Source organism: Artibeus jamaicensis, unplaced genomic scaffold (genome assembly GCF_021234435.1).
Source record: "Artibeus jamaicensis isolate MK-2021 breed Jamaican fruit bat unplaced genomic scaffold, CSHL_Jam_final contig_354, whole genome shotgun sequence".
In the NCBI taxonomy this organism is placed as follows: Eukaryota; Metazoa; Chordata; class Mammalia; order Chiroptera; family Phyllostomidae; genus Artibeus; species Artibeus jamaicensis.
In genome coordinates this window covers 37,796,398-38,084,755 of record NW_026521803.1, presented here as the reverse complement: position 1 = coordinate 38,084,755, position 288,358 = coordinate 37,796,398, and the positions used below count along the sequence as shown (strand labels likewise).

The following is a 288,358-nucleotide window of genomic DNA, read 5'->3' as shown; positions in this document are numbered from 1 at the left end:
GGGTCCCCCTAACCCCTATGACCTCATCATAACGTGAGTGCATCTACAGATTGGAAATAAGGCCACGTTCACAAGTTCCAGCTGAAATGCATTTGAGGGGACACCATGCAAATGGGCAGTCAGTGTGTAGCTTCGGGAGTGCGTTGTGCACCACCGACAGGAGGACTTGATGTCCCCCGAGGGCTGGGGTAACGATTTGTATGTCTCTCTTAACGCTGAGCAATCGATTATAATGAGCTAGTCACACTCCCAGCCAGCTGATATTCTGGGAATACTTTCTAGTGAATTCCTCTGGAGCAGCCAGATACTCCGATTCACCCGTTTCGTGCACTGATATCAGAACAAGGCCCTGGCGCACACACGCCAATAATATCTCTTGATCTGCCCCCAGAATGATGGGCCCACTGCTATGGGATCTATGGAAAATGGTTATAAGCCCTGGTTCTCTTAGGGTTTGTCCTGAAATAAACAGGTAACGTTTGGTATACCCAGGGAGCAAGGTGAAAAATTTATCTACAGGACAGACCACAGACCTAGGGACAAATGACGGAAATAAAAATGTAAATGGTGACTATTGATTCCACCAGAAATTACGATACAAGTCTGTTGGGCAGATGAGGAGAGAGCAGTGGATTTGGTGTGTGTGTTCGTGGGGTGGGTGGGCGGTGGTCAGAAGGTCACTGAGTGTTCATCTTCAATGGAAGGAAATGAATGGATGATGTGTAAAATGAATCGGGATGTATTAGTACAAGCTTATTTAGAACTATGGCTGTGAATACGCCCACACAGTTGCTCGGTGGTGGGAATCAGGAGTGGAAATGAAAGGAAAATGGGAGTGCTGCCTGTTTTTTCATCACAAGCCTGTTTGTCCTTTTTGGCATTTTAAACTTAAAAATTTAAATAAAACCTCTCCTGCTCCTACCTTTGCCCTTTCTTCAACACGGCAAGTCTGTTTACATGACCTGTTATGTCATCAGAAGCCTACGAAACACACGGTGGAAGACGAGGGGCCTTCAGTTTCCGGAGATGCATGTGAAACTGCAAGCCGCCCCCTCGGAGACAGGCTTGCTCCCACCTTCAGGCTGCCTTCCCGCCCTGTGCGTCCAACTCACCATCACGCCTCACAGTTGTAGGACAGAAAGAAGGGCAATGAAGTGCAGGGGACCCTCTGCTGGGACGCATGGCTGCCTTGGAAAGGTGAGCAGGTGAGCTGGGGAGGGGCTTAGGGAGCCCCCGCCCCATGACTCTCAGGGAACCGGTAATAAGCGAGCACTAGGTGAAGCCCTGTACAAGCCTCTAATCCACTTTCTGTAGCAGCCACGGGGTGGGGGGTGGGGTGGGGGGGTGGGGAGGGGAACGAGAAATGGCTTCTCTGTATCTGGGGAGGGAATTCCATTGCAGATTTTTAGGGGTGGGGGTCTGGGAGAGGGGACAGGCTCCCAGCCAGTAGTCCCAGCGGAAGGGCGTCATAGGTGACCACAGCGACTTCCGCGCACACAGCTGGGATGCTGCTCTCAACTTGGCTCATCCTGCCGCCTACTGTCCTCAGCCTCTTTGTCCCCGTCTTTGCTCAGTGCCTCTGAAGTGTCCCCCAGCGCTCCTGTTTTTAGGGACACGGGCAGCGACTTTCACTAGACCCCGTTTTCCCCTTTGGTTGCTGTCTTATTTCTTTAGCCTCATCTTTACTGACAGTCTTTACTTTGACCCCTTCTCTCTCTCTTGCCTCCTTGACCTGGGACAATGGGTTTCTCGCTGGCAGATTAAATCCACTGGCCACCCCTCCCCAGGCTCGGGAGATGTCCCCTTCATTGTTTCCACACGGCTTTTCCTCCAGGTTTCTGTTCTCTTCCTGTTTTATTTTGCTTCCTCCTCTCTTTTTATTTTGAAGAGTTTCCAGTCCACAGGAAAGTTGGAAGAATAATGCAATGCACACCCAGCCACCCTTCGCCTTACATACGTGTGTGTTCCAGCAGAGTAATTTGAAGAAAGATTGTATTTACCATACCTAACCTAAATGCTTCACTCTAAATATTCTACTTTCAGTGGTTGAGCATGTGTTTCCTAAAAAAGTCATTCCAGGAACTGAACATTGGTTCAGTAAGATCATTATTTAATAAACAGCTCAAATTCAAACTCTCAATTGTCCTCTAAAACAGCTTTTGAAGTTTTGTTGTCTGTAAATCCAGGACCCAAATACATTTCATGGCACGGTTTTGGATTGTTTTGTTTCTTTGAGCTCCCCTTATGTAGATTCTAGAATGTTCCATCTGTCTTTTGTGGAATTTCATGAGGGTTGACAGTTTCGAAGGGGTCAGGCCAGTTGTCTTATAAAGTGTCCCTCATTCCGGACCGATCTGATTGTCTCCTCCTCTTTAGATTCAGGTTAAATATTGTTCTGTTGTCTGTTTTGGCAAGAATGGTACGTAAATGATGTGTATTTCCCCCTGCATCTCATCAGGAGGCGCACATCAAGTTTGTCCCGTTATTCATTGGGTAGCCATGTTGTCTGCCAAATTTCTGCATTGTAAAGGTATCTCGTTTCCCTTTGTAATTAACAGGCATCATTTGGGGACCATGCGAATGAATGGCCGGGTCCCAACAACTTCCCACTCGGCGGTGCCAGCATGCATCAGGGACTCTCGCCTCGGCTACTCGCTGCACTGGGGGCCGCAAAAGGGCCGTTTTCCCAGTTCCTTCTGTGTTCAGGGGCTGGTGTCCTTACGTGAAGAAGAGCTCTTCCTACTCTGTCTTTGTTCAGTGCCGGAATGCACTCAAGGTTTCTTTTCTTTTCTCCCCTGGTGTAGCCCATAGCCATCGTTGCTTTCTGATGCTCAAGGGGACGCAGATGTGGCCAGTGCGAGCCCCCGTGAGCCGGCTCCTCTGTGCTTCCGACACAGGCACACCCACAGCACTGTCCTCCCGCCGGGTGTTGCGCTTTCCCAGCCCCAGACCCGGGGTTAGCCCTGCCTCCAAGAGGCCCACGTTCATTTATTTCTCCTAGTCTTCCTGCTCTCCCTGGAGCACCAGATTCTGTTACCCACAGCCTCCTCCTTGAAGCTCTGGTTTCGTAGAAACTGCATCACCTTCAATCTCTGGCTACCTTAATAACTGTTTTTTTTTTCCTGATTCTTCTGTTAGTCATTAATTTTTTGATACACAATGACACGTTTGCTCAAGGCACAGAGGCGACAGACCAGCGGCCCTACCCTCAGGGGGCTCACGCTCTCGAGCTTCCAGCTAGGTGACTTGGTCATTTGTCATCCGAACAGGACACTTCGAAAGTAACACGGGTGCTATAAATAATTACTCCGGGACAAGAGACATAAATCTGCACTGTCCAAGGCAGGCCAGGAGTTACAGTATCTACTCCTGGCTGATGCCTTGCCCGTAGGTTTTCACGATCGAATCTGCGTGCTTAGATATAGCTTCCAGCATGTAACCCCTGTGCTCCACCCCCGAAACTGCGGCTTTGTGTTTTAGGGACACTGGTCTCACCCCTTACCACACTTCCAAGGTGCCTTCAGATCTGAGTCTGCGTTATCAAACCTGCTTCCCACTCTGCCCAAGGTGCTCGCCCAGTCTAGCGATGAGGCTCGCAAGAGCGTGAATGGCTGTGTTGTGTGCTTCCCCGTCTCAACCATCCTAGGCGGCCCCCAGCACGTGGCGGAGGCCAGAATGTTAGGATGTCCTTGAAGGGCTCTTAGCTTTCTTCTGCCTGTAACATGCATGCTGTCCCCTGTGCCCCAGCGCCACTTTCCCAGGCTGTCTTCCCATCTTCTCTATTTGATCTTCTCATAATGTGGGTGGTCTCATTTAACCAGTTGGAGGCCTTTATAGGAAAAGGCTGGGTCCCCGGAAGAGGAGGAATTCTGCCTGCTGTGTGCCTTTGAACTCGAACAGCAAGTCTTTCTTGAGTCTCCAGCCTGCTGACTCATCCTGCAGATTTTGGACTTAACTATGCCTCCACAGTTTCGTGATCCATGACCTTAAAATCTACTTGTGTGTGTGTGTGTGTGTGTGTGTGTGTGTGTGTGTGTGCATACAGGTGTATATACTGTATCCTATTGATTCAGTTTGTTTGGACAACCCTGATAAGCCATTTAATACAGGAAATAGCCAATGTCTGCAGATGAATGATGTTAAGGTTGAAAGAGCTTCATTACCAAGTGTTTTGCAGGGTAAATTGAACAACAACTGCAAACTCCACATCTAGGTACCAATATTGATTTTCCAGCAGCTGTTGTTAAGCTATTTATTGCCAGGCACCGTTCTAGGGGACTCAGTGGGGGGGGGGCACCTAAGCAGTGTGCATGCATGATGTACATGTGTAACATAATGCATACCCATGGTATATGTAATATAAATTCACATGTAGATAAATAAGTGCTAGGAAGGAAAAATAGATGGGTGTAAAGGACTGGAGCTGGTCTGGATAAGGGTTGAGGAAAATCTTTCTAAAGGGGTGGCCTCCAAGCAGACACCTGAATGAAGGGAAGATACGTAAAACTGCCAATCACAGAGAACAAAGAAAAATCTTACAAGCAAGCAGTGAGAAAAGATGCAGTACTCACGAAAGAATGGCCACCAGATGTCTGGCAGCCTTTTCGGCGCTAAGAACAAATACTAGGAGTCTCTCCCCAGGTAAAGCATCGCTCAGGAGCGCGGGGGCAGTGGGCCACGGCAGACACACAAGGGCTGGGGTGCTCCCTCTCTGAGACCCTTGCTGAAGGAGCCAGTGAGTGATATGTGACGCTTCAGGAAGAAGCTCAGGGGGCCCCGCTGTTCAAACATGTTGGATTGATTGTTGAAATAATAAGCTAATTTTTCCTCCTGTGTTTTAAAACTCTTGTGCATAATGCATTAGACAAATAAATGGAGGAAGAGAAGTAAGGGCAGCTGGGGAGAAATTAAGGGGCTGAAGGCCCTCGTCTTGGCGAGGAGGGAGTTGGAGATGCCAATTAAATGCAGACTCGTTTAGAAAAGTACGTGCATCGTCTTTCTTGGCCTAGTTGCCTGAGCCTTCTCCACGAGGCTTCTCTAATTAGCCCAGCTCTCTTTCACTTATCTGTCAAATTACAGCCTGCGCCTGCAATTTGGCACTTAGCCCCACAGTGTCACTTGTCTGTGCCCAAGGTCTCAAAGCCCCACTGATGAACAGGCAAGGGAGGCAAGGAAGAAGGATCGTCTGGCGGGACCCTCCTCTTGACTAACCACTCTGTGAGCTCGGGCGGGTGGCTCACCTCTCTAGGTTTCCGTTTTCGCTTAGTCTGTCCAGGAGTGATAGTCAGATCCATTCTGAGTCTGGTCTAGCTAGGTGACCCCTCAGATCCATTCCAGCACTCTGAAATCTGTGACTGGTTCTTCCCCTCCTTTCCCATGTTCCCTGGGGAAGGGCTGCCCAGAAAGATCGTCAGGTGAGCCAGTGACACAGCACAGCCAGTGGGTAAAATATTACTAGCCCCCTTTTCTTTAGTTAGATTCCTCTTCCCGGTCAGGCTTGTCAGCAAGCCCTGCTTGAGGTCCGGGTCCCAATACGGCCTGACGTGGCCTCCACTGCCCAGGCTAAGGCCCAGTAGTCCAAGGCTTTTCCTTCTGCTGCTGCGAGGGGCTGGTTATTCTGTGTTTCCGACCAGGTGATTCCTCTCGCTGTCTTCCTGTCCTCACTCCGTGACTTTCTTCCTGGCTTCTGAACCCATGACTTCATCCAGCCTTTGACAGCTCATACCCCACCCTTCCTCCCGATGTCCCACTTTCCCAGCCTGGCCTTTGCCCTGGCCATGCCACTCTAGGCCTGGGGAACTTACTTGAGTGCTCTTCCCTCCTCTGGGGCGGCCAGTTTTTTCTTAGCTCCTAGATCCCAAATGTTCACTCACCTTACATAGTATTGCAAGACAGCCAAAACCGTGGAATTCTTTCTTCTAGAAACTACCCGAGATGTTGCAAATTGTTGCAAACCCACGTGAGATACACTTCTTTCCTGGTCAGCTCCCTCCCAGGGGTTTTCTCTGTAGACCTAAGGTCAGGTGTTGACAGGGCCAGAGGGGGGCGCTGTGGTTGAGAGCGGCCAACACTCTTTCCACAGACCTCACAGTGAGTGACTTCGTTCTGCTCTCCCTAGACTCCCTTTGCTACATTTTTCCCACCCGAAACAATGGTAATCTTTTCTCACTTAGCAATAACATCTGATGCTGCAGATTTATACCGCCAACTCAGAGTTACCTTCATCCAGAGGAGGTATATAAATCATCGGTTGCTGTGTAACACCTTACCACAGACGCACGCTCGTTATCTCGTGTCTCTGTGGGTCGGGAGTGCAGGCCTTCGAGTCCTCTGCTTTTGGAGCTCTCGTAAGGTGTGCGGGCCAGGGCTTCAGTCTCATCTGGAAGCTGGACTGGGGAAGGGCCCACTCCCAAGCTCACGTGGTGCCAGCTGGTCAGTTCCTGGGGGCTGTTGGACCGACGGCCTCAGTTCCTTGCTGGTGGTTGGCCAGAGGCTGTTCTCAGTTCCTTATGAGATGCCATTCTGGGAGCAGAATCCCATCACCTTTGCCATATTCTAGCAGTTAAACTGAGTCCTCAGCCCAGTCTGCATTCACGGGGAAGGGGTCACACAAGGACATGAGCACCAGGAGGCAAGGACCATCTTCGGATCTGTCCACCCCAGGCAATAAAATAGAGACATGAACATTGTCTGCCTGCTTGCAAACTTCAGTTCCATGTTTCAGTGTCTGTCCCTCCCTTTGTCTCAGTTTCCTCAACTGCAGGACAAGGTTTATACTAGTACCCACCGCACACTAGTTATTGTATTGACGTGCTCAGAACCGCCTGGCAGATAGTAGTTCCATGTAACTGTTTGCTACTATCACTCCTTTTCTCTGCTGATGTTATTTCTGGAGAAGTGGGGGCAGCACAGGGCAATGTCTGCCTTCTCTCTGAGGTGACATTACAGCCTTAAGCTGGGGTGCTTCTTGATCAGTTTCGTATGCCGAACACACGGCCACTGCGTTTTGTGATCATGACAAATACGCTGCATGCTATTCGTTTGACAAATTGCTTCTTATTGATTGCTGTCGGGTTCCTCACAGGCAGGTGGGGTGCCGCAAAGGGTGAGTAAAGAGAGAGGCCAGAGCCAGCACTTCAGACAGAAGAGTCCATGGGGATGACTCGATACTGCTCGGAGAGATTTCCTCTTGAGGACGACTTAAGAAAGGACCATCAAATATTTATGGGCCTTCGGCAGGAGCTGTTGTCCTTCACCTAGCCAGCAGGGCGCATTATAAAGGTTCTGGATGAAAACTGCTGCCTGTAGACAGGGCTCTGCATTGAAAACATCCGAGCCCTGTGATCGGAAGAGGAGCTAGAGCGGACCCCTGTGGCAGTCTCCAGGTGGGACGTGTGAGAACTTTGTTTACAAAGCTGATGTGGAGTATTAGGGAGAAAAAGCAGTTTGGCATAAACCCAGACAAATCACAGACTATGTGTCACCAAGTCAAGAAATGGTCCAAATGAAGATTTTAGAATTTAAGTGTAAACTAAGTTGGAACAATCACTGTGATGCACTCTGTTCGGGAAGTTGGGCAAAAGACAGAGTGTTGTCTCATTTCACAGCAGCAGGACTATCACAAACACTGAGCTGTCCCTGGGGTAAGTGGCAGAACAGAGCCGAGCTAGTGCACGTCGAATGCTTGGAGCTCAGTGTGTCCCTTAGGAGTGCACCGAGCTGCAAGTAATAGAACCAATGACAGGACTTGATAAAGGGTGTACTTGCCACTTGTGTTTGCCACACGCAGCAGAAGGTCTGGAGTAGATGACCCTGGACAAGTAAAGCCATTCAAATGTCACCAAGGACCCAGTTCTGTTTCTCTTCCTCCTCTCCATCCTTAGCAAGTGGCTTTCACTCCCGTGGTCTCCAGAGGGTTGCTGGGACCCCTAGCTATCAAAGGAAGGGAGGGAGGAAGAGGGGCTAAAGGAGCTGTGTAGCTGAAGCTGTCCCTTTAAAAACCTTCCCTGAAAGCTCTGCCCAGTTTTTCTTTTATCTATTGGCTCCAATGATATTGCATAGCCTCTTCTAGCCCTGAGTGACCCAAGGAAATAAAATATTTTTTACCTTCCTAATCTCTTAGGAAGGCAAGGTTTAGGTAGAGGCATCCCAAACCTGGTGCTCATGTCCTTGTGTGACCCCTTCCCTGTGAATGCGGACTGGACTGAGGACTCGATTTAACTGCTAGAATATGGCAAAGGTGATGGGATGCTTTGCATTAAGAAGGCAAAGTTTGAAAACCTTGGCATGGTGTCAGATAGAGAGGTTTTTTGGGGGTATCAGAGAATTGGGTGATTTGACGCTAATATGAGCTATAACACATGTGATAAAACAGGCTTCATATCTGGTCACACCCAACTCAGTGGCCTACCTCTAACCCCAGGTTCAGACGCTTGAGCAATAAAACCTTTAGTAACTCGTGCCTTCCTGTCCAGCGGTCAAGAGGAATGAACGTCAATATTGCCTTGCCCACAAGAGCCTGACCTTGTACAATGGAGTCCGTGACTTGGTTTTATGTTTCTGGAAATCCTGGCACCACCGAGCTGGCACGTGGCAGTGCTCAGCCAATACGTGATTGAGCAAGTGCAGAGTCCTCTGTGACTTGTCCTCTTCTCCTGGGGTCACAAGGCCAAGGTTATTCAAGCAACCCACTCGCATAGCACATTAGGATTCGGCACGCTGCCGTGCTGCATAGCCTGGTTCCCACTGGAAGGCGGGAGCTGTTCGTCGATGAACCCAGTGTAAACACCGCACTTCGTGTCTTGGTGAGGTGCCTGCTCCGTTGTCTGAATCCCTGTATGTTCTGCCATATGTGGGGAGCGTTTGCTAACTCCCTTTGATCTTGGCTGTTCTCATTTTGTGTGGTCGAGGTAAATTGCAGGGATCTCTTCCTGAACATGGAGAAAAGAGGCAGGAACCTGACTGTTCTTTGGAAGGGTCATGTGACAGAGGGCACAGGGCACCCAAGCATGTCAGAGTCACTCGGTGGGAGGGAAGAGGGGTTGGATTAGAGAGAGGATGAAATCTATAAAGATTAAATAAATACCCTGGCCTGACTCCCACTTAGGAAGATGCCAAGTCTTTGAGGGAAATACCTAGCTGGTCATTAGGCAAGCTTGCCGAGTGTGTGTAATGAGACCCAAACCGAGTGTGCACCGAACATTTTGGTCAAATCACTTTAACACTTCATTGACAAGAAAAATAAAATGCTCGACTGAACCTGTCCTTAATAGGGAAGAGGTTTCAGAAAAAAATGTTTTTTCAAAAACACTATGTAATAAAATAGTATTACTTCCCCTGTCCCTCCCACCCTCTGGGAACCCTAATCCTTCGAAGGCGATCGATTTTCTTTCGTTTTATGTGGCCAGGCACGCTTTCTCCCGACTCCATTAGAACACATTTTTCCAGTGGGCAACGATCTTGATCACATTAACATTCATGAGATGAGCCTGCGTTCCACTTGTTTTTAATAAAAGAAATGGGATTTGGGGATATTATTCAGCCATAGAGGCTCATCACCCTGGGACAACGGTGCAGTTGCCTTTCATTAAAACCATGAGCAATTGGAAGGGAAGTAGCAATAAAAAAAAAAAGATGTTGCTTTTAGGCAAAAACTAGAAGATGTTCGTTGTGAATATCCTCTCTTGGCTGTTTAATCAAGAGCAGCAGCAGACAGGTTCCAGGCAGCTGGAGAGGCTGCAGTGGCCCACAAGGAGTGGCTGCGATGACTCGCCTGAAGTCTCACTCACTCAGGAGGTGCCCGCCACGTGACTCTTCTATACCGTCTTCCTGGGCTTTCGCTCCTCCCCTAGGAAGGCCCACCTCCTGGTAACACACTGCCACCCGCCCCCCTGCCCCGTCCTCTTCCTTCTGGGGATATTAAATGAGAATTTCGCCAAGCATAGTGTCCAGCTGTCTTCTACATATTATTTCCTTACATTCTCTCTACGAGCCTAAGAGGAACGTTCTACAACCTATTTTATAAATCGATGTCATTACACATTGCCCAAGGTTGTTTGCTGGTAAATGAGAAATGAGGGTCCAAGTCAGATCCTTGTACGTCCCAGAGTGACAGAGAGACAGTGTTGTAGATGACACTGCAGTGGCAGAGCGAAACAGGCGCAGGGCTGGTTAGGGCCGCCTGCAAGGGCAGGTGGGGAGCACTTGAGGGTCTTGTGTGAGGTGTGGCCCCGTGTTGGCCAGGTGGCTGGGGGGCTTGTGTGGAAACAGAGGCATGGGGATCAAGGTCATGAACTGAACTTAGGCTCTCACTCCTCCTACACACACACACACACACACACACACACACACTCTCTCTCTCTCTCTCTCTGCATTGTCCTCTCTGATTCTACCCTCCTGGACGTTTCCACCGAGTCTTGCTGCCCGGAGTGGAGTTTAAACATGCGAAGAATAAGCTCCACTCAAAGGCTGCTCCTTGGCCAGAATGTGCGGACAAGGGAAAACATAAAGATTCCTTGGTCCTATGTTCCCAGGAGGTCTTCATGGCTATGCCCACAGTGTCCCTAAGTCATGACCCCTTGTCAGTAACGAGTCAACCCGTCTTAGCTCAGGCTGCCGAAATAAAACACCATGGAATCAGTGGCTTCAACATGAGTCTGCTTTCTCACAGTTCTGGAGACTAGAAAGTCCAAGGTCAAGGTGCTGGTAGGGTTTAGTTTCTGGCAAGAGCTCTCTTCCTGAATTGCAGAAGCTGCCTTCTCACTGTGTCCTCAAGTGGCCGAGCCAGGGAGCTAGCTCTCTGGTATCTCATAAAACCACTAATCACATCATGAGGGCCCCACCCACATGACCTAATTAAACTCTAAGCACCTCCCAAAGGCGATCACCCTGGAGATTAGGCTGCAACCTATTTGAGAGGAACGTAAACATTCAGTCCCCAAGAATCATCAGCACTACCCTTACTTACCAGGCCTGGTGCTTAGGGCAAAACAGAACACTTCCCAGGGCCCTGGGTCCATTCAATTACTTTGTGTCTTTCTTTCAGTCTCCTGACTGATGTTTCAAGCATCATAAAAGTGCTTATACAGAGAGAGAATGCACATGAAGACATCTTGTATTAAGTAGACACTCAGGAAGAACATAAAAAGTACAGGGATTTTTGTCCATTGTGTGAATACAATTTTATTTAGAAGAAGGCTTCTTTTTTTTTTTTTTTTCCTAGCCAAAGAACACTTAGTTACTGCATAATGAATAATTGAAAAGCCTTTCTCCGTGATCAGAGCTGGGAGTTTTCCTGTGTTCAAGCTAATCTGGCTCCTCTGGCAAAGGAAAATCCTTATGAAGGATAACAACAATGTAGAGTTTCTAGTTAATGTGAAATCTCAATTTCTTTTAGTGAGTGGCTCGGAATCGACTATCCTTTCTCTCAGATGAGTAACTGAAAAATGTAGAGGGAGCTAATAGTAATGACCTTGGGGTTTTCGAGAAGCCAAGAGGCTTCACAATGGCCATCTGTATCTGTGGGCATTTTGGGGTAATCTGATACAGTTTCTCAATAATGAGGCTGTGAATAAGGACAAATAGACTTTTAGCCTGGCACATGGTGCTTTTCCTTAATGAAAATGACTGCTCTTTTACTTCTTTCAGAGTTCAAAGACCTAGAGTGAGTTCCCTAAATGTTTCAGCTCGGCTGGTGCAGGAGGGAGGGTGAGAAGAAATGGCGCCCTCACTGGGCAGTTTAAAGGCCAGTTAGCGCTCAGGCCGCAGGGTTTCGGTAATTCACTGATGGGATTGTGGGAAGGCAGGCAGGCCGGGCAGGCAGCGAGAGCTAAGTTGGAGTGAAGAACGCAGGAAAAGCAGCCAACGAGGGTGATTTGTTCCACATTTTGACCCACCTGGCACATCAGCCATCACTGAGCTGTTGCTTTGTTAGCAGGCTCCACGCAAAACTTGGAGTAGTGGCCCACTTACACCTCTGATTAATTTTCTGTAGCTTAGGATGCTGTAAATAAATGCATTACAGAGCCACTTGGTGTTCAAAAAGAGGTTTACGGGACACAGTGGATTATCATGGAGAATTGGGTAGGAGAAGTGGGGTGTTAAAGAGGAACTCTCCTTCCTGCCATGTTTAGATGGTGCCGAGAGGCTAAATGGGGGCCAAGTTAGCGCTGTCATGCACTCACGTGACGGGGTTCGCCGTCATTCAAGTGCATGATGTGGAGATAAGCAGAGCGAATGCTGTCTGCCCAAGGGAACCCAATTCTCTCACCCCATGGAGAAACATCGAGAGTCTTGTTGGTGAAGCTTGGAAGTGTCACCTCCGTCATCTCAAGATAGAGTCGTGGGGAAGGAGCTTCACCAGGGTAAGCTGGGAAAACACTCTGGGAACAATGACCGGGGTTTACCAGAGGCTTACCTCCACCCAAGGATCTCTGCCCCCAGATGTCAGCCCCTGGAGAGGCACTGCATCTGGAAGACCACCTGGCCAGGTTCTCGTTCCCAGTCTAGTCTTCTCTCTGCTGAGGCCACGCCTACTCTGCGCTCTCCAGTTGGGAGAAGCAGAAACAGTCGTGGGGGATGAAATGTTATAGGACAAGAATGTTGTGGGGGAGGGAGGGTGAGCATGTGTGTGTAAATTTATGTGTACACTTATATATCAAATTCATGTATGGATGGGTAAATTCCTATACACACATATATATAGAAAATACAGAGGCGTGTGGATGGATAAATTTACATTCTGTAATAAATGCGTGAATAAATTTACATTCTGTTTTAAGTCACAAATTACATGCTTTTAGTCATTTGCTGTAGTAGAATAGGAAACTCACCCTCAACAGCTACTGGAATGGAACTCAGGGGCATTACACTGAGTGAAAAAGTCAGTCTCAGAAGGTCACACGGTGTACGATTCCATCTGTGTAACGTTCCTGAAATGAGAGCATTACAGGGGTCGGTAGGGGTGAGGGATGATGGGGAGGAGGAAATGGATGTGGCTATACGGGGGAAGCATGAGGAAATCTTTTTCACCAGTGGGATTGTTCTGTATCCAGATAATGGTGGTGGTTACACAAATACACGCATGTGATAAATTGTCAGAGAACTGTGTGCACACACTGTGCCGATGCCAGTTTCCTGGTTTCGAGGTTGTACTTACGTAAGAGGTCAGCAGGGAGGGGACTGGGTGGAGGGCACGTGGAACTTCTCGGGACTATCTTTGTGACCGCTTGTGAATTTATAAATATTTCAAAATAAAATTATTTTTAAAGCAAAAATAACAATAGAAAAACCATGTCCAATTCAAAGCCGACAGCAAAGTATCTTTCCTGAAAATATATTTGATTCTTTGTATCTCTGTGGGCATGCGTGTTGCAGGTTCTGCTGTCTGCAGTCTGCTGGCGTTACTACGTAGGTCTAGGAGGCACTGCAGCAGTCATTTAAATTTATGAATATCCGATCTCAGTCACCCTTTACTCAGTTACTAGTGAGTAGCTCTTAACTGCTCATAAAATATCTGGAAGAGAGAAAGTCTTGGCATTTGGGGTTCAGCTTTGACAATCAAGGGGACCATTAGGAATAACTATGTGGAAGGATCCAAGCAAGTCAGATAGTGTTGGAAGAGCACAGCCCCCTGGGGCGCATTCTGAAGGACCCTGGGTCAGTTAGCTCAGGGTGACAGAACAAAATCCCATAGACTGGGTGGCTGAAACGACCAGTTTATTTCTGTGCTGTTCCGGAGGCTGGAGTTTGTAGGTCAGGGTGTCAGCAGGGCCGGGGTCTGGTTAGGACTCTCCCTGGTTTGCAGACGGCTCCTTCTCACTGTGTCGCACGCTCCCTGGTGTTCGTTCTTGTAAGGGCACCAGTCTCATCGAGAGAGCCCCACTGTGTCCTCATCTAAATAATCTCCACGAGGGCCAATCTCCACCCACCGATTCCAGTGGTACAGCACGCAGTGCATTCCTTAGTAGACCCTGAAGTGGATATTCCAGTTGGAAGGAACCAGGAGGAATTAAGATTAGATTCCTAAGGAGGTAGATAATGTCGTGCTTATCGCCCCAGGCAGTTTCTTGGGTGTTTCTGGAAATGTAACCTATAAAGAGAAAACCTTGCTCTGAGTGTAAGCTATTTTCTGTACAGCTATATATTTCCCTGAGCATTTTATTATTACTCTTTTATGAAATTTATTGGGGTGACATTGGTTAATAAGATTGCACAGGTTTCAAGTGTATAATTACATGATACATGATCTGTATATTGCACTGTGTGTCCGCCACCCCAAGTCAAATCTTCTTCCAGCATTCACGAGGATCTTACATTTGGGAATATTCCTATGTCAAGTGTGGTGTAGATTAAAAAAAAAAAAAAAACCTTTTCTAATGAAAAGTCGTTAAAACTGGTCCTAGTCTTAAATCCCTGTTCTGGGTATCCTTGGCTGTGTTTCTTAACTGAGCTGCTTGGTAAGGTGGAATAATACTGCTTATTTGATTATTAGAAGTGTTAAATGAGATCACGTATGAAGTGCCCAGGGCATTGTTGAACATGCACTCGGTGTAGTAAGTGTTAGTTCCCTCCCTCTTCTCTGTATGCGGTTATCTAAAAAGTAAAGCCCCGTTCCTGGAAAAATAGGATGTATGTCTATTTCACAAGTGAAAAAAAGGATGAAAGACTCAAGGGAGTGAAGGAGTTGCCGCAGGAAGCAAGCCTCCAGCAATAAACGCTGAGAACCCGCAGTCATCTCGAGGCAGGGCCGTCCTGACAATTGGAGGTGACATAGCAAATGTAACACTTCCAACCCAAAGTGACCCCCAAACTCACAAGGTCCGAGATTTGTAAAATCACCTCTCCATGCTGACACACTAGGATGTCAGCCCCAGTAAGTGAGTCCGCCCAAGTTCCCTAGACACCAGGGCTTGAAATGGAGACACTAGTTCATGTCTCAACACTTTTTTCAGTTTGAAGCAGAAAAGTCACTTTTTTCCCCATGTGCCTTAAACACTACTGCTTTCTTCCCTTTGTTTCTTCCAACAGAACGTCATTGCTATTTTCGCACCCTGTAGTGTCAGCTTCACGAGGCTGATGAAAACCAAGTACAGAACAAGGAGAGCAGAGAAAGCAGAGCTGGACACTTGCTAGGCTGGTAACACACTTTACTTCTAAAATGTTAATCCAGGCCTGGCTGTTATAGCTCAGTGGATTGAGCCCAGGCCTGCAAACTCTAAGGGTTGCTGGTTCGATTCCCAGTCAGGGCATGTGCCTGGGTTGCAGGCCACGTCCCCAGTAGGGGGTGTGTGAGAGGCAACTACACATTGATGTTTCTCTACCTCTCTTTCTCCTTCCTATCTCTCTAAAAATAAAGAAATAAAATCTTTAAAAAATAAAAATAAAAGGTTAGTCCAGAGTCATGACTGTAGGAGAAGGTAGACTCCGTTGGGCGCAGGCGCTGCTGCTCATGTCTTTTTCTAACCTTATTGCCTATGTTGAGCTTGGTGGTCTTGGGCACAAATGCAGACTCTCCTGGGAGTTCCCAGCAAAACCTCCACCCTGGGATGGAAACAGGAAAACCTGTTTCTCAATCCAAATTTATGAAACCACCACCTGATGTGTTCATTACTTTATTACCTTGGAATAAGTTTCTGGAAATTCTGCTAAGCTTTTGTGTAGAGCATTATATTGTCAGCTTAGTAATAATTCGCTTTCTACCCTGCATTGGTGAGCAGGTTCCCATGCACAGGTTCCCATGGATGGTCAATAAACGTTTGAGTGTACCAGTTACACACAAAACCACCCTTTCCAACCAACAGTCCTCGTTTACACACAGAACTCGGAAACGGTGCTCCCCGGCCACGTGGTTCCTTGAAGAGGGACTCCAGCCTCTCTCCACGTCACGCGGAAGAGCCGTTTCATGAACTTGAAGGAACACTGAGTGTGCTTGGCTCCAGCCTTCTTGAGGTTTTCTCTTTCTGATCTCCTTCACTTCTGGGAGGCCCACCTATTCTTCATCTGCACAGGGTGTCCATGTGTAAGTGTTGACTCTCCAGGATACTAATTGTGTAAGAGCTCACTCTCTGGAGGCTGGCAAGAGTTCCTGAACCAATGACCATTTCGGTCTTGAAAACTCCAATTATAACTGTGGATTTGTCCATATCTCTTGGCAGTCCTATCAATTTTTCTTCATATACAGGGTGGGGAAGAAGTAGGTTTACAGGTGTGAGATGCAAAGCACAGTTTATTCTTGTACTATTATTTATTAATTACTGCATTATTTTCCATGTGATCAACTGTAAATCTACTTTTGCCCCGTCCTGTATTTTGAAACCTTGCTATTAAATGCATACATAATTATGATTGCCATATCTTCTTGGTGAACTTAGCCCTCAAATGTGGTGGAAAAAAAACCCACTTCCTTATCCCCGGTAATATGCTTTGCTCCCAAATCTACTTGTCTGATAAAAATACAGCCAAAGTCAGCTTTCTTCTGATCGTATATCTTCTTCCATTCTTTTATTTTACATTTGAAGTGTTTTTTTTTAAATAGGCAGTGTATAATTGAGTCTTGCTTTTTTAAAATTCAATTTGACAATTTCCACCTTTTAATTGGGGTAGTTAGACCTTTTAGATTTAATTATTGATATGGTTAGGTTAAACTCTATTTTCTTATTATTCGTTTTCTATTTGTGCCTTCTCTTTTTTGCTCATTTGCTCCCTTTTTCTGTTTTATTTTGGATTAATTGAACTGTTTAAAAAGTTTATTTTATTTTCTTTGTAAGCGGATTGGCAGTAACTCTTTTCTTATTTCAGTGGTCGCTTTAGTGCCTATAGTGTCCTTCTTTAGTTCATTACATTCTGTCTCAGATGGCTCTGTGCCCCTTAGTGCTGGAATGGACTGATGGTACTGCACTTGCATTTACCCCCCTGGTCATTGTGCTTGTTGTCATCATACGTGTTCCTTTTACATGTGTCGTACACCCTACACTGCAGTGTCATCATTTTTACAGTAAGTGCCCTTTAAAGAGATTTAAATCGTTGATAAACATATTTATTAGCAAATATGTTTTCCTATAGTCCCCAGTTGGAATTCCACTGCTAGGGTTATATCCTAAGAATCCTGAAGCACCAACTGATAACAACCTACACACCACAATGTTCACAGCAGCACAATTTACAACAGCCAAGTACTGGAAGCAACCTAAGTGCCTATTGGTAAATGAGTGGGTCAAAAAACTATGGTACATTTACACAATGGAATTCTATGCAGCAGAAAGAACAAAGGAGCTCCTGCCCCTTGTGACAGCATGGATGGAACTGGAGAGCATTATGCTAAGTGAAATAAGCCAGGTGGTGAAAGACAAATACCATATGATCTCATCTATAAGTGGAATCTAATTAACAAAACAAACAAGCAAGCAAAATATAACCAGAGACATTGAAATTAAGAACAATTTGACAGTAACCAGAGGGGAGGTGGGAGGGGATAATGGGGGGAAAGGGGGAGAAGGGTTTTCAGAAACAACTATAAAGGACACATGGACAAAACAAAAGGGGTGAAAGCAGGGGAGGGAGGTGGGGATGACTGGGATGGGGAGGCCGTGGTGGGGGGTAAATGCAGACAACTGTACTTGAACAACAATAAAATAATTTTTTAAAAAGTTTGTACCAAAATGTGAAAAAAATATATTTTATATAAAAAGGGAAAGACATTTCGTACCCACATAGTTATCATATCCAGTGTTCTTCATTTCTTTGTGTAATCCATAATCTCATGTGGTATCATTTTCCTTGTGCTTGAAGGAATTCCTTCAACATTTCGGTTAGTGTGGGGCTATACTGGTCAGGCCTTCCTGCAGCCTTCATGTGTTTTAATTCTGTGCTCCACGGTTCCGACAGTGCCGATGCCCTTTTGTAAGATGGAATGAGGGGCCTCAGCTTGCGCTGGGCTTTAGGCAGTGAGGGAATGAGTGTTGTTTTTTTTCCAGAGGACGTATGTTTTGGATCACACTTCCCAGCCTCGGTGGGGTTGGTGCAACCAGTTCTGACTCTTAAGCTATTAGCAAAAGTCACATGTGCCACTTCTAGCCTGGATTGTTGGTGTGAGACACTCCAAATCCCTTTCTTTCTATCTGCTGAAGTTCAAGGTGGTGGCTCTTCCACCAGCCTGGATCCTGGGTAAGGAGACATGAGCCCTTAGCTGACCTGCGGTGTAAGCCAGGAATAGACCTTCAGTGGCTAAACCCATCCTTTCTTCACTGAGAGGGACACACACACACAGTCCAGAGGACATACAGGGCAGGAGTCACAAGGATCGCTTACTCTTCTCCTTTGTTAAACGTCCTACTTCCCATGCTTCTAATTGACTTCTTAGCAAAAATCTAATTTTTTTTTTTAGCATTTCAGGTTTTGGTAATAGGGCATATATTTCTTTTACTCAACACTAAAGAAAGTTGATTACGTGGTATTTTGATTTTTCTTTCAAGAAAAAAAAACAACTCTACCTCCTTTGAAAGCTGTTATTGGTTCTACTTTTCAACAAACTGAGTCTATTTGCTCATAACAGAGGAAGCCTGTTACGAGAAGAGGGGCAGGACAAGCCTAGATTTCTGATTGAACGGCCAGCATTCAAAGGGCCCTTTGGGGAAGGACAAGGTTACCCTGGCTCTCTCAACACTTCCCACTCCTTGCAGACAGCCCTGCCTCCCACGACCAGACTGTGCTTTTCATTTCATTTCACCTAACAGAAGTTAGGTGCTGACACTGATCGGTTGCAAAGGCCATTGCACTTTCAGCAAACAGGCTGTCCTTGGAGGAGAATGCTCTAGGACAATGATGATGGTTTTAAAATGTTGGAAGGAATATAAACATCGTGGTTTTTTTGCGAGGGAGGGAAGGGGTATTGGAATGCAGTGTTTATTGTTGAACTATTTGTCAGTTCTCAGGTTTAACACCCTACAGTAGTGGAGTCAAACTCATTTTCACCAGGGACCACATCTGCCTCGTGGTTGCCTTCAAAGGGCCAAATGTAATTTCAACTCCTTAACTGTTAAGGAGAAGTTACATGTATACAGTCCTAAAATTACACTCCACCCTTTGAAGGCAACCTCAAGGCTGAAATGGCCCCCGGTGAAAAGGCATTCAACACCCCTGCCATAGGTAATTGCATGTAAGCAAATAACTGCCCTTCCATTGGTTAGGCACAGCACTCACCCATGCAGTTTTAAAAAATGGTAGGAAAAATTTAATGCTTCACTCTGGCCAACCCTAGACCCCCATGCTTATCCTTTCTCCTGAGGTAGCCAGCTCCAATTAATATGAATAAATAATATGCTTCTCCATAGAGAGTATGCTACAATCCTTTTATCAAGATCAACTTTACATATTATCTACATTATAGTAATTAAGGACATTGTTTCTTACATATTTCTACTTGTTTTCTCTCTTCCTTCTTTTTTAAAATATATTTTATTAATTATGCCATTACAGTTGTTCTATTTCCCCCCTTCATTGCCCTCCATCCTGCGCACCCCTCCTCCACCATTCCCCCCCTTTAATTTATGACCACGTGTCTCGAGTTCTTTAGATTCTATATTTTCCATATCTCTTCCTTCTTTTGAATAGAATTTTATATAAAAGATTTAGCTAAATCAATAGGAAGGATGTACATTATTATCAAACTAGACATTTTATTGCTAGAAGTTATATACTTATATTTCCTTTCTCATATAACTTTCTTTTTTTCCTGGAGTTATCTTTTGATTTTGCTTTTATTTGCTGAGTTTTGTATGCAGGTATTGTCGTGTTATTTTTTTATAAATACTCAAACAGATATTACACATCGATTGAAAAATTTTCCAGATATTCAAGCGCAATTTGAAATACTATATAAATCCGCATCTCCCCATTCTTCCCACACCTCTTCAGCCTCTGTTTTAAATGTCTCCCTCTCCTGTTCCAATCTGGGCTGTCCATGTTTGTTTTCCTGACACTGTTTATTGCCATTCTCTCCTGGGTCCTGTCCTCCTTTTTCTTGATTTATTCCCTTACCCCGAAGGAGCACATCTTGAAGTAGAAGATTATGAAGAGCATGTGTCATTAATTTACTCTCGCACATGATTGGTAATTAACTAGCGGGGCTGGCTTCACAGGTGGACACTAGTGGGCCTCCCGCCCGGAGGGGCCCCGCGTTTGGTTTAACCCACTGGTGTTGCCATCTTGAAATTCTTAACCTTTGAACAAGTGACCTCATGTTCTTGTTTTTCACTGAGTCACACAAATTATGTAGCTGGTCTTGTTGGCTACATACATGAACCTCGGCTGAGATAATTTTCCCTCAAATTTGGATGTCATCGCTCCACTCTCTTCTAGTATCCAGTGTGGCTAGTGAGAAGTCCGATGCCGTTCTCATTCCCTTTGTACTGTGTTTGGCTCAGTCTTTTTTTCTGTGGGAGCTCTTACTAGCTTCTTTTTATCTTAATGAACTGAAATGTAATGATTGGATGGATCTTTTTTTCCCCTTGTACATCTGATGAGCTCTTTAAATCCCGAGCCTTCTGTCTTGAATGTAAAGAAAATTTCTTATATATTTTTAAATAATTTATTTCTTTCTATTTTCATGGTTTCTCTTTATGGAAGTCTTATTATTTAGATACTATTTTCTCAATTGATCTGCTAATTGTTTTAATTTTTTCTCATTGCGTATTGATTTGTTTTTGTTTTACGTTCTGGAATTTTTGCAGGGGGAGGGCCTTATTTTTTTTAAAAGATTTTATTTATTTCATTTTAGAGAAGGAAAGGGAGGGAGAAAGAGAAAGAGAAAGAGAGAAATATTAATGTGTGGTTGTCTCTCAAGTGCCCCCTGTTGGGGACCTGGCCCGAAACCCAGCCATGTGTACTGCTGGGAATTGAACTGGTGACCCTTTGGTTGACAGGCCAGCATTCAATCCACTGAGCCACACCAACAGTACTTGGCTTTATTTTTCAGTGCTTCTATTAAATCTGTTATTTCAGGTGTCATATTTTATATGACATATTCTCTTTAATCTCTGGTTATTTATTTTTTTTGTAGTGTCTTGTTCTTTTGTTATGGATGTACTATTTTTCCTTATCATTCTGAGTACATTTGTTGGAAGTATTCTCTGTCCCCTCTAATTTATGTTTCCCCTGTGCTCTTCTTCATTTGTTTTCTTGCCTTTTCTGTTGCAGACTTTCTTCAATTATCTGCTGATCCTCGGCTCCCAGTTCATGGAGGAGTAGTACTAAAACACTGGTCAGAGTTGTGTTTGTGTGTGGTCTATTTTCATTTTTGTTGTTTTCAGGTGGGCTATATACAAAATGATTTGACAGAGACTTGGCCTTTTCTCGGAGGGAACCCCAAATGTGAGCACCCCAAAATTTCTCTGGTACCTTGACTTCTCCAAAAAGAAAATCCTAAAACATCCCTAGGTACAGGCATCGTGACAGTAGACACAGAAAGAGAGGAATGGTATTTCATTATTCAGTACATGGACATTCATTGAATGTCCCTTCTTTCAGAATCATGCCTCAAACCTTGTCTCCATGTGCTTGGCATTCCCCACTTCAAAGGTGACAGTAGGATTTATTTCCTTGAGACAATAAATCTGTAATCTCCTGTGGTGCGGGAAGAGGATGGGCTGGGGTGCCCATATCTTTTAACTAACCCTTGGGTCTTTAGTCCCAAGACACTCCTCAGGTGTCCATAATGCCCTTCAAGCCCTGAGTCTCTCTGAGTCTCGCAGAGCAAACTGTCTTGTTTCTCATCAGCAACTGGACTTTGCCTCCTCTCTGGGCAGGTGAATTTGTGCTTCTCTGTTTGGCTAAATGAGTTTCACACCTCTATCCATTTTTAAACTTGGTGACGTCTGTTGTTGCCTTTCATCCTTGCTCCTGTTCCTTTTGTCCTTCTGATTTTATATATTTTTTTATCCCTTTACTTATATATTAATGGTATTTTAGGAGAAGACAGAGACACGTTTTTTTTCTGTCTAGCACATCAAAATAGAATTCATGACTAACCTTCTAGAGTCTTTCTAATACTCCAGGTCTATGTCAAAATTGATGTTGGCAAAGAAATGGTATGGAGAGTATCCAAAAGTGGGGAAAAATAATAAAGAGAGAAGCAGAATGCTATTGTCTGACAAGGAATGTTCTTAGATATATAAATAGATCTTCAATACCAAGGACAGATGGGGGACTTTTTCTTTTCCTCTTGAAGGTTATTCAGCTTTGTAGTTTTTTTGAAAATCTGTGTCCCAGTGTCAATGCGAGAGCAAACAAACTAGCTCATTTGAATGAGAGAGAAAAGGGGAGAAAATATGGGTAAAAAATACCTACTTAGAATTGAGGGATCTGGATTAGTTTGAACAGAACATTCTACCTCTGGAATTCTGTGTAAACTTATTTTTTTTAAAATTCTTCATACAGAAATAAAAACCTTTGAAATAGAAACACTTAACGGAATAACAAAAGGAGAGTTGAAAGTAACAGTCATGGACTGATATCTTCAATGTACTTCGAAATATATTTAGAAATAAGAATGCATCAAGGAATGGATAAATATGTGAGAAAGCAGTTAGGGCAACATAGTGCTGGTGTGATATGGGTGGTGGGTATGTGTGTGTTCACTATGGCTCTTTCACCTTTACTGTGTGTTGGGAATTTCCAAAGTCCAGTGTTAGGAGAAAATGAGGGCTGCGGTGATAGAGCGAGATGAAGGAAACATGACTTCTAGACCTTGACCATCAAAGGAGCCCAGACAGGACACAGTCTTGCAGATTTTCTTGGGCAATATCTACATGTGAACTCTTAGAATTTTACTTCCAAAGACTGAGGTTGATGCTTCATTCTCAAAGCTACAAATACACATGGTTTTGCCCCAATTTTCAGCACTTGCCCTTCTTCAGAACTAAAATGAAGACAAGGGCTTAATTCAGCTCTGAACTAGATGCTGCCAAATTATGGCCGGGCATTCAATAAGGAAGTGATATTGATTCTAATTGCCATGGCAGAAGGTCAAATTCCCAATGTGCTGATCAAGGAAAATGTATTTTAAAGTATATACTTTATTATCACATCATATCTAACTTTGTAGTTTCAGTTGGCAAGTTCTGATAACTAGAGCGTGGCATTAATAAAATCTAAGGAGAGGCAGCCAAATGGCCTTTGCCTACAGTGGTGTCATTCTGACTTGATATCGGAATTATGGGTCCAATCATTACACGAATCAGTTGCTCCATATGAAACCAATATCAAATGGTCCCAACAACCCTGTGCCCTTTGTGATAAAGAGGAACTGAGAGCAAGTGTATCTCAAACAAACTTATCACCACTTTTGGAAAACACAAGTAACTTATGGCCATAGACAATATGTTGGATTAACTTTCTAGGTCAGCAATTTTCAACCACTGTGCTACCTGAATTGTTAAAACATAAGATACCTGATTACTTAGTTTGGGGCACTGACCTCTTTTCCCTTAGATTGTCAAATAAAAATATAACAGCCAACACAACTAAAGCAGTCCTGTGTCAATGAATCAAAATTATACCTATTTTTTTGTCAAATCAGCAAAAAATATATTCTTTGGTGTGCCATGGAATTTTAGTAATTTATTCCTGTGCGGCATGAAATCAAAAAGGTTGAAAATCACTCTTCTAGGTGTATTTGAGCTCATCTGGGCAGTAAACAATTTTCCTTTTAGAAGGAGGATATTTTAATAAAATGCTTTGAAAGTTGATAGTGATATTGAACGAATTCAGAAATATTACTGCTGGGAAGATTCCATACAAATAGAAATATCGAATGGGCATGTTCACTCATTGTATGTATTCATCTATTCTCAGGTTGAAAGATGCTTTTGATGTTATTTGGGATACTGTGTGTAAGGTGAATAGACACACAATAATGACCATGACCGTGATTGTGCTCTGTAATCTCAAGCTGCAAGAGGTGCTATGCGTGCTGGGCTGATGTTCTCACTGACCTGAGACTGTGCATTAGCGAGTAACCTGGAAGGACTGTCTGAACACGGTGGCATCTTCCCTCCCTCACAGGCGGCTCTTCGGTCTTTCTTGAATGTGGGGTTTTTTTTTTCAGGCAAAAGGCCAAAAAAGAGTTGTTTGAGCATTTAAATATGGTACCTTTGGAGGGTCTTTGTGGCTATTTTAACTGTTGATCAGAAGGAAAAACTTACATGGTGGAAGATGAAGGAAGCCTGGCTTCTTCTTTTTTATTTTTTAAGGATTCTATTTATTTTTTGAGAGAAGGGAAAGGAGGGAGAAAAAGGAGAGAAACTGATGTGAAAAAAAACATCAATCAGGTTGCATCTTGCCTGCCCCTCAACTGGGGGGAACCTGGCCCACAACCCAGGCATGTGCCTGGATGTGGAATCAAACCAGCAACCTCTCGTCTTGTGGGTGGATGCCCAACCCACTGAACCACACCAGTCAGGTACCATAGACCAGCCCTCTGGTCACTGATGGGCAGCTTTTCTCTTCACGGTGCTGTTCAAGACTGAATTTCTGTCCTGGACTGGAAAATGTCTCTGCTGAGTTGTTTGTTAATCACTTGGCAGAGCTTTCTCAGTCCCAAATTAAAAACAATTTTGTTCATTCTTGTTAGAAAAATAAAATGCTTTCAAAAAGTAATGGCTACAATAGCAAGAAGACAAACAAATCTGATTAAAAATGGGCCAAAGATTTAAACAACTGTTCATAAAAGAAAAGAAGTTCATGGAAAGATATTCATCATCATCAGTCATCAGGGGAATGCAAATAAAACCACAATGAGACACCACTACACACCCACAGAAAGAGCTTAAATTAAAAAAAAAACCAACTGATAGTACAAACACCAGGTTGAGGTGAGGATGAGGAACAGGTAGAATTCTCTTACCTGCCTCTGGGAAGGTAAACTGGTACAATCACTTGAGAAACTCCTCGACAGCTTTATATCAAATCAGATACACACTTGGGTTAAGTGCGTTTACTCAGGAGGAATGAAAGCATCCATTTAGGTAGAAGTTTGCACACAATGACCGTGGAGTTTTATCTCCAGTAGTCAAAACCTGGAAAGGATCCAAATGTCCATTTGCAGATGAACAGATAATCCGATTGTGGTATATCTGTGCAAAGCTCCATCTAAGCCCTCACCCCTGGTCCCTCTGAACCTGAGATAATGGAAAAAGCACATATTGGTTCTTCCCCCGATGCCTGGCACAGAGCTCCTAAAACATTGCAAAGTCCCGAGTGATAGGTGCACTAGGAGCTCTTGTTCCAATATTTGGTCTCCACCCTTGGTTCCTGGCACTGAGCTCCTCAGTCCCTTGGAATTTCCTTGGTGACAGGAGTGTCTTTTTGTTGCTGTGAGGAGGTGACTCTGGGTGGGCTTCTGGATGGAGGCTGGTCACCAGAAAGACCAACCTCTGATTAGCAGCTTGGGATTTTCAACCCCACCGCCCATGGTCCAGAGAGGGAAGAACGGCTGGATTGGAATTAATAATCCATTATTCCTACCTGAGGAAGCCTCCCTAAAAATCCCCAAATTGTGGGGTTCAGAGACCTTCTGGGTTGGTGCACACGTGAAGGTCGGGAGAGAGGGGTGTGTTCTGAGAGCCCGTGGAGGCTCCGTGCCCTTCCCACGCACCTGGCCCTGCACAGCTCTTCTACCAGGATGCTCATCTGTATCCTTTCTCATATCCTCTCGTAACAACCTGGTGAGCAGTAAGTAAATGGTGTTCTTGAGTTCTGTGAGCCGCTCTAGCAAATTAATCAAACCCAAGGAGGGTGTCCTGGGAACCTCCTATTTATAGCCCATCCCTCAGAAGCTCAGGGGACAACCTGGACTTGGGATTGATGTCAGTGGGTGTAGGACTGAACCTTGAACCTGTGGGATCTGACATGCTGTCCCAGTAGATAATATTAGGATGGAGTTAGATTGTAGGACAGCCATCTGGTCTTGCAGAGAATTGCTTGTTGTGGGGAGAACCCCATACATCTGATGTCCAGAGGGTTTAGAGTGTGATAGTGATATGAGAGTTAAAGGGAAACCAGGAGGAAAACGGGGTTTACTCCATGCAGTGACCTCATTTGGAAATAGTGTCTTTGCAGATGTGATTAAGTTAAGGAACTCAGGATGCCACCACCCTGGATCTAGGGCGGGTCCTAAATCAGGTGACTGGTGCTGGCATAAGAGAAAGAGCCCAGCAATGCAGCCACGGGGAGGAAGGCTCTGTGAAGACAGAGAAGGATGGGAGTGATGCTACCACTAGCCAAGGACCACAGGGCACGTCCAGAAACCGAAAGCAGCAAGAAGGATTCTCCCCAAGAACCTGTGGAGGGAGTGAGGACCTGCTGACTTCTGGTCTCCAGAACTGTGAAAGAATAAGCATCTGCTATTTTAAGCCATCCAGCTTTTGGTAGATCATTACCGTAGCCTTAGAAAACCAATACAGTATAAGATTCTGTCTATAATACAGGGAAAAGGCAAACAAATCTATAGTGACAGAAAGCAGATGAGTGATTGTCAGGGCCAAGGGTTGGGGGAGGGATGGACAGCAAAGGGATGGAGAGGGCTTTTGGGGACGATGGAAAAGCTCTGTAGTTACACCGTGTGCTAGTAGTTCTGAAGGTGAATGTACTCATCCAAATGTACACTTCAAATGGGTGCATTTTATCCTTTGTCGATTGTATCTCTTCAAAGGTCACTTTTAAAAACCAGTGGTTATTTCCTGAACCCAGATGATCTTTGCAAGCAGAGAAGATGGTTATGCAAACACGAGTTTTCCCCGTGTGACCTCTGTGTAGAGAAGCGTGCCAGCGTCACTGCGGGTTTGAGGGTTGGACTGTACCTGCCCAGCATTCTGTGTTCTGTGAGAATCTAAGCAAGTGGTAGTAAGGAAAACGGTCTCATTAGATCATTCAGCTTCACATTTTTCTTTTACTTTACAAAGTCCAAGAGCAAGATTGGGACACTTTTTAAACAACAAGAGCTCTGAAGTTGTTTATCTGAACTCCATCTGTAGATGAGCACTACTGGGTGCAGTTGTCTGACTTTGGGTGCACATGTGCACAGGTGTGAGAACCTGCAACGCTTCCCTGAGGAAGATCGGTGAGACTCTGTCGGATAAGTGGGCCCTGGCTGTCATTTGGTGCGTCTACATTTCTCAAGAGGTCCCTTTTGCTACTCCAATACTTTCCAGTTGCTGCTACCTACCACGAACTGTTTGCATCTCCCCAAACCCACCAAAGGATGTGATTCAGACGCTTCCTGGTTCTGAGGCAGCAAGTTCATGGACTACAGCTGGGGAAATAAGGTCCCAGGAAGAGTTAAAGGAGCGCTCCCTGCCTTACCTCTGAGGTTTTAGAAATTTCACCAGGAGCTGTGCTGGTCCCCATTAATCCCCCTTGGAACTCAATGCACCCTTTCAATCTGCTGACTCAAGTCTTTCTTCAGACAGGAAGTTTTCCCCCTGCTATTTATTGGATTATTAAACTTCCCTCTCTCTGCTCCTTCTTTTAGCTTCCAGACCTCGTCCTCTCCACATGAGAGGCCTCCTGGACCTCCCTTCAACTCTCCTCACTGTTTCCTATGATTCTGGCTCTTTGCATTTTATCTGTGTGGCAATGTGGTTCTTCCAGGCCTTTGAGCTGGTTCTTGATTTTGACTGCTCGCTTTTACAAATTGTCTATTAAATAACTATATTAAAATGTTTAGTTTGTAAATGCAAATTAAGGTCATCTATTCTGTGATGTCGCAAAGTCTTTTGATGCCCTACTTAGATCTCTTTCAAGATATGTGTTCCTGTTTTGTTGTTCTCATGTGACTCTCCCATCAGGGCTCTCCCAGTGGACCTGCTGGTGACAGCTGGTCACATTTGTCCTTCTCCTCTAGTTGCTGAGAACGCTCATCGTCCTAGGCCTGCTCAGGGCTCCTCTGTCCTCAGAAGCTGGGCCGGCCAATAGGGTCTCGCAGGCAGCGTGAACCCCAGCCCTGCTCACTCCTACCTCCCTGCAATTCCCTGGTTCAAGGCTCTGCTTAGGGACACATTGGACTGTGGTGTTGAGGTGGGACACAGTGAGGGCAAGGGACAGAAGTTTAAGGCTCTTCGTGGAATGTCATCTTTTGAATATCAGACCCTTTGAAACATGTATTTGTTCCTAATTCTGTCTCTTTCTCCTTCTCTCTCTACATCTAACCTCTAACCTCTAACTTATCTGTCTCTACCTCCAGCTCCATCTCTGTCTCCTTCTTTCTCCTGATTGTGTGCTGGGCCTGGGACTCTCCACTTGGGAGGAGTCCCCTGCCCGAGACACCCTCAAGCAGGTGTCCGAGAAAAGGAGGGTGCGGGGTGAACGCCGCTTAGGCCTTCACCGTGCGTGAGCAGGGGCCTTCACCGTGCGTGAGCAGGGGCCTTCTTGCTCACGTACAGTCCCAACAGCCCCAACTCATCAGGTCAGAGCCAGCTAAGGACTGAACACCAAAACCTTGGCCGATAATCGTGTGTGGACTTCCGCACGCTCGCTGGCTGCAGCTGGGCAGGGTTCAAAGGCCCTGAGCCACCTTCTGTCTTTCTCTACTCAGCAACCTACCAATCCTTGCGTGGGGTCCTCATTCCTTTTCAAAAGAACTGTGCCTTTCCACGTTGCTTTTAGTCTCTTACTAACCAAGCAATTCCAAGTACCCCCTGGGAAGGGGTGCTCTCCAGGACCCAGTGCCTGGGTCTGTAGTTCAAGTTCTCACTGCAGAGGTCTGCAATGGGGTGAATAAAGAAGGGAAAATTACTTAGAGCCGTGAATCAGCTTCACATAAAAGAGCAGTATGAGTAAAGTTCAGGTAAGAAGCAGGTTTTACTCCTCAGTCTCATTACACAGCTGAACACAGTCTTGAGGCAGCTCTGAACAAGTGGTTGCACTTGCTCCTTGTTGACCTGACTTTTCGGTGAGCCACAGTTTGTTTCCAAAATCTGACCCAACCGATCCTTGTGCAGACTCAGAGACTGACTCAGCAGGAGCACAAGGAAAGCAGCAGGGTCCTCCTTTCACATACCTACAGGGTTTCAGGTCATAGTTAAGTTTTTTTTTAGTGTTTTAATGAAAAGAAAGGTATTCCTGCTCCCCAGCTCATCCCCAGCTTACAGAGAGGACTTCTGCCCCAGGGGTTTCGGAGTGTTCATAGCCTAGGGAGATGTCCCTTCCGCAGGCGCACTTTCTTGGCTCAGCAGCTGCTTGGTTTGCTGGATCCCCGAGCGGCAGGGAGCTGGCAGGTCCTGGGGGGATGAGTGATAGATAGCCGGGCTGACTCCAGAGAGCCAGCTGGAGCTACAGACTCAGCAAGCAGAGGGAGGGGAAGATAGTCTCTCGTTCATTCAAACAAGTCTTTCTCCTGTTTATGGGGCACTTTTCAAAGTCTGAACACGTAAAGGTATCTGTGAGCCTCACATTAGTCCTGTGAGGTTAAGTAGGAGAGTAATAGTCTCATTTCATGAATGAGAAAACTAAGGTTTAGGGACTTGCCTAAACTCTTGTGGCTTCTCAGAAGCAGAACTGGGGGTATGATCCAAGTCTCTCGGTTCCTACTGTCTACCTATGGGGGCTCTGGCCCGTGGCCTAGGTCTGTTGGTGGATACCTTCCTAAGTTTCCCCTCGCTCTGTGTGGAGGATTATTAGTGAGTAGCAACACTATGAGGTGCTACAACATTTCCTTCCCTAGCGGTGCAGAGAATGAAATCCCTTTTGCGTGTCACCATGAAGGAAGGCGTAATGGCTTGAGAGCGTTGTGAACCAAGCTCGTGGGTGTGCCCTGCTCTGGGTCTAGTCCCCTCACATTCCTAGGAGCCATTGAGGGCAACCAAGTGTCCGACATGCTCGGGTTCTCCAAGTCCAGTCCAGGCTTGGGCGGAGGCCATGTAGCCCTTTGAAACCCTCTCCAAACCACTCATGCCCGTTGCTTTGGCAGGTACCCCCTCTCTAGGTGGGTACCCCTTTCCTAGGCCCCATCACTCCTGCCATTGATTTCTACAGGTCACCTGTTCTGGGAAGATGTCAGCTAATTTTTAATTTTTGGAGTTTTGTTCTCGGCTCAACTCTAGCAATGGGTTTTATGTAGATGGAAACGGGCAGTTGGACTCGGCTTTCTCTTCTGACCTCAGTCGGATGGTGAATCCCATAAAAGGTCGCCAGTGCTTGTGAGTCTCTTTAGTTCCTTCAGCAGAACCCTGCCCACCTACCTTGGGAGAAAGCTCTTGCCAACACCGACCAGGCTGTCCCTCTGTGCCCCCCAGGCAGCCCGGTTTCTGTCTGTCACTGAAGGGCAGAAGCAGGGCTGCGTGTGAACTCCTGCCAGGCCAGGGTTGCGTTTCAATCCATGTCGAACCTTCCTGGCTGCAGTTGCCCACCCCACCTGAGCAGTGTCAGGAGGGCTTCCCCCAGCAGAGTGGGGAAGTGGGACTCCCCAGAGGACAAAGAACTCTGGGAGCTCTTTGAAGGCAGTGCTGGCACTTAACCGAGCCCATTCTCAAAGCAGAAAAAATAATGAGGGGTGGGGCCGGGCTGACTTTAGCCGTCAGCTAGGGATGATTTCAGGGATGTATGTGGGGCGTGCAGTCACGTGTGCAGATGACACTTCAGTCCTGTCAGCAGTAAAGACTTGGACTGTGAGCCACACTGGCCAGAAGCTGGGACTCAATTAGTGCAGCATGAGACGGTTAGTGCCTCTGAGACAGTTAATTCAGAGGCAACTTTGCAGTGACAACCTTTTGTTTTATCTACACCCAGCCCGAGACTTATATGGGCAATGAGTGACAGCCCATGGCTATAGGACACAAGGTTCCTTGATATTCCCTTTCCTGTAAAATAGAATGATCCCTGGTAATTCTAATAGTCTCCATTTCTGCTGTTCCCCAAAGGATGAAATATACGACTGTCTTACTCCCAGATACGACCTACAGCTTTATATTTCAACAGGCAATTTCTGGAATGCACTGCATTAAAGCTGTCAAACTCATAGGGCCAAAAAAGCCTCTGAAAAAAATCCTCCTATGAATGTCTTCCTTGACTCATATTTGAAAAAAATGCTAGGGCAGAGGTGGCCTAAAAAAAACAAATCTGCTCAGGAAAATTTGTTGAACTTTCCCCCTTTGCCCTGTGTGTATTTTCATGTCTTAGTGGGTTTCAATGTACAACCAAGATGTTAATGTTTTCTGTTTGGTAAACAGAACATCTGTACCTTCTGCTCCTGATGTTCTCAGTTGGCTTGGCTATTAGCTAACAGGGAACTAGTTTGAACTGCAGAACTCAAGGTCAGTTTCACTGCTATTTCATTTGCATTCTCCATATAATTCACAGTGTTAATGCTCTCTCTGAAAACACCCTGCTTGAAATATATCATGGCTTTCTCCCAGGGGCCCAGGACAAATAGCACAGCCCACACCCTACAGAGTCCTGTGCTGGATTAGCACGGTGATTCATACTCGGTGAGCTATGTTCTGGAGCTCAGAGAGGGGCATTCATTTCTACCTTCAAAAGTAATCCTCCGAACACTGATAAATTAGTCACCAAGGCCTGCTGGCTGCTGAATGGCCGGCTTGGGCATCTAGTCTTCAGAGCTGCAGGAGTCTCTGTGAAACTGGGCTTCCTTCTGAGCTTTTGCAGGCCTGGGCTACACAGCTGTGCTGGCTCTGAAATCACCCCGAGGGGGACGTCTGGAGAGGCTGGGGAGAGCTCTCTGGGGCCCCGCCTGGCTGTGGGACTCTTGCTGCTCCCAGAGAGAACAGGTTACAGTCATCCCTGTCTAGTTCGTTTCACTTGATGATCCTGACTTCTGTAGCCGTCACCTCTTCACCTCTCCCTGCTCTGCACATTCTGTCCCCAAACTTCCCCCATCCCCATCCTCACTTGGAAGTAGTCGTTGCTTTTCTACTCACTCTACATAGATATTTTTCTGCAGTGGTTTCATTGGATAATTTACTTTTACATTTTTCTTTTACTTTAGCCTGTTCTCAGTTTTAATCTGCTGGTTAAAAACCTCAAGGAATCAGTAATAACAGTTGCATCCATGTTCTAAGTCTCCCCGGTGTGGTTTTCCCAGAGTCTGCAGGTTTCCTCATGGTCTGCTGGGAGCAGTTTGTACACGTCGGTGCTCCCACTTCCTTTCCTTCCACGCAAGCAGGTACATTGTTGGTTATTTTCTTTGTATAGAAAAACATGGTAGAAAAATGTAAAAGATGCACAAGGAAGAAATATGCTGGTGATTTCAACAGATCCTTTGGGAAGAACATGTACAAAAGAATATAAACAAACCAGAATTCACCACTCCCCAGCTACTGTGGATGGAGGGATCTGGGGGAAAGGGAGTCACACTGCGGTAATGTAAGAAGTCACAGAGGCCAAAGGTGTTGGACAGAGCAGGAGAGAAACATGAATGTGGCCTAGAATCTGAATTAACTCTTCCTAACCTTGGCTTCTTCCCTGCTGCCAATGAGTTTATGCAACATTGCAAATAGCCATGGAGAGTTTTTGGAATCTCCAATCCTTGATATGCAATCTAAAGATCAAAAGATTACCTTTTCTAATTAAATCTCCTCTAACCTTGTATGATGTTGTGCCTGCAAGGCGAATGGGCAAGATTCAACCTGCCGTGTGGACTAGATTCCCAGGGAGGCTGGGAGAGGCCCTTGCGATCGTGACTTGCAGTAGGAGTTACTGAGAAAAGGCCTATGATTATATAGTAAGCAGAGACCGGGAGCAACACACACCATGTGCATTTTTCCTGAGATGCTGGCACTGATATGCATGCCCCAAAAAACAACTGCAATCTACCAAGTTGGCAGGAGTGTCTGTGTTTAAATGGACAGTCTGTTGTCAGAGGCCGGTACTGCAGCAGTAATGCAGAGTAGACGGCTGCAGACACAACATCGCACTGACAAAGGCCCTAGGAAACACGTGGGTTCTAAGCAGTTACATGAGCTTATTTCTCTCAGGGAAGATGCATGCAGTATTCCAAGAGTTCTTCATATTCTCCTCTTTGTCTTCCCTTTGGTCTTCAGGCCATGATTTGCTAACTAATTCTCTGATGTTTTGTTTAACCAGTTCACTTTGAGGAAGAGGAAGCCTCAAAGGTTTAAATCACCCCTCAAGGTCACACAGCAAATTGGTAGCAGAGAAACATGTCTGCTACGCTTCTGCCAAGTGGAGAGCTCTATACGCTGCATGAGTAATCCTGACTGACTTTCTGGTTCTGTCCTTATGGTCTTGCTGCAGTCCGTATGCTGCAAAGTGGCGAAGAGGAAGAACTGATCTCCAATGTGAAATATTCCTTCCCCACGCAGGAGCCTTCGGGGGTAGATAAGCAGGCCTCCCCACCAGTGCTGTGATTGTGGGGGGGCACCAAAAATCACCATTCATGTTTGTTTCCTAGAGCTGCTGTGATAAGTTACAGCAAAGTGGGTGGCTTAAAACTACAGAGATTTACTCTCTCGCAGTCCAGGAGGCTAGAAGTCTGAGATCAAAATGTCTAGAAAGCTCTGCTGAAGAATTCTTTTTGGCCTCTTCTGGGGCCCTCAGCGTTTCTGGGCTTGAAGCTGTGTTACTCCAGTCTCTGCCTCCCTTGTCATGTGGCCTCATCCCTGTGTGTCTCTGTGTGTGCTTTGCTGTTTCTTAGAAGGACACTCTAATTGGATTTAGATCTCCCCAAATCTGGGGAGGTATCGTTTCAGTCCTTGCATCCTCAAAGACCCTATGTCCAAATAAGTCACATTCTGAGGTTTTGGGTGGGGATGAGTTTTGGAGGGACACTGTTCAACCCACTCCATCATTTATTCAGAAATAACAGCTAATGACTAAACACTAAATCTAAAGCATTAAATAAAAATGAGGAAATAATGTTTTTCTATTTGTGAAATCTTGGGATGGTGCATTGCAAACCTGAAATTCTGAAGTTAAAACTCCCCAGCGAAAGGCTAGAAGGTAATATTAAACACTGAGTAGTTTCAGAGAATAATGTTTTTTTAGTGTGTTTTCCTGTGCCAGGCATTGCATTCAGTGATTTACCTGGTAAATCACTTTATTTCATTAAATCCTTTCAAACTCCCCATGAGGTCTCTACCATCATGGTCCCCACTTGACAGGTGAGGAAACTGAGGTTCAGCAGCACTGACCCTGCTGGTCAGCCTCGCACTGCCAGGCGCTTAGTCTCTCTATTGTCTGCAGGATGCCACACTTCCATGTGTCTCCCTGTCACCTGTAATGAAGAGGAGCTATGACCACTGGGTGTTGAAAGTATCGATTGTGAGCATTCACTATACCATCACTCCAGTCTCTGCCTCCATTGACAGTCTGATCCTCCCGCCTCCCTCTTACAAGAACCCTTCTGATTCTATCAGACCCACCTGAACAATCCAGGCCAGTCTCCCCATCTCAAGATCCTTGACTGAATCACAGTCTCTTTATCATGACGGGGACACATTCGCAGGTTCTGGGGATTAGAGCATGATCACTTCGGGGGACCACTATTCTGTCTATCACACTGTTATGAGGGATAAGTTACTTATCCTTCATGAACTCACTTTCCTGTTCTAATAATACCAAATATATTGAGCCATTGTGAAGGCCAGGCCAGATTATGATGAACACATCGCCTGAAAAAAGTCAAGGCAGTTGCTATTCTTATCACTATCAGTTAAGCCGGGAGCTGTTGTCATGGACCAAGGTGACAGAGTGTCTTTGGAGTCTGCAGGGGAGGAGTGTGGGGTCAGTGGTCTACACCCAGGTTTGAAGTACAGGACAGGTGCCCCCATTTTGCAAGTAGGCAAAGCAGTGTTGACTGAGGTTCGGTCACCTGGACCTAGAGGATGGGGACTTGGGAGAGAGAAGATAGGGCCCTACAACTCTACTGAGACCATTTTCTCTTGTGCCTGAAAACTTCCTGAAGTTTTTATGGAAAGTTGAATGAAGCATCCAAGCTGAGAGACTCCTTTGTGAAGTTGCCCCAGAGGTTGGGAATAATTAAAAACGCAGACCAGGAGGACGTGGTGGGGTTGGCCAGCCTCCCAGTTCTGCCCCAGATTGTTGTTTGGCCTTTGAAGCCATTAAAACCCTGATAGCCAGGAGTCTCACCTTTCTCAGAAGTCTCTGACTTCTGTGGCTGAGGTAGCAATAGCCTCTGGGCTCATGGACTCCATTAAACCAAATGGCCTGAAGTAGAACAGAACGCACTGACTAATTTATTTAGATACAGAAATACTTGTAGACTCAGAACTGAGAGGATCTGCCCACCCTCAAGTCCCCTTCCACCACTGCCATTGTCCCTGGGTCATGTGATTTATATGGGAGAGACTTCGGTCCCAAATTCTCCCCTGTGTCTCCATCCACCCACCCTGGGCTCCTTTGAGTTAAGGCTTCCATTCTCGGGAATAGCCTTGCTGCAGTGCAGACACCGTTGGCAGAGTAGTACCACTGGGCTCCACGGGGAATGGTGGAGGCTATTTCTTTTAATATCATTGTTTTACAGATGAGGAAACTGAGACACTGTGAAGAGCTGGGGCCCAGTACACGGTTAGAAGAGAACAGTCTCCATGCAGGACCACCCTGCATTTCTTCTATCAGCTGCAAGTTTGGGGAGTTCCCGAGCTGCCCTCACGTTTTAATAATTTGCTGGAAAATCTCACAGCACTCACAGAAAGCTTTTATACTCACTCTCGTGGTTTATTGCAGAGAAAGGATACAGATCAGATTCAATGGCTAAAGGAAGAGACACGGCAGAGCCCAGAGGGTTCCAAATGCCAAGCTTCTGTTTTCTCTTCCCGTGTAGTCAGGACACATCAATGTCTTGGCATCAGGGGGTGATGACACATGTGGAATTTTGCTCACCAGGAATGCTCACCCACAACTCGGGGTTCAGAGTATTAGTTGGGGCTGCATTACATAGGCATGATTGATTGACAACCCATGTGGTGGGTCATTGTCCCCATTCTCAAGCCCTTCTGGGTGTGCCCTAATGCCCCAAGCCTAAATCACATCATTTGTCTTTCTGGCCTGGCCAGACTCCACTGTAAACAAAATCACCCCTACAGGGGTCGCCTCCTAGAAACCAAGGTCAAAGTCCCAACCTCTTTTTGGACAGGGTTAAATTCCTTACTACATTGTCCTGAGGCACTGAATGACTCAACCATGGTCACATGGCTTAGCCAAAGTATTCAGATTATTAAAACTCAGTAATTCTTCATAGTCTTTAATGATCGGTACAGAATATATATGAAACAACATAATATAATGGTTAAGAGTTTGGACTCTGGAATCAGACTACAGGGTCAGACTACAACACTGTTATTTCCTGCTCTGTGACCTTGGGCAAGTTCCCACCCTCTTTGTGCCTCAGTTTCCTCACTTATAAAATGGGGACAATTAAAAAAGCCTAACTCATAAAGTTAATATGCATAAAACACTGAAAACAGTATCTAACACATGTTATATCCTCAAAATCTTATTTTTTATATTATTAAGCCATATATATATGGCATATCTGATTTATATGTATATTTAAATCAGAAAGCAAAATTGTCCATGATCCTCTCTCTTCTCTCTTCCCACCCAATTGATGGCTGATATGTTTCCAGACCTTTTCTATTCATCAACAACAAGCAAATGATATTACATAGAGCCTACGATTTCATTTTTACCTAAGATTTTCAGCAATAGTTTATTATTTTTAAATGAATAAGAACTTCTGAAATCGTGTAAATATTGAACACCTGTGAAAAGGCTAAGCAACAAGATGACTACATATGGGGGTTCCACAGCCTGAGTTACATGAGCAGCTGAAAGCCACCTGGGGTCTGAAGGCCAGAGAAGCCCTTGGGTTTGTGTTAAGTCCTAAAAACAAGTGTTTGTTCCCCACACAGCGCTGCTCCAGCTCTCCGATTTTTTCATCACATAGAGAAATAGTATTTTTTCAGGAAGCACCGCTCTCCCGATGCCAAGGAAGAAAAGCAGCCCTGTGGAAATTGCTGCTCACCTCAGTGGCAAATTTCCAGTTTTCCGGGTTGAAGCAGCAAAACATTGTTTTGAGACTGAAGAGCTGTGTGTTAAAAAAAAAAAAAAAAAGACAATGATGTACAATGAAGGAAAAGCTTGATCGAGTTCCTACTATATGCCAGGCACAGGGCTGGTCAGTTGGAGGGAAACAAGGTCAAGAAGACCCCCTGTGGGTCTCTGGGGTCTCTAGCCTAGCAGGGCCCACAAATGCACAAGCTGTGACAAACGACGTGCTGAACAGGGGTTCAGCCTCCAGACGCAGAGCTGCATGGGAAGAAGCATTTACTATGGTGGGACGAGATGAAAGTGGGGACATGAGCTCCGTCCTTAACCCGGGGCCGCGCTGATGGGGGAGGGCGCCTACCCCATGTAGGATGAAAGCATGCCACCACCTGGGCATCAAAGACCGGTTCTAGTGAGAAAGAATCACTGAATCAAGGCTGGTGAGACTTAGGGTCACCGACCATGGAGAGTGACCCAGTCGTAGGAGTTTCCTCCTCACTCAAGGGAGAGAGACAAGTGTATGTCTATGGGGGCAGGGAGGTGGCAGGTGGAAGTGTCCTGAAGCCTTGTACACTGGCAGAAATGACGACTTCCTCTCCCTCCATTTCCGGTAGAGAGCTCACTGAGTAAACTAATAATACCCGACATTTACAGGAGTACTTCTTAACCGTTCCAGAGTTTTACAATCATTGGCGTGATTTGTACTCAGAGCAGTGCTATGGGACAGGCAGGGAGGGTGACCTTAAACCCAATGAGAACAGTGGGGTGCAGGGTTGTGGTGTGAGCTGATTAGTTCAAATCATTACCTTCCTTAATGTCTCTTAGCATTCTTGGTATTTCATCTCAGCTCTCTGGATTTCTTTCTCTTTTTCCTTTCTTTCTTTTTATTATTTTTTTAAATGGGCAAGAGTCTTTAAATGACAAGGCATGCTGGCACCATTTACATTTTAAGAGGCTTAAATTTTTAATTTTCTTTTCCATCTCCTTGGCACATTTTAGGAAGTTGCACTGCTTTTAGTACAGCGCATTCTGCACATAGCCTACCCCGTGGATCCTGACCCCTGCAGAGCCTGGGCAGCCCTGGACTTTCAGGGACACCGTAAAGAGAATGAGAGAGGTCCAGTGAGTAGAGAATGTTCCATTGAGCAGCAGTGGGCCAAAGCCCTCACCTTGTGAGACCCCATTATGTGAAGGAGATGGCAGGCGACAGATTTGAGTTACTAGATTCCAACAGCCCAAGTACTCACGGCTGACCTCACCTGCCCTCTGCAGCTTGAGGCACTTTCTAGCTTCTGTCCCACAAAGTGTGACGGAAGAGCAGTGTCCCCCTCTGGCCTCAGACTGCTGCATTGCATTAGGCTGCTTGTCCCCGCATTCCATGGCTGACACCGACGGTGTCTATCCATCGAATTTCCCTGCAAGTGTTGTCCTTGTTAGAGTTCAGGAAGAACAGCTAGTAGCTCTGTTAGAGTTTCCTAACTTATTTTGATTTCCCCCTGAAGCAATGGCTTAATTGGCTTGTCTCCCTTGAGACCTAACATTTTCCTATGGTAGAAGCCGAGAAAATTAATAGCTTCTGGAATATGGAACGACAGGGCAGGGATTTTGCAAGGAAGTCTCCCTCTTCTAAGGTTCTTCTTGGAAGGGACTCCTGACCACTTCAGTGGGCCTGAACATTGCCTGAACGCACCTCTGCCGACTTCAGAGTCTGCCTGCAAAGCAAACCAGCAGGCTCACCGACTGCCAAACCAAGGGAGGTCTAGGGAGGGATGTCAGCGCTCACCAGCTCAGGCCGAAAGAGCCCACCGCTGCTGAGAAAGCTCAGAAAACACACAAATCAACAGCAGGCGTCTGGTTCTCAGCAGCCATTTCTTTGTTCTGATCGTTAAATCATCACCTCTTTTGAGCGTATATGCACAAGACTTGTGCACAGAAAGGAATTTTTGCCTCTGACTTGTGGTGGCGTTCCCTCAGGGAGGCGGTCTCCAGAGCTCTCTGCAGTGAATGGCAGACTCAGTGGTTAATGGAAGTCTGTAGACTTTCTGTTTTAAGTAAAAATACTTGGTTTTCAGTTCTTCTGCATCGGCTGGCAGTGGGTTAATAACTGTCTCCTCTCCTAGGAAAATCATGATCTTGGTGGCGAGTGCTGGGAACTTTTCATCCCTGTCTCTTGCTTTCCCCTTTTTGAGTCAGCCATACACATTCATTTATTCAAATGCTCAAAATGTACTTATTAATTCCCTTCATGCCACATATACTCTGCTAGGTGCTGGGCATGTGGTAGGTCACACTTCCTACCTCCATTGACTTTGCAGTCTTGAAGCAGAGTACTTTAAACATGTTTATATGGACACACACATGTACATGGTATAGGTACACATACGTGCATGGTACATATACACATGCATACATACATACGCACACACAAACTACAAATTGTGATACATGATATAAAGGAAAAGAACTGAGAGACTTCATTGAAACTGGAGTGGCTGGCAATGACCTTCCTAAAGGAGTGATTTTGGGGCTAAGACCTGAGAATAGATAAGGCTGGAAAAAGGAATTCCAGAGAGAGGACTGGCTGCCGGAAGGTCCTTGGAGAGAGTGGCCCGGTTTGGAAAACTGGAAGAAGTCTAGAGTGGCTGACAGGAGTGAGCAGGAGCCCCTCAGTGGTGCACGCGGGAGTTCTGCTGATTGAGGGTTAGAGCCACTCGGTGGCGGGAGATGAGTTGAGGGTTGAAGTGATCACTCCAGCTGTTGAATGGGGAATTGATCTGAGGGAACCAGGAGAGGAGAGGTGTTTGCCTTAAAAGTGGAGCAGCGAGGAAGGAGGGTGAAGCGTTTGAGTTCTGTATTGATGGGAGAACTGGCAGGACCTGTTCATACACTGGACGTGGAAACCACCGGGAGCAAGGTGAGAAAAAAATCCCTTTTTCTCCGATTTAAGCCCTGACTGCTTAGTGAGTTTCACGTCAGGCGACCTTCCTCCAGCGACTGCGCACTTGTCTCAGCCCAGCTAGTTTTTCCACTGCGTTCCAGGACAGGACTGGGAGAGGCAAGGCAACCACAGGAGATTTTTCTGGCAGAATGAATACCCAGAGGGGGGTTTTAAACTCCTGTTCTTATACAAACAATGGAGAAAACTGGAAGTACTAAAGCCACACTCTGTAATTGTGATTACTTACAGGATTTATATTATATGTGATGAGTGATTAGAAATGTAAAATGAGTTCTGTTATAAATAATTCTTCTTCACTAAGGAGTTGGCTTGCTCTCCTAATGAGCATCAGCGCTGGCCAGGAATCCGAGTCTCCTCCAGGTCCGGGGATATTTTTGTCTGTTTGGTCGGTTGCATGATATCAGCTTGCCCCAGGATAGCTGGGTAGGGATATTTATGTTTTGGTTTTAGGCTTTGCAGAAGTGACTCCTTTCTCTTGGCTTCTGCAAATATGTCAAGTACGCTTTGAATAATGCGTCTTGGCTAATTGGCTTCCACAGGAGGCTTTGTCTCTTTGAAACTCTCTTAAAATTTCATCATATGTTTTATTAGTAGACAATCATACTTAATAACAAATATAATAGTGACTATATATTGAATGCCAAGAAACCGTGCTGACTGCATTTTAGGAGTCATCTCATACGCTGGATGCCATTGTTCCCATCCAGGCGTGTGGTCGGTGAGCTGTGGAGGAGGCACCCAAAACCATGTGGGCTGGTTTCAAAGCCAGAGCGTTGCCTTGGGTGGCTGATGGGGACTCCAGCCACAGAGTCCTCTGGGCTGAGCTTGTCTGTGGTGGCCAGTGCGTGGTGCCATCTGTGATCGCCCTGTGCTTTGCCAAGGGGAGGGATGTTTTAAACTGCCCGAGGAGGAAAAATCGACCTCTTCCTGGGCCCGCCGAGTGAATTCTGTCACTTTCAGGTCGAACGTCCTGTGGGTTACTGCGCACACTCATTGGTTTTCTCTGTTTTCAGTGTTCCTTCGTTTCATTAAAAAAGGAATCTTGTTCGCCAAGGAAAATTGAGTCATCACTGCCAAAAGTAAGAGTCAGTGATACAGTTTTATTTCGTAAAAAAAAGAGTCAGTTCTAGACTTGGTTCTGCCACATGATCCTTGTTTTTAAATTTGTAACTATGAATATTATCTTAGATGAACCATTGACTGCCCCTTCAAGTCAATGTACTGTGGCTGATACAAAGTAGGTATCTAATCGGTTAGTCGGTGTTGAACCCTAAACAAGGGATGGCTTGAGCATTCATTTGCTCACCAAACTTGGACTGGGGGCCCTCTACGTGCCTGGCACTGTGTGGTGGACCTGTGTGCCAAGAGGAAGCTGAGCTCACAGCCTGCTGGGTCAGCCGGCTCAGACTCAAACCTGGCTCTGCAGCACGTTCATTGTGAAACTGGGGGATTTTCTCATCCAACAGTGTAGGCTAATCAGAGCGCCTGCTTCATAAGACTGTTAGGAGGATTGAATGAGAGAGCATGCAAGGCCCTCAGCACGGTGCCCAGCTCATTGTTAGTGTTCAGTAAGGGAAGACCAAGGGGACGTGAACGACACCCCCAAGATAATGTGTCTCAGCAACCACACTCACAACAACCACGCTTGTATGTGCGTGTCTGTACGGGGGGATAGTGATTTTAAATATTGGGAAGAAGAAGGATGAATATTTGGTCCACAATTAGTTTTAAAAGCTAAATGATGCACCTTCTATATAACAGAAACTGGAAAAGGAAAACTTAGTGAGGTTTTTGACATTGGGGGTCTGCAGAAGTGAGCAGGGGTCTTCAGACTGGAAGCAGGAGAAGGAAGTGGGCAGTATAAGAATTTCTGGAGAGTCAAATTTTAGTCTGTCAGAGGGATAGCTGGGTAAGGAATAAGTGAACTTGAACCACAAGCTCTCAGAGTCACTTGAAATTTCTGTAGTTTGTGAATCTATGAGGAAAGGCAGACCCAGTTTTTATGTCCATTTAGACTGTGGCAACCGGGCCACTAACTGGATTTTCAGAGCACAGACGGACATGGCCCAGTGATTTGTGGACAGACGCAGGCTGGACAGGGACAGGCATGGGACCCGCAGCTGTGGCAGTGATGCTGCATGGTGGTGGCCCAGCTGCTGGCGTGGGGCTGAAGTCTCGTGTGGAGTCCAGGACAGAGTTCTGGAGGATACAGTGAGTGTGGGCCAGAGTCCTGGTGGCAGTCAGCATGGGGTGAGTGCGTGGGACACTCTCCCCCGGCCCCCCTACCCTTCCTACTCCCCACCCCTGAGGCCAGGACGTTCCCAAGGCAGGCAGAGCATGACTGCAGAGAATGAGGAGAAAGTGGTACTCGAAGTGCAGAAAGATTGCCATCAGCAGGGAGTAGGGTTCTGATTTCTGCATTTGGGCTCAGAGAAGGGGACTGGCCAGAGCAAGGTGGGTCTTGTTGACAGTCCTTGAACTTTACTTCTTTCAAAACTCAGTTCTGTGTGGCAGGCTTCGGGGTCCAGAGCCTATCAGGGACCTAGCAGCACCCCAACACCTTTATCTAACAGCTTCCTAGACTGCAGGGGGGACTGGGCTCTTGATTAGGATCAGATGTCTCTTGCTCTGAGGAATGGAGAGGAGCATGAGACTGGGAAACCCCAAATTTTTTCCAGAACCTGCACAACCAATTACTACTCTTTTCTCACCTTCCTGTGTTGTAGGTATATTTAAACTACTGCTAGGACACCATATTGCTTTACTTAGTAAAATATTAAAAATCCAATATATGCTATTAAAACTACATCCTGCCTCTACTAACCATATAATCTGAAATGTCCAGGGCGGCTCCAAGCTGCCATTGACTTTATTGTTTTCAATACATGGGTTAGCCAACTTAGTGTGTAAAAATATTTTTATGTGTCTTTCTCTATAATAGACACATTAAAGACAATCATTTGTACTTCACATTATCCACTTTTTGCTTTGGAAAGCAGTCCCTGTATTGGGGAGTCTGAAAAAAGTGCTTTGTTATTGGTTTGGGAAAGTGGTCCCCCAGGGGACATTGCTCTTTAATGGAAAATGCATTCCAGCTTTGAAATGGCCACACAGAAGTTCCTTCCAGGCAAGGTCTGTTCGGATACACGTTTTCCAGATGTGTCTGTGTCCGCACAGCTGTACACAGAGCCTTCTGTGAAATGCTGCTCAACAGTTGTCAGATGCAGCTGAGGATGGGGAAGTCCTTGGGAAGTAAAGCCTCCCCAAGCTCCGAAGACAGAGAATCCAAGGTGCTTTGTCCTCCGAATTTAAACAGGACCAACCCTGTCCACGGCAGGGCAACCAGCCTTAGTCACTGGGCCTTTCAGGCCTACCCAGTTTGGTCCCTCCCTCCCTTTGAACAGGATGCTCCTTTGAGAGGGAAGGTTCCCCTTAATATCCTCAAATATCTGCCCGCCCACAGCTCCCTCAGGTGGGAGTGTCAGCTACTGAACGTGACCAAGTGGATTCATCCACTCCCTCCTCTCAGTCCGCCGGAGCCTCCTCTGTCCCCGTAGTCCCTACAGAGTGAATGCCCCAACCATGTCTCTGGTGTCCAAGCGAGACAGTGCATAGTCATTGTGCTGCAAGGAAAACTGTGCTCCGTGGAAAACTGCGCATTGCCTCCAGGATTCTGAGTCTGAGGGGGCTGTCGTGCAGCTCTGTAAACCGCAGTAACTGATAGAATGCAAAGTGATTGTTAGCCATGGTTGTGCAAATCCTCGTCTATCTTTCAGAGGCTCGGCTGAAACTCTCTCCCCCACTGCCCGGGAAGCTGGGTGTACTCCGCGTGCACCTCTGTTTCAACGTGCCGCAGCTGTCAGTGCATCTTCTTTTCAATTTCTCCCCCGAAGCAGTTATAACATCTGCCTGGTTCCTGCTTTACGAGTAAAATGAAATCTTTAACATGTGTTCATGGTATATCCCTGTGAGTCATGATTTTACCTTTTTTGTCGTTTTTTAAAAATTATCTCTGAGTATTGCCCTTTTTTTCATTCAGAGCTTCTCATCCTTCATTTTGCTCATGGGTCCTGTCCCTTTAAATGTCTCTCTAAATTGTGTCTTTCCCTGCAGCCCCACTCACTGCTCTCCCAGCTCAGGTCACTGCGATTTTTCACACAAACACTGCAACAGGCTCCTCCTGGTCGCTTGCTCTCCCCCCTGGCGGCCCCACCCCTCCCCAAGTCCTACTCTGCACACCCCAGCTCCTCAAACCGCAAAGCCATGCTTTGTATTTCCTGCTGGAGCTCCTCCAAGGCTCTGCATAGCCTTTGACCACTGGCCAGGGTAAGAAGCCGGGCCATTAAAATGCATCTCGAGCTGGGCTTTTCTCCTATCTGGACCACTCACTCTTTCTTCTTTGATAGGAAGGCTGACTGACCACTGGGGTTTTTTTAACACCTTTCAGTACCTTGCTGATTTCTGGGCCTTCTCTGCCTACCTCCCTTCCTCATCTGCCTTCGCTGGCCTGGCTCCTGGGTACCCACTATGTCTCAGCTTAGATGCGTAGGGGTGAAAAATAGTTTTCCTTCTACCCTCCTAGGTTCAATGTCTAGGGCCTGCAAATCAAACTGAAAAAAAAAAAAAGACCAGTTAACGAGAGAAAAACAATTTTAATTATATACTTTGCATAGGAGGTACACACACAAAATGGAGTTCAAGGAGGAGGCTGAAATAGCATCTTAGATTAAACACAGGGAAAGGGGTTTGGGTTTCCGGGGGCTGGGGAGGCCAGTTAGAGGGAGGGGTAGGGAGGAAAGATATAGCCAATAGGAATAGTCGATTGTCGTGTTATACACGTAAGAGACTCTCAGATGATGGATTGAGTCCAGAGTAGCTCTCTCCTAGTACAGGGACAGCTTTAGAAATGGAAATTTTCTTTATACATGTAAATTTCCTTTACAGCAGGGGAATAGCCACGTGCCAAAGAGACGTATTTTGGGGTGGAATATTCTGTGGGAAGTTCCGTCCACTGTCTGCCCTGTTCTTTCCCTGTGGTAGTGTGTATGGCACTGCGGGGTCACCCTCTTTACCCCGCAGGAGACTGTAATCTCCATGGAGACACAGATTGTCTTCTTAACTCTTATAGCCCCGATAAGAATTTCCTAGATGTGTGTGACTTGGGACCTGGGCATGGAGTGTGGCCCAGGAATGCGGTGGGAGCTTTTTTTACTCGGGTTTTGGAATAGTCATTAAACTGTAGAGCTGGACAACATCCAGATATCACCCCCCGCCCTCATCTCTTTAACAGAGAGCACACAGAGGGTCTTGCCGATTGGTTCCGGAGGTTTTGCGGCAGCGTCACGGGTTCCAGAGCCTTGCTACTCGAAGGGTGGTCTTGGAGACCAGCAGCATTGAGCCTCCCTGGGAGCTTGTAAGAAATGCAGAATCTCAGGCCTGCATTTTGAAAAGCTGCTTTCTGGTGATTTGCATGCATATTGAAATTTGAAAAATGCTGTTCAAAGTTTCCACACTTACTTGCTAAGAGATCTTGGACACATTACTTAACCACAAAGACACTTCAGCAAGTATCAAACAAAGCTCCTACTTCAGACACCTCAGAGGGCTGTTGTGGAGATTAAAAGCGTTAATATACACAATGCCTACAATGACGGCCTTGAGTAAGACCTTGACAAATATTAGCTCTTAGTAATATGATGCTTAGTAAGACAAGTCGTTGAGTGTCAGACAGCTGTCTGAAGGGGCAGCCTACTGATAGGAGCATTCTTGAGAGCCAAAGCTTGAAAATCTAATTTGGAGATTCAGTTCAGGGAGTTTGTTTTACTAAATATGTGAGTCTCTCGCTCAGGAAAGATTCCTGTTTGTGGTCATCTTCACACAGGGCCTCACAACTAGAGCAGGGGCAGTTGGGAGACAGGGCCAGGTTCTCCCTGGCCTTCTTGTGAACTGTTTTGTATGTAAATTTATAATCCTGGGCATTTCTTCCTGATTGCTCTCAGTAAATGCCTCACGGTTTCCCTTCACTCGCTTTGTCGTCTTCCCTCTGATTTCCCCTCTTGCTTCTCTGTCCCCGAGATTGTCCCCTCCCTGCCCCCCCCCCCCCTCACCTCACCAGGTAGTTAATCCTGCTGGGTTTTCCATTTCTGGGCTTCTCTTTGTGAACTGAGTTGGGGGCTTTCAGACTGGTACAGGCTTGCGTGGGAAGATCGGGGAACGGAGGGGAATGTTTCAGCCCATGGGTTTGAAGAGCTCGCTTCATTGTCTACGGGGTTAGATGATGGTCTGAGCAGCCAGAACAGGTCGTTTTAAGCAAAGCTCTATACTATTAAGTAATGTGGAAAACTGATAATCCCACCACTAAATATCTTTGTATGTATTGTTCCATTTTGTTAAACACGTGTATGATTACCCTATCACCTCTTTGTCTGTTTGCCACTGTTGGGGAGGAAAATTTTTTTCTCTCCCCTTCTAGATTTTTCTGGCTGGTCTAGTAATTAAAGAACCATAAAGCAGGTTAACAGAAGAAAGAGCAATCCAGTTATGTACATGTAGATGCCCCAGGAAGATGCTGAGATCCTAGGACAAGTCGGATGGCTGAGGCTCCTGTGCTATTCTGAGCTAGGGAATAGCGAAGGGGCAGAGGGCAATCAGAAGGGCAGGCTCTGGGAAATGCACCATTCAGTGGTTTTGTCATTGTGCAAACAGCACAGAGTGTGCTGACGTGAGCCTACATGCTACTGCTTACCGCACACCTAGGCTAAGTGGCATAGCCTGTTACTTCTAGGCTATAAATCTGTATGACATGTTACTATCCTGACTATTTTAGGCAATAACAACACAATGGCATGCATTCGTGCCTCTAAACAGGGCAAAGGTACAGTAAAAGCATGGTGTAAATGATAAAAAATGGTGTACCTGTATGGGACACTTACCATGAGCGGAGCCTGCAGGAACAGAAGTGGCTCCGGGTGAGTCAGTGCGTTAGAGGTGAGTGAATGTGGTGACCTAGGACATCATTATAAACCACTGCTGGTTTTGTAAATGCTGTCCCAGAAGCCCTCCCCCGCCCACTTCTCCTAGGGTCAGAAATAAAGCATCGAAGCTGTTAGGGATGTTCCATGAACAGGAAGGTGAGCTGGATAGGTTGGAAATATCAAGGAGAAACCAGCTGGGTAGGACACCGATCACCATAATAGTGGCTATCAGGAGGGAGTGAGAAGTGGCCCGGGGATCAGTCGGAACAAGAAACCAAGGCCTCCCGGTGCTTACCGCAGGCTGTGTTCTTTCTTACAGAAAGAGGGGGCAGGGTAAACCCACCCCGTATACACCTCGGTCCAGGCCCTGTGCCTGGTCTGTATTGTGAATGGGGGGACATGGAAAAAACCAAAGAAATCAAGGTGGAGCTCTGGCTGATGTGGCTCAGTGGATTGAGTGCCAGCCTGTGAACCAAACGGTCACTGGTTCGGTTCCTAGTCAGGGCACATGCCTGGGTTGAGGGCCAGGTCCGCAGTTTGGGGCCAGGTGGCGTGAGAGAGGCAACCACACACTGAGATTTCTCTCCCTCTCTTTCTCCTTCCCTTCTCTCTCTGAAAATAAATAAATAAATTTTTTCAAAAAGAAAAAGAAATCAAGGTGGAGAGGTGAAGGAGTTGAAGGGACCGTCTTGTTCATGTGGTTTTGACGGTTGCACACTGGAGCTGCAGTCAGATTAAGGAACCTTGTGATGTTCATCAAAAAGAGGCTGCTTCACATGGGGCGGGGGGAGAACGGAGGCCTGGATACTTTGACTTTGGCAGTTTGGTTTCGGTCCCATTGATCCTCTGGTACAAAGGGCTCTCCCTGGCACTGAACTGATGGACGGAATAAAACTCATCTACGTGTTACCTTATTACAACCTGAAAATATTTCGGAGCTCTAGGGCAGACTGGCTCCATATGGCCACAGAAAGCTTTTACGGAAGTGGCAGAGGCACTTTCAGACCTGTTGAGGTACCTGTGATGGACCTGGGTCCTTGTACAGGGCCGTGGGTCCCCAACCAGGAATTTATAGCAATGACTTGAAGACCATCCAGCGAGGTCAGGGAGGGCTGCAGTGTCCTCTGACTACGTGGTGCTGGGGGGACAGGCTCCTTGGTGCAGAAACAAGTCAGTGGCTGACTAATCGAGATGTAACCTGTGCAGCCAACACTGAGGTATTGAGAGTGACAGGGGTCAGTTGCCAAGCCCCACAGATCCTGCCCCCATCAGAGACAAAAACCTTCCTGAACCAGAGATCTTTCCATTTCTTACAGGATATCCAGCTTCACCATAATCTTAAGGGATCATCATCACAGTATGAACTTTCCATCGTTGACAAGACGTCATTGTGCATCACATGTCTGCTGTGTGATGTTTGTCTTGCCCTGTACTTGGGGTTAAGACTTCAACATCTTTTGCGGGGGACACAATTCAACCCATTACACAGAGGAAGCATTCCAAAAAGCTAATGAGCTTATGAAGATAGGATCAAAATCATGAGCAATCACAGAAATGCAAACCAAAACACTTTAATTCTATTGCAGCCACAAACATTAAAAAGTTAGTGAGGCCAAGTGCTGGGTGGCATGTGAGGCTATTGAAATATGCGGGCTGTGCCGATATGTAGGGAGAGCAGACTGGAGCTGCTGTTCTGCAGAGCAACCTTGCAGTACTTGGCCAAATTTTTTTTTAAAAAAGGTCCTAGCACTTTGGCGTCTACAAATATATCCCAGACAAATTCTTAACCCACCACCACCATGGGACAGGCCCAGAAGTGTGTAACTAATCTTATTTTTGCTGACAGTGAATTGTAGGCAACTTGGATGTCCATCGAGAGAAATGATAGTAAATGTGAGAGTAAAAGGTGGGAATTCTATTACTTTCTTGGGAACCACCGAAGTTTTCTGGTGCAACTGTACCGTTTTGTTCCCACGGGCAATGCAGGAGGGGTCCAGTTTCTGCAGCACTTGTTATTTTCTGTGTTGGTTGGCTGGTTGGTTGGTTTTTAGTAAGAGCCATTCTAGTGGGTATGAAGTGGTATCTCACTGATTTGGATTTGTATTCCTTCTGTGAGTAATAATGTTGAGTATCTTTTCATGTGTCTCTCTTGCTATTTTTAAAACAACTTCTCGTATCCATAGTTGTTTCAAAATAAAAGGCTCACACATATATTTATATATCTATGTAAATTTAATATTTAATTCTACCTATCCATCTATCCATCCATTCATCCCTACACCCATACATACCACACAGTAATACATTTTTGCTAGACCACAGACAAATAAAAAGATGCACAGTAAGCAGATTAGAATGGTTGCCCGTGGGGAGAAATGAATGGGACTTAGAGATAAAAAGAACAAATGAAGCAACAGAGGGTTGCTGAGAGGGACAGAGATGATAATCTACTGTGAACTGAGGAGCGTAATTAACTGAACCCTTTTCACGTTAAGTGCCCCGAAGTTAAAATACAATAAAAAGGAAGGCAGAGAGGCCGCACAGTTATGCCAGCAGTCATCACCAGCCCTGCCCTGTCCCCAACTACAGCGCTTGCTGCTGTGGGAAGACTGGTCGGTGGCCTTCAGGCCTCCTTTTCACTGCCCCCTCCCTTCCTGCCCCCAACGAAGAAATTCAAGCTGGGAGGTGTGGAGATGGGTAAGGCTGGTGGTCAAAAGAAGGGTTGGCAGGAACAGCAGCCACTTGGCTCCCTTCCCCCCACCCCTCCTCTCCTACGTACAATCCACCAGCCCTACAGCCGGCCCTTGGATTTCCCTTCAGTAAAATTAAGGACTTCCTCTTCTCCAGAGAATTCATCTTCTCCCTTCTAGCTGCCACGTTCGCTGACATTCAAATTCAACCTTAACTTGGTCAACATTCCCCGGGCCAGCAGAGCCCCAGGCCCGGAGCCCTGCTGCCCCAGCCAGTAATGTGAGCTGCTGGTGGGCACCACCCTCGTCTGCAGGTGGCAAGAGTGGACAGGTTGTTCTTTAACAGGTGACCTCAGTTGGTCTAACGTGTGGGGAGGAAACCAAGGGCGGTTCATTTTTCTCGGGAAACTGTCACTTAGACAGCTTCAACCTTCTCTTTGACATTTCGGCATCTGTACTGCCAGCTGAGAGCAGTGGGCACAGAAAGAGGGGATTTATTAAAGGGTGTCGTCAATTTTTAAAAACACAAACAAAATTCAGAGAAGGTCGAGCCAAGGGTGGTAGGTTGGGAAGAGGAGAATAAAAGGCCTGTTTGTTTAAATTCCATTTAAATTCTTGGCTTCTATTGAATAAATACACTAATGCCACTTGCCAAAAATCAACTTCAAGAGCACGTCTGTGTGAGCCGCAGCCCAGAGGGCAGTATTGGAAAGGCAGACAACTCTTAGAGGGGTCACTCACCAGGAGGTGCCAGGAAGGGCTGATTTCCATTATTTACGTCACAGCAGGGACACTTCCTGGTCTGCCTCGTTTAGGAAATAAGGAGCTGGTGGTCTTGTAATTAAACAATGTGGACTGGTTTGGGGTGATAGCGCACCAGGACCACCGTGAGGAGCCAGTGTGGGCGGTGGGCTCAGCCATGCAGCCTGCCGCCTGCGGAGCTCACCGCGGTGAACATGCTGAGTCAGAATCCCTTCCAGGAAAATCCATTTTCTGTGGAGAAAAGGAATTTGGAGATTAGAATCATAACTTGGGCTCTGGAAATTTACAGGTGACAAACGCCCAGCAGGAGGGTGCCCCCTTTTTATTCTTAGTATCAGCACTCAGATTCAGAATAACAAACAAGTAAGTAGCTGGAGAGGGAAATAAATGAATTAAGGAGTTCAAACTCCATGTCCTGATTTACTTCAGAGAGCAAGTTTTCAGTATATAAATCAACCCTTGTTGCTTTTTTTTTGCCATTTAGGAAATTGCAAAAACAACGAAAATGTAGAAAAAAGTGAAAAGAATGTCCATTTGGGGGGAAAAGACCTATTGCATGTGTGTTGCTTCTCGTTATTCTCAATTCAACAGTCTTCATTGCTACTAGAAACCATAAAATGTTCATATATAATAGCCCATTTAGGCACGAATATAAGGAAGCGAGCTTTTAGTGACATGGCTTGGCATGAATCCTACGTATGCTGGCACAGGAGGGGATGACCCGGGAACAGTACTGGCTGGAGTTTGCACCAGCCGAACCCCCCCATTTTCAGGAAGTGTAAGCGGCCATGACAGCGCAGCAGTCTTTACGGAGAGACGTTGAGCAGCCCTCCCTAAGTCAGTGGGGATGGAGTGCGCAGCTTGGAGTGCGAAGCTCGAAGAACTGAGTGTAGGGCACCCTGCCCGTGGCTGCACATGCAGGTGCCCACACACGTGCAAACACATGCACGCGTGAGTGCACACAGACTCTGTACACTGCAGGGTGGGTGGAGGGTCCACCTCAAGGAAACTCCCCCGGGGTTAGAAATAGTTGGGGAGAAAATTTTTCTCTCTACTCTTCTAGGTTCTGTGGCTGATCTAAAAATGGAAGTAACATAAGACAGGTGAGTAGGAGAGAAACAAATTTAATTATGTACATACAAGGACCCCACGAAGACAGTGAGAGCCCAGGACAAGTCAGGCAGTCGAGGCCTCTGCGCCCTTCTGAGCTCAGGCCTGGGGTTGGGTCTGGGGTGATTCACACAGGAAGAGGGTGATTCACAGGATAAGACAGGCACATGTTTAGGAATCAGATGTTTGCCCTGCCATACAGATGGGTTATTTAGGGAAAAGTTATGGTTTGCAATAGCTCTTTTCTAGTCTAGGTTCCCTATCTAAATTCTTTTAGGTAATTAAGGAAGAGGTAAGATTCTTGAATCTGCTAGGTCTTGATTGCTTTCAGCTCAAAATAATCCACAGGCCAAAGCAGCACATTTTGGGAGGGCTCATTCTGAACCCCTTCGGTCGTGCTGGACACATCACTAGGAGAAGGCCACAGCCTTTTAGGTGGCGTCCAACGAAGGCTCTAGCGTCACACACTCTGCCAGACACAGGTTCTGGAGGCTGTCACAGTAACTCGCTGAAGAAAAGAGAGGAGAGCCTATGGTTTAGTCATTTGGGTGGGGGTTCATCCTTTGTTTTTGTCCCCCCAGGAAATGCATGTTTGCTCGTTTATGACCATGTTGAAAATCCCGGAGCCCACCCTTCCCCACATCAAAACAAAACAAAACAAAACAAAACAAAACAATACACCTGACTTAACTTTGAGATGCTTTATAAGATAGTCTCCCAGGAAATAGCCATTTGCAAAGTTCCCTTGGTGGGGGGGGTCAGACGTGAGAGGGTTTCTTGGGTTTGAGAAAGTAACCACTCTCTTAAAAATGGCCCGGTGAGCACCTGAAAACCTGTCCTCTCTCCTTCCCATACAGTTACGGAGTCCTAGGAGGCAGAATCCCCTACAGAGTGGTTGCTGAGGGACAGTCTTCAGTAATGGGCATTGTGCACTTGGGACCACAGGAACCCAGAGGAGCCAGGACTCCCCCTTTTGTTCAGCCTTGGCCAGGGGTCCTCCCTCAAGTTCAAGTTGGGAAGCTTTGCCTGAGGGAGCTTGTGGGAGCTCCTTGCAGGGTGGCAGCCCTTCCCCATTTGTCCAGCACTGAGGGTCTCCTGTGTCAGGACTCCCCTCTCCCCCGGGGCAAAGCCGGACATTTGGTCACCTGAACTCTCTCGGAAAAAGCAAAGCATTCCATTCAATCTGGTTTTGAAAAGAAAATAACCAGAGGTTCACTACGGGGGCTGTGAAAGATTGCTTTTATCTTAGTAATTTCCTCTCTGCTTATTTTTGTTCCCTCTTATCGGTTTCCTGGTACTAAATCTCTTTGAAAGAAAATGGACTGTGCTTTGCTCCGGGCTGGGCAGGGAGTGGAGGCTGGGACAGTGGCCCACACTCTGCAGCTGGTTCACGAAGGCGGAGCTCTCTCAGGCTACAGTGGCTGTTGGTACCTTCAGGCCACCTCCGGGGGCTAGGGAAAGGAAGAGCGTGGTGTCGAAGGAGCTGGTCTGGGCGCTCAGTGGCCTGAGAGTGGGAGAACCTTTCCAGTGGGTGTTCAGCCAGCCTCCTGGGTGTGGCCCCAGCATTCACAGCCTGGCACACCTCCCTTCCACCCCACTGGCACTTCAGGGATGAATTCCTCGCTTTGCCTGAGGGGGTGAAGGGAGCAAGGACCTGGGACCGAACACTAAAGTTTGTCCTGAGCTCTTCTTAAGCTGCCTTTCTTTTGCTTTCTTCCTCCTCCCCTTTTCTCTCCTCCTTCCTTCCCTTCCATCATTTTGATCTTCCTTTTTTTTTAGGGCTCAGTTTTGAGCCCCATCATCTTGAAGCCCAAGTGCCACTGCTGCCCCCTGGTGTTTCATAGATGGAAGAACTCTGTCCCAGGCTGTCCACGCCCTTGGGAAGAACCAAAGACCTTGGGCTGCACAAACAGCTGTAGATGGAGCTGAAAGGTCATTGATTAAACATGTTGGCAAAGGACACACATGCCAGCTAGGGCGACATTTCAGGTGGTGTGGCCTCTGGGAACTGAGGAATTCTCTAAGAGAGAACACCTTGATCTTGTCTAGGTACGATGAGCTTGTGCAGGTCTTTGCCTTCAGCTGGGATACACACACAGAGCAGCACTCGAGTGCTCAAAGCCATTCCAGATTCCTTAACATTCTTAACTCCTCAAGTCCCCATTAAATAGTGTGTACGTGTATGGCAAAGCGGAAGGCTTCGAGGAGTGTTAATGTGCATTTCCCCAGGCTTTGGTCTAGTTGGCCACAGCTTCTTCCACTTGCCCTGGATCAAGGGAGGGGCAGCATGTAGGACTGCGAGATTTGGCAAATTACAGCGTGAATGCAGGGAGAGATGAGCTAGCATTGGGCCTCTGACTCAAAGGCGAATGAAGAGATCTTTCCAGTCCATCCCACCTCCCACTCCCCTCTCCTCTTTAACACAGAAAGGCCAATCCTGGACAACCCAGCCCATAGAGTCCTACTGGGGAGGGCAGACTTGATAGGAGGGTGAGATTTACTGCTAGAAGGTGGGAGCTGGGAAGCCTGACTCTTCCAGCCCCAGGGTGTTGTGAGCAGGCCTGGGAGCGGGGGAGGAGCCCTAGGGCACGTCCCTCGTGTGTGCCTCACTTGGCTGTGACTCCAGAAAGGAGAGAGAAAAGCCAAGGGCTGACGAAGGGCTCCGTCCAATCAAGATGCTCTCTCCACAGGAATTCTCAGGTCTGTCCAGCTCAACCTGGGAGGCAACTGTGGCCATCGTAGTAGAGAGGAAGGCCTACGAAGGCTTCCTGGGGCGCCCCATTCAGGATGTTGAGCAAAGAAGAGCCACAAGCCTTTCCCAGGCTGGCCATGGTAAAGGGACATTAGAGCTGAGGCTGGAATTGGTGGAGGTCCGTAAGCACAGAGGACCCCCAGGAGAGCTGGCTGGTGGAAGATCGGGGGCTCAGGGTCTACAGCAGGAGTGAGGGTTGAGTGAGTTGGTGGAGAGGGGGGAGCCAGGTATACCACCCGAATGGTGTCCAGTTCAGGAAGAACCAGATCATAATTTATACTGTTTTCATAATTCCCCCAGGAATACCAGCAGAACCAACAGTCCTACAGCCCGAATGTTCTGGCTTGTCTACAGGGGAGAAAATGCTGGGGGGAGCTGAAGGGATCTAACAGCTGAGCGCCTTTACCCAAGACATACTGGATACTTCCTAAAGTTTTGTCTGCAATAGCCGATGGGATTTCATTTTCAACTGGTTTAGACATTTAGTTAAAAGTTTTTAAATCATAAAAATGATGGGAGGGAGGCCCAATTACTTATGAACAAAATAAAAAATGACATTTCCCTTCTATGTGGGTTAAACTTGGCCATCCTGATACAGTATGTATGCCCAGGCCAATACATCAGGACCATGCCAATATCGAGTCCTCTGTTGTCATTCTTAGTTGTTTATTATCTCAACTCTCTGCTTTGCTCATGTCCACAGCTTCCTGAAGGCAGTAGCCCTCTGTACAGAAGAGAAGTGTCAAAAGGGGTCATTGGATTAATAGAAGTATAAGTCAGCTGATGGTAATACTCACTGGCATAAAGATTATTTGGAGCTGAAGGCAATTGAGAACCAGCAGAAAAAGCTCTTGACTGCTCTCTCCTAACTGCCTAAGAATAGAGCATAAATTTCTCCTTTTGTAAAGGAGGTGTGTATTTGTGCAGATGCCTCCAAACTAGGAGGACAGCTACCCTGGCAGACGACAGTCCTCTGAGCGACTTTTTTTCAGCATTACGGGACATCCCTTCTTTACCACACTTTCCCTCCCCTCTGGTCCCCTTCCATAACTGGCCTCTCCCTCCCAGAAGACCAAACCCCCTTTTGTCTGTTTAGTCTAAGATAATATACAAGCCTCCATCATCAGGCCAACTCCTCAAGAATCATTTCCTCGTGAAACTCCTGTATACACATATGTAATTAATTTCTTCTTTGTTAATCCCGCTTTTTATCAATATAATTTGTGGGCCTAGCCCATGAAAAGAACGTCCCTCCCCTCTGCCCCCATCTGTCAGCCCTGGCAGCCACTAATCTACTTTCTGGCTCTGCAGACTGGCCTACTCTGGTCTTTTCATCTAAATGGAATCATAGGATACGTGGCCTTTGTGTCTGGCTTCTTTCACGGAGCATGTTTCTAAGAGTCGTCTGTGCTGTAGCGTATATCAGGGCTTCCTTTCTTTCTATGGCTGGGTGTATTCCATTGTACGGACAGACCACAGTTTATCCATCCATCCACCCATCAGTGGATATCGGGCCGTTCTTACTCTTGTTCTGTGATGACTAGTGTGGCTGCAAACACTGGGTACAGTTTGGGCGTGGACATATGTCTCTAGTGATCGTGAGCATACTCCTAGGAGTGAAGGTGCCGGGCCGTTCGGACACTCTGCTTAACTCTTTCAGAGCCGGCACAGTTTTCCCAGAGGCTGTTCCATCCTGCATTCCCTCACCCCTCTCAGTACCCGCTGTCCCTCGTTCTGGTGACAGCCATCTAGGGGACATGAGCGGTAGCGTGTTGTGTCAGACAGCTTTCGGGACATGTCGAGTCACAAACTAACCTTTGGGTAGCTGGCCGGCGTGTCTGCAAGGCTCCTGTATTCTTAGCCTCGCTTCCTCGTCCTTTTCTTCCTTTTGGTTCCGTGGTTTACTACCATTGCACCTTCCATGGCTCTCAAACAAACACTTCTATTTAGAGCTTTTAAGCAAGTGACTAATCATCTGACTCCATATAATTTTAATAGCTTACCAGATGGAGCTATTCATCTTTGAAAGCCCAAAATAAAGTCACCGCTGGCCCCTAGTGACCCTCTGGTGGCCTGGGGTAATTTTGTGTCCTGTCCCACTCTGCAGACAGATGCGCCTCGAAACTCTGCTCTGTTAATAACTTTACTTTTTAATTGAACTTTTACCCTTCACAGGCCGAGGGGCAGGTTCGACGGCTGGTTCCGAGTTAATTACAACTGCCATTTTTTTATTTGCGGTGCCTGAGCAAGCAGTAAAACAGCAAGTTAAGTCACATCTGCAGCGGGACCATGACTCAATTAGTGCTTCTGAATAATAGGCGGTGGTAATTAAGGGCACGGCAACCTCAGCCGCGGCAGTTTGTAGCAGCCCGGCTGCGGCAAAGGCTGTTCCAGGGAAGGGATTTCAGGGAGGCAGAATGACATAGATGGAGGTTCTCCTCCACGTGTCTTGCAAACCGGGCACGGAAATTCTTGAGAATATCTTAAGCAGATTTTCCACCGTCACTTTATCCACTTCCATTTCAGAAGCTCAAAATGCAATGCAGTCCTTTAGGTCTGACAAGGTAATCTTTGCAGTTGGGTTAGTAACAGCTGTGAAGAGCCAGGCTCCTGAGACCAAAAGCCGTATGCGAGCACTAACATGTCTGTGTTATACATGTGCAGGGGGAGATTAATAACCCTTTGAAATTGGCTTTGCAAACCCAAGCCTATACATTTTTTTTTAGTTCAAGGGTGAAGTGCCTCCCTTAAGGGGAAGAAGACAGAGGCACCGCATGGCCACTCAATTAGGGTGTACTTCCTCCAGGAAGGGTCCTGGAGAGACGTCTGGGTCTCATTTGAGATTTTAGCTGATTGTATCATTGTTACAGAACACAGGCCCCCCTCCCTGGACGGTATGCTAATACTGAAAGGACCCCCTCCTGGGTTTGATTGTCCATCACCAACAGGAAAGACATCTCTCAATGCCAGAGCTTTGTGAAAAGGAAAGGAAATGTTTATTTAATGCTATTCATTAAATGCTATTCATGTGATATTTGTCAAAATATCAAAGTCCTTTAGGATACCCACAGCCGCCCACAGTGCTTCCTTCTCCCCCCGCCCTAATCCGGGGTACCGTAACTCCAGAAAAGAAGCACACGTCTGTATTTCAGGCCGCTGGCACCATCAGCTGTGTTGCCATCCAGGCAGAATCTCTAATTAATTCTAAGCCATGTGGCACCTTCTCATGGTCTATTGGCAAGAGTTCTTTGTACCCATTTTCCAGGCAAAGTCTCTCCTGCTTCCCAGGCCACGTGGCCTAAGGGAGCACCCGGAAGCCACATGGTCCTCTTCTACCAAAGCTGCAGGGGTCTGCACTCCGGCCAAAACCACATGGTTCTTTCCTCCACCAGAGTTGTGGGGGGTCTGCACTCTGGCCAAACCATGTGGATCTCTTTTCCTGGCAAAGCCAAGAGGGGGTCCTCGCTCTGGCAAAGCCACGTGGCACTCTCTCCATTGGCTGCCATATCTGCCTTTAAATCCCTGTGCCAAACTTCCTCTGTGCTCCCATTTCCAACTCCTCCTATAATCAGTTACACCTGCCAGCATTGCTATATTCTTCCAAGTTTACTGGGCTGCCATCGTGAATCTGGGCAGGTATGGCCCCATGTCATGGAGCCAATTCTTTCCAAGCTCTCACACAGGCACTGCAACTCAGGGGACCTGCCCCCCAGTTACATCTTGGGGGGAAGTGGCTTCCATTCCCCTGGCTCCAAGCATGGCCATAGATATTAAACAAAGCCAAGTGACCCGTCAAAGGCTATAGATATGTTAAATGACCATGCCATGGATTAGCTGCAAGGCTGTGGCTGTACAAAATAGCCCTGCATGTTCCTGCTCCATGTGTCCCTTCCCCCAACTCACGCCTGTGGGAGAAGGGGTGAGGACATCTTAATATTTCCTGGACACCTTGAGTTCCGGACCCCATTCCAAATCCCTTTTGGGGCCCCCCTCTTGGCCGCACCCTGTATCATCATGCCACCTCTTTCCGGAGCTGCAGGCACTGGGGCTGTGTGGGCTTCTTCATCTAGCCTGATATTTTATACTGCTGGTAGAAAATCTCCGCAGGGTATAAAGAAAAAATTGATCCACAGGATGAGGCGTTATGAATGTTAGGCTCAAGAAGGGCAACAAGACTGGAGGCCAAGATGACCCCATATTTCTCCATGTATTACGTGCACATTTTTGCCCAAATTTTTGAGGTAAAAATAAGGGTGTGCATCATACAAGGGTAGTACCTGAAACACCTTGTATCTGTTCTTGTGTCTTGTAATTATTTGTTACATAAAATTTCTTATAATATGTTAAAAAAATAAATGCTAAAATTCCTTTATAATACCAAAAATAAGTATTTAAATATACATGAATTTAAATGAATTACAAAATTAACATGAAAGATTTTTTTTCTTGAAAGTTTGGGCCAAAAATGTCGGTGCACATTATACACAGCAAAATATGGTACTACTCTGAGTGGTATCAACATGGACATCAAACTGCCCTTCAGGGTAGGGTGACCAGAGGAGACAGGCTGGGTGTGAAGATGGACTGACTGTCATCCTCTTTCTCCTACCCCCGAAGCAGTTCTTGCCACCCAGAACCTAGTCCTTCCTGGCCTCGGGACAATGCAGTGGCTGGTATAAGAGCCCCAAGTATCCACATGGGGCCCAGAGAAGGGCCCTGCTCTCTAGTTCTCAGTGACTTAATTTGGAATCACAGGCCAATAATCAGCCTTTGTGTCTCCTCAGAATTCAGATGTTGAAATCCTAATCCTCAAAGACAATGGCACTAAGAACTAGGTGGCTTTGGGGGGTGGTGTTTCACTCATGAGGGGGGAGCCCTCAGGAATGGGATTAGTGCCTTATTAAAGAGGATTCAAGGAGGGCCCTAGCCTCATTCATCATGTGAGGACCTGGGGAGAAGGCACTGGCTGTGACCCAGGAAGAGGGCCTCCACCAGAACATGACCTTCTGTCACCTTGATCTTGAACTTTCCAAGATGGCTTTTCATACTGTCCCCAACTATCTCGCCTCAGTGTCCATGCTTCACATCCTACTCCATCAAGCCTCCTTTGACCCTGCTCCTAATCTCTAAGACACACGTGTATTATAAGCATTGGGCTGTCTTAGTCCACTGGGGCTGCTATAACCAATGCCACAGAGACTGGGGCTTAAACCACAGAAATGTATTGTCTCACAGTTCTGGAGGCTGGAAGTCTAAGGTGAAGGTGCCCGGGGTGGTTTCTGGTGAGAACTCTCTTCCTGGCCTGCAGAGGGCCACCTTCTCACCGTGTGTTCACCCAGCCTTTCCTCTGCGCTGGCTTGTGGGGAGGGGGAGGGGGAGAAGAGTGATGCCTGGTGTCTGTCCTTCTCCTTCCCCTTCCCCTTCCCCTTTTTCTTTCTGTTAGAGAGAGGAGAAGGGGAAGAGAGATAGAGGGAAAGAAACATCTGGGGTGAGAGAGACACATACTACCCAACCTGGGTTCGAACGAGCAACCTAGGCTTGCGCCCTGACCAAGAATTGAATCGGTGACCTTTTGTTTTGTGGGATGACACCCCACCAACTGAACTATGATGGCCATGGCCAGCGTTTCCTCTCAAAGGGACACCAGCGCTTTAGGATCAGGGACCCACATGTATGACCTCATTTTCCCCTAATTCCTTCCCTAAAGTTTCTCTCTCCAAATACAGTCTCAGTGGGGATGGGAGCTTCAATGTGTGGATTTTGCAGGGTAACAATTCAGTTTGTAACAACAAATAACTCAGTTCTGGGATCAGCCAGCTCTTACCATGTCAGAACCAGTTTTTACTTGTTTTAATTTTGCTAACTCTTTCTCATTGGTCTTACCCATTACTTCATAGTCCCTAATTCATTAAGGAAGGGCAGAGGCAGGTCTTCCTCTGGCGGTCCTCTGTGTTTCACGGGAACACAGAATGGTGAGAGAATTTCTCTACCATCCCTGCTTTTATTGAACACAGGGCTTGAAGTTTAATGAAAGAAAAGGCCTTCAAATCATTTTGCTTGGTCATCCTTAACCATACATTTTATGAGCATATATAGATTTCATACCTATACTATAGTCCTCCTGTATTATATTCTAAGATATACATAGAATATTAAAAACAAATACAATTAAAAATTTAAAAATTGTTAAAAATAAATAAAACTAACTTGAAGCAAATTGATATAATTTCTTTCTACATTTTACCCTGGAGACCACTGCCCGATGGTCAGGTTAGAGGAGTAAAAGCAATGGATTTGGAACCACTAATTTTAGATCCTGCTTTTCCACTTATCCATTGTACTATTGTTACCAAACAAGAGTTCCGGGGTGGGGGCAATATTTGGCCCACCTAGGGATGCCAAAAATTGCTACAGAACAGGGGCTCCTCCCAAGGACAGAATACTAATATCTACTGGGCTCTTCTGTCCACCGCCAATTGGAAAGACATCTCTCAATGCCAGAGATTTGTGAAAAGGAAACAAAATGTTTATTTAATGCTATTCAGGCCTAACGCCTCCACTAAAATATCAAAGTCCTTTAGGGTATACACCTACACCCACACAGCACTCCCTTCTCCCACTGTCCCAACTCCGGGTACCGTAAATCAGGAAAAGAGCACACGTCTGTCTTTCTGGTACCGTCAGCTGCGTCAGGCAGGATCTCGAGTTAATCCAAAGTCATGTGGCACCCTCTCACTGTCCACTGGCAAGAGTTCTTTGTACCCAGTTCCAGTCAAAGTCTCTCCTGCTTTCCAGGCCATGTGGCCAAAGGGGGCACCCCAAAGCCGCGTGGGCCTCTTCTACCAAAGCTGCAGGGGTCCTCACTCCACCAAAAGCATGTGGCTTTCTTCTTCATCTGGCTGCAGGGATCTCCATTCTGGCAAAGCTGCGTGGTTTTCCCTTTTACCTGGGAAAGAGGGGGTCTACACTCTGCCAAAACCACGTGGCTCCCTCTTTCACCTCACCAAGAGGGAGTCCTTTACTTTCCTGAAACCTCGTGGCTCCCTCTTACATGACTGCAGGGGGGGTCCTCACTCTGCCCCAAACCGTGTGTCCCTCTCCTCACCTGGGCAGTTATCCCCTCATGTTCCAGAGCCCATCTTTTCCAAGCTCTCACACAGGCGCTCCCACTCAGGAGTGAAGCTCCTAGTTACATCTTGGGTAGAAGCCACTCCCTTCTTCCTGGCTCAAAACTTGGCCACAGCTACTCAACATATCTATGAAACCAGTTAAAGGTTAGATATGTTAAATGACCATTCTAGAGGTTAGCTGCAAAACTGTTGCTATGCAAAACAGCTCTCAATGGCCCTGCTCTATTGGTCTCTTCCCCCTGAGGACATCTTATATATCTCTCCAATATTCCTATACACTTTGAATTCTGGACACCATTCCAAATCTTTTTTGGGGCCCCCCTTGGCTGCACCCTGTATCACTATCACCTCCGAGTTGCTGAATTTCAGCAAAATAAAAGATCCAGGAATCCCCAGGTAGCTCTGATAGGCTGAGATTCCTGGCAGGACTTTGGTCTGTTTTGGTAGCAAATACATTTGATGAATCTTCCAACGGAGGGAGGCAGGAATGGGAAAAGGAAGAGTTGGTAGTTTCATGCTATAAAGAGGGCCAAGGTTCTGATTTTTTATCTTTAAAGAGCATGCTTAGCATTCGAAGCCAAAGCTTGCCCTTTAGTTATGAAAATTCCACAGTAGCTGCCTTGTTGTCATTGGCATTAAGGACAGTTGGAGAAAGAAAGTTAAATTTCATTTGCTTGCAAATGAATCCAGGCTCCAGTGGATTGAGGATGCAAACCTGGCTTGTGGTCTAGTCACTTAGATGTGAATTAAAACACCCTCCCTGGGGGGAAAAGGGTCCCACCCCTGAGGAGCCCCCAGGGGAAGAAAGGAAGAAAGCCTGGGGCTCCAGGGCAGAGCACCTGTTACTATGCTAAGGTGCCTGAGCAGGTGTGAGCCTGGGGTCAGGGAAGGCTGTCGCTCTGTCAGATTCCCACGCTCGTGGCTGGACCACAGGGAAGGACCTAGGTAGGTTCTCACTGTGCACTCTTTAAGGATAATTTGTCAGGAAAGGGTAAAATCCCAAAGCTTACATGAATGTAAAACTGAACATATGCTAAAGATTTTGTTGAACTCACACTGGTAAGGTGTTACACCTGTTCAATGGAAATGTGGGTGGGGTGGTAAGGGGGGAGCACCCATCTGTGGGGTGCAGGAATGTTGCAATGATGGTGCAGATCGACCCAGCCTAGCTTTTCTATTAAGTGAGGGAAGTCAATGGAACCTCTGGGGTAGGGCAGAATGGACGTGTCTACAGCTAAGGATCCCTTTACATTGCTATCAGTTGGACACAATTCATAGGGCTGTAAAATAGCTCCCATGCAATCACAAAACTCAGAGAAGTCCTCTGAGGTCTAGACAACGCCGAGTTGTCTGTGGAAGCTCCAGTTTGTCCCCACTGCTTGACTCCGGGGGTCAATGTGAACGGTACCGACTGGAGTTCACATTGGAGTTGTGTAGCGCAGGATATTGGGGCTCCCTTCCTACTGCCAGTCGCCTGTTTTTCCCTCCTGTCCTATCCTTGGGGTCCATTGAGGTCCTCAGGCAAAGCACCCACACAAAAAGATGCTTCCCACGTTCCTTGTGTTGACCCAAATCAAAAATAGTCTAGAGGCTTTGGCTAGAAATAAATGATAAAGATTTATTCAAGGGCCTCAGAGTTTGCATATTGGAAATACAGTGAGGCAAAACCCTAGAAATGTTTCAAAGAAAAGAGTTGTTACAGTAACTGAGTACATTCTTGAGAATTTTCAGTCCTGCATGCTTAGCCCTAGGATTGATCCAGAACAGTTGTCAGTCAGACGTCGGGTGTCTGGGTGATGGGTGACCAGTGGTCTGCTCACGTCCATTGGTCGGAATAATGAGTGTTGGGTGGATGTCAGGTGGTCTGGACATGTGAAACCTTCGGGGGGTAACCAGAGGGTTATCTGGAGGTCTTGTATATGTCCAGATGTAAATGCAGGCCTCAACGTGGGACTGGAAAATTCCAGCAGTTTAAATCTGCAGACTAGTTAGAGTAGGAAGAGAATTGTTCACTCCTGCCTTATCCTACATGATTTGAGTAGTTTAGCAGCCCGACGCTGGAGGCTTCCTTTCCTTTCTCCACTCTGTTCCTCAGCATGTATAATATTCCTGCTTCTCTTAGTTCCCACCACTTCTGCGATACCTGGAGGAGACTGGAGAAGGAGGACGGTGCCCCGCCTCTTATGTTCCGTGGACCTCTTCCTCCTTGCGGAGCAGCGTAAGGAGGCTGAAGTGAGGAGGTGGGGGATGAAGTGCAAGGTTTAGGTGGGGCTTTCAGCTGTGATGTGCCTGCAGGATTCCAGGGCACTTGGCTAGGAACCATCTCCAAATTCTCTGCTTTTTCACTGCCCCGTCCAGCAGAAGTGGAGAGGTGGGGTGAAGAGGGTGCCCAGTGGAGAGGTCAGGAGAAGTGAAGGCCTAGGACTAAGCCGAAGGGCTTTGGGGGAGTATTTCACTTGGAGAAGGCTGTTCTGAGAGCCAAACTACTTGGGGTAAAATGATATAAACTTGGGGAAAATAATAGGCAAAAAAAGATCCCAGTGGCTCATCCATGCCTTCATAATCTGATCCATGCAGTTTTGATTTTTCCATGCAAGTTACATTTCAAAACAAAACAACAGCACAAAACAGAGAAAAATCTCTATGTTAGCAGAAGAAACATGGGCGGGAGTTCAGTCTGTCACCATCTGGGTCACCAGACCAGGACTGGAAACTGAGGCAGAGCCCCTGGGCTTCCTGGAGGAGACCCCAGTGAGACGCACACTGTAGCCTCGGTCTACGGGGACTCACGCTCAGAGCCTCACTGAAGAATTCAGTCTTCCAGTGATCGGCTTGGGAAGTGTTTTATTGAACTTACCTGAAGCAGGAACTGTTTTCCTGGGAGTGTTTCATTCCGTTTAACCTTCACTGATTGAACTCATGCTGTGTCCTTGTGGACTCCACACAGTGTCGTGGACTGGGGTTGGAATGTGGAGGAAATAACCCATAAGTATCAATAAAATATGATTCCTGTACTTTAGCAGCTTATCAGTGAGATTTTTTTTTAAATATGGAGGCTTCGCGATGTCTCCTGGACTCACACATGATCAGCTCCGTCACATTTCGTTGATCAAAAAATGATCAGAAGTTCTACCCGCTGGTCCCCTTTCCCTTTGGATCTAAACACTGGTCTTGGTGGTCGTAAAAGGAGGGAAAGTAACACTGAAGCTGGCCTCACAGCTCTGTAGCGTGTGGACTAGTTTCAAACAAGGTAAAAAGAAAAGATCGCAAGTTCTGCTTGTTTGGTGGGAGTGTGAAGTGGCCCGCTTGCTGGGCTGGCGCAAATCTGTGGCCAGTAAGGAATTTGTTACACACTCACACGATAGCCTCAGTTTATTGTTATGGCATATGAGCACAGGGATTTCTGTCACAACAGAATTGTTTCTCGTAGTTGTCATTATTTGAATCGTAATACACATCATCATCAGGTAATTTTTTAAAAACCCTGACAACACAGAAGCTGCCCTTTTGTAAGGGAAATGTATATTTTAAAGGAAATCTCCATTTTAGGGGTGTCCCCCTCTCTGTATCAATAAGAGAAGAATGGCTCTAAATCACAAGAGATTCTTATCAATGAAAAGGCATCGGTTTAAGTCTGAACTGAAAAACCTTACTTTTGTTTACCATGCTGTTCTTGGTGACCTCTCTGTAACTGCCCTCCACTTCACCACACCTTCCCACTTCTGTATTGAACCGAAAACGGCACTTAAGCTGGAGTTCGAAGCTACTTTTTTGAGTTACTGATTTTTACCCAGATGTCTCCTATGTATGCAGGAGTTCGAAATGTTATTAAACTTCTGTTTCTATTTCTCTTGTTAGTTTGTCTGTTGTTGTAGGGACCCCAGCTGACAAGGAGGGAAAACGGAAGGGGCGGCTCCTCCACGGAGCCCACACCTTCCCCACGCCCTTCCCCCTGGCGTCTTCTCCTCGCCTCTCTCTTCCTCCTAAGCTTCCAGAGCCCTTCTTTGGCCTCTAACGCTTTTCCTGAGCCCATTTCTTCTACGGCTCACTTCTTCCGCTGTAGCTTTCTAAATGAGCTTTCTCTTATAAAAAAAGAAAGAAAAATAAGAGGGAAGTTATTTTTCTCCCCTACACGTCAACAACGTTGGTAAAATTTATGTAGCCTCTAAGCAAGTCCAGACTCAAGCTAGAGCATTTTCTCAAATGACAATGCATTAGGCATGACAGGAAAAGGACTCAGATTACTGCTGGTTCTGGTCCCAGTCCTCCTGATATGGGTAGGATATTCTTTTTCTCACACTGCAGACTAAAAGTCAAATGCTGTATCTCCCTAGGCTTCATTAAAATCCGTTGTCTCTGGGTATTACCTATTTATCATCTTGTCTGTGTTTGACATTTCAGTCTAAGAGGAACTCTCCAAGGGGCACAAGACATGATTCTTTCAATACTTAGATCACTATTCTCTTGCTTTTGAGTAATAAAACATAAGATTTTCTTTGTCAGGCTTAGAACACACCCAAAGCAAAATAATAATGAGAACAAATATTTGAGAACTCCTCTGAGAGTTTTTTTTGGGGGGGGAAATTGCTCTAAGAGAAGATTCCAATCAGCACAACCTTCTTTTCTAGGGAAAACATTGCTACTATCTTCCTCCTCCTTCACTCCAGTACATGTTGTCACTGTAGATTCAGCTCGTGCCACTAGAGGCAGCACGTGCTTGCATTCTGTCCAATGCAAGTCTTTTGGGAACAGGGAATAAGACTGGGTTTGAAGAAGGTGTGAAAACCATGATGGGTGGGGGGTGACCAAGTTCTTCTGGTGGAGGTACCACGTCCCACTCACCTTACAGCCCACAGAAACGACAAGCTTAGCCACTTGCACGTAGTAGATGATTGATGAAGGTTTCCTGAGCTGAGTTACTGGAGACAGGTGAGCCTTGGGATTGGACCTAAGCTCTTAATCTTTTCAGATGACCGTTAGGTCAAACCATGAGCCTTTCTTGGGACTGTGTATCCATTCTTATTTCTGTTATATATTCCTGAACGGTGGCACATGGTTATCTCTTCAACACAACATAAAATCCAAGGATATACCTCTACCTTCTGCTTTGTTTAAATGAGATTGAAATCAAGTCTACTCAGCTTACTCCATTATTAGTACATATCTTACATATTCAGAAAAGAGACTCAGATACTGGGGCAGGAGAGGGCTACCAAACCAGGGAGACTGCTAACATCGTGCAGGGGTGTCAAACTCATTTTCACCAGGGGCCACATCAGCCTCGTGGTTGCCTTCAGAGGGCCGAATGTAATTTTAGGACTGGGTAAATGTAACAACTCCTTAACTAGGGGCAAGGAGCTCAGCGCTGCCACCAGGTGGAAACAAGGTGCCAGGCTGGATAAAACCAGGTGGAGGGCCAGATTCGGCCCACAGACTTAGTGTTTGCCACCTGTGTCTTGGTGTGTACTGAGTACTATAAACACTTTGGGTGTTTATATTTGTCTATAAACAAATTCTGGAGTCAGTTTCATAGCCCCGTCTTGAAGTAGCAGAATGGCCAGACCAGCGATTGGTTGCTTCTATGTCTCACATCTAGTTTTTTGCCCATTAAAGTTATAGCCACTAAACAACTGTGCTTCCTGCAAACCTAGTGACAGCACCGTGTTGGACACGCACAGGTGAAGTATGTAGCAACAGGAGTAGTGAGGCCGACTGAAAGGTAGTGGTCACGTCTCCACCGAGGATTGATCGTCATTGTTTTTAAGGGGGAGAATAGATGTAAAGATTTCTCAGACAAGTATGGTTTCCTGGAAATACGAGTAATTGCTCCCACCGGTGTGCTCTGGAAAGGCAGCGATCGTCGCTGAGATCGCTCACGAGCTGACATTACATTTCCAGGCCGGAGTGCTGGCCTTTATCAGGGCCTCTGAGGAAACAGCGGCTGAGGTGGAGTAAGGCTGCAGGAGAGCTGACTGCGGAGACTCCCCGCTTCACATAGAAATTTCAGGCCCTTTAATAACATGAAATGGCCTGTGTACATTAAAATCTCCCATTAGACATTAGCTGGCTGTTAGACACCCAGGCAAGTAAGGATGGAGGGAAGAAAAACACAAGTTAATTTATCGTTTGTAAGTTAATTTGAGCCACAGAAGACGATGCAGTTTACTTTGAAGATCATTCTTTGTGATTCTATTCCCTGCCTCGATTTTGTACACATCAATGCATGTACAATTATCTAAAAGGAATCCCCAGTGTGCAGCTCTGTTTTCCTTTGTCTAAGACTCCTTCTATTATGAGAAAAATGAGCAAGGCACAGAGAACCCTATGATAGAGGTGGGCGGGGGAAGTCAGGGCTCCTGTGGAAGGGAGTGTGCAGAGAGAGGGAAGATCCTGAGACATTCGGGGCCAGCAGAAGGTGTGACTGGACTGCAAATAGATGGGGCAGCATGGTCAGGTGGGAGGTCAAGCCCAAGGTGTGTGGCCAGGCTCCTTGGATTTTTGTCCCAGTGACTCCTGATCCTGAAGGCAGCAAGGGCCAGACATGCTTCTTTAAGCTTTCCCTGTAGGATTTGGGGGCAAATTTCCAAAATCTCCATCACATGTATCTCTGTACTTGTACGTATAAACAGTTGTACTTGAAGCAGGAGGCAATTCCTAAGGGACGCAGAGCCCTGTTAGACCTTTGTGCATCTCTTGATTTCCTAACATTCCTGAAAGTTCTTTTTGCGAAGGAGGAGGCAATTACTGAGCCAATTCAGAATCATTAGAGATAATGTAACAACAATGTCAACAAACAGTTTGTGCTAATCTGGGCCAGATTAGCTCTGAGATGTTAACTCTTGATGACTCTACACAAATTGATAAATCCAGGAGGTATGACTAGTAACAAAAATGTCAGGTAGCTGAGTAGCTGTTTTCTTCGACTTGTTGTGTATGGAAATGTGGCGGAATCCTTTTCCAAAAATCTAAAGACTTACAGCTTTCTTAGAAGAGGTGCTGGCAAGATCCAAACCGCACTCCTCTTTATGAACATTGTAACACGTGGCACTGACTATATTAACTGATGGTGTGAACCTACCGAAATTTTACTAAAGTGCTGGAATGTTTACCAGCAAGCCTTTAACTGCCAATCACATGTCCTCTGGGTTCATAGCTTCCTGAAGGCAGCTGGCTCTGCCTCTCTGTTGTCCTTAGCCAGCCATTATTCTCTATCAGGTGGAACACAGATTTCCTTTCCTCCTGCATAAAAAAAATGAAGGGTAAGTGGGGTGTAACCAGAAAGAGACAAGAAGGAGAACACTTGCACAGGGGCAAGAGTGAGAACACCAGAAATGTGTGACGTCTAACCGAACTTGGCATGGCCAAGTGGCCACCTATAAGGGAAGCCTGAGCTGTAAACTGATGCCTTCGGGAGCCCCAAGCATGAGATAGCAGGAGGTTGATTTGTGTATCAGTTTCTTGTTGCTGTGGTAAAAAGTTACTGCAAATGTAGCAGCTTAACACAACACATACTCATTCTTTTGTACTTCTTGAAGTCAGAATTCTGAGCGGAGTCTCCTGAACGAAAATCAAGGTGCTGGCGGGACTACTTACTTCTAGAGGCTGCAGGAGAGAATTTGTTCTTGGCCTCTGTCTTCTAGATGCTGCAGCCACCCTAGTCTCTGCTGCCGCCCTCACCTCACCTTCTCCCTCCTCTGTGGCCAAATCTCCCTCTGCCTCCTGCTTGTAAGGACACATTATACTTAGTGCTCCTGTGGATAATCCAGATAATCTCTGCATCTCAAGACCCTTGACTTAAGCACATCCCCAAAGATTCTTCTGCCACGTAAGGCCACATTCACAGGGCCCAGGAATTAGGACCTGGACATCTTTGGGGGTCAGGATTCGGCCTGGCATTGTTCAGTTACTGAAGGCAGCTGGCAAATCACCCGGCACCATTGCTTTGTGATGGGAGCGTCTACAGGTCTTGGGGAAGAGTAGTAGTACATGCCCCTTCCCTCTAGGGCAAATCCGATCAATGTCAAGGTCAGCTCCTGAGCTTTCTGCTAGATCGATTGACCTCTCTCTGGAGTTACCTGGGCCAAGGATAGCCTTCTTTAAGTATGGACTGAAACACAAATATGTTTCCAAAGTAACATTGGGGAGGAAAAATTTTCCTCTATTTTCTTAGGTTTAGTGCCTGAGGGTCTGCAAATTAATCTGGCAAAAGAGATTAGCAAGAGAAAAAAAAGTTTAATCACAGATGTATGGTGGGAGTTCACAAAGAAAGGTGACTTGAGATCACTAGAATTTGGGACTTACATACCATCTTTGTAGGGGACAGGTAAGGGCAGGGAGTCACTCTCGGGAGAACAAATGACTTCTTTGGTGAGGGTGCGGGGGAATAAAGGGTGCGTATGGAAAAACAACTGACTTATTGCAAAGATAAATGAGCCCTTGGGGGAAATACATGGGAGATGGGATGGTTCTGGGACAACGTCTTTTTGAGTGGATATACCACCCCAAATGTCTCTCTTTGGCAAACACACTATTTTTTTGTTAAAGGCCATTAAGAACCAGTAATTGCAGAAGCAGCTCTAAAAACAGGACACAAGTTATGCTTTGGTAAAGGTAGTTTACATTAGAAAAACATGTTCATTTGTAAAGGTGCCTCTCCTTCTGGAACAGGAGGAACCTACCTAAATCTGCACAACACACTTCACTGAACAGCCCTTGAGTCACACACTCTTACCGGTCACCCCCCACCCAGAAGCCCCAAAGCCACTTTTCCTCGGTTTAGCCTCTAAGATGGTATATACGGTACAGCCATCGGCCTCCTCCTTTGCCTCTCCTTTCTTTGAGAAACTCCCATGGATGCACGTGTAATTAAATCTGTTATTTTTTCTCTTGTTAATCTGTCTTTTATCGTTTGATTCATGGGCCCCAGCCAATGAACCTAGCAGAGGTAGAGAGAGAAATCATTTTTTGTCTCTCCTGCGTAGCCTCTGAAAGCCTCTTGGCTCCCCGGTCTCATCATCTCTTCCTTCTTTCTTGCACACCAGCCTGCCAGCAAGAGAACCGGGGGTGGGGGGGGCGGGGAGGAGCAGCTCTGATTCTCCAGTTAAGAAGCTGCTCAGCATGAGAGGGGGCTGTGAGCAGGCGGAGGGGCGCTCCCAGCAGGAGACGCTGAGCTCTCTCACCTGGACTTCCTGGGCAGTGAAGGAGAAATTATAGGCAGTTCACGTTGGCTGCCTACCAGCCTGGGTGGCATTTCTTGAAGTGGAAGCGCTCGCAAACCCCTCCTGGGGCTGGAGCAGGTCTCACAAGCTGGAGGAATGGGGGGCAACCTTGGGAAGCTGAAGAAATCATATTGGGGCCTCAGGCCCTTTGCAGAGTTGCTTTTTCAGGACTCTGGGAATAAACGCTCAGTTGCTGATTTTAAAAATCTGATTATACAACATTAAAAAATGTCGCAATTATCTTCCTTTGATAGTTACAGGCTTCGCTTGGGGTCACTCATATCAGCCTGTGACAGAGTTTATCCTTTTTTTAAAGTCGTATTTATTTATTTTTAGAGAGAGAGGAAAGGAAGGTGAAAGAGAGGGAAACATCAATGTGTGGTTGCCTCTCATGTGGCCCCCACCAGGGACCTGGCCTGCAACCCAGGCATGTGCCCTGACTGGGAATCCAACTGGCGACCCTTTGGTTTGCAGGCTGGTGCTGAATCACTGAGCCCCACCAGCCAAGGCTCTTTATACTTATTTTTAACATAAAAATGTTAAAAATAAAAATGCATACAACCCACACGTATCACTTATTTCTTAGGGGAATCTAACACATTAATTTTTTTTCAATGTAAGCTGGATGTGTTGGTAATAAGAGCCATCCATTTAGCTATGTTCTTTGCTAAGGCAATAAATGCCATATTGCCATTGCTTTGCTTTTGCCAGAAGTCCCAGACTTAGCATTCTCACCTGAGGGGACAAGGGACGTGTGCACAGGTACCTTTGGCAAAACTGTTCTGCAAATTTAGGTGGCGTGCCTCTGAACACAGGCATACTGCTATGTTTTCAGTTCGTTATGGGATGGGAAGACTGTGTTTTTCGGCCCGGGCATCACCCACACTGGCCAGGGAGAACACAAACAGGCAAACACGTAAACACGATTTTGTAAAAGTTGGAAACGATAGGAAGGCCAGAAGCAATGTAATTTCGGTCATATTTTCAATAAATTAATGACCTGTGTTGGTGGCAGCTGATACTTGGAAGAGACTGAGCTGACAGATGGGCACACGTAAAAGCCACAGGGAAACCGGGAAGGACGACAGATCTCACCTGCCCGCCCATGTCTGCGCCCCTCGTTCGTGAACCACCCCGCTCTTCTTACAACAGATACGTTTGTTTTTCTCTTTCCTCGGAGATTCTTTCCTGCTGTATTGTTTTCTTTCAGGCCCTGGCACAGACCCCTCCTGTGTTCGTTCTACCCCAGTCAGCTTCGAATATCCGCCCCATGTTCTCTTCCACGTTCCCTGCACCGAGGCTTCTGCAGGGGAGAAAGCAAGGACATTTTCTGGGCTCTCGTCAGCTTCCTAACAATTTTCTGGCTGTTCATGTCTAACGACCTTCTCGCCCCGGGGAATACAGGTTCCTCTCCTTTTCTGTAAATTGTTGTGTCTGTTCCCGCTGCCCCTCCCTAAAAATGCAACGTGGCCTCATTGATCCCCCCGCCCCTTTTCTTCCCCTGACAAGAATTGTTACAAACGAATTGGTTGAGCCCTGTATCTTTTAATGGCTTATAGTTTCTGATGTCCAGTTTGTCAGCCTGGCAGGATCATGTCGCTGAAAGAACATGGGATTTGGAAACAGCCAGTTTGGGGTTCATGTTCTCATTTGGGCTTTCGTTAACTAGATGACCTTGGGTACGTTCTTTAATCCCTCTGAGTGCCAATCAATCCAAGAATGATTTCCACCATCCCAGTTTGCCGATGGGTCTCAGCGAAATGCGGTGCACCCCACCCCGCACCTCCTTCCACCTCTCGGGTAAGAGGATGCCCGGAGGGTACGGCAGTCAGCCGTGACTTTACCTTCTGCGGAGTTTACTGCCTTCTTTTCCTGCCACAGAAGAGGCACAGCTGCTGAATCAAATGAAGCCCGTCTGTTTTCAAGAAGCTTCAACTGGGCTTGCAAAAGGGGCTCTTGTCTGGCCAGAGGCAACTGGGTTTGTGGTCACATGGTCCAGCAGGTGTCTGGTATACCTCCTCTGGTATTCTTTTACATATACACAATATCTTATATATAAATTATATACTTTATATATATAATTTTTAAATTTATGGATTTGAGAGAAATATCAATTTGTCGTTCTAGTTATGTATGCATTCATTGGTTGATTCTTGTACTGCCATGACCAGGGATTGAACTCACAGTCTTGACATATGAGGATGATGCTCTAACCAACTGAGCTACCTGGGCAGGGGTCCCTGGTATTTTTGCTCTCTCCTTTTATTTACACTTCTCAGGGGTTTTTGGGAAAGGCAAGAGACAATACGGGATGATGCTGGCATCCCTTTTTCTGAGCAGCAGCCCAGGAGTGCTGGAAGGTCAAAGAACTGTAATGAAACTTACTGAGGATTTGTGTAATTCGAGTAATTATATCTCAGCCATTATTGCCTCCTCAAAGAAGACTTCCCTGACCATATGATCAAAACTAGTTCCTCCAGACACTCTCTCATCATTGTAGGGGGTCTCCTTGAAATGAGTCTCCTTGAAATAGTCCATTTTGACGTATTTCAAATAGACCATTTTGACCTGGAGGCAGTGAAGACCCAGCAAACTCAGGCAAAAACAAAAATCCCAAACCCCAAAACTTGTATCCCTCTCATTACCTAAAGAAGTTAGATACAGGGCCTGACCCAGAATGGGAGACAACGTTTTACTTAAATGACCTATCTGTGTGGCAGGACGAATCTAACTAGCAAATTAAATACCTGCTTTTCTTACAGGCCTATGAATCGCCCTCCTCCACTCTGAAGGCCCAGGCCCTTATCTCCTTCCTTTGCCAGAACAGCAGGTAAGCCTGAACTTGTCCTTGGGTCTCATTGTCTTTATGGAACCCTCACACATACCTAATTAAATAGGTTTTTCTCCTGTTAGTCTGTGTATGTGGAGTTACTTACTGGTCCAGCCAGAAGAACCTAGATGGGTCCAGGAACATTTTTTTTCTTCCCAGCATCATCATTCTGCTGTAGCATCCTCACAACACTACCTGAAATGACTTGCTAATTTACATGATGACTCATTTATGTTCTTTGTTTGTTTCTACCATTGAAATAGAAATTCTATGGCAGTTGGAAATTTATTTAGCTTATTTTCTGTTATAGCCTCGTTGCTCAGAGCAGTATAGGATGAAACTGGGCCAATAAATGCTTGTGACATGAATAATTAGGCTCCAGATCTTGCTAACATTGGACATTGCCCTGGCATCTATCAATGAATGAATACGGCAAAAGATCTGACTGAGGCTGGGCTCAGATCATCTTAAGTGGCCCATTAATAAATCTGCAGGGAAAGTGGACGGGCAGGTTTCCCTATTAGACTCTGACTGTGTCCTCATTTATACCCGACAGTGGTGTGGCTACTCAGCAAGAGCCCAGCCACAGTTAAAACCAGTTTTAGTTCATTCGTGGGGCAGCAGTTGATTTATTTCTAACTTTTAAAACATGTTTTAGCCTGTCTTCTAGAACATTGTTCTCTCTTGACTCTTTGCCTACCTTGCCATTGCTCCATTTCGGTAACCACCGTTTCGATCACTATGCGCCCTCGTTTTCTTTGTGACTTGTCTAGTCTCATGGCCTCAAATGCCTTTCTGTTTGGACAGCTCTCACATTAGAGCTTCAGCCCAGACCTTTGAACTCCATACATGCATTCCCAACAGCCCATGCTATAGCTCCACTTCAAGTTGAAGCAGACCGATGAGCATTCACACCCTTGGCCAAAAGACTCCACATTTTGCCTCCCTGAAGAGGCCAGGTCTGCTCCTCCTGCCAGCCCTGCCGAATCTGGACTTAGCCTTGCTACCTGCTTTCCCAGCGGGGTGAGGCAGAATTCACGGTGCGCAGGTTCCCAGCCGAGCTCTCCAGAGTGTGCGTCCATTCCTACCCCCTGCCTTCTGTGATTCTGACCCTTCACGGGAAGTGCCAGGCCAGGCTAGCCCTCTCGTTTCAGGAGGAGGGGCTCAGACTTAGGCCAGTTTCCCTGCTAACGGGCCACAGGAAAGCCAGGCTAGAGTGGATCATCTATAAACCAGACCCTTCTACTAGTAGACAGGTAATGAGATTAGTAGAGTGCATCCTTCATTAATCCCCAGCAGTATAGTAAATAATTATGGCTTTAAGCCATTGAGGTTGTATTTTTAAAAACTTCAGATTTAATTTGTGTAGTATAAATTGCATATATTTAAAAGGCACAATTCAGTGTGTTTTCACTGCGTATACACTGGGAATCTAAAACACTTGGCATTTTGATAGGTAGATAGGGGTATCTCATTGTGTCTTACATTTCATTTCCCTGATGAATAATAATAATGCTTATTAGCCATTTGTTTATCTATTCAAGTTGTTTGCCCTTTGCAAAGTTGTGTGATGTGTCTTTGAGTTGTAAGAGCTCCTTGTATTCTCTAGATATGTTATCTGGTAGATATATGTATTGTAAATATTTTTCCCTGTGGCACATTTTGATTTCTGAACAGCAGAAGTTTTTAATTTTCATGGAGTCCGATTTATCAGGTTTTTAAAAATGGTTTGTGCTTTTCATGTCCTATAAGTTACTGAGTTTTATGGTCAGTCAGCACTCCCTGGCTACGACGGAAGCCAAATAGGTGTCTCAAAGCTAATGTGTCCCAGATCAGACTCCTGATTCTTACCTGCTCAGCCCTTCTCAAACCTGTTCCTCTAACAGTTGTCCTCATCTCAGAGGGTGCAATTCATTATTCCAGTTTTTAGGCAAAACAAAAAAACACCCTTTATTCTCCTCTTCCTGTCCCACCCCACTTCCAACCATTAGCAAACCCGACTGGAATCCCCTTCAAAATGTGCCCAGAACCTGACCATCTCTCCCCGTCTCTCCCCCCCGTCACACTGGTCCAAGCTGCCGGGGTACGTGCCCTGTTTGAGTGTTATGCTGTGTTTTTTGTTTTTGATAATTTCTATGAATTTATTTCAGCCAAACTGATGACGTACTGGGAAGCAAGATCTCACATGCTCTGAAGAATGACAGCATTGCAGTTCTTATACATTTGGAGTTAAGGAGGGAATCTAAGGAACTTGTGCCCTGTTTTTTGTTTTTTGTTTTTTTTTGCAATAGTTTCCTATCAGCCTTTCCCCTGCCCTTCTTCCATGATGATCTATTCTCAGTACAGAAGCCAGAGGGGCATTTTTTTGAAATTTAAGTCTGATCATGTCTGTCACCTGCTCAAAATCTTTCCAAGGCTTCCCTAGCACTCCGAGTAAAACCCAGAATCATTGTAATAACACGAACACCCTAAAAACACCTACCCCCCACCGCTACTCCCTCTCTGATACCACCCATGACCATGCTCTCCACTGCTCCTGCACTCCTGGCCTCCCTGTTATCCGTTCAGCATTTCGTGCAAACACCTGCCTCAGGGCCTTTCATTGTCTATTCTCTCCGTCTGCAATGCTTTCCTCTGATATTTTTGGCCTCACAAACTCCCTTATCTTCCTTAGGTCTCTATACAAATGTTTTTTCAGCACCTGGCATTATGTGCCTTACTATTATTATTTTGCATGGCTCTCTCACCACCTCATTTTTATGTATTTGTTTTTCTGCTCCTCTTTTCCCTTTATTCTGCCAAACCTTTACAATGTGTGTTTCCTAAGGGCAGGGATGTTATTTTGTTACTGTCGGACCTTTGGAGTCTGAAAAACTGTAGGCAATTCAAGAGCATAGTGATACTCTCTGCACCTGAGTCTAATGTAACATTGTGTTTCAACTGTAATCAAAAAAATTTTTTCAAAAATTTAAATATATAAAAAGAGTTTAGTAATAGAATATTAACAAGTATATAGCAAAGTACTTTATTTTAGATATTTAAAATTGATATTGTAATTTTTGATAAATAGACACACTCTACATGTTCTTTATACTTAGAGAGTAATACTTTTACAATGCTGATTTTCCAGAACAGTCTAAATGTTCGGTATTAGGGGACAATAGCCAAATATTGGGTTAGAAAACAATCATTCAACTGCTTTTTACAAGATATGATGTAATGATATAAAAATGCTCCAGAATAAGTACTTTCCAGTAGAATAAAAATGATGTCTGTCATATTAGTAGTGAAATAAATAAAGGCAGAGAAAAGAGAAGGGGAGAAAAGTGTAATGTAGTCTTAAAAAGCTGATTTCTTAGCAATAGAATAATGAATTATTTGCCTTTTTCTTCATGCTCTCTGGAATTTTTCACATTTTCTACAAGTTTATTTTCAAACAAGCCAGTACATTTCTAGTTCTAGTGGTAACTCCATCTTTGCTCTTCCATTTAAGAAAGAATTTAATTTTTTTTTAAACTACACAAATCTGGTAGCACCTAGACCGGTGTGCTTCCCTCTGTTGAGATGGCTGTAACTAGTTCATCTGAGTTCACGGCGACCCAGGAGGTTAGTAGCATCCTCAGACACCAAAGCTTGGGCTTAGCTGGGCAGCAGAGGCCGAGCTAGGACTAAAACACAGGCTAATTTCTCTACCCTAAACCCATGCCCCTTTTCAGAGGCACGAGAGGACAAAGGTGCTGGCGGTGAATGTGGGTTTGGAGTGATCTTCCTTCTCTGGAGAATGTGAGCCTGGCCACTCCTGCCTGGTGGGCGTGATATGGGATGAAATCCTCCTTCCTAGACAACGGTGGGTCTCTCCCATCTTCCATGTCCGTCTGTGCACTGGCCACCGCGGCTTTAACCCAACACCCCTTCCCCAGTGCCTCCCCTCCCATCCCCGGGGAAACAGCCCTAGGGGGTCTCTCAACATGAAAAGCTAATGTAAAAAGACCAATAAATCTTAATTCAAAGGTAAAAATAGGTTAATGCCACCACACTTTAAAAAAGATTGTCAAGAATCACGCACTTCTAAAACTGATGGGCAAAGGGAATTTCGCAAGCCTTGCTCACACTTTTCAGAGCACGGTTTGTTGCTCAGCTGGAAGGCAGAAGTGCCAGCCCGGCTGTGCACAAGTGGCCCTCTGAGCCAGTCTGCTGCTTGTGTGCGTGGAGCTCTTGCAAGCAAAATGTATGTTGTATTCTTATGCTGTTATTCTAGCATCCACTGCTGTTATTCTGTAAAATATTGTTACGATCCGATAACAGCGTCATTCAAGTACAGCACAACCCCCCCCCCTTTTCCATGCCTTCCCTTTACACAGTTTCATTTACCTGTGGTCAACCTGAGTCTGAAAATATTAGAAAAATTCCAGAAAGAAACAACTTATAAGGTTTTTTAAAAAAGATTTTATTTATTTCTTTTTAGACAGAGGGGAAGGGAAGGAGAAGGACAGGGAGAGAACCATCAACATGTGGTTGCCTCTCATGTGTCCCCTACTGGGGACCTGACCCACAAGTCAGGCATGTGCCCTGACTGGGAATCGAACCAGCGACCTTTGGTTCACAGGCCGGTGCTCAGTCCACTGAGCCACACCAGCCAGGGCAACAACTTACAAGTTTTAAATTGTGCACCATTCTGAATAACATGATGAGATCTCATGCCGTCTTGCCCCCTCCTCCCCAGGACATTGAGTCACCCCTTCGTCCAGTGTCTCCATGTGGTCAAGGCTCTGCATCTCTTAGTTCCTTACTCGCCACCTGGGTTGTCAGACTGACCATCAGGGACCACAATGCTGTGGTCAACTCACCCTTACGTTACTTCCTAATGGCCCCAAAGCGAAAGAGCAGTGATGGTGGCGATTTAGACATGACAAAGAGCAGCCTTCAGGTGTACGGATGCACCTGTGGGGTTTGGCATGAACTGTGGTTTCAGGCATCTGCTGGTGGTCTTAGAACAGAAGCTCCCACAAGTGAGGGAGGACTACTATAGCCACAAAATAGCAATGCACGTGCTCGTGCCGAGAAAACGTGTCCCCAGATGAGGACCCTTTGACCAGACGCTGTATGTGACAGGATGCCAAGAGGAAGGACAAATAGCCCTGAGGACACACGGGGCAGTTAATATGGGAGATGACTCCATGAAATATGAGATAGAACGCTAGGGATGGGAGATGCGGCTTCAGAGGAAACATATCACAACTTGTAAACGCACTCTGAGAATACCTCTGTCTTGTTTTATTTACTCCCTTCAAATAATCATTATTGAATTTTGCAAGTTCTATTACACATGGTCTTAGGAGATGCGTCTTTGGTATGAAATAAGACCTCCCCACTTTTTATCACCAAAAAATAATCCAACTTAAAAAAAAGTCAGCGCTGCTCAGCATTTAACAAGTTCCAGGTTGTCTCTTTAATAGGAAAACTGCATTTTTTAGATTATATAACCCATCGGTTTGAATCACTTAGAAAGTGCTTAGCAAAACCCCATGGTGCAAATAGGCGTCGAGACATTTTTTTTGCGATAAGAATCAGATAGTTACTGTTTCCACAGCATTTTGCTCAGACATGTGAAGAGCTAAATTAATTTCCTTGAAATGTGTGGGGGAATGCACAGTTATTAATCTCATTCAGTTTCTTATTAGTGCAAAACCCACTGGAATGTTACAGTGTAATGGTCAGCTGTCGAGATGATTTATGCCATTTATTATTTTTAAAAGGAGGGATGTTTTGCTTTCTTCTTCTTTTTTCTGTTTCGGTGTGATAGCCCCGACAGAGTGAAATCCCATTCCTAGCTTCTGCGGTGCAATACCAGCAGGTTTGGCTTTTCAAGTCCGGCCGCGTGATCTGTGAGTGCAGTTTCCGTCTGTGGTGCCCCAGCCGCCGGACAGCTGATTTAATCACTGTTAAGAACCTCGGCTGCACGGCAGTGACGGAAGGGCTGTTTCTGTGAACCAACAGAATTGCCTGCTTCTACCAAGGATATAAATTATTTTCCCACATGGTGGCCAAACTGCGAGGAATTCTGGGAACAATGACAAACCTCTGTTGTCTTTGGAGAGACTGGATCTGCGATCTCAGTCCATCCGCCAAGTCAGCTTTAATTAAATCTAATTGAATGGACTACTGCCTCAGAAAGAGAAAGCTTAAAAGAAAGTCACAGTTGCCCTGGCTGCTGTGGCTCTGTGGATTGAGTACCAGCCTGCAAACCGAAAGGTTGCTGGTTCGAATCCCAGTCGGAGCACATGCCTGGGTTGCAGGGCAGGTTCCTAGTAGGGGGCGGTGAGAGGCAACGATCCATGTTATCTCTCGTACATGGATGTTTCTCTCCCCGTCTTTCCTCCCTCCCGTCCTCTCTTTAAAAATGAATAAATCAAATCTTAAAAAAAAAGCAAGCCACAGTTGGAGCACATGGGCTTTCCTGTGCCCATCAGGGGCTGAACCACTAGAATGAAAGCACTTCAGTGGAGCTCCCTGCACCTGGAGGTCTGGGGGCGGCTTCCTTTCCGATCCCCTTGCCCAGTTCTTCCCTTTCTAATGTAAAAAAAAAAAAAAGGAAGCTGCAGGCTACAGCCAGGAGCCAAATGAACATTTAATTAGAGTTTCAATGTTTAAAAATAGAGATCATTAAAAACCTCTTCCCCTTCCCTATACCCTTTCATACAACCTTATCTTTTTCTAAACGTTGTGATAAAATATACCAAGAATATGAAACTTGCCATTTTAGACATTTAAAGAGTGCAATTTAGTGGCATTCATTACATTTACAGTGTTGTGCAACCATGAACACTAGCTATTTTCAAAACTTCCCATCATCCCAATCACAAACTCTGTGCCCGTTAAATAATGATTCCTCATTCTGTCTTCCCCGAGGCCCTGGTAGCCTCAAAGTTCCTCTCTGTCTCTGAACTTGCCTCTTCCAGACATTTCATGTAAGTGAAATCGTACAATACAGTGATGGGCTGAGGCAGGTTTACCGTTTCAATACAAATAAGTAACATAAGAATTAGTAAATAATGGCGTGAAATAAGCCTATTTCAGGTACTCATAACTGTAAACCCCTTTTGCCCAGCCCTCTAAATTTGTCCTGTCTGGCTTCCTTCACTGAGCGTAATCTTGTAAAGAGTCATCCCTATCATAGCATGTGTCAGAAATTCCTTCTTTTTTTTTTTTTTTAAAGAAAAGATTGTATTTATTTACTTTTAGAGAGAGGGAAGGGAGGGAGAAAGAGAGGGGTTAAAACATCAATGTGTGAGAGACACGTTGATTGGTTGCCTCCCACAAACCCCAACATCCCACTGCACATACAGAGCACAGTTTGTTTATCCATTCGTCTGTCGATGGACACTTGGGCTCTTCCTCTGTCGATGGACACTTGGGCTCTCCGCAGATCTTGGCTGCTCCCACAATCACGTCCTGACCGTTAACTTCCCCTCGGTCTGGAAGGCACATCCTCTCCTGTCGCCTGTGCAGCTCCGGCTCCACTGGGGTCTCTAATGGAAGCCTCGCTGCCACTCTGGGCCAGTCTGGACCCCGCCTCCCCGCCTCCGCAGGCCTTTCTGCGCCTGCACTGCGGTGTGCAGTGCGCTGCCTTGTGACTGTGTTTCTCGGTGCACCTTCCCCATGGGAGGAAGAGCTCACGGAGGCCCGGGGTGTCCTCTCCTTCGTGGTCTCACCCCCAGCCCTGCAGACCGGATGCTAATCAGTGTGTGTGAGTCAAGGGCACTGGAGCTGTATGTTCCTCCTGAGAAAAAACCCTCGCCCCTTCCCACGAATGGTGAATACAGACCAGTGGCCTGTCCTGCTCCTCATGCCCCTCATTCCAGGGGCTGGCTGTACATGAGGCCTTTGGGACACCGACTGTGACAAACTCCTGGGATGTTCAGGGCTCCGAAGTAGAATTTATAAGGTTAATTTGCCAGAAGGGAAGGAAGAGGAAAGGAAGACAACGATAACATCCTCAAGTGTGGTGGTGAGAGGGTGACCCCTGAAGATGCGCAGATCCTGGAAAGGCCAGGGTCCAAACGGGACGTGCCCGTGGACTGGGCGGGGTGGGGTAGGTGGAGAGGAGAGGTTGGGGGAATGGAAGAGGCTGAGCTGCTGCTTGGTGACAGTCTGGTCAGGCGTGAAAGGAGTGTGGCAGAGGCAGCCAGCTGTTCAGCAAAGTGGTGTCCCCTCCATAGAGTGGATTCGGGAGGTGGCTGCCCAGCCACGGTCTGCGTTGCCCAGCTCTCCTTGAATCCAGGTGGGACCCCAGGACTAGTTCCCACCGAGGCAACACGAGGAGAACTGATGTGCGTCCTCTCCATCTACTCTTTCCCTGTTTACTTGCTCAAAACAAGAACTTCAAGGTCTAGAGGATGATGGGTCTATAACCTGGAAGGAGCCCAACTCTCTGAATCAGTATATGCGGAAGAACTGGAAAACATGGGCTGGAGTGGCCGGTCTACTTTCGAAGCCAGGGGAGATGAAGGGCTTGGTCAAGTTCAGGTTCAAGAGTGGGGCACGGATGAGGGGAGTGGTGGGCCAACTCAGACTGGAAAAAGCTGGTGCTGGTGATGAGTATCGATTTATCCAAGTTCACCCAGCTGCATTAGCTAGCTAAGGCTGCCGTAACCAAGTTACATAGACGGGCGGCTAAACAATAGAGACTTTTACTCTGTTACAGTTCTGGAGTCTAGAAGTCTACAGTCAAGGGGTCGACGGTGCTGGTTTCTTCTGAGGCCTCCCTCCTCGGCTGCTAGATGGGCATCTTCTGCCCGCATCTTCACACGGTCTTCCCTCTGACATGTCTGTGTTCTGACTTCTTCTCATAAGGAAACCAGTCACACCAGCCCACCCAAATAAGCTTATCTTTGATTTAATTTCTACTTTAAAGACTCTCTCCACACATACTCCCTTTCTGAGCTAGTGGGGTTGGTTCTTTAATATATGAATTTTGAGGGACCTAATTTGGCCCCAGCCCCAGGATGTAGACCTTTAGATTGTGGCCATCATGAAAATGCAAATCGTTCTTCTTCAGTGAATTTTCTACACATTTCAGAATGATTTATATACTCAACTCACATCTATCATCAACTCACGCGGAAGGCTGAGCAGAGTCCGCTGGTAGAGGACTGTCAGGAGGTCAGCACTAGGGGGCAGCATAACAGGCAGGTGTTGCTGGGAAAAGGCTGATAGCGAAATCCTATTTCCATCAGCTTTGGTATCCGGTATTATTAACTCAGGGGAGTAGATGAGAATCAGATACGTTCTCCACTCGTCTTCTCTCTCTGTACACACTCGTGGTAGCTTTTCCTCTATTGGCCAGTAGAAATGCCATCATAGAACCCTACAGAACATGTTATTTTGCAAACTGCATGCTTGGGAAACACCCAATGATGTATGTAATTCTGTAAAGGTGTAGGTTCGAGGGAAATCCAGCCCCCAAACCTGCACATTTTATTATAATAAAGACATGTTTTGTACAAAAGTAGAGCAAATGGCCAGGCCTCCGTTTTGGCTCTGACTTGATCTCTGGAAACTATGCAACAAAGCAGATTGTTGCAGAAGGCAGAGTCAATCTTAAGGGATTGGAAAGTTACCTTCTTGTTTCAAAGGAATTATGGACCAGGCTAAGAATATATGACTCATGTAAAACCACTACTTCCATAAACCTTTATCATCTTACAAATAGTAAAATTATGTTCAAGGTCATAAAATACACTTGATCTTAGCCAAAGGCCAAGAAGAGATAAGGTCATAAAACAGACATAAATGTGCTATCTATGTTGACTATCAAATAGGCACCAATGTGTTATAGAATATGATTGCATTATGTTGAAAATACAACTTTATCATAAATTCGATTCACTTCTAACATGCTAGCTGTACTAAACGTATAGTTAACATTAAATTGGTTTGACTTACTGTCTCGAGGTGCCTTTGTGGTGAGCTTTGGATGACCTACTTCTCAAGACTTCTCGGTAACACTGTACGGGCAGGCGGGACCGACGTGCTTGGTTCTCCACGGAGCCACCCACGTGGCTGACCAAGGAGACGTTTCTCCTCACAGTCACTCTCAGAGTCAGAGTCATTGTTTTCACCCCAGCCTCTTTACCTACCTGAAGACGGACTCCACATGAATCGCGTGGGCTCTGGGACTGGCCGTCTGCTGAGTCTGTTCCTCTCGTTCGTCTTCAAGGCCTCTCTGACTTCAACATCAACTGTCATTCAAGTGCCATTTTGGCCTCCCTCACTTCCTATTTCCGGAGCCTCCTCCCCACACTGCATCTTTCAAGGAGCAGGCGGAGGGTGCAGGGGGTGAGAGGCAGGGTCCTCCTCGGGCCACAGAGCCTGGGGTTGAAAGAGCCCCCTCCCTGCCCCTTGGCAGCCAGCCTGAGGGACTGGACTCTGGCCTGGCCAGGCTGACCCTCCAGGCCAGGGACTGAATCTCCAGGGGGTGATGCAAAGTTGTGGGGTCAGGTAGTAAACAGTGTCCCCTCGGCCTGGAGTGTCCAGCAGCAGCTGTGCCAAGAGCCGTTTCCCAGAGCCATTCTCCCTACTGCCCAGTCTTCCTGGGGTCCCGACCATCATGCAAGCCCAGTTGTTCAGACATCTGTGGAGCCTGTGTGTGCTGCCTGGATCCTTTTGCTTCTTTTGACTGGCCTTCTCTGTGCCTTGAAGCTAGCTCTCTCGTGCAGCGAGCACTGAAAGGCAAAGCCTGCAACAGGCAGTGGCAGACATTTGCAGGGGGCATGGAGCAGGTGAATGACATTGAGATGCTGACAGGATTCGCAGGTGTTTCCCTTGTACCCGGGACTGCCATTCTTGCCGTGGTAACTTTGGGCATTTTCTTTTTATGGAGCATCCTCATGTTCTGCTTTGTCAGGAGACCTGAGGCCCAAGGTTCTTAGTGACGAGCCCTTTTAGGCTAGTCTCCACCCAGCCTGAAGGATGACAACAGTGAAGAGACTAAGCTCATGAAGAGAGCAGTGGCTGGGTCTCACTCTCCATGGTGGCCTCACTGTCTGGCCCACCAAAGACAGTGAGGAACTGTGGAACGAGTGGGTGTGAATGAGTGGCGAGACCCTGGGTTGAAAGACAGCTCGGAAAGGCTCTTTAGGTCAGGATGCATGGAGAAGCCAAATGCCTATCAAACTCCTCTTTTTAAAAGAAAATGGTATTATTATTGTGTTTTAAATGTCTTATATTTGTTGATTTTAGGGGGATAGAGGAAGAGAGGAATGGAGGGAGGGAGGGAGGGAGAGAGAGAGAGAGAGAGAGAGAGAGAGTTGTTGTTCCACTTATTTATGCATTCACTGGTGGACTCTTGTACAATACGTGCCCCGACTGGGGATGAACCGACAACCTCAGTTTATGGAGATGATGCTCTAACCAACTGAGTTACCTGGCCAAGGCCCAGACTCCTTTTTAAATGTTATAGGTAAATTTCATTTGTTCTCTTTAATTCAATATCCTTTTTTTCTACTGCCCTTATTTAGACAGAAAGGGAAATGAGAACAAATGTACCAAATCATTGTTTTGTATCTGATCATTAATTATAATTAAACATAAAGACTGTAATTTAGCTTCAGAATTACTGTCATTATAGAAAATCAGGAAATGCATTTATACTAATAATTTTATTTCCACCCAAGTTTATTAATTTTAAAATAACTGATATACATTCATATGTTAACATTAAAATTTTTTTTATTTATTGACTTGAGAGGGGGAGAGAGAGAGAGGAGGAGAGAAACACCAACTTGTTGTTCCACTTACTTATGAATTCATCAGTTGCTTCTTATATGCACCCTGACCAGGGATCAAAGCTGTGACCTTGGTGTATTGGGGCTGTACTCTAACCAACTGAGCTAGGGCTTCTTAAATTTTTTGGAAACATATATCCAGTGAAAGTTAACCATTCTCTCCAGCCTTATACTGTTTTCTTGTTCCTGTGTTTCAGGCTCTAGATACAAGCACGACATAACCAGGCTTCTTATGTGGTCGCCTAGTTCATTTCTGCATAAACATATATTTAGCTATTTTAAAAAATATAAATGATAGCACACAATATTCATTATTCTTCATCTTGCTCTTTTTATTTAATGTACAATTTAGAGGTTAGGCCCTTTTACTGCATGGAGAGCAACTTCATTTTTTAACAACTGGGAATTATTTTATTGTGTATATCTATGATAACTTAATCTTTACTGACACATATTTGTTTCCAGTTATTGTAATTACAAATAACATCATTTTATACATGCACAAGTATAACTCTAGCATGAAGTTCTAGAAAGGGAATGGTTAGGTCAAAGGGTATATGCATTTATAATTTCAATTCCAAATTGCCTTTCTTGAAAGTTGTACCTTTTCTATACAGGCCTTCATGAGTAATTCTCATTGGTGTGAATGTTGGTATGTTCTTATTCTTTTTCAATACTGTTATTTAACTGCTCAAGTTATACTTTAAGGACTTATAATGCACATATCATGCTGTTGAAGATGTATTTAGAAACAGACTACAATAATAGATTCTCTAAACTATAGTTGACAAGTACAGTTAGTGTCTAAATGTGCAATTTACACATATTGGAAGCTGGAGGAGATCTTAGGTTATTTACCTCTACTCTCCCATTTATAGGTAAGAAGCTAAGGGAAAAAAAAACTTGGACCTTTGGTTACAACTAACAAGAAGTCAGGCTCAACCTGGCTTGCACAGTGAAAAGGTATTGGCTCACTTTAAAGAAGGCCCAGGGTCAGTGCGGGTTTTAGGGCTGGCTGGTCCAGCCACCTCACCAGCATTTTCAGGGATCCAGGTGATTTCCCACCCAAGGGCGATTTCCAGTACCAATTCAGGGCTGCTACTTCCTCCTTCTCCAGCCCAGAGAGCAGGATGCTTCTGTAAAACTCTCTAAGAACAATGGACGAATCTTACTGGAAGTACGTAACAAACCTCTTCTCATATCTCATTGGCCCTGACTGGGTCACGTATCTCTCCCTAGCTAATCATTGGCCAGGGGACAACACACCCTCAGACCAATCAGAACTACGCCTGAAGCTGGGAGGCAGGTCAGATTCTAGTGAGGGGGATGGGCTGTTGGTGAAGGACTGGTGCCCAAACAAAATGAGAAGCCCATGCCACTTATAATATCATGTAAAACAGCATGGCGGAAGGGCTCTTCATTGTTTTTATGTAGATAGCATGAACAATAGAGTCGGTTGAAATCTGTATCAGTGAGCGTTTTCCGGAGAAATGGACCCAATGGGATATACAAATACACACATGAAATACGGAGAATTGCTTTAAGAAATTGGCTCTAACGAGAGGCCTGTGAGGTCTGGAGTCTTCAGGGCAGACCAGCATGCTGGAGACACGGGTACGAGTTCATTGTGCAGTCTCAAGACAGGATTCCTTCCCAGGGACACTTCAACTTCTGTTCCTCAGGCCTTCCACCGACTGGAGGAGGCCCACCCACAGTCACCAGTAGTCCCTGTCACTCGAAATCAGCTGATTATACATCGTAGTCACATCTACAAAATACCTTCATGGCAGTGTCTAGACTAGTCTTTGATCAAGCCACTGAGCATCATTGCTTAACCAAGCTGACATATAAAATTAACCTTCCCTTAATCTTTATTCTCCACTCTATTTTCCTGAATGTTTCTGGCTTCCAGTCCCCTTGGAGCGAGTGGCTGGTGTGATTTCAGAAACATAAACCTTACTGTGAACATCTGGCCACTCCCGAAACCCCCCAAATCATTTTTTATTCGACCCATAGGGCCCATAGAGATGTCCCCAGAAATAGACAGGCCCTTGGCCCATTTATGCTCCGATTCAGATGTAATCTGTAGTGTTATGCTGTGGGGACCTGCAGTAGCACTCAGTCAGCCCATGACTTAGTGAGTGTGCCAATCCATAGGACCTAGACTCAGCAAATTAAGGGAGAACATTAGGGTTAGAAACATTTAATGGGCTTCATCCAAGCCACCCTTGGCTGGTAAACTGATGACGGTGATGATGATGACAGTGATAATAATGATAACACACTCATTCTGCAAGGCCTAGGAATATATACAGTGCATTTTGGGTATGTGGCTTGACAAATATTCTGGATCAAGTTATGGGATTTTAGCTCAAGCAATCTCTCGGATGATTTGAGAGCTATTTTGGGTGTTAGTGTGTAATTATTAGACTATTTAAAAAGTGTTTTTCATCAGCTGAGGTTCCTTTTCCTTTTTTAGGAGGGGATAATTTCAGCAGGCTGTAATTTGGGTTTCTACATGCTGTGATCGTTCTCGTTCATCTCAAAGTTTAAGAAAGTCTAGGCTTTTTTTTTTTTTTTTTTTTTTTTTTTTTTTTTACCCGAAAACATACTTCAGTCCAGTGGCTAACCCAAAGTTATGGAATTAATTGTGCTTTGGAGGCAAAAACCACATGTGCGCGCACACACACACACACACCAGCTCTCCATTGATTCGGAGAGAGCTTCTGAGTGAACGTTTCCTGATAGCTGTCAGCATGTCATCCTGTCTTATCTCAAAACCTTCTTTCTAATTCACCGGGCACATATAATACAGGGTGACACTGGGTGGGTGTGTTCACTCAGGGGCTTGGGGAGAATAGAGGGACTTTGGGGAGCAGCCAAGTTAGTGCGATGGAGGGATTCTTGTCTGGTGCACAGCCGGCCCAATGGGTTACCTACCTCCCTTCAGGTATTTGAACGACTAGTCGTTACGCCAAAGATACCCGACAGGCCACTCTGCTCTCCCTCTCCGGTCCTGTCTCAGATCTGGACGTTTCTTTCTTCCCCCTTATTGGGCCTCCTTTGCGCCACACTGGATGTGCCCGAGAAGGGACAGTGTCCTGATGTGTCCATGGGTTGTCACCCTATTTCAGGCTCGGGGAACTGGGAGACCTCGCTGCCAGGGCATTAACCTGACCTGCATTCTCTCTGACAGATGGTCTTCCAATAGCTTCCTGCGATCTGTGTGGGAATTATTGTCCTCATAATGCTGATGGGAGAGTAATTATTTGTGAACATCTACCCTGTCGTGTTTAAAAAAGATAAAATATTGAAAGTTGGACATGGCTGTGACCCTGTCTTCCAGGTGCCCCAGCTGTGGCGACGTTTCTTCCAGGCTTCAGGTGTTGGAGGCACACCGCCCCCAGCTGCAGCCGCGGGGCCGGGGCGGGGCGGGGGGAGGGGCGGGGGACGAGGGTGGGGGTGGTGGGCTGCAGGGAACAGACCGGCGGAGGGGACAGGCGCCCTCCGGTGGCCGAAAGAAAGACTGCCCGCAGAGAGAGGCGCGCCCGGGAGCCCCGAGGCGATGTTTTGCCGCAAATATCCTTGCCCACAGAGGTAACAAAGCAAACCCAACCTTCAGCCTCTGTGGTTCTAATACCTTGACTTTGCCTTCCTCAGAGGGCAGAATGGTGGACGCTGGGGAAGGAAAGGAGGAACTAAGGGTTTTTCCCATTTCAGCTTTTGCCCCCTCTTTCCCACTTGCCTCCCCCCCACCCCCCGCTCCCTTGGCTGACCCAAACGTCCTCTGGACGCCCCCTCTCTCGTCCAGCTTGGCCCCCTTGTCTACTGCAAGTCGGATTTCGTTCTGCCTCCCAGGGAAATTCGTGGTTCATTTGTCTGCCTTCTCCGCAGGCTGTTTCCCAGAGCACAAGGGTCACATCCTAGGTGATGCTGCTCCCTGCGTAGCGAGTCCGCACAGTCTGTGCTGAAAGTGGGCTCTTAGCTCCTCGGAAGGCACAAAGGAACTTCGTGGTTGTCTGGGAAGAGCCTGGTTGCAGTTTAGGATTCCGTCGTGAGCCAAGAGTGGCGGACCGATTGCCTGTCCCAACTCCCTCAATGGACTTAGATTTTACCGAATGTCCTAGTTCACGTGGTGTCACTCAAAACACCCTTGTCTTTGAATCAACTGAGTGCATTAGATGCGGTAGACAGTACCATTTTTTTAAAAAATATCAAAACATGTACATGTGTATTTCAGGTGCTTTGGAGAGTCAGGTGAGACTAATTTATTCATTCAACAAATGTCTGTTTTCTGCGTGCTGTGCAGCAGGAAGGTTTGGGAGGCTGGAGGTCTGAGGGCAAGGTCCCAGCAGGTTCAATGTCTCGCCAGAGGCGAGGACCCTCTTCCAGGTTTATAGAAGGCACCGTCTTGCTGTGACCTTGGAAGGTAGATACTAACCTTTTTATTTTTTAAAACAGGGAAGCATTCAGAGAGTGCAGGTGACTTGCCCAAGGGGTCCAGACAGGGGATCACTGCTTTCACTCTGTATCTCTTGCCTCGTTGCTCAGAGCTCAGATGCCCCTCCATGCAGGCACCCTTCAGGGCTCATGCCATCTGGGTAAGTGAATGACCCCCACATTCTTGCCAGGGGTCTTCGGTGAGTTACAGTAGCCATTTTCAGCCATCGATTTTGGTCTCGTCCCCAGTTGGCTGGTGACGTACAGAGCCAATGACATCGGGCGAGTCATTAACCTGTACCTGCGTCTCAGTTCCTTCATCCTGAAAATGAAGATGACAGTAAACGCCAGCCGCCTGGAGTGGTGTCGTGAAGATTAATGAGACGGTGCAAGGAAGCGCCCTGAGCTCCTGGGGTGGAAGACTTAGCAGAAGCACAAAGTCTAATTATAATTTCTCAACAGATTTGAAGGAGCCTCTGGGAAGCCGGTTCTTGCTTCTATATTTGGAGAGGATGTCTACGGGGGACGGAGGCTTTTCTCCCTACGGGCAGTCCCCACTCTCTCCTGCTTCCAGCTGGGCTTCATGGCTCTGCTCCAACCCTGCAGGGTGTGGTCTACCCTCAGATCTCATTGACAACATGAGTAGAGTGCCCCCAGAGTCCTGCCCCATCTCCCACACTCATAGGAAGGAGCAAGGGCAACCACCTTGGGACAGGCATCAGCTGGGGATCTATTACTTTTAGGGAACTTGGGAACAGTCCCTTATCTGAAGGCAGGGACGTGGTATAGATCAATAGGAATGTAAGAAGTCTGCAGGGACCTTCCAGGAAAAGCCCTCCGTACACCCCCATAAAGAGAAAAATCCAGAAGAGAACCCGTCCTAGCCACATTCTTGGCTTCCTGCCTTTAAACACAGTGTGAGATCTGGTTCTTGGAGCCAAAACTACCATCTCAAAACCTGAGAATCACAGTGACATTGGTCCTGATACCACTGATGAGTCACCAAGGCAGCATGGGAGCTCTTGTTTGGGGAGTAAAGAAGAAATCTTTGCTTAGGCCGCTGTTAGTGCACTTTTCTGTCACTCAGAGACACTCCCGATACACGGCTATGCCCACTGCGGTGTGGGGCAGGTGCAGGCCGCAGTCGGGCATCTCTGACCTGGACTGACCCTGTCGAGGTTTCGGGACACTGGATTTTATGCAGAAAATCTGTGGCTTTGCTCATTTGCTGCCCGGCTTTGACTTCTTTCAGGTCACTCGCTCAGCTGCTCATCCAAGGATCTATCCTGAACGGAGCAATAAACCCAGGGCCCATGCCAGCTCCCAACAGTGGGGAGTTGAGCCTGGACTCCCTGCTTCCCATTTCTCAGCTTCCTTGGCCAGGGCTGGAGCCCCCAGGGCTACCCAGGCAGTGCCCGCCAAAGCCCTTTCCATCCCGACTATACAAAAGCTGCCCCAACTGTAGTGCCCGATCAACGCTGCAATGGATAAAAACGGCTTGACGAAGAGTGTTCATCTCCTTTTGTCTAGTTGTGTTTCCAGAGTTGGTCTGGGGGGGGGGATGCTGAGATGTTTGAGACTCTTTCTGGGACTCGAGGTGGGCAGTCAGCTCCTTGGCCATCTTTGTGACCAAGTCCCTCCTGAAATGAGCACAGGAGAAACGTTCATGGTCTAGCTCTCAGCTGACTCCCCCTGGCTTCAGATTTACTGGGATTAGGGAACCCAGAATTTGCCACGGCCTTCAAATTTAAAATTAATGGTGGAAAGGAAGGAAGGAGATCAACTGCTTGTCTCAGAAAGCCACAGAACTTGAGAAGCAAGTAGAGATTTTCTAGCCACCTCTTGGGAAGTGGGATGCCTTCCCAGGACTAGTGGAAAGCCAGCAGATACTCTGAGATGCTGAAAGGAAAGATAGAATAGCTGAGCTAATTAAGACTTCCCCCAGATACCATAGACTGGGAAGATGAAGGGTGAAAGGGTTGCTTTCCAGGACCACTTGTGTGCCCGAATAGGATGTGATTGCAAATGGTGATGTTGCCCGGAGAATCCTGTCGGCCTCCAGTTGTTTGGGAGAAGACCTTACATTGGCTTTCTCCATGGGAGACTGAAGTCTGTGTGCCGATCATGCTTCAGTACAGTGGGTCTGAGTCCTCCTGAGGTTGCAATAGGCTCGTGCTCAGGTCTTCTTTAGGGCTCCTTCCCAGCCAAAATGAGAAACGGGCTTTGCCTTACACTTGGAAGGAAAGCCAAGTATACACAGGAGCCAATAGACACCACACCTGTGGACCTACTCATGGAGGCAAGTAACAAATGCATAAACAGGAATTCCATTGAGCGGTGGGGTACCCGTACACAGTCATCAATGATGTGGGTATATGTATGCGGCATCTTGCTTTTTCAGGTTAACTTTTCCTTTTGCCTCTTAAATCTTAAGATTCTTGCTCTGTCCTCAGTGATTAATGATGTTGAGTTAGTTCAAACACTCCAAGCCTGCCTCTGCTGATTGGCTTGCTCCCTTGCTTGCCCTGATGCAATCACGGATGGGAATGGCATTAACAGACCATGGAATAGTGGGCACTCATCTGTGGATGGACTGATTTAGATTGGCTGCCAAAGGGACCCGGTTTATTGTTTAGTAATTGGCCGTGAAGGGAGCCAACACTAACAGACTCAGTAATTCAGTTGTCTTAAAATCACTGCTTAGTGTGAGATGAGAGGTACAGAAAGAATAGGAGGCGTGGCCACTCTTTGTCCTGTAGTTTTTTTAGCAGGTGTCTTAGTGGCCTCACTGTGGGCCAGGCCCAGGGCTAGGTCTGAGGAGGTGCTGGAAGAGGATTAAAAGACAAACAAGACATTGCTTCTGATTTTGATGGGGTTTATTTGGTGAGAGAAGAGGTTAGGTCCATACTCTCTTTTACTCAACTCATTTTAGGCCTAAATGAGAAGGTTTCAAATGCAGGGATGTGCGGGACCAATGTGGACAGACTCACTGTGTGATGACTCATTGTCAAAACGCCAAGCATGTAGAGCAGTGGTAGTTCAAAGTCATCGGGTTGTTTCCTGGTGCTGCTGTAGCCAAGTGCCTCACACAGAGTGGCAGAGAACGTCAGGAATTTATTCTTACAGAGTTCTGGAGGCCTGGAGTCCCACAGCAAGGTACCAACGGGGTTGCTTCCATCTTGGGAGTTCAGGAGGAGTGTCCGGTCATGCTTGTCCCCCAGCCTCCGGTGGCTGTCAGCTTCCTTTGTGTTCCTTGTGTTACAGCCATGTGACTCCAATCCGTGCACGTGCTCCTGTGGCCATGTTTCCCGTGTGCCCCTTGGTCTCTGGGTACAGCGCTATTTTACGTCTCTAATCTCGGAATCGTGTGCTGTTAATTTTGCAGAGCAATGGAAGAAAGTGAATGGAAATGATCAGTGAAAGCCCTTCTTGCTCATGGGAAAAGAAAACCAACCAGGGAATATGCATTTTTGATGAGGCATCAGTAGTCATCACTCTATTCATGCCAGCTAGTTAGTCTCCCTTCATAACAGAAGTTAATTTTTGTTGTTGTATTAGGCTAAATTATAGTGCCATAATAAGTTGCTCCAAAATCTCATGGGCTTTAACACGACAGAGATTGGTGTCTCTGTTGTACGTCAGCTGTCCACTCTCTCTCAGATGACAAGCCAGCAGGAGGACCTACGCAAAAGTCCCTGAGACACCGAAGCGCTATCTTGGCACCAACTTTAAAGATTGCTGCAGCAAGGGGCAGAAGGCATGGCAAGTTCTGCATGGGCTGTAAAGGTTCCTGCTTGTGTTTTATTGTCTCTGGGCAGTCACAAGCCTGGGTCTAACTATAGCAGGATGGAGTAGAGCAGTCCTACTGTGCACCCAGGATGGGGAGAACTGGCGTATTTGTGAACAGCCGGAATGTCTACCCTGTTGAGATTCGGGTTTCTTCAGCTCCAGAGTTGCCGCACACAGACTGAACCGTTCTTTTCAGCTTGGAGAGGGGGAGTTCTGCCCTGCAGAAGGGAACTCAGGCCAAACTGAATACAATGCTGAGCCAAGTCTTAGAACACAGCCATGTGTGATCATCCCATTTACAAGCCAAGACCTAGAGAGAAAAAGGATATATGGTCCTCCCTTGAATAATTTAGTTTCCCAAGTGTGCTAGTATTCAATAATTTAGGTTCCCAAGTGTGCTAGTTAATATAAAGGACGTAAAAATTACCTACCTACTTCAGCATGCTATGTATCTGTGGTTTATTCATTTAGGTCTTGTTGGAAAACTGTGCCAAGGACGGTTAAGTGATGACCTTTATGATGGTCGAGTTTCTCCTGTACTGGTGTTTTTGGGTCCTGTGCATGTTTGGCTAGAAGGAGCCTACAGAGACTTCTGTGCTGGGAATTTCTATTTCTGAAATCTCAAGTGTCTTTTTGTTTTTTCTCTTTGAGATAAAAATGGGAGGGTCTCATCATTTCTTTTCCTTTACAGGAGAGTATTTAATCAGGAGGGAAGCAAACCAATGACAGTGATGCTAAAGGATGATCAACTTATATTTTAATGGAACCTTGAGATTTACCAATGAACTTGACAATGAAGGTGGGACTGAGATGAAAAGGGAGAAAGAAGCCTTGGCCTTCCACTTCAAGAACCAAACACCTTGTCTTCTTTTCTTCAAAATAAAGGGACCGTGCTTAAGCGATCTCTGCTTGTGCTATTATATGTGTGCACCTGTAACAAAAGAGCAACTTTGAATAATGAACAATCTACCTTCACAGTAGGAAACTCCGCCATGGAGAGCCCTCGAGAACAGGGTACTTAATAATTAGAAAGATGAGCATGAATTGACCTTCCAAGTTGGGTGTATGATTATTCACTTTACTGTTCACTGTCGCAGTGGGTGCCATCACAGAGACTGTGACTAAATGCCTGATAAAGACTTCTCTGCCAAGTCCCATAAATAATCGGTTGGCCCAGCATGCCTGTGGTGTACTCGGCATATGCTTAGATCCATGTGGAAGTCTGCGTGTGGTGAGTGGCCTGGACTTTACAGAGAATTTGTACCCAGTTCCTGGGAAGGGACACACTGCAAACCTGGCAGCCTGCCATTGTCCTCTGGAAACAGCCTCTTGATCCCTTGAGAGGAGATTAACCTGGGTTCTGTAAGACCCCTGGTAATGACATCCTATCCAGTGACCCCTAGTTCCACAAAATCCTTATGTATAGAGTGAAATTATGATTTCCGGAAAGAGTGTTAGACTGGGACTTTGCAAGCATGATCACTCACTGTTTCTTAGATGTCTCACATTGTCTGTCCCCACCTGGTTTCACTGTTCTCTGTGAAGGCCAGCCTTCAGTCCTCTGGGGCTTAAAGTGAAGAAGGAATATGAATGATCAGTCACTCAGACTGCGTGCAGAGCCCCTTACATAATTCACAGGGAAGCCGATGGCATCAACATCACACACAGCTCGGCATCCTTTTCTGGTCTTAGGTCTGTGCTTTGCTTATGTTTCAATGTGCATGAAATGACTTGTGCACATTGAAGGCTATTGGAGGCGCTTGGCACAGTGTCTGCGTGCAGTAGGTGCTCAATAGTTGGCAGTATCTCCCTCCCTTCCCTGCTCTGCAGCTCTGCAGTGGTGAGGTCAGCCTGGAGCATGCCGATGTGGCCCTGAGTCCCCTCTTAGATGTAACTAATATGCACCTCAGGTAATGCCCCTCATTTGAGAACCCCGTCTTGGACCACCGTGTACTCCAATAGTCAAAGACCCAGAAGTCACTGGCAAATAGAAGAATGCGGTGCTGCGGAAGCTAATCCTGGAGGTAAATGGCAGGTCACAGGGTTAGTGCCCCTCAGTGGGCCAGTGAGGAACAGCAATTAGGATGAGTGAATGTCACTGCGCATGGGCCTGGCAGGGAAACACACAGGATTGCATCAGGTTCCAGGCGCAGCCAGGCAATGTCAAGTGCAAGAGACCGAAGGAAGCCGTGCAGCCTGCTCTGGGAAGGTTAATTCTTCCACTTCACAGGGCAGCATTACACCTGCAGAAAGGGGAACTCACCGGCGTGGCACCAGGGCACCTGCATTGAACACTGTCCTTTTGCTGAGGGGCCTGCAGACCGGTGGGCACTGGGTGATGTTTTTGGCAAGCACACGCCTTTCTCCATTCTCCATACTCTCTCTGCACTGCGCACATCGGCGGGGTCATGCGAATGGATGTGCCTCTGCTCAGCCATCTGCTGATTCGTTTCTCCTGCCGCCTGCCTGCAGCTGTGGGAGCTGCTCCGGGGCTGCCAAGGCAGCTGCAGAGGACTGTTGCTGCCCACGACCTGCCAGCCCCGTGGGGCATCTTTGGGGGCCTCCCGCACGTGCAAAACACGTGAAAGGGCTCAGCTGAAAGAAAAAAAACAGTCCCCCAAGATGAACACACTAATTAATTAATTAATTAATTTGTGTGTGTGTGTGTGTGTGTGTGTGTGTGTGTTGTAGATCCAGCCAAACTGATGGGCACATGAGGGATTCCTACCTTGTTATTTTTTATGTAAAATGGGTCTTTTAAAACGTGTTATGGAAGGCTTGTTTCCAAAGGCTGCCACAGCAAATTACCACAAGCTGGGCGGTTGACAACATCAGAAATTCATTCTCTCCCAGTGCTGGGGGTCTGAACTCAAGGTGTGGGCAGGCTCCTTCTGGAGCCCCTGAGGGAGGGTTGCCAGACGCCCTGATGCTCCTGGGCTTAAAGATGAGTCACTCCGGGCTCCGCCTCAGTTTACAAGGCGTTCTCCTTTCCGTGTCTGTTTTTGTGTCCAAATTTCCCTTTTCTTATCAAGACACCAGTCGTTGTATGAGGCCCACCCTAACCCAGTATGCCCTCATCTCAACTTGATTGCATCTACAAAGACCCTGTAAGGTCATGTTCACAGGTACTGGGGGTTAGGGCTTGAGATGATCTTTTTGGCAGGTAGAGTTTAACTCACAACAAGGCTCAAAGGTGATGCAGTAAAAAAAGAATAGCTTTTTTTAAATAAAGATACTAGAACAATTGGAAGTCCATAGCCAGTAAAAGAAAAGAGCCTCAATTCAAACCTAATGATGTACAAAAATAAACCCAACATGAATTATAGGTCTAAATGCAAAACCTAAAATTATAAAGGTTTTAGAAGAAAATATGGAAGAAAATCTTTGTGACCTTGAGTTGGCAAAGATTTCTTACAAATGACACCAACAGCACAGTCTACGAGAGAACAAGTTGATGAATTGGATTTCATCCACATAAAAAACTCTTGTCCTTCAGAGGCATTGTTAAGAGAATGAAAAGCCAGTGACTGGGGGAAAAAAATCTTTGCAAAGCATGTACCTGATAAAGGACTTATATCTAGAAATAAAAAGAAAACTCAACTTGATTAAAAATGGAGAAATACATATGGATCCTCCACCAAATAAGATATATGGATAGCAAATAAGTACATAAAAAGATGCTTAATGTTATTAATCATTAGGGTATTACAAACTAAAACCACAGTGAGACATGACAACTCTCCTATTGTCCTATTGTAATGACTGAAATGTAAAAAAATCGATCATACCAAGTGAGGAAATGGAACTTCTATACACTGCTGGTGGGATGGAAAATCATAAAAAGATTTGGGGAAACAATTTAGTGGTTTAGGGAAAAAAAAACCACATACCTACCATATGATTCCAGCTGTTCCACTCCTAAGTATTTACCCAAGAGGAAAGAAAATATGCGTCCGTACAAAGACTCACAGATGCTATTAGCAGCTTCCCTTGTGACAGCCAAAAGCTATAAACAACCCAAATGTCCATCAGCACAGGAATTGCTCTCGTCTGAATTGTGTCTCCGCCAAATTTGTGTGTTGAAGGCTTAACCTTTAATTGGAGAAAGAGAGTAATTAAGGTTAAGTGAGGTCATAAGAGTGGGGCCCTGATAGGATTAGTGACTTTATAAGAGGAGATAGCAGAGAACTCACACTCTCCACCAAGTAAAGACACAAGGAGAAGGGGCCACCTGCAAACCAGAAGAGAGTCCTCATGAGAACCCGACCCTGCTGGCATCTTGATCTTGAACCTCCAGCTCTGGAGCTGTGAGAAAATAAACTTCTGTGGTTTAAGCCACCCAGTTTATGGTATTTTGTCACGGCAGCCTGAGCAGACCAAAAACTGAACAAATAAACAAATAGTCTATGCATATAATAAAGTACTATAGTTCAACAAAGAGCAATAAACTATTGATATACACAATGACATAAATGAATCTCAAAATAATGCTGAGTGAAAGAAGCCAGATAAGCCCCACCTCCACAAAAAGTTTACTCTGTATGATTCCATTTGTATAAAACTCTGTATGGAAAGCACACAGTAGTTGCTTGGAGTTGGGGAGGGGCAGGCAGAGGTGGGAGAGAGGTATTACAAAGAGGTGTGAGAAAAGCTTGGGAGGTGATACACATTCCTATTTTGATTGTGGGGTGGCTTCTGGTGTATACATATATCGGAACATGAGACTGTGTATGTTACATGTGTGTGAACTGCTCCGATTTGCCTTCACTATTTGCCGTGTAGAGACGGTCTGCTTTTTTAGACCATCAGAAAGTACATGGCTAATTTTTATCTTTGCTTGTGTTCCTTTTCAGAATACAGCTGTAGACAGAGTCTTAATTGATTTCTACAGATGCTCCTGCTTTTCGCAAACGTGTATTGTATAGCTATCTGCTTTACCTCTTAACAAAGGAATGGCTGAGTAGTTTTACAGCTGTCTTGTCTAACCTGATCGCTCTCTCCACATTCTGTCTGGTGGGGAGGGTGTTTGCTTTTCAGGGGAAGCAGCATTTGTGGTAAATTGTGGCTGTGTAAAAGGAATTAAGAAACTCATTTGGAGGGAAGAGTGTATTTTAGCTGCCTGAGAGCTGAAATGGACCTCCTATCCTGTGTTTCTCTCACACTTCCTGTGTCACACCATTAAACATCCTCCAGGGGACTAGGAGCTCTGGAAGGTTCTGTTTAATCACTTCACGCCCAGTATCATGGGCACCACTCTTGCAGGATGTGGGGCGTGAAAAGCCCCTGTGGTTCAGATAACAGCTGTTCCCACATTTTAGTACATGCAACACATAGTGAAACAGTCACAGACTTATCCTCAGGGCTAGTGACAGAAAGGAAGAATGTTATTTGGGTTAATTTGCCCATGTTCAAATCACTTATTTTTTAGGTCCTAGTTTGGACTCAAGTTCATGGTTTTGCTTTGCCAAGCTTATTTTCACATCACACCTCACCCTTAAAGAGGATGTGTGAGAACTGCCTTTCACTGGAGGAAGGGTTAATATGCTCATACTGAAGATGAGAACTGGCCTGGCTGCTAGTGTACCAGGTAAACAGCATAGAGTCTATCCTTCCGGCTCCCAGACACACATCAGCCGCCGCACATACTTCTGCCAAACTGTCCTTGTCTGGAAAAGAGGTTCACAATACCACTTTGGGTGGGCGGGCCCCAGTGTAAGTGGGCAGATCATCTAATCTCGACACATGAGAGAGAGAGAGAGAGAGAGAGAGAGAGAGAGAGAGAGAGAGAGGCAGACTCTGCATCCGAGTTTTCCAAGTGTGGCAGCATCAGCATGACCTCGAAACTTGTCACAAATGCAAATGGCCCCAGGTCGGCTGGATTAGAAAGTCTGGGATAAGGCCCAAAAAGTTACTGTTTAACGATTGTACCAGGTGATTCTGACATAAATAAACAGAAATTTGAGAACTATTACTGTAACCATGGCATGCAGAAAACTATTTTGTTCATAGTTGTCATCAATTATAAGGACAATTATATAAAATATCTTTTAGTAATAGGATATCGACAAAAGAGATCCCTTTTATCATGTATCTATAATGCACTTATTAAGCACCCACTGTATGCAAAGGGCTATATTAGCTACTATGGAGGAAGGAGAGATAAATAATATATGTTCCCAAACTCTGTGAGCTCATTCAGTGTGGATGAGCTGTACATATCTGGTATATGTTTGGTGCACATCTGTTTGTATATATTTGATTTGCCAATAGAACAGAGAATAAAGCCCAGTGGCCTGACATTTTGGTGATTATGTATAAAACCCTCTCCCAAAATAAAATATGTGGGCAAAATTCACCATTGTATTGTCAATGTTCTCAAATCCTTTTGCTCTTTTCAGAGATGGGGGGAATAATGGTTGTGAAAAGTGTAACAGTTTGAACCATAGCTGTTCCTATGTTCAGTGACTTAAAGAGAACACACAGCCTCATACTTCTTTGCTGTTGGCTCTGCCTTATGAACCAGCTCCAGCCCCAACAATCTGCGGCCAGGCCAGGATCACCAAGCCACCTTTTTACCTGCTCAGCAATTAAACGCATTAGCAACAGACTCTCCCTTCTATTCAGCTTTTATTAAAAGAAGTGCTAGGGTACTGAGATTGCAGTACATCATATTTATTACCAAAATTATTAACAAATATACAAAACTTATACATGTAATTCTCTTACATCCATTTATCCTCTATAATACTGATTTTTGTTCAAGTAGGTTATCTACAGTATGTAAACATCCCTCGGATTGACCTCACACAGATTAGGAAAGCCCTCTAACCCATGCTTTTATCAGATACTTCTTCTTATTTGGCTTTCATTTGTAGCATCTAATCTTCACATTTGGCACGTGGAAGAGACATCTACAGTGCAAAAGAGGCAGGTTTTCTGGCTTCCTCCTGAACGATTTTGCAGGGGCACAGTGAACACGCTGTGAGAACAAGCGTACTCCAACCTCATGGAGTTCCGTTCGTTGTAATGCCAGCACCTCTCGGTTCAGCCACTAAAAACTTGAGCGCAGTGTCAATGCCTCTTCCTTCTCCCACCCCGCCCATCCATCCCCCATGCAAGGCCGTTTGCCTTCACTTGGTCTCAAAAGGGTTAAAAGAATTTTGATCCACCCCAGGACGAGTAGATTAATTTCACCGAATAGCTTTTTTTCCCTGCGTTCTTTTGTGTGGGTTGGTTTATTCGGTTTGACGAGCTAGCAAAACTCTGAATTGGAGAACAAAATAACATAAAAAAAGAATCTGAGAGTAGACCTTTCTGCTTTCAATCGTCACCCTAAGATCAGAGCCTCTTTGTGGTGAAAAAGTGACAAAGGCCTTGGTGAAAGGCAAAGAAAAGCCGAGCTGGCCATACTTCACCTTGGACTCTGAGCCTTTGAATACAGTGTGTCCCAAAGTTAAAAAGAAAAGAGAAGAAAAAAAAGATAATGGGAGATTCTGCCCGCTTCTTCTTGTGTTTCTGTAATCTAACCAAGTAGTAAAGCTGACCCAGAGAGAATTCTGCTCTTCTGCTCCCCCAGTCTCACTCTCCAGCACAGTATTGCTCGTGGGGTTGGTTGCATGTTGTCCGGGAAGCATCCTCCCGGAACGCCCGGGTTCAGGGTTTTGGCGCGCAGGGGCCTCCGTCACCACACGGGGGCCGGCCCTTCCGCCGCCCCGTAGAGCTCGGCCAGCTTCCGGAAGCGGGGGCCCCAGTCCGTTAGAAAGTCGAAGCTCTGCTCCGAGTCCGACGTGGCCGACTGCAGGGAGCTCAGCGACCCGGCCACCGAGCCGTCCCCCTCGAACATGTACGTCTGGAGGGAGTCGAAGGGAGGGGCCCACAGGTCCATGTCGGCCTCGTAGAGCTTGGCCAGCACGTAGCTGTGGACGGTGCTGCTGACGGCGCAGGTCTGCGGCACGTGGCGGGAGAGGCTCTCGATTTCCGGCAGCATGTCCTGCCGCGACTTGGGGGCGCCCCCCACCTGCGCCTCCCGCGGGTTCCACAGTGCGGCGATGTCGAAGGCCTCGGTGTCCTCCTCGCCGCCGCCCTCGTCGTCGTAGCGGACAATGTTCTCGTGGATGTTCTCGTCGTCGTCGATGGTGTACGGCTGCTTCCGGTGCCGCTGCATGGACAGGATGAGCAGCACCAGCACTGCGGGGGGAGAGCACAGGAAGATGACCCGGGAGCCGCGCCTCGCCCCCCTGACCCGAGATGGCCTCGATTGACCCAGGGTAGGGCGAGTTTCCGGGCAGGGAGCTGGGGGCAGCGTGGGGGGGTTTTCAGCCGCAGGGGCTGCCTGGTTCTCACGGATTCTACCGGGTTGGGTTGAGAGTGCGGGCAAGTGAAGCCGGGGCTGCTCTCCAGGCGGTTCGATGGGAAGTGTCATGGAACGTCTCACTGCATCAGCCTGCCGCTGTGAAAGTGAGTGTGGGTGCGTACGCCCGGCCACCTGGCACGAAATCCCGACCACAGAGCAGGGGCGCTGTGGCCTGCCTGTAGTACAGGCTGAGGATCACAGCACATCTTTCAACTCTAAGGAGGGGTCTGCATTTCTCTTTATTGTACTATGTGAGTGGTACCCCACTTTCTTGCATTAGCAGCGTAGTAGGATCCTACTCTGTGAATATCATGTATAGTGCACTGGCATAAAGACTCATACGCTAAGTGTCGGTCAGAAGCCTTAGTCTTTTTATCTCTCCTTCAGGAAAGAGAGCGTGAGTGACCACACTTGTCTGATAAACTCAGTTCCGCTGAAAAGCCTTCTGTTAGTTGGAGAGGGGGTGTGGCTTTCTGGACCCAACAGTGTTTGTGGAAAGGAGGGAATGAGCAGTGACATTTTATATAGTTCGTCGTGGTATCAGAGAAGCACCACCCAGTTAGATGCGGGCTTGCTGGTTTGGATAAGATTTTATCCCAATAAATATCTATATATATTTTTTCCAGGATGTGTTTGATGAGGTTTAAAGGAGAGCTAGACAATATCGCATTGAACTGTTTATCACAATGGAAAGTGGTTTCCAGGAAGCGTGTTGAGGTTTTAGCTGGAAAACTGCTATTGATTGTTTTTCGGGTGGCTGTTGTTACAGCTGGGGAGCACGGACAGCCTGGCAGCACTGCAGAATGAGACCCCAGTTTATCCAGGGGGAACATGGGGTATGGTCAGATGCCCAGTAAGGCAATGAGTAGATTTAAAAAACTGATAATGCTTTTTAAATTTGAATGTAGAATATGCTTTTTGTAGATTGCACTTAATGATGTTGATATCAAATATTTCCCCAAAGAGTTTGAGTGACAAAAACGCACAGAGGAAACAATTACATACTTTCATGTACTTTCTTTCTGTGCAAAAAGAGAACTCATGGACTGCAGGACTGTGGGATTTCGGAGCAGAGGGCTGCCAGGCTCCAAGGGTGTGGAGGCTGCAACTGGGTATCGGAGGCTGGGGTGTGATGTGGGTGGACGCAGCCAGCAGAAGTGGGGTTCTAAGTGAACAAGCTTTTCATGGGGTTCCATAAATAGTTACTAAACTTGGTATTTTTTAAGCATGGTGCTAATCCATGTGGAGATGATGTGGAATGTGAGGACTGCTTTTATAAATCAGCAATCTCAGGAGACTGTGGACACGTGATTAGTACAAGTCTGGCAGCGGGAAAGCCTGTCATAGGGCCACAGGCGTTGCTAAGGGAGTACAGGGCAGGGCTAGGCGGTTCTCCCTAAGGGCCTGGGAAAACCTTCACATCCGTGACACCAGGACGGCATTTCACTAGAAAACACTAGCGAGGAAAGTTGGGAAGTCTGGGAGTATCTGCCGGAAGGAATTCTGTTGGTGATGAAGAGTTAGGCGGTTCATGGGACTGGTCCGTCTCTTGAAAAATACAGATTGCTGCATATTTATTTTTAATCTGATTCCCTGAGTGTCCATAATCAGATTTAAGCAGCAAGTATTGCAGGTAATCTGATGTAAACAGCAAATATTGCAAAATCAGTTTTGGGAGAAGATTTGGGATTATTAATCCCAGCAACTGTTAAAAGGCTTCCCTGACGGAAGAGAATGGGTCCTAGGGATGTTTATTCTTTAGAAACTCTAAGCACAGCCTATAGGGCCGGTGAGTGTTTTCTAGGAACTAGATACGTGAGATGTGAAATAAAAAAGAAAAATCCCACAAAAATAAAAATTACTGTTTAATTGTCCACAAAATGTAGTATTTTGTTGGCAAGTCAACTTCAGTTTAATCTCACTCACTTTTATGAGTTATATCTCATGTGGGTAGTGCATTCTTGGAAATGAGTGCCTAAAACTGTGAGGGTCTTATGACAGCCCTGCTCAGGTTAGCTCCTGACAAGGTGTTTATTCTCTGCAATTCAAAGACAAGGCAGAATGGGTGTGGGAGGTACAGTAAATTGCCCCTCGCACACCACTGCTAACTTGAGAGCCTCTCCTGTCCAGATTCTTTAAATCAGTCTTTCTTTAATGACACCACCTCTACTCTTGGGTCGGGGTGAACTTAAAACATGGGCGTTTTCCTAAGAGCCGGTTTCATCAAAGGCCTCTTGCGGGTTGGGTTATCCTGTTAGGCACCCAAGGCCTCCCAGTGCCACCTTCTGGACACTCGGGGAATTGCAGGAAGGTTTTATCCACTGCTTGCCCCCAAGGGCTAGAAACAGGACAATACCCTGTAATTCCGGGCTCCAAGGACTTAGAAACGTTGCTTATTTATATACTTCTCCCTTCATGTAGCACTGAACTGAAGCAGCAGGATTAAACCATCTGTTGTATTAGAAGAATTTTTTTGTGAGAAGCATATTCTCCAGGCCTACCTAGCGCTGAGTCGTGTTAACATTTTGCGGTCAGGGCCTCGTTTCTGTGGTCTGGCGGGGTCGCGGTGTGGAGGGCAGCCTGGGGCCCAGGTGGTGTGTGGGCATCTGCATGTCTGTTCTGAGCTAAGTCCCTGCTGCTTGACGCTTCCCTCTCGTAGAGCGCCGGGATTCCTATCCTGTTGGATGACGTTCCTATCTATTAAGTCTGCTTTTCTCTCAGTAAAATGTGTATGTTATAAACGATATGTGTGTAGGGATATATGTACCGGAATATTCTTAGTTTCAAGAATTGGTTTAGGTGTTCCGCTGCTTGTTTTTGAGTGTGGAGATCAAAAACAGTTACACGAATGGCCTTCTGTGCGGGGGGCTGGGCGGCTGCGTGAGTGTGGCGTGAGATGAGGAAGAAGGGACCCCTCCCGCGGCAGTGCGGTCCCACGGGCCGTGGGCGCATCTTTCCAGTTCACCAGCAGAGGCGGCCTGCCCGTTTGGTCGCCGCCCCCCGTGGATGGCCGCGGTGCCTGGGAGGGGCGCTAACGCCCAGACAGCTCATCTTCCCAGACCGCCCTGTGCTTTCGCTCCATCACTGCTTTCAGACCTCTGGTCACAGGTCTCCTTACTGGGGAGGCCTCGCCTCAGCACCCAATTTAGAACGGCACCTACCCTACCTCCTGACCCCTCAGAACACCCTGTGCCTCATCCTTTCTCTCTGACACTTACCACCTCCAGAATCTGGGGTGAACACTTAGGAGAAGAGCCGTACCTCTCGGATACAGGGCTGCACAGTGTGGGGCCTGCCTGCGTTTAGGCCTCGCTCTGTCTGTGACATTTGTCCTTAGGTCTGTCACTGCCTCCTGTGACTTAACTAGGACTTACTATCTGAAATGAAGGATTAGAGGAGGGGATCATTGTGTCCTGTCCGAAATGGTCATTCTGGCTCTGTGGTGTCAGATGACCCGCTGTGTTCTGCGGTAAACTCTGTGAGCGCCGGGACGTCTGTTTTGTTAGTCCCAGCGCCTGCAGTGGTTCCTTGGCCCACATGCCTCCAGGAAGTGTGGCCCGGAAAACTAGCTCTGAACAGCTGTGCCAGGACAGAGACTGAGTGACGTCTAAGTGAGGAAGCCTTTGCAGGACCCACAGAACGGAGGGGAGCCACCTACTCACCTAGGAGGACAAAGATGCAGGCCAGGATGGCGATGAGGGCACCTCGGCTCAGAGTGACCGGGAGCATGTAGGCCTCGGGGCTGCAGGACAGGACGTGGCCACTGTCGTCACAGCTGCACACCTGGATAGTCAGCGTGCCCGTGCTGCTCAGTACCGGCTGCCCGTCGTCCGATACCAGGATGGGCAGGTGGAAGACGCTCTGCTCCTGCTGCCGGAAGCCAGACCTCCGGGTCAGGATGCGGGCCGTGTTATCTGCAGAAGACAGGGTTCCGGGGTTGAAAAGGGGGAGAGGAAAGTGAGAGGGAAGAAGAAAACGGAAGACACAGCAAATGAGTTGGTCTCTTGGGTTGAGGACAATTACAGGGCAGGAACGTGGGGGAGTGTTTGTGGGAAGGAGAGAAGGATGTCAAACATTTCCTGCAGGCCTCTAGCTACAGCCTTGTCTGGATCAGCATTTGGATGCAGAAACCAGGATTTTACTTGTTTCTAGGCAAAACCCCGAGGCCTAGGAGAGAAACCCTTTTTGAGATTATGTCTTTCCCTTGGTGACATAAATTGCCCAGGGCAAACTGTCAGACTTCACATCTGACTGAAATGTCCCTGGGAAAGCTAGACAGAGATGAACTGTCAGTGATGACTTGTGGTCTTGAGCAGCTTTCCGCGGCCGGGCCGAGTGGCGCCTCCAGGAGAAGAATGCGGAGGAGCCCACGTGTCCGTGGCAGCTCGCTTATTTTTGCTGCTTGGGCTAGAATTCCTGTCTTTTGCTGTTTACTTTATGCCTCTGAAATGCAGTCACCAGCTCCTCCTGCGCCTTCAAACAGAATCTGCTTATTTAGCAGAGGCTCATTTGAAATCCTCTGATCATGTGACACTCTGTGATTTCTCCCTGTTTGGTGGTCTGAGTTTAAGTAGTTAACGTGAACTTGGCGAAAATCCGTTCCTGATCAGCAGTACCAGTTTTTTCCCCCTCTAGTTTTGAAAGGGATTAGCAGAATTATTTGTTGTTTTCCTAAAGCTGGTGTGTGCGCGTGTGTATTTGTATTACACTTGTCCAGTGTTCGGTTTTGGGATCTTCTACTTTTTTAATCTGTGTTTTCAAGTTTCCTTGAGGGGGGTTGAATTGTAAATCAGAGATACTTTTGCAGAGCTCAGATCACTTTTGGCACAGGAAGAGTTTGAGATACGTGGCAGGACACACAAGCAGTGACTCTCAAGGCGACTGTCACCACGGAGGGCCCTCTGGGTGTGTCTCACACTTCACAGGGAAGAGTCTACAACTTCACACAAAATTCTGAGTCTAACAAAGTAAACGTTATTAGTATCAATATTAACATTTCTGGTTCTCCTTCCCTTCTTGGACATACGTAACATAGGATTATACTTCTCTACCCTTTTGAATTTGGACAGTTTAGATGATGAAAAATGAGCAGTAAGTCATTCATGTCACTTCTGGGCAGAACCCTGTGCCAGCCGGTGTGAGATTCTCTGTGCTCTGCCGTGGTGTGGTGCCAGGAAGGAGCGTTTGGGGTGGAGTCTGGGACTCTGGGCCGCACATGGACAGCCAGCTCTCCTGGGTCATCCCTCTGCCAGCTTTCTGTGAGCAAGACACTAACTGTAGTTGTGTTAAGTCGTTGAGATTTCCGTATCATTTGTTCCTGCAGCATAACCTAACCTGTACTGACTAATACATTCCCTTTTAATTAAATTTTTCATCTTCTCCTCTCTTGCTTTTCTCTTGTTCAGTGAGTGCTTATGTGTCGGGTGCTTCGACTTTACGTGCAGCATTTCATTTAATTTTCACAACAGTTTGGTGATAATCTCTCCCTTTTACAATGAGAGAGTTAATGTAGAGAGCTGATGTAATTTGGTCGGAGTCACTAATTTAGTAGCAGAGCTGGGATTTGAACTTTGGTCTCTCTGACTCCAAAGTTACACTCCTTCCATTGCGCTATGTAAAGGTTTGTTTAGTTCAGTTACATTAGCTGAAAATTATTCAGCTAATTGAAATCGCGTCCTGCTTTGGCACAGGCCTTTCCTCTTACTTGCAGATAAAGATAGCAACTGGTTGCCAACCTGAGGATTATGTTGTTACTTCCACCTACCACACAGCCCACTCAGTTTTCTGTTTTCCAGATTCAGTTGCTAGATACTGTTAGTTCTGTTTCACAGTTTTCATTTTGTTTTTTTCAGAAACGGAAATCTTTTTTGTTTTTTGGTTCAGTTGAGTCCAGGTCCTAAGAGAGTCTGACCAGAGCTGAATTTCATGGAAGTGTTATTCCTGCTGCACATCACGTGTTTCTTGATCTCAGAATTATTTAAGATAAAAAAGGTCAGATCACGCTGCTGAGTCTGCTCCTGGAAGGGTTCTGGGCTATAATAGTCACAGAATTTTTGTTGGATATGGTAACTAGGAGTTTAGTAACCAATTTGGAAAAAGTATTTGTTTCCAAGGTGACACAAAACGTTTTTCTTCTTTTTTTCTTTTTTTGATGTGGCTAAAACGGGCCCCAACTTCCAGTCCCAATCTTAATGTTTACTCACTGATGCGTTTCCTTTCCTTATATACCAGATCAGGCTACACAAACCAGAGGGATTAGCAACTTCCTTCAAACCTTATAGGGCTATTATAAATACCAAGTAAAGCAAAGTATGGGGAAATGCACGTTAATTGTAAAGTGCTATATATACACAGCACTTTTCATAACGCTTTGGGTGGTACAAAGAAGCAGGGCTTTCCTCGAGACAGCGCTCTGTTGTGTTCATAAAAGGGCGTCATGTTTTGGGCATGGGAGGGGGGCTTGGGAGGGGGGGGCTTGACGATAGACCCATCATGTCAGGTATTGACCGGCTTTTTTGTGAGCCTCAGTGAAGGGTACTTGTGGAGTAAGTTGTCACGAGGAGACCAAGAGTTTATTCCTTCCGGTGAGGATGTGCTGACTTCCACTGTGGAAAGCCTACCAGGAGAGGACTCCTGTCTTTTTAGAGTCACGGTGTTCCGGGGGCCCGTCTTTCTACGGCGTTGGCTCCATGAATCGGTGCCCAGACTCACCTGTAAGAAGTTTGCTGCATGTTGTTTCTGGCAAATACCAGAGTGAAGGACTAGAGTGACGCAGCTGAAAGTCGGGAGAATCAGTGTCACGTGTCATTTTCCCAGGGTTCCCACTGTGAGACCAGTCCTGGGGGCTGAGCCGCGTGGCAGGAAGGGTTTCCTCGTAAAGCACATAAGTAAACAGATCAAAATTGGACCCGATGGAAATACCAGGGTGTTTAATTGTGGTAGTTCTGTTGTTATAATTTATGTTGCCGTTCCTTCCAGAATTGTCATGGTGATTTTGTGACAACAAACAGATCAGGGGATGACTTGGAAGAATGCTTCCCATTTAGAAGGGAACAGGTTTGATATGCTCAACTGTTAACAACAGAATAGCACGTGGGGTGGAATTAATTCTTTAAGTCTCAGATAATTGATGTTTGCGATAAGGCCAGGCATGTCTAACCACGACTGCTTGTTAGCCTTTGTTTAGATCGTTATAAGTTGCCGACTTATGTTGTAGGATTGGAGTGAGCGTGGGGCCCCTGCAGACCTCTCGCCTCAAGTCAGACAGCTGGTTGGTAGCAGAGTTAGTGACAGAAGGGTTCACTCGACAGACCTGAATTAGTTTTCACTGGTTCTGATCTTTCTTTGAAAATGATCTGGCTGGAGCACAGAAGCCCCTCATTTTCCCTGGTGCGCAGGGGAGAGTCCGCTGAGTGGAGAGAGCCCCGCGCTGATGGGGCGCTCATCGGGAAGGAAGGTCTGGAATTCCATCCGGGCAGAGCCGCGGTGGCGAGCACTTTCTGGAACAGGGGGCTCCGGCTGGGTCTTTCTAAAGTATAGCAGTTGTTGCAGTGCTGAAACTGCTCCTCGAGGCCCCGTATTCGCCCTTTGCCCTCTCTGTTCCTTGGCCTTTGCCTCCCGTTTGTTCTGGGAGCTTTTTACTGTTTCCCTCTCTGATCCTTGCTTAGAAGTGTTCCCTCAGGTTTTCCTCTTTATCTCGCCCAGTTTCCAGCATCTTTCGCAGCGTCTTCCTGTGGTTACAGAACATACAAACACGGCTGCCATCTCTGGGGCGAGGGCCGGTTTCTGCCTGGGTGCCTTACACAGTGTCTGGGGCGGAGCCAGCTCTCAGACCCGTGTGAACTGACTGAAGGAAGGTTTCAGGATCGGCAGAGGACGTCCTTTGTCTCTGATGTTCTGAAAGAAAACCTTGAAGGACACTACAAATCAGCATTAGTGTCTCCCCTGCTAGTAAAGAGCAGGCGGATTTTGACCCCAAGTGGGATAACCCCAGGTACCAGCCCAAACCGTAGAAGAACATCGGTAGCCGCCATCCGCCTGACTGATTACCTCGGTTGTCCCTTAGGGTGAAGTTGGGGTTGTTGGCAGCCTCGGGGGCCAAGCTGTAGTGGAAGTGCTGGCCGTTGCGTGGGTCATCGTGGTCCACTGCACTCACCGTCTGGATCAGCTGAGGGAGGGACATGAAGTCAGGTGAGCTGGAGCCAAAAGAAGACGTTTCAGGGCCCAGTGACATCCCAGACCCCGAAATCCAACCGCAGGCTACTTCACCCAATGGGGAGGGTATCCCGACACTCACCTGGAAGATCTCCATGCTGTCCCGAAAGTCAGGGTTTCGTTTTGGTGTTTTGTTGGGCCTGACTACACTAACGTCACAGGGTGAGTGTTAGCTAAATACCTCGGGTGTTAGACATCGACGTAACGTATTCTCAAAACGATGCCAGCCGCTGTTAGGCGGTCTCAGTAGAAGATTTTGAATAAACGAACTCTGGGGTGCTGCAAGGTTCTGCTCCTCTCCCACTTTTTCATCCTCTCACCCCACCACTTTAAGCCCACGCTGGGTTAATATTTCAGGGCCAAGTTGTTTTCTTTGAGAGGCCCCTATTTCAAAATGACCAGCACCTGGAAGGGCACATTGGCTGGGTCAGGTTAGTGGGTCTCTGTTGGCAGGAAGGGAGCTGGACAAGGTGCAGAGCACAAGTCCGCCAGGGTGCAGTGTGCAGGGCAGACCAGAATCAGGAGCAGATCTGGGGGCTGCGGAGAGGAGGAGGTGGGCTGGCTTCTTCCGCAGCTCCTCTGGCCCCAAGTTTGCCTTTTCTGCAGTGATTTTCCAAGTAGTTAGTTGCCTCGTGGTTACGAAGACCATGATGAAAAGCCTCTACAAGAGCGGTGTGAAATACACCATTGTACCACTGGCACACGGACTTGGGGACATATAGAAAAGGTGTGGAGTGGGCGGTCTCCTTCCTGTGTGTGTGCTTCTCTGCCGACCAATAGCACACACTCCTCCACCCCTGCTGGGCCGGGCCCTGGAGACGGGACATCTTGCTAAGAGCCAGCTGTGTTTCTGCCGGGGTAGCAGCCAGACAGCAAAGGTTGGCTGGGCCCAGGTGGGCTGGCTTAGTCTTTGTTTCTCCGTAAGTTGAGGGAGGCATTACTTCCCTCATAGTACTCTGGGGATTGCATACGGGCAGCTCCAGCCAGGGGACTTTTGGTGGACAGTGTGCTGCTCAGATCCCCTTCAGTGAAGGACTCGGTGTCCCAGCCTTCACCTGTCTCTTTGGGGGTTGCCTCAGTCGCTGGGAACCACCTGCCCCCAGTCACCACAAACTTCCAGCACAGCCCACATCCAGTGACTGATGGCAGTAGTACAGAGGCCTGGCCATCCCATCTCAGCTTGGCAGAACTCTAGTTCTAGAGCCCTGTGGAGTCACCCAAGGCTGCCGGTAGGTCTGCATTGCAGCTGGGCTTCTCCTTTTGCCCAGTCTGCAAAAGTCTTTCCCTTCTACAGGCTTTGGCCCAGGAACACTCCTGAATAAGCATCTTAATTGGAACACCATCCCCAGATATGCCTCCTGGCGAACCCAGCTGGCAACTGGCCCCTTGAAAAAAATTGGGGGAGTGGCGCTGCACTGAAGGAGAGAGGTCAGGGGGGCTCTGAAGATAAACTGGCCCCACAGTCTCGTCTGGCGCCAGTGCTGTGCACATACCGGGGTCGCCCTGCTGCCCCATCCCTGCCGAATCCCTGCCGAATCCCTGCCGAGACCAGTCCTGTACCTTCCATCTGGCCTGCAGTGCAGCACAGACTTGCTGATGCATGTTATAAATGGGTGCTTTTGTTGGTTAACGGTGTTGGAAATTCATTTCAGGACATCTGACCTGTGAAATCGTATATACAGGTGAGGTGGGGGCCTGAGACATAGGGCTGGCTGGCCTCAGGGCTCTAAAGAAAGCTTGAGCGAAGACCCTGCCTCCTCGGGTTGGACTTTTGGGGCACTGTCGTCAGCTCTGCGTCTGCCAAGCTGCTGGGTACATGCATCCCTCTCGGTGAGCAGCGGTGAAGGCAGGGCATGAAGGAATCAGAAGACGCACTCAATGAGGGCTGAGCGCAGCATGAAAGCTTTTACTATGCTAGTGAGCACTCTCTTTATACTATAGGTAAAAAATTAGCCTCTTGTCATGTCGTAGTATAAAGTAGTATATATTTGTCATATCATGATCTTAGAAAGCACTATTTTGTTTTATTATACATTGTCATAATAGAACACAATGTATAATACATTGTCATAATATAAAACAAATTATTGAGATAAAGGCCCATACCCCCCTCACTCAAAACCCATCTGTGCATAGTAGCTATTGCTATTTTTATATCTTGTCTCTCAGTCTTGGTTCATACAGACATAATTTTACATAACTTCAGCATGCACATGTGGTTTTTATACCTCCTTTCTTACAATAACACGGATCATTTCTTATGCTATAAACTCTTCATTGTAACTTTTATGAGCTGTGTAAAATTTCATGTCTTTCTAGGCCAGAAATTCAATGGATGTGGAAGTAGAATTGCCCCTGACTTGTTAAAAAAATTTTAGGAGTGCCATAGACCATTGCACAGAGTTTCAAGAGTCAATGGATGAAATAATTTATTTCAAAGTCTCTACAGGACACTCCCCCCACCCCCTGGAAGATAGGAAACTGTCTTAACGAATAAACTGACTTGGCAGAATGTGAAGACGTGTCGGGACAGCCTGCAGTGAGCTCGGCTGTACAGACATAGTCCCTCTGTGCAGCTGGAGGTGGTGGAGCAGGCGAGTGAGAGGAGAGAGAACCCAAACCACGGCACAGCGAAGGCCTGGGCTGCCAGAGCCTGAGTCCCCGCCTTGGAGACACGCACGCCACACACTCAGAACTTGCACACTGATTCTCCTGGCCTGTTTGCACCCCACCTCCAGAGTCCATGGGGCCACAGTGTGTACCCCGGGGAAACGGGGCTGTTAGGGAGTCTGCTGGGTTGTAAGGAGAGGAGGAGCTCGGCTTACAAGGTGGGAGCGGACGGGGGGGACAGGGCGGCCTGCGCCCGAGGCGTGGAAGGGTGGGCACCGGGCGGACGAGTGCCTGGTCTGGATGTGGCTACTCCAGGCAGGGTTTTGGATGTTTCTCAGTTGTACCTCTTGGAGTTTGATCAACCAGATTCTCATTTAGGTTTAAAAGTGGGCTTTAAAAAAGTACATTTTTTTTCCTGAGGGTTACAGAACTGAAGTTGTTTCAACTAAGTAGAAATTTGTTCCTTCAGATTAATTTTTTTCTCAAAACTTACGTGGCATGAGCAGCACTAATAAAGGGGCGTTTAAGTGAGGGAGGGGCGGGGATAGTAATTCTAGGTCACAAAACGTTCTGAGAATCCGCATGCAGTCCCTAAACGAGGCATCTGTCGCCAGAAGTTAAGAATGGGGGTTAGGAAGATACAAAAATTAAACTATTTCCCCACTGTAAATATTTCCAGGGAGTAGTGCTAAACTGAGGAAAAGGGAGGATTCTTCTTTCCTTTGATCTTCATGGTGCCTCCCTTCCAGGCCCCAGAGCACGTCATTAAAGTTGGTTCTCTGCAGTTCAGTTCCAAGGCGGGCGGATAGCGTGTTACAGGCTGGCCGGTGAATCAGACCAGCATCAAAGCATTGTAAATTGCATCGTCATCTTCAGATTGTACAGTGTGATGGAGACTCCAGATAGTCGTCTTAACGAGTGAACTGTTGCAACGTGATATGCAGGAGAAGTTGGGCACTCTGGAGCCTAAATTTCTCTGATGGCAGATTTGGTCACCCGTGATAGTCCTTGCGGCATGGGGAGCTCACTGAGGTGTGTGCCTCGCAGGCAGCTTACCTGCCCCGATTTGGCGTTCTCACAGACGAAGGCCTCGTAGAATCGGGGGAACTCCGGAGCGTTGTCGTTCACGTCCAGGACTCTGATCGGGACAGCAACACTTCCGACCTGGGCAGGGTTGTCTAAAGAAGCACAAAGCAGACTCGAGGTGAGGTTCTGGACCAGCGGATGAAGTATGCAGCAGTGGCCACTGTGTTACCCTGTGAGGGTGTGGCGGGACACAGAAGTGTGGGGAGGAGGGGGTGTGTGTCTGAGGGTGTGTGTGGCGTCGGGATGAGGCGAAGGGCCAGACTTGACGGGGAGCAGGTATCAAAAAATGAGGGTTCAAAAGAGGTTTTGAACCTCTCCCTTGGCTCTCATATTTCAGGTTCTAGAATTAAAGGAGATCAGTTCTGTATTTGGGGCTTGAAAATAGCCTATTTATCAAAGGAGGCGTACAGTAGGGGTTTGTTCCTGTGAATCATTCTGTTCTTTGGATTATATTTGGAAGGTTTCAAGTGATGGACAGGAACACAGACAGGAACACAGTCCCTGCCCAGGGACTCAGGGGTTATCACAGGGTCACATACACCGGCCCCTGGCTTTGGCCGGGGCAGGAGAAGTTACCCGCCACTGACAGGGAAATGTCTTTTTGGTTTCTTTTTTGCTTGGCATTGCCACACAAAGACAATTTCACAGTCCCAGTAGGGGCTCTTTCTTTTCTTTTTTTTTTTTTTTAATAAATATTTATTTATTTATCTTTAGAGGGGAAGGGAAGGAGAGAGGGAGAGCATCCCCTTCTGAGGAACTGGCGGGGGGTGGGGTTTTCCACTTCCCTGTTTTGGTCATCATCCCAAGAAGACAGAGTAGAAATTTAAGATGCACAAATTATTCTTACTAAATAAATTTAGTGAATCAGAACTTCTTATTCTTCTGGTTCATTTTTTCTTTCTCAAAAATACTTATGCTCTGCTGTGTTTCCCCTGTAAATATTTTTATTGCTTGGCTAAAACATTAAATTTTTTTATTGTAACAGTGGAATTTGTTTATAGAAGGAATAATGAAGATTCCAGAAAAACATGAGGATAACTATCATTCACAGTCCTGCCAGACGTAGTCAGTATATATCCAATATTGCATGTGTGTCCAAAAATGTGGAGCTTCACACACACACACAGAGCAGGTAAGCAAAATAAAAAAGTTGGATTCAGAACATTAATATTTTAGGGCAAGATTATCTGTCTTGTGTCATTGAAATTTGCTTTGACAGTGTGGGTATTAATATCTACATGGTAGCCTCATTTAGTCAGATTTCTATTAGACATTTAGAGTATTCCCTTCCTAAAAAAATTTATTGATTGATTTTAGAGAGAGGGAGGGGAGAGAATGAGAGAGAGATATCGATTTATTGTTCCACTTATTTATGCAATCATTTGTTGATTTTTGTACATGCCCTGACGAGGGGTTCAACCCGCAACCTTAGCATCTGGGGGTGATGCTCTAACCGAATGAGCTACCTGGCCAGGGCTAGATAATCTGATTTTTAAATAATATTGCAGTAGACATTTTGGTATATAAATTTTTGTTGCTATCTATTGTTATTTCCTTAAGGTAATTATTAGAGGTAGAATTCTTGAGAAAAAGTATGGATATTTTGAAGAATCTTAATACAGAAGACTAATTGCCAAACTGTCCCCTGAATGGCTGTACCCACTTTGGCCAGTACATTAGGGTCTGCCATTTACCTGAACATTCACCATCACTAGGTGTTATGGGAAAAAAGTAAACAGTAGTAAATAATGTAATTTTTGTTAAGTTTATAATAAACATGCTAATCTCAATTTTTACTACTTTTCTATTCCATTTTTAAGTTTATGTTAGTAAATCTGCATTTTTAAGATGTCTGAAATTTTCGTATACCTGTGTGTAATCAGGGTCATTTGTTATAAATGCTTTCTTTCAGCCAAAAATAGTATTTGGTGCTGTTTGTTCCTTCCCAATCTTGTCAAATGTTAAAAGCCTCTTAGATTTCTCAGGAACTGACCCTTCTCCTCGTGTAGAATTTTAGCTTCTTGGTTTGAAGATGCTATTTTTTTTTACTGCGTTTGCATGCTTTTTAAAATCCCTAAAACAGGACAGTGATGTACAGCAGTTGCTCAATAATTATTTGAACTAAATACGTTCACTCACTTGCATGAACTATGATTTTTGTTTCTTTCTGTAGAGAATACAGTTCCTGTCCCAGCCAGCTCTGGAAACTCCCACTTTCCGCAGTGCTTACATCTGTCACTAGGTAGAGACCGGTTTATTGAGTTACTTACTCATTTCCATAGCAAGGATAGTGAGGTTATGCCAAGAAAACTCTTCCCGGTCCAGGGGTCTTGCAGTCATCAGAGCCCCTGTTGTAATGTCGACATAGAAGAACCTTCCAGGGTCACTGCTTCTGTCGATGGAATATCTGCAAAAACAAAAGTAAAAAAACACAAAATAAAAACAAAACCTGAAAACAGATTAAACACATCGATCTGAATAAACATACTGTGGCATGTTACATACATGAGAAAACTGAGAGCATGTCGAGTGAGACCTGACACTGCTGATTCTGAGTTACAGGGGCTCGGGCGACCGGAATTGCTGTTTTATTTCCACTCCCCTCTGCCCACCCCTGTGAAAACCAGTAACGAAGTATCACTGCTCTAATTTCCTGATTCATAAAACAAAATGGAACAGGGTGCTAGACCTTAGGGCAGTTTTAAGCTATTTAAAGATAATTTTCAACTATTTAAAGTTGAAAACTGTCCAAGGCTTTCGGATATCAACCCCTCTGAATATATCAACCCCTACGTGTCTTTGCTCAAAATGAACTTTATTGAAATAAGTTCTGAAATGCTAAGTTGGAACTGAAAAGCATGAAGTTCAGTGATTGTAGTCCCCCTAATTAATATCAGCTGTTGAGAGGAAGCGATTTGCCTCAGGCCCTTTGTAACGTGCTAGTGACTGACCTGTTGGCAGACACGATAATGCATTTACGCAGTGGGGAGTCCTGCTCTGTGGAATGTTTTTAACGGGAGGCACCAGGTCTGTCTAGGTTGCTCATTGTAAGTAAGCCTCGAATTCATGAATTTATGGGGCTCAGCTTGCTGGAAAATGTCATGTAAGCTAGGTAATTAACAGGGTGTAAAAAACAGGTGTTTCATAACCAAAACAGCTCCTTTGGTTCAGGCAGTGCTCTGGATAGCAATATCCACAGCATGTACCTGCATGCTCCGTGTAGGCCAACACACGTCCTTACACAGGAGAAGAGGATGTTTACAAGCCCTCGCACCTGGTGGTTTTAGACCCTTCCAAGGAGAGAGTGCTTGGCTTCTGCTTTGCTGTTGTCTGTATCCTTTGAGCCGTCATGTACCTTGGTAATGGGTCAGTGCTAGAGTTCCTGTCTAGTGTGACGTGGCGGTCTGATCCTCTGTGTCATCTCACCTGCATCATTTTGTTTGGTTCCTGTTTTGGGAGATTAAGTAACTATAGAGGGAGTTTCAGGTCTGTTTAAAACCCTCCATAAAGTCATAATTGAGAGCCATGCTGGAGAACCTTATATAGCCCCCAGCTAGTAATGATAATAGCTGCCATTATTGAACACCAGGCATTTTATAGCTTCTTTTAAAATTCTTACACCTTCTGCAGGAGGTAGGTATTATCTCAGTTATCAGCAGAGACCAAGTCTTTAGAGGAATTAAATCGCTTGCAAAAATACTTTGCAGTAGTAAGATTTGAAAAAAAAAAAAAAAAGAGACACATTAATGTATTGGGTTCAAAGTTCTTTTTAAAGTTGCCACCTATAGGGGAACTGGGAAACTGCCATTTGGATGGGAGCAAGCTCTTCCTTTAGTGCGTTGTGTTTAAACTGCAGGTTGGTTAAGTCAGGTGGGTTAGGACCACTGTTGAAAGAAAATGAAATAAAATAGCAGGTTTGCATGCCAGATGATCACGTGCAGTAAGAGTAATGTTGATGGTAAAAGTTTTGTCTCATATATACATATATAAATACATATATATGTGTATGTGTAATATGCATGTATATGTATTATTTAGTAAAATGCTTTGTTTTAAACATATTTTTTTTTTCCTGCAGAGGTGCAGGATGGCTGTTCAGAGAATTACAGATTAAAGGGAAAGGTAGCCACTGAGGGCTAGAGAAGTTGGAATCGTTTCACTTACGACTCTCTAAGGGTTGGGAAATTTAAGGCAGCAAATTAATGTCTGTTTCTGCCCGTGATCCAATTTAAGGAAAGCTAGTGTGGTCAGGCACTGGTTTATACCCCTGACTTGTATTGACTCATTTAAGCCTCACAATAACCCTGTGAGGTAAGTACTGTTATCATCCCCATTTTGCAGGCTAGCAAGCGGCGGCATAGAGAAGGTAAGTCTCTTGTCCAAGGTCTCACAGCTGGGAATCAAGGGCAGGCAGTTGGATTCCTAGTTCCTGCTCCTGACTACCGACCGGGCCATGCTGCATTAGTACACATGGAACGGACGAGATGGTTCAAGGACACAAACCTGATCTCCTTTTGAAGATAGATTATACCATGATAGTAAACAGTTGACTTTTTAATAAAGAACAAACATATGCCTGCAAAGTTAATTTAAAATTAACTAGAGCATTTTTCCTGGGTATAACTAGTGATTTAGTTTTAAAGTTTACTGGTTGTTTTAAGAGTTGAATTTGTCTTAGGAAAAAAAATACTGGTTGGCCTCTGACGTCTTTTCTCTCTGTTCCCTACCCACGAGTAAAGCCGGCCCTTTGGCCATGACCCTGATGGCAGCTCTCCCAGCCGCAGGCATAGTGCCGCGGGAGAAGCAGCCTCTGAAGAGCCAGCGTTCTGCAGCCCAACGTACAAGGCCAGAGCAGATGCTAGAGAGAGCGTGGGGTGGAGTGACGGAGATAACGAGTGGAGAGGACCCCTGACAGCACTGCCTCGTGACACTCCGAGGGGAAGCCCTGCCTCAGAGAAGCCTCCCTCTTCAGGTGCAGTCCTTTCCGACTTCCCAGACGGGGCCCGGATGGAGGCAGTCAGAGCGTTCATGACTCAGGATGGGACACTGGGCCACATTTCAGGAGGCAGGGGCACAAATTGGAAGTGTAGATACAGATGGAAAATGAGGAACCTGGGACCCACTAGTGAACTGTGTAGGTGGTTTTCCTGCTCTAACCATAATCATCTTACCTACTACAGGCAGAGCGGGCACCGCAAACACATACAGAACTCCCTGAGCAAACGTTAGCCAGTGTTCTCTGGGCTCCCTGCTTATTTGCTTGGCTCAGGGCATTCTGGAATGCGATTTGGAGGCTGGGCATCGTGGGCAGGCTCGCGAATCCACGCAAACCCTCCAGGACGGCACAGGAGGGCAGGCTGTTTTCACGCAGCGGAAGCCCGTTTTGGTTGCCAAGTGCTTCTGTGCACCGCCTGCCAGAAATTCCTTGAGTACGCACTAGAATTTTAGGAGAACCAAGCATGGTGTTTTTCATGTATATAAAACGAAATCTGGAGACTAGTTTGGGGGTTTGCTGGTAGTAACGACTAGTTTATGTGCCTGAACACACCATAAACTGCCTAGAGAGGAAATTATAAAAGCCTTAATAATCTTTTTAAAAAGTTAAATGGCTCTTTGTTTATAATATTTAAATTTTAGGTAACATGTTGGTTTTGGGGTAATTTAATATGTAATTGCTTGTCAGAAATACAAATCTCATTTATTTGTAATAAAAATGCAGATGAATTAGATGGCCAAACAGCATATGACATATGCAAATTATTTCAAAAGAAAATAACTTTGATAGAAAAACTAAGGATAAATAATTTGGGGGAAAGATAATACAGGAAAGTAATTCCCAAATGGGTATTAAATGGTATCCGGAAATTTGATCTTTATGTCCCCCCCGCCCCCGAGAGTCCAGGACCCCCGATTTTCTGCGTGAACGCAGGGCCCACTCTGTGTCCCCAGGGGACATCTGGAAGAGTGGCCCTGTGTCTGGCACTGTGAAGTCTGCCCTCTCTCTGTGACCGAGGTGCAGAGGGAGCATCACCGCGGCTTCTGACCAGTGGGACTCTGCTTTGCCGTGGTGCCTGGACCCTGGTCTGTCGCCGCCAGAGTGTGGCTGTTGCCTTGTTCCTGACAGTTTCTTAGGACCTAACGTAGAGTCCCACCTCAGAATAAACCCAGTGAACCCTGCTCTGTGCTTCCAGCCTGTTCAGTCTTGGATTCCTTCTGACTGAGATCTATTGGACTAGATGGGCTTTTCATTGTGGACTTCCGTCATGCTGACTGGTGGCTTGCAGTGGCCCGTCACATGAGGCAACTCGGTTAGCTAGATAGGATCCCTTCATTTTTTATGCCTCATTTGGCTCCGCACCAGTCGGGGGTCTAGATGTCTCTCTTTCCCTCCTAGATAGGCCTTGAGATAACAACTGCAGTCCTGAAAAATGCACATTCGCTCTGGGTGTACGTGTGCACACGCGTGTCTCCTGACAGCGCCCAGTCTCTCCTGCTTGTCATTTAGTAATGCGACTCCTACCAAAACCCTGTTCCTGGTGCTCACCACATGGGGGTCCAGGGTCAGTCTGGAAGGAACATGTGGAAGTGTCCACTGAGTGGTCTAATCGACGCTCACAGAAATGAGGTCTGATGTTTTCAAGCTTGTGTTCATTTTACACATTTCCCCTCATAAAGTTTTATTCTCTAAAGTTTTCCCCACAGTATTTTTGTTATAAATAAGTTGATTAACCAATCAGAAGATAGATTGATATGTGTGTATATGTGTGTGTGTTACATATTTGACTTGCGAAAATATAAATTTATAATAGAATATTTCACTTATTTTGTGGCTGTTTTGATATCATATGGTTTCACTAACTTCCTCCTACCTTGTTAATACATTTCAAAAGCTTCAGGTAGAAATATTACTCCTATAAAGTTGTTATAATACAAGATTAGCTGAGTTTTAAAAATCAAATACCAGAATTCAAACAAAATCATTTTAGCCATTTTAATGCCTGAAAATGTAAAATGTTTATGTTTGGTTGGAGGAAGCGGACTTCCCCCAGTGTAGTGATTCTCGGGGGAGAGCCGTCTCTGTTAAACCGCAAGAGCACGTTTTCCTTACGTGCGAAGTAGCACCCGGCGGAGGAGCCGTGACAGAAAAGGCAGTCAGTAAACTGGGGTGTGTTTAAAGTGTGTTGTCTGCACTACGGCCCTAGATCCGTCTGTGTGACTTCCAGCAATTAACGCGACAGATGGCCTCAAATAGCCTTGGAGTCCTGATCTTTTGTGTCGCGCTCCAGAGGCTTGGCAGTCGCTCCGGAAGGCTGAGGTGTCAACCTGTCCACCAGCTGCTTGCACTTCGGTTCCAGAGCTGACGGGAAGTGGCCGTGAGCAGCCTGCTTGGAATCGTTCAGTTCAGCCACGCTTTGGACAGACTGACGTGCGGGGTTGCAGTGGGAGGCCTGTGTGACCGGTCCGCATGGCGGGGGGGCCATTGACAACACAGGTGGGTTCCGTGTCTGTTCTTTCTGTGTGGCAATGTGTATATCATATGTGTTATTTTCCCTCGTTTTTAAAGTAAAAAAGTGAAAGGTTCATAAAAATCAAAAGAATGTGCAGTGGTCACCTTTATATTCACGACTAAGATTCAACATTTCTAACGTTTTGACATCTGTGTTTCAGTCTGTGCTTTATTCAGGGGCGTCAAACTCATGTTCACTGGGGGCCATATCAGCCTTGTGATTGCCCTCAAAGGGCCGAATGTAATTTTAACTCCTTGACTGTTAAGGAGTAGTTATATTTATACAGCCCTAAAATTATTTCAACCCTCGGAAGGCAACCGTGAGGCTGATATGGCCCCCGGTGAAAGTGAGTTTGACGCCCTTGCTTTATCTGCATCAATCTGTCAGCTGGTTCTTCCAGCTGGAGGTGATTGCATATCCCACCCTCCTCAGGGAGGGACATTTGGCAATATGTGGGGACATTTTAAGTCATTACAACTCAGGGGTTGCCACTGGCATTTAGTGGGTAGAGGCCAGAGATGCTACTCAACACTGCAATGCACAGGCCAGCCCCCGCAGCAGAGAACCAGCCATCCATCCCCAATGTCAGCAGGGCTGGGATAGAGAACTCGGGTGTGCATGTTGCCGAGCCAGCTGGCAGTGAGGTGTAGACGTAATGATACTTCATCATCTATAGCATGAAAAGGCCGTGTTATTTAGACAGACAGCGTTTAAAGAAATAGGACAGTCTCCAGAGATGGAAGAAGAAAAGGGGAAAAGTGCTAGAAAATTTGATGCAAGGGAAGGGAAGATCCCATGATATAAGGGAAAGGTGAAATCTGTGGGAAAAACCTGATCGAGTTGTTGGTCACATCTGGGTCCTTGGCAGAAATGATCTGTATGGTGGTTCCAATTGCCACATCTTCAGGTACCTCCACAAAATAAAAGCCAGGTTCAAATACGGGGGGCTCATCCACATCTTCCACACTGATGTGCACTGTGGTTGTGTCCTGAAAGGGGCCCAGGCTCAGAAAACGCATCTCTAGGTGAGGATTGGCTCCCTCCACCTTTAAGGTGTAGCTTTTCTTGCTTTCAAAACTCAGTGGCTGAAAAATAATGGCAGGGAAATTGATTAGCCAGCAACATACAGTCAAGTTCCAAAGGATGACCGACACCGATGGCTGGTGGGTAGATTCCTCAATTCATTAAGATGGTGGAAAAGAGGTAAGGGAGGAAATAAGGGACATTTTTTTTGGTTCCATAGTTCTTGGTCTTAATGTCTGTTTCAACAGCTTGGGTAAAGAAGGTGAGGGAGGTGGTAGTGAAGGCTCAGAGATCGTGGGGAAGCCAGTTTGCTGGTTAAGAAAGCCACTGTGCTCTAGGGAAGGCTGACTGGAACATGCCCACTCTTTAATTGGCGTGCTCACCTTGTCTCTGGGGATGTCTGCTCGTTTGAAAAGATGTCATGACAGTTAAGAGGGAGTCTGAGTTCTGTTTCAGAAAACCCATACAACTTAGGCCCAGGCTGTTTGCTTTCTTCCTTAAAAGAGAATTCTGAAGTACAAAGGCAGTAGTGATTTTTTCTAAGAAACCATCATAGGCTACTTCATAGGAGTTCTCAGGGTACTGTGTCAGATCAGGATTTGTATATTTAGCTTATATCATAGACACTCTTTTAAAAAATCGTTCAGAAACGGAATCAATGCCTCATTGTGTAGTTTCATAAACAGACTCAGGGCTCAAAGGCTGACTGAGCTAACATGGTTACACAGTGTCAGGGCAGAAGCTCTGGTCTGGACTTTCAAATATTTCATTTAGGGCTCACCCACAAAATAAAATTCCATGTCAAAAACCTGAATTTTTGGTTTTGATCTAGCCCTATCTTCAGAATGTTTTATGTAAAAATAAATACAGCCCTGCATGACCTGGCTGGTATGGCTCGGTGGATTGAGTGCCAGCCTGTGAACCAAAGGGTTGCTGGTTTGATTCCCAGTCAGGGCACATGCTGGGGTTGCCGGCCAGGTCCCTAGTAGGGGATACACAAGAGGCAGCCACACACTGATGTTTTTCTTCCTTTCTCCCTCACTTCCCCCTTAAAAATAAATAAATTAATTAAAATCTTAAAAATATATAGCATTCCAGGGCGGAGTGTGAACTTGCATGCTATCTCTTAATAATCATTTGTTTCCTTCTTTTGTTTTTACTGACAAAAATCTTTAAAGCTTCAAGCAACAATTTAAAACATCATCAACGAAAATATCATAGGAAGTCAGCCCATAAAATAATTAACAGAGAATAGCAAAGAAGTTACTAAAGCGCAGAAGTCACAAATGACTTAATTTTTTGTAGCTAAATGTTTATTCCTGCTTTTTCTCACAAAATATGCTGAATTAAGCACATTTTGTGTTAGAAAAAGGCATTGTCCATTTAAGCATCTGCTTTGTTTTTGAGAAACAAACAGTAGTAGTTACTTTCAATTTGTTGTTTTCAGATTCTAACAGAATTTTGCTGTTGTCGTCATTGCTGGGTGACCGCTTGTTCTGTGTGCACTTGGCACTGAATGTAGTCATCATGTACCTGGTCTCATAGAGTGCACCGTTCCCGGGGGGACCAGGCTGCCTGACTTCCTTCCTAGGCCCAGTCAGAAGGCGAGGTTGTCATTAACAGGGAGTCTGCCCCTGAGATTGTGATGTTTGAAGGAATCGTTGCATCCATTTGTTTCATTTATACTTGTTCTGTAAACCCGGACATTTATCTTCCTAATAAATCACATTATGTTCTCTTAATATTCTTTCTTTAAATCTAGGTAAACCAAGGTGGGCACTGTTGTTTATGTTAGGTTTGAGCTGGGTAAAGTTTTTCTGTTAAGTCATTATCTAACTTGGTGTGAATGTTGCATTTGTTTTAAATTAGGGTGTAATTTACACACATCAAGATTTATCTTCTATAAAGTCCTGCGGGTTTTGACGGATGCACACAGTCATGCTTCCATCGTGATGCCCGGATGGAGAGCAGTCCCACTGCCCCGTTCCCCTCTGCCCCGTGCTGCTGTGTGCTGAGCCTTGCCCACCGGCAGCCACTGTTCCGTTCTGGTCTGCGCTCTGCTCCCATTGCGAGACTGTCGTGTAAATGGAATCACTCCGTATCTACTGGTTTCTTTGACTTAGCACCAGACATTTGGGATTGGTCCATGGTGTGTAAATGAGTTGTTTGTTCCTTTTTATTGCCAAGTTGTGCTATGTTGTATGGATACATTTATCCATTTGAGTAGTTTCTAGTGGTTTTGAATAAAAACATTGGGAACATTTACATACAGGTTTCTGCGTGAACATAGGTTTTCATTTCATTTGGGTAAATTCCTATGTGTGGGATTACAGGATTGTATGGTTAAGTATATTTTCAACTTCTTTTTATAAGAAACTTGCAAACGAGTTTTCAGCGTGGCTGCACTGTTTTGTATTCCCACAGGAATACGTGAGAGATCCTGTTACTTCACGTTCGTATCACGGTTGAGTTTTATCAGCATTTTTGGTTTTAGTGTCTCAGTGCGTGTGAGGTTCTGCCTTGTGGTTTGGATTTGCATTCCCCTAATGCCTCATGATGTTGAACATTAAATTGTTTAAAAAGATTTTATTTATTTTTAGAGACGTAGGGAGGGAGAAAGAGGGGGGAGAAAGAACAATGTGTGTTTGCCTTTTATGCACCCCCTACTGGAGACCTGGCCCACAACCCAGGCAAGTTTCCTCACTGGGAATCGAACCAGCAACCCTTTGCTTCACAGGCCCGTGCTCAATCCACTGAGCTCCACCAGCCAGGGCAAGAGCAGAAACTCTTAATTTTGATGAAATCTTACTAATCAGTTTTTCTTTCGTAGATGAGGATTTTGGTGTCATGTCTAAGAATCGTTGCCTAGTCAGGGTCAAAAAGATTTTCTCCTGTGTTTCCTTCTAGAAATTTATAGTTTTAGTTTTTCACATTTAGGTTTACAACCCATTTTGAGTTTGTTTTCGTGAGGTATAAATTGAAATTCTTTTTTCTTTTTTAAAGTATGGATATACAATTGTTTTAGCACTATCTGTTGAAGATACTAGAGTGAATTTTTAATTAATATTAGAATTGCTTTTAAAATAAGTTACCTAGTGATCATTACATTATTTAAGATTACTGTTTCCCTCAGTTAAATAATTTTATTATTTAAAATTCAGGGAAAGCATTGTCCTAAATACCCTAAGCTTTAAATTGTCTACAAAAAAATATGCTTGACTTTTCTCTCTCAAAAAGTTTTTTGTACTTGTTTTCTAACATTGAATAATTGTTTATTTTATACTCATAATAGTAAATTATAGAGTACTAATGTCTGAGAAACAAAGTTTCAAATTCAAGAAACTTCTTAGAGTTGGAGCACACGAAAAATGAAATGGCATTGTATGCTTGAAAACTGAGTCATGAAAATTACGGCTCAAAATAGTAATGCAGGCGCCCTGAGCGGACTCACTCCCCCTGTTCCCGTAGCACTGCCTCACGGGGTCACAGGGGCTCTTCTTAGTTCATGTTGCCAGTGGTTCTCCCTCTGTGGTCCCAGAAGGGCACAGGCTACGACTGAGTCACATTTTTACTCCCCAGGGTCCAGCAAAGGCCTAAAACTCAAATCACAGCAGGAAAGGTGGTCACTTGAGTGGTGTGAAAAACTTTTTCAGTGTGAGTCTTAACAAGCACCGGCTGAGTGCTAACATGTAGATTTTATGTCACCATAGTTCAGTGACTCTCCGGTGTACGTTTTTTCACGTTTTGACATTTTGGAAATAGGGTTGCTTCTCCGGTTGCGGCACCTTTAAGTGCAGCGAGAGACAGAACGCGGTTGTCTCTGTGCAAGACAGACCAGCTCAGAGCGGTTCTCGTTGTGTGTGCTTCAGCTGAGTTCTGTGCACCGTTGGTGTCACGTGTGTCGAACTTCACTGCCTTCTAAAACGTCTTCCAAAAGGTTGTATTATGATTCAGTTTTGAAACAAGAGTTGTGAAGGAGGAATGGCGTGCAAACACAGCAGGGAGTAATTCTGAAGTTAGCGAAGCAAGTATGTCTGTGTCTGTGAGTTTTTTCAGAGACTGTAAGCTAAGGAATAAGAACACATTGCATCATTTAAATTGCAAGTATATTTTTAAGCGGTATATAAAACAATGGTGGCATTTACATTTCATGGGCATCTTAGGTTTGATGGAGACGGGAGTGTTGCTCTTTGTGGTCTGCCTGAGAGGATGACGGACTCAAAACTGCTGTCTGTCGCGGGCTGGAAGGTGGAAGGCAAGCCGGACAGTGGTGTAGCAGCGTGCTCACAGAATAAAGGATGTTGAAAAATATGTGTTTCAAGTTACCTTGCAAACATTTGAGAGACTGAAAATCGATTGATTGATTACTTAAAAACCAGAATGACCCAGGATACCTGTTAGTAAAATGTGGTTTTATGAAAACCCCATTCTGTCAGTTCAACTTAATTTTTCCTTTTGAAAAATATGTGCCTTTCGGATGGAGAATAAACCTTAGGGAAATACATCAGAAGCAGACCTTCTGTCTGCATTTTACACAGCACTAGTAACGACAGAGGCGGAAGACGGGGGTGGGTCCGGACGTTCAGTCCGGGCTGTCAGCAGCCCTTTAAGTACTTGTCACCTTTGAGGTGCCCATCCAGGGCACTGACCTCGCTCTTAATCCTGTTTCCTGTCACCTTGGAAATTCAGAAGAGAAATACAGATGACCTTGGCAAGAACTGATGCCTGTTGTGATGAAACACAGACACAGTTTTAGTGATGACAGTGAAGGACAGGGTTCTGTCTGACGGGTTTTCCTCTCTTCTCCAGGTTAGGGAGCTGGAGAAAGGACATTTTGAGGTTCCTTTTAGATACAAAATTGCAACACTTAACATGTTAAGATGAATGTCTTGTAATAAGTTATATGCTACATTCTAATAATTTGACATAAATTAATACTATTACATTATTATTTAGAATTTTCGTATATTATTTTGAGATATAAAATTTGAAATATGGAGAATTCCAAAATGCTTTTTTCTGATTGCTTAATTCTTAAAAAATATATTTTATAATTATGCCATTACAGTTGTTCTATTTCCCCCCTTCATTCCCCTCCACCCTGCACACCCCCTCCTCCACCATTCCCCCCCCTTTAGTTTATGACCACGTGTCTCAAGTTCTTTAGATTCTATATTTCCCCTACTATTCTTGCCCTCCCCCTATCTATTTTCTACCTACCGTCTGTGCTACTTATTTTCTGTACCTTCTCCCCCCTTCTGCCACTTCTCTGTTGCTAACCCTCCGTGTGATCTTTATTTCTATGGTTCTGCTCCTGATTTAGCTGTCCTCTTAGTTTGCTTTTGTTTTAGGTATGGTTCTTAATAACTGTGAGTTTGCTATCCTTTCACTGTTCATCTTTTTTATCTTCTTTTTCTTAGGTAAGTCCCTTTAACATTTCATATAATAAGGGCTTGGTGATGATGAACTCCTTGAATTTGATCTTACCTGAGAAGCACTTTATCTGCCCTTCCATTCTAAATGAAAACTTTGCTGGATAGATCAATCTTGGATGTAGGTCTTTGGATTTCATGACTTGGAATCCTTCTTTCCAGTCCCTTCTTGCTGTAAGGTCTCTTTTGAGAAATCCGCTGACAGTCTGATGGCAACTCCTTTGTAGGTGACTGTCCCCTTATCTCTTGCTGCTTCTAGGATTCTCTCCTTCATTTTAATCTTGGCTAATGTAATGATGATGTGCCTTGGTGTGTTCCTTCTTGGGTCCAACTTCTTTGGGACTCTCTGAGCTTCCTGGATTTCCTGGAAGTCTATTTCCTTTACCAGTATGGGGAAATTATCTTTTATTATTTGTTCAAATAAGTTTTCCACTGGCTGTTCCTTTCCCCCTTCTGGTACCCCTATAATTTGGATGTTGGAACGTTTAAAGATGTCCTGGTGGTTCCTAAGCCTCTTCTCATTTTTTGAATTCTTGTTTCTTCATTCTTTTCTGTTTGGTCATTTTTTTCCTCCTTCTGGTCCACTCCTTTGATTTGAGTCCCAGTTTCCTTTCCATTACTATTGGTTTCCTGTGTATTTCCCTTTATTTCAATTAGTGTAGCCTTCATATGTTCCTCTGATTTGTGGCTAAAATCAACCAGTTCTGTGAGCATCCTGATCACCAGTGTTTTGAACTATGCCTCTGATAGGTTGGCAATTTCTTGTTCACTTAGATTTATTGGCTCTGGGGCTCTGAGTTGTTCTTGAGCCATGTTTTCATCTGTTCGTGCCTGTTACATATGAGGAGCAGGGCCTTAGTTGTTCACCAGCGCGGGGCCACCCAGGTCACTGGTTTGTGATGCTGTATGTGGGGGCGGGGTCAGAGAGGGACAATGGCGGTTCTCTCTGCCGCTTTCTGCTGCTGGGGCCTGTGCAGTCCGTCTCACCACCGCTAGCTCCTTCACTGGTTTATCTACTCTCGAATGTGTGACCATGGTCAGCCCTCAGTGGGTCCGCCCACTTCTCCACACCTGGGATCCACCCACAGTTGCTGGTGCACCTGGGTCTCGCGCCCAAGTAGGTCCTGTGGATCTTTCCTGCCCAACCCTGTTCTGCTGCTGGCTCTGCCCCTCTTACCTGTTTGGCTGAAGGGTTCGTTGTTGTCAGACTTACGTGTAGTTCAATTTTCTGTGGTTTGCCTGAGTTTTTGTTGCTAAAACTTTGTTGTTTTTAAACTTGGTTGTGTGAGAAGGCGAAGTGCTTCCACCTACGCCTCCATCTTGGCGGAAGTCCCCTGATTGCTTAATTTTTTTAAGAGAATTTTTACATTAAACAATCCACAATTCAGAATTTTGAGCATTTACCTTGTTTACAGTTACCAGTCGTGATAAGCAATGCATTATTAATTGTTAACTTGAGCTGCACTACATAATAGGGGAATGTTCATAATCCTATATTACACACTAGATTGATATTATTTCTAGTCACCTTTTCTAGTTTACCACATATTATTAATTCTCAAAGAATGAGAATGAAATAAGAAACAGCACTATTTAAATTACATCCAGATTTGTTTGGTGGTTCCGAAGTTAATCTTGGCATTTTGCACTGTTTTGAGGTCATTGCATGCTGGTTGTAAAGATTTCTGGTTGACAGAATGCCGGCATACTTTAAATAAGAGAGGGCAACCTTGAACTCTTCCTTCTAAACTAGCGTTAATGCAACTGTATGGAATAATGTAAAATAAAGTGATTGAACACTAACTTTTGCCACATTCTAAGTTGTGACTGTGTGGCTTTTGTCCGGGTCCTCCATGTTGCTGATGCCATGGTTAGTTTTTAGTGTTCTTTGTCCCAGGCAGTCACTGCCTTCTCTTGGACGGAGTTTCTTCACGCCTGCTGGGACAGGACACTCCGCTGATTTTCCTCCTTCCTCCCTGGCCTCTCCTCCGTCTCCTTGCCCTTCTCCCGACCTCCTCACGTTGGGGTGCTGCGGGGCCCATTTCACTGTCTTCTCTGACTGGGCTCACTCCCTTGGAATATCGCCCTCTTTTATTTTCTTCAGGTATCACCTGTATGCTTATGACCCTCAAGTTTGTATTGCCAGCCCAGCACTCTTCTCCAGACTCCAGACTCCAGACTCCTGTAACCAACAGCTACTACCCGTCTCCGCTTGGCTCTGTCGTTGGCATTGCAGATGTAACAAGCATGTCCAGAACTTAATCCCAGTATTTGCCACCCCCCCCTTCTTTCTTCTCTGCCTGCAGACTTCCCATCTCAGTTAATGAGGCAGCTTTATCTTCTTGTTGCTGTATCGAGTCCTCTCTCTTTCTTTTGTATCTGCGTCCAGTCTGCTAAGAAGTCCTGTTGGCTCTGCCTCCAGAATACACCCAGATTCTGACCGCCTCCCACCCCCTCCATCCCCACCACCCAAGGCCAGTCCACCATCATCTCCTATGTGTGTTGTTGCCAGCGCCTTTCAGCTGGTCTCTCTGTTTCCATCTTTGCCCCCTGGGGTCTTTTCTTAGCAGAACCTACAGAGTAGTTATTTTATAATGAAAGCCCAGTCACGTCACACGTTTGTTAAAGTCTTCCAGCTTTCCCCCACTGTTCTCGGAGTCAGAGTAAGACCCAAAGTCCTTCCCTCAGTCTGCAAAGTCTTTCACAGTCTGGCTCCCTTAGAGCTTTCCGAATATTTCCACCTCCCACTAGTCTTCCCCTCCACTCTGTCTTATCAGCTCCCTTGTTCTTGGGACCTACCAGGCAGAATTCTACCTCAGGACCTTTGCGCTGGTTGTCTCCTTTCTTCAATATCTCCACGCCCACTTCCTCACCTCCAGGGCTGCTGGGACAGTTTTCACCCAAAGTCATTTAGACGGAACCTCCAAGGGCTGTGTCTGTCAACTTCCCCAACTTGACGCTGTGACTCTGTCCCCTCACACGTCTTTGTAAAGTGTCATTTCTCTGGGGGGCCAATCCCAACCACACACTTTAAATATAAAGTTGTTTTGGCTCCTCTGATACCACGTTCGTTCTGTTTTCCCCCCTTTCCAATGGCATTTCTCACTTTCTCATTTATTATATCATTGGCTTACTTGCTATTTTGACTGTCTCCTTCCTCTTACGGAACGTAAGCTCCATGAGGGCGGGGTTTTTTGGCTAATTTATTTCCTCTTTATGTTAAATGCCTAGAGTGGTACTTGCTTGGCACATAGGTAGACACTCAACATTCAAAATATTTCTGAATAAGTATTTAATCGTGGGTCTTTAAATGTAAAAAAAATGTTTCCACCTGAAGATACCTATCCATATACTACACACAAAAAATGAGAGTTTATATTCAGAAAATTTGGTAATTTAACACGTAGCAAAGGAGTTTCAAGTGATAATTTCACTTAGCAGCTATACTTTATAAAGCTTTTTTCAGGTTAATTAGCATCTGTGGATCTTTAAGTAGTAATTAAAAAATCCCTACATGTTATTTATTGATTCATAAATACTGTTATAGCTTGCTTTATTGTTATTTATGCTGCACTGTGGTAAAAAGTGAGTTATTCAAGTGCAAATATTGATTGTCATTAACATCAGGGAGAATTAAGCTATAACCGTTTTTTAAGTGGCTGAGTAGTGGGCTGGGAGAAGTGACATTTGTCATTTATTTTTATTATGACCTGGTACCGTCTGTGTAAAACGACGCAGCCAGTGTTTACGTGTAAAGCAAAAGGAGTTTTTTCTGACTAGTAGAAAAGCGCGCTTCTCGGGGGGTTGAAGAAATACACATCAGCAGGGCAGCAGCCCTTACATCTCATGTGCGTCCAGAGACTCCATTAAAATGGTTTGGATTACCTTCTTCACGGTTATGATGCCGACTTGGAAGTTGGGGTCTGTGTTAATGTCAAAGGCATCGGCACCGTCTCCATCCACAATTGTGTACTTCATCTCTGCATTGATTCCTTCGTCCAGGTCTTTGGCAAACACTCTCCCCACAGTGGAGCTGATGGGAGCTGATTCCAGCACACTCATCTGGTAATGCTCTGTGGAAAGAGGTCAGAACACACAGCCTTGTCATCTGTCACTGTACAAGATGCCTCATCACTGTCACACCACACAAGGCTGTGCAAAACATCCTTCTCCTGGTTCAACAATTAAAAGTTGAGTTTTGCTGATGAAAACTGACATCTAAAGAGGCTGAGCAAATGGCGTCAGGTCATAGACTATACTGTGTGTTCAGTAAGGAGGGGCCAAAGCGGCTTGGCTGTAATTCTAAGGGTAGCACAGGACGGAAGTAAAAAGACCTCTTATCTCAGTAACTCTGCCTTCAGAGTGGCAGGAAGTACCTCGCTTTTCAATCTGATTCCTTCCTAATGAACTGTTCCCCCGAGTGGTGGTTCCTTCTGGGAAAGGTGGGAACGCAAACGCTGTGTTCATGAAGTGCGTACGTACTCTGTTCCCATTTCAAATGCCCGTGTCTCCCTTCGTGGCCTGGCCGGCGTGCTGACTACCCATTTCTGTGACCAGCTGGCCAAATTTATTGGTGCCCAGCGCTCTGTAAAGAAGGAATGGCTGCGGAGAGGCAGCCCCACTGGCTCTGCGTGGCCACCACTGTGTCCCTGCACCTGGGCAGGCCTCTGATGCTTCTTGTCCTCTCATTTTAGCGTAGAATACCCCGCAGTTCTCAGCGCTTGTAATGTTCCCCCTTTCGACCTGATACCCTGAATTCACAGTGCAGTTTAGTTTATTTTCACCTCCATGGAGTTTTATCTTTACTAATTTACCTTCTCTGGGGCTCAACTTTTCACATTCTTCATTATTCTGTCAGTCAAATGTGACTGACAAAATCGCACAATCACATTTTCAGTATGTACTTGGTCTCTTTTATCCTAACATGCTTCAGGCTACAGGGAGGCCTGGGTTGAGGCCCTGGTTTCACAAAACTTTGAGGAGGCTGATAGCAGCCAGCCAGCTCGCAGCGACCCCCCCCCCCCCCCCCAGAGAGGAAATGGTGCTGGTCTTGGGCGGTGTGGGCCAGGAAACTGCCTGTGTCTGCACCGTGCTGGCAGGTATTTGGGTTTTATGATCCCTTTCCATTCAATTCCGAAGTTGTTGATGGATTACGCTGTGCTGTTGCAGACTTTCTGGGAAAAACAAACAGGTATCTGCCTACAATTTTCTCCTCACCAGGGGGGACTGTGTGTTCTGTGTCTAAACAGATATACATACAATTCCTTACCCAGTACCCTGCCTTTGTGTTTCATGGAGTCTCACGAGGACTTTGGGTATACCAGTTGCGCCTAAGTGTTCGGGCTCTCTTGCTGTATTTACATTGAAAAAAGGTGGTACACTTGGTCTGGCTGACTCAAAATGCAGCTCTTCAGCTGACAGCCACGCTTGATGCTATTTCTAGTTTAGTTGTTTTTAACCCTATTTCCTCGGTTAAGTCTTCTCACCTGGGGTTGTGTCTACTGTGCTCGCTGCTCCAGCTGCTGCCTGTAGGCACCTGCCTCTCACCTCCACTCCCAGGCTCCATTCCACAGTCGTGGCTGTGCATCTCCACTCTTCCTGAGGACATTTGGTCTGGTTGTCCTGCTGCCAGTTCATGTTCAGGTCTGAAGTTGTCTTTCTCGTTCCCTTTCTAGTTCCAGCACGCTGTGTCCTGTGTTTCCATAGCTGGCACAGCTCTGCTCCCTGTCCCCAGTCGTTGTCCCCTCAGACTCCACCCTCTGCCTGGTTCCCTTAGCCAGGAAACCACGAGGTGGAAATCCACGTTGTCTCTTTGTCTCAGTCCACTCTCCCTGCCATTGCCTTGAGGCCTTGTCAGTTCGAGGTTGGACTGTTCTCAAAGCCTCCCATGCCCAGCCCAGCCCTGCCAGCCCAGCCCACGCCTGGTTCTCTGATTCGGCTCTCCTCTGTGCACCTGGCCTGAAAACTTTTCAGGACTTCTATTAGTTACAGTAACACACTGAAACTAAAGACAGCTCTTCATTTCATTAAACATAAAATTACGCTGGCAACTTCATTTCCAGGTCTTTATAGATACCTTTTTTCTTATATTCAGGTGAGCCCTGTTGGGGCAGAGATTTCATTTGCTTTGTGTCCTGTTCTCTATCTCATACCTAGAATGGTGCCTGAAACAAAGAACTTTGGAATGAATGAGTTGCTTCCCCCTCTGGACTGTTCTCCTTTCTCCCTGTTTAATTCCTTTATTCTCTAGCAGTCATCGTAGTTTATTGTGAAGGCTTCGTAGTTTATTGTGAAGGCTTCATTCTGCTCTAGCCAAGTAGGGCAGCCGATTCTGCTTTTTGGTTAATTTTTGGTGAGCGCAGAATATGCACTCCCCAAGCTTCTCAGGGGCAGGGCTGAGGTTTCAGCATCTTTTGCTCCTCCTGCCCAGTGCCCTTACGAAGCAGGTGGATTGTGAATTCACCTGCTTGTGAACTGATGAGGTGAGATGGTGAAGTGGGTCGCCGCTTTGGTTTAGTTTCCCTGCTTGCTTTCTCAACATGGGCTGTGTCACGCCCTGTTGTGATGAGGGACCCAGGTCCTCTGTTTCATCTCTGTAATATGTGTACCCTCTGGCCTGAGAGCGGAACTCTTCCCTGGTTAGATACTCACTCTGGGGAAAGCGGGGTGGGTTATCATTGACATCCGAAAGCGTGATGTTGACCGTCGTGGTCCCAGATAACCCGCCAAGCTGCCCTCCCATGTCCTTGGCCTGGATAATCACTTCGTAGTATTCCTTCGCCTCTCGGTCCATGTTCATGAGCGCCGTCCTGATCACACCTGCAGGAGAGGAACGACTTTGTTCTTAAAAGCAAACCACAAGTCCAGTGTTTAAGGTTGGGTTCCAGGTTTCTCTCTTGTGTTTTGTTAATATCTAGAGTGTAGATGCAAGTCACCTGTATTTTATTAAACTTGAGGTCAGAATCTCAGCTTCAAAAGAGGCTGTGCTTACATGGATGGTGAGTAAAATGCAGTTCTGGCGGGAAGAGCACAGCAGGCTCATTTCCTCTGGCTGCATTACTGGGAGAGAACAGCAGGTGGCAGCAACAGTTCTCTAACCGACTAGGGGTGCTGCATCTCACTCCGGCAAACTGGGGCTTAAGGCCGAGAAAGCAGACTTGGTGTGTCTGCAGATCTGTGATTTTAGAGCAGTTCTCCGGCCCCTAAAGCTCTTGTAGTGGGAATGACTCTTCTGTAGCCAAGGCACTGCCAATGTGCATTTTCCTTCCTTCCTACTGCCTGTAAGCAGGATTGGAATTCTGATTTGATTTTCCTTTTGTTAGATACTCATTCTGTTTTGTCATGTTCTGCTAACCTTGATGCTTCATTGAATTCCACGAGCCAGAACATGAGAGTTGCTCTGTGAGTTATGTTGAACACGCACAAGGGACGAACCTCCCCCAGACACTATGCAGCAGCATCGTGACGTACTGATTCGGTTTCACTAAGCGGGGTCTAAACCCAAACCCAGTGAAATGCGTTTTCATCCTGCCAAGGATGCGTGGTAACGGTCTAATTTTTAACCCTTCCGTGTAGAAAAGTTGACTGCTGTGCACTCCAGGCAAAGATGAAAGTCGTGCTTCCTGCACGTTTGTGACATGACCCTGGGCTGAGCAGACCTGTGCATGCCAAGGGAAGGCACTGGGCATCGCAGACTAATCATGACGCCGCGTTCTAGTGACAGCCTTCTAAAGTGAACTCTGCGGGCTTGCCTTGTTTAAATGCCCTGGGGGCACAGCAGTCACCATCTTTTCATGTATTTTTGACCTCAGCACTAAAGATACCCCCCTGGGAGCTGTCAAAATAGTGTCAGGTTCCTCTTAGGATATCAAGGACACTTCACACTCTTTCTGTCCATGCTTTCCTCCCCTGTGGGCACTCTCAGACCCTCCCCTGTTTTTAGAATTGTTGAGGTTACTGTTTCATAGACGTCCCTAAGTGCAACTTTTTTATTTTCTTCTGATATATACTCCTTCACTTTTTGTTCTTAGGACATAATTTTCTGAATTCTGGGCCTCTCTCAGGACTTCTGGGGAAGATTCTATCAGGTTGCTAGGAGAAATGAATTTTTTCTGTTTCAAATTAGTGGATGACTCTGAGTGTGCACCATAGGCCCTGCCTTTGTGGCCGTAAGTTTCTTTATCCAAACTCCTTGTTACCTACTCTTAGATCCTTAATTCTCCTGAATATAAAATGGGAATAATAGCACTTCCATATATTTCAAAAATTTACAAAATTTGGAGGCTCAAGTATGTTAAGGTGCATGAAAGTATTGTAAAGGGGGAAAGCCAGCACAAGTGCAAAATAATAATGATATAGTCATTACTCTGTCCACTCAAAAGTATGGAAAGGAACTCTGCACAGGTAAAACGGATTCCGTAATTAGAGCTCTCAGGTCAAATGGAAAACCAAACCAAGCCAAGCCTCCGTCGATTTGGACTTTTCTGCCACATGGCCCTGTACCATCCACTTCTGTGTCCTGTCCTCCCTGTTAGAGCTTCCCACCCAGCTCCTCCTCTGGGGGAGCTTGCTCCCTGTTAGAGCTTCCCACCCAGCTCCTCCTGGGGGGGGGTGCTGCCTCCCTGTTAGAACTTCCCACCCAGCTCCTCCTCTGGGGGAGCTGCCTCCCTGTTAGAGCTTCCCACCCAGCTCCTCCTCTGGGGGGGCCCGCCTCCCTGTTAGAGCTTCCCACCCAGCTCCTCCTGGGGTGGGGGGGCTGCCTCCCTGTTAGAGCTTCCCACCCAGCTCCTCCTCTGGGGGGGCTGCCTCCCTGTTAGAGCTTCCCACCCAGCTCCTCCTCTGGGGGAGGAGCCGCATGCCCTGGTCTGTGCTCGTTTCCCTCATGCCAGCCTGTCTGGACCGGCCTCCGCACATTCTGCCCTTTTTCTCTGCTTGTACAGGGTGGTTTCGTGGAAAGAACATCAGACCATGTGTCAGGGACCTGTGTGCCACTAGAAGCCGTTTTTTTGAGGTCTCAATTCCCGATTTCTTTATCCACTGTATTTTGCTGTGTATAATACGCTGCCCTGTGTAATGCACACTCACAATTTTGTGGGCATCATACCTGCGATTATTGTAACCATTATTATACCCATGGTTCGTAATCATACCCACGTATAATGTGCATCCTTATTTTTCCTACAAAGGTTTGGGCAAAAAACTGCATTGCACATGGCAAAATACGGTATCAGGTGAATGGCGTTGAACTGGATGCTTGCCCTCGGGCTCTTTCTAGTTTCAGAATCAGTGATTCTGGTTCTCTGTTGAGCCAGGGTAACATGTCAGTCCTCTCACGTCGTCTTGGAGTCACAAAAGACCTTAATACCGGGAATGAGTGCAACCACAGCAGTTTGGGAAGGCTGATGAGGAGGCGCTTCTGCAGAGGCAGGCCATCTGGCCTCCCCAGCCGCGCCCTGTCTGCACACAGCACTGCACCGCTCTCGCCCACCAGGGCGGTGCTGGTTTGCTCTCTCAGTCCCAGAGCTCGTCACAGTGTTCTCCGGTGAATACACTCCCCGGGGGTCCTTGAAAAGGAGAGTTGGGTCTGTGACAGCAGCGGCTGCAACTTTTCAGGGAATAAAGTGAGCGCCCCCTCGACCGCCGCGTCCCGTACCTGACTTGGAGTCCACAGAGAAGTACGGCTGGCCCTGGAGAATGCTGTACACCACCCGGGCGCTGTTGCCGTAGGTCGGGTCGTCCGCGTCTGTGGCTGTCACCTGGATGACTGAGGTCCCTGAGGAAGACAGATGGTGGGAACCTGTTCAAGTTGAATTGCTCAAGGCTAGTGTGATTCTGAGTGGGCAGTCTTAAAGCATTGGCTCACGTTATGTTTGCTTCTTGGAAGGGCCCCTGTCTAGGGCAAGCTTCCACAGCTCCTGTCTTCTACCACTTAGACGGTGGGGACGCGGACTGTGCTTTAGATTCTGAACAAGTAAGGACAGCACAGTTTTTTGCCTCTTCATTGCTCTTTCGATTATACCAAAATGCTTCTTCCTTATGAATCATACATTATCTGTCTATCCATGCATCCATCCATCCATTTATCTATTTTTTTATTTTTTAAGAACTAGAACTGAATAACAACATTAGGCTAATGACTCATTTTTTTCCTATGGCTGATTTCAGTGTTTAAGTGGTTTTCTGCCTAAGGACTTGGTTGTCAATATTGGTTCAGTTTTATAATTTGTGAGCTGTTTTGCACATTCTCTCCTGTGTTTAAAGAAGAGGACCTTCTATAGAGGAATTGTTCTTTAGGAGAGTCAGTGAATCTCCACCTTACCCACTGGTGACATTTCTGGCACGGTGGCAACATAAGGTCCGTCCAGGAACTTGGGCTCATTGTCGTTGATGTCTTGGATTTTGATGATGAACTCTGACTCTGGTTCCATTGGCCTGCCTGTCCGCCTGTCCAGGGCTTGCGCCCTTAGGGTGTACTGGGCCCTCTCCTCTCGGTCGAGCCTCTGGATGGCGTGGATGTCCCCTGTGGTGTCATCGATGGTAAACACGATGCCTGCGCCTTCTCCTGAGAGGATGTATTTGATGGATCCGTCCCCCCTGTCCATGTCTGAATGGAGCTGGGGGGAAAAAGCACCAAGATGTTGTTACGGGTAATGAATGGGTATCAGAAAGAGAAATTGAGCCCTGGATGGTGTAGCCCAGTGGATTGAGCGCGGGCCTGTGAACTAAGGGATCGTGGTTCGATTCTCAGTCAGGGCACATGCCTGGGTTGCAGGCCAGTTCCCAACAGGGGACCCACAAGAGGCAACCATACATTGATATTTCTTTCCCTCTCTCTTTCCCTTCCCCTCTAAAGATAAATAAATAAAATCTTAAAAAAAAAGAAATTGATTTTCAGTGTGCTTCTAATACATGATCTCCTTTCAAACAGGAAGAATTTACTTCATTCAAATGTTTAAAATGTTTCTCTACAAAAAAACTAATACTCATTGAATAAGGTCGTGTGGAAGAGCGAATGTAGGCTGGCGAATAGGTAGCGGTTTTCCACGTTGCATCGGCATCGGTCTAACTTTCCGAGTTCCTCTCCCCCGGGGGCATAGCAAGGAGGAAGGGGCTCTGGGCAGTGCAGGTCCCCAGCACGGGAGCGGGCTCACGCTGAACGAGCAGGAACCCAGCCTTGCCGCCGCCGTTTTTAAAAATGGGGAAACCCAAACATTTTCAGATGAGAAAGTGTTGATGTAGATTACGTTTTCGAGTTTCAGAAGCTTTAGGACAATTTTAAGTTGGCTGAAAGGTTGATGCAGTGGTCGGTGCATGGGCTGCGCCTGCTGCCCGAGGAAGCGTTCTGTGCCTGCCAGGGCTCAGCAGGGCGCCTGCTCCGTGGTCCTGGTGCTGCGGCCTCACTGCTGGGACTGTTCGCTTATGTGTCAGGCGTCAGGGGATGCACCGCAGGTTGTTACTCTGCCCTGTTGCACCCCCTTTTCCGTGAGACCAGTTCCTGGGTTGATAACTGGGTCACTCAAGTGTCAGTGGGTGGCTGTGTCAGGGACAGCCTTTTATCTACTCAACCAACTGTATTTCCTCCCCAATTACTTGGTAATGACCCCTGAAAGGAGTCCAGGGGCACTGTTTTCATACTAAGCCTCTAGGTAGAAGTAAATTTCTGCATCTCTAATTATGGACAAGGCATAGAGGTGGCAAGAACCCTGGGATGTTGTGCTGTGTATAATTAATTAACAGTATCTCTCTAAAGGGGGCAACAGAAAGTCAGTTACCCTGAGCCAGCCACCGCTGACTCGGTCGTTGCACGGGGCATGAGCACTTGGAGTCTGTGATGGCGGTGATGAGACTTAGCTCATCAGACAGACAACCAGGGTTAGGGTTAGGCCAGAGAGGCAGATCTATCTGGCCTGAACAGTATGTCAGTTATGAATTGAGTGCTCTTGACGGATTATCGTTTGTAACTCTCAAATTTGTCAAACTTGTACATGTAGAGAACAGTTTGAACTCTTAACTTGAAGGGCTGTTGGGATCACTAGAAGTTAATGTGTGCAAGCGCCTAGCACAGCATTTCACATGACGGGAACTCTATAAACAGCACCGATTAGGATCATGGTGGACGCGCGTAGAGAGAAAGGTGTTACCACGCCCAGCTCTTCTCTGCCCCCTTCAGCCTTCAAGAATGTCGCAGAGATGGCAAAGCAGCCTGTTGGCTTTTTAACGTGCAGAGTTCACGCAGAAGGCTGCCTGAAGCATCCTGGGACACTGTTACTCAAGTGGCGGAGACACCAAGAAGACACCTGAAAACAACACCCTCAGACAAGGACGGGTTTGGAGGTCGTGGCTGGCTTTGAGCTGATCTCAAATTGACTCGAGGCCAAATCATGCAGGCAGTGATTTTCTGCCTAGAGGAACTCAGCTGTGTCTTATCTAGGGAAGGGAAATAAGAGAACAAAATTGACCGAAAAAATAGCTGTGGATTTTTTCTACTTAAAGGATTCTATGTAGAATATGAAGTGCTCACATTGCCTCATTCCTTATGCAGTATTATTACGATCTTTTGCAATCCAGACCTTCTATTTTTGCAGTTAAAAAGGCAGAGGTGCACATCTCTTACTGTGTAGAAGAGAAAGCCATTTTATTCAGATGTGGCCACAAAGTGAAAATCCACTCCATGTGGAACTGTGTTCCCAGGAAGAGGAATGGCATTGGGAGAAGGAGGACAAGGATCTCAGGGTTGTCTTTAAATAAAAAATATCTGCGCACGCTTGTGTTTGCATATATCCACATCTAAATATAAATGTAGCTATGTAATGCTGAGTCATGGGGCATAGGACTTCCACTTAGAATGAAACAGGTTAGTTCAGGGCTGGGCGGATTATTTAGGGGAGAGAGAAACAATAGACGCTGACATAAACGAAGAGCCCAGGACTGTTTTGAGATGTTCTATTGTCATCTAAATAGTTTTGTTCTCTGAACCATAACAAAGCTAAGTACACTCGTGATCATCACAGGCCAAGTTTAAGTGCTCTGCCCATGGAGAGAGCTCAGTAAGTAACTGAAGGCTAAACATCTTTGCTCCTACGGAGCAGGTTCTGGTTCCTCCAGAACCATCTGGCTGGCTGATGTCAGTAGCCTTGCCGAACCTCTGATCTGTTGTCTTTGTTTTCATGTGGTACCGGTGAGCTGGAAGAGTTTAAAGACCTCTCTCCACTGCAGCTGCGACTTCCTTGAAGTCAGAAACCCTGTGGCTTTCATCTTGGTGTGGGTCCTCACATGGAGTAAATGCTCAAAAACTTTTACTGAAACAGTGGTGTAAGGTGTGGGGTTAGGGTTAAAACTTTTTGTGAAATCAGTTTACTTTTGTTTGAAAAGAGCTAGCAAACATCTTCCAAGTGGCTTCTGAGTGTGTGTTTGCTAGTGCATCTCTATAAGGGAGTTGAGTGTGTTTGCTGGTGCATCCCTGTAAGGGAGTTGAGTGTGTGTTTGCTAGTGCATCCCTGCAAGGGAGGGGGAAGGGAAGGAGAGTGGAGGGTTGAAGCGTGAGGACACTGCAGAGAAGCAGGGGGCCCTGCTCATGAACAGGGAGAGAGCCAGCTATGAAGGGGCCAGGATCTACTTAGAGAAAACTGGTTTCTGGGGAATATAATTATATCAGGTCAGGATCCAGTCAGATACCAAAACCCACACCTGTTATTTCAGCATACAGTTGACTATGAGAAGGCAAAAAGGGACCCTGAGGTACGAGAGGGGTCATGACTCCAGGACACAGTGGGTGCCCCTCTGGCTGTGGGAGCAGGGGGCAAGGTCGGGCCCTTTAGCATCCAGATGTTTGGAGGAGGCTGGGCCTGCCACCCCTGAGGAGGGAGTGCTGCCCCTTGGGGCCAGGAATTCAGGAGCTCAGAGGAGGTGTCCCCAGCTCCCCCGCCCAGAACTGAGGAACCTGAGAAGGGGATGCCATTCCGTGGTGCTCATGTTTGTGAGGGGCTCTGATGAGGCTGGTGCTGGGCATATGGACAGAACCCAGGAACTGGAGTCAGTTGCTGGCTGGGTAAAAGCCAGTCCCTTCCCCTTCCTCCTGCCTCCAGTGGTTCTCCCTCTAGAACATTCTACTGTCAGAACCCACCAGGGAGCAGGTTGCAAAAGGAGAAATTATAGCTTGCACCAGCATCACAGAGCAGAGTCCAGAGAAGCGAGTATGGAGCCGGGTGACGACTAACCCAATGACCAGCGTAGCAATGTGCGCTTGGTAGGAAGGTTCTCTGGCCACGGGTGCACATATGGCTGTGGGAATTGCAAAGAGGAGACCTTAACAGTTTTCTCTGAGTCACTCTGCAGATGGGCACTGTAATAAAAATGTCTTGTGTTTATCCACATTTAATTCAGCTGATGCTGACTGAGCAGCAGCTCTTTGGAGGAAGTAAGAAGCACACAGTCATGTACAAGGTCTGTCTGGAAAAAGTCCAGCCGTTGTTGATATAATGAGAATGGTTTACATGACATCAGTGTAACCCGGCAGACAGGGAGAGTGGACTGGAGTGCGCATGTGTGAACAATGACGACTTCACTGTACTAGTCAGTGGGGGTGGTAGATGCTGGTGAGTGAGCATGTGTACTGTGTGGCAGTTGCATTCAAAATGACTGAGTGAGTAGAACAATGAACCTGCATCAAATTCTGCGTTAAGCTTGAACATTCCTCCGCAGAAACTCTTCAGATGATTCAGAAGGCTGCAACTATGGGCAACTGTTGATTGGCAGCTTCATCCCGACAATGTACCTACTCATACATCATGTCCTGTGCAGAGGTTTTTTGTGAAACATCGAATCACCCAGGTGACTCAGGGCCCCTACAGCCCAGACTTGGTGCCCTGTGGCTTCTGGCTTTTCACAAAACTAAAACCACCTTTGAAAGGAGAGAGATTTCAGACTATTGATGAGATTCAGGAAAACATGTTGGGGCAGCTGATGGGGATTGGGAGAACCGTGTGAGGTCCCAAGGTGCCTACTTTGAAGGGGATTGAGGTGTCATTGTCCTGTGTACAGTGTTTCTTGTATCTTCTTCAGTAAATGTCTCTTTTTCATATTACATGGATGGATACTTTCTGGACAGAATTTGTATGTCTTGGGAAAACATGCCCCACCCCCTGTCTCCTAGACAGAATGAGACAGGTGGAAATTCTGCTCAGTCTGACACTTCTTCAGTCTATGAGTAGTGACACAGGGAGGCAGTAGTGACTCCTTCAGCAAAGGAGTAGTGACTGATGGGAAGTACCCACAGATTAGGAAGATCTTAGTTGATTTAGGATTTTTCAAATGAGGGTGAGTTTCAGTCCTTCTGCCCCCGTCCACAGCGCCTTGTGGAGATCCAGGGGTGCCGCGTGTGGTTAGACAGCTTCCGTGCAGCTGTTACCCTCGGCCTACTCAGAACGCAGGGTCGGGCACGAGCACAGGCTCTCTGCACCCCCTGTGCACGGGTCAGTACAGTCCAGCTTTAGCTCAACACTGCCTGTCCCCCGGAAACTCAGTGTGGATTCCGGAAGGCCGTACCAATTACGGCTGATAATTGTTGCCATGCTCCTTTCTGAAATAAGCAAACAGGCAGACTCACTAAACAGACATCTTCCAGAGCTCAAGGTGGCAAACTGAGTGCTCCCGGGGTGTAAAGGGAATGAAAAGTAGACGAGTCTCTTTCAAAAGAAAGGAAAGGGCTGAAGTGCCTGGTGAGTGAATGGATAATTATCTTCACTGTGTGGGGGTGGCACAGCAGTGCAGGGTGACAACTTGCACTGGCTGCTGGTGTGTTGCTGGACACGGTGACTTGAGGGATGCCTGGGGTGTCCTGCGCCCTGGGGAGGGGTAAGTAGGAAAGGGTGAGTCCTCATCGTGAGCACTGGAAGGTGCCGCAGAGCCAAGTGCTCCCGGCGTCAGGAGGCAGCGGGCTTGGTTGGACTCCTGTCCCACCCGAACACCGCTGCACTTCTGTGCGGCTTTCAGGGCTCCATCTAAAGGCAGGGCCCCGTGGATGCCGGGCAAAGTAAAGGAAAGCCAGTTGCTCTGGGGTCAGATTCTGGGCCATATTGTCATCTGGGCTTTTGACTGTTGGTTAACTTTTGTGTAATTTGGGTGATGAATAGAACCTCTGTGAGCTAAGTTCTCTAGTTATCTGAAAGTGGAGAACGATACTTCCCTCACAGCGTCGCTAAGGGGATTGAGTAGTCTCTGCGTGGGTGTGACCAGCTGACACACAGAGTCGTCCATCTGCGTCCTGGGTGCCATGTCTGCTGGGTTTTCGGTGCGGGGAGGTGTGGGCATGGCTGGGAGGGGGGTCTCAGTGTCTCCCCTCGTGAGTAGGGAAGGGGGCTCTCAGCTGTCCCTGCACACAGAGCAGTTACTGGATGCAGACGCATTTTCCTAGAGTTCTTTTAGCAGTAGCCGTATATGTCCAGTTGGGAGAGACAGTTTACAAATACTGAGTAGCAAGAAAGGTTTGGAGTTCTGAGTAGACGGAAGATGTGTGCACGATGGGAGTGGCTTTTCAGCTGGGACCCCAAGGAATGTGACTGTGACCGAATGGAGAGGGGGGGCTGCATGTCTGGGCTGGGACAGTCGCATGGATGTACGTCTGGGGTAGGGACACATGTCGTACGCATGTCAGAGCCAGTAAGGAGACCCAGCTCAGCTGGCTCAGGACTAGATTTGAGAATCTGTAGAGGAGGGCTGGGTCCGGGACCAGGAGTCCTTTGCTGAAAGTCCTTGAACTCTATATGCTAAGAGCACTGAAGCCGGAGCTTAATCAGAGGAGCAACAGGACGGAAAGGGTGCCAGGGGGAGGAAAATGTCCTGAGCCCTGGAGGAAGGACCGGCGAGCCTTGCCACAGGGAGGCAGGCAGGGCCTGCTGAATCTGATGGGCATCCCCTGTGGTCCCGGACCGCAGGGATGGGCTGAATCTGAGACAGGCAGGACGTGTTGACAGGGCGTGGTGACTGAGGGTGCACGAGAAGGGAGAGAAGGGACAGGAGGAGCTGAGGGGACTGCTGCCACTCGTACCACTGTTATTATCATCCCTGCCACTGCTACCGTCACTATGACCACTGTTATTATCATCACTGCCACTGCTGCCGTCACTATCACCACTGTTATTATCATCCCTGCCACTGCTGCCGTCACTATGACCACTGTTATTATCATCCCTGCCACTGCTGCCGTCACTATCACCACTGTTATTATCATCCCTGCCACTGCTGCCGTCACTATCACCACTGTTATTATCATCACTGCCACTGCTGCCGTCACTATGACCACTGTTATTATCATCACTGCCACTGCTGCCGTCACTATGACCACTGTTATTATCATCCCTGCCACTGCTGCCGTCACTATCACCACTGTTATTATCATCCCTGCCACTGCTGCCGTCACTATGACCACTGTTATTATCATCCCCGCCACTGCTGCCGTCACTATCACCACTGTTATCATCCCTGCCACTGCTGCCGTCACTATCACCACTGTTATTATCATCCCTGCCACTGCTGCCGTCACTATGACCACTGTTATTATCATCACCGCCACTGCTGCCGTCACTATGACCACTGTTATTATCATCCCTGCCACTGCTGCCGTCACTATCACCACTGTTATCATCACCTCCACTGCTACCATCACTATCACCACTATTATCATCACTGCCACCAATGCCACCACTACCGAGCCTATTATCACTGTTCCTGTTAGCACTGTCACCACCACCAGCGCTATTACCACTATTCCTGTTACCACTGCAACAATGACTACCACCACCACCACCTCTACAACTACAGGGTCATATTTACTACGATTTTCCTCTCAGCCGGCTGCTGTGCTAAGTGCTTATAGTCTAGTCTGGGGCTTCCGGCAATGCACGTGTAAATAAACACATAACTTACATGCTGTAGGTTGTGATGAGAGCTGCAGAAGAAATACAGTAGTGAGCGTCTCTGACACAGGGGGTCTACCTTAGAGACTGGCTTGGGAAGACCCAGATCTGAATGGGGAGGAGGCGACGGTGAGTGGAGCCAGGAGAAGGGCCTTTCATGATGAGCTGACACTAAGGCAAAGCTTGGCAAGTTGTAGAACGGACTCGGCTATGTCCCTGGGACACACAGGTGCGGGGAAGAGAGAGGAGCGTGTGGTATGGAGGCCGGGAGGCGGGCTGCGTCAGGAGGAGTGGCCTTGGAAGGTGTGTTCAGAGTGCAGTGGGAAGACCTTGAAGGATGGAAGCAGGTGGCATGGTCTGACTCACGTATTTAAGGCTCATCCGTGGGGAAGCGCTTGGTGGAAAGTGTGGGGAGGTGAGGACGCTGGCCTGGCACCTGGGCGTGTGCGTGAGGGAGAGAGTGGTGGCAGTGGAGATGAGAGAAGCGAAGGGTTTGGGATTGAACTGGCAGGGGCAGGAGAGGGCGAAGGGTGGTCGCAGGTCTCTGGTTTTAGGAGCTGGGTGATGCAGGCGAGGGGAATATAGAGAAGCCCGGGGGAGCAGTCGGTCTGTGCGGGAGGTAAGAACTCCTGGCGGGTACACTGCGTCTGGGGCCGCTCCGAGTCACACAGTGGAGGAGGTTGATGAGGCTGAAGCTCACGTGAGTGGTCTGAGCCGGAGACGCAGGTTTGGGACTCGTGGGCTTTCAGGGGCAGTTTCCAACCGTGGGGTGGTGGGTCCACCCAGGGGACGAGGGAGTGTGGGGAGAGAAGAGGCTGGGACAAAGCTCAGTAAGACCCCCAGTGACCGGGGCCAGGGAGCAGGAGAGGACCGGCAAGGAGGCTAAGAGGGAGGAGGAGAGATGGTTGTGGTGAAGGCCTCGAAGCCGAGAGAGGAGTGTGAGTCAAGGAGGAGGGGCTGCTGGTCAGCAGCGTGCAAGGCCTCTGTCGGCCGGTCGGCCTCTGTCGGGCGGTTCCGTGGAGTGCAGCGCTGGCCGTGGTTGGGGGTGTCCTTAGGCACATGGAAACACAGCTTTAGTACAGCGGTGGGGGCGCGGAATCAGATAACTGGGCTAAGAAGTGAGTGGGAGAGGAGGGAAGAGTTTATGTAGACAGCTCTCGAGAAGTTGTCATCCTCGTACTCTCCCATCAGACATTAAAGCAACAGAGGCTGATGGGGCTTAGGGACCTGGCCAAAGTCCTGCGGGAGGAATGGGCAGAGAAGGGTTCGAACCTACGTGTGTGACCGCGAAACCCATGTTCTCAGCCTCTGTGCTAAGTAAGTGTTCAAGTTATCATCGGAATGAATTATTTATTTTCTAATTAGTTCTTTGTTTTCCATCTCCTCTCCACTTGGTTGCTTTCACAAAATAGTCTCTGATTAACAACCAGATAATGTAAACATAGGAGAAAGCCTGGATTAAAAATGAAATGATAGATATATCAAGGGGATTTGAGTATAAAGTTGATAAATATGCTCATTGATTATCTCCAGCTATCCTTTAGTGTAAAGCACATACTAGGATATTCTGAACTGAAGTATGTTTCATTCTGTACCCCCCCCCACCATTAAATTTGGGCCGCAGACAGTGCCTGTGGGATGCTCTGGGGTGGGTAGGAAGCAAAAGGCCTTCTGCTGCCCTCTTTGTGTTCCCAGGTTTCTTCCTTCCTCACCCTGTCATTCCCAAGGCTGCTGCTTCCTCTTCTGTGACTTGAATGGTTTGGCAGGGTCCCAGGCTTCCCCTCCCAAATCCCATTCCTCGTCCCTCCCCCCAGGCCACCCCTGCTCAGTACAGAGGCCTGAGCGTGGAGAGAAGTCTTTCCTTTCTGACTGGTCACCTGACAAAGCAAAAATCAAGGTCAGCTAGGCACCAAGTAACGCAGCACTAGTTCAAGTTGTTCTTAGGCTACAGACACGGACTAGGTGAGTTTTCACAGTTCTTAGTCAATTTCAGTATTTAACATCCTGATAATTTTTTCTTTCTCTTTGGTGGTTCTTACCTTGCCGACATACAGAGGGTCTGTTCCAGTGTACTCTTCCAGAACAAAAAACTGGTTCCAAACCCAGCTCCTCTTTGTCCGCAGGTGTGACTGTGGCTTGTCTGACAGGAGCGCCTCTAATTTGCCTGGTGGTGTTGGTGTGCTGGAGAGAACAGTGGTCGTAAGGTCCATCAGTCCCCAGAAGTACAAGGACATGCCAAGTCCAAGCCAGCTCTTTGCATTGCTCATTCTACCAGGAGTCCACATGGGGTTGCCAGGCTTTCGGAAAGTGAAGCACAGGATGGTGAGCCACTGGAACGTGAGTATTTTCCAAATGAAAAAATAGCGAGGTTGATTGGATACTTATGCTTCCCAAATGAGATCCCAGTTCAAGTCCATGTGCTGGAAGCTGACTGCCTGTCAAGTTAAGGAAAACACAATGTAAAGATGTCAGATTCTTTCCCGCGGGCTTGTAGCGAGTTTTCAAGAAATGTCAGTAGTCCGTTCTCTACTCAACAGATTAAAGACTCTTAATGTGGTATTGCTTTAGAAATGCTTGAGAAATAAATAATATTTTGATAAAAACAAGGCCGTTTTTCTTGCTATAATCCATCCCAAACCTTTGGACATGGAGTTCAGTAGGATAAAATTAGTCAATAAATTTCTTCTCATTGGTAGTGTAACTGAAGGGTTATGCTATATTATTGACTGGCTTGAATTAACAGTGTGCACTTTGAAATATTTACGATCAGGCAGCCCTCTAAACTCTTAGAAGTGGCATTCATTTCCAAAATTTACAGCTAATAACTAATATTTTCATTAACCCAACCGCTTTTCTTGGCTCATGAAAAAACTAAAAGCAAAATCTAACTATCTTTTTGCCACTGACAGTTACCTTGTGCCTACTGCACATGATTGACAATATTAGGAGCCTTGGACTTCATTTATGAGCAGCCATGGAGCACCTCTCTGACTGGAACCGTTCTCTGAGCTCACAGTGGGATTCACGTTTCACACTCTGCCGCTGTGGCTCTGAAGCAGTGACAGGCTGCTGGTGTGACCTTTCTGGGGTCTGAATGGCCAGTTAATCATTGTATCATTGTCCAGACTCTGAAATGCTGTTAGTCACATGCTGCGTGGGCGCTAAGAGTCTAGCCTACAGAGTTGTTGCCCCTGATCTGAAAGACTCATTGAGTCAGAGGGATGTGGACTTCTGCCCTGGGGACAGGTGTCATCAGTCAGACTTCTTTGGTTCTGTGAAGTCGGATTAGCTGGGGACCTCACCCCTGGGCCGTGACCTCATCAGCCTTTTCCTTGGCTGGCATAGCAGTTAAATCACTCTGTCGAGAACAGTCAGACTGTCTTCTGTGGGCCTAGTATTTTCACTGTTACGTGGAGGTCTGCCCTTGTCTTCCAGAACAGATGCGTGTCCTCGGGGGTCTGAGGCCCACGCACCCACAGTGCTCCACTCCTGCAGGTGGTTTGGAGTGAGTGCCTCGGCGCTGGCGCAGTTACCCCCTGGCACTGTCAGAACTCACTTTAGCTTTCCCCTCAGATGCTCAGTATTGACATGAACAAGAGGATGAAAAGGTGTCTCATAATCGTTCATACAATCCCATTTCACGTCCACGTAAGGAGTCACTTGAGGGAGAACTGACAAAGAGGGAGAAGCGGAGGGGGAGACCTTGGAAGGTCTGGAACGGAATGGGAGGCTGTGCCGCTGGTGAGTTGTGCTCTAAGGCGGAGTGGCTGTCCAGTAAAAGCAAGCCAACGTGCCTTATTTAGGGCGACGTGTCTGTTAATAAAGAACAGTGGTATGCCAGAGGGCAGGTCACCAAGTATTAGTGGCCCTTTCTCTCTGGACCAGTAGAAACCCAGGTCATGTTCTCTGATCCCTAAGGCGAGACGTCTCGAAGAAGCAACTGTAATCCCGGAGATGAATGACTGGTAAAGATTGGTGAGGAATGGTTATGCTGTTTCAGGGACATATATGATGGCTAAATGACATTGCAAAAAAAAAAAAAGCCGTTGCCAGAATCCTGTGCTTGGTAAGCATAAAGGGACTCTTCCCTTTGTTGGGAGAGACGAGCCTGTCTGCAATTTCCCCAGAGAGCACCCGACGTAGGAGTCAGTCACCTGAGCTCCCAGTCTGTCCTCGTTACCTCTCACTGGTTTACTCTGGTGAACCTCTGTTTCTCACGTGTTAACCAGGGCCGCTCCTTCTCTACCTGCCTCATAGGACTGCCGAGAGGGTCTGCTGCGATCATGTAGGTGATGGTGCTCTGAAAATGACAGCCCACGGCCATTTGAGCAGTCACATAAGGAGAACTGACTCAGGTTGTACATGGAAATGATGAAGCTAAATCTGAAACATGTCTTCTGGGTGCTTTTTATTGGACCAGAATTTGGAAAGGGCTTAATGTATGTATGTTATTTCATAGACCTTTACATCTGTGATAAGTTCTATTGGGCATTCTGCACAAGAATTATTTTCTATTATTTTAATTACTTTTTCTGGCCAGCTTTAGCATCTTGCTTAGTGTTCGATGTGCACAGGTGCACGTGAGTGGATGCAGTGTGCAGACGTCCCTTATCTTGCTGCCACTGGCTAGATTTTATGGGCCGAATGAGTTTTGATGAAATGTCGAGGGGTTGTAAGTCCATCTTGTACAAGGTGGACGTGCACTCTTGCCCGAAAGAGCCCCGTCTGTACCTGTAGGTGTCATCTGAAGAGCTGGGGGCGGGGGCAGGCTATCTTTGGAATCTTTAGAATCTTTGTGATGAGCCTTGGGTGCGGATCGTCCCCTCAGGTTCCACCTCTCTCCCCTGTCTGCTGTGCCTGCTACACACCAGTGCAAAGCCCTCGTGTTCTCCCCTCACTGAGCACGCACAGAGGTGGCTTCTGGGTGGTTAGGACTGCGGAGCCCTTGGTGACTCCGTGAAAGCTCTGGTGGCCCGTGTTCCCCTGTCATGTCCCCTTTAACAAACCCCAAAGCCTGCAGTGCCTGGAAACTCTGTGGTACGTAGCTTGGTAGCTACTGTTGATAGAAACACGTAATCCCTGCTGTCTCATGGCAGAGTGCATGAGAAATACTTCCTGCCTAACTTTTTAGAAAGTAAAATCTGGATTATACAGTAGTTACATTATTCTATGCATAATTAGAGCTGTTTCTATACAAGTGAAAATCGGAAACACTAACCAGTTTGCAATTATTATAAATAATACGGTTCTCATAGTCATGTTTTCCCCTGCAGGATAAGAGTAGTGATGGAAGTGAGCTAATTTCTGTTGTTCTTATGAAAGAAGAGGCCAGTACGTGCCTGTTTGTGTAGTAGATCTGCTTCGAGGACCGCATGTGCCACATGGAGACTGCATTAGGGGAAATTGACTTCTCCGTTAAATGAGTCTTTTAAAAGTTTCCCCCTCCTCCTGCCTAAAGAAAAGCAAATAGCTTGGTAATGAACACAGTAGGAAGAAATTAAAGTTGTACATAAAGTGTGCTCTCAGTGGATTGTTTATTTTGTTACTTGAATTCGTTGTGAAATTTAAAGCAGGGGGAAGGGATGGTTACTGCTTTCTTATTGAAATGCACTGGGCTTTTATAGTCTCCTTCTGATTTCTCTCTTCATTATCCCGGTTTTCTTGAGCTTTTCATGGTTAATGGAAGTACTACTTGGGAAACTCAAACGACATCTCCGCAGAAGCAAAGCATCAGTCGCCTCTGCTGGTGACTCCCTATGATGTGGGTGGGTGTTAATTTTCTCATGGGGCCTCATCCCTTCTCACAGATACATGTAGGGAGTGGTGTCGTGGTTTTAGGCAGCTGAACTTCTTAAGCTATCACTTTTACTTATAGAAAGAGCCCCAAACATGCCCTTCAAAAGAACAGTGGAACTTTGTGAAGGTTGCAGATATGCAGTGCAGCGTGGCGGTGGACCACGAGGTGCGAAGGCGCTCGGTCAGAACACAACTCAGCGCCACAGCGTTAGCCTGTCTCCCAGTCACGGATTTCTCTTGAGCAATGCAAATACGCACATTCACTTAAGAGCCAAAGTTCTTGCAGGGGTGTCCAACCCACGGCCCGTGGGCTGCATGCGGCCCAGGTGGCTAGGAATGTGGCCCAACACAAAATTGTACATTTTTACTTAAAACATTAGGAGATTTTTGTGTGTGTGGTTACATGCCACAGTGGATTTGATGAACTCTTCTTCTCCCAGTGTGGCCCAGAGATGCTGAAAGGTTGGACGCCCCTGGACAGAGTACAGAACCTGCAGAGAACAAATCAGGTGGTGTGGGTATAAAGTGGAGTGGAAAGTTCATAGGTAGCTTTGAATATGTACAGTTCACAGACAGTAAAATTTCCATGGTAAAATGCCATAAAAAAGTATTTCCAGTGCTCCCATAAACAAACTTCCAACACCCTGAGCCTGGGTGTGTACGTCTGTGCACCTGCCTGGAGCCTGCCCCGGGGGATCCGTCTGCAGAGGGTGCGTGGTGCGGTTTTGTGTGCTGAAACACGAGAGCCGTCTCTGACTCGCCGTCTGTTTCATCAGCCGCAGCCCTCCCACACCACGAGTAGACGTTTCATCCCTCTTTCATGGCCGTGAACTCCCAGCCTACTCAAAGCCACCCCTCCATGGAGGCAGCCAACGCTCAGCAGAGTGAGAAGAGGTTGTCCAGGGACCAGATCCTCCTGCATTTGGGCTGTGCTCTCGCTCCCACCCTCTTCCTCCACACCCCACCTGCCTCGTGACTTGGTCCCCCTTCCCAGAGTCAACATCTCTGGCATGGGATGTGTCTTAAAATCAGTGTTTGCATTTACTGTGGTCATGAGTCCTTCCCCCCACCCTTCCGAGAAGCTGTAAATAAGTTGATGGTGTGACTGGAGTGTAGGAATTAGGGTATTGTCTTCTTTTTCAATTGAACAGAAAACACAAAGAATACCTAATTTCCATGGAGATTTCTTGGACAAGTTGGCCATCATTCTTGTTTATTCTAATTTTGATTGTTTATACTGCTGTGAACTCCAGGTTCCCCCAGAGCTGCGGAAGTCCCGAGCCCACGGGTCCAGCTCTCGCAGTGTTCACCGGAGCCGTCCTCAGCCTCCGAAACCTGCCCTTCCCTCCACGCGCCTCTGCTCTCCTTTGTGCCCCACGGCCACGCTGGTTTGTGAGACAGAGAGCTTTCTGTGAGACTGAAAAAGGGAACGGTGGGGCTGATGTGGTTGAGAGGGCGAGTTCAGGAAAGACGTCTGGTTTATATTAGGAGAGGTGCTGTGTGCGGGTCCGAGCGGTAGAACAAGAAGTAGAAGGAAGCTTGAGTCTCGCAGTGGAGAGCTGACTGTGGAGAACCTGGTCAGCCCCGTTCAAAGCCTGCGTGTGTGTCCTAGGTGTGTGCCCAGCCTCTGGGTGTAAATTCCCCAGCTCAGGTCTCAATGAAGGAATTTCCGCTTCAGAAAGCCCTTCTCTGGAGTTCACGCCCCGTTCCTCTTTGTTTTCATTCTCATTTTGGTCATTTTTTCTGATTGAGGGTGCCCTGTCTTTCTTTCCATATCGCCCAAGGACGAAAGATATTAACAGATTGTTACTGATCTGTCACATGAACTTAGTGAATGTTTAAATCCTGAAGGAGTCAGGAAGTTTTTGACCTACTTTACCCTTCCTTTTGTCTCACTTGTAATCAAAGCGAATGGACGTGTAGTTCAGTCCATGGGCTGTTTCATGGCTATGGTTAGACAGGAACGATCAATTTAGATTTTCAGAATTGTCTCACGTGCTCACTGTTTCTAGTTTAAGTGACATTTATAATAGCGTTAAATGTGTGCTTGTTCATTTTTAAAAAGAATATATTTTAAATGTACAATTTTGGCTAAAGTTTTTCTTTGATAAGAACTTGCAAATAATTGCTACTCAGCATTTCCTCTTATAACTTTGCCTTCATACAGAACTTCAGGGAGGCCAAACGATCCTGTAGCCTTCCCTGGATCGTAAAGATTAATCGATAGGAAAAAGAGTTTTGGGAAAACATTCGCTATATAAAATAAAGACTCAGTTTATTAATTTGATAGTTATTTGAGTACCGACTACATTTAATCAAAGAATGGTCTGTGAAGCCGGATGAAACTGAATTGCACTTCCAGCCCCTACCTCTTCCCACCCTCGCAGTCCTGAGCAAGGGACGTACACGGCTTCCGTCCCAGTCCGACGTCTACAAAGCGGAGGTAAACTCGCAAGGCGATCTCAGAGTTAAGTGAGAGGATGTCTCTGGAGCTTGTGGCAAGGTGTTTGAAAATAGTGGGTGCTTCATGATGTTCGTTCCCTTTCCCTCCTCCGGGGAGTGTACAGTTTAGAGGGGAGATGCTAGCGCTGACACTAGTGTAGACATGGGAGTTAGGAGCGGGCGCGGGCGCAACACCAGTACTAGCAGTGGGGGTCCTGCTGGAGCAGCCGCAGGAGGACCGACAGTCACAGCAGAAGCCATAGGATGGGTGCTTCCTCTATGCCAGGCGATGTTAAGTAATTTCTTTACTTTGTCACTTAATCTTCATAAGAATTCCATGAAAAGCTATTCTTTCCCCATTTTACAAAGAAACAAACTAAGAGGAGTCTGCTGGCCGGGCTCCTTCCAGCTCTCCTGAGACCTGATTCGCACATCTCTTCCCAACCCCTACGAATCAGCTGGGGTGTGAGTGTTTACACCGCGGCTATGGGCAAACGCCACGGAACAGGGGAGTGGATGGACTGGGTTTCTTTATCAGGAGCGACTCCACAGCATGTACTTCACACATGACTGACTGTAACACAGATCTGTTTATGATAAAGGGCGCAAGACCCCTGACAACAAATGCTAGGCCAGTTCAGAAGAGGGAGAAAGGATTTCTATCAAGAGGAAAAGGTTTAAGGTAGCATAGGAACCAGACCTTGAAGGATAGTGAGGAGAGCGTTTTAAGTGGAAGAAACTGCGAGTGCCGAGGTGCCGATGTAGGTCGGAAAGGGCCCGTCTGGGAGAAGGGGGTCCGTTCAGGAGAGTAATCGGAGATGCAGGCCACACCTGCTAGGAGCTCTGGGCAGTGCAGGACTGCTCTGCTTTGGGCAGTGTTCTGAATGTATTTAGTTGTTCATAGCAAGCAATTCAATGCTTTTGAGCCCCAAACATAACTGGTTAAATCTTTTTAGTCCTGCTGCTGGAGAGGGGGCGGGGGAATCAGTTGAGAGTCCAGGGAAAACCGGTGAGGAGAACTTCAACTAGGGTCTCAGGGGTGGAAAAGATTGATGAGAGGTCTGAGCTCTTGAGGAGGCAGACTCTCCCCTCACTTACAAAACAGACGGAGTAGAACACAGGCGGCAAACACAGACCCGCGGGCCGAATCCGGACCTCCAGCTTGTCTTATTGGCCCAGCACCTTGATTTTCTGCCTGGCAGCAGCGCTGAGCTCTCCCTTAACCATTAAGGAGTAGTTACATTTATGCAGTCCTAAAATTACATTCAGCCCTTTGAAGGCAACCTCGAGGCTGATGTGGCCCCCAGTTAAAATGAGTTTGACACCCTTGGGTTAGAAGGAAGGGGACTGCGGGGGTGGGTGGTGAAACAATGGCAAGAAAACTTCTGTTCTTAGGTTATAGCAGGAGGTTGGGAGGAGGCATTAGTTAGAGGCAAGATAATACATTTGGTTTTAGACTTAGGATAAAAAATTAATTTTTCTATGGCTGATTATTAAAAGAAGTGAGGCAAGAACTTTCTCTTTTTAGTCCAAAACTCCAAAGGAGGTTTAGGCAGGCCATCGTAATCAAAACAGTCTGGTACTGGCATAAAAACAGACATATAAATCAATAGAATAGAATAGAGAGCCCAGAAATAAATCCACACCTTTGTAGTCAATTAATATTTGACAGAGGAAGCAAGCACGTACAGTGGGCTAAAGATAGTTTATTCAATAAGTGGTGTTGGGAAAATTGGACAGATACGTGCAGAAAAATGAAACTAGACAACCTCCTTATACCCCACACAAGAATAAATTCAAAGTGGATCAAAGACTTAAATGTTAGACCTGAAACCATAACAATCCTAGAAAAAGCAAAGGCAGCAAAATCTCAGATATTGCCCATAGAATTTTTTTATTTTTAGCTCATAGAATTTTTTTAGTGGAGGTGCCTCACCAGGCAAGGGAAACAAAAGAAAAATAATAAATGAGGCTACATCAAACTAAAAGTTTTTGCACAGCAAAGGAAAACATCAGCAAAATAAAAAAAACAGCCCACAGAATGGGAGAACATATTTGATAATACATCTGATAAGGAGTTATCCAAAATTTATAAAGTACTTAAAAAAGTCAACATAAAAAAAAAATCCAATTAAGAAATGGGTAAAGGACCTGAATAGATACTTCTCCAGCAAGGACATACAGATGGCCAATAGACATGTGGAAAGATGCTCAGTGTCACTGATCATCAGAGAGATGCAAATTAAAACCACAGTCACATATCACTTCACATCTGTCAGAATGGCTGGCATCCATACATTAAACAAATCAAACACATCAACACGAGTGCTGGCGAAGATGTGGAGGAAGGGGAAGGCTTTTGCACTGTTGGTGGGAATGCAGACTGGTGCAGCCGCTGTGGAGGAGAGTGTAGGGGTACCTCAGAGTGGATCTGCCTTTTGACCCAGCAGTTCTGTTTCTGGGAATATATCTAAAGGAATCCAAAACACTAGTTCAAAAGAACATCAGCACCCCTGTGTTCAGTTGTTCACAATCGCCAAGATACGGAAGCAGCCCAGGTGTCCATCTGAGTGGATAGAACAACTAGGGGTCATGTACACAATGGAGTTCTACTTGGCCATAGAAAAGGAGAATTTTTTACCCTTTGCAGCAGTGTGGATGGACCTGGAGAACATTATGCTAAGTGAAATGAGCCAGTCAGAGAAAGACAAATACTCTATGATTTCACTCATATGTGGAATCCCAGCAGAACAGAGACAGATTCATAGATGGAGAGCAGCTGATAGCAAGGGAGGCGAGTGGGGTGGAGGGATATATCTCCAAAAAGTGAATAGATTCATGAATATGTGGCAATTGATAGTGGGAGGGGGGTACAAGGGGACTAAGTAATAACGGAAAAAAATACAATGAAGATTAAATTTAAAAAACACACAAAAAAGCCCGTGAGCTCCTTTCTTTTCCCGAGAGCCCCCTCCCTGCTGCCGAGCACCCGTGCTGCGCAGGTGCGCTGATGCTGGCCGACCAGGGCGGATTTGGTGACAGTGAGCGGAATGTCACTCAGCTGGGGACTTTTGACCCAAGATACTGTTCTTTTACCTAGCTCTTACATTGGAATCATGGGTATTCATACCTTTTTTTTATAATGTATTTTATTGATTATTCCATTACAGTTGTCCCCTCCCCCTTCATTCCCCTCCGTCTTGCACACCCCCTACCGCCCACATTCCCCCCCTTTAGTTCATGTCCATTTGTCATTAGTTCTTTAGCTTCTACATTTCCCACACTACTCTTGCCCTCCCCCTGTCTATTTTTTTCCCACCGTCTATGCTACTTATTCTCTGTACCTTCCCCCCCTTCTCCTCCTCCCACTCCCCTGTTGCTAACCCTCCATGTGATCTCCATTTCTGTGGCTCCGCTCCTGTTTTAGATGTCCGCTTAGTTTGCTTAGTTAAAAATATTCTGTAAAATCATTAGTGATCCAGATAAAAACCTGAAAAGAGAATGTTCATGCCCAAGGTCACACAACCCTCTGTGCCCTCACACGATGAGAGCCCATCTCCTTGTCTAAGCCGTTGCCACACCCCTCTGAGTCGGAGAACAGAACGTAGCCGCTTTACAGTTCTCAGAGTGGGAAGTCCGCTCCAGAGCTGCCCCGGAATGCACCGAAGCAGAGGGCTGCGCTGCGTGAGGATCAGCTGATCCCGGACTGATGCCGCGAGCATACAGATCCCAGCTGCCCCGTAGGAGGTAATCGTAGCTGACGTTGTCTGCACGTCCGAGTCTCCGTGTTTTCGTCTGGGTACTGCTGTCTCTTGGCCTCCCCACCAGAGCATGCCCAGCCATAATGTGTGACAGTGGTTTTTCTGATCTGTGGGGCATCGTGGGGCAAAGAAGGTTCACTGTCCTCATTTCTCTGGACTGTTTTAATTCCCTGATGGCTCTCTAGCTAAGTGTGTGAGGTGGTCTTAACTGGGACCCTAAACAGAGCCCCCCTGCTTCCCTCCCCCCACCAAAGCCTGGTCCAGTTAGCCTGTGGCAGAATCACTGACTATGTACTTAAGTTTGTGTTCTTCCTTGGGAAGTTCCGTCATGTTAACAGGGATTTAGGGAAAGGAGATTCCCAAATAGCCCAAGACGGATTGGTCCCAGACCAGGTCCTTCCAAGCAAAGTGGAGCTGCCGTGGGTCCTGCAGGTGACCAGGAGTAGGAGCCGCTCTGAATCCAGGGCCTTTCAGTCGTTTCAGACTCATCCGAGTCCCATGTAGTTGTGGCGTCAGGATCACCAACCGCACAGAGGCCTGGTCAGGGGCACAAATGTCGCCTCCCGCACTGAGGAGTGGAAAACCCGGTCCACCAGTCCTTCCTCATTTGACCTTGTACTGGATCATTCGGACACTAATTCCTGTTTTCTGGCCAGCTACTGCTAGGAAACAATTCCCCTCAAATGATAGTAGCTTAAAACGGCAGCCATTCTCTTAGTTTCTGTGCGTCGGAAACTTGGTGCGCCTTGACTGGGTGGTTCCGGAGCGGTGTGTCTCGGGCATTTGCCGTCAGATGGTGCCAGACCCCGAAGGCAGTGGTGCAGTGCAGGCCGGGGCTGCTGGGGCGGGTCTGTCCTGCCACACGGTCTGGTTTTGTGCCTTTGCGTGTGATTTCTGCATGGGCCCACTGGGCTCCATGGCGGCTGTTGGACGGGTACAGCGTGGCGTGTGAGGTCAGGGCTGCAGGGTGAAGGCTCCGGTTCTCAAAACACAAGCTGCCTCACTTTGTACGGTCCTTTCTGTGACCCAGCCTCAGCATTTCCCCAGCTTCTCTCCTGCTGCTCTGTTCTTATGAGCCCCTCACAAGGTCACACGCACGAGGGGAGTGGCCGGGCTCCAGGAGAGCCTGTGGGATGAGTAATGTCGTTGTGGCCGTCTTTAGGAAGTACAACCCGCCACACCTGGAATGTCAGGCAAGCCGGCTGAGTTCAGTGGGGAGGAACTTTCGTAACCTCACGAGAGCAAAGGGCAGATAAGCTGTCCAGGATCACAAGCAAGTTTTGTATTTAGAAAGGGATGGGAGAAGTGGCTATTGTTTGTTTTAAAAAGCACGTATAGAACAAGTCCTATCTGAGTGGCGCACTTCTCGTTTCTGCTGTGATAGAGATGGTGTATCTACAGATGGGAGTCCTGTGTGAGCTGTATATGCAGAACTGTATTTAGTACTGAGTGACTGGAGAGTCGTTACTAATGGGTCATGTTCAACTTTAGTGCAGTGGATGGTAAGTAATATTTTATAGGAGTAAGCTCTGTATCACGTGTTCATTGATTGTTTATAATTTTCAGGATATCTAAAGTCAAGATCACTAAGCATTAAGATTTTACTGTAATGGAACAAATTGAAGTGATGTTGGTAAAGATGTGTCTTGGCTTTACACACCTGGCTCTTTGGAGAAGTATTAGAATGTAAACAGAGCAGTAATGAGTAAAGTAAAATGCAGTCGCATTTGGAAGTGGGAACTCATTGAACAAACATAAGAGTTGTGGGTCATAGGGGACAGCTTCCGGTTTGGCTCCTTTGTGTGTTTTTTGTGTTGTTTTGGTTGGGTCTCTTGCTCTGCTTACTGTAGCCTGGGGAACAAGGGCCCATAGAAATCCAGAAGTCAGTGTACACTAAGATTCCTTCCGTCCCCTAACCCCTACCCATATATGGTTACTTAGATCTGTCAAATTTAACTAGTTATACCTTCCAAGTCTTTCTCAAATCCATCTTTCTCTCCATTCCTCTTCCCTTAACCAGAGTTCTGGTCTTTTAAATTTCATACATTCACCTCACACGGTAGCAGCTTCCTGACTGGTGTCCTTGTTCTAACCTGTTCCCCTCTTATCAGCCAGAGGGATCTCACCAGGCCACTCACCTGCTATGAGGTCTTTGATGGCTCCCCACTTCTTAACTGATAACATCTAAACTCCTTGACAAGGCCCTTCAGGCCCCACAGATCTGGCTCCTGCTTACGGGTCCAGCCTTCTCTGTCCCTGCTCCCCACACATTTTTCTGTCCATCAAAATAAAGCACAGCTGCTCTGTTCTAAGACCTTCATACACACTCAAACATGAGTGCCTTTCCCAGGCTCTTTGCTTAGCAGTCTCTTTCCCAGGAAGCACTTACTAGTAGTGACCAGGCTTGACTTCTGAGTCCCCCTGCCACTCTGGCCCTTAGGCCCGCAGAGCCCACGTGGTCTGCCCTCCCCACTTGCTTGTGAATTCTCTCAGGACAGTGACTGTTCCCTCTGAATCTCTGGAATTAGGACAGGGTCGGCACCGAGCAGGGATTTAATAAAGGTTGGAATAGGATCACATTAAATAAAAGCGAACAGTGATTTGGTAATATACTTTTCTCATTTCAAGAGAATCGTAGCTCCTGTCTGGCAGTGTTAGCAGCGGAGGCGTCTGAGGAACCCCCCGGGGGGCCTGGGCTCCTCACCGGAGCAGTGGCAGTTCCTGGGGGTGAGGACCGAAGTGTGGAGCGGGCACAGAGGCATCCACAGGACCCTAAAGACGAAAGCTGTAGTGGCTGAGGCACGGAAAGGACTCTTTAAGGCTCCTGGAAAGGGTCAAGGCGCAGCTTAATAATGACATCAGATTTTAACAATCTGTCTTCACTGAAGATGGGTGTCTGCTAGGAATCGGGGGCAGGGCACGGGGCCTTTCTCAGTAGCAGGAGAGGTGTGAACTGGGAGGGATGTTCTGACAGTGAAGCTGATAAACCAGACAGGTTGCTGATGGGGATTTAAGTACTCTCCTGCCTTTGGGGGCTCAGGCTGAAGATGGAGCAGGAGATCGCCTGCAGGGGAGGAAGTTCCCACTGCCAAAGGTGGGGATCAACCAGAGGGGCCTCGGGCCTTTTAAAAATCCTGCAAATCATGGTACTTTCAAACGCTGACTTTACCTCACAGTACCCATTTCCAACATTTCTCTCGTACTTGCCCAGGAAGAGTGCTGACTTTGCAAGCACACACTGAAAAGACTAGTGTCCCACCCTACAGTGCCGCTGACGGGGATGACGACGCTTGGTTCTGGCTCTTTCTGCTTTCACTCGCTGTTAAGTATCAGTGAAAGAAAAGAGAAGTTTTGAATGACCTGCTCATGGATCTCGGGTAACACTGGTGGTGAGATGCGGTAGCCAGGTCTGTTGGGGGGAAAGAGTGCGCCCCCCCCGCATTCACACAGGCGCCCCTCCCCCGTCTGGCACTCGGTGCCCTGGGCGGTGCCACGGAGCCGTTCGGGTGCTGCTGGTCCGAACTGCACCGGCAGCTCCACCCTGCACGTTTCTTTTTCCTCTTGGTAAAGGGGTTGGTTTGCTGTGGGATGGAAAATGCTCTTCTGTATCTCTTGCAAAATTTAATTTATTATTTCTCTCCCATATAATCCCTCCTATAATTTCATCTTTCCTGTAAAGATTTATGAAAAGAAATTCATATAAACTCTGCAAGTTTTTGTTCTTATAAGGCTATGAAGGGTTTTAACAGGAACCAGTTCACCTATTTTAATCCATATTAAGGAAAAAGATTTTGCAAATGAAGTAAATGATGGTTAAAGAAGGAGGCTAAAAAGAAAGCCTTATTAATGGGAAATACATTCTGATAAATCAAACTGATTCTAGTGTTAATAGTCAATTTAAATAATGGAATTGGTTAATAGCATCATATTAGAATTAAAGAAAGGGATAAAATCTATTTCCACAAGTTGTTTCAAAACAAGACATTCACTGGCCGATGCCATATTATATTGGTCTGATTATACTCTACGTAATGAAGCGTGCCCTCTGATAAATCCCCGCTGGGAGATGTGTTCAATCAGATGCCTTTGATATTATTTGAGTGAAAGCTACTTTGGATTCAGAAGAATCGAAGAGAAAAATCTTCAGCTCCTACAGTCAGTCCCAATCCACTGTGGATGCTCGTGCCCCACGCACACTCCACCCCGATCTGCTGGCAGACGGAAGCGCAAACTGAACTGGTTGTGGCCTCAGACCTGTCTTCAGAAGCCAGGAACAGAAATTTGTTTTGTTTGGTAACCATGTTCCGCACTGATTGTTCGTTTCTGAGACAGAGATCTTCAGTTGGCAGGAATTTTAATGCACACCGGTGACGACAATTAACAGCCACCCAATCAGAATTTAAAATTGCTGTCTTGGCTCCCAGAGGAACTTAGTCAACACAGTCACTGCCTAAGACAGTTTTTCTGTGCCACTGGCCAGCTTAAAACCAAATTTTGTGAATATATGTCATAGAAATAGCAGACAGCAAGAAAAGTTCTGTAACTTACTTTTCCTCTTGTTCCGTGGAGCACACTATTTTTGCGTTTTCCTGAGCTCGTCGCTTTAGCTGTGGAGTTTACTTCATGCTGCCAGCTCCCCCTGGGTGCCAGGACAACCGAAAGTGGCCTTCCCTTTGCCAGTCGGAAACTGGTTTCTAAATTATAATCAGCTCTAAAGGAGCTGGGTGTGGGGAATTGAGTCCAGGAACTCTGAGGGGAGAAGTCTGTACCGGGCGGCTAAGGCTTTTCTTCCCACTCCGCCTGTGCCATGGGGTCAGAATGCCTCTCTTGAGGGGAGATGAGACCCAGCCAGCCACCGAGTTGCTGATGCAACCTAAAGCTATTTGGAAAGGGAGTGAGAACAAACGGCAGCGTCACTTATGTTGGGTGATTAGCAGAGAATGATGTATGGGGGTGGGAGGGAGCTGGCGTACACAGGGAAGGGGGGCTGGCGGTTGCCCTTGTCTAGAGGGGAGAAGGACAAAGAATGCTGTCCCTGAACATTGGAGGCCCTGGGGGATTTCTTAACAGGATCAAACCGCAAAGGACTATTAGCCCCGGTGTATAGTGAGAGCTCAAGTTCTTTGGACATGTTGGCAGCTGAAAATATCTAGTGGCAAGTAAATATGAGCTACGTATGTATTTCAGAAACAACATAATGAGAAGGCTAACAAATTGCACGCCTTTTCCACTTACCATTGCTCAGTGTTTCCAGGAAGTAAAGGCTGTATCTCAGCCGAGCCAATCTGTCACATTATTGTTAATTAAATAATACTCCCTAAGAAATCTGTCATTACCGGCAGCCAGGCAAGGGTTTGCTGAGTTTGCTGGAGGCCGTTAATGCTCCACAAACGGGCTCTTAATTGCCATAAGAGGCAATTTCACTGGGGATTGTAGTTCGCTTTTCCCTACAATTTTATAGTGCGTGGTAGATCTTAAACTTGCTTTTTGTTGCTGTATCTGGAGTTCCATAAGGCTAGAGGAATGATCTGTAAGGACTCATCTATTAGCCCTTCGCTGTGGTGGAAAGATGCGTGTTGTTACAGAATCCATCATCCCCCTCCCCCATTTCCATGATGACTGAAGAGAAGCAACTAAAAACAGATTTTAAAATTAACTGAATTTCCCTCTGTTTACTCCATTACGTATCCTTTGAAATAGGTGACTTTGCTGGGAGAAATGACTTCTGGTATGTCTCAGACGTGACCCTGACATTACTTCTGGTCGGCTGTTTTCCGGGCAGACGGGAGCATCAGGCAGGTAGGACAGTTGTCATTAGATACAGTTGAAAGGGGGGACGATGAGGGTATTCGGCCTCAGAGAGGAACATGTGCCATGGCCTAGAATTAAAAGTGACCTTTTCTTCAAACATTTTACTTCTCTTCATAAGCAGAGAATAAGGACAAATCTAAGAAAAAGTCACTTTTCCCCCCAGTGCTGTAAAAGCCTCCATACACCATTTCAAAAAGAAGTGTCATTTCAGCCTTTTCTTAAATGACCTCTTTTTCATCATAATGTAATATATATATTTTTTACCTTTTGATTAGTACTTTGATTTTTAAATAAAGTTATTTCACAGGAATTGTACTTCAGACTGCATCTCAGTGGTATTTCATCCTAATAGTTTCATTTGGTTAAATTAATGTGAAGCTGTACTTTAGTGAAGAGCGGGGTGGAGAGGGGGAGAGAGAGGGGGAGAGATAGAGAAAAATATCCTTTGTCTGTAATAAAAGCATAATCCTGCCGGATACTACTGAAACATACATATCTACATTGTATCAGTGATTTACTGTTCTGTGGTCAGAGTGGTGTCTTCTCTTTCTCTTCCCAAAGTTGGCGTTTTGCTGTCTCCTGTCACTTGATGATCTTTCACTCCGCTTCCCCGCCCCCAGGTTCTTGTCTCTCTTTTTCCCATTAAGATGCGAACTGGCAGGCATCCGGCTGGCGGACACTGCTGCGCACACTCGGAGAGAAGCAGGGCCCCCTTTTGTGGGGACCCTGGCTGCTGTGCACCATTGCACACAGGGGGCAGGGCCGTCCTCACGGGCGGGAACTTTGCAATAATTGCCAGGACAAATCGAGCTCAGGCTTGGCTGATCCTCCCCTTTTTCCGTTGGAAAATGGAGGGAATGGGAGAACAAGGCCCTTTGTGACCAGTGACAACACAGCGTGGAAATAGACTGGATGTAGCCGGTGCCCACTCGTGGCACAGACAGCAGTCATGGGGTATGTGGCGTACAGCGAAGGTGAGGCGCTGTCCCACGAGCTCCAGGCTGACCGTGCCGTGCCCTCCCCACACCGCCTGGGCACCGGTGCGCAGGCCGATGCACACGCCGATGCGCATGTGCAGCAGTGGGCAGGGGCGTGAGTGGGCCTGCGCACGGCCTGCCAGCGGCAGTGAGCACATGGGGATGGGACTGGCTGGCGCTCGTGTTTTCACTTTCATTTTTAGTATTTTTATGTCTGAATACTGGGAAAGAGCCTCATTTAAAAATGGGTTACATGTTTTCCTTACACATTTTTTTGTATCACAATCTGAGAGATCATTGGTATGGTTTTTGTTAATCTGCAGAATATCTAGATCCCTTTCTGTGGTGTTTGTGTGTGTGTGATTACATGTTCTATTCATTCACTAATTCCAGGTGTATGCAGATAGCCGGAAACTCTAGTGCACATATGTAAATGATAATGTAAAAGCAGGGGTGATTTTTACATTTGTATATACGTATTCATATATATGTATTCATACTCCTTAGGTTGTTTTATTTTCCTTTTCATAGGTTGCCTTTAAATTTACAAGTTACCATAGGCTCACTTCCAGAAAGCCTTCCACCTTAATGAGAGATATGTTGGGACTGAGGGTTACACGTGCAGCCCAGGCTGTGTACTGTCTTGTCACTGCAGGACAGTTGGAGGCAGGGCGCTCAACGAACTGGGCAGCCGGCCTGCTGTATTGGAAAGGCTGGAGTGGCCGGACCACCGGTTCCTGTGACAGCCACGCCGATATATTTTTAATAATGCTATTTAAATAAATGTGTGTGTGTGTGTGTGTGTGTGTGTGTGTGGGTGTGTGTGTGTGTGTGACAGAGAGAGAGAATTCTCATTCAGCAGGGGTTCAGCCTGGCTCAGCTGCTTCCAAAGCAACTGGAGGTAGACAGACAAGGCTCTGCCGCCAGTTGAATGGATTTCCATCTGCCCTGGCTTTGCCTGGAAATAACCAGTCAGGCCAACGGTTTCTTGCTATTGTTTAGCTTTTATTTATTAATTTTTGCTGCTCTGAAGCAGAGGCTGACATGAAACAAACATGACATTTCCCTTTGAAAATTGGATTCTGAAGTTGGCTTCGTATTTCTAGGAGCACAGTGCTGTTACAGTTCCTTCCCAGTTTTGTGAATATCATAGACAGTTTGCATGTGAAGCCCCACATTTGGAGGCAATTACCACGTTGGGGTTTTGAGATTTCAAGGGTGGAGGTGTTTGGGTTTTGCTGGTCATGAAGGGACGTGTTGTAATGAATGCAAATGGTTTCCTTTGAACAGCAGGAGGTGAAGAAAAGGGGTGAACAAATTAATAATAAAGAACACATTTGCCAGTCTTTTATTAGCAATTTTAAAGGAGACACAGCAAAAAGTGAAGTCATGCAAATGTGGCTTCTTCAAGAACTTCATTAGCATTATCCACAAGCTATAGCCTATAATAAGTGGCCACTGGGGTCCCTGTAGGTCATGGCCGTGGCCAGCTCACTGCAGCTGAAGGGATGCTTACTGTACGGCGAGTCCCCTGGACACAATGTATGAGCTACGTATCACAGTATATTATCTCAGCCAGTTGCACAGTAATGACTTGAAAGTGGAAGACTTTTAATGTGGCAAGCAGAGAGAAAAAATATATACTAGAGGAATACAGTCTAGCAGAAAAGATCAAATTTGCTTGTGCTTAAAATGAGAGGTAAGGAAAAGAACAGTCTTAGAAAAGAGTTACCAATGTTCTTTAATAACTGTGCTCCCGCCCTCCCCAGGCACACATACCCCTGCATATAGAAACGAAGTGGTTTCCCTCATTTGTAACATCCTCAGCCTGTCCAAATGTCTTGAATCTTTGGAGGATGTAAGGAAAAGGAGCTGCTTTAGGGTGAAATAAGGATTTGAGAACCCCAGCTACCAAAATAGTCATTCTGTTCTGCACCCGTGCAGTGAGAAGGCAAGCTACACATTCTGAGGCAGTTTCACTTTGAACTTGTGATGGGTCCTAGCTGCTCTTGCAGACCCAGTTGAGGCACATTGACTGGGAACTCTCACTAGGAAGGGTTGTGCATCCAGTAGAGGCCACCTTGTGCCGTGCAGCTGGGTCGCCTGCGTCCTAACCTCGGCTCCACCATCTCCAGGCTGTGGGGACTTGGGCAAGCACTCCCCTCGTTGTGCTTCCCCTTCCACACCTGGGTGGCGGAGCTGATAGTAGCTAGTTTGTACCTCTCCTGGCTGCGGCAGGGTGTGTGAAGCGCTGGAAGTGGGGCCTTGGTGCCCTGCCGGTGTCCCAGCAATATGGTGCTAGCCAGAGGCTGGGCTGCTCCAGCCTCCTTTGTAAGGAGGGCTCGGCTCCTTCCTCCCCTGCGCTCCAGCTCCCTCCTCCCCACCCCAGCCAAAGCTGTGTGGAGCGAGGTTAGACAGTTGAGTTCAGCAAGGCCAAGCAGCTAGGTCTGATTTCCTGGAAATGTGGGCTTAGGGTCCTGTTTTGCAGAGGCAGCTCAGAGGAAGTCTGGTGGAGAAGAGGGGAGACATTGGAGGGCAGGGAGGAGAGGGGGCTCCTCCTGCCAGTCCCTGCCCTTCAGGAAGCTGAGCTCAACCTCCGTCCCTCCGCTTCTGCGTGGTGCCTCTGTAGCTGTGCATCCCTCTCCCCCTTCCCCTGAAACCCAGCTTGGGCCCTGTGTAGTGTGGCCCTGGGTTTGGGGTGTCATCCCATGACCGAAGGGTTTCAGGTTTGATTCCCAGTCAGGGCACATGCCTAGGTTGTGGGTCCCAGCACGGATCTGGGTGTGCACAAAGGCCCCTGATTGATGCTTCTTTCGTATTGATGTTTCTCTCTCTTTCTCCCTTCCTCCTCCCCAACCCCCCCAAAAGCAGATGAAAATGTTCTTGGGTAAGAATGTGAAAAAACAAACAAACAAACAAACAAACAAACAAACAATCAATCAAACAAAACAGCTTGGGAGATTTTTGGTTCTCTCAGACCCAAACTTTACTGGCAGGACTAGCCTCAAGTTGCAGACCCAGAGAAGAATAGTTACAGTTTCAAGGTTTTCATAGAGTTACCTTCTCTCCTGACCTCTGCATTGTTTCAAACGCCTTTACTCATCAGGTGAATTGTGGAAGGTGGAGTCATAAGAACTAACCCAGAAGAAATGGTGGTGCCATCACAAACTGTTTAGTCTGTAACCTCGCGTGACTAGAACATCGTGTCCTGGAAGGATCGTTGAATACGAGTTGGAAGGAAATGCACTGGGTGCGGCCCGTAAATGAAGGAGTCACTTTCTATGGCAAGTGTTAGAACAAACGTCTGAGCACGTGTGAGTTAGCCAAGGTGGAATTCTTTCTTTTGTAAATGGCAGGTAGAGTAGCACTCTCAGAATGATTATCTATTGTAAATCTTATATTTGTACTGATTTAAAAAAATGAGGGTTGTTTCAGACAGTGAAAGGAAGTCGTTTGCGTCTCCTAAGAGGCGTGCCTTCGTTCAGCTGTGTGCTGTGGAGGAGGTGAGTATTTTGCTTTCCCGGCCGGACCCCCGAGTCTAGGAGGGTCTCCACGGTTCTCTGGTTAGAGTGAGGGCTGTTTTTAGCGACTCTGCCCTCACAAATGTCTCCTGTCATCAGCTCTCTGGGTGCTTGGACGCGCTGTTTTGTTCCACCTTCATGTTTCATTTCAATGCTGATTTTTAAAATGTGCTATTAAAATTCACCTGGTTTGGTAACACAATTCTAGACCATAACTCTTTTCTGAAAGTTAAGAGTATTTTTATTGCTAAAATATGAAAGTTTAAAAATACTTTGGAGACCGACTGTCAATTCATTCTTACAAACCTGGTAACTCTAACCTGCTCCAGGATTCTTAATGCCATTTCAGCTGTATTTTCATCAGTGTGGCAGGAAGTATGTGTGTTACTAGCAAAAGGTTCATGCAGTTAGAGGACAGGAGTGGTGCTATTTTTTGTAGCAAATGGCAGTTGTGACAATCAGAGGGAAAGTTAGCATTGAGAAAGGCCAGGGGGCTGGAGGATGACTAGTGTTGATCGGTTTGGCGCTGTTTGCTTTTTAGCAGTTGTAGGGCGACACAGGCGTGCCAGCGCCTGAGGACAGTGCCCCGGTTTGTGTTTTCAGTTAAAAAATAATGTCAGGGGATGTTCTTGGCTAAGCAGGCCAAGTAGTTTATCTTTAGTGAGCTCTCTGATGAGTACCTGTAAAATACTCTGTAGGATTTACTCGGGGGCTGAGGTTGTTTGCTGTTACAAGGCATTTTGAAATAATTGATTCCATTTGTGGATACTGTCATTTCCTATAGTTAGGTGTGAATCAAGATCAGTGTAATTCCGTGATAGATACTGTTGAGGATTTTAAAGATAAGTTCAGTGGCTCCATATAATTTGTTTTTTTGTGAGAATAATTTCTACCCAGACTGGGATGCAGGGTTCTAACTGCTTTCACCACAGGCACAGCTTCAACTTGAGCTCTGTGCTTGGCTCATTCATGTCCGATTTCCAGTTTGAGAGGTCTGGCTGTTTTTCACCCTGATGCTCAAGTGTCCTCCAAGTCCCAGACATTGATAAATGGGTGTGGTGGCCTTTGGCTTCCTTGTGACATCGAGTGACAGCCCACATTCACTCCAGTGTTTAGGTCAGGGATTCTGTCGTGAACAGAGTTTTGACAAGCACCTGCCAGCCCCACAGCGTGCTCTTGCAGACTGCGGGGTTGAACAGCGAATTAATCAAGCTTCCAGAGACAGATGGAGGGGGTGTTCCTGGGCATTGCCTGGCCTTTCTGGCAGCGGGAGACAGTGTGGTGTGGGGGGTAGAGGGCGAGGGTGGGCGATGGGAGCGCCAGACCCCGTGAGGAAAGGGAGATCCCACAACTTCAGGGAGAGGTTGAACTTTTTATTGTCGCCTTGTTAAACCACTAAACTGTTCTTCTCGCAGATGTTCCCTTGCATTTTTTTGAAAGTTAGGGACAGATAACTATGCTGCATAAGCAGACAAACCCTGAGCTTACATAATGTGTATAATGCTGTTATCAATTAAATTTTAAAACGAAATGATCATAGTGGTACATATTTAATTATGTGCACATGTCTTACTGTGCGGTATGGTAATAATGGCAAGGGAATCATATAAACAGCATAGCTGGCAGTACTCTTAGTAGGGAAGGGAACTAATATTTATGGAATTGCTAGTATATGTGGGACTCCATGCTGGGTGCGTCCTTCACACGTGCTGCCTCATTGAGTGCACAGCTGAACAAGGCATTTCCGGGGCTGGTGGGGGTGGGGGAGGGGAAGTTACACTTCCAGGCCCTTCAGAAGACCCAGCATTTGTTTTTCTTAGGCAGGGGCACACATTTTCCTCAAGTGTGGGGGCCTTTGCCCTCTCCTTGGTCTGGGAGTTTGGACTGCCCGGGCCTGGCATCTTAGCCACAGACTGACACTGTAAGGGCACAGCTTTCCCCTCTGTATCTGACCTCACCTTCAAGTTTTACTAAGGGGAGGAGTTCACCCTGCAGCCCGCACTCCAGCCTGGAGGTGGGAATGCTGTTTGACTACAAGGAAGCAGAACCTGCTGCACCTTCTCCTTGGAGTTTGGGGGAATGCAGCTGGTTAGCTGCAGCCCCCAGCTCTGCTGCGTCCCCCTCCCCGTGAGCAGCCTGGGTGGGGAGGGGCCAAGTGGTGTGCTTCAGGAGGAGGCCCCTTTCCCCCCACGGATCCCACTCCTCCCAGCATGGTAATTGACCAGGCCTGGCATTTCACTGTGTGGAGTATGACTTTTTTGATCTTTGGGGATTAGGGAATTCCTTGAAAGTCTGACTTGACTCTGATCCCTAGAAAAATGTACCAATACTTACACTCCAAGTGACCACTACTTGAGTTAGAGACTCACACAAACTGCCCGAGACAAGCTCTGGGAGGAACGGGGGAGTAGGTAAGGCCAGTGTTGGAGCCAGTTACTGTTCAGGGTGAGCCACTTATTTTGCTCCTCTGCCCCCCTGCCCTGTGCTCCAGGCAGCGGGAGCTGGTGGGAGGAGGCAGGTCGTGGTGCTAGGAGGTCATTTTGCGCTCTGAGACCTTGCGGGGGAAAGGGAAGCCCAGCTGGGGAAGATGGTAGGGTAGTCAGGTGTGCAGCCTTGCCACGGCGGTCCCTGGGCAGTGGCAGCGGTGTGACCCAGGGGCTCATCCCAGATGCAGGACGGCAGACAGAATTGCACTGTGACAAGGTCCCACTGGCAGGTTTGAGGGGCCCGTGTGTCAGCAGTGGGTGTGTCACCCAGCCCCCAGCTGGGCCGAGGGTGGGGGAGCCAGCCCCCTCCCCCCCAGTGAGCTGTCTGGCTGGCGCCCCCCAGGGCCTGCGAGGAAGAGAGGAGGAGGAGGGCCGGGATGGAGGAGGGAAAGGGACCCGGACACTCACGGGAGTTGGGAACATTGTAAGTCTGGGAAGCAAGGGACGTTTAAAAACAGGCACAGAAGTGTGACAACGAAGAGAGGTGGTTTACCACAGCGTGTTATGTCCCGAAGGGCAGCTGGCTCGCTGCTGGAATTGTTTCAGCTGGTATCAAAGAATTGTCTGTCACGTGAAATTATTTATGATCCTTGTGAAGTAAATGACTTCAGACGGACGTCCGGACGTCCGTCTCTGCCCCTTGATGACTCTTTTGAACGTTTAACTTTGTTTTCTTAAACCCTGCGCCACCCGGGGAAGGTGACGCACTTGAAAATCAACAAGCTCTTAAATTATTAGCTCTTGTCATTGGTGCGGCCACCACTGATATACCTCGATTCCTCCTTTTCTTTTTTTTTTTAAAGATTTTATTTATTTTTTAGAGAGAAGGGAATGGAGGGAGGAAGAGAGGGAGAGAAACATTAATGTGTAGTTGCCTCTTGCTCACGCCCCTCTGGGGACCTGGGCCACAACCCAGGCATGTGCCTTGACTGGGAACTGAACCAGCGACCCTTTGGTTCCCAGGCTGGTCCGCAATCCACTGAGCCACACCATTCGGGGCTGTTCCTTCTTTTCTGAGAGAACCTGTATCAGATAACTGTTCAACACCTTTCATTAGCAACGTTGCTTGATTTCTAACAATTTGTTAGTTTTGCCAAGGCAGGCGAAGAGAAATGATACTTTTTGGAGCAGAGAGAGAATGGTGCTCTCATTTGGGTGAAGGGAAGGCTGTGCTGGGTCACTGAGAGAGCGCGAGCCCCACGTTGTGGGTTGACTTGGGTCCAAACCCCTGCTCGTGGGAATGCGACCTTATTTGGAGGCGGAGTCTGCGCAGATGTTATCAAGGTAAGGTCAGTCATTCCTTAACTCAGGAAGACTGATGTCCCTGCCAGAAGAGAAGCCAGAGACCCAGAGGGACGGTGGTCATGAGAAGGTGGAGGCTGGAGCGGTGCTGATGTGAAGCCTCGGGACTCCTGGGCCTTTGGGAGCCGGCAGAGGCAAGGAAGGGTCTCCCCTAGTGGCCAGGAGGGAGCAGGGCCCTGCCCAGACCTTGACTTTGGACTTCAAGCTCCCAGAACGGAGACAGTTTGTTGTTATAAGCCACCCAGTTTATGGCACCTTGTTATGGAAGCTCAGGAAACAAATATACCACGCTTAGCTATTTTTCTGCAGGTACGAATCATTTTGACCCAGTTTTGGATGAGTCGATTATTTCTGTATACTCCCATTTGAGATGGGACAGTCATTCTAGTCATTAAAGAAACTTGAACATTTTAAAATTTAAATCCCCTACTTGTGTAGGCCACTGGTCTACTTTTTCTACCAGTGGACTATATATGTTGTGCTTTAAATTTACCTTTTTACAAAGTGCCAGTTTTAATAGTTCTTTTAAAATTAAGATACTCATTTGTATTATGTTAGTGAAAACACATAACAGTGTTATACAATTGTTTAGCAATTAACCACCTGTGATATTTTAAATTAGATTCTGTTTCAAAAATATTGAAAGATGGGGGTATGGGCTGGGATGGGAGTAAAAGACAGAAAACTGTACTTGAACAACAATTAAAATATATAAATTTAAAAAATATATTGAAAGATGTATTTACTTCTGCCCTGGCTGGTGTGGCTCAGTGGACTGTGCACTGGCCTGCGAGTCAAAGGGTCACTGGTTCGATTCCCAGTCAGGGCACATGCCTAGGTTGCAGGCCAGGTCCCCAGTAGGGGGCGTGTGAGAGGCAACCACACACTGATGTTTCTCTCCCTCTCTTTCCCTCCATCTCTAAAAATAAATAAATAAAATCTCTAAACAATGATAGGTGATGAGACTCATAAATGTTGAGTAACTATTAAATAAAAACTGGTAACCATTAAAGAGATGACTTTTTAAAAATATATGTATTCACTGCTAAATCAACAAATTATTTGAGAATAGATTTAAAATGTAGTTAAATATTTTCTGATGTTAGTAGCTACTGGTGTCTAGGAGATCAACTTACTGGGAAAAAATGGCAGAAACGTGAAGAAATACAAATCGCTAAGGAAAAGGAAACTCTGCAAAATAGCTTATGTAATAAATACACCATATGGTCAGAGGATGTGAAAAACCTCAAATTTATTTTGAGACCAGGGTCGTTCAGCCCTGCAAATCACCTTCAGGAAAGGATGGCGGGTCTGCCCACATCACCCCCACGGGTGTCTGTGATGAGTGTGAGGTCCAGGACTGCGGGGACCGGCGAAGGGGCCAGCATTCCCGAGCCTCCGTCAGTGGGGCAAGCACAGCCTTTGCCTGCTGGTGCCCAGTTACGTCTTAACCTCCCTGCACTGCGTGTGGTTTCTGTGTCTGGCTCATCCACTTAAATTAGATGCATTTTGGATCCTACGACACTTCCTACTTCTTGTCATTTGCCTGAGAGAAATTTAGCATATTTTGCACAGCAAAGGAAACCATCAACAAAATGAGAAAATGACCCACTGAATAGGAGAACGTATTTGCCAATGATACATCTGATAAGGGGTTAATATCCAAAATTTATAGAGAACTCATTGAACTCAACACCAAAAAACAAACAATCCAATTAAAAAATGGGCAAAGGACCTGAATAGACACTTCTTCAAAGAGGACATACAGATGGCCGATAGACATGAAAATATGCTCAATGTCACTAATCATCAGAGAAACACAAATTAAAACCGCAGTGAGCCATCACCTCTCACTGGTCAGCAGGTCCATGGTCAGTGAATCAACGAGGAGCAACTGCCGGCGAGGCCGTGGGGAGAAGAGGACCCTGTGGGCTCTTGGTGGGAAGGCAGGTCGGTGCAGCCCCTGGAAAACACTGTGGAGTTACTGCAAAAAATGAAAAATGCAACTGCCTTTGGACTTAGCAGTTCCACTTTTGAGAATTCATCCAGAGAAACCCAAAATGCGAATTGGAGAGACTATATGCACCCCTGTGTTCATTGCAGCATTATTTACAGCAGCCAGGCCGTGGAAGCAGCCCAGGTGCCCATCAATGGTCAAGTGGATAAAAAGCTGTGGTGCCCGGGGTACTACTCGGCCATAGGAAAGAATGGAACCCCCCACCATTTGCAACAGCGTGGTTGGGCCTTGAGGACCTTATGCTGATTGAAATAGGCCAGTCAGAGAAAGACAAGTACCATACGATTTCGCTTATATGTGGAATCTAAAGAACAGTATAAACAATACAAGAACAGACTCAGACAGACGGACTGATGGTCGCGGAGGGGGGGCGCTGGGTGAGCAAGGCGAAGGGATTGAGTTACAAACCGGGGATTACAAAATACTCATGAGGATGTGAAGTCCAGCCCAGGAAATACCGTCGGCGATACCATAATAACTACGTGTGGTGCCCGCTGGCTCCTAGAAATACCAGGGAGAAGACTTCCTAAACTGTATGATGGACCACTACACATTCACCTGAAACTAAAGCAAAGTAATATGGAGCATAACTTAAATTGAAAATTAAAAATTGAAATTTCGCATCCAGTATGTCATTTTGAATGCAATGGCAGGAAGACTGGTTACAAAGGAATCCAGGGGAGTGTCTCCCGAGGTGGCTCTGAGATGTGCATATCATTGCAGAATTCTATCAAGGTCACTTGTATTTATTTTCATCTGAAGTTTTTTAACTTTAAGATGCCTTTGTACTTCCCAGCTCAAAATTCTAATCACTTTCAGTGAGCTCAGTCTCTATGCAAAACTTGCTTTCTGCCTGCCAATTGAAAGCATCTGGATGGAATACTGAATTTAAGCCATTTTTTCCTAATGGGTCCTTCTTTAGAAGAAAAGAAATCAAATCCAATAACATCATGCAGAGAGGATGGGAAATAGTTCAGATGGGAGCTTTGTGTTTCAACAGTTGGTTGGAATTAAGTGTGCGACACTGTCCCTCTTCCCTGTGTGCCTCCTGGGCCTTCGGATCTCAGCGGTTGATAGGCAGTCTCACAGTTACCGCTTTTGTCTTTCCATTCTGTCTGCAGCCCCCTGTCTGCCCCGGGGAATGACTCGTACTCCTAGCGAGTTCCTGAGGTTAATCGGGGCTAGGTATAGACAGGGTTTCTCAGACTTGAAAGTGCATGGGAATCCCTTTAGGGTCTTGCTAATGTGCAGGTTTCATCAGGTCAGCCCGGGTGGGGCCTGAGCTTTTGTATTTCTGAAATTCTCCTTGGTGGTGTGTGCAGCTGCTGCTTGGTCACCAGTGCGGAGTAGGAAGGTTGGCCCACTTTGGGCGTGTCTGGCTGCAGGCTCATTTTCGTGGCCCAGGCTCTCCTAACCTGGCCGTTTCCGGGCTTGGTCTGCTGAGTGCATTTAGGGTGTGGCTTTGAGCAGCGTCTCCCACACGCGGGTGCAGTGCCATGGTTGACTCTTCCCTGTCATCCCAGTGCTCTCCCCTCTGAGTGCACTGAGCGGAAGTTCAAAACTCAGGGCACGTAGGAGCTTGCCTTACAGAGAAAACATTTTTAACTGGCCAGAGTGAAGGGAAACGAGAGATGAGTATCTGCTTTGAGCTTATGTTCTGTCATGGAAGAATCCAGAATGTAATTTTACCAGAGGTGATAGAGTTTCGTTAGTATGTACTTAGCAGTAAGGTAAGTAATAGTTAGAATGATAGCAGATTGAGGCATTTAATGTTCAGCTTTCCAGGTGCTCTAAATAAAAGAAATTACAATAATATGACTGAAGCTATTGTATCCACAGAAGCACTTAAGACATGGATATAATGTTCCACTTTGGAGCTATCATGGTGCAATTAACTAGATGGTATTAAGAAGAAGTTTCTTAAAACACTTAAAGTTGTAAAGCTATGCAGAAATAGATCTGTGCTTCGCAAATAAATACAAACAAGGACTAGAGTCATTTTAATGGACAATAAAATAAATCAACAAGCCCAATTCTCGGTCCCTGTGGATGAGATTTAAAGCAACAAATCTGCCACTTTATGCAGTTCACATAAAAATATACTTAAATTTGGAAGATGTACTGTGCCGTCACCTTCCCACACAACAAACCCAAGTGCTGGGTTGACCGGCTTTTCCATTCGCCCACCGAGGTGGGGCCCTTGGCTCTCCAGTACTTAGGCACCGTCTCCTTTCAAGTGCAGTCACTGCCGTGGGCCCTTCACTGCTGCCCAGATCCCGATGGAGTCATGGACTGCGCACGCCATGAGCCCTTCGGCCCGACTCTCCCACCCACAAGGGCGCTGGACTGCCGGACGCAGAATTAGGTTTGTGGGGAACAGGGTCTTGTCCGCGGTCTGGCAGAGCTCAGACCCAGCTGCTATGCTTTGGGGTGGGCGGGGCTGCCGTGGCCTCGTGTGGGATGCCTCTGTGACGGGCCGCTTTGCTGTCACCCCTCTTCCCTAAACATTACAGGAACGGGACTAGTAAATTATGATTGAGGGCCAAATAAATCGTTAACAACTTAGTGTTTGGGGGTGCTTTCTGGAAATGGATATTTAGAAATTCCTTTATTCCCTTAACTAGGCAAAATCCTATTCTGAGAGAGAGTAAATAGCAGGTGACCTATTGGTCCAATATTATAAGCACAGTGAGCTAAGAGAGGCTGGAGGGGCAGAGGGAGGAGGTCATGGAGAATGAGAAGGCGCCCAGGTTGAGGGTCTCGCACCAATGAGAAGACCGGCAGGAGGAGGGAAACAGACACGGGATGCGGAGAAGGCAGGGGAGTGACTGAAGGACACGCTGCCGTGTTTAAACACTCGTGCTGTGCTCTGTGTGTTTCCTTTAAAAACACTAGAAGGGAGTGTAGTTGCTTTGCTCATAATAAGAGTCAGCTGAAGACCCAGGTTGTTCATTAGAGAATTTGTATTTTAAAAATAGATACAGAATACAGAAGAGAGGGAGGGGGCTTAAGGGAGATGAATGGTAATGGGAAAAGGGCAGTAAGAAAACAAACAAGATACAGAGGAGGTTTCAGCAGCAGTGAGGCCGACCAGCCAGGGCAGAGAAGGCTGGGTCTGGGTGGGTGGAGGAGGGGGAGGGGCTGGGAGGCGGGAGAACCCGCAGCTTCCTCTGTTTGCTGTGTTGGCTTGACTCTGGAAAGCACTCTCTTTCCACTCATGTGTAGCTAAGGTCCTGCCACATGCTGTCTGTTCTGTATTCCTTATTTTATCACAGCTCCAAAGAAGGAAAAAAACGCAACCACATTCCCCTCCCATCATACTTGCTTTCTCCCGACAGTTCTGTGCAGTGGACAGGACAGGCACTAATACTGATGTCGTCTCGTCCCATCTGCTGTCAGATGAGGAGACCGAGGCTGGGAATCAGACTGCTTGGAGGAAGTTACTGAGCTCAGAAGGGCACGAATAATTAACACAGTGGCTGAACGCGGAGTGCTCTGCCCCTGTGACACTTCCGGCAAGTGTTTTAACCTTTCTGTGCCTCCGATTTCCTCATCTGTAGAGTGGGGAGGGCTGTACAAGTACCTGACTTTCAGAGTTGTTGTCAGTGTTGAATGAAACAGTACAACAGGCACTGAGAACAGTGTCTGGCAAAAACAAGTGCTAAGTTAAGGCTACATGTACTTATTGTAATTATTAACGAAGACAGCCCTGTGGAGCTCGTGTTCTGGATCCGCAGCCACAGCTCCTATTGGTGAACTGGGGTTAGGCAGCCACCGGGTGTCAGCAGGTAATCAGACCGCGCTGCCTCTTTTCAGAGTCGGGCCGCTCGCTCCCCGGGCCAGGCTGCCGCCCTGCTGTGGCAGTTTCGTGCCTGACTGGAGGAAGATCTGGAAATGACTTCATTAATCAAGGTTTCTTTTTTTCTTTCTTTTTTTTTTTTTTTTTTTTAAGATAATCTGTCTCTAGAGGAGGACAGAAGAAGCCAGAGTAGATTCCATTAAAGGGCCAAAAAGACTAAATGGAGCCAGTGTTCTCTGCAGCTGAGAGGGGTCTCCATGATTCAGGGCGATCCTTTCCTTTCTCGGTTCCTTTTCCACGTGGACCCCGAGCCAGTGCGCCCATGGAGCCCGGTGTCCTGGGGGAGGAAAAGGATCGGGAGGCCTCCGTGCCACATGACCCTCCAGAGAACTGTGGGAGAGGGTCTGCACCCGTGGAGCCCCCCCACTAATCCACACTAATCCACACTCACTGGCTGAGAGGTCAGGATGATTCTTTCCCCTCTTGAGAGAAAAGAGCAAAGTACTGAGGCTCTAGAAGAGAGCAGATTTTCTGCAAGATTATCCGAGAAGTCTGATCACAGAGATCAAATGAAGAATGCTTATCAGTTGTTCTCTTTCCCAAACTCACTGCAAACCTGTGCTCTTCCCCTCTACCAACTAAAACAATGCAAATCTTCTCTATTGTATAAGAAATAAAAATAAATAAAGAGAATCTGTTTTCATCGCAAAATGTCTCCCATGCAAACCTGCGTTCTTGTGGCTAAAATTGTCTTTCTCTCAAGACCTCTCCTTCCAAAGTCTTTTTTGAAAAAAAGTTATGTAATTATATAGTTCTGTTTAACCATGAATAGCTTCCCGCCCCCCACCGCCCCCAACTTAAAAGCAGCGCTATTAAAATAGACTAGAAATTTTTAGGCACTGGAAGAGACTGGGCATGCAGGTCTTAACTACTGAATGTGGGAAGTGCGTCACCTGGTGGTATTACCCATGAACAACAAGCAAAGACAGGTGAAGGTCTGGCGGAACTTGGGGGAGGAATGTACAACATCCTGTGTGGAACCCAGAACTCCGGGTCACACTTTGTATTTGATAGCCTGGAAGAAGGGAGGAAAAAATGCGAGCCAAATACCATCATGTGTACTAACATTTATTGTCTGTCAGCCACTTGGATTCCACACGCGGAGCAAGTCACCGGAGCAAGGCCACTCCAGGCTGTGAGCTTGTTAAAGGACAGGGTTGTGGGAGGTCAGTTTTCAGAGCTCTGTCGGGTAAGCTCTGCAGTGAAGAGGGTGTCAAATTTACATTGATGTGCCTCTGTCAAAACATTTCAGTCATTTACTAAAACCCCTTTGGAAAGGAATGCGCATTGTGGAGATGATGTTGACTGTACAGTTTGTGTAACAAGTATTAATTTGAGATAAAAGTTGTCTTTTCATTGCCATTTAGCACGGAATTATGTGGTGGTTTTCTGTGGTAAATTATGTCGTTTTGCTTGCTTGTCTAACTCAAGTTCTCATAATAGCTTCACATTTCCACATCTGGCAAATAATTGTATACTTGTAGAATTTCTTGGGAGATCATAATGTAGCCAAAAGAATATTATTAAGAGCATAATATGACCTTATAGTGGTTTCATAATTAGTCATATTGAAGAAACCCCAAAGTATGCATTACTCAAAAGTTTTGTCATTTTAGGATTATTTAAGTGTGCACATGTTCACATTTGAAAAGAAGAGCTGACCTCTTTCCCCAAAGTACCTCCATTAATGGCTTCAGAGCCTTGATCCTGCAAGCTGTCCTATTAAAACTTTTCTCCATCAATCCTACTTTTTAATTAACCAAACTACGGACTTTATTTAGATTTCCCCAGTTTCCCACTAATGTCTGTCTGCTATTCCAGGATTCAGTTCCGGATCCCTCCTTGCATTTAATTGTCATGTTCTCTTCAGTCCCCTTTGCTCTGTGACAGTTCCCTGAGCTTTCCTTGTTTTTCCCGATACTGGCACTTTGAAGAGTCCTGGTGAGGCGTTGTATGGAAGGCCCATCAGAGTGTGTGTGTGTGTGTGTGTGTGTGTGTGGCGGTGTCTCAAGGCGGTTCCAAATGGGTTATAGGAAGAGCACAGATAAACATGCAAGGCCCTGCAAGGAAGGCTTTTGGGTATAACGTGGTTGGCCAGTGGTCCTGATGTGGAAGAGGGTGGCTGAAGGGCAGGTATTTTCTCATTTCCATGCATAATACATGTTTTCTTTGCAAAAATCATCGTCTTTCCTACATGTCTAATGAGTGAAAACATGTTTTCTGTCCTCCCCTTCCTTACACAGACACACACTGGAAGGCTGACAGAACATACTTTTGCATTAATTTTGCAGTTCACAACTCTGCATGTTATGCAGTGGAACTTTTTGGTTTTCCACCTGCTCTGTTAAGGTGGGGTTTTATTATAGTTATAAAACCACATGTCTAGACAAAGGACTAGTACCTAGAACATGTAAAGAACTCTCAAAACAGTGGAGTACAAAAAGAAAACAATCGAATTGGAATGTGGGTAAAAAAGACATGAAGACATTTCACCTAAGAAGTCACAGAGACGGCCAATGAGCGCATAAAAATGTTCAACATCATTAGCCATTAGAGAAATGCAAATTAAAACAATATGATAGTGCCGTACTCCAGTCAGAATGGCTAAACTAAATAATTGTAACACCAGATGCTGGCGAGAATGTGGAGAAACTGGGTTCTCAGGCAGTTGCACTCTTTGGCATTTCTCCTGGAGACACAGACTGATGTACACACAGAAACCCATGCATGAGTGTTTATAGCAGCTGTATTCGTAATAGCCCCAAACTGGAAGCAACTAAGATGTCCTTTAGAGGGTGAATGGTTGTGGTGCCTCTACACCAGGGATACTGCTCAGCACTAAAGAGAACCACTGATAAGTGCAATAACCTGCCTGAGTCTCCAGAGAGTGATGCTGAGTGGAAAAGGCCAATTTGAGAAGGTCACGTGTGCTCTAGTGATCCATTAATACTGCATTCTTAAAGTGCCCAGATTCAAGCTGTGCACTAACATTTGTGATAAATGATAATTAAGAGATACAAACAGTCCACATCTAAAGTATGGAAAATACATAATACTCTTCATTATAAGTAAATGTAATTCTGTCTAGTAGATTAATTTTCTCAGGATGCTTTTCTTGGTTGGTTTTTAACTTTGAATCTGTAGTCAATATTCAGCCATGAATTAACACTGGGAACTGCATCGGAGCCTGCCAACTCTTTTCCCAATAACTTGTGACAGCTGATGGGTGGCTTATTGTTAAACATCTTCCCACCCTCATATAAATTACTAATTAAACTAAAAAAATCTTCCACCTTCAGCACTAAATCAAGCCCTGATTTATAGCACTCGAGGAGTTCTGTGGTATGGATATTGCCACCACGTCCAATTTCAAAGGTCCCAACATAGTCACTGAGTGTGGGGTTGGGAGGCCGAGGGCAGCGGCCCCATCCAGATGCGACCGCCTGAGCCCTGACAGCAGTGAGATTTAGTTAAGTGATTAGGAGGAAACAGTATATTTGGAGCGTTTATGACTTTATTTTAAATATGGTTTATTTAATTGTAAGTGTACATCATTTTTAAGTAATGGCTACATTTTTAACTGGTTCTCAGAATTTCTGAAAATCGGGCATTTGGCTTTTATAAGCTGTTGGGCTGTCGGTCCTGCCCCTTACTGTCCCTAACGCAGAACCACAGGGGAAAAGGTCTGAAACTGTCAAAATAACTAAACCATAACAAAGCTAAAAATAAGATGTACACAACAGAAAACGGTTTACTGGCTTTCCTGGAAGGCAGTGTAACAATACATGTGAACATGCGGGTTTACCAATTCTTTCGCCAAGCCGTTTCACTTCCACTCACTCATCAATTAAATAAATTTATTGAGGACCTGTTACATGCCAGGAACTACTAAGAATTGATTGTGCAAGCATATGAAGTTGTATCAGGTACAGAATTTACCACAACGTTTTTATGGAAAAAAAATTAAAAAAATATCAGCAAGGGATTGGTTAGGTAAATGACAGTTCATTGATATAATGGAATATAATGTAAACATAAGAAAGAAGCTGTAGATCAATGTGTATTGTAATGGAAATATATCCATGGTACATTTAAAGAGCAATATCAGCAGGTTTTAAAAGTATATATAGTATGATTACGTTTTGTAAAAAGCCATTGCTATGTATCTTCAAACATTCCCACAAATACTTGGAGAAGGTCTGGAAGGATATGCACAAGTTTTTAATAGAGGTAAACCTTCCTATTGTGAATGAGTGGTTTTATACTCAGCACGTATTACCTCCAAAATTAGAAATAGTAATAAAACTCCATCAACGTTGGCCAGTTGGTCGGACCATCGCCCCGTAACCGAAAGGTTGCAGGTTTGATTCCTGGTCCGGGCGCGAACTGGAGGCAACCAACTGATGCTTCCCTCTCTGTCGATGTTTCTCTCCCTTCCTCTCTCTCTAGAAGCAGTGGGAAAATGTCCTCAGGTGAGGTTAACAAAAAAGAAATAATAAAACTCTTTTGATTCAAAATTGCTGTGAGAAATTTTTACTTCATAGATTAAACGTGTTCTAGACAAAGGGTTTTTGATGGGGAATTTAAAGTCTTGTTTTGAGTTCATAATGTTTTTTCTACTTGGGCATCTATTTTGAAAATTTCCATAATGAAAGTAAACATTTTTAAATACTTGGTTTGAAATCCTCATTTCTCTGTATGTGGCTTAGATTGAGATAATTTTCCACCATGAGCCTTATTTTCCTTGTCTAACAGACGGGGCAGATCATTTTGATCTGTGCTTCCCACATCCTGGTGACTTTGAACCAATTACATGTCCTGTTGTTCAGTTTCTCCATGTCGGGGAATTGCGGCAGTAATGGCAATGACGGCGTGGTGGTATGTCCCTCACAGAGTTGTATGAAGTGAGTTCAGATACATCACTGGTATTTAGCAAGTTCTTATTGTAATTCTTACCCGCAAAATGGGAAGATGGTGGTGTTGATGATGATGGTAAGGAGGAGAATAAGCCTGGAAGGTTTGTTGTGGGAGTAAATTAAATGCTTGACACCCAGTAAGTATCAGATGTATCTGCACTGGAAGTGATGCAACAGAAGTACAGCCCGAGATGGTTTGCTTCGGAACCAGCATTATCTGCCTTAGGTCACGTCCGGAAAGGAGGTGACCAAAGACTGAGTGTGAGACCCTCGATTTTCTGATTCATTGAAGAGAATGCCCTTTCTCTGTTCAATTATCCAATATATTTTCCTACTTTAAAATCTAGACTGTCATGTCAACATATCTATATTTTATTTCAAAAAATCTCTATTGGATCACTGTAATTCTTTATTGTTCCATTACCTCAAAACAATTTGTATGGCCTGACTTGATATTCTCTGCAAATGGAGGTGGTGCAATTTTGCTATTTTAACTAATTTAAAGTACCATGTTCCCTGCCACCCCTCTGTTTGTATATTATATATATTATATTATATTATATTATATTATATTATATTATATTATATTATATTATATTATACTATATTATATTAATCAATCTGTGTGCATGGCTATCGGGTGCCAACATACTGCCTGATCTTTTAATACAGAGCCATGAAACATGTAAGGATCAGAAATGATACATATATATTTATGATACATTTTAATTTAACGCACAACAGCAAGGGAAGGCTGAGTTACAGGTCACACTTAGTTACAAATAAAGGAAGAACTCACTGCTTAGGAGTGTTCAAGTCTCAGGTGAATAGCAAAAGGCTTCTCTTCCTTCCCTGACATAGTAAATTTATCTCCTTAAAAGTCACCTTTATGCTTTCTAGTTGTCATCAGGAAGGCTGCGTTCTCTATTTCAATTTTATGTGGACAAGACATTAATTTTACGTGAGAGACATTGTTCTGTGCTGGAATTAAATGAGGCCGTTATTGGTTTGAGTGGTAAGGGTGGGGGAATTCAGGCTCATGTTTGGTTTTAATGAGCAAAGTGCTATGGGAATATCGTCCTCTGGACTTTTTTGGCACTGAAAGCAAAATATAAATGGGGCAATGGACTTGAAAGCCATCAGGAGCCTCTAAGTACCTGGATTCAGGGTGTACAGCTGGTATCAGAAAGGGCGTGCAGTACAAGAACACATCAGTCCTTTCTCAGTGGAGAGATTGATGGGACCCCTTAGGACTGATTATAGGCAGAGGCGCCGAAAGAGCATTAACTTGTGCTATCGAGAAAGAGACCTCGGAGGTCACCTAGTTTAAACCAGAGTTTAATCCTTCCAGCAGTCATGTCTATCCATTACTTAAGTATATCCAGAAAGAGATTTAGCAACTTTTTCAGATACATAAATGTCATCAAATTGGCAGGAGGGAAAGAGAGCTGGTCATTAGAACCGGATGAATATTTAAAACAACCTTAACTTGTTCCAGATCTGAGAGAGAATAAATGAGGTGTTGCTCCAGTAAGACCGAGAAGAGCAATTTTGCTCTATTCAGGGAAAGTTCAGGTGGCGGCCGAGGAGCGCCAGCCGATGATAATTAAACACTGCCCTGTCCTCATTCCCGCAGCAGCCACGCTGCCTGCAAGGGGGGTTGGTACAGTTTCCACTTTCTCACTCCCTATTTACTCTGCAGCCTACGGACAGCTGGCTTTGCCTTCTCGGATCGATCGAAGTGGCTTTTGAAACTTACTCAAGGTGTTCTTGCCTCGTCCATGGACACTCTTCAGTCCCATGTTATTTCACTTTGCTGTTGCATTTGAGAGCAGAGGAAGGTTCTTGTAAGTCTGCTGAAATACGTGGTCCCCTGTTACTCCCTGAAATGGTGCGATCAGGCGAGGGCTGTGCTTCCTGGGCTTTCCCCTCTAAATCACAGGTTGTCCTAAACACAGCTCCAGTTTTTCTTTTTTTTTTTTGTTTGATATTTAATGAACATGAAGCCAAACGTTGTGGTCTGTGCTTTACATACATTATCTGATTTAATGCCCTACAGTATCACTAGGAGGGATGACGTAGCTTCACCTTCATTTTACAGATAAGAAAACTGAAATCCATAGTGGTTAGTACTTGCCTGGGCTTATGTAGCTACTAAGTCGTAGAGCCTGGATTTAAATCAGCCTTGAGTTCCTGTCAGGTGAAGAGTAACAGTAACTCTCAGTCCTCACAGTAACTCTTGCCCTGCCCCTGTGAGTGTATGTTACTGCGGCAGGAATGAGCTATGAATTGGGGTGTTAGAATACTGTTGGGATGAGCAGAGTGGGCGTGAAAGAACAGACTCCTGTATATGTGAGTTTGCACGATAAAAAATGACTTCAGACTGGCTGTGCAGGAAGCAGTAACTAGAGTCATAATATGAACTTCTCTTCCCAAAGGGAATTGTTGGTTTAGCTCATTGCATTTAATAATGACTAATTAAATGACTGTTTACCCCACAGGTCATGGACTTTGCTCTCCTTTTTCATTGCTGTATCCTCAATCTACAATACAAAGGCAATTAATGAATATTTACTGAATGTCACAAACCCCTTTTCTCTTGAAACTCTCTGACATCAATGAAACTATACTCCACATTTTCCTCCCAAATCCTTGCCACTTCTCACCACCCTCTGTGTGTGTTCTGCTTTCTCTTTGACCTCCAGGTGTTTCCCAGGAGGCTGCCCTTAACTCACATGTCAGTCTACTGTGGTGGTGCTTTAGGGGTTATGAACTCCACCCAAGGCATTAGCCATCCTGTACCTGTTGCCTTGAAAATCTCTAGTTCGGTTTGGATTTCTCTGCTGAGCATCATAACCCTGTGCCTAGATTTAATAAATCTAAGGGGGACACACTAAGCCCCATATGCAAATACTTGGGTCTGTTTGTCAGTACATATTCTTATTGCAAAGGGAACGTCTAGAGCTTCTATTGGATACTTAAGAAAAGTATGGAACTGTGCGTTCTTCCTAGGAAAAAACTCCCGTGAGCATGAGCCCAGTACTTGGGGCAGATAATTCTGTGCAGACTCAGAAACGTTGACCTTCACAAGATGCCTCAGCCTCATGCCCCTCGGGGTGATAACACAGTTACTTGGTTCGTGCAAATGGCAGCTTGCTCTGCTGTATCACTCATCATAGGCTAGCACTCACTTCTGCTTTTAGGGGTGGCTTTCCTGTCTGCCTGGGGCTCTTCTGTTACTCTGAAATGAACAAAGGAGAGGACAAACATTCCCCAGGATACAGAAAAGGGGAAAGCTTGTAGAAAGAATAGGCGGCTGTATCAAGTGGTGGAGAAACAAGAACAAAAATGAGAAAAGGGAAAGGGTAGTTAGAGGGTTTAGTCATAGGTAACTTTAGAGGAATCGTGTGAGAGGAAGACAGAGGACGACAAGGTGATTCCAAAGGGGCAGGTCATGAAAAGGGCGTGACGGCGGCCCGCCGAGAAGGGGCTGGACACAGAAACGAGGTGGATTTAAGTTCCTCGGCCAAGCCGTGTGCACTTTCGGATTCGTGAGGGTGCCCGAAAGGGCAGCGGTGAGTTCCTGACCATGGAGCCCAGTCTGAGAGAGGAAGGACTTGAAGGATGAATATGGAGAAAGGGGTTAGAGTTCTTGCTGGGCAAGGTCAAGTTCAGAGTAGTAAGGTAGGGAGGGAGGTGAGAGCAGAAAACAGTTAAAGGTGAGCCCCGGTCAGAACTGTGTCTGATGCTTTCGTCAGCGAGCCTGGGGTGGTTGCGGTGTGTTCATTTTCGTGGGTGTGAAGGAGGGTGGCGGGGAAGTGCGTGGGAGACTGGAACGGTGTGTGTGGTAATTTTAACATGTCTGCGTTCTTTGATATTTCCCCCCTAAGAGTTGTAGTCTAGTACACTTTCCCTCATGTCAAGGCCGGCCTTAGTGATGGGCCTCTAACAAGTGCTCAGTGGAAGGGATGCTCTGTGGCTTCTGAGACGAGGCCATGGAAAGGCAAATGGCCCTTCCATCCGGCTCCCTGCAGGATGCTGGCCTTCGGAACCCAGCTGCGTGCTTTGCAGAAGAGGCCCGCTCGGGGAGGCGCTCAGGTCTGTGGCCTTCAGCCTCGGCTGAGCGCCCAGCCAGAGTCCAGCACCGCTGCGTCACCCTGGCGGTGAGCTCTCTGGGAAGCAGATCCTCGGGCCTCTGGTCGAACTGCCCCAGCGGCTGCCACGTGGAGCAGAGAGGAGCCTTCCTTGCCGAGCACTGTTCACTCTCCAGACGTGTCAAGAAAATGCCTGATTATGGTCGTTTGAGGCCAGCAGCCCTGGGCGGCTCGTCTGCAGAAACAGGAACCTGGAGCAGGCCGATGGACAGAGATGCTTCTGCGTGCTGGTGCGGTCTCTCAGAGAGCAGAAGCGCTGGGCTCTGCTGGGCCTGTGTTCGAGTCTTCGACCGCCTTCCTGACTTGGGACAGGTCACTCAGCATTCCTGAGTTTCATGTTTTTCTTGTCTTTAAAGGGGAAATGATACAGACCTTGAGGATTATTGTGTGACTTAGAAATAATTGGCTGCTATGTAGTGATCATCCAAAAACTGGTAGCTGTCCTCTTTATTGTGAGGGAAGCTTGGGTTTTGGCCTCAGGTTCCATTGCTAACTAACTGTGGCTTCGGGTGAGTTCTGTGACTTCTCTGCATTGTGCATCCTTCTTGTGTCAATGGCGGGTGACGCCTGCCTTGCCGGGTGTTACAGAGTAGAAGCAGTGTAATGACTGATATATGGCGTGCACTCAGTAAATAGTAGATACAGTTATAAATGTGATAATTAGTACGATGGCCCTGAACTTGTCGTAACCAGTGGCAGGAGTAGGGCAGACTAGAAAGTTCTGAGGTAAGCCTTTGAGGCAGTTGGAAGAAAGTTCTAGAAGATGGCCATGAAGTTTTGGAAAGGATGATGCTAATAATTGATACAAGTTTTGAAAGAAGAAACTTTTGAATGATGAGTAAAGACAAGACTCAAAAAGGATTTTGAGCAACCCCTTTCTTCCTCTAGTACTGAGAATAGGAGGAAATAGGCTAAGGAGATTAGAAAAGTGATGAGTTTCTTAATATTAGAAAAGGCCACAAAACTCTAACATAATGGATGTAAAATTATGAAAGAACAAGGAAGGTCAAGAGACCGAAAGGACAGGACCGTGGTGGGTGAGCAGGACTAGTTTGGGGAGTTGAGTGGAGAAGAGGGAGAGTCTCTCCATCCCCCACGAGAGTGCACAGTCACAGCGCTGTCCTCCGCTCTGACAGTGACTCCCCCCGCGGACATCCACTGGTCCTCCTCCTCCTTGGGGCTGAATCTTCCTTGAACTTCCTCAGACAGGAAATCTGTCTATTATTTTGTTAAAAGGCTGTCCATCAGTAGTTTACTGGCTCTCAATGTTGGGGAACCCTCACCCCGAATTCTTCCCATATCCACCAACTTCAGTTTCTTTCACAAGCATCTTGTCTTCAAGCGTTTTCCTCACCATGTCTGATAGTCATTGGACATCTCTTTTGTCCTGGACATAAAAACAAGGCATATTCAGCAGTTCCTGAGAAAGTTAATATGTCAGCCTCTGACGTTTAAAAATTGTTTTGCCTATCTAACTGGTATGTGTGCACCTGTGGTATATGCCTTTGCTATAATATCATTCGTTCACCTCATATTTACAGAGTATCCGATATATGCTAGATACTGGTATAGACTTCTCATCCTCCTGGAGCTTGTAAAATATGTGATGGGAGCTGGGAAGGAGGGCAGTGATGAGAGGGAGACAACGAATAAACAAGTCCCACTAGAAAGAACATCCATGACATGCAGTGTATCTTGACCGACTCCTAGAGGCCTGGGAGACGGCAGGCAGGTGTTGGGCATGTTAAGACAGGAGAGAGAGCGGTCAGCCCGACTGCTGACCACCTGCCCACGTGCACACTCAGATCCGCTGCATCTCAGGCAGGTCCTGCTCCCCCAGCTTAGTCTTGGGCTACCCACTAGCACCCTCACAGACCCCACTGGAGTTCTGCCCTCTCCTTCCCCCTTCCCACCCCTCAGGGTGCTGGGCGTCAGTGGGCCACGATGGGGCCTGTGCCAACCTCTGAGACAGCACCGAGAGATGGTCCCTGAGAGCTGCTCTCGAGAGCAGTGCCACCCCAGGTGCCACCCACAGCGAGAGGAGGAACCTGTGCCGTGCATCTGCTCTAAAGAAAAGCTCGCCATGGAAACGATGTTAGCTGTTCGTGGTGGCGCACTGGATTGACATTCTAGCGCTGGCTCCAGTCTGGCCGCAGACTGGGAGCGGATGGCTTGTGTGCAGGTGAGGAGCACTGCTCCACGGGGCGCACTGCACTGGGGGCTGCCTGCGGCTGCAGGCGGCCTGCAGATGTGTTTTCTTTGGCCTGCGTACCATTGTTAACATCTCACGATAAAAATATTCCTCATAAAATTTCACATTTCCAACAGCTCTTAATCACCTTTTTTTGTGTGTGTCCCTTTAACATCTGATGCCTGTGGTTCCACATTCCTACATGGCAATCGTCAGGTGGAACTGAGAAGTGACTCTCCTTTTCATACAGGGCTTGGACCTCCAAGAAACCCAAGGATGCTACTGATCTGGTTTATTTATGTGGCCTGCTGGCCCCTGGAGGCATTTGAATCCATAACCTCTAAGAATGATGAGAAAACAAGTGTGATTGTATCTCAAACCCCAGTTGGGCTGGGATGTGCTTAAGAACGCTCCTCCCCTTCTTCCTTTGCTCTTCCACCCATTCACGGGGTCTTCTCTCATACCCCTCCATCAGAAATATGCTCAAAGCAGCCTGCTCAGTGATGAGCCTGGGCGAGGAGGGCGGAGGAAAGGTGAATATGCATACGCTCCGTCATGCACAGCAAAGTCACAGCTCCAACCTGTCATGCACCAGTGCCCCAGGAACCTGGGGAGCCGTTAGATCTGTAGACCCACGGGCCAGTCCGTGAGGGATAGAAGGGCGCCTCAGACCACCGGTCCTGCTTACCATGCCTAACTGCTTAGAGTCAAATTACTATTAACCTTCCCAGAGAGGAGGTTGTATCAAAGCACTGCTGTAGAAAGGGCCTGTGGGCTCCCTGATGGTTCTGCGACCTGCTGCTGCTTCTTATCCCCACAGAGTTTACCAAGTGGCGGTAGTGGGGAAAGGACACAGTAGTGTCTAGTTTTAGTCCCACCACTCGATGCTGATTTTCATCGCGTTAAAGCCTTGACTCCATTTTCCTGTGTCATATGGAGTATAGTAATTGAAACAAAATTGTGAGTGAATATTTGTGGGGCATAGGAGTTGATTTTGGAAGTGTTCACTTAGCCAGACTTCAGAAAAGTTTTGGACAATGACTGAAGTTCTAAGTCAGATGCACTGTGAAGTTGTAAGTCACAATGGGTGGATGCTTATGATTAGCCCTTTACTTGAAGTTATTTGAGTCTTGTTTGCATTTTCTTTGTTTTTATTTATTTGCTGTAAAATATGGGAAGATTTCATGGCTCCAGACTGAAAGGAGTGGGAGAAAGTTGAACTGAGTGCTGGTATCATGTTTTCCTCAGTCTAAAGGCAACTGGATTTAGAGTTCTAAGCAAAGGCATGGTGGGCGGGAGAATGCAAAAAAAATGCAGTGTATAAGCTCCACACAAGCAGGAACCCTACCTGGTGGCTTGTGGAGAATGCAGAGGTGTGTGCATAGAAGACTTAGAAATCCCATTATAATCCATCTAGATCCTACACTTTGGGGACTATGAGTGTATAAATGAAAAATGAGGCATTTTCACTAAATGTAACATATTGCACAGAAAACAGGATGAAGGAATGGTGAAGGACATGTGAGGAAGGAGTAACCTGAGACGAGTGTTGTTGAATGAAGGGAGGAGGCTTCAGCAGAGGCGCCAGGTGCCATCGCTATGGGCACGACTGTGTTGTATGGGAACAAAGATTGTTCAGTGTTTCTTTGCCTCTTTGTCCTCAGTGTAATTGATTGGGCAAAGGCTATATTTACTGCTTATTTGGTTCTGAAAGAAGGCCAGACAGTACCTGACGAGCTCTAGCCCTTAACTGTTCTTTCCTAAGTCCTGCCTTTCTCTGCATCCTCATCCTCTGCAGTGTGACCGCAGCTGCATCCAGCTCTCAGATTCCTCCCTCTGAGGCCTGGGCGGTTCCGGTCACGTGACCTGGTCAGGAGCTGCAGAGGAGTGCCAGTGGCTGAAGCAGATCTTTAGAGCCTAGACCTCAGGGTACCAGGTCTGCTCTGGACCCTGTGGAACTCTGCTGACTAAGCCTGCCTGCCCCAGCTGGGCTCCCAGAAGGGCTGAAGAGTCTAGCCAACATCAGAAGATGTTCCTGGTCAGCTCGAAGTTGACTACAAATGCATGAGTAAGAGTCACTGAAGCCAGCTGAGGCCAAGACTGTCCAGTTGACTGTACCTGTTATTTTAAGTCATAGGTTCGTATTGCTTGTTACACAGCATGGTGGTGGTCATAGGTAATTGATACAGAGGGAGTGCATTAGTCAGATTTGGTTGCAGTACAGCTGTAACAACTTCCAGCTCTGAGTGATTTATAATATTTATTTTTCCTCTTTATTTCCCTCATAGATTTGAGGTTGGCTGCTTTAGGCTGAGGGTTGGGTTTAGGACTGTTCCTTGTGTCTGTCCTTCTAGGATCAGGGGATACCCAGGACATGATTTTCTCATGACAGAAGGCAGAAACACAAGAGTCGAGCTATGTTATGTAAGCAAATTTAGTCTTCACATCATGTCCACTCACATCCTGTTGGGTAAAGGATGTCACGTGGCCAAGCCTGAAGTCAATGTAGCAACGTACTGTTTAATGACAGTGCTGAGGCCTTGCAGAATCACCTGACAAAGGGGATGATGTGTCCCTGCTACAGAAAAGAAGCGAAGAATTGGGAACAGTAATTCATCACCGGGCAAACTACTCAGAAGGCAAAATGGGGAAACTTTTCTGAAACACTTGATGAAACTCATTAATGCAATAAAGAATTTGCCCCAGAAAAAGCCGAAACATTTCTTTCCCTTTCACTAATTTCTGGCATTAAGAGACGTCTTTCCTCAGGTGGCAGGCAAAACAAACCCAGTAGGTGGGGAGGAAGCCCCGGAGAAAAGGGGGGCCGTCTTTTATATCATTCAGCCCCCCCCACTCTGTTCTGTAACAATCTTTCTTATGCTGAAACATGTTATTTGGAACAGGAATATGCTGAAAATGTTCTTCTTTTGGTCAACCCTTCTATCCGTTCCTCTTTATGTTTACTGCATTTGGGTATTATGCACTATTTCTCCTCTTGGTTTTATAGTCCTCTTTCTTTTCTTGGTTTTATAACTGTATCTACCAGTTTTTAATGAGGCTTCCTTGGGTTTATAGTATTGTTAAAATATAGGAAACTATCTTCTACTGAGAAATGGTGGAGTAAGGAAAAAGTCGTATATGTGAGTGTAGGCCAGTATGCACTCTAATTATAAAATGTTTTTTAATTTGAACTGCAAAATGAGTTGATGCAATTAAACTAGAGAATAAGGACACTTTATTCTAGAAATGCAGGACTCTACTTTTCTCATAACTGGGCACAACAGAAAAGGTCTCTAGATACCTTATCGTATTTGGTAGGTTGCATTCTTCTCTCTCCAAAAGTCGTAGAATATAGACATTGCTTTTGTGGTAGACTGTTGACATTGCTTCTTTCACTGATTGAACACGGACACTTTATTATTTAGGAAATGGGACAGTCAGAAAATCAATCTTTGTTAAAAATGAGTATGTGCCAGCACCTCACTGCCAACAACTATTTATCAGAAAAATTTATTTAAAATAACCTATTGAAGAAAAATACCCTACATATTGTTGGTCAGCTTGCCCTTTAAAGGTGACCTCTGCCTGTCTTCCTGTGTTGAACCTGTTGAGCCATGTGCTTGGGGGAGAGTCAGAGCCCTCTCTAGAAACACGTTCCACCTGCTCTGTCCTGTTAGAACCAACTCCTTTCTTTTTCCAGCTGCCAGCCGCACACCTGAGCATATTAGTCACCAGGGACTGAGTTTTGTTGGGTCAATGTCAGAGGGGCAGTGGACGGTCAGAGGAGTGGATGGTGAAAAGGCGAGCGATACAGTGAAAACCCAGTGGAGAACAGGGGCCAGCGTGGGGACCAGTGCACAAGGGAGAGGAGGCTATGGAAACACAGCAGGTTTGAATGTGGATGAGGCAGCGAGCTGCCGGCACAGCCGGAACACACCTGCTGAGATACCACCGCTCTCATGTTCTGGCTTCAGCATGTTCCTTCTGGGTCACCGACACACTTCTCTCTACTGCCCAAGTGCTCTGCACACATTGGCATGTCCTTGCTAAGTAAAGGGAATTTGTGCAATTCTGCCTTGAGATTTCCCTGTTTCGTCCAACCCTGCCTGAAAACAGTGTGGATGAAATGAATAGAGAACTCATGGATGGGGGGAAAGAATAGTAGAAACAAATTCTATAGTAGATATTTTTGTGGACTCAATTGCCAAAGCTGGAAAGGAACCTAGACGCTATACCGTCTAATATCTCATTTTATAGGTGAAACTAGCATTCAGAGAGAGAATGACTTACTTTCAAGGTCATGTGAATGCCAGAGCCAGTATTTGAACCCAGGCTCCTGCCCTTGGGCTAGTACTCTGGATCCAGAACTTCCTTTCTGCATGCACCTTTGAACCATTTAAGAAGAATTTTTGTGCAAGGAGAAATCAGGGAAACGTCGTAGTCACTTTTTGTGGCATCTGCAGTGTGCCTATTCAGCCCTTCATTTAATATTTAATAATTTCTATTGTACATTCCGTATATTAAACAGTAAACACACAGGGCCAGTACTACTGTATTTTATGCATTCTCATCAAGAGTGAAGTCACAAGGGCCACAAATGGCCTGATGGAAGAGGATCGTGAGTATGGGGGCTTCCAAATCACTGTGCCTCAGCTGAAAGAGATAAGTGACCATGGACATGAGTTCTTCCTGTCTGACAGTCCCACAGGGAGCCACCAGTCTAGCAGGATGAACATAGAAAGACAGCTACCATTTATGTTTTGTTTGGTCAAAGGATGATTGGTGATCAAGGTGCACCCTTTGTCTGGGCTGAGTACACCCCCCTCTTGTAGTTGAGCCTTGGTTGCTGTTGGCAGATCAATGAGAGGGATTTTCTCAGGCGAGTGAGATGCAAGGACTGGCTGTGACCACTGACCACCAAACCCCGCCCTTTGTGGAGGATCAGCTGTGCAGGGGCAGGGGGGTGGTGTACCGATGTGGTCTGTAGCTGTCCCCTGGATGCACTGGCCCTGGGGTTTCTCGGGTGGTGCAGGCCAAGGTCAGTCACCACCTGTGTTTTGCCTGGGGCACCTTTCCTGAGCTATACAGCAGTCTGAGATGGCTGCTACCTGTGCTGGGCTTGGAGATTCCCAGGTGAAGCCAGGCTGTGAATCTAATCTGGCTGCTTTTAGGGCTCACTGAAACCAGCTGTTGCTTGTTTGATAGGAGCCAAGATGAGCCATTGTTATGGAAAAGAAGCTTGGGTGGGTCTCTGAGTTGGGTGGGGTAGAGGTTGTGTGGATCTTCAAGGCAGGTCACACAGTGTTAGCCACGTTGGTGGAGTCTCAGATGTGGCACTAGCCTACTGGCTCTGTGAGGGGAGGACTCAACAAAGAGACAAGGGTCTCTGTCTCGCCCATATGCCAGATACTAAAGTCTCTCCCCCTGCACCACTGGTGCCCTTCAAGCTGCCACCCACTGCTGAATTTCAGAGGGAGCGAGTCTGAGTAGGTGAGTCCGTGTGTGGGTTCCCCAAGAGGAACTGCTTAGGGCTCCAGCAGCCTCCTCCACTGACTCAATTCCTAGGGTGTTTTGCAGTTGGAAGTTGGGGGGACTTATCTTCCTGTCACTGAAACCCTGACCTGGGGGCCTGGTATGGGTCTGGGCCTCCTTGTTCCCCAGATATCCCTCCTGAATTTTTATCCACGTGGGTGAGGGGCCAGCCAGTTTCATGTCTGCATCCCTCCTACCAGTCTGGATGGATGTGATTTCTTCAATTCTGTAGGTGTCCAACTTTCATTCAACTTCATTTCTGATGTCCCTGACTGACGGTTGTTCCGTATTTTAGCTATGATTTTAATGTGGCTGTGCAGAGTGGCGGGCTGTGTCTGCCTGTGTTGCCATCTTGACCAGAAGCCCCCACCGAGTCCTTTTCATCCATCCATCCATCCATCCATCCATCCAGTCAGGCATTCGTTTCTGTTTATTCACTGATTCATTCATTCTCTCAGTACATTTAACTATTATTTATTGATTGCCTACTGTAAACCAGGCCCGGTTCTATTTTTTATTTCTCACAATAATCTTAGGATATAGGTATGCATGTTTTCCCCTCACTTACGGTAAAGGAAACAGATTTAGAGTTTAGGAAAAATGTCTTTAAGTCATGCAGTGATGCCGTGTGAAAGTCAGGATGTGAACCCACAGGCTGAGCATCTGACTCCTGAGTACGCAGCCCCCCTGCCACCGGAAAGTCTCCGGACATGCCACGGAACAGGAGCATCCTGGCTACAGTCTGCTTAGGCAAGGCGAGGCTTGGGTGTGGGTGGAGTCAGGAGCTGCCTGGATGGTATAACTCACAATTCTTGAGAGAATCCCACATCCTAGTTTCCACTTAATGCCATAGTGCTTAAATCCCACAAATAGAAATGCTTTTTAAAAAAAGATTACGATGGCATGACTTTCAAGTGTAAATACAGCATCTGTCCCCAGTTCTGACTCCCTACTAAACTTAAAGCTGCATTTCTAGAGGCTTTCTAGATGTTTCACAGGCCTCCGAATGAAAAGTGTCTAAAACTAAACTTAATTAGTCATTTGGGAATGCAGATCAGAACCACAGTGAGACAGCCCTTCATTCGCACTAGGATGGCTGTAATAAGTAAGTGTGGTGAGGACGTGGCGAGATTGGAGCCCTCTGCGTTGTTGGTGGGAAATGGTACGGCTGCTTCGGGAAAGAGCACGGCATTTTCTCAAGAGGCTGCACACAGAGTTGTCATAAAACCCAACAACTCCACACGTAGGCGTGTTCTCAAGAGAATTTAAAACATATCCCCATACAACAACTTGTATGTGAATGTTCAGGACGGTATTCACAATAGCCAAAAGGTGCAAACAGCCGGAATGTTGACTGGAAAAGGAAACGTGGCCCATCCGTGGAAGGGAAGGCCATTCGGCAGTAGGAAGGAATGGAGTGCTGACGTGCCATGACGTGGATCCACTTTGAAAACACGCTCGTGAGAGAAGCCAGCTGCAAAAGGCCACATGTTGTATCATGCCACTAATGCCACCAATATAACCTGTCCGGAACAGGCAATCCACAGCTACAGAAGGTGGGTTAGGTGTGTGGGATGAGGAGTGTGGGCTGATGAGGACAGGATTTCTTTCGGAGGTGTTTAAAATGTTCTAAAATCGGCTGTTGGGATGGTTGCACAACTCTGAGAGTATGCTGTGCGGCACTGAGCCGCACACTTGAAATGAGTGAATTACATGGCATGGGAATGACACCTCAGTGAAGCTGTTACATATATTTTTGAAAATGGAGCTCGTTCCGCCTGTTCCCTGGTTCTAGAATGGCGTCTCTCCTATGTTCCCGACTGGACCGTGTGGCCTTCGCAAGGGCCAGTTTTCTATTCATGTTTGTCCACCTGCTTTCAGCATCCTGCCTGGCCCACGTTAGGTCCTCTTCACAATGTGAGTTGTTCTGTGGAGGACAGTAGCATTGTCCTCTGTGCCAAGGACAACCTGGACAGAATGAGTGAACCCTGTGGGAATCTGGGAGAAATGGGCACATTGGAAGGAGGGAGATTGGGTTACGGGGCAGTGGGAGGTGCTGAGGGATCCTGCCCGCGTTGGTGGCTGTGCCCACGGGTGGCCGGTGGTGGTGCACAGCGGCACCGGGAGAGGCAGCCTCGTCTAAGGGGCAGGGGCGAGCCTTGCCCCAGGTCTCAGAGGTGGTGAGGGTGGAAGCGGGGCTGTGAGCCCGGCCAGGGGACTTGAGGAGTCAACTGTCCTCTGTGTGTCCCTCAGTCTTCTGTAAGAAAAGGGTAATAGTATTGTAGGAATTGTGAAGATATAATGAGAATGTATATAAAGTTGTGTGTAATGTGAAAATGCTTCGTTTTTGTCGTTTTCATGTTATTACTTTAACTCCAAGGCCTGTCCCGAGACACCATCACAGGAAGGGGATAGACAGGGAACTCGACTGTGTTCTCTCTCAGTTCTCGTCCTGGACACGGAGGAGAAAGTGTTCTGAAAGAGTTGTGGAATGGTACCAAGGTTGGAATACATCGGATTACCGTTCACGTTACTGGCCAAAATCACCGAAATCCTGATTCTCATTTGTGTTATATTAATCCTTCCATCCGTCGTAGCTCCACAGCTGGTGATCCCCAGGAGGGGCTGTTGTGACAGTGGAGACGTGGAGAAGAAGGGCTGACTCTGGGTGCCTGGCCGGCTCCCAGTGACTGCTCACAGCCGCGCCGGGACAGAGTCCACGGTGCAGAGCTAAGAGCGGGCTTCATGCCGATCGCCACCTGTCAGCTGTGTGGCCTTGTGCTGGGTGATGTAGGCTCTGTAGCCCTTGGTGTCCCTGCCTGTGAGAGTCAGGGCGTCATCATATCTCCCTCACAGGTGTCTGAGGTCAGTATGCAAAACTCTTACCACAGTGTCAGGTGCTTATTAGTAAGCCCCAATAAAGGTGCTTTGTACCGAAGGGTCCTGTGAAGACCCCTCTGCATAACCTGTAAACTGCACTCAGAGCGCCACATTTTGTAGCAATTTGCCGTCAGATGAGTTCCACAGGTACTTATCATTGTGTATAACGCCAGGGACTGTGCTAGCTGTCTTTATCGGGGACTTATTCTAATAGATGAAATGGACCCGTTAACTGATAAGATTTATAACATCAAGCCTCCTTTTAATTGATTCATACATGTCATCTTTTTAATACCAAATGCTACATGAAAATATATTCAGACACACGCAGGTTACTTATGAAATATGTACCATGTCATAGTGGTCTCTGGAAGAGCACAGATGTGTATGTGTGTCCCCAAACAATTAGCCCTTGCAGACTTCCCTCCAGGGAAAATCTAGTCCAATACCCAGCAACTCAATGCCTTCTCTTTGTGTTGTATTGATCGTGACTCTGAATTTGTGTTCTAAGAGTAGAGAGGACTTACACCTTCTATACTGGTTTCTCGTTTCTCAATTATGAAGCCAGTACAAGCCAACACCCCGCTCCTGAACAACGCAAACAATGACAGCAATGGCGGCCAACAAAGAAGGGCCACCAAACACAACAGCAAACCCTCAAAGCGGCAGATGCTCAAATAACATTACGAAAACACCCCCTGCGATTCACACTGCCTTGATCAATACTCTGTTTGGCTGAGGTTGTTCCCTGGAGCTCAGGGTCCCCGCTCCTGAGTCCCCGCTGGGGCATCAGGTTTGCAGAGCCGCTGCTCATGAGAACCAGGGGCTGCCCTGGCTCTGCCTTTCACGGTGCGTCGCCCTGTTCTGTGGGGGAGACCGCAATAAGAGTGGTGACAACCTGTAGGGACATAAATGATTATCCCCAGGGGGCTTCTAAAGTAGTCATAACATATGATATTCATTGATTACTTTAACATGTATTTTTTCTCATTAAATTTCAAAATAAAACTGAACTACAATGAAATAAATACTAGAAATGATAATGCAGATCTGTATTTAATTACAGGAGCTCTGTGTGATTTCAGGTTTGACAAAACGCATGTTATTAATAATGCATACCATTTGTTAAGCACTTTTTGTTACTGTGCCAAAATATAGCATAATATTGTAAAGTGGTATAATAATAAATAATACAGAATTTACCCCTATTTTATAGCTATGAAACTGAGGCTTACGGAGATTCAGTCACTTCTTCGAGGTCACACAGGGTATGTGAGATACAGGAAGCCCTTGACTCCAGCCCACTCTGCACATTGGCGCACTGCCCCCACCAGGCAGAGGGGAAAATGCATAAAGCTGTTAACAACTGTTATCCTTGGATGTGGAATCGTTCTCTGTTAGTTTGTCTGTATTTCCTATTGTTCATCATGAAATTATTTGTATGATAAGTAAAGGGGGGAAATAAATGGAACCATTAAACAGTGACCCCTTACCAAAGCAGAAGGCAGTACAGGGGGAAAGGAAAGCATTGAATGCAGCGCAGCACAGAGGCCGGGAGCAGACGTGCTTCAGATCCCAAAGGCTTGGGAAAGGGTGCGCCCCACTCTGAGAACACCGTGTTCTTTCCAGCTACAGCGACTTGAGTAATGCAGTTGTAATTTGTATTGAGCACCATGTTTTCTACAAAGTGTACCCTTTTGGCAAAATGTTTTGAGGTTTTGGGCAGAAGATTGTTAGGTAGGAAAACACTGACCCTGTTTAACAGCTGGGCTCCAGCAGCGTAAGTGGGCGGAGCGAGGGTTAGCAGCTGCAGTGAGGTCGGGGAGCCCCGAGAAAGCGTGGGGGCAGCAGTTGGACACAGGGTGACCGCACGATTCACCTCTCTCAGTTAAGGGCTTCTGGTTATCATCAGCTGGGACAGCAGACGTAAATGAGGTTGTCCTCGACACACTGGGAAGTTGGGTCACCCCAGAGAAACCAGGTAAATCAGAAATACAAAGAAGCTACCAAAACCACGTAAAGAGCATGAATGTAAAATACAAAGACAAACTTTTTTAAAAGTCCAGCCTGATTAGTAATAAGATAAATTTAAATTAAAAAATTTCATTTAAGTAAATGTATACAAAAACATATTCTTTTGTTTTTCAAAATTGCAAAATCATTTAAAATATTAATAGCGCTGCCAGTTATTGAACTCTTGTATATGCCAGGAATTTTCTAGGGTCTAAAAAAACATTCAGTAAAGATTTTAGAATAGGATTTACGGAAAAGTTGCAAGAATATTACAGAGTTCCCACACACCTTGTATTTGGCGTTCTCTGTTATTACCATGGTAAATTTGCCACAACTAATGTACCAATACTGATACATTGTTGTAAACTACAGTCCACACTTTATTTGGGTTTCCTTAGTTTTTACCGAATGTCTTTTTTTCTGTGCTAGGATTCCATGCCGGCTGTCACATTACATTTGGTCATCGTGTCTCCTTAGTGTCTTAGACTTTGTTGTTTTTGATGACCTTGACAATTTTGTGGAGCACTGGCCAGCTGTTTTGCAGAATGTCCCTCAATTTGTGTTTGTCCAGTGTTCTCCTAGTGGTTAGATAGGGGCTGTGGGTTTTCTTTTGGGGAGGAGACCACAGAACTAAGTACCACTCTCCACTTATCATGTCCAGGATTCATACTGTCAGCGTGGCTTACTCCTGTTGACCTTAACCTTGCTCACCTGCCGGTGCTGTCCAGTTTCTCCCCTGACAATGACTCTTCTCCCCTTCACATCTGTACCCTTGGAAGGGAAGTTACTGCGCTGTGCAGCCCACGTGGAAGGCAGGTGGAGTTAGGCTCCGCCTCCTCGAGGGTAGAGTATCTACATAAAGATTCTTTGGAATTCCGCACCGAGAGTTGTCATTCCTCCCTCATTTCTTTCTGTATATATAATCATTAATTTATATCGGTTTGGACTTACGAATATTTATCTTACACTTTGGACTAGGACCCTGCACTCCGGTATTGATTTTGTGTTCACACATGTTCCAGCTCTGTTTCTAAGGCCCGTGATGTGCTCACGTCACTTGTTTCTGGGCACTCCCCTACTTTCTAGCTCTCTAAGTCGCTCCAGGCTCATCTTGCGTGTTTACTGCCCAGCCCCAGAATCAGCCATCTTTTGAAGGAGCCCTGGTTTCTTTTAATGGAAGATGCTCTTAGAAGCCAAGATCTGGCCCTAGGTTTGCTCTCGCTGCTGGGTTGTTGCTACTCCCAGGCCCTTGTCATGGACAGAGTTAGGAAATGCATGTGTATGTGCTGACTCATGTACACCTATGTATCTATAATTACTTCTCTGTCTGTATCCGCATTAATCTAAATGTGAGATCATATTATTTCCCTGATTCTCACCCAGGACCTCATGGTTCGCTCTAGTATCTCCTTGCTCATCTGTTAACCTCTCATTACAACAGTGAGAATCGTCTACCACCCACCATCCACTTCCTTACACTCAGTGTCGGTGAGATTGCTGGGAAACTGGCACTCTTGCACTGTGGGTACAAGCTTGTGGAAGGAGCTTGGGTAAAATGTGTTGGGAACCTTACCAATATTAGCTAGACTTGAGGACCAACAGTCCAGTCTCCAATGCAGAGGGCCACAGGCATGGGGAGTCGGGAGCAGAGTCCCCAGGTGGGAGGAGGGCGGCAGAACTGGGAGGCAGCCCCTCGACTCGAACCAAACATGGCCACTTTCACCCTGCCTTGTACTCAGGTGTGAGTCGACATTCTGATCCGGCCTTGCCTGGGGACCTGTCACTGATGTTAATGGGGAAACAAAGCATTTGAAGTTGGGTGAATGCAGCAAATTCAGTTAACTGAATTGTTTTCTTGACATTTTCCAAGAAATTTATTCATGGCTTGCCTCTGAAATCAACTGACTGGTAGTTGTAAGAATCCCTTTTATTCCCACCACTGTTGGGAAAAAAAAGTTCCGGCTCTCAGAGAGCTTACAATTTAGGTGTTGTGAGATTTGTGCCTGTAAGTGCAAGCAATCCGCAAAACAATTCGGGCATTTTCCAAAAAAAGGAAAAGGAAGAGAGAGATGAGAGAGGAGAGGGAGGGAGCGAGGGGGGAGGGAAAAGAGAGGATAGCTAAGGGTGAGGGGGCAGTAGCCGGGAGCCCAGCACTCCACCGTCCTTACTGAGCCCTTCTAGAAGCTCTGTGCTGTTTGGGCCCCAAGTAACCTCTGAAGTCACTTTCCTCACAGTTACAAAAGGATATGTGACTCAAAACACGGGGGTTGGAGTGCAAGGATTCCATAGTCTTTTGTTCAAATTCACATCAAGTACAAAGTCTGCTGAAGTGAGAGAAGGGTAACCATAATTTCAAACAAGGAAGGATCACTGTAAACCATCTTTGTTTCCCTGTGATGGGGTTAGTGAAGAACTACTTCTCAAGTGAACTCCCCAAAGCTTCTCTCTGCTCTTTATTTGACAGGCATGTTGCTAAGACTTGGTAAGAACTGTGCTAGAGATTATAGGGGGTGGAGAGGCCGTCCAGGTGTTCCAGAGAGAAGAGGCAAGAGTGTTCTGCACTTCTTCAAGGTGGCTTGGGAAAGATTAGTGAAGTTTGGAAGAGTTAAAAAATTTAAATTAGGTCGTGGCTGCATTAGAAAAACAGGATTTTCCTTCAGAGCAGAAGTCACAGGAGATGTCTAATTGGCTTACCATTTATTCAAACAACAAACACAATAATTGTGACTATCTAGAGGTTATGAACAAAAAGGGCAGAAGACACAAAAATATTCAAAAGCCAAGTCTTGGGTAGGTTAGAACAATTGAGAGGAATCAGAGCTGTAAGAATGTTAAGTGGTATCCTGCAAAATTCCCAAATGTAGTTACAGAATCAACAGCCAGTGCAGTGCTGTGTTTGGAAGGAGAACAATGGAGAAACAAAAGTCAAAAGCCATGTTAATTAGCATTTAAAAATCCAATACCTTATGATTTTCTAAAATAATTTCCCTTCCTTGTGCCTGCATGTAGCAAACAGGTCACAGACTTGCGACTGATCCTCTGCACACCCTCATGCCTCCCAGAGATTTGGGTAACCCTGTCCCCATGTGGAAATTCCCTCGTAACAGTCTCCACCACCAGCTGGGCTAAGATATTTTCCTGCATGTGCTGGTATGGAGGCTTATTGAACTTGAAAGGCACTGTGGTGTAAACAGTTGGTGATCATTAAAAATAATGAGAAGGGGAGGGGGTATATTGTTGCCTAAGCCTCTCTCAGGCACGTCTGGAGGACTGGTGGGTGGGCCGTTATGGGTCTGTTCTACTGGAGAGAACTAACGGGATGGTTTCAGCTCCGGGGAGGTGAGATGCACGTCTCAGGGAGCCATCCATCAGCTAGTGTCTGAGAGGCGTGGGGATTCTGGGTGGAGTCCATCAGCGACCTCCCACCCTCAGCCCTGTGCACTGGGACTTGAGTTCCCGGTCAGGGAGGGGAATGGGACGAGCACAGCGGAAGAGCAAATGGAGCCTAGGAGATGACACAGTGAGACGCAAGGTGTTGGCGCTGATGGGCCCTCAACCCTCGGTCAAATTAGCGGGTGCAGGAGACAGGTGACTATTGGAGTCTGAGCTGTCACCTCCCTCTGTGCAATGCAGATGTCACCCCCGAGAACCAGATGGAAACAGGAGGAAATCGGCTCACGATGTCCCATGGGTATCAGGAGGATTCGTTATGGAGGACACATGAGATACCTTCTGGGACCCCCCAGACCTCTTTGGTACTGACATTGAGGTGACACAGGGCCAGAGTTGCTGTAGCATGGGTGAGGACGGAGCCCAATAAAGGCTTTTACCTGGCTGGACATTCCACTCAGGTGCTACGCTGATACCTTGCACCCTGTACTTGGCTGGTGAAGCGGGGAGGTTGGGAAACAGGCTTCCTTCTTTTTCTTCCTTGAAAGGGGCTGAAGGGGAGAGGAAGGAACATCTCTCTGCTTGCTCTTAAATGTCATCACCTGTGGCATCTTGCAGCCTCAGATGTACGCTTCTGTCCTTCCTGCTAGAGTAGGAGTTTGTGCAGAAGCTGTATCCTTATCCTTCTACCCTTGACACAGGTACGACACCGGAAATAAAGCAGATGCTCAGCAAATGGTGAAGATATCCAGTGTAAAGTGGGCACTGTGGGTGCTTTATTTAGCTTTAAATTTAATGTCTGTTGGAAGGAATTGAATTTCTGTAGGGAATGGGGAGACCTGGGCAGCTTTTCGAAATTTGCTCTCTAGAACCCCGGAGCAGGCGTTGGGAGCGCATGAGTTCAGTGCTGCACACAGCGTGGTCGTGGGCCGGTCCTGGCCCGTGAAGTGTGGGTTATCAGTCTGCAACAGAGTGCAGACACGGGGAGCATCTTGAAACTTCCATGGCCACTTGACATTGCAGGAACATCCGATCTGGTGCTCGTTTTTCTAGTACTTCCTATCTGGAATAGTCTTACCACGGTATCGGTTACTGAAGGGTTAGAAATGAAAGAAACAGAAAGGTCTGTCACAACACAAGTTCAAGACACACATGAAGTTCAGTCCTCTGCCTCTTCAGACAGGCAGCGTGGCATATGGCTGAGCACTCAGGTCCTGTTTAAATTCTGCTCAGAGTCTGCCCAAGAGAAGGAGCCAGTTTACCTGTAAGGCTGGAGTCAGAGTCTTTCTTCTGTTTGGTCAAAAAGCGAAGCAAGCAAATAAATGAAGAACACCTGTTCCCTTCCCCACTCGCTAGGTCTACGTTTTGAGAAGATAACACTGTTTTCTGCACGCAATTCTTCTCCTACTCCAAAAACTTTGAAAAATCATTTTCAAACCCTTTGTAGATTATATGTCCTAGAACATTTCGTTCACCATATTGTATTTCTTTGAAGAAAAGATTTAGTGGGGGCTTATTGTGTTTAAAGATTTTTATATCAGGTTGGATTCCAGTATATTTCCAGCAACTCAGAAGGCCACTTCAAAGCAAATGTCAAAAGATATGCATTCTGGGAAATGTTTCTTTTCACAGACTACATCGACTAGTCTTAAATCAATACTATTTGACGTTAAGTAAAATTAGTATGTACAAAAGTATAGAAGAAGGAACTCTCAGAAGAGTGCGGGTACTGACTGTATTTTATAAGCCTCCATAGTGTGACAGATAACTGTACGAGCTGGGAGGGGCATCTTCTCTTCCCTAGGGCATATTCGGTTTAATTTAGGCACAAATGATAATCAGTTGCAATACTGCCCTGCTGTTCAGTGCCCAGAGAGATGAGGTGTTGCAGTCTCAGTTGGCCTCCCGTTTGGTAAATGCACGATGGCGGCGAGCCTTGTGGGCCTTCAGCACAGCGCTTGTGAACGGGGAGGACCCTGGCCCTCCCTTGAGTGTGCATGGGAAGTGGTGCTGGTGGTGGTCTTGCCCACCGGTTTTAGGCCTAGGAGACCAGGAAGGCCCAGCTAACTAGGGCATACCTGCCAGAGAATAGGAGAAAGGTGAACTTGGAAAAAATTACAGACTTTTAGATGATTACAGTCTTTGAGAATGAGATCATCACCTCTGTACATGTGTTACATCCTTTACTTTTGATATTTTAGGAAATAAAAAAAGCATTGATGCTTTAGGAAACAGAAAAGCATTTGGAAGTGAAACATAGGCAACCCATTTTCTGGCATTTGGAAGTGACATATATACAATTTATATTAGGAAAAAGAATTTGCAGAACTTCATATTTATAGAATTAGATCACAATGCTTTGAATTTTGGGATTTTCATGGAGAGGTGGATGGGGAGGAGCAGGGGCGGAAGTCTTAAACACATCATGATTAAACAGCAGCCGCTCTTACTGGTTAGATGGTATAATGAAGCATAGATCTGTTAAAAAGAAAAAGACGATTCGGAGAGAATCCGTGTGGACTTAGGGGAGCCTCAGTCTTGTGATGCATTGTATCAGGAGAGCCAGGGCCTTGGCCCTGGCCCGTGAAGCAGGGATCACTGACACGGAGATGCATGGAGTTGTACTGCCAGAGTGTAGGTCAGCATCGTGGATTCTCCACACCAAGGGGTGAGTCCTCAGTCACACTCAGAGAAGCTCACGATGACCGGAGATCCAGGCTGTACCACCACTGCACTGAGGACTCTGATGGGGTTTGTCCTGGCCCAGCGGACAAGGGATACCCCCAGGGGACAGGGACTCCTTCCCAAACCTCTCTCCCCCCTATTTCTTTGATGAGGACCTGAGCCTGCTGACCACACCTTTCCTGGTCCCCTCTCGTGATTCTTGACCTCCTCAGGGTTTGCTCTCATTCCTGTTTCTCCCAGGGGACAAAGCCCCTGATACCCTTCTTGCTTGATGTTTTAGTTTTAACAGCTTGCTAAGCTTTGGCTTACTCGCATGTTTTCCAGAGTGAAAACACGACCGTCAGTTTCATAATTTTGCTTCAGATGGACCCTGGTGGGTACCCATTGTGTGCGGTGGCCAGTGCTGATTGTGACGTTGGAAAAAGGAAAGGACAGAGAGCAGTGAAACTAAAGGAGAACTAGAAGGTTACGCTGAGTTACAAATTTAACAGTTGTACTTTTTCCTTTCTATTTTCCCTCTTACTACAAGGAAGGTTAATTTGCCTAGAAGCAGGAAGAGAGAGAATTGTAAATGTTTTAAGTGTACAAGAAATATGTCCTCCTTTGCTAAACTGTAATGTTTAAAGACTCAGGACAGTAAATAAGCAAAAGTAATAGAAAAACACGTTTCTCACTGTGCAAAAGAGAATTCCCATCTGAATATAGTCAAAAGCAAAATACTATGGTTGTTGGAAGCCCCACTGTTATTACGTGGGTGGGTGGTGGGCAGTGTCCTTTCACACTTAGGAGTTCTGTTTACAAAGTATGGCCATTTATATAAACATATGTATATTTAGAATATATTGATATACTTAATATATTTAAAATATAATATATATTTACATACTAACTATATATAAATAGAACATTTAACAAATGCGTAGTTTTGTTCTTTATGATGTATGCTATGAATTATTTTTTATTAAATTTCAAGTAATAAAAGTTTCCCAGTGTGATGATCTTTTTTAGAATCCTGGCAAATGCGCTGAGTAATAATATTTCTCCGAGATGCAAAAATTGTTCGAGTTTCTCTAACATGTAATTTACGGTCACAACCACATAGTTTTCTTCTAGTAACTGCTTCTCCCAGACACACAGCAAGAGTCAACAGAAGTGCCTGGTGAGCTAGAAAGCACTTAGAGGAATCTTCATTAGTATGGCCATTTTTTATTACTTGTAGAAACAGTATTTTTCCAGTGAAACACTAATTTCTAAGTGAACAGATGCTATCAAGACAGAAGATGAGATGGAAAGACAAAGAGTGTACCAGTAGCTTATGAATGAACCAGTAGTTTTCGTTTTGACTGTGAGCTGCCCCTTGCTTTTCCCTCAGCTGTATCGGACATGCTCAAAAGAGTGTTCTTGAAAGACAAGTGGAATATAGGTTTCATATTCTTGAAAGGTAAATGAGGTAGAGGTTTAATATAGGTTTTTCTCCATGGACATAAAGAACTACTCGTGTTAATTTAACATTGCACTTCACGAATTTTTTTTTATATTACCACCCCGATGAAGGCCATGAGTGCGCGGACTTGAAACCTTATTAACCCCAAAGCACTATGCTTCCTTTGTTATTTTAGGTATTAAGCACAGTAAGCATCATCGTGTATAGATTTTTGAAAGGTGGCTTATGGAGAAGGAGATCACTCTAGGATATGGACTCCACTGAAATTGGAATTGGTGACCATTCAAATGAAAACTACTGTTTTTTTCCACTGACACTAAACTAACCAAACTCAATTTTTCCAGTGGAATGGTTAATTCTGCGTTACTAAGTCCTTTTTGAAGAAGCAACACTCACAAGAGTGTACATTTGTGAGAGACACCACGCTCAGGGATAGAGGACAGTCGTGGATGCACTGTGAAAGAGTGAAACATTTAAGCTTGGTGGCCAGAGACGTGGAGGTTTAGCTCCTGGACCTCCCTTTTGAGATGTGCAAGTAGGATTTATGCCTCTGGATATTAGTACATTTGCAAAGATAATTAGAGAGAGTGTTATGAATTTCATTAAGTGAAATTTATCTTCCCGTTCAGTGGATTAGATGACACTACTTTGAATGTTCTGAGTTTGTTTCAAGGTTCTTGCCATCCTGCTTTCCTGCTCTGCTTCATTTATTTGCAAAAAGGTTGTTGAATGTTTTCGTAGACACCATTTGGATAATCTCACTGCACGTACTGTTGATCACATCATGCCGGACTTAAGCAGTAATTAGCTATTATGTTTGGAAAGATCAAGTAATGCCCCAGCCCTTGTCTCCTATAGTGTGCCCAGTTGCAGAATGGGTCATTCAGCAGACGTTTTGAACGCGCAGCAAGGGCTGTGGGGGGACTTGGAGCCGGCATGGGCATTGCCGTTCCTTGCCAGTGGGCTTGCGGTGCTGGAGAGGTGTCGCCCTGTCGGGTGCCCCGTTGTGGTTCCACCATGAGGACAGCACCTCCCCAGTGGGCACACAGTAAATCCTTTGAAAGAATGCACAACCAAACGAGGGCAACGAAAACAAACATTAGTCCTTATTTTATGTGTAGGTTACTCATTTGGTGTAGTGTGGGATTCTATGCAAACAGGGTCCTTGGACTTCAGTGAGATATTAATCGATTGGTACATGACAACCTTTCTGGGGAGGACAAGTGTGTGTCAGGTCATAGCTTAGTTACTGTAGAGCCTGTCCCACAGTGGTCACTCAAAAAATAATAATTGAAAAAAAATAAAAGCCTCTGGGGGAAGCTGTATGGCATGTCGTTACCCTCCTGCTCATCACTTTTCCATTGAGATGAACAAAGACATTCATAAATCCGGTGACACCACAGTTTCCAAGGAGCTTGTTGGGCCGATGGATGGAAGAGGTGGAAAGTAAAACTGCGAAGGATTAAAAGAATGATGCAGATGCTCATCACCTTGGTTCAGAAAATTTAAAAAATACAGGCTGGGAAAGGTGTGATTTTCCAGTAGTTAAAAATACAACGCGTGTCAAACCGGAGAGACAGTTCTTGCAAGTCAATGCGAATCAGCAGTAATGTGCTGTGTCCACTAAGATGTAACCGATTTGAGGCTGCGTCAACAAATGATTAACCTTGTGTCTGTGATTCACAGGACCTCTGACATTGTATGCATGCTGCACGTATGTGTACTTTTGTTTTTAGCAGGAAGGGTTTATACCTTTTATTAGATTCTTAATGAGAACAGCGACTCACAAAATACTAAGACCTGCCAGTTCAGGAGAAGCTCGGTAACAGTCCTGCTGTGTACACAGGTCAGGTTAAAGTACAGTCGTACCGTTATAATCAGCTTTTGGAGATACGTTTTAAGAGTGGCAGTGATAAACTGAAGCATCTCTAGGAGGCAAGCCGGGAGAGTGGCAGGTCTGAAGACCACACCCTGCAAAGGAGGATGGAAGAAACTGTGGGGCTAGGCTCGGAAGTAAACCTTGTGCACACACTGCATGTGACTTCAAGACGTAAACATTTCAGATCGAGGAAGGATACAGATACGGATAGTCTCCGGTGCTGATGAGAATGTGAGGAAGTGGAAATTCGCATAAATTGTTAGTGGGTGTGAAATGGTATGGTTATTTTGCATGGCAATTTGGAATGACTGATTTTTTAAAATGCACATTTGTTTGTAGGTCATTTAGAGAAGTTTTGCATGTAAGTGCATTTGCACAAAGGTACATATACAAAGAAATTTACAAGGGTATTTAGCAGTTTTATTAATTGCCCTAAGTTGAGAATATCCTAAGGGTTTATTATAGTTGGGTTGTATCCTTGCTGTAATTATGGGATGCTATTCAGCAGTTCACATGAAAGAGGCAGCTCTGTAGGGTCTGACATGTGAAACACCATCAAGATTTATTAAATGATAAAAAGCTTGTTGAATATAGTGTGTATGTATTGTAATTTATGGAAAAAGTCCACAAAATGATATATGCTATTTCCTCTGTGCATAAAGAAATAAAGATCTGGAATAATGCACAACAAGTTGATAATAATGGTCTCCTCTGTGGGGTTGAGGGAGAGTCAAGAAGCTTTTTATCTGTATAAATGATAATTTTTACATAAAAATGGGTTCAAGTAGTTTTTGAAACAAGAATAAGTGGAAGTTACAAATAAATAAGTGAAATTTTAGAAGATTTATACATGGGAAAAAATGTTAAATTCCTTTTTCTAAATAGTTCCAGAGGGGAAACAGATAAGTTGTATTAGAATGTTTTTTTTAAAGACTTTTATTTATATATTTTTAGAGAGAAGGGAAGGGAGGGAGAAAGAGAGGGAGAGAAACATCAATGTGTGGTTCCCTCTCATGTGCCCCCACTGGGAACCTGGCCCACAACCCAGGCGTGTGCCCTGACTGGGAATCAAACCCACAACCCTTTGGTTCGCTGGCTGACACTTAGTCCACTGAGCCACACCATCCAGGGCTTAGAATGCTTTTTAAAATTTCTATATGAGGAAGAATTTTCTAGGATTAAAAATTGTTTTAAGAAGGAATTGGTTGATAATCATTGGCTCCATCCTCATTGCAGGGGTTGAAACGGAGCTGACTCAGATACTAGCTTTCAAAGAGGTTTTCTTCATTCATTCATTCATTTTTTAATTGAACTTTTATTGTATTTTTCCACTACCATTTATCCCCCTTATACTCTTTCCCCCCAGCAATCACACACTGTCATCTATAACCATGAGTCCATTTTGCTTTTGCTGAGTCCCTCCAGAAATATCATATTCAATAGGAAATATTATTTCTAAAATAATTCCCAGTGTCGTGAGTTTAGGATTCTTTGGCTAGCTAATGTCTAAGTGCACTTTTAGGTATACATTCCACAATTCTAAGTTATAATTTTTTTGCCTTAGTAGCTGGTCATTTGTCTCTTCCTATCCTCAGTTTACCTCAATTCCTCTATAATCTCACCTCCTTTCATGATTCTTCACTTTAGGCCAGCCTTCCCCAAATAGCAAACCAATTTCTTTAGTAAAGAGGAGGGGAGTAGTGGATATTGGGTAGGTAACCATTATTTCTTGCCACAACTACCAAAGACAGATGATAGCTGCAACACATACAAGAAAAACAAAGTGATATAAACTATAGATATATGTTGTTGATAACTGAAGTTCAAAGCCCAAGAGCTTCTCTTACTTGGTTACAAAGGGAAAATAGCAAGTACTAATAAATGTTAGTGATTTTCGCCTTGATCCCACCCAAATGCACTGAAAAAGGTAATGGTTTTCCCAATGATTTGATAGTCCAGTGGTTCAGTATTATTATTTTTTGTTTTTTATTTTTAATGTATTTTATTGATTATGCCATTACAGTTGTTCTATTCCCCCCTTCATTCCCCTCCACCCTGCACACCCCTCTCCCACCATCCCCCCTTTAGTTTATGACCATGTGTCTCAAGTTCTTTAGATTCTATATTTCCCATACTATTCTTGCCCTCCCCCCTATTTTCTACCTAACATCTATGCTACTTATTTTCTGTACCTTCTCCCCCCTTCTCCTCCTCCCACTCCCCTGTTGCTAACCCTCCGTGTGATCTTCATTTCTATGGTTCTGCTCCTGATCTAGCTGTCCTCTTAGTTTGCTTTTGTTTTAGGTGTGGTTGTTAATAACTGTGAGTTTGCTGTCCTTTAATCAAAGGAGTGGACCAGAAAGAGGAAACAAATGACCAAACAGAAAAGAATGTAGAAACAAGAATTCAAAAAAATGAGAGTCTTAGGAACCTCCAGGACATCTTTAAACGTTCCAACATCCGAATTATAGGGGCACCAGTGGTTCAGTATTATTTAATGTCATATGTATATAGCACTTAAAATCACCTCCTGAATGACCGACCAGTCAGTGGTGGCCTCCCACCCTTTTGTAATAATTTACAAAAGAACAGAGAGATAATTTATAAATAATTTGTAAGTACTTTACAGAAGAACAGGGAGAGTGAAATTTTCAAAATAAATTTTAAAAATTAAAAATTAAAAAAATTCTTATCCTCCTTTCTGGCAGTCATATATGTTACTGAAATTAAAACTCAGATTGTCTTCGATAGATTGCTATTAATAATGGCCAGTCTCATTCTTACTCATGGCTTTGCCATTATCGTGGGTGTTCTACACAGTTTTGGACAGAATTGCTATTCTGTAGTACTGCACAGATGTGCTCATGTCAGAACATATATACACAGCACATAGAACCAGCACATAGGTGCAACGAGGGGAGCCTTGAATCACTCATCTTGACACTTGGTGATGGAGCCTTTGTCAGTCTGAGCACAACAAAGTATATTACATTTTTGAATTAACCTCTCTGTGTATCTATAAGTAAGATATAATTAGGCTAGCAGATGATTAAGTACTCTAATTCCCACAATTCCTTTGGAGCTGTTTTGTGCAATGTGAGGGTCCCAGGAAGCCAGTGTACATACGGCTGACATGCACCGATTTTGCCAAGTAGCTTCTTTTGTGCTTCTCCAGTTTCTGAGTCCGGCTGCGTGTAACCAGATTCTGAGCTCTTCTTACACTTTGAATATTCAGTATTGAAGACCCACTGGAGTCCGCACTTTGCATCTGTTCCTAACTTGTCTGGTTTCCCACTGGTTTAATTTCATCCCACGCTATGCATATTACCATACATGCCTACATCTAATAATACTTTAGTTTCTGGAATTCGACGGAGTGTCCGCAAAGTCCACAAGAAGACTCATTTATAAGAATTCCAATAAAGGTAATTTTGGTTAAGACCAGGAGACGTGAGAACACAGAGCAGAATGAGAGATAAAACCATGTCTGCCTCAAAATTAAGTTTCTCTTGGTCTGCTGAGGTTTATTTTGAGTAAGTGGGCTGATAAACTAATTTTCTTAAGCATACCGCATTACCCTAAGATGTATGGAGTATGGGGGCGACTTTCCTCACAAGTCCCCCCAGCCACCATGGATGAGAGTATTCATGACTGAGACATGATGTGATCTGCTTGGGGAGGAGAAATGGCCATTTTCCCAAAGGAAAAAGGCCATGAGCAATGGCCAGTTTCTCAGGGGAAAAAGGTGTTGAGATCCCCTCCTCCAGAGGCTTTTATTAGGTTGTAATACACAGGAATACAGGGCGGCAAGGATCAAAGAATAGATAACATTTCAAAGAAATCTGTGGGCTTAGTCTGAGTCAGAGTCTGTCAGGAACAGAGTTTCAGGGTTTCCTGCTTGAACCCTTAACATATGAATGAAAGCACTCTTAGCAGAGCAGATTTCAGAGGTTTATCAGCAAGTCTTTGTGGTGCCAGATTTTTCCCCAGGACACGCTCTAGCAAGGCAAGGAGCTGCACCCCTCCCCAACAGATATACAGGTTTAAGGGGATTAGAGCCAGGAAGCACTTCTCCCAGAGAACCTGGGGACTGGGGGGGGGGTGTGGGGGGGAGTCCATTGCTCCCTCTTTGTTGCAGCCTCCCCTAGTCCTTCCAGGATGGCCTCCCAAGTGATCGAGTCTGGCTTAGGTTGCCCCCTGCTGTGAGGGTCTTACCCATCATTGACTTCCGACCAAGCTTTGGGGGCAGGGAGAGGAACTGAGGCAGTGTTTGCTGCCAGAGACAAGCTTTGTCTCCTTCGGCTCACATTCCAGAGGTAGTCACTAGCCCTTAGCCACAAGGGGTTGAGATACAATTCCTGGAACCAGGCAGAGCAATCCACAACAATGGAGTTTGCATAATGAACTGTGTGACATGGGAAAAGTGTTTTATATGATCCGTTTGAAATTCCTTTCTATTTGTATGCTTAATGTTACTGTCACGCTTCTAAGTAGGCTGTGGGTTTTCCTAGGAAATTGAAATGCTTCTCTACTATTTATTGCATGGATTTTCCTGAAATTTCTTGAAAAACATTTCCACCAATGGGCCCTTTCAGAACACCCACTGAGGATATAAATGTTTATTGTGGTGCATTGTGGTGGTGTCAGCGGCGCTGTGTTTGCGCCCTGGTGTGATGTCGGAACAATGCAGGGCATCTTTCACGGAGCCAAGGCGCTGGGATAAAAGGCCCATTCACAGAGAAACCCTCGGATGGCCACCGTTGGTAGGAGTCTCTTTGCACATCCACGCATGCTTATAACTTTGCATTTTTCTTACAGTGCATTACATTCTCTTCCCACTGCAGCTGAGTTTTCGTATTGAAAAGTGAATACAGCAGCTGAAACACATATTCATTTTTTGATTAGAAGAAATAGATGTGTTTTGTAGAATGATGGTATCCCAAGGCCAGGGTTAGCCCATTTCATTCATGCCACTTTCTAAACCCCTTGTGTTAAGATTGACAGAATGTGGATTTAATAGATCCTGCCATACAAATTCCCTCCTCCCCGCCCCAAATAAGGGATTGACAGAAATGTGGATGGCACGATGGATGCTTTGGAGATTTAATTAAAACACTTTGTGTTTAGTTACATGAAATAAGCACAAAACTTTCATTTTGGGTGGTTGGGATTTGGGGAGAAAGAAAATAAAGCACTTTTGCCTTAGGATTCTCCTCCCTCCCCCAACTCTTCGTTTTGTTGTTCTAATTAAATTTCTATTTCCCCAACTATAGGAGTTGGTTGTGATTGTTAAAGGAATTGGAAAATACAAATAAAAAGAATACACTAAGTGACTTTGGAACACCCCTTCTTCCCGCACCCAGAGATGTCCACTGTTAATACGTTGGGCGGCTCCCTCCTTTGGGGCACACACGTTGCAGAAACAGGTCACACTGCGCACGCGTGGTACTATAGCCTCATTCTAATCAGCACGCCATGAACCTCTTCCTCTTCGGGTGCATACACTAGAACATCACTTTTAATGACTGCGAAGTATTTCGTTCTAGAGGAACCATCGTTTTAAAGCAATAGCTTAATTATGACTCTTATATTATCTTTATTTTTTGTTTATTTGTGTTTTAATTTTTTAAAGTTCACACCCCCGTTCAGATGAGTCACTGTGTCTCTGCCCCACCCATACTCCCCAGCTGATGTGTTGCTAGGCTTTCCTGTTTGTTGGTTTTTCTAAACCTGTTTCCTGTTTGTCTCAACCAGACTGCCACACCGCCCTTAGACCTGTATCTGTGCACATGTTGAGCCTTCACATAATGTTGCTTCTGGGAAGAGAAATGTCTGAGTAATGTGACGTGTGGCCTTTTAAAAATTGTTAGTGGATATTGCCAAAAGGTTATCAAAAACTTGTACTAACTTACACTCCCAGCAACAGGGTGAGTTCCCATGTCCCACACTTTTCTGAACATTATAAATCACAAAATTTTACCAATCTTATAGGCAAAAGTTCACATATAACTTAATTTCCATTGCCTTAGTGATTTAAAAAAGTAAACATCTTTTCAATGTTTATTGTGTATTATATGTATATCATTTTCTGTTTGATTCATTTGTGAGTCAATATTCTACTAAATTATATCTTTTAAATTTATTTATAGAAACGTTTAACCCTTTGTTTTTTTTATATACCTGGCAAATGTGTTGTTTTAACACATCATTTATCTTTTCATTTTACTCTTTTTTTTGCCATAAAATATTTTTAATTGTAGTCCAAAGTTTAGTCATTTTAAAATGTATTCTAGGCCTTATGCCTCAGCTAAGAAAGGTTTTCTCAAAGATTATAAAATAATTTTCTATGTTTTCTTCCAGAGGTTTTCTGTTTAGATGTTTAATCTACTTGACATTAGATTTTGCTTAATGGTATGAGGAAGGGATCTAACTTCTCTCTTTCCCTCCCCAAATGGCCAGCTGTTGCCAACCTTTTCAACACAGCCTTTTGTCACTTATTTTAAATATCAAATTAATACATTAAATGGTCATATCTATTTCAATGTCTTTCTATATTCATTCCATATTCAATAGTATACCATTTTAATTGTTGTGCCTTATAATTTGTCTTGCAGCTGGAATGAAGAAAAGGACATTACTTACTTCAAGTGAAGTTATTGGGTCAAATTTTATGCATAGTTTGAAGGTTTCAGGAAGGCTGGACCAATTTACACTCTTACTAGTTCATACAAATGCTTATTTTACTTTAGCTTACTAATACTCATAAATACACATTTCATATATTATATATATAGTTTTTATGTTTACTACTTGGTAGGTGAAAAAGAGTCTTTGATAAACTTTATTGTACATGTCTTCGATTACTGGTAAGGATGAACTCTTTTCATACAGTTACTCGGTTCTGCAATTATTTTATTTTCAGTTCAGTTTAATGGGCTTATATGAGGAGATGTGCATGTTTCAGTGACAATTCCTGCCTTAATGAAGGACAACATAATGAGGGACTCAGGAGCAGGACAACTCTGAAACCAGGGACTAAGGAACTTCCCACCACTAGGAGAACAGGGTAACGGTAGCCGACCTGTATTCAGCTCTGTTCTAAAAGCTTGCTGTTCCTTGGCTTATTAAATCCCCTCAGCGCCATTATGGGAGAGGCACTGGTCAACCCTTACTCTCTAATGAAAAGCTGGGGCTCAAGAAGATGCACAACTTGGCCAAGTCCGTATAGCGAGTGAGTGCTGGACCAGGCTGCGAATCCAGACAATGTTACTGCTGAGTCCAAATGCTTCCTTAAAGGGTCTTGTGCATCTGCTGTCCTTTCCTCAGGACAGCTGTGGACACACACTAAAGCAGTCTTCCCTAGGGTCAGGCCAGCAAAGACAAAATGAGTTGCCTGTTCCTTTAAAAGTCAGGCTCTTAGCCACAGTGATCTTGAGAACAAAGAACAGAGTTGGAGGAATCATGCTACTTGATATCAAACTATACTACAAGGCTATAATAATTAAAACAGCCTGGTACTGGTGTGGAAACAGACACATAAATCAATGGAACAGAATAGAGGACCCAGAAATAAACCCATGCCTTTATGGTCAGTTAATACATGACAAAGAAGGGAAGAACATACAATTGGGTAAGGACCGTCTATGCAGTAAATGGCGTTGGGGAAATGGGACAGCTATATGCAAAAAATACGAAACTAGACCACCTTCTTACGCCACATTCAAGAATAAACTCAAAACATGGTAAAGACAAATGTAAGACTTGAAACCACAAAACTCCTAGAAGAAAATGTAGGCAGTAAAATCTGACATTTCTCTTAGGAATATTATTTTTCTGATAAATCTCCTTGAGCAAGGGGATAAAAAAAATAAACAAATGGGACTAAAAGTCAGACTCTTCACATCTGGGGAAGCGCAGGTGAGAGAGGGCTGTCTCAGAAGCCCCGTGGGACCTCACGTCCCCACACTGAGAAGCATGAGGGAGACTTGCATTGTTTTTGATGACAAAATCATGTATTGATGAAACATTTCTAAGTAATCATTTCAAAATGCTCAAAGTGCTTTGAGGGCATGTGTAAACTTATTGTGAAAAGCAGTAGCATTTTCAGTCTCCCTGAAAAGGCGTCCTTACCTGGGAAGGGGCAGATTGCAATTACTGTTTTTTAAAATAGTACGTACTAAATACTCAAATACTCTTGTCAGCTTTAGGACCCAGAATGTCTTTCTCAAGGACTGGGACCCATCTCTCTGAGGAGGACAGAGCCCATCTCTCCTGGTCTCTGTGGGAGGGGAGGAGCTTCACTTCAGCGGGGCCTGACTCCGAGCTTGTGGGAAAGAGAAGGTTATTTTTCTTTTGGAAAAAGCCAATTAGCTAGCACAGATGGTCGCCCCAACAACTAAGTGAATTCAGGAGAAACTGTGTGAGACAAATGGTTCTGTCAAGTCCTCTTAGTTGACTAGTTACTGTTGATCTTAGCACAGGGCTGTGTCTGCTTGGCTATGGAAAAGGGCAAGGTGTCTTTCAGTCTTTGTTCTCCTAGCGGATTGCCTGTAATGGGTAGCACATCTGGCTTAATGCTTATTTAACAATAAAATTGTTTTCTTTCTCTGCTGTATTTGTGGAGAGCTTTCTGGATTGGGAGAAGATTTTGTTTTTAATTATACAGGGTCTGGCAGAAGTAAGGCTTGTTTGAATGTGGTTGGTAGGGTAATAATATGGATGTAATAATTCATAGTTTTAATTGAACATTTCACCTAAAATGTCACACAGTGTACTTGAGTGTGCTATTGTTATGTTACAGAACTGCATGCGTATGATTTTGTAGTAAAAGACTTTGTAATAAAAAGGGCACTATTTGCCCAGACCCTGTCTTTCCCCGACACTCGTGCCCCATTGGCTCACTACAGCTCTCTCATGTCTTGAAAAACACCCAGCTGTTACTTGCTGTAACTGACCTCGGCCTGACACGCTCCGACTTCCTCCCCTTCTTCATGTCAGAGGTCCCTTCCATCCTTCCAGAGCGAGCCCGGATACAGTCTCCCTGGAGGGGCCCTGCCCTGCCTTGTCTAAGGAAGCCACCCTTTCCAGGGATGTCGATCACATCAGCCTGCTTATATCTTGCAGAGTACTTAACACAATCTGTAGTTACTGTATTTACAGATTTTTTGACTTTTAAAATTATTTATTTATTTATTTTTAGAGAGAGAAGGGAGGGAGAAAGAGGGAGGGAAATATCCGTGTGTGGTTGGTTCTTGCGTACCCCCTATAGGGGGTTGTGGGCACACACCTGGCCTACAACCCAGGCATGTGCCCCAACTGGGAATCAAACCAGTGACCGTTTGGTTCACAGGCCGGTGCTCGGTCCACTGAGCCACACCTGCTGGGGTTGTTGACTTTTTTTAAAATGGTGCATTTCCCTCCATTACAGTGCCAACTCAAGGGGGAAGAGACTCCTGCACTTCTCTCCGTATCTGTTTTGTTCTCAGCTGAACCGCCCATGTTTAGAACAGCGCCTGGAACCTAATAGGTGCTCGATCTGTATTTGTGGAATGAGCAAATGAATGGATGAATGAGATAGACATGATCAGCCGGTTAGGATAGCTATATAAAGAAGATGTATACACACATGTATCTGTAAATAAATATACACATATACATATATGCATATGCACACTTCTGATTTTACCACATTTATCTTCAACTTGTAAAAGTCTGAAACTAGTTTTAGTAGCATTTGTATTTAACGAACATAAAATTATATGGAGGAAGCAGTATATGAATTCAGTACACCTTCACACTTGAATAAAAATAGGCACAAATACTTGTTTTTCCGAATAGGAGAATCTGCAGTGTTTTTAAAAGAACACTCAAATATTTCAGGAAACCTTTCGTGTTAATTCTGCATACACTGGGGCCATCTGAATTGTAGCACTGACTAGCTGACCAGGGTAGACATCAGCTGGTCCTACATAAAGAGCAGGAGTGGGGATTCAGATCATTTATGAACTTCAAATCCACTATGAACTTCACATGGTCACAGAGGAGGCCTTAGGGTTATGCTGACCGTGAGAGGCAGGCCGACAACAGTGTTTCTCAAACCCGAGCCTCTATTGGAGGGCTTGCTTCACACAGGCCGCTGGGCCCCACCCTCCCAGCTTCTGGTCTGGTGGGCCCGGGGTGGGGCAGAGGAGCCACCGGCTGCTGCTGGCCCAGGCACTGTGCGTGGAGACTCACTGCTTTAAGGGGCCGTGGCACTGGCAGAAGCTGATGGAGTTAGTTTCTAACAATATTTTGGGAGTGGACAATGCCTTAAACAAACATTACATTTTTTTATTTGCCAAGAAAAAGGGTCTGTCTTTTGCATGCTCCCGTCTCACTTCCCCATCTCTATATTTCAGCTCTTGTTATTGACATCTGTTAGTCACACTATTCATTTAGTCCGTATAATCATGTGCAAAGATGAATATTAGTATCTTCATATTGCGCAAGAGGAATTTAAACTTCAAGGTGGCCTGATAACTGCCCACACCAGGAGAGTGAGGGGGCTGGAGTGTCAGGAGGGCCCCCCCGAGTCCAGGGTTCGGCCACTTGACCACTGTGCTGCTTCTCAGCCTGAGAAAATGCAAACGGATTTTAGGACCAACTGGTGACACCCTGGGGTATTATAAGGCTAAGGTGGAAATGACTCATCAGCTTGAGGTGAGCCTGATCTGACGTAGAAGCTGGTTCGGGTACAAAAGTCCTTATGTGAATTTAAGCATCTAGGTGCATTGTTACCCAAGGAAGATTGTGGGCTTGCTCACCAAGAGGGTGGGGGTATATAAAGTTATCTTTAGCAAAAACACTCATTTTCTATGAGTCTGAGTAATTGAGTAATTTTTCTAAGTTGCATAAACAAATTGACTTTTTCTTTTGTCTGATTGCCTACATGAGTCAGTGACTTCTCTGTCAAGAGACATCCAGACCAAAGCGCTTCTCCTCAACGTCCCAGACATGTGTGCGTCACCTCGGAGAGCTCTGAAAAACTAGTAACAGGAAGCAAACGACTGAGTTCATAGTTGCTTCTATTTCTCTGAGCCAGAATTGATGGCCAGTAGGAAGGCTCTGAAATCCAGTGCATGTGGACACTATTTATAAGTCGTGATATTTTAGATTTGTATTGCACTATTCCCCCTAGGATCATATTGATATTTTAGATTTGTATTGTACCATTCATCCTAGGATCATAAAAGTGGTTGTTAAAATTTATACCATATTAGTCTGATTAACACTAAGATGGGTAAGAATAGAGGATTGGGGAGAAATATTTATTTCACATGGGTAGGGACTTTAATATTCAGAAAGCTGCATAAATCTGCAGATGTTCTAATTAAATCCAGCCAAACTGCTTCAGGATGCAGGATAACATGGATTTACTCTGCCAACAACTAAGAATAACTTTTCTGATGCAAAGAGTGTTCACCCTTCAATATTGAAACATAAAATACCCCAGCCCAAGGGGTAGATTCTCTTCACATCAAGTTCTTCATTGGTTTCCATTCCTCTGTCTCACACATTACTTCTTTCTTATAAGAGATAAACAGGATTTGCTAAATCATTTGCTAATGCTACTCTTCCTGGACCATTACCTGGACAACAGGTAGCTAGACTCCTACTGTCTGTTAACAGTTAAAATAAACCTTAGATCACTAGAGTCCTGTTGAGCAGGTTGCTTGTATGGCACTTACTCTGCAGTTTAGGCCACAAGCAAACCTGGCTCACGAAGAGAAGGATGTTAAGGAACCAAGGGAATTGCTTCATGAATATTTTGGTGAGCTGAGTTCTGCTTCTTTTTCTTGAATATATGTTGCGTTTTAATCTCAAGAAATCAGTTATTCCTGTGTGCTGGCAGGTAAGCCTCTGTCTTTCTTCATTAAGAAGTACTTCAGCAAATCTTATCTGAGCTTTTGTTGAAGCCCCAGTTACAGCCAGGATGAGGCCCGATCCCATTCTCCAGCACGGGGAGCCTGCTGGGTCCCCAGAGGCATGGCCATCTCTTTAGTGTCTGTCTTCAAAAGTTCCTTCGACACCAGCAGCTTTCGCTTCCATGGAGCATGGCAGTCAGATCCAGCCAGATGTTTTGGTTGAACTGCTTCGGCTCTTGGCAGGCAAGGTGAGGGAGGATGTTCCTTTTCAAAGGGTACCCAGGGGGCAGTGCGAGAGGCCACGTCTAGAACCTCACGTTCCATTGACAGCCCCTTAGACAAACCAACCTTTGGTCAATATTCTCTCAATTACGCTTGACAAGCCAACCTGTTCTCTTTAATGAAAATATTGGTAGGCAGTTTTCATGTGAATGAAATATGCCAAGGATTGTTATAATGTTCTTGTTTTGTGGTTTCCCATTTTGATTAGGGAAAGAAAAGTTTCCTAGGCCCTTCTGAAGGAGAAGCTCCTTAAATGATGGTTTTATCCCCTTCATAATCTTCTTGGATCTCTACAGATTTGTGTGGAATGAAAAAAATACATTGCCCAAACATGCTGTTTTAATGTATTAATTTAAAAAATACAATTGTGTAAGACATTTGCAAGAAATTGATTTGAAATAGATGTTACTGTGGCATAAGCATTAGTTTGTAACAATAAAAAAATGAACGTAGAATATCAATGTCATTTATAGACTTAGTAGCTCCCCTTTACTATAGAATCTGAGTCAGGAATGTTATAAAATGTGTGGACCTGTGTCCCTGTATTTACATTTCACTCTTGGTTGTCTCGTATCTCAACGAAATTGCCCTGTTTCCCCATGATCCTAAATATAAACCAATAGTAAAAACAAAACAAAACAGAACCAGTCACTGTAAAATACCAAGGTGTTTTACAAAAATATACTACTTGGTATGTAAAATACTAAGCAGTGCCTAAAACATAGAAGGAGCTCAAAGCGCATGAGCTTCCTCGGCCCATCCTGCTTCCCCCTTCTCATTTCTTGGGCATTTTCTTTTCTCCTCTGTCTTCTGTTAAAGGAGAGGTTAGGAATAAAGAGGAGATGGAATGGGAATAAGCATATTAGAATGCCTGGCAGCACACTGTACAAGAAGGTATTGGCAGATGAGTTGCAGCGTGGGTAAAATGAGTACAAGAATGATAAGTGCCTCTTCTGATTCCAAGACAGCTTCTCTATTAGCTTGGGCAGTGGAGACACAGCTGCTCGGGAGGCCAAGTCCAAGTCTGACCTGCCAGAGCTGGGAGGCAGGCCAGGGAGGGCCAGCCCCTCCAGGCTGACGGATGTCCTCAACCCAAGGCCAGTTCCTCAGATGGCAGCCACTTCTGTTCCCCCGACTTGGGCCCTGGACTCTGGGCTTCGGAATGTGACGATTAACTTTTCATCTTCATTGCTCCAACTTGTTTGGAATGTCACTGGGACATCAATGACTGAGCCCAGGACATCCTGATTCTCAATCCCCGTGTTTCTGCACTGTGCTAGGTTTCTGCCGGGATACCTTCCTAGCTGAAAACCTGTGATTTGGTTTTATATTTTGCTCCAAGGTAAATAACTTGCTCTTTGCCCATTATCATTTGATAACTTCTGGACAAAAATATCTTAGAAATACAATGGTGTTGGTATTAAGAGTGGTGAGTGTACTTGAATCCAGCAGAAGCACTTTAGAAATAGCCTTATGGGAAGAGAGGATAGTAGAGGCTATGTTTGCTTTGCTTATTTTGAAATAAAGGAATTGCATTAGAGTAGCAAGGTTTCCTTTACCTCTAGCCTCCTACACTTAACTCTGTCCCTGGGTTTGTTTCCACTTGCACATACTCTGAGTTATGTGGCACATATCAGGGAAGAGGGTCTGGCTTTGGCCTTGAAATCTTTCACAAGGTAACTGAAGAGAAGAAGGAATTTTTTAGATTATTATCTCACTAACGGTATCCTATCCCCTCTACCCCCATCCCCATGCTAAATAGCACCCACTTCCCTTTGTACTATCTGGACTTGACAATCTAGGTGGAGTTAATGCTCGTTAGCAGCCTGGAGAGGCCCCCGGATCTTCTCTGTTGGATGGTGTGATGTCACGCTTCCCTCCTCTGATAGGATTTGGAAAGAGGCTGAGACCACAGGTTGGGGACAGGGACAAGCAACAGGAAGTGGCCCTGTTGTCCCCTCACTGGTAATTCACAGTGCAGCAACACATTCCGCTCCCAGGATAAAAACAGGTGTTTTGCCTTAATTAAGACCAACAAAGACTTTTCTGTTCTCAATAGGCTAATTATTTTTAGACACTAAGGTAAGGAGGAAGAGAACATTATCCCATTCTGTGCATAAAAATAAAAATTCAGCATGAACTGCATAATTAAGAACTTAAAGGGGGAAAATGCAATTCAATGAAAACTGACAGAATAATACTCGGAATCAATAGCTTTATTTGGTGTTTAATGATGATGCTATTTTCATTTCGTTATACATGAGTCGTAACCAGCTTTGCCTTAGCTTAATTGTATTCCTTACAGCATAAACCAAAGCATGCAGTTTTCAGTAGACTCAATTTGAACAAGGCTTATTTAAGATTATCATAAATTGATCTTTGAGACTGAAACCAGTCTTTTCCCATTTCAATCTATCAGTTTATTGGAATGAAGGGCAATTTCAGGCAGGCTTAGGGAGGCATTGGTGGGACAGATGAGGAGTGGCGTGCAAGGGAGAAAGCCCGATTTCCATCAGAAAAATAATGATAGTATGTTTTCCAGTGGAGAAAATGATATGGCAATATCTTTTTGATCCAGTGAGCTGAACAAAACCCGATGAAATTTTGGGCTGGTGAGGAAATGCTAGATTGAGCTGCCTGTATGAAATGAATTATGGTATTGATACAAAATCGACTGTGACAGGGAGATAGCATTTCTATCCATGGCCCTAGAGCCGTAGAGATTTTTAAATTGGGACAGGGACCGAAGGAAAGCAGAAAAGAGGTAGGTGTGAGAAGTTAGGCTACTTGAGTATGTCATGGAATCTGGTGGGCTATATGAACATCTTGCTCTTCGGCACATCAGTCACCAAAGACGTCTCAGGTGTTCTGCTCCATAGGATGCATGTCCTTGCGAATCTTGTTGAGTGCCTAACAGGAATTAACAGTGAGTGCGGAATGATTACGGGTCAGGCTCTCCCCGGTTGGTCATAGCAGAGTGCATCTATCTTATGTGCTCATTCCATTGGCTGTGTGGATAAAAGCTTCATATTCCCAGGCTTGACTGAGTTGCAGATGTGTAAACACACAAGTAAATGGATTCTCACTAGCCCGTTGACGGCCCTGCTCTCCTCCAGAGCTGATAATGGATCAGGTCTCAGGAAACAGTACTTTTCCCCCATCAGGGAGCCAGTGAGGCCTTCCTGCCCTCCTAGGATGAGGAGTGCAGCCACCTAGGACGCACTGATATAGGCTGGATCTTCCCATACCAAGCACAGCCTTCTAAGTCACTTCCATTTTCTAACATTAGAATAATCTCCTTTCCAATTGGGTAGTGCTGGACCAGCTCCCTATGCCAGTGGGTTTCTTATAGTGACCTGAAGTGGATGGAGGGTCAGCAGAGCAAAGCGACAAGTACATACGCAGGAACTTTAAAAGCCCACGAAGCAAGCCGTACAGGAACGCTTCGTAGATATGGCAGGTAATCTTAAATTCATAGCGGTGACTCATCTTTAAGCATCATTTTTATATCTCCTTACATACTTCTGCTTTTTCTTTACTTAAAAAAAAAGATTTTATTTATTTATTTATTTTAGAGAGGGAAATGGAGGGAGAAAGAGAGGGAGAGAAACATCAGTGTGTGGTTGCCTCTTGAGTAGCCCCTGCTGAGGACCTGGCCCTCAACCCAGGCATGTGCCCTGATTGGGAATGGAACCAGCGACCGTTTGGTTCACATTCTGGTGCTCAATCCACTGAACCACACTAGCCAGGGCTGGTTTTGTTTCTGAGCATTGAAAAAATTCTTTGCAGATCCTTTCATGAACTTTCCCTTGAGTTAAAACTGATGAAACACTAGCTAGTATTTAACCAGCACTTAGAACAGCCTGGCGCTATTCTAAGAGCTTTTACACATTATCACCACTCCCGCTTCACAGGGAAAGAAAATGGGGCCCACAGAGCCGGAGCAGCCTGCTGCCAGGGCATTGCTGGTGTCAGAGCTGGTTCTCAGCCCCAGGCAGCTGGCCTGGCACCTCCTCCTCAGACCACCTTGCTCTGCTGAATCAGTGAGCAGGGCAATGGCAGCAGCAGCCGGAAGCTAGTGGGTGTGGTGTGGCCCCTAAAGAAGCAGGAGGGTCTGCCAGGAGGAAGGAAGGGTTAGACTTGGACAACTCAAAGTCTTGGCCTTGAGGCATGAGGGATGTGAATCACAAAACCACCTCCACCTGAGATGGCTGCAGGCTCCAAGAGCAGTTTTCCTCCTGAGAGAGCCTGGGTTCCATCACACTGAGGAGGTGGAAGCAGCCTTCTAGGCAGAGGTGAAGCACACCGGAACCTGCAGGCCCAGTGAGAGGGGGTGGGCAGGCAGGGGGGCGGGGGTGGGGGTCAGATGCACAATCTGTGTGGAGAGGAGGATGTTGGTGCTAATGGCCGAGTGACCCTGGGCTTCTGGTGGCAACTGGTGTGAACACCTATGGAGGCCCTGGTGGGGGGGTTGTTACCCCAACAGCCGGTGAGTGTACTGGTTTGCCTGCGCTGCCCTGATGAAGAACCAGAAACCGGATGGCTTACCCAACAGAAAGTTGTTGTATTGTCTCACAGTTCTGGAGGCTAGAAATTCAGGATCAAGATGTTGGCAAAGTTGGTTCCTTCCAAGGGCCATGACAGAAACTGTTCCATGCCTCTCCCCGAGCTTCTGGTGTTCTGTTGGCAGTTTTTGGTGTTACTTGATGCGTAGAAGCATCGCCCTGATACTGTCTTCATCTTCACCTTCTGTTCTCTGTGTGTATGTACACAGATTTACCCCTTTTTATAAGTATAGCAGTCAAATTGGGTTGGAGCCAACTTGGTCCAGTATGAGCTCGTCTTAACTAATTGTATCTGTAACAGCCCTATTTCCAAGCAAGTTCTGAAGTTCTGCCCACTCCTGACCACTCCCATTTAATTCAGTATCTGTCCTGAGCACCTGGGCATTATTAGGTAGAGCAGGGCATACACAGATGAACAGAACAAAATGCCCGGCTTTGAGGACTGGGTGTGGAGGAGTAGAGGGAGTACAGACAACTCAGGTAACTAAAACACAGGTAGGATCTGACAGGTGCTGTGGGACGCGAGCAGACTGTTACATAAACGTAAAGATCATTTGAAAGGGGGAGTGGGACCTTGGGGCTAATTTGTTTTTTTATTATTATTACACAGGTCAGGAATCTCATTTCCGGTGATGTCAAATGATCTGCTGAAGGTCTGCTGACAGTAAGTCCACTCTTGCAATTACACAGCGTATGTAAACACCCTTGCAGACCTCATTTCTACTATGTCAAGTGTCTTTGAAACGTATTAGTTAAAAATTATTTTTATATAACTGGCCAGGAAAAAGATTACATGAGCTTGTGAACACAGTGGGAAATGATATTTGAAAGAAGTCATAGACATTTATATCTAACAAAGTGATTGAGCTGTTGACTAAATATTGACTTTAAATCTTCAACCACCCACCATCCACAGGTGCCAATCTGCCTACAGTTGTACACAAATTCATATTTGATGCCAAAATGCACAGAATTTCTTGAATGCTTTAGAAGTGAAACCATTCGCCACCTTGAGCCACGGGTTGTCTTCTCCCTTAGCATCTCATCTTCCTGTGAGAGGTCAGGGTTGTCTGCTAGAGAAGTGGGCTCCACACATTGGCCGATGCTCCCCTGCACTGACAGGCCAACACCGATTGTTGCTGATGCAGCTCCAAATGTTAAGAATCCAGTGCTGAGTCGGGATTCATGGAAGGACACTTGATAAGCTTGGGGAGCGAAGTGTCCGTCTTGAGTCCCGTAGGTGGTGGGGTGCATTGGGCGGCACTGCAGTGTGTGGTGTGAGAAGCCGGAAGGAGAGAGAGAAGATGAAGAGCAAGGGAGTCTCCCCCTTTTGGTTTACAGTGAAATTTCCCCCCAAAGTGGAACTATCTTAGGGACCGTAGAAAGAGGGAGAAGTAGAAGTCATGAATCGTCCATTTAACAGAATTTCTGATTTACTATATGCAAATAGAAAATGGAACTGGCTTTGTTATACTGACAATATTTATGAAATCAGAACCCTGGCTTAGAGGTGTGTCTGATTCTTGGCATCAGACTGGGGCCCCGCCCCTGGGGGTGAAGCTGCCCTCTTGTGTGTGGCAGGGGGGAACAGTAGAAAAAATACCTCACTACCTCCTTTTTAGAGGCTATTTTTTCATCGTTTTTTGTTATTCTGTTACAATTGTCCCAATTTTCCCCCCTGCCTATCCCACTCCCTGCTCCTGCAGTCAGTCCCTGCCCTGTTGTCCATGTTCATGGGTCATTCACACATGTTCTTTGACTAGACCCTTCCCCTCCTTTCCACCGTTATTCCCCCTCCCCCACCTCTGGCCACTGTCAGTCTGTTTCATATTTCCATGCCTCTGGTTCTATTTTGTTCGTTAGTTAGCTTTGTTTCTTAGATTCCTCTTATAGGTGAGATCATATGGTATCTGTCTTTCACTGCCTGGCTTATTTCACTTAGCACAATGTTCTCCAGTTCCATCGATGCTGCTGTAGAAGGTAGAGCTCCTTCTTTCTTTCTGCTGCATAGTATCCCGTTGTGTAAATGTACCAGTTTTTGGATCCACTCATCTACTGGTGAGCACTTAGGCTGTTTCCAGCACTTGGCTGTTGTGAATAGTGCTGCTATGAATAGGTTCTTTTGAATTGGTCATTCACAATTCTTGGGGTATATTCCCAGCAGCAGAATCACAGGGTCAAAAGGCAGTTCCACTTTTGGTTTTCTGAGGAAATTCCATGCTGTTTTCCACAGTGGCTGCCCCAGTCTGCATTCCCACCCACAGTGCACCAGGGCTGTCTTCTCCACAACCTCACCAGCACTTGTTGTTTGTTGATTTATCAGTGATGGCCATTCTGACAGGCGTGAGGTGTTTTAAAACAGATTTAAGTTCACAACAATATTGATCAGAGTTCTGGCATTTCCCATACACCTCCTGCCTCCACCCATATGTAGCCTCCCCCACTATTCTTCACCAGAGTGCTGTATTTGCTATAATTGATGAACCTACACTGACACATAATTATCAGCCCAAGTCCATAATTTAAGTTCAGGTTCACTCTTAGTTTTGTACATTATATGAACAAATGTGTAATGGCATGTATCCATCATTGTAGTGTCGAATAGAAGAGTTTTACTGCTCTGGAGATGCCCTGGGCTCTCCCCTCTCCCCCCTAACTCTATAGCCACACGTCTTCATAATTTTGCCTTTTCCAGAATGTCAGGTAAGGAGTTAGAATCAGACAGTGTGCAGCCTTTTCAGACTGGCTTCTTTCACTTCATAATATGCGTGTAAGTTTCTTTAGTGTCTTTTTATGGCTTGACAGCACATTTCTTTTTAGTGCTGAATAATATTATATGATCTAGACTATCCACAGTTTATTTATCTGTCACCGACTGAAAGACATTGTGGTTGCTTCCAAGTTTTGACAGTTCTGAACAAAGCTATTATAAACATCTGTGTGCAGGTTTCTGTTTGGACCAAAGTTTGAACTTTTTTGGTAACTATGAAGGAGGGCAAAGGATAGATCATGTGCTCAGAGAATATTTAGTGCGAAGAAACCACCATCTTCCAAGCTGCGGCTCCATCTCCTACCCTTGCCGGCAGTGACCGAGTTCTGTTGCTCCACACCCCTGTCGGCATCAGTGTGCAGGATTTCGGCCACTCTGATAGTGTGCAGTGGTAGCTCTTTGTTGTCTTAATTTGCATTTCCTTAATGACATATTCTATGGAACAGCTTTTCATGTGCCTATTTGCTGGCTGTATATCATCTTGGAAGATGTCTGTTTACTATGGTTCAGAATCTGCAGTAGATACACTCATTATTTATTATAATAATCAAGAAGTTATTTTAGCGCTTGGTCTTGTTATTGATGTTCAAGTGGCAGAGTCCTGAATCTGCATCCTCTCCATTCTGTCTGCCCTCCCTCCCTTCGCTCGTGAGGTATTTCAGCGCGTGCCACATGGCTGTCTGTAAATTGCGTTTAATATGCATGTGATATTTAGTGATGAGGGAAGTGGGCATGGTCCCATCCTCAGCCTGTGGAGGGACATGGGTCATAGTGATGTAGCCATGAGTGTGATCACAAGTTATGATAAGGTGAACAAGGAGAGAGGTGTCCAGAGTACACAGAGTACACCTGTGGACATGTACAGAGGGGGCGCTGACCTTGGGGGTGTGGTCAGGGGAGACTTTTCAGAGGAAACAGTGTCTGAGCTGAGAGTGTAAGAAGCAGAGGCATCAGCAGGCACAGTATGGAGATGGAGTGTGGGCTGGGCAGGAGGGCTCTGGGTGGGGACCAGGCGCCAGGGACAGAGGCTGCCATGGTTGAGGAACAGAACTGGAGGGAGGCCCTGTGGCTGGGGAAACCTGCAGCGAGCTGGAGAGTGCTGGGGGCTTGAGCAGGGGCCAGCTCGGGTGGTAAAGGTTCCGAATCAGGTGTGAGCATTCTGACACTGTCCTGCAGTTCCACGGGAGGGAGGGCCTGGGGGAAGCCTGGGCCCAGGAGGAGAGGATGGGAGCTTGTGGCAGAGTAATGACGAAGGGGAAAGGTAGGATGGATTTCAGAAATATTTGGGAGCTGGAATAGTTCCGTAATCTGCTTTTCCCACTTGACATATAGTGGAGATCTTTCTGTATTTCAAAAATGCAAGTCTACATAATGAGGTCTCCATAGATCCCTGTAGAGATCAATGATGACATATTCAGTAATCTCCTATTGATGGACCTTGTTTTTGCATTATAAGTGACTCTGCAAAAAACACCCTTTATGTGTTTTTTGGCTGTTCCCTTAATGGATACTTTACATCGGATGCCAACGAACTCCCAGGAACTTCGCGTCACTTTACTCTTGCATAATCACGCGTGAGAATTGTTTCCCGTCTCCTTGCCAACTCAGTGTGTTGCCAGCACTTGTAACTTTGGCTGGCTAAAGTAATAGGTTTAATATTGTTATTTTGATTACTAATGAGACTGGCTGTGTTTTCATTTACTGATCATTTATACCTACCTATTTGTATGTGAATTATCTGTTTCCTTTGCCCATTCAGCTATTGGGATGTTTTTTCTCTCTCGATTTAACATCCCTCCTTTGTAACTGTTTACCATGCGTATGATGCAGAAATGCTTGCTTGTTTTTTGTTTGCCTTTTTGTCTCCTTCACAGGGTTTTCTAATGTATTTTGTTTTGTTTTTACCGTGGGTATTTTTTCACTTTTAGGTAGTTGTGTCTGTCATTAGTCAATGTCCTTCTTTATGATTCTAGCTTTGTTGATATATTTGAAAGGCCTTTCTCACTCCCGAGGCCTTACGTGATTTTTTAGTACTTTATTTTCTATTATGAATTTATTTGGAATTTGATATGAGTGAGCAACGGTTACTTACTTATTTAGCAAGTGCCTAGGCAGTTGTCCCAAGACTTTTGATTGAATAACCACTCTTTCCTTCCCTTATCTGAAATACAGTCTTTTTTATTTACAAAATCCTGAATTATATTCGAGCTCAGTTTTGAACCCCGTATTCTGTTTCTGGTCTCTCATTTTATGCCAGATTCACATAGTTTTAATTACTGTTATTTTGCAACACAATTTTTATATCTGGTAGTACAGTCTTGCCTACGGTCTACTTCTTGGTCAATTTTCCCTAGTTATTTTAAAATGTTTATTCTCCAAAATGGATTGTAGAATTTTTTTTGCCAAGTTATTAAAAAAACATTCGATTTTGGTAGGGATTACATTATATTGATAGATTAACTGTAGCATTATGGGCCATTACAATTTTTTTTCAGTGGTCGGCATAATTTAATTTGGGATTAAATACAATTTAGCATATATTGTCATCTGTCCTTCAGATATATGTGTGAAATTGGCGAGCTGTATGTTGCTCACTAAATCCTTATATGGCTGCGGATGAATTATTCATATGACATGTGGTGGGCGCTGTTCCGGGTGCTGGGGTACAGCAGCGGGAGGACGGGACCCCTCTCCTCACATTCCGGAGGGGAGAGGCCATGCAGCTTGCCCGTGACCCTCGATGTGGGTGGGGTGAGGGAGGGAAGGCCACGGATCGTAGGCAGCACTTCCCAAAACACTGGCTTTCAAGTGAAGAAAGGAGAGTGGGTGGCAGTTAAGGGCAAAGAAGGTTTCTGCTCTGTTTTCAGTATGGGAGACGCCGGAGCGTGTTGCAGAGTGACCTGTAGGAAGGGAGACGTCACTGTGCAGAAGAGGAAGGCGGTGTCCGCAGGTTCCACATCCTTCAGGGTGTGAGTAGGTGGAGTGTGCCTCACAGGCGGCGTGAACACAGGTCACAGTGTTAGCTTTGGGTAGAAGGACAAATTAAAAGAGGAAATTCGATGAGGGTGCGTGGATGTAAGTGGATTAGTGTTTATCTCACTCCTGAAATTAAAGAGGTGCTTTTGGATAGGCGATCCTTAAGTTCAGAATACTCTGCCTATGATTCATTGATTCCGGCAAAACCAGAATGCTTTATTCCATCATGACACTTGGGTCTCATAACTTCTTTGTTTGAAACTGAATTTTATACGATGTTGAAACCAGTGCTTAGAACAATGGGCACTTTTCCGATGCTTAATGTTTACGGAATAAATGTACAAAGCAGGGAATGAACTCCAGTTTGGTTGCTGAGCCCAAACTCCCCACTGCGCCGGTGATGCCCCGCCTGCAGTGTGGACCTGCACTGCCTCTTGGCACTTCCCTGTTGGTACAGAGCATGTAATGTTGCATGTGGTACAGCGACCGGGCGCCGGGCTCAGACACAGAGGGCGTGGGTTTAACTGTCTGCCCGGCCACTCCATGGGGAAGTTATTTGACTTCTCTGGGTTTTACTTTTCTTCTTTAGTATAAAGTGCGGCGCTTGGAACAGACTGGTGGTCCTCAGTTTGTTCAAACCATCAGGCTTGTGCTTCAAACGGAAACCTTCCTGGAGCCCAGCACGCACAGTAGGTAGTCTGGGACCACTCAGACGGAAAGGGGGGTGGGAGTGAGGGTGCCCCCCACCCTGCAGCAATGTCCTCGTCCTGTTCCCACTCTCCCTTGCTTATTGTCAGGGCCCCAGAGTGAGGCTTCTGGGAGCGAAGCTGAGAAACCTAAGCAGATGACTTCTAAGGTCTTTAACAATAACCAGTGACCTGCGCCTTCTGGTGGGATTGTAACAGTCCGGTTAAGGAAGGACTGTGCGGCACTCTTGGGTCTGCCTCACAGACGGGGCTGTGGTTCAGAGCCCTCCACTGGCTGTAAGCTCAGGGCCAGTAAAGGGAGGGGCTGGGTGGGGTTGGAGCTCGTCTTCTGGTCCTTGTCCTGCTGTCTGTCTGTCTTGATCTCGTGGTTTCCCCCGACTGGCTTTGTGTTGATTTGGTGGAGTCCGTGGTTCAACTCTCTGAAATGATTTCTGCTGGAAGCTACTACTGTGCCCTCTGTATGTCCTCCTTGGAGAACTGTCTGTTCAAGTCCTTTGCCCATTTTTTGACAGGGCTGTTCGTCTTCCCTGAGTGGAGTCATGTGAGTTCTTTATATGTTTTGGAGATCAAACCCTTGTCCAGGGGGCATGGTGGGGTGAAAATGGAGACAGTTGCACTGATATAGCAATAAAAAAGTAAATAAATAAAAGAAAAACTGAAAATAAGATACCACTACTGTGTATCTATCATAGAGCACATTTTCACATGTGTCATAAAACTACTGGAACATGTTTTCCTGAATATTGTTCTACATCTGAATTAGCTAAATCACATAACCTTTAATCAAATTGCTAAGAAATAATGAGCTTTGAGGAACCATTATAATTTCTCAACAGAAATCTCTCAGATGCCAACCCAAGGAATTGACTGAACACTTAAATCTGTTTAATTTTGAAATCAGTTTCATTTTTAAAATAATCTTTTTAAATATCCATTGAGATGGATAAAGCATAGTGCCTTCCTTAATATGAAACGTATTACAATAAGACATCGATTTCAATCCAAATGTGTGCTGAGGAGCTACAAGTTCATTGAGATCAAACATTGGGCGGAGGAGGGTGATGGCGGTGTGCCAGCTCGGCGAAGGGTGGCACCTCAGGTTGACCGCCCTTCCCCTGGCCAGCTCCGAGGGGTGTCCTGCTGGCCTCCCCGTTGGGTGCTTTTCTTGATGAGATAGGAACACTGCACACCCCTCAAGGCCCCTTTCACAAACTGCTGCTCCGTGGGGCTCACTCAGCCTTGTGGCTTCTCTTCCCTCTCGGAGGAAGTTAATCTCCCTCCCCTGGGGGTCCCCAGGAGCTGTGTGCTGCGACAGTAGCTCTTCATGTGGTCGCGTAGCAAGCTGTCAAACTGTCCTCCTGGCCAGGTTTTAGTTTCCGCAAGGGCAGAGAATAGTGCACACTCTAAAGGTTTGGGGTTATTTTTCTATTATAAAAGTAATATATGCTTAATAAGTGAAAAATGCAGAAAAGTTAAAATGGAAAAGAATCATTTCATTGATCCATTGTCCTAATACAGTCGAAGTTTAGAATCTGAAATCCCTCATTCTGATGTTATCTAGTAGATGAACAGAGGTTGAGTTGGAGGCACATTGTTGATGCTAGAAGGCACTCAACAGTTTTACCTTTACGTGGAAAAGTTGCGTTGCTTACATCTTCGAGCACAAACCTTGGCAATTTTTCACCTCGGGTCCCCACCCTTCGTTCCTGCTTCTTTTGGCAGGACCGATGGTCCGTGGTACATGAGGAAAGTCAGACTCTAGACCTCTAGACCAGCAGGAGGGTGTGCCTGCCGTGGGGACCACACCAAGGGTCCCTGGTGTGCATTCACCCTGATGAGCACCAGCACTGTGATGGGGCGGCTTCCCTTGTGAAACCTGAATATGAGTGTGGGTGGAGACGGATCACTAACAATGGAGCTTCTTGCTGACAGCACTTGAGGTGGCCTCATACTTTTCACCTACAGGACACCATTGGTTGAGACCCTCTTGTTTTTTAAATATTTTTTAAGAGTGTGAAAGTGATGCAGGCTCCCTGTAGAGACTTCGGGAAATGCAGAAGCGTGTGAAGGTCTGTATCCAGCCATTCACCCACCACATGAAATAGCTGCTGTCAGCCTCTCGATGCATTTAATTTCCATCCTTTTCTGCCAGAACGGAGACACCTAACTGGGACCATATAATATATAGTCTCTCCTTTTTCATTTGCTTTATATATCTTGATATAGATCACTTTTAAGTGAATGTTGAAACATCTTAGAAGTTAACTTAATATTCTGCCATTGGGATGAGCTAAAACTAATTTAACCATTTTGCTGGTTCCAGTTTTTTTCAAAGTTAGATATAACATTTCAAAGGATATCTTTTCATAAAAATTATTGTCCAAATTTCTAATTGCTCCCCTAGGATAAATGTATAATATAGAAATGATTTCAACAAAGGTATGGAATAGCTAAGAGTCTTTATAATTATTGATAAATTTCTGTCCAGAGAAGTTAGATACCACCCTTCTACAGTAACGTTCCAGTACCTCAAAAAAATAGGGAGTATTATACCTGCAATGTTTGCTATTTTGATAAATTTAAAAATTATGCTAGTAAAGTTGACTTTTTTTTCATATACTTATCTGCTTGTATTTTCTTTACAAACTGTTGATGTCTTTTATGGGGGGGGGTCTTAATGTTTTTAAGCATTGGTTTCTTGTTTGCCAGTAATAATACTGCCCATTGGCTTAAGGTAAATACAGTGTTACCAGATTAAGACTGTTGCATCTATACACACACACACACACACTGCCATATATAAAATACATACATATATATATTAACCAGGTGCGAAAGTAGTATACTGCGGTGAATTAAAGTCCTAATGTACTGCTCCTGGTCCTAAAGTGCTGGTTTGGAAACAGTGTCCTCGGCAACTTCGGTGCCTCTGAGCCTCACTTTTTAAGCGGGGCTGCATGATGCCACCCCCTGGATGGGCTGATGCGATGGGTGAAGGAGATGATGTATTTAAACCAGAACATGGCCTGGCACATAGTAGGTGTTCAGTTCAGTGAACTATTATTTTTATTATTCTAGGAAAAGGTCGGACTTTTAAGAAATCTCTCTTTAGTATCTACTGAGCAAACCATATTGAATTTGTTGTTTGCCTACTAACAGATTCTCATACTGATGGGATAAAGTATTTGGCTTTGGTGGATTATTCTCAAATGTGCTCTCAAATCTGATTTGCTTCTAGTTATTTTTTTAAAGGGTAAATATTTATGTGGGTCTTTTAATAATTCTCCAGCCAGAACTTACCAATGTAAACCATTGCTTATTTGGAGTTAAGTCATGAATGCTGGGAGAATCCTGAGGATTCCAGAAGAAAACAAAACCAGCATCTCAGTAAAGCATAACTACCCCTTGGTCGGATGTCCTGAGAGTTGGTGGGAGTGGCTAAATTTGAAAAGACGGCACTCTGGAGAGAGCTGCCGACTCTTCTGTTTTTTTTGGCAGAGGGCTGGCATTTTTTTTTCCACTTTCAGAAGATTTATTTCAAAGAGTGAAACTGAAGACCATCTTAAGTAATTGTCAAAATTAGATTGAATTAAGACCATTAATCAGGACAACTTAATTCCTTTCTCCTGATGAGATACAATGACAAAGTTATGAATGATGATGATAAATGCTTTTAATCTGCTTTTGGACTGAAAATTGAGTGAAGCATTTTCTGAGTGATTTCCTATTTTTAAAAAAATTTCTGAAGTGAAGAGACCAACTAGCCTGAGACAATATACTGACAAAAATTTAGTAGGTAGTTTTCATGCATTCTTGTAAAAAGGCAGGAACCACACTGCTCCTGCTTCTCTCTGTTAAGGGAAGAGAAATAAGAGATTCATTTTGTGGTTTCTTTCCAGAATGGAGATGCCTCGGCGACACATTTATGGGCGAGGTAGGGGAGCTGCGTTCCGAGATCTGGCAGTCCCACACACCCCGGGGCTGGGGCCTCTCTGTCACTTAGAACCGTTGGAATCGTGCCCGGGCTTCCCAGCTGGGGAACGTCCACTTGGTAGGCTCTCCCATGGTCCTGCTCAGGAGCTCCTTTCAAAAGAGCCTGTCTCGCCTTTCTCCCTGTGTCCCTCTTCAATTCTGAATGCGAGGAGGGAAAAAGACTCTTTTAATATACTGAAAATAACCTCTACTTAAACATTCTGAACCTAGATACAGTATCTCATTTTCCTGTTACTCTCAGTGGAATTCCGAATACATATTTCAGACACCTAACATTTCTACCAGAAGCACCAGACCTTTTTAAGAATGTAATATTTTTGATTGAACTAATTCTCAAAGGGATTGCCATTCTCTTTAAAAACGGGGGATATGGGTACAACTTTGGGTGACTCAGTCCTTCCTCTCGGCACCGTTGATGATACTGTGTGGTAAGAACGAAAGTGAGCGCTTCTGTGGCCACTCCCCGTGGGTCAGGCACTGTCTGAGGGGCTTCCACCAGCGTGAAGTGACTCGCTCCTGCACATCCTTCCACTCGAGTGTGACGCAGACACAGCGATCCTCCTCATTTTGCAGAGGGAACAGGCACGGTGAGGTTGAGAAACTTTTTTGGAACTGTCCCCTGCCTAGCAGCAGAGCTGGGCTCCCGGTCTGTGCCCCCAGCCCCCCTCTGCAGGAAGCTCTTCCTCTGTACCGGCCCTTCCGGACCTCTCTGGGCTGCTCGGGCTCCGCCCAGCACTGTGCACTGTGAGTTCTTACACCTGAGTGTTAAGGTGTCTCCTTAACTGCTGTCTCTTTAACTCCTTCTCTGCTGCCATCACCTGTTTTTCTCCATTTTCATGTCACTTTTCCTGCCTTTCAACTTGCTGCTGCTCATCTGATTTGAACTTGGGAAATCAGAATAAAAAAGCTTATTCGAGTTGTGTATCGTCACCAGTACAAACCCAGGGTGCTCTCTCTTATGAGAAAAGCATATGATCATTAGTACATAAATCTGCAGACTTTTAAAAATTAAATTTGTTGGGGTTACATTGGCTCATAAAATTATATAGGTTTCGAGTGTACACATCTCTAATACATCATCTGCATATTACATTGTGTTTCCTTTACCATATGTTTGATCTCCTTTACCATTTGCTACCCGCCCCCCACCCCCATTCCCCTCTGGTAACCCCCACACTGCTGTCTGTGTGTATTACTTTTTGTTTGTTTGTCTGTCTTGTTTGTTCAGTTGTTTTCAGCTTAATGTGGTACATATGTACAATGGAGTTGTTCTGTTTTTTAAAATCTCTGCAATAGTCCAAGTTTTGGATAAGGAAGAAAACCCAGTATTTTGCAGGTGCCTTGTAAGAAGAGCAATAATAGCAGTGAGACTTTACTGTCATTCTACATTAGCTACTTACCCTCTGTGACCTTGTTGAAAGTTCCCGTCAGCTCTCAAAGAGCGGGCTGTCTCCCCCGTGTTGTAGAGGAGGAAGCTGGGCAATGAGAGGTAAAGAGATGCGACGAGTCTTCATTTAGCAAAGCCCTCTCTCATTCTGCTCTTTGGCCCCAGGTATTTCACTGTCTTCTTTAGCAAACATTGTTTCTCTTTACATAATCTTGCCTATTGTTAGCTTAGTGACTGGTGTGCTTAGAAGTGTTTCGAAGTATGGACTTAGGGGAAACACTGGTCTGAAGCTTTATGTTAGGAATGGTTTAAGAAATTTCCGCAGGGTTGTTTTAAACATTAGTCAATGATATTTGTAATTCTCACAGCAATGAGACGATGGATTGAAGATAGATGTGTCTGATCCATAAGTCCAACAAGACATTGTTGCGGTGGGCATGAGACGCTGACTGGGGCAAGGCAGTGGGGGTGTTGAGCAAGAGGCAAAGCCGAGACCCTCTGGGTATGGAATGAACAGAGGTCATGACCCTTATTGGAGAGGGCGATGAACGAAGGGTCAAGAATGGCCTTGCACTTTCTGGTGTATTTGAATTGGTAAAGGACGTTATGCTGTGAGCTGGGGAGTGTGAAAGGTGGAATGACTTTTGAGGGGGAAGGTGAGTCTTATCGTAAACATTTGGTTGTGATGAACTTGTGGGACATCCGGAAAGAAGGGCTCAGCAGACATCTGCGAACGGGGAGGGTCTGTGATCCGACTGCATTTCAGTTAACGGGGCTCCGCAGGTTCCTGGTGAGCACCTGGAAGGGCATTTCTGGTGGAGGTGAGTTGTCACGTGCATCAAGCTTTGCTGGATTGCCCCTCCAACACCCAGATTTCCCTTTGCCGTTCTTGAAAGCACGCACACTTCCCACCCCACCCCAGCCCCCACATAGGTAAGCCTCGAGATCATCATCACATCCCTCTCCTGACCCCTCAGAGCTGGTTTTGTCAGTTGGGATGCTTTGGGCTGCACATAACAGAATATCTGGCTAAAAGGGTAATAAAAAACAGGTGGTTCTTCCGCTCCCCCAATTCTGGAAGAAGGTGGCTCCAAGATTTTCTTAGGACTCGACACAGTCTGGGTCGGCCTTTCTCAGGTTCTCATGTTTACAAGGTGGTTGCCACACTTCCAGGTCTCACTTCTTTTTACGACGTCCGGACTCAGAGAGACAGAATAGAGATGTCCACCTGAATTTCACTTTATTATTAAGGAGGAAGAACTTCTCCACAGGCCTTCAGGAGACTTCTCTGGAGGGTCTGTACACCAGAATTGCCTCCTTCCTGAAATAGTCACGAGGGAAAGTTGTCCTGTTACCGTGGCCGACTTAGTTCAGCTGCGGTTCACCATTTGGACCGAGGAACCGGCCCGCTCCCCGAGCCCACTGCTGCCCCACACTCAGACACCGTCAGGATTCTGCTACCAGGGCAGGAGGAGTAACAGTTACTGGACAGGCAGCACAGAGCGTCTGTGGCCCGGGGCACGAGACTCAGTAAGATACCCATAGGCCTTTGCAGGGGCCTCCGGCCTGGGATCCACCTCCTCGCCCTTCTCAGAGACCTGCAGACATTCTCCTTCCACTGGCCCCGTGACGGGTGGCTCTGGTTTCTGAAGCTGCTGCAGCAGTTGTCACTGCTCTGAGGGGGTGGGCCCGAGGACAGAGACAGCAGGAGAGCAGGGCGCGGTGGTGTGAATCAGTGACAGGTGGGGGGCCTTCTGGACCACACTGCATCTAAAGCTGGTCATGCCTCAGGGTGTCCAGTTATAAAGGAAAAGCCATTCCCTGTTTCTGCTTAATCCACGTTAGGCTGGGTTTTCTGCTGCATGCACTGTAAAGAATTTTTGTAACCAGAGGGTTGGGAATTGGGGCGACAAGGCCTTCTTCCTCTTTTCTCCCTGCTGAGGACGCCGAACCCTATTTTCTGTTAAAGAGCGCTGAACATGCTTGGTGAATGTCTAACATGCTTTTGGTCTTTGTAGCAAGGTGCTTTTATTTACTCCCGACAACTGGAGTGACAGCTCTGTCTTTGAAGAAGGCGGTCAGGACAAGGCAGCGCTGTTGCTCCGGCCACATTGCTGGGAGGTTCAGTGAGAAAAACGAAGAGACCTGCTCCCGGATCCTCCATACTTAGGAGTAGAGCAACACTATTTTGGCATTTTCTTCTCTGCCCAAATGATCCTTCTGGAGAGTCCTTAATATAAGACGTGCCCCGAGAGATTAGACGACGCGGTCATAGCTCCTGCTCTGCAGTCCCGGCTCTGCTCCCGTGAGGTCTGAGTTACCTGCAGTGTGTCACCGATGAGCGGAGATGCCAGTGCGCCCCTCGCCCTCCCGTCACAGCTCCAGGTCCTCTATGCAGGACTGGTAACTCGGTGACATTTTAATTTCTTCTTCCTTTGAAAAGTAATTTCGTTTAATTACATTAATAACTTTAAGGGCTAATTAGCATTTTACAGTAAACACATTGTTCATCACACTAAAAAGAGGGATGGCCGTATCCTTCCCGCAGAATAATTGCTTTTCAAAATCAGAACTCGTTCATCTGACTTCAGCAATATATGCTACTGACTGACCAAGAAATACTTCCGTTCTGATTCTTCCCGAGCCTGAGTCTTGCTCACTTACAAAAAAATAAATTGCAGGAATTCAAATAGTGAAATGTGAAATAACTTTAGTTTCCACTTGTGTGAACCACAAAAAAAAAGCAGCAGCTGATACCTTGTCATCTGCTCCTCGGACGCCTCACTTTTCCCAGTGCCTTTCCCGTTAATGTTGCCGAGGCATTTCTCACGCATGTTCAGTTGGAGACACGCCCCCCCCTCCTGTCCTTGATCGCAGTGCAAGGCCCAAAATTGCCATGTTTACTTCTTTATTGCACTAAGTGATGGAAATAGAGTTTGATTTCACTTCAGATTTTGCAAGTTCAAAGCTAACTGAGGAGAAACTCGAGAAGACTTGTCGTCAGGATACTGACCCTTCTCCCCAGAAGCCCCCTGGAGGGGTTTTTCTCTGCCTGCAGCCACTTCCAGTACTTCCCTAAGCCCACAGTGGCAGCAACTCCAACTCGACAGCCTTGTCAGAACCGATGCTCTGAAATAAACATCCACTTGTCGGTCTGCATCACTGATGCTGATGAGGAAGCTCTGCCTGCACAAGCTGGGAGCCGGCAGTCCTTAGAAGCACTTTGCTCGTTGCCTCAGTCCAGCAGCAGACGGAGAGCAGGCACGAGGCCTCGAGTCTGATTGGGAATGGTCTGTGACACTAAAATCCAAGTGGAATCTTCTCCCCCTTGGCAGCTTTCTCAGTTAATAGTGAATCTCATTTAAGCAATAACCTGGGTTGTCTGCAGGTCACACTAGGATCCTGCCAGCGATCACTGTTTTATGTACAAAGACACTAGAAGAGGGAGACAAATAAATCTCAAGTCCAGTTTTCCAGGCTGGGTTTGCCATCTGATGATTTCTTAGCTGCTTAGTGCGCACTGAAACCTTGGTATCTTCGGGAGACATCCTGGAAACTGTGTTACAGCAGTAAAACTATCACTTCATAACAGGCATTCTATCTTTTGGGGCCTAAAGAATATTTTTGTAGGTCTTTCCTTACTCTTATGAAGCTTCACCATGAGCATGAATAACATAAAGAGAAAAGTTGCTAAGTTTGTATGTTCTGTATCTTGAAATCGGGAAACCAATGAGATATTATGAAGGGGTTTTTCTATTCACGTTTTAAGGCTTGATGTCCTTGATAAAGCCATTAAAATTTTGACATTACAATTTCCCAAAGAGCCTTAACAAAAATTTTAAGGGAGCATAATGATGCTTCAAGTCTGCTAAAGTTATATACGCCCAGCACAAATTAAGTAGAAATTGCTTTTAGGCTTATCTGATCAATTAAAATAGCCAGTTGGAATAAAAGATATCTGCTCTTGTGCCATAATTATCTGAACTGATTGTCTGTTACACTGTTTGAATCATTATCATTTTTATACATCATTTCAAGAGACACATAGCCTAAAAGCCTGCAAATTATTTTGTAAAGGAAAAAACCTACTTGTGGATGTTATTCCTGAATTTTTATTCTATGTCACCCTCATACAGCTATCTCAGAAAGTCTTTAATACTATGGGAAAACTACTGAGGGAAGAAAAAAAGGCCACTGTCCAAATTTATCACAAGATCTTCTTAAATTGCTACATGTTCTCTCTCTGACTATTTGCATATATATTCTATTCCTGGTAAGTAGCCCTGAGAGTCTCATATTAATTCTGCTTGGAGTGTGGCTGTTTCCTTAAAATATATCCCAAGTCACACCTAAAGTGAAGTGACAAATGCCAGTTCTTTAGAAATCTAGAAAAAAGGCACAACTATTTTTCTCATTATCTACCTGATATATTTGTCATACTTGAGCTAATTCAGAAGTTTTTACTTAAGAGAATTAGGACACTCATCAGCCGTGCTGGTTAATTTTATGTGTGAAATTGAATGGACTACATGGTGCCCAGTATGTGGTTAAACATTTTGGGGCGTCTATGAAGGTGTTTCCAGAAGAGACTGACATTTGAACCCATGGACTGAGGAAAGCTAAGGGCCTTTCCCAATGTGGGTTGGCGCCCAGTCCACTGAGGGCTGCATAGAACAAAGACTGAGCGGGGGGCTCCCCTCGCTGCCAGACTGTCCTTGAGCTGGGATGTTGGTCTGCCTTCAGGCCGGAACTTAGACTAGAGCTCACACCATTGGTTCTGCTGGGTCTCCAGTTTGCCAAGTGAATATTTTATTTTATTTTAAAGATTTTATTCATTCATTTTTAGAGAGAAGAGAAGGGAAGGAGAAAGAAAGGGAGAGAAATATCAATGTGCGGTTGCCTCTTGCACACCCCATACTGGAGACCTGGCCTGCAACCCAGGCGTGTGCCCTGATTGGGAATCAAACTGGCGACCCTTTGGTTCTCAGCCTTCACTGAATCCACTGAAGCCACCCCAGTTGGGGCTGCCAAGTGAGGATTCAGGACTTCTCAGTCTCCATGGCCATGTCAGGCAGTTTCTCATGTTCTCTGTCCCTGTCTCTCTCTCTCCTTCTGTTCTTTTTTTTCCTGAAGAGCTCTAATGCATTAGCTAACCAAAGTCAACATAATTTTGAAAATGAAGCTATTTCATAATCCTAATGCGCAAGATTTAATTTTGAATACTCGTGAGAGTATTTGATCTGACACTGGTAGAATAAATCCATGTTGAGCAATGCACTATTTAGGACTGTCGTCCTTTCTGATGTAAACAGAGTTCTGTTCTGTTAGCCCTTGGGGTCCACACAGAAGGAGGGGTAGCAAAGGAATAGGTGCCCAGATTCCCACACGGACATCCTCAGTTGGCACAAACTGGCAAGAGGTACACATCACTCCTGCTTTTACAGACCCTTCCTTCAAGTAAGACCTCAGTTTCCACAATGTGCAGTAAGTTAGCCCATTATTTGTTGAGATTGGACTCAATTTAATTAAAACCTAGTAAGCGGCCTAGTATGTGCAGATTTCTGGGGTGAAAAGTAACAGATCTTCTTCCCTCGAGGGTCAGACTCACAGCGTAGAAACAGGTGAGGAGCAGGACTGGGGACCCACAGTGAAGCGCTCAAGTGAACGCCTGCTCGTTATCGCTCAGTGCCATTCTCCTCTTCCACTGAAGATTTTTAAAAAATATTTTATTCATTTATTTTTAGAGAGAGGGGACAGGTAGGAGAAAGAGTGGGAGAGAAACATCAATGTGTGGTTGCCTCTCATGTGTCCCCTACTGGGGACCTGGCCTGCAACCCAGGCATGTGCCCTGACTGGGAATCGAACTGATGATCCTTTGCTTCACAGGCCCTCACTCAATCCACTGAGCTACACCAGCCAGCACAGTCCACTAAAGATTTTATCTGGGTACATGATTGTCCTGTTAGAGACTCATGACTGCATTTCCCACACTCCTTTGCAGTGAGATGTGGCAATGGGACTCAGTTCTCTCCAGTGTAGTGTGATGGGTGTACCAAGTACCACTTCTACAGATAATGGTCTGGAAGGAAATTATTTGCTCCATAAAAAAAAAAGCTATACCCTCAAGGAGATTGAGATATGTATATATGCTGCACTTACAAATCAGGATAAAGAACAAATGGCTATTTGTAGATCTGTGCATTCCTTTGAGGTGTGAACGGATCTGCTGGAATAGTCTTGGGGGTGAGCTGATTTCACACCTCATGATTGGCCCACAGAGACTCTTGGTGGCCCTACTCTATTTTAAGGACAGAGGGCACTTGTCACTGTGATGTTATGAAGCTTCCGTTAAAAATATTTGTAAGCTAGAACTGCATGCCAGAACTTCACTGAATTAAAGTACATACTCTATCAGTATATGATATTTGGCATTCAGATCAAAACCTAAAATATGTTTACGTGCATTTTTATGGCTCTCCAAACAATCAAGTGAGTCATATTTCCCACAGATACTTTTCTTAAGTCAACAGGTAATTACTTCCTGCTGACTTGGGCTTGATTGGGGCCAAGGTCTATTTCCTGTTGAACAGAGGGAGTTTACAAAGTCAAAGGAAGTATTTATTGGTTCGACCAACTATTACTTGATTTATGTTTATTTATAAATATTTGTTAATAAATTATACACTATTTATCCTGTACTATGGGTTTAGTCATTCCCAGCTCATCTAATGTGTTTGCTGTCTTTACAAAGGCCTACATTAAAATCACCGAAGTATTGCTAAAGACACCTAAATTCAGTGTGGAGAAAACTGATCAATAACGGAATAAGATGCACGCAGAGTGGACAGACAGGGGACGCGCACCCTGCACAAAGCGAAGGCCCGTGTCCTCCCACGGCGCTCGCTCTGTGCGGTCAGGCCCCTGGCGACTTCAGCCTGCAACTGGGAGGGCGCAGTAACCCTGATTACACAACCAGAAGTCCAAGTGTTCAAGCTCCCAGGAATCTATTATAAAAATCCTAAAAGTACTTAGAAATGCTTTAAACAGAATATTTTTCATGGGTTTCAAAAAGGGTGGGTAGATATATTGGTGTAAAATGCTAATTGGTCTCTTCGTAGTATTTTGAAAAACAAGCCCAAGAATATGAAAACCCTCCGCTCCAACAAGGAGTTCGATTTGCTGAAATACTAATAATACACACAAATGTACTTCTACATACCTTTTTGTAAGTAGTCATAATTTTAGTTACTGTTTCTGTTCAAAGCATGAGATTTAAAGTTTTATGGTTTTTCAGATTGAAAAATGACCTCCGAAAGAGCCTTTTGGAGCAGACCACCTTTTGACTCGGAGGCTCCGCTCTGGTGGGTGTCACCAGTTGCGCAGACGTCCGGCCAGTGCCCAGCCCTCACTCTCAGGAGGTGTTGACAGTGCCACAGTTCCCATCATTTCAGTTTGAAACGAGTGAAACACCTTCGTTATTATCTTTGTTTAGTGTGCACTGCTTATTTAATGGGTGAACACAGCACGTGCGCTGTTATTTAATGGGTGAAAGGAGAAGGGCTTTTATAGATTCGTCCTTGACTGTGACCTCCAACCTCATTCTTCTGCAGCGGTAGTTTCTCAGCTGTAACTTTACTCCCGCAGGGATTTTTAAGAACATGACCTTCACGTATGAGGAGGGAATGACTGGGATTGAAATATTGCTCTTGAAGCCAGTACCTTTCTGACTAACCAAGCTATTTACAGGTCGCCTTCCTCTTCTGGAACCATCTGTAACACATGCTGACTGGCAGAGGTGGTGCATTCCTGTCAGGTAATGAAAGAAGGGAGAGTATTTGGAAAATGTAAGGCCAATTATCATATTTGTCACACATTTAGCTGTAGGATATAAAAAGTCATTGCTTTCTAACTCCTAATGAGCTCTTTGCTTTTGGCCATTTATTACCCTTCCCTGAGACTAAGCCCTCTGGGCGGATGTCAATCATTATTGTGTAACGACACACAGGGCAAGGGTATTTTCGGAAAGAAAATACCTCATTTTTCTCTTTAGTTCTATTAAAAAGAAGTTTTTTTCCCTCTTGTATCCAAGGAAAGGTATGTTATGCCCATGCATATAAATAGATTACAAAATACGCGTGACCTCATTTCCCTGAGTCTGGCCTCCTCAACTCAGTACACGCGAGGTTCCAGTGCTGTGGAGAGCAAGCTCACAGAGGGGCACAGTGATCCCTGTAGACACCAGGAACAAGACGGACATCACTTCATCGCCACTTAATTTTTATTCAGTAGGAAACAAAAACCAAAAACAAACTGAGTAACCCAAATGAAGAAATATTCCCTTGAAGCTCAGCCTCCTTGGTTACGATGGAAAACGCTTTGATTTGTGGGGAGTGCACAGGTATTAACGGGTTCATTGTAGGTTACTAATTCCCATTTGTTTTCAAACGTAGAAAACAGATGCAAGGAAAGATGATCTTCCTTTTTAATGAATATTTCTTAGTCTTAAAATTCATTTCTTTTAAAAAACAAGATTTTATTTATTTTTAGAGGGGGGAAGGGAAAGAGAAAGAGAGGGAGATAAACATCAGTGTGCAAGAGAAATAGCAATCAGTTGCTTCTCTCTTGTCCCCTACTGGGGACCTGGCCTGTAACCCAGGCATGTGTCCCGACTGGGAATTGAACCACTGACCCTTTGGTTTGCGGGCCAGCACTCAATCCACTGAGCCACACCAGCCAGGGCTTAAAATTTATTCTTAATCCACAAGATCTGATCTGAGATCATAGTCCAGTGGGGGTGGCAGGAGCTGGAAAAGGGTAAGGGAGGGATGAATGGTGACCGAAGGAGACTTAACTTAGGATAATGAACACACAATATAATATACAGATGATGTGTTGTAGAATGGCACACTTGAAACCTATATAGCTTTTTAAAAGATTTTATTTATTTCTAGAGAGAGGGAAAAGAGGGGAAGGGAGGGACAAAAACATCCATCAGTTGCCTCTCACATGCCCCCAGCAATGGACCTGGCCCACAACCCAGGCATGTGCCCTGACCAGGAATCGAACTAGTGACCCTTTGGTTCACAGGCTGGTGCTTAATCCACTGAGCTACACCAGCCAGGGAAAACCTATATGATTTTGTTTCCCAATTGCCACCCCAAGACATTCAATGAAAATTTAACAAAAAAGAATTGTATTAAAAGGGCAGTGGTTTTGGTGTTTAATAGATTTTATTACCCATCAATAATTATTTGCTAGAGCTAGAGAGGAGAGAAATATCAATGTGTGGTTGCCTCTCGTGAGTCCCCTGATGGGAACTGCCCTGCAACCCAGGCATGTGCCCTGACTGGGAATCAAACCGCAATCGTGTGGTTCACAGGCCCGTGCTCAATCCACTGAGCTATACCAGCCAGGGCTCTACTGTTATAAAAGAATGTCTCCTATCGCTTCTCAGCCTTTTGGCTAAGATCAAGTGTAAAAGAATGTCTTGATTATGATCTTCAGGTTAAAAATTAATCTGCCATTGAATGATCATCCTTTTTAAACAAGATACTTTTGACACTGATTTACTATTGGAGTAGCCAGTACTGTGAAGAAGAAGTTAATACTGGAGTATACCACTTGTTATATGGTGATCATATAACATCACTTATGAAAATTATCCTACACTCAATAGGGACTATATCTACCTGGACCTAAAGCATTGTATGCACTTTTAAAGAGTTTGAGTAACTAACTAAATCAATGACACCTGAAATCCATTTTGGAAAAGGATGTGTCAGAGACTGAGCTGCCTGTCAACTTGAGAGCATCCTTGTGAACAAGATGCATCAGGCTCAGGAGGACCGGCTTGGTGGTGCTGATTCCTCAGCTCACAGGATTTACTGAGAAAAGCGAGCGGACAAAACAGCCAATCGGGCACCCCGTAAAGTTTTCACTGTGCTGCTGAGAGCCAAAGTCCTGTGTAACACAGCTTTTGGAAAACAAAGTTGAAACACAGGCTACAGATCCCTTTTAAAATGTATTACTGAAAACGGCTAGGCTCAGCCTATCACCATTAACATATAAGCTGGATATTTTTTAAGAGAATACTGAAATTAAGTGTTTATTGTATAGAGTTATATACTCCCATGTAAAGAATATTCTATGAGTGAAGAGACTGGACATCCTTGTAGTCTGTCTGTCTTCTCCAGACTGAGGGAGGCAGCATGAAGTGCAGCATGAAGTACAGCATGAGCTCTGCAGTCAGAGAACCCAAGTTCAAATTCCAGGGCTGCCCCTGCCAGGTGCTTGAGCTTGGGTAACTCCTACACCGTCTCTGAGCCTTGGCTTCCACATTTCGCATTGCCATTTGAAGCATCTGTGTCTATCTCACACATAGTAGGTCCACATAGTAAGTGGTGCTGCTTTGCTTTTTATTCTGCTCTTTAGTGTGAATTCTAATTCCAAATTATAGTTTCTTAGAACGTTTCCTATAAACTGTATTTTCTGTCTCAGTTTCAGTAAAATGATTAGTTACTAGAAATTAGATTTTTAATTATTAATTGTGAGGTACAGCTATTCTACAAGATGAGTAGAATGGAAAAATCAAGTTGTATATACAGAACTCCTACCTAATTTGAAACTTACTGTTTCTCAAAAAGAACTAGTTTCTATCTTATTTTTTCCAGGATGGCTTTATGTAAATTCTACATGTTGGTTATAAATTTTACCTCCTTTTTGTCATTTGAGGAAATGTTTTCCTTCTTCCCCACAAGAATGATTTGGGAAATAATATTTATTAAATAGTGTACTTACACATTAAATGCAGTTGGTTACAAATTTGTTGTTAAGAAACATGATATGTAATATTAATGTAATATCTCTTTTAATGTCTGGTATTTAGATATAAATAATATCAACATAAAACATAATCTTCTGGGATTATTGGCTATATCCACACATTGAAATTTTTAGTTGTTTTTAAAAGTATTATGTCTATTACATATATCACATCTATCTTTATAATTGTTAGAATTATCTGTTTAACCCTAAAATGTACTTTGCCCCTATTTACACTTAACAGGTGCGTTATCCCTCACTGAAATCACAGTTTTGTAATAGTCACCATTTATAATTATTTAAAATAAGCGAGGTATCAACATTCAGCTGGTATACCAGATTCCCTAATATACACTTGATATTAAATAAGGGAGGGCAAGCATGATCTGTAAAATACACCATCCCCAAAGAAATCTGGTCCTCACACCCAACACAGGGAATGTTTTAATGAAAGGGGAAGTTAAGGAAGCGGGTAGGGTTCAGGTGGTTATCAGCTGGCCTTAAGGAGAGAACCCTGGATTATTCAAGTAGGCCCAACATAATCATAAGCGTCCTGTTATGGAGCGAATTGCACCCCCCCACCCCCCAAAATTCATATGCCGAAGTCCGCCCATTACCTCACTATGTGATCTTATTCAGAAATAGGATCTTTGCACAGGTAATGAAGTTCAAATGAGGTTATTAAAGTGTGCTGTAACTGAACTTGCTGAGTCTCTTTATAACAAGAGATTTAGCCCTGGCTGGTGTAGCTGGATGGATTGAACCCTGGCCTGTGAACCCAAGGGTCGCTGGTTCGATTCCCAGCCAGGGCACATGCCCGGGTTGTGGGGCAGGTCAGGGGTGGGGGCAAGCAAGAGACAACCATACATTGATGTTTCTCTCCCTCTCTTTCTCCTTCCCTTCTTCTCTCTCTAAAAATAAATACATAAAATCTTAAGAAACAAAACAGTAGATTTGGACACAGACAGGTGTAGAGGGTGACATGAAGACACAGGGAGAGGGACCCGGAACAGATCCTTCCCCACAGCCCTCGAGGTAGCAGACTGCCAACACCGGGTCTGGGACTTGCAGCCTGCAGTCTGAGAAACGGTGCATTTCTGCTGTGGTTCAGGCCACCGGCCTGCGGTGCTGTGGTAGCCCTAGCAAACTTACGCAGGCCCTTTAAATGTGGAGCAATGAGGCAGAAGAGTCGTAGGGAGGTTCAGTGTGAGAAGGACTAGCCCTGCCATTGCTGACTTTGGAGGTGGAGGGGCCGTGAGCCAAGGATGCAGGTGGCCTCCAGAAGCTGGCAGAGGCCGGGAAGCAGATTTTCCGGAGAGTCTCCGGAAAGGAAGGCCTGCAGCCCTGCTGACGCCTTGGTGTGGGGCCACGGAGACCCATTCTGAACTTCTGAACGACAGACCCTAAGCCAGTAAGTGTGTGTTGTTTTATAGGCACTAAGTAGTCATTTGTTACTTCAGCCATAGACACACCATACAGTGAATGAGTTTAAGTTCTCTTAGGTATGAAATCTGATTGCCTTGGGATTCTGCTTGGCTTCTTTTCGTTCTGGTTTTATCTCTTGAAGGTTCAGAACTTTGGGGCTGATTTTCCCTGTCTGCTACTTTAGAGAACATGTAAAACATTTTTAAAGGACCTCGTCACGTGTCTTCTCTTCTCACTTTCTTAAGAATAGCAAGCTCTTTTCGGATATTCCCTTGCTCTACATAACAGGGAATGTTTCACAGACATGTACCTTTTCTCAAAAGGCCAGAGGAGCCCTTTATACTGCGGCACACAATGGGCCCATTTTCCTTTTCCTCTTCTCTTCTCTGAAATGATAGTCCTGGATGTGACTCTTCAGTCACACAGCAGATGCTCGCGCGTCTACTCAGAATTAGGAATTTACGTTGCCTGTTTGCCTCCTAAACCAGTCATTCTGTATTCCTACAAGACGCCTCTGTAATTTCAGGGTTTTTTTCATAGTAATTTAGCATTGTATAAAGTCACGGTTAGTAGGTAATTTTCAGGTGAAATACAACCATGCAAAAAGGGATTTTGTTGCACTGTCTCTGCTTGGTTTCACTGCTGGAAATGAAATTAGAAAAATTATGAAAAGTGGTTTCTGTGCCACAATATCATAAATCTCCAGGTAGCACTCAAATTTTTCTGGGATAAGCTGTGTAACAAATGTTTTAAAATTATAATCAAGGCACACCTAAACTAGAGATGCTATCTACTTATAGACTAATTTCACATTTAAAATTAGGAAATACAAACCCTATTATTTTTATAACTTATACCAGCTGGTATTCTCTAAAAATATCAAATACCTGTTATAAAAAAACAAGATTTTATGGCCATGTCCAATTCTTCAATGTATATCTTGGAGAAAAATGCCACATTCATCTTGCAAACATTGAATTTTCTTCACAACATAACTTTAATAAAGTCTAAGGAAACTTAAAATGGTCAAAAGAAGGCCATTAGGGAAGCAAAAGCCCTTTCATTCCACTTTAAAAAGCATCCTCAGTATTTGCAGTGCTCACCACAAATGCTGACTCCACTAATGATGTTGGTTTAGATCCCTTGCTTCATACAAATGGCAGAATGTGAGTTTATTTTTCGCTGGCCCCTGACATTTACACAAGAAATGAATAATATCTTGGCTAAGAGAATTCAGGAGGCCAGTTTTAGAACCAAGTGAAATTTGAGAATTTAGTGTTACAGATTAATTGCTAAAGATCTCACAATAGCCTGCATTTGTGAATGATCACCGTGATTATCAAGTTAGTGTGTACAAAAGCTGCAGGTGGTTTAAAATGTACAGTATTAAAAGTGATGTTTTTTTTAAAACAAGTTATAGGTATAACAACAAAATTCTAATATTTCTACCAAAATGTTTTTTCCCCTGAGAAGTTTTAAATACTTAAACATTTTAGATACATACGTTCTCCAAGGTCAATCCTGTTTTGTAAAAAGACCGCAGACGGGTGATCTCTAGTGTGTGGCCAAACATCATGTCACCCTGAGATGTGACTGTCCCTGGTTCAGTAGCTTACAAGTGTATCAAGTCCACGAGTCCCAAGAAAACATTTACCTGCTAAGGGACCCAATTTCCAGGGATCTGTAAATCTACTACAACGACAAGAGTCTGTAGGTTTGGAAAATACAACATCTCAACTGTACAATCAACAACCTCATCTCTCTGATTCGTACTTGAGAACTAAAAAATAAATTTAAAGAAAGGAGGGTGGTTCTGAGCTCTCAGCAGAGAGTTCACAGAATTCTTTCATTAAAGCTCATATTTTTAGTCACTGGACCCTTTTTACTCCTGGGAATATCCATGGAAACCCATTACTAAGCCAAGGTATCTGGAAAAAAAAGGTGTGCCAGTCTGGTTTCTCTGTGTATTAAAAATAGCTAAAACTTGGAATAGGAGCTGAAAATCCCCTAGCACCTAGGACCAGTTAATATAGAGGCAGACAGTGGTACAGTCCCGAGAGGGGGCCCCAGGGATCTCAGTGTGCAGCCCAGCTTGGTGATGGCTTTCGCCAGGATGGCTGGTCCTCCATCCACAGACCTCTCTGAAGGCTCCGCAGCCATCAGGGTGAGGCCCCTGGCGGTTCGCTCGCAGAGGCTGTTGATCACCTTCTCCATGCGAAGCAAAGGGAAATGAAACACGCTTCCTGCTCATGAGGAGCGAACTTGTGATCTATTGGGGCAGCAGGCAGATGGGAAAGGAAGTCATTTCTAGATAGAAAGGGGCATGTCCTGAAAGGGGGGACAGAGCACTCTGGAAGCCCAGGCTTTTGCTAGTTAAGAAAGTGGCATTTCTTTCCAAATTAGATAAGAATAACTTAGATGTTTTAAGTTCAAGGTATAAAACTTCAACTCCAGCTTAGCTATTTAGAACATTCCCATAACCATAGCTTTAGCATGTTGTTTTTGCCTGATAGTTGACCCATTTCACATAGGATTTAAGAAGTTTTAATTCACTGATTAGTTGGACTGCAGGTTCAGTTCTAATGCAGTCTCGCTCTGGCACGGTGCAGTGAGGCTGCAGCAGCCCTGCCCTGTGTGACCAGTACTTGGTTTTCCTTCCGTCTATTAAAAAAAACAACATACAGAACAACTCGGGGGAGGACGGTCCGTTGCGTTTCATTTAGGTCATGAAGTTACACGCCACCTGAGGCCGATTCCCCCTCTGTAAGGGATCGTCAGCTCTGATGTAATAAGAACCTGTTACTACTGTCCTGTGGGATGCATTCCCTGACTTGTTTTAAGTAAACTAACATAAAATTTTATAGACCTTCTTCACAAGTCCACAGTAAGTTACCATGTTTTGCCATGTATAATATGTACTTTTTCCCCCACAAGTTTTGAGGGAAAAATAAGGATATACATTAGGTATGGGTAGTGCTAATTGTATATGTAAATGTTTTTAATTCTTTTATTTATGCTTATGTGTTAAAAGCGTAACCCTAGAAAGCAATAATGATGTCCATATGCAGAATAATGCCGTGGAATGTGATAATCGGTTTTGTTTCTAAATAAAAACTGAATTAAAAAATTAAAACAAAAGATTTTTTTTCTGAAAGTTTGGGCCAAAAACATGGGTGTACATTATACACAGAAGTGCACTGTACATGGCAAAATATGGTATTTTCTCCATGACATGTGGCACAAGCCCAGAAAATAAGCATCACTTTAAGCCACACAAATGATCCAAATTTGCATTCTTTCATCCAAAGGACAAAAATAGTTAAAATGTACTGAAGCATGACTTTTCATTTCTTAGTTAAAATCATACCAAATACGTTCAAGGAATGTTATGTTTTGATTTTTCCAGTCTCGTATTCCTCTCTTTTAGTCTTAGACCTGATTCTTGAGAGTCTTCTCCTTGCCCCACCCCATAACTTAGCTACAGTCGAAAGGATGGTATTACAGCATGCCTGCTACTTTATCATTTGTTGGAGGCTGGAGTTGCTTAGTAGGAGAGTTGTGGGTCTCATGGAAGGTGTGCTGCCCAATAGAGTCACTCAGGGCTTCTGTGAACACACTTCTCCACGGGCCCCGAACCCTGCTCCATCCTTCAGCCATCACTGTTTACCTTCTCCCAGGTGACTCTCGGGGTGTTTTAAGTATGCTCTTTTTCATCACACAGGCTAGCTTGGGAACTCCCCAAAGACGAGGCCAAATACCCTCTTTATGTTTTCTCCTCAGCTCAAGCAAGCGCAGCTCTGGGCGTGTCGGGAGGGCAGGATTAACATACGTTAATGAATCATGAAAGGTGCACCTGCTCTCTTTCCGTTCTGCCCTCGGACGACAGGGCGCAGGACACAGAGCCTCTCCAGGGCGTTCCAACCTTCCAAGTCGCTGGCCTCAGAAGCTGTGCCTTCCGTGAGGGTTACTGAACTAAGATTTTGTCCCTACAGCACCTCCATCATTGGCTAAAAGTGATAACATTTTTGAGAAACTCTGAATAAGCAAATCACAATGCGTATAAAATATAAATAATGATATGGGGGCAACGTGATGTGTATCAGTTCTTCTAAAAGTTGCTGCCTCCCTGGCTCTCATGCCCCCTGCCTTCTCTGTATGTCTGCACAGTGCACATTTCATCCACTGATTTTTACCTTTATTACCTATTTGTCTGCCCCTGTTAGAATGTAGGATGCAGGATGCCGGGATTTTGTTTGTATCATTAGCTCTTAGGATAGCGCTCTGTGTCCAGCAGGGACTCAATGAACTTGCGTTGAGTGAATGAATAAAAGAGGTGGTAGTTACAAGCAGAAGGGACACTGGGCCCCGAGATGTAACACCAGTTAGCCTTGGCCTTGTGGATAAATGGCACTCATATTTTTAGGTCTCCATTTCCCCCTTCTTTATAATAGGAGAGAGGTGTGTGTTATGGATGACATTAAAATGATCCATACACAGAAAAGAATTTTTAGACACTAGACTGAACCATGCCCTAGAAAAATTTTGAAACATTTCTTCCTAATGTTGATAGATTTTCTTAAATTTCCTGTAATTTTGCTTTTAAGAGATAGCTTTGAGTTGTGAGAGGAGAGAAGACACCCTTCTGGGAGTAAGGGGCTGTGGGCCCTGGCCCTGGGTCTGCCTCCGACTTGTGTGTGACCTTTGGATAACTCACTAGCCTCTCTGTAGACTAATTTCTTCTGTGAAATGGAGACGAGTAAGTAGCAAGGTTGCTACCACGAACATGCTGCCCAGGGGATGTTTGAGAAACACGGAGCCCTGGGCAACTGTAAGTTAATAGTGTGATTATTATTATTACAGTTCTGAGGGTTACCCCAGACCGGGGACGCCGAACCATCTGTGCTGGCAGATTGGCTGGCGTTATTATCCAATCTATTGCGTTCTGATGCCTACATAAAGCACAATAAAAGTGACAACAGAAAACAAGATGGGAAAAAATTAAAAATCCAAGCCCAGATTTAAAATTCATCTTTAGATTTAATAGACAAAGTATTTCTCTGTCAACCTGCTATAAATGTTTATGAACACTTACAACTTCTACACTTAGCTGGTCAAGAAATGCCACTAGCTGGCACTTAGGTGGCCCCTGAGGATTCTTCTGGTTTGATTACTGTAACGAACAAATGACTGATCAAGAAAGGTATATTTTTTAAAGTTATTATTTTCTGTTCTTAGCTCAACAGTTGTGAAATGTTACCTCTGTGTGGATTTCAGGAAGCTAATTGACTTAGACCAGCGATTTTCCACCTTCTTCATCTCACAGCATAAGCTGATGACTGAATTTCTGCACCAAAAAATATATATTTTTTCCAATCTGACAACAAAAGGTGTAATTTTCATTCATTCACACCTGAGGGCTGTTGTTGTGTTGGTCATCGTCATTTGTTTGACATGTAAGGGAAAAGAGGTCTGTGCTCCTGACCAAATGGTCAGATTTGGCGTATTATAACAATTCCTGCAGCTCCCCGGTTGAAAATTGTTAACTTAGATTGTAAAATTCATGAGCAAAAATCAGGTAGCCTGGCTGGTGTCGCTCGGCTGGCTGTCGTCCTGCAGACCGAAAGGTTGCAGTTTCGATGATTCCCAGTCAGGGCACATGCCTGGCTCCTGGGTTTGGTCCCCAATGGGGGTGTGTTCACCGAAAATGCTCCTCACATCGATGTTTCTCTCCCTCTCTTTCTCCCTTCCCTCCCCTTTCTCTATAATCAAGAAAAGAAAAAAAAAACTGGTAAAGTGAACTTACAGAAAAAATAGAAAAAAACTCACTGATGGAAAATAAAGCACCGTAAAACCTTATAGAAAGACAGTTTCCCTTCTTGTTTTAAAATTTCAGCCCTGGCTGTGTGGCTCAGTGGGTTGAGTGCCAGCCTACAAACCAAAGGGTCACCAGTTCCGTGGCCCTGGCTGGTGTAGCTCAGTGGACTGAGCGCTGGCCTGTGAACTGGAAGGCCACTGGTTCCATTCCCAGTCAGGGCACATGCCTGAGTTGCATGCCAAGCCCCCAGGTGGGGGTGTGTGAGAGGCAACCGATTGATGTTTTTTTCCTTCTTTCTCCCTTCCTACCCCTCTTTCTAAAAATAAGTAAATAAAATCTTTTTTTTTTTTAAATTTCATTCATGCGTACAGCAGTGCCGGCACGAATGTGTGAAACGTGGGGCGTGTCCCTGAGTACGTGCGTGCACCTCTTCCCCAGCTCCCTCTCCGACCCCTTCTTCTCCACGTTTGTTACTGCCACGCTTCTGGCTGAGACGACAGGTAACTACGTGTCAGTGGGAAACAGTGAGGAGTTTGCATTTGAAAACTAATTGAAGTACGTACTTGTCTGACTGAATGAGGCATGTTAGTGACATTCAGAGAAATAGTCTGTCTGAATAATAATCAAATTAATTGTCCATTTTAGTGATGGAGTGCAGAGGACCCAGGCTGAGATTTATGTGCTTGGAAATCCTGAGGCAGAAATCGTGGCAGCCTCCACATTGCTACCACAAGTGTGGCAAACACAGTACGATTTCTGCAACTGCAGCTGACACAGGAGAGAGTTGTGAGTGCAGGAAAACATTCCTGGTTTTGATGGCAACTCAAGGGAATGGTCTCCTACCATCTCTCTCCTTGCACCCAGCAGAATTGGAAAAGGGCTGGACCCTTTGGCCCAGCTGTGCTCTGGCACTCTGTTCCTTCTTCCTGCAAAGTTCCCACCTTCGTCACCAGGTACTTTTTTATTCATTCTCCAAGTGTCATCTCCTTTCTGAGGCCTCAGTGCTACCAGGCAGAGCACGCAGGTCACCTGTCTCCACAGCACCTGGCACCGCCTCGCTGCTCTGCAAATCTCAATCCTCTGCAAGGCCTGCCCTGTGCTGCTCCATCTCCGCCCACCACTGGGGGTGTGGCTGTTCAGGAGACGGAGAACTTCCAGGGCAGGCTGTGTTTTCCTTTCAGTTTGTGTTCCCTCTGTAAACATTAGTCCACAGGACATTCATTCGTTCATTCATTTATACATGCATGCTTTTTCCTTTTTTTCCATTCAGCAATCTAATATCTATTATTATCAATTTTGGAGAATGGCTTAATTTGTCAAGGCATGAGCCACACCCACCGTTTTCACCCATTTTCTCCAAGTGCAGACCCTCTATATCTAAATCACCCGAGGAGCTTGCTAACGGAAAGTTCGCAGGTTCCACATCCCGCTTATTGAATGTCGTCTTAGTTTAGCACCATTGTTTACTTCTACTTCACCCAGATAATCCGTGTTGTCACCCTTATTCAGGGCAAGTAGAGTGGAAAGAACGAGTTACTGCATTTTTCTATAAGCTCTCCAGTGATTCTTAGATATGTGAAAATTTGACAGCCACTCTTTTCTTTGGAATGTTGCTAATGATCATTCCATAATAGAGTGGAAGAGTTTATCTTGCTCAAGGGACAGTTTCCAGTGTTTGCCGTCTCCCTGTGCATGGGGATGGAGTCAGGGCGCACTAGCAAAGCCAGGGCATTGTCCGGGGCAGCCCTGCACCTACTGCCTAACCGTCATAGAAGCAGCTGTAGTGATGGATGGATGGCGTGTGACTACCAGTGACTAGAGCTCAGGGCCAGAAAGATCAGTGTTGGTTCACCGATGGCAACAGCCCTTGTTTTCACACACATTTAACTGTCTTCAGTGTATCCAAATGTTTCCATCTCTGTAGAAAGAACTCCCAGGATGGAATAATTTGATGATTTTTAAAAAAATGTACCATGACTCAGGCTTCTCGAGAAGGACATATCCTGGTTTAGCACTGTTTTTACTTCTCTACCCAGATAATGCATGCTCCCCACTCTTGTTCAGTGCAGTTAGAAAGAAAATGAATTCTTAGAAGATTGGTCATGAAAAGGTACTCATCTATGCCCGTGAGGGAAAGGGAAAGAGATTTCTAAGCTTGGCGCATTCTTTTTTCTTTCTTATTCTCCTGGCTTTTTGTCCCTGCAGCAGGACAAATGAATATAAAGGAAAAAATCTACACCAAGAAAAAAAATTTGTACGTGCTTTGAGAATAATGAATGTTAAATCTTAGGGTTAAGGAAAATGCAGTCCTTCTATTGTGCTCTGCAGAAGGTGTCATGGGGGATGCCGGAAAGAGGTGGAGCAGGGAAGTCACTGTCGCAGGTCATTTCCTGTGTCTGTTCAGTTTGAATCAGAACAAAAATGAGATGGTCAGAAATATTTGTGTCCAAAGACTTAGAGGTTTGTCTCACAGTAGAGTGTAAATGTTTAAAGTTTTAGTTATTTACTTCGTAAGGGATTCTTTAATGTATGTTCTTGGACTTTAAGAAAGAAAGGGCACAAGGCAAATTTTGAATAATGGCCCCTAGAATGCAGAAAATGTGAGAAAACCATCCCTGGCACAAGTATTTACAACAATTAATAAGTGACTGCAAGTCAAACGGTTGGAAATCACTGCCTCACATACATTTGATGACCAAGGAAATCATGCTTATAAAAGCCGACTAAACGATATGGAAATTTGAGGAAACATGAAATGTAGTGAAGAATTCGAACAGACTCAAGCAGCAGTCCGTCATTTCAGAGTCAAGGACGAGTGAAGAAGAATGCAGTGAAGAGGAGGGCCCCAGGCCCCGGCTAGGTCAGGGGGACTCGTGACCCGCTCGTCAAGTGTAATCCACGGTTAACTCAGCCCCTCCTCTGTGTCGCAGAGAAGACGGGACCTCCCTCTGCAATAGGAGGTTGTGGTGTAGTGATGCAGGTGGGAACAAAGCTCAGAAACAATAAACTATTTCAAATATGAAGAAATGCTGCGAAGAAAGTAAAGTGACCACAAAAATGGAATGAAATAAAAGTAGAGAGAGACTGCAGGTGGGAAGGGGGCTGCGTCTGATGAGCAGACAGATAAGCTGTCTGTAGAAGCTGCCGCTTGACTGAGGTGAGGGCAGGATCCGTGCAGCCGCTTGGAGAAAAGAGGTCCAGGAAAAGGGAACCACAAGTGCTGAGATTGAGAGGTAGGAATAAGGGGAGTTGGAGGGACAGAGGGGCTAGGATGGCTGGAGCCTGGAGAATGGAGGGAAAGATCAGGAAATGAAGTAACAAGAAACCGCAACATTTGGTTTTCTCAAGCTGCAAGAGCCTTGTGGCATGAGATGAAGACTGCTTGCGTGGAGATGCTGGGAAAACAACTGTTTTCCTGATTAAAAGGCATAGACTCAGCTGACATCTGAGGACGTGCTCTCATCCTTTGCTGTTTCTCTTCTGATTGCCTGGAATATAGACATAGTGCTGGGAGAGAGCAGCCGTTTTGCAACTATGAGGACAAAAGCCACATGTTGAGGATGGCAGAGCAGGAGGCCAGAGAGCGTTTGGTTCCTTGATGACTGTGTTGGGCAGCTGTACTAGCCCCTCAACCTCTCGGCTATTATGTGGGAAAAAAATAAATCTTTTACTTGGTTAAGGGTAAAGTATTAAATCTTTTGCTTGTTCGTGTTACATTTAAGCTATTGTAGCTGGTTTTCTACTTCATACAGTGGGAAGTGTAAGTTTTCAGGGACCAGATCGCGGGGGGTTTATTTGCCATGGTAAAGAATTTTTGCATTTTATTCTAATTGCAACAGGAAGCCTTTAGAGGGTTTTAAGCAAGAGCGATATAATCTAGTTTATTCCCAGAGAGCATTCTGCTTGCTGTATGTAAATTACACAGCAGAGAGGCAGGATGGAAGCAGAGAGAACAGTTAAAGGCTGTTGCAAGAGATGATGTTCTTTCCATTCACTTCACAAGTATTTCAGTGTAGTTCTGCCTTCAAAAATTAGATGTTGCAATAGTGTAATAGCTGGGCTGTTTGACAAGTTCCTGTGTGTCTGGGAACATAGGATTAGGGGCTACTCTTTGTAGCAGGTACTTCCAGGACATGGAAGTGGTAAAGGGATACTTGGGTAGCCCCTTTTAGCTTGCAGATGCTTAAACGATGAGAGTTAATTGGTGGTTATGCACTGTCTCCCTGCCTGATCCAGCTTATCCTCACCATTGTAAATCTGCCTCCACCCTATTTTTTCTCTTTTTTTGTTTTCCTTACTAGGGATCATTAAAACATTAGCCAGACCTGTCACCAAACTAATTGAAGGCCACCTGCCTTAAGGATCATCCTAATGACAAACAGAGGACTTGGAAAATTGATCATATGGGGTTTCTTAGCTGCCTGTGAATTGCCATTAGCTTGGGAATTAAACTAAAGACCAAAGTAAAATAACACATATTCAGCCCAGAAATTCTGGATTAGAAAGTCGTTTTTCCCTGGTTGTCTTGGCAGCAGAAGAAAATAAGTTTTTTGGTTTTTTTTTTTTTAGATTTTTATTTATTTATTTTTAGAGAGAAAGGGACGGAGAGGAGGAGAGAAACATCAATGTATGGTTGCTTCTCGTGAGTTCCCTGCTTGGAACTGGCCTGCAACCCAGGCATGTGCCCTGACTGGGAATCGAACCGCAATTGCGTGGTTCGCAGGCTCGCGCTCAATCCACTGAGCTACACCAGCCAGGGCGAAAATAAGTATTTTTAAGAGACAATATAATCTTCAATTTATTAATAAAACTAATATTTTGTTGGAGAAGTAATGTTTCACTTGTAAATACCTAATTACAAATATTTAGTTTCAAGTTTAAGGAAAAAGAATCTATATGAGAAAAACATGAAAAAATAAGGCATCTATGGAATAATACTACAATACTGTCCTAACCATGTCTTACATCTTAAAGGTAGAAAAGATGCATTGAATACAATTGTTACACATTGTGGAGACACATCCAAAAACAGTTCATTGTAATTATAAATGAGAACTCCATTATCAGTGGATAAAAGAAGCCTTGAGTACTTCCTTCTAAACTGACATGTAGCATTATAGAATTTTAAAACCAGAGAACTCTTGGGCTCAAGTCTCTCCATGTGGTTTGAGGGGTGGGACCACTACTTACTCCTTCCCAGGCCGTTCTGGGGCCACGAATTGTTTCTTGAATGAATGAAGAAATGAGTTCAGATTTAAGAAGGACCTGACCAGGGCTCCTGGGCCAGTTGGAAGTGGAGTCCACACTTGCTCTCTTTCCCCAGGTTTCAGTCTGATTTCATCTTTCATCTCTTTCCTTCCATCTTATGCCACGACCTTGATTTGACTTTTAGCAACATTAATTGATGGGACATTTTGTCCAATTTTTGCCTAAACTTATTTATATATCTCTATAAAGTCCATGAAAACAGGCCTCCACATAAATCTCTATTTTACTTTTATGTGTGTTGCCAGTGCTCCATCACCTTCGTTCTTCAAGCCTCCACACTTGTTTTTGTATTTACTCTTTTTAAAAACAGGGTCCATGGTCCATGGGTTGGGATTTTACCAAGATTTTGTTGATCCAGTAGCCATAGATGTAAGGTGAGTGATAGTGAATGATTACTGTAAGCTATAGATTGCTTCCAAGTTGACACTTCCACAAATAAAGTAATATATGTCAAATAACTTGCCAAGCAGAATTGCTACATATGTTCTTTTCTTTTGTTTGAATAGTAGAGTGAAGCCTGAACTCATTGTTAGCCAATCACATTCGAGGCAGTTCTTTGTGACCCTCTGGCGTCCTTATGTAACAATAAGATAGGACACATAAATTTTACTTTCATTTGTATTTTCTTCTTATATAAAAAATTCCATGTTGTTTTAATTACTGAATGTTGAAAACAGTGAGATAATTTGAACTTCACATATTTATTTCTGAGGATGGTCCCATGAATTAAATGGAATAACATAGCCCCAAATTAGACAGACTTTAATCAACATATTAACAGACTTTGCCTAGCTCAGTCTTCTTAATTCTTTATTGATGGGCAGTAGCTCTGGATGTGACCTTTTGTGAAAAAAAAATCCCATCCATTTTGGTTTAGCCTCACATAGTCCCAAGTTGGTGCCTGCATCTCAGCATATTTTTTTACAGCATTTCATTTAATTCTGAAAAGTCCCCTGGATTAGATGACAAATTGTATAGTCACCCTATTTATAGACAACATTTTGAGCAACAACTAATGGGGAGTCAGAAGTACATGCACATGCATAGGTGAAACAACCCGAGGGCAGCGTAGCTCAGGACGTGCCCGAATTAAAAATTAAAGAGCTCGATAAGCCGTATAGATGAGCTACAGTAGAGAAGAGTAAATGTGCTAGGGTCTAACATGGGGAGATTCCCTTTAGCTCCCCCAGAGTAGTTATCCAAGTGCGGTACGAGGGAAGTCTAGCTTGCAAGCTGTTCATTCAAAAAAGACCTGGGGAGTTTAATTAGCCAAAGGCTCGCCTGCTGTTTGCCAGCAGTGGGAAGTGGCTCGTCACACTGCACGGAAGGTGCTATTCTTGCTGCTGGGATAGTGTCTAGACCCATGTTTTCCAACAGAACTGTCTGCAGTGATGGAGCTGTTCCACTGTCCCCTTCCTAGTCAACTGTGGCTGATGAGCACTGGAAATGTGGCAGTGAGACCGAGGAACTGGATGGTGAATTTTAGTTAACTTTCATTCATGTGAGTTTAAAACTGAATTGCCATGTGACACTAGTGGTAACTGTTTTTATTGGACGGTGTGGGTTGAGCTCCAGAGAGATCCAAAAGGGGGTTGAGTTGGTAAACTAAACTTGGGGAATCCTGGCCAAAAGGCATTTGATAGGTTGTATGCATTTAACTCGAGTAAACAAAATGTTAATGAACATCAAACTGGGCGCATAGCACCGCGGCGACACTGTAGGGTTACTCAAAAGCAAGTCTGGGCAATCGCAGATCTTATAATGTCCTACGGATACTGATGGGAACACAAGTCAATACATCATTAGTGCCACTGTTGTTGCAACAGAAAGCCCATTCAATGGGCAGGCCGGGGATGGAGAAGTGCCTAATGCAAAGCCGTGAATTTGAGGTTTGGTGGAGGGGGTGGGCTTTGGACAGTGGTCAGACTGAGAGAGCCAGACACCAGCATTTAGAGGAGCGAAGGCCCAGGGTCACAAAAGTCTGAGAGTGGAGACCAGGAAGCTCATGTTTTCCAAACGGGAACACCGTGGGAGAGAAAGTGCGTTTGGAGGCAGGTGGTGGGGAAGCTGATGCATCTAAAGAGTTGGGGCTTTGTTCTCTCGATCATTCAGTGAAATTTTCTAAGTTGGAAACTGATGTCAGACCCTTCTTTTGTAGGGGTACGTCAGAGAGCAATGGAAGTGGGGGAGCAACTACTGGGGGGTCACCATGGAGTAGAAACCATGGGCAGCCCTTCAAGTTCCCAGGACGGAGGCCACCTGGGAGGCCACGCCACCTCAGTTGACGTATTTGACTTGATGTATTTGAAGACCTGTTGTGACAAAGTATGCAAATTATTTCGTGCAGCACTAGAAGACCAAAGTAGGATTGCAAAGATGTGAAGGCAGATTTTGGATCAGTAAAATGAGTACATTTTAATAATGAGAGATTCCATAAATGGAACTGATACCTTGTGAAATGGTGAGGAGCCCTGGCCACCGAGGGATTTTGTGCTGGGATGTTACAGAGAAGAGTTCCCGATTTTGAGATTTCAAGGACTGGCCACAACAGAGAAAGGGGGCACTCAGGGTTGATAACTTTTGATTTTGCCAAATAAGAATATTACATACCTTCAACCAATCATCTAGTATTATCACCATTTAAGATAAAAAAAATGTCATTGCAATACCACCTGTGCCCTGCCCCCCCACATAAAAAGAGCACAATTTTAAAATAAATAATGGCCCACCCTCAAGGGAAGACGGTGGCCGCCCTGGCTTCTCCCACCCCCTCCCACCCAGCGACATGTGCTGTGTGTCTCTCAGAGCTTCGACCCTGTCTCCTCCTCTGCAGCCTGGCCAGTACCAGTAAGCAATAATTAGAGTTGGTTTAACTCTGAGAGGCAGCTAAGTGGTCCTGCAGCTCAGGTAATTATTATTTCTCACATTTGGATCGGGGAAATCATCATTGTTGAACATCATTGTGATGAGCCTCCAGGAACCTGACAGAACAGTCACAGAGATGAGACGGCGGTCTAGGTACAGAATGGCGTAATAATTAGTACAAGTGTCGTTTGTAAAGCCCCCAGAAATAGTAAAAAGGGAGAAATACCAGGCACACATAGTTATCACGAGGGCAAAACTATCTGTTTCTTTGTCATCATAAGTCGGGGAGCTCCATTGATGCTTATTTCTTCCTTCCTTGATCCCAGGGCTCTTGCTGTCTGCGCCCCGGAGGTTTTGCATGTGTCCCCGGGGGCCACCACTACTGAGCTGGATAATCAGGAATTCCTTGTATGCTCCTCTTGTGCCACCGCAGCTCAGACTGACGCATGCTTGGCATGCTTGGCAGTGTAATGCCAGTCCCTGTCAGACAGGGCAGCTGGAGGGAGAGGCCTGTTTGTTTACTGGGTGACTCTTCACACCCTCCATTCATTAGGGTTTATTACGACATAGGCTATAAGTTGCTGAATGAAGAGACCTTGAGTCTTCTCGGTGGTTACTATTTGGCCAGAGGCATCGGAGAAGCTGTTGTCAAGTGGGATTGGGGAATAGCAAAGGTCACAGATCAAAGGTCACCCTCATCAGCATCTGCTTGAAACTATAATCATGTATTCTCTGGCAGCCTGTCTTTCTAAGGTGGCTGGTTCTCACTTGTGTAGTTTGGAACATCGCTTTCCAGTGTGGGGCCATTTAGAGAGGAGCGGCTCCTTAATGTGCCAAGAGCCCCGGGGTCACAGGACCTCTGCCGGACACCGCCACATGTTATCTTGTGACACAGGTGGCCATGACACAGGAGATAGGCATGTATTTTAAAGAAGGACACTGAGGGACTTGGCCAGAGTCTCACAGTTTGTACATCACTTTAGGCATTCCAACCCTGCTGTTTTTTAAACTACCTCATCACCTAAAAACTGTTACTCTAAAATTTGACTTTGTAGTTATCTTTGTTGGCTAGTGGTAGTACGGACACAAACTATGCATAGTCCCGATTTTCTTCTGGTCATGTGTGTAGTTAGCATTTATCATGGGCTTCATATGCGTCAGGGAAGGTGCAAAATGCTTTCTGTAGATAATCAAATGGAAATCCTTTGAGATCGGCATTATTACCTCCACTTCTCAAATGAGAGAACTTGCCCAATGAGTAACTTGTCCAGGAATTTAAGTACCTTGCTCAGGGAGAGTCAGGCACAGTGACTGACAGCCAGGCAGACCCCACCGTCTGGTTGCTAATCCCCGACAGCACTGCTGTGTTACATCTCCTACGATTTGTTAAAGAGTTTGTGTTTCATGTTACAGCTAAAGTGGAATTCCTGAGAATTATTTGGTGGTCTCCCACCCCCACTCCCCCATCCCCAGTGCCACCAAGCCAGATGAGCCCATCTAAGCACCAAGGTGTTTCTTGCCAGTGCAGAAGTTTTTTGAGCTGAGTTGGAGACTGGCCAGGCACTAATGATTCCCTTTCCCCGGAGCCCTTGCTGTGAGCTTGGGGCTCCATGGCAGAGTCCTGGTCAATAAAGGCACTGGGAAGGAGTGGGCACTGTTTGTTAGTAACTATAAACCACTCCGAAGGCCTTCGCACTTTCCGTCTTTGCTCTGCTGCTGCCCTCCCTCCAGGAGGCAGAGCCACCGATGTCTCAGTCTGAACTGTGAACGCACCACTCAGAGGGAACACGCTAGGAAGGACCACTTGCCATGAAGCCAAACTGTGATGTGAGCAAGAAATAGCACCGTGTTAAACCACTGACGTTGGTCGTTTTTGTTACAGCAGTTAGCAGATATCACCGTAACTACTGTGCACAGCAATGGCCTTGAGCCCTGGCTTGGCACCCTTTCTCTTCCCAGTGTGTAACAGGCTCAGGGCACGCATGCTGGAGTGAAGAAGGAGCCCTGCAGGTTCAGCTCCATCGGTGTGACTGCCGGGGCACGTCAACTCCAGCCCCTTGGGATTCCAATCCCAAGGGGATTGTTATGGAGAGTTGAGTCTTGCTCAAAGAGAGTGAAGGCTTGGAGACCAGTAGTGATTTTGTGCCACTAATTTAAACAAAAATGACATGGACCAGAACATAAAGCAGAAGAATGGAGAGAAAAACCTCAATTTTTTTTGATACTTCTGAAGACGAGACAGCAGCACATTTTGCTAAAAAACGTGAAAAGCGGTGGCCACCTAAGCAGCACAGACACTTTGCCAAGGTGGGGGCGGGGGGAGGAGCACAATACTGTGCAGGCAGGGACAGTGGCATGGGGCCCCGAAGCCCAGCCTTGGTCAGGCAGCCACTGTGTGACCACGGGGAAAGTCACTTAAACTCAGTGGGTCCTCCCAGCACTTAGGGAAATCTAAGTCAATCTAAGTGAGAAAAACACCTTAATGGTTTTAGGGGTTGAAATGTCACCATTATGGACTGAGTGTATTGCGTCCCTCATCCCCCTTAAATTCTTACATGGAAGCCCTAACCCCCATTGTGGCTGTATTTGGAATAACGAAGGTATGAAGGTTAAATGAGGTCGTAAGGGTGGGGCCCTGATCTGATAGGATTAGTGTCCCTTCCTCCCCTCCCCCTTCCTCTTCTCCCTCCCCTTCTCTCCCCTCCCCCATGCACACACAAACACATCATGTGAGTGTGCATAGAGAAGGGGGCCCCATTAACCCAAGGAGAGAGCCTCAGTAGATACCCATGCTGTTCACAACTTAACCTTGGACTTCCAGTCTCTAGAACCATTCGGAAATAAATCCCTGTTGTTCGAGCTCCCAGTCTCTGCCGTTTGTTAAGTCAGCCGCAGCAGCCTGATACACCACCTTTGTCCTGAATCTCTCTAGTCATCATGTAAATCTTCAGCTGTGTTACATGGCAGCAGGCTACAATGAGACTGACCAAAATGTCCCATTTTGATATAGTTTGTTCTTCTTTTATCACATGCGCGTGGCAGTGTGGGAATTTATATAGCGCTTGGCCGAATGTGGGAGGTTGCTGCATCTCGTTTTTAGTCTTGGTTTGGGGAGATACTGTCTGAATGAGTATGTTCTGATTCTCAGTGCAGAGCCTCTGGGTGCTGAATCTGTGGATATCCACGTAAAAACAGTTGTCGCTGTACCGTGTGCATCAGTGAATAAAAAGAGCTGCATGCTAATGACAGTGAAAGGGGCATGCTTCTTCAAATGGCAAAAACAGTGCAGTCACTATGGAATGTGTAGGAAACATTCGTTAAGGACTCGAATTCCTTCTAAGTCAGCCTATTTCCTGAGTGTCTAATATTCATACCTCACCCTGGGAAGGCGTATTCAGAGAACAGCTATGCGGTTCAACTCCTAAATGAGTGTTGCAAACTGCTCACAGTTAACGAACTTCTCTAGTTTTCCCCAGGAAAGTGCCAAACCCCAGGGCCTCCATCCACCTGTTCACTTTGGACTCGGGTTGGATTTGTTAGGAGGCAGATGGTGAAAGTCAAACAGAAGATCTTTTAGCTGGTGGGGCGCAGAGAACAGATTTGCCGGAATGGTGCCTGGCGCCAGAGTTCAAGATGGAGACCACGGTCAGTTGTTCTGGTAATTTCCGTGTTTCTCACAGCTGCTCACAGAGCATGCACTTCAGCCCTGCGTAGGCTGTGCTTCAACTTTCAAGGCACAGCCTAAATGCCATTTAAAAATACGCCTGCTTTTCCCGGCACATCACAAAGCTCCATTTAGGTTCCAAGAAGTAAACACAAAATGTAGTTATTCACATTTTTTAAAAGCTTTTTCCCTTTTCTGCACAATTCTGCCTTCCTGCTCCTTCTCACCCCCTTCCTAACCCCGTTTTCCTCTCTCGGCTCTGGCTGTGCCCTCTGGCCCCTCGTCTGCCGCCTCTGCAGCCCCTCCTTTCCCGAGAGGGCACCGAACGTCGGAGGTTCACATCTGTCAGACCACACGCTGCTGGGGATGTGGACTTAGAACGTTCCGGCATCGGGCTGGCACAGTGGACTGCCTCGGGGGGGCCTAAAGCATCAGGCTACTGGCACCCGTGAGCGGCCACCATCCAGAACAGGGACCTCTGTGCCATAGAAAAGGGACACAGCCTGTGTCTGCCTTGAAGAAGGTATGACACAGTCGGAGGGGAGGAAACAGCTGCCTATGGTGAAAACACCATCCACGTGGCGCACAAGTGCCATTTAGTTTAGGGGAGAACAGCAGAGTCCTGGGGGGCAGGCAGTGAAATCGAGGGCGGATGTTTGAGGTCTCACTCGGGAAGAGGGGAGTTGAGCCGTCTCTAGGGAAGCAGGACCAGAGGCAGTTCAACAGAAGCGTGGCTTCCTCCAGAAGCAGATGTGACATGAGTGAGGCTGTGGCAGAAGCCGTTCCTACGAGTGAGACTCAGGAAAGTGACTTTTTGGGGCACAGCCAGTCATACTTTTACTTAAAAAACACTTGTTGGGACCTAAAGTGTTCCCGTAGACCAATGAAATAGGAGCCGGGAGAAGAGCTGCTGCCAGCGGAATGTGTGCGAGAGCACAGGACATCCAGGGCACCTGTGTCGCTCCAGCTGTCAGCCAGTGACACTGTGGGGTCCTGCAGATGCCCAGGATACTGGGGGGAGGGCAACGCTGATAACTGGCCAAAAGCACATCAGGAATTTTAAGAAAACATTATCAACACGTCCACCTGAAAAGGAGTAAGAGTGTTTTGTCTATGAATTTCTCAAAGTTTTTCTGAAGGGCTATGTAGGGAGTTTCCCTCTCGAAATTATATTGAGAAAGTGCCAGATTGTCCTGGAGGGAGGCCATGTGAGGAGAGGGGTGGAGAAGAGGTAAGACGTAATGTGCTGCTCCCAGGAAAATCGTTATTTCAAGTTCATTGATGGCATCTCATCTCCTTTTCATTATAGCCCTGTTGACTACGGCTATTCACTTTGCATGCATAGAATCCTTTGAAACAATTCATATTCCAGTTTGCCTTGGGACCAGACAGATGTTTAAGAGGGGGCGCTTTTGTTTTTGGTGGAGCCAAGCAGTTTGGGGTCTGCTAGACCTGGGGCTGTGCTACAGGGGCAAACACATCCAGGGCTGACCTTCTGCACACCCCGACCCCGTCCTGAGCCCCCTCGGCCCCGCACACGCACATTTGTAAACTCACAGGAGCTCTAAGGGAACAGGATGGGGAGTAAGTACTAAGGTTGTCTGTGTGCACAGCTGAAAGTGAGCCCAGGTCTGGTCTGGGGACTGTGGCCCAGCAGCACCTCAGGAAAGGTAGAGAGGAGCTACGAGGGAAGAGGGACAAGAGAAGCTTCCAGACTTGGGTGCCTGGACTGACACTTCCTTCTTTTTGAAAATTGAAAGGCTACATCCCTGAGCTCACCTCTATTCAAGTCAGAGGCCAAAACACTTCCCTACTCAACTGTCAATGACTTTGGATCATGTACAGTTTCACATGATCCTGACTTCTGTCCTCTCAGTGTAGAAATGATCATAGAACTGAACTTTACAATGAACCTTGTATCTACCTAGATTTTTTTTTTTGGCTAAGCCTCAAAGAGAAATGTATATGTCAAACTCATTTTATTTTGTATTTTTGTGTTTGTTGAAAAATCCTACTGCACTCATGAATAAAGAATACTTGTCAGAAGCTATGCTTTTCAATTTTTTAAAAAACATTTTTTTCTGGGCTCCTTCCATAAATTGTTTATTGTTCAATATGGCTGTGACTTTCAAATGCAGTTACTTATTTCTGATGCCTTCAATTTGGCTTAAATATTTCTTTTCCACAGCACCAAAAGGTTTCCTTTTATCTTAAAGATGTGAGGCATATCTTTGGTATCTTTCATAAATAATAGTGGGACTGGGAAGGGCAAGGGAAGGTAACAGATCTCTTTGCTTAAAGGCTGCATATCATAAAGAAATGAAGCTTTAATAGTGACATATTTCTTCTCTACCCTTATACTAAATAAGGCTGTGCCTCAGTGGTCATCCATTTTCCCTCTATACTTTACTTACTCCTCCCCCAGTTGTTCAGATCCATTACCCACTGCCTTCTAAAGGTGGCATGAGAAGGCCAGATACACTCATCAGAACTATGAATGAGGATAGAGACTAATGTCACATGGCTTTTGATACAATGGCCCTGGTACATTCCTCGATATTCACAGGATGTTTCTTGCTCAGGTCAGTTCCTAATTCTTCTGTCCAAATCACCCGAACAACCTAACAGATCCTACATTCTGGGTCGCTCACATGGGATGGGGGGTGTGTGTTCATGGTTTTACACTCTGCGCTTCTTGGAGTTGTAGAGATGTCTCCCATGACGCATTCATTTAGGAAATGTCTTGGTTCCTGATTTAGGCTATTCCCCACCATCAAGTATACTGAGAACACTCTTTTAATAAACGTTTCCCCTATGGAGTAATGTGAAAACAGGAAATCTGTGAGTAAAACATGTGCTGATCTCCATTCTACTTCGTAAAGTCATATATACACTCTTCAAGCCACAATTTGACATGGCAGAACGGTACCCTGGTGAGTGAGTGTTAGGGTAAGAGGCTCAGCAGGGAAGCTGTTTTAGACGTGCCTGGGTGGGCGGGGACTATGCAGCACGAGACTATTTCATGAGCAGTGGATGGCTCTGGCCATTGACAGCTAAAAAACGGACTTTTTGGCCCAAACTCCTGCCTTTTGGCAAAACTACCTATGCCCTTGTAAATCCTATGATGTGTTTGGCTCCTCCTACAATTGCCTCGATGCTTGGCATGAATGATAAACCCAGGATTACGAGCTTCAGGAAGTGTTGAAGTGCACGAGAGCACCAAGGCAGCATTAAATTTAGGAAGTAAATGCTGAACTGGGTGTTAAGTCTTCTGCTGCTTATCGTCTAGAATGGTGGGCATGAAGCAACGCCACCCAAGAACAGGAAGCCACCGGGTTCAAGTGGCAAAGTTGAGGTTATCCTCACCTAAATCAGAGCTGCAGATAGGCTGAATGCCGTGCCCTCTGGCGGAGTGGCTTAGAGCTTTGCAGTGTCTTTTTGGCAGTAGAAATAAAGTAATAAAGGCAGAGAAAATAGTTTAAAACATCACTTTGGTTTTATGATACATCCACCAAGAAAATTATAAAAGAAGATAATCCATCAAGATCCTCCCAATCAGAAGAGACCACAGTCTACAACGATATCATTGTTCAAAAACCGTGACCACTAGGATTTCCTAAATCTGTGGAAATGAACATTATCCATCTTGTTTTCATACTGGTGCTTGGGTTCTAGTTCCTTTGTTTACGGAACAGTCAGTGTCTGCAATGTCATTACCAATCTTTCTTCTGTAGACTCAGAAAACAAACAAACCCTCTAAACACTCTATTTTGTTCATTTACTTAAAGTCAACTCATAGCAATTTGCACCGTTTGAAGGGAGTGATATCATGGATCATAGGAAAACTGCAAATAATTTTTGAAACAATGTACTTTAAAACCCCATTTGGAAGCTGTTTTGGGTATCTGCATTTAAACAGTGGTGTGTCTCATACTCTAGGAAGGGCCGGCATTCCAAACAGAGGGGTGCGCCCCCTGCTGGAAGGCTGAGGTGGTGTGCTCTGTAGTTATGAAATAGGCTTTGTAACTTCGCACTGACCCTGTTCCAGTGGCAGGGCTGGAGTTACTAGCCATGTGATCTTGGACGAGGTACCTCACTTCTCTGTGACTCAGTTTCCTCAGTTATGGAATGGTGATAATCCCAGTTCCTATTTCATGGTAGTTTTTTTTTTTTGAAAGTCAGGAATAGATGGGATAGTGCTGGTGAAGGGCTCTACACAGTGCTTGGCACATAGGAAATGGTTCTTAGTCTATGTGGCATATGGTAGGATCCCTCTCCTGCTTATTTCATTTACCCTGTGGCTGAGTATGTGCAGTGGATCATGCTTTTGATGAACAGAATTACACAGAGTAGCTTACAAGGTCACTACCAGCCTGTAAGAAAATGTCAGTATACCCTGAGGGCTAGGAAGCATTCTTGAGAACCTCCAGCCCTTCCCCCCTCAGTTTGGGCTCAGACTCCCACAGGCAGTCATCTGCATGCTCCCCTCAGGACGACGGGGTGAAGGAGGGCTCCGTACTACCCAGGGGGGCCTGCTCCAATGTCGGACAAGTCACCACTAGGAAGCCTACTACTATGCTGGGATAAAATATGCTGCTCTGTCTGTAGCTTGCATTCAGGGGTCCTGGTTCAGCAGTCCACGGCACCACATAATTAATTTGTTTCTCATGGACATATTCCAGATACTCGAAGATGACTGTTATGGTCCCTTAAGTCTTTCCTGTGTCAGGTCTGCAGTTTTGAGCACCGTCACCCGTGTCTCTCGTCTGCCATGGTTTTTGAGCTCCTCATAGGCCGGTGACTGCCTTCTACAGACACAACTCTGTTAGAGCACAGTGCGTGGACAGGATGTGACATCTCAGGTGTGCCCCGACCAAGACAAAGCAGAGCCAGGGCTGACTCGTCCCTGGAGAGGGCAGCTCTCGAGAGGGAGAGGTCCGAGGCTGCGCATCAGCTCCGCCCTTCCTTGGCTGGGAGCCTGGGCCCGCCACTCACCCTTCACAGGGTGCGCTGTCCTCTCTGGCATTTGTTCATGTTAAATTTCACCTGGTTGCAGCTAGCCCACCCTAGCGGCTTTTTTCAGCCTATTCCCTCATGCAGTGTATCAGCTGTTCCCTGTGGTTTCATTACATTTGTAAATATGATTGGCAAAGTATCATGTGCACATCTATACCACTAATTAAAGCAAAATGTACTAATGTCAGGTCCAGACAGGATACAGCAGAGCATCCAAAACCTGTACTAGGTTAACCATAATTTCATCCACTTATAAAGAAGCATTTATGGATCAGTGACAATATGCCAGGCCTGATGTCTGGTTCAGGGGATGTAAAAATGAACAAGAGTTTCCATCCCTCTTCTGGGACCTGGAGTTTAGTGCATACTATTAATTAGCATTGGGGGCATTGTGGTTACAGTTTTTTTCAGTGATTGTACCACTCCTTGTTGGTATAAATATATAATCACAGGAGGATTTCTGGTCAAGATGGAGGCGTAGGGAAACATGTCTTGCCTCCTCTCACCACCACAGCAAAAATTACAGCTACAAAACAGTTATCACCCAGAAGCATTAGGAAATCGAGCTGTATGGAAGTCCAACAACCAGGAATTCGGAAGTCACATTCGTTCAGCCGGGTAGGAGGGGTGGAGATGTGGATCCCTGGAACACACAGTCCCACACTCACACGTGGTGGATAAAAATCGGGAAGGACATCTTGTGAGTCAGGGATCCCAACCCCACACCACACCACCCAGCCCAGGGTTCCAGTACCCCATAACTTCTGGCTGTAAAAGCCAGTGGGGGCTGGGGTGGCTGAAGAAACTGCAGGATTCTCAGGCATCTCCTCTTAAATGGTCCACAACAGACTTAGGACTTATGTGGTAAACTCACTACCTCTGGGCTCCAGCACCAGGGAAACAGCTGGAAGGGCACCAGTGACACACAGGGAGAAACTCAAGTTCCTGGCATCAGGGCAAGTACTGGGGGACAGCTTCCTCCTGGACAAAATTCCAAAGGCCAGGTAGCAGCCATTGTCCCTTTTCTGAGCCCTCCCCCACACAGAACCACAGATAGTGACACCATATCTTGGACTCCATTACCTGGTTTACATGGTTACCCCATCCAGGCGATTACCTAAGGCTCTACCCCATCCAACTTACAGTGCACTTTCCTACATTAGGCCATGCTACTAAGATAGGGAGTCAAAGCAGCTCTACCTAATACATAGAAACAAACAAAGGGAGGCTGCCAAAGCAAGGAGACAAAAAAAATATTGCCCAAATGAAAAAACAGCACAAAACTCTAGCAGGGGACCATCAGTGGACGGGATGAAGCCAAGAAACAAATCAATGATTTGGAACATAAGGAATAAAAAAGCATTCATTCAGAACAGCAAGAAGAAAAAAGAATTAAAAAAAACAAGGATAGGCTCAGGAGCCTCTGTGACATCTTCGAATGTACGAATATCCAAATCATAGGGGTGCCAGAAAGGGAAGAAGGACAACAAGAAATTGAAAACTTAATTGAAAAAATATTCAAAGAAAACTTCCCTAATTTGGAGAAGGAAATAGATATACAAGTCCAGGAAGCACAGAATCCCAAACAAGATGGATGCAAAGAGAATCACACCAAGACACATTATAATTAAAATGCCAAAGGTTAAAGACAAAGAGACAATCTTAGAAGCAGCAAGAGAAAAGAAGAGTTACCTACAAAGGAGTTCCCATGAGACTGTCAGCTGATTTCTCAAAAGACACTTTGTAGGCTAGAAGGGACTGGCAAGAAGTATTCAAAGTGATGAAAAGCAAGGACCTACAACCTAGATGACTCTACCCAGCAAAGCTATCATTTAGAATGGAAGGGCAGATAAAGTGCTTCCCAGACAAGGTAAAGCTAAAGGAGTTCATCGTCACCAAACCATTATTATATGAAATGTTAAAGGGACTTATTTAAGAAAAAGAAGATTAAAACTATGAACATTAAAATGGCAAATTCACAACTGTCAACAATGGAATCTAAAAAACAAAATAAGCAAACAAGAGAAGAGAAACAGAATTATAGATACGGGTATCATTTGGATGGTTACCAGCTGGGAGGGGGAAAGGGGAGAATGGAGGTGAAGGTGCAGAGATTAAGAAGTACAGATTGGTAGGTACAGAACTGACAGGGGTATGTGAAGAACAGTATAGGAAATGGAGTAGCTAAAGAATGTATATGCATGACCCATGGACATGAATAATGGTGTGGGGACTGCTGGAGGGAGTGGGGAGTTCCGGGTGGAGGGGGGCAAAGGAGGAAAAACTGGGACAACTGTAAAAGCATAATCAATAAAATATACTTACAAAATAAATATATAATCACCGAAATCTCTTAATCACCCACGTGGGGCCCCAAAGGAAAAAAATGTAACAGAAAAAACCATGATATTAATGAAGGCATGCTGACTTAATAACTTTTCTCCCAAAGTTTTGTCGAATCTTTTTTTTATAAGTCATCTATGATGTGGCTAATATAACTATGAGAATTACCTATATTACTGTTTGAAAAGTGAATGACCCATCCTTACATTGAAAATGTTGGTTTTAATAAGCAGTACGTGGAGGCTAAACTTTGCTCCATGGCAATGGTTCTTGATCGGGGGTGATTTTGCTGCCCAGGGGACATGTGACAAAGCCTGGAGAATGTTCAGTGATCAGAGCTGAAAGGATGCTACTGGCACCTAGTGGGCGGAGACCAGGGACACCGCTAAGCACCCTACAATGCGCAGGACAGCTGCTTCCTCGCCCTTCCAATAAAGAAAGAAGAATTCTCTGGGCCAGATCCCCGCAGTACCAAGGCCAAGGAGCCCTGCTCTAGGGGAGGCGGTGAAGCTGCATGGTCAGGACTACGGACGTAGGACCTGGCCAGTCCAGGATTCAAGGTCTGTCCGTGGCCACCGTTTAACTCTGTGCCTCAGTTTATGCACTTGGGAAATGAAGGCAGTACCAATGCTGACTTCGCAAAGAGGGCCCATGGGGCCATGCAGGTGTGGCAGTCAGCACAGCGTCTGGCACACAGTAGGGACTAAATAAATGGTGGTTCTTGCCATTGCTGTTTGCTTTCTCTCTGAATGGCACACAGTTTAATTGACACAGACCATTTGGATGTATCCAAAGAAATGGACAGCACTTCCATACCATGAAGAAATCTGTTGTTTTCCTGTATCTAAAGAACACCCCTCAGCAATCTGATCTCCAAATGTTCGCCAGCCCCGTGAATCAGAGGGTAAGCACTGTGCTTAGCTGCCTGAAGTATTCCACTGAGATGATGAACTGACAAACGGATTAATTTTTTAATGACTACTTGAGGATTTTGTTTCCAAATGCAAGTATGCCTCACATTTTCAGGCTGAAATAAGCGTTCCCAATATTATGGAGATGCGAATATAGGCTAAGGGGTAAAGCCAGACACAATGATCGCATTTCAAAACTGCAGTGTTAATGGAGATAGATGTACTTTGATTGCTAGATACTATTTGCTTTCAATATGATTTACAGTGATAATAATGAAAGCACACAAAGTGATACAGGATAGTTATTTATAAGGTGAGCATCCTTGGAAGTTCTTGCCACTTTGTACAAAGTGTGGGCACAGATTTACATTCTTAATATCCAAAAAAAAGCTCACAAGACACCTGCTCTCACGTGTGGCTTCTTTCAGCGATGTAATGACGGTGCCTTTGCAAATTCATACCCAGATGAGCCCTGGATGCAGGGAATCGAGACATCTGCAAAGAGGGATATTGGAACCTGCATTGTTTCGTGGACTAGAAAGTGTGGGCGAGAGAAATCTGTGGGCGGGCACGAGGTGGCTGAAGTGTCTGATTGGGTTTCCCTTTGCCTTAGAAGGTGGTAAGTAGGCAGTGCCGCCCGCTTTCCATGTCTAGTTAAAAAAAAACATTTGCAGGGAAAAGATCCTAAATGTAAAGATTTGTGTTCACTTCCATGTGTTTTGAAACTCTTATCAGAGTGCTAATAATCTTTCAAATTAAAAAGCATGTATTTGGTTGCTTTTAGAAATTACTTCTAAATGAAATTTCTGTAGCCGGCTTCTAATTAAATTGCTAAATGAAATTACTTCTGTTGGTTTAAAAACAAATTATGGTAAGTTCATCAATTATTCATAATATCTACAAATTAAACCAATTAGGACTTGATAAGGGTTCAGCCATATTGACTTTATAAAATGAAACAAAATGAAAATGACTATGCTATAAAATTCCTTCAGGAAGACATTATATATAGCAACTAGTTGTGTTTAGATGTGTTTTATAAATACATCTAAAGTACTTATACTCAGGTGCACACTTGAAATTCCTGTCCATCAGCCCTGGCTGGTGTAGCTCAGTGGATTGAGTGCTGACCTGTGAACCGAAGGCTCTCTGGTTCGATTCCCAGCCAGGTCACATGCTTGGGTTGTGGACCAGGTCCCTGGTGGGGGGAGGGCACGACAGACAACCACACATTGATGTTTGTCTCCCTCTTTTTCTCCCTCCCTACCTCTCTCTCTAAAAATAAGTAAATAAAATCTTTAAGAAAAATTTCTGCCCACCAATTTGCATAAGCTACTATTTAATAAACTGTGCTTTAATTTATTTCTGTAAAGCGGAAACCAAAGTTTGGTTCCATCCGCAAATATCAGCCAGAGAACAAGGGCCCTGCACCACCCACCCTTCCAGCTATTTCACCACCACCTTAACTCTAACCCTAGTAAACAGCTCTTCTCATGCTAATTCTATCCTGGTTTTCTGTTGACTGCTAGCTCCCAACTATGTTCCCAACAATACATTCTACTGTGTGCTGTTCTCTAGGAAAACACTGAGACCACGTTGTTCATTCAGCCAAGGTCAGGTCTAAAAGAAAGACAAATTCAGGTTGATGATTGACCTATCGACACTTTAGTTCCTCACGAGCGAGCACCCGTTTTTCATTTTTTGGTAGGGGGTTCCCATGGCTTACTATGTTAGTGACAAACCGGGTGCAGAAGCAGGTAGGTGAGCAAGTGCACCGGCCACAGGTGATTCCAGCGTGAAGCACTAAGGCCAGGTGTCAGTCTTCCTGCCGGACATGGGACAGTGCCATGGTGGTGCGGCAGGGCTTGGCCGGCTGGCCGTGTGTCAGACAAACTTCCATGACAACCAGATGTTGCCACTGCCGTGGAATGAAATTATTTTATTAATTACCCTTTGAGGACTTGATACAGCAGAGAACATGGAGCCATTTAGTCATAATTGGGCGATTACTCAGCACTTCAAAGGTGGAGTCTGTGTGACTACTCAGGAATGACAGCCGTTTGATGAGGTACCATCTTTATCATGAAGTGGTACTGTGTGTTTTTAATGACTTACATGGGCACACACGCACCCAGAGTTTAGGCAATACTGAAAAGAAAAAAGGAAGGCCTTTAAATGTTTCCATTTTCCTACCTCCCTCAGCTCACATCAGATTATTGCCAATAATTATTACCATTGGGCAGAAGCATATCTCGCCAGTTTAGAGAAAGAATTTCAAGTAACAAAGGCCATTTAGGTATTAGACTTAAATATATAAATTCATCTAACTTAGAAATTTCATTAATTTAAATTAATTTTACTTACAAAAGAATCCAATCGACACATATTTGACAATCTCCTACAGCTAAGGTTCTGGGTAGGAGCTATAAAGCTATAAAGAAATATCTCTTTCATAAAGATACATCTTTACTCTTAACACGGTCATAACGTAAGTCAGAATAAAGTCTGAACTTTTGATTAGATTGTGAAACGTTCTTATAATAGCAGTGATACCCTCATTTCAGGCAGTGCCAGGCACGTTTTTGACATTTGTTCTTTTCGTGGTATTTTACGTGACCAGCTCTTACTACTTGGGAAGAAGAAAGAGTGGTACCATTATAACTTAGCATATTTTAAAGATCCACAGTTTATAGCTTTCCTAACTCCTTTATTGTAGTTATTCACTGACGTATTTCCATACCAAATGTTCTCTTTTATGATTCCTTAAGCTTAAAAATTATTGCTTATACCTTGAGGGGAATTGGATCATTTCTGTTTTGCATTGCACTTGAGTAATGCTTTGAGTTGAATATTCTGAGGGTTTTAAAATTAAGTTAATCCATATGTAATTAGGGAAGTTCTTAACTAGACAGTCTTGGTTAGCAGGAGATTGGCAGATTATTCTGAAAATCTAGCAAACCGTGAATAGCAATTAAATGAGAAAAGGCAAAATTTCTCTTGAACATGGGTTGCTGCCACAATTTACTGTGGCAATATGATTTTCTATTTTTAATTGCAGTAGACAATCTTATAAAGAATTTTGCCTTATGAAAGCTACATAGTTCCATAATTTTCAGCCGCTTATGCTTTTTAACACTTTAGTGAGTATTTTGCCCTGGCCATCTCTTTTGATTCATGATGAATAAAAGACACTAAAGTCAGTAAAGATAGTTTCGTACCTCCCAGACACTTCGAGACAAAATGAGTATCTTGGAGAAACTAAGTTCTTCTCTTTGTGAGATGGTATAACTTTATGTAATTTTTTATACTTTTTTTCACACAGTGCTTTTATTCTCAGAACAATTATACTTAACATCGATACTTGAAAGTACTCCTTCTTAAATTCAAATAATGAAGACTTTGCTCCATATTCCATTCCCATATCGGGATGCAGGGAGGGGTTGAACGTGCTAAAGGCGTGATTCTTCCTTTTTCCCTCCCTGCACTCCGAGTACTGAACGCTCTCTGTAGTACCCTACTCGTTTCTTCATTTGCACGGGCCCTTTCGGAAGGAGTTTATGACAGTGCCATCTCGTCGTAAATAACAGTGAGTCCCAGTCCACTGCGGAACGGCTGGAAACCACCCATATCACTTAAAAGTACATTGTCTTTCATCTTTCAGTCAGTATGAAAATACACAGGAGGCGATTTCTTCAGTCAAATGCACAAGACTAATCTCTAGGCAATTCATCTCACAGTAGAAAATACTTAAATGTCAAAAAAGGCAATATGTACTTCTCAAACCCCGCACGCCTGTGGCAAACATGTTGGAGAAGTGCGGAAACCTGGCGTTATTGGCATAGGTTTTGGAGGAGCCGACACTAAGATTTGCACCTAACTAAAATTTATTAATACTCTTGTCATTACACAAAGCATTCGTTCTTATTACAGTTTCCCACGCTGTGTGTAGGTGAGAGGTTCTGTCCGGTCCAGAGTAGAGCCTGGGGAGGACAGAGGCAGCAGGAGGCCCTAGTTCTCCAGCGCTCCCAGTGTTCTGGGAACACAGACACGCTTTTATGTATTGTTTTAAATTACCGGGGGTTTCCAAAGTGTCACCAGAGTGAAACAAGCGAAGATAGAAGCAGTGGGTTACTTCTCTGCTTTTCCCTGGCTTTTCTCTTCGCTGCTCTGCACCCCTGCTTGCAAAACCACCAGATCAGCATGAACAATTAACTGTCTAATTATTCCGGTCACACCAGCCCACAATGAAAGCTTTATTCCGTGTTTACAGCGATCTCTGGCAGGGGCTGTCTTGCTGTTTCTAAACTAAGAAGAACTGCCCTTTGGCTCCTCTCAGCATCAGCTGCCTTGATTTCAGCCTTGGATGCCAATAATCAGACTTCTTTTTCTTCCAAAGTGGACATTTATTTTTTAGGGTGAAAAGACCTATTCTCATCACCCTCCATATATTCTGGCTGATTTATGTTCTGGCCACTGCAGCTCTTCCTTCCGTATCGCTGTACGTTTTTCCTCTGTCCATAGAACACCACCAGGCAAATCCCCATTCTGAGTCCAAAATCGGAAAAAACGCTTAACCAAACAGTGCTCACCACTATGAGGGAAAGAGAAACACAGCCCCTGGTTTATGGGTAAGGGAAGTCAAGGAAATCCCTCCTGCTTTTCTAAGCTGCTCATTTTCTAGCTCAAAAGGCATTCAATAACTTCTCCACCAGGGGAGAACATATTCACTTTTCAGTGGCTCTCTTGATTACTTCCAACTATTTAGTCAAATTCGCCAACAGCTGCATGTCGTGGAGGAGCGTCCGAGGTGGGGAGTGTTTACCAGTGTGTCAGGGGCTGAGAGACCATGTCTGAGCATCTCCGAGATGGCAAGGGAGGACTGCCACGCCGCAGGGACCGGGGCAGACCAGGACGGAGCAGTCCACACCAGTGCACACCAGTCCGAGGGCGCGATGGAGGCAGTGCCTTCAGCACAGGGAACATACCTTGGTTGGCCCTCCTTGAACCACCTGATCGAGTCCCCTCCTTGGGTCTGAGAGGTGATGGCAGCCAGTGCTGGGTCCCATTGCTTTACAAGCTCGACTGTTTTTTTCCCCAGAAGAACATTTTCCTGCTTTGCAGGGGTGATGCATCTTTCTTTCTATTCCAGTCTCCAAACCCTCTGTGACTGTTCCCCTAACAACCCTTTGCTCCTGCCTCTCAGCCCCAGCACTTACTACTTTTGCATTGCCTTTCCTGTGAGAACTGGGTCATAAAATTTTACAGGGCAGAAAGGTAGAAGGGGGCGTTTCAGCAGTACACACACTGATTAAATTCCCAGGCAACTCGCCCCAAATGGAAGATAATTTTTGTACAAGTATGCACAAGCATGTCAAGAACGCTGTCATTTTTATGTTTGTGCTTTTCCATTTTAATTTTACACTTGCCACGTGGGACACAGGCTAAAAATACATCTCCTTAACCTGCAGAGTAGCAAACTTTTCACAAAACATTTTACAAAGTGCATTTTATAGACTGCTCTTCCCCAGGATGCTCCAGGTGTTTTGTGGGGATACAAAATTAGATCATCTGATGACATCCAACCTGTTGGAAAGGTGTGGCTTAGGTAGCCACATACCTAGGGCACCTAGGCTGGTGCCCTGACAAATAGGGGAAGTCGGCGCTGAAAAGCAAAAGTCACACTGCAGGTCAGTGGCAACAGCCTAGGTAAACCCTGAGACGGATCCCAGTTTATATCATTTCTGCTCGCTCCTCCTCAGTTGTCTCTCTTTTTCCTCGGGCAGGAAGGGATCTGGCCAGTAAGGAGGCTTGACCTCACCTTCTATGCTGGTTTAAGTAACACTCTGTTCTCCCACACTCTTGCCCTATTTTCTGTGCCATCCACTGGCCAAGCCTGGACCCTGGACAAGCTCTGACCAGGGGCCAAGGCCCGAGGAGGCAACTGCAGGTGCCCCTGTGGCTGCCTGCAGTGTTGGGAAGTGAAGCCTGCCCCTCCCCAGTAACATGCCCTGGGAGACTGGGAAGGTCCCACTGGGAGAAACCTGAATGTCCAGGTGGCAGGGTACATGAGAGGAAAAAGCTGGGTCAAATATGGGGTTCAAGACTGGCAGTGCCTTCACGGTTCCCAGGCCAGATGAGGCCGAGGGAGGGAATCAGATGGAAATGTCATTTTCATCTGTGGCCTCCGGGGAAGCACAGGGACACAGTTGTGACTTTTTGGTGTTTTTACTGTTTTTAGGTGGACCCCACTCCTTAGCTGGGCCCCTGGTGTTGCCACATCTCTGAGGGGGTACTTTCCTTTGGTGGAGAGATGTATCAGAAACCAGAGGGTGTCGGGGGTCAGTTTATTTGGTGAGGGGCAGACTTCGTTTCCAGGCCACCTACAACATTCAGCAAACAAAATCCTTCCTGACATTCCTGCCAATAACAACACCGATAGCATTACTAATAGTGATGATAATGCCAGTAATAATGAAACAGAAAACTCTGAGTCTGCCAGGCGACCAACCCCCCCACTGCTCCGCTTCCAGCCCTCTTACTCCCTGTCCGGCCTCCGCAGAAAAAAAAAGCTCTGGCGCTGCCTCCCGGCTGCCCTCCAGGTTCTAGCCCCCACCCCACCCCGGAGGTGGAGAACCAGGCAGAGGCTCCAGCCTAAGTACAGCCCACAGTCTCTCCGTTTGCTAACGGCCAGTTGGGATTCCGTGATAGCGTTTCCTTGAGAAATCTGCAACTTTCACCAGATCCGACACCCTCGCTGCCCCCTGAGCCCCCCCCCCCCCCCCCCCCAGTTAAAAAGTGCAAAGCTCAAACAACCCGCCCTGCAATCCAGCAATTCAGAGCGTTCCCGGCGAGTGTCAGGGCCCGAGACAGGAAATCCGGGGAGTTAGCGATGTCCGGCAGGTGGTGGGGACACAAGGCACCACCACATTCTTCCCCTACAGCCTAGCTCGGGTGGGGGCGCGGCGCTAGGCACGGACGGGAGCCGGACCTGTGGGCTCCGGTGCATCCCGGTGCGAGGGACTAGGCAGACCCTGTTTGGTTGGCAGCCGGAGGGAGGCGCCACTGCCCGCGGGGCAAACGAGGGCGAAGCCCGGCCGAGCGCCCTGCGAGCTGCGCTCTTGGGTACTCCATCTCCCTGCCCTGGCACGCAGCTCCTGCTGCCAGTGCCCGAGTCCTCTGCCAGCCCCGCTGTGTCCCAGCTCCCCGCCCCCAGAGAGCAGCTCCCCAGTACAGACAGTCCCTTCGCGTCCCCTTCTCCCCCAAAGTCCGAGGAAGTGTAACTCCCACCGGTGCTCAGGCTCCCCGCAGCGGCGGCGGGTATTTGCAGGGAGAGCGCGTCGCAGGGCTGGACCGCGCGCAGAGCCCGGGGACGACTTCCCCGAGAGGGCGGGTTCCAGCACGCGGAGCCCGGGGACAGACGCACGGGGCCGACCCGATCTCTCCGCTTTACCTGGCTCAGCGGCGACTCTCCGGGGACGTTCGGTCCAGACTCCTCCGGGGCGGGCGTCCAGCTCACATCGCTGCCTCCCCCACTGTGCGGCCGGTGTCCCGCTGGGTCCTTTCGCCCCGGCTCACAGCACTGCCCCCACCCCCCACCCCCCTACCCCCTCCGTCAAAAGTGTCACAGCTTTTCTGCCTCCGGATCTTTTGCAAAGTCTCCTCTCGGTCACCAGGAGTTGGGCGGCAATGCAGGGGCGCTGACCAGCGATGCCCTGCCCCGCCTTCCCGGGGCCCCCTGTGCTGGGCCCGGCCGGGGAGAACAGCCACCTCCTCTCGGTCACCGTCCCCGGAGCGCAGCGCCGCGCGGTCCGCTTCTCGACCCTCGCGCCTTCCCTAGTCCGAGTGGCTGCCGCCTGCCTGTGCCTCGGGTCCTCATTCCCCTGCTCATGAATATTCTGACAGAGGCTAATGCCGGTGAAAATTGAATTAGCCAATTGGGGCCAGCAATGTGCGCTCTTTCCTCCGGAGAGCTGCCTGGAACACCACCAGAAGAAAGCAATTAGCGTCCGGTTGGCACCCTGTGGTTTAGACCAGCGAGGGGCAAAATGGGTTAATTCTTTAAATGCAGTTTAGATACCGCATTCAAATGCTAAAACCCCTCTATTGGCTGAGAGAGTAAGGAAACGTTCAGAGGGAGAGAGAGGAAAGGGGGTAGGCAGGCTTGCTGGAGGGGGCGGGGTGGCGTAGCTACACCCAAACTCCCTGAAATCGAAGTGCCGTACTCCGGGTAGATTACGGGTTCTGGCAGAGGCAGCTGATGAGAACTGAAATAGACAGGATCAGAAAGGATGCCAGCCTAGGTTTAACCTTGACCTTGAGGAAGCAGAGGACTGTAATGAATTTTCAAGAGGAAGGGTGAGGAGAGATGGCAGAGAGAGAAGAATAAACCGGTCATGGATCTACTTTTAAGAATTTCACAAATCATAACAAAACTATAGCGTTTTAGGCCTTTGGGTGAAGCAGGGTCGGAGCGGAGATGCCAGGAAGGTCAGAAGCTACAGAGGAGGAAGCTGAGGTCACCGTGGTGAAGCGGCTTCCTAGTCAGCAGTGACTGAGAGGGCCACCCTAGGAGGCGTTTCCAACTAGCGCCTGGCCTTTTCCTGACCCCATTCTGGGGTCAAACAGACAAGGTCGACAGGGGGGACAGTTTCTCTCTGGTCTTGCCGCCTGCCTCAGAATGCCAAGTCCTTTAGTCGTTGATTACAGCTCAGCTTTGGCCAGCGGGTGGGGAGCGACTCTGCCCAGCCCTGCATCCTCACCTCCCTTTATGATCTTCACACGGTGCTTTAGGGTCTCCTCTCCCATCACCGATTCTCTAAACACGGGCAACTGTTCTGATTGAATTGCTTGGTGGCCAAATGATCTCCGTGGATAAACAACTGATAAAGCTTTGAGTGTAAGTAACTGCTCCAATCCTCTCCCGTGTGCCAGTAGAAACAAATATCCTAGTGAAGGCAATTGTATCATATTTTAATAAGTTTTAGAAAGGTCTAGAATCGACACTCATAGTTATCACAGTAATTACTAATATTAAAACAGCTAATGTTTATTGAGAACTTGTTATGTGACAGACATGCATTACATGAGTCATCTCATTTAATCTTTCCAACTACTACTGTATTCAAATATATTATTTCCCCATTCTCAGAAACAGAAGTAGTGTGTCCAGGTCACCTAACTTGTAAGTGGTGGAGATGAATTTTGACCCAAACCAGCCCAAGCAATATACCAGAGCCTTCAGGTGACCAGCAGCCCATACGGCCTCCTTATCCAAGAAGAGAACCAGTTTCTTGGTGTTTGGTTGAAGTGACTTGTCCTTGATGATTAATTTCTTATTGCAATTTAGAAGAAAAAAAGATTTGGGGGGAGAATAGTATGATTAATTTTATGTCTTAATTTTTATTGGGCCACAGTGTGCCTGCATATTTTGGTCAAACATTATTTTTGAGTGTTTCTGTGAAGGCGTTTTTGAACGAGATTACCATTTAAATGGTGGAGTAAGGAAAGCAGATTGCCCTTCCCATGTGGTGGGCCTCATTCAATCAGCTGAAGGCCTGAATAGAACAAAAAGGCCAGTCTCCCCTGAGTAAGAGGGAATTCTCCCTCCCGATGTCTTAGAAATGGAACTTGTTACTTCCATAATTGCATGAGCCAGTTCCTTATTCTCCACCTCCTGTTAGTTCTGTTCCTCTGGAGAGCCCTAATACAGATGGATACCTCCAGGAAATACTACTATTTTTGTCTGAATATTTTCATCTCCCATCACATTGTCTGGTACATAATATGTGATAAATATACATTTATACTTAAGATTTTCCGGACCTATTATCCTATTATTAAGAGGGAAGGAACAGATATAATATGTATAAATATATTTTTAAAAGGTCTGTCCAGAAAAAGTCTAGCCATTGTTAATATAACAAGAACAGTTTGCATGACATCCATGTAACCTGGCAGCCAAGGAGAATGGACTGGAATGTGCGTGTGTCAATAGTGACGACTCCACTGTCCTGGTCAGTGGGGACAGTGGATGCTCTTAAATGAGCAAGTGTACTGTGTGGCCGTCACATTCAAAATGACTGGGTGAGGAGAGCTATGAATCTGCATCAAGGTTTGTGTTAAGCTTGAATGTTGCCGCGTGGAAACTATTCAGAGGATCTGGAAGGCCGCAGCCGTGCGTAACTGGTGATGGGCAGCTTCATGACAACACGCCTGCTTGTGCATCACGTCTCCTGCAGAATTTTTTTGTGAAACATCAAATCACCCAGGTGGTTTAGCCCTGCTACAGCCCAGGTTTGGGGCCCTGCAACTTTTGCATTTTCCCCAAACTAAAATCACCTTTGAAAGGGAAGAGATTTCAGATCATCCATGAGATTCAGGAAAACATGGCAGGGCAGCTGATGGCGACTGGGAGAACTGTGTGAGGTCCCAAGGTGCCTACTTTGAAGGGGACTGAGGCGTCATTGTCCTGTGTACAATGTTTCTTGTATCTTCTTCAATAAATGTCTCTTTGTTATGTAGTATGTGGCTGGATACTTACTGGACAGACCTCATCTTGTGCGTGTGGAAAGAGATATCAAATTTGAATGAAATTTTATCTTTGAAGAATTAAAAAATGGACTACAGTGAAGGGGCTTAAAGCAGTATTTCTAGATATTATATGAGGGGAGAAATTTTACTATTACAATGTCAGGGGTAAAAACTGATTGGGTTCAATCTCTGATTTCAACAGTAGTTGAATACCTACTAAATGCAAGACACATTTCTGTTCAAATGTTTTCTACTGAAGTTCACATTCCAATCACTTAAAACAGTTGAGGATATGCCATATTTTATTCTCTGAAACTTTGGGTAGTGTAAACCCCTTTGTTAAAAAAAAAGTTTGTACTGTTTTATCCCATTGTTAAATATTTATAATGTTCCCCATCGCGATTCCTCCCTTACAAGGCTCTGTTGGGTCCTTCTTTTAAGGAGGATATCCTCTTAGGATTTGGAGGCATCACTGCACAGAAAGGTCTTCAGATGTCTGAGTGTTTCTGTCTGTGAACATGCTAACATGTGCTCCAGAGTCTGAGTGGACACTGTGGGGAGGGCCACTGGAGTGGGCAGTGGGGTGCTGGCTCTGGGCGGGCGTGGGGCATGGGGGGGCAATCTTGGACAAGCCAGTCACCTTTGGAGCGAACCGAGTGAGCGTCCCTGCCGAGTGCAGGTAACAATGGTACCTATCCGCTGGGTGCTTTTGTGCTTACATTTCGCTCTCCTGCCTGCTGCGTGTTGCATCCTCCTGGTAACCCAGCTAGTGCGGCGTGTTATCCATATTTAATTGGTGAGGAGTGTCAGGCTCACAGAGATTTAGTAACACGCAGAGCTTCTCCTCGGAACAGGTAGAACAGGAACTTGAATGACAGCGTCACCTTCGCAGAGGCCATCTGTGGTGTCTTCCTCTAGCCACACCTCCCCGCATACACCTCTTTGTCCAGTAGAGACACAGTGCGCTCTTTAACGTCCCCTTGGGATTTCTAAGATGTGTAAAGAAGTGATTAGAACACAATGTGTAGTCTCGATCACTAAACAAAACTGAAGCTAGGAACCTTGTCTGAATCATTTTTGTACCCCCAAATTTAGGCTTGTGGGAGGCACTTAGAAAGCCCACTGACACCAGTTCTGCACAGTCCAAAAACAAATCCCATTGACTTTATTGGGCTGTTAGGATTAAATGAAATAGTTGGCAGGTGCTTTGGAAATGTTAAAACACCATGTAATGATATTATTATTTTTACTGTTCAAAAGTAATTTAGAAATAAATATAATAATTTTAGCTTTGACCTTGGACATAAATTCTATGGGTAAGAAAGCAGTTTGATCATTTCTCTCAGCTACTGTTATTTAGAAGATGGATGGGTGACCCTTGCTCAAATAATAGTTATCTGGTTAACAGCCCTAAACTGGCCCATTAAGCAGAAGGCACGAGTCAGAGAAAGGCGAGTGTGTGTGGGCGCGCACGCACCTGTAGAATCTTTCTGCAGGTTAAGACTGTTTTCTGTGAATGAGTGGCGTCAGCTGCTGGTATTCCCATGCTTCTCTAAGGGAGGGGTCTGCTTGTCCTCTGTGGGATGACCTTTATTAAGAACTTCCAAGGTCACAGTGTGAACAGCAGAGCTGTGGCTCAGGACCCTGTTCTGAGTACCTCACTCTGACCCTGGCCGGCAGCCGCTGCCCGTCCGGGGTGGTTTCTGGTTTTACAATTGAGCCGAGCAATAAGCAGCTCAATACCTCGTCATAATTAGTCTTCTGAGTCAGCTAATACCCTTGTCATGCAATTTCATGATCTATATTATTCAGTATTATCCATTCAAGATATTTTTGGATTTGTAATGATAATTATTTAGTAGAACTGATGACAAAGACACACTAAAAATACTTTGTGGCTTCATGGCGTGTGTCTTTACCATGAATATTCATAATGGAACAGTTCTTTTGGTTAAAAATATACGCACATTCACAAACTCGGGAATTCCTGTTGATCTATAGGTTATTTTCTATAGCACTGGTGTACAAGTCAGAGGGATTTCTCTACTGGTTTTACTAAGGCATTTGTGGTTCAACTGCCTTTGCTTTTGTTTTTGTGTGACAGACATTCGTTATGTCCTTTGAATTTGTGGGTCAATCAGTGACTTTCAGTCATTTTTCTGAAGAAACTTGTTCCTCACTGCCGATGTCTGTCGGTTCCTGTCTGTTTTACTGTGTTTGTGAATATACATTATTAGAGACAAATGCACCCTCCCCACCCTGCCCCACCACCTCCAAGGAGAAATAGCTGTAGAAACATTCAGTGCTTGTGAAAACCTTCTGGAAGTTGACACTGCTGTTCTAGTGAGTTGAATCTGATGAACTTGACCATGGTGTTCTTGCTACGGGCGAGGTGCCATGCTGGTCATCGCAGACGTTTCAGAGAGAAGTGAACCCAGGGACTGCTCT

At 45.7% G+C, this 288,358-nt stretch overlaps 1 protein-coding gene, 1 long non-coding RNA gene, 1 other non-coding gene and 1 pseudogene across 3 annotated transcripts; 2 read left to right on the top strand and 2 right to left on the bottom strand.

Moving 5' to 3' along the window:
* Positions 1-28,897: 28,897 nt before the first annotated feature.
* LOC128627233 (uncharacterized) lies at positions 28,898-30,448 on the bottom strand. Its single transcript, XR_008391390.1, has 3 exons — positions 30,231-30,448; positions 29,140-29,270; positions 28,898-29,050 (listed from the first exon to the last, which is right to left on the bottom strand). It is a non-coding gene; the product is annotated as an uncharacterized LOC128627233 (long non-coding RNA).
* A 16,798-nt stretch (positions 30,449-47,246) lies between these two features.
* On the top strand, positions 47,247-47,371 carry LOC119057591 (uncharacterized; annotated as a pseudogene).
* A 17,172-nt stretch (positions 47,372-64,543) lies between these two features.
* Positions 64,544-64,663, top strand: LOC119057590 (small nucleolar RNA SNORA61). Its single transcript, XR_005084119.2, has one exon. It is a non-coding gene; the product is annotated as a small nucleolar RNA SNORA61 (small nucleolar RNA).
* Positions 64,664-100,220: 35,557 nt separating this feature from the next.
* On the bottom strand, positions 100,221-282,905 carry CDH20 (cadherin 20). Its single transcript, XM_037156434.2, has 12 exons — positions 282,831-282,905; positions 147,653-148,048; positions 138,020-138,314; positions 137,354-137,473; positions 134,353-134,520; positions 131,587-131,774; positions 122,078-122,331; positions 116,009-116,145; positions 113,709-113,830; positions 109,878-109,995; positions 105,491-105,742; positions 100,221-101,662 (listed from the first exon to the last, which is right to left on the bottom strand). The coding sequence occupies exons 2-12, from the start codon at positions 147,896-147,898 to the stop codon at positions 101,157-101,159; spliced, it is 2,406 nt and encodes an 801-aa protein (XP_037012329.2). The 5' UTR covers positions 147,899-148,048; positions 282,831-282,905; the 3' UTR covers positions 100,221-101,156.
* Between the last annotated feature and the right edge of the window lie 5,453 nt (positions 282,906-288,358).

Bases quoted from the DNA above. Each gene is read 5' to 3' on its own strand.
- CDH20 (XM_037156434.2), bottom strand. From the start codon at position 147,898: ATGTGGACTCCTGGTAGAATGAGCAATGCAAAGAGCTGGCTTGGACTT. The intron at 137,474-138,019 runs GTAAGGTGGAGA...TGTCTTCCTCAG, and splicing joins GCCAGAAATGTCACCAGTGG to GGACCTCAGTCATCCAGGTG. The intron at 116,146-122,077 runs GTTTTTCCCACA...TTGTTTTTGCAG, and splicing joins GTGACCAACAACTCGATCAG to ATATTCCATCGACAGAAGCA.